Genomic DNA, 284,663 nt, shown 5'->3' with positions numbered 1-284,663 from the left:
GACTCAGGTTTAACGGGGCTCTGCCTCCCACCAGCTGTGTGACTTTGGACTTGTTCCTTAGCCTCTCTGTGTGTCTGTTTTTCATCAATAAAATGAAGTGATAACTGCACCCACTTGGTGGGGTTTTCTCAGGGTTAAATGAGCTAATGCCCATAAAGCACTGAGAATCAGGCCTGGCACAGGATAAACGTTCTGTGTGTACTGAGATGTTGTTACTAACATCAGGCCACCCTACCCTAAACGCTCTCTCCCTGGTCGGGAAGCAAGAATCAATCACCAAGCAGCCTGCGAAGGTCCACAAGGCAGGGCCCTCCCCTCCCCCAAATGCCCAGCATGGGAGCCGACGTCGGATTCCCTGACCAGGGCAGTGCACCTTCCCATGCATGATCATCATTCACTGAACTGCTTGCTTCTATCTGGTGCATCTTTCTGTTGTTATACTTGAATTTTTTTTAAGTAAAATAATAATAATCAAATAAAACCAAGCAAGGGGAGGGTTCATGCCCAGGAGAGGGGTACTAAGCAGTCAGTGGTATTGGTGGTTATTCATTTGGTGTCTGCCACTACAAGCCCTTACGCTCCACGCACTCAAGAACAATGTCTGTCTCCTTTCCTGCAGCACCCACACTCCTAGAAAATGTCTGCACACAGTAGGTGATCAATTATCACTGAAGAGAGGGAGGGGGCTGAGGGCGGCTCTTCCTGGGTGGAGATCTGGGTCCCTGGGCCCTCAGTCTCGGGATGGAGACCCTCATCCCAGACCAGGAGCCCGAGCTGGGGGCTTCCCCCTCCCTCCCAGACCACAGGCACCTCCAGACTGACGACATTTGAAAGTTAACTTCTCACAAAAGACACTCTCCAGGATTAATATTTATTTCTTATGAAATTTAAATTTTTCAGTGTAATTAAATTTTTATTCGTCTTGAGTTATAGACAAAAATATTTATAACTTTCTCTTTCGCGCCACTGAAGATGAGGCCTGGATGGAACCAATTACCCAGGCCTCCTCCTGGTGACTGCCTGGGGTCAGGGGCAGGGGGAGGGCAGAGGGGCTGGTGGGGCAGAGCTGGTGTCTGTCATCCCAGGCAACAGTGTCAGCTCTGCCTCCTGCATCTGAGCAAGGGGGTGACAGGTAGGAGGGCTCAGGCCCACCCCACTCCAAACTCTCTGGCAAATGACTCAGAGGGAGCTGGAGATCAGGACCAGAGAGAGAGCCAGAAGGAGGCTGGGGGAGGACAAGAAAATGAGACCAGAGAATCATCGAAAGAGAGGAGGGAGAGAGAGCAGAGAGAAAGAACCCACATCTTCCCACCCTAGCATGGAACATGGTGCAACAGCCTGTAAAGGTGGCCCATATGGCTAAAGAGATTGTGGCTCTTGGCTCTGGGGCCTTTAATCATCTTGTGCCCAGAATCATCATGAGCGTCCTCTTAAGTGACAGCCTGAACGGTGCATCTGCAGCAGAGAGCGGGGAGGCGCGGCAGAGTAGCCGCAATTTCTGAAGCCAGGCAGCCTAGCACTCAAATCCTGGTTCTCAATGACCTTGGACATGTTATGTAACCTCTCTGAATGTCAGTTTCCTCCTCTGTAAAATAGGGACCTGAAGATCACACCAACAATGTGTAAAGGGCCGGGCACACAGCTGGGGCTCCATTAATGGTAGAGGACCCTGGGCTGTCTATCCACCGACGGGGAGCTCACTACCTCATAAAGATAGTCAGCTTGGTTGGAAAATTCATCTTCTTACTAAACCTGAACCCTACACCCTTGAAAATGGGGCTATCTGGACCCCCTCTGATTTCACATGTGTTGCTCTGGAAGGCAATACCCTCAGGTACTGGGAGATCAGAACCCACCCTCAAAACTCTCCCATGCCCACCACACAGGCTATCAACACAGCTTCGAATCTGCCCATGATCTTGCTGCCTCGCTAGGAGATGAGTGGGGTCCCACTTAGCCCTCGACGCAATAATATTACGAGAGGCACGCCATAAACAGCCTTCCCCAAAGAACGATATGGTTGAGACACCACCAACAGGGCTACATTAACGGTGACAGTCAATAGGGCACTTGCCACGCCCTCCTTGACCCCTCCTCCCATGTGCCAGAGCCCCCCCAGACTAGACAAGGCCAGGACTCACCTCCCAACGCCCCGGGGCAGGAAGCAGGCTGGCTCTCTCTCCTCACCTTGCTGGGGCTGCGGTTTGTGCTCACTAATTAGACCCATCCCTGTCCTGAATCATTCCCAGGCCGGGCCGCGGGGTTATTAAGCCGGAGATGGATAAGCGCTAAGCCGGCCCACTCTGGAGATTCACAAGTCTCAGGCTGGGGAGGATTTATGAGGTTTGTTAAATCTCTAATTGAGTTTAGAGTGCAGGGCCATGGTCTCAGTGACCAAGCAGCATGGACGAGAATTAAAATAAGTACACCCATCCCTCACGCTCTGGGAAGACGGTGGCCTCCCCGTCGCGCCTCCCACCGCTCCCACCAGCCTGGCTACACAGGCCAAGGGCGGCCAACAGACAGTGTGGTCAGTGGGCAGCCCCAACCAAGCCAGTCAGCACACCCTGCCCAGCTCCAGGCCCACAGAGCAGCCTGGCACAGAGCCACAGACCCAGTGTCCATTTGTGTTGGTTGGTGGTCTGGATTTGTTGTCCGTTCATTTTTTTGAATAGTTAGTACACTCACATGGTTCAAAATTCAAAGAGTGTAGAGGATGCCCAGAGTAAATCTCTCTCCCACCCTATCCCCCAGCCACCAAGTCCTCCTCCCTGGAAAAAAACAGTGATGTTATCAGTTTCTGGCAAATCTTTCAAGATCCATACACACAAGAAAAATATATAATACCTACATGTCTATTCTTTCGTACGTATGTGCGTGTATTCTTTTCCCCCTTGATATGCACTCTTATGTACCTTGCTTTTTCTGCTTAATACCAGATCTTAGGACTCGAGAGTAGAATGCTGACTGGTCCATCCAACTCATCCAGCATCCCCGGGCCTGGGTTTACATCTCAGCTTTGCCCCACACTATGCTGAAGCTGGTTCCTACCCGCTCACGAGAGCCAATTGTGAGCATCCCTTCCCAACTTCAAGTTCAGTGATGTCACATTGGTAGCTCGAAACTCTGTGGGAGTATTTACACCACAGAAATTGACAAACATTGCGGCTTTTTTTGTTTGGCGAAACACTGTTGCCGCTTATGAGCTATCGACCTCTCTGAGCCTCAGTGTGTTCATGTCTAAAATGGGTTTAAAATAGTATCAAAGAGTGGCTATGAGGAATCAATGGGATAACAGGTGTGTTCAGCACCACGCCTGGCACGTGGGAAGTGAGGTGCTGCTGTTGATGATCACGTTACCCCACTCTGGGCGGCCCTATTGAGGAGGTAGAGGAGGGCAGGGAATGCTGGATGAGTATCAGGTGGGGGTGATGTGGATGGCAAGTTTGTCCCGACGGATCCTTGAGAACAGAAATCAACCCAGTCTCGGGGACCCAACTCACTCGGTATCATCACCATATCTGCAGTGGGCCTGTCCCCATGCCAGGCGTGGGGGATGCAGAAATGAAGAACGCCCAGGCCTGCCTGCAAGGGCTCCAGTCTAGTGGGAGGGGACAGAATCTGGACAGACAATGCCATCATGCTATCGGTATAGACAGAACTAGGCGACCCCGGGGGGTGGGGGATGGCTTCCCAGAGGAGGTACCTTTTACGCTGGGAGTTGAAAGATGGCCAGGAACCCCAGACAGAAAAGACTGGGCCTGGAGGATAACATTCCAGAGCCAGTCCTAGAAAGCAGAGTTCATTTCTTCTTAGCTCAGAGAGAGGAAGTCACTTGTCCAAGGTCACACAGCATGGAAGTGACTCAGCCAGGATTCTAATTCAGATCTTCTGGGCCCAAATCGTGACTCAATCGCCTGCTGTGCTGCGTTGTCTGTTCTGCACCCCGTCACCACGCCGTCCTGCAGGGCGGCACTCACGGCACTGGGAGGGGTCTCAGGAGCACTTAGCGCTCACGCACGGTGAGGGGGGTGCCCTCTGCATCCTCCTGACGAGACTGTCCTCTGACAGGGAGCCCGCATCCTCACACAGGGCGGTCGTCATGGCCAGAAACCCCATCCACACACTCAGCCTGAGTTGGGAAAAGCACAGGCATCTCTGCACTCCCTGGGCTCCCCTCCCTAGAACACAGGGCCTCCCATGCTCGGGGTCCACTGCTCCCCTGCTGCCTCTGCCTACACCTTGGCTTTGCTTCCTGTCTGAGGAGCATGCCGCTCATGGGGGAGCGGAGGAGGGAGTGAGAAGCCCAGAGAGGGAGGGGCAGGCAGCCCCAGAGCGTCCCAGAGCCTGGGGACCCTAGGGAGGGGCCCGTGTGACTCCACGCTGTTCTCTGGAGACCTGCATGAGTGACAGGCAACTCTCCGTCCTCCCCGTTCACTCATTCCATAATACCCATGGGGTGCCTCCTACTGTGTGCCATGTGCGCGACCGGGCCCATCGCGGAACAAGTCAGCAAGGTCCCTGCTCTAGAGGTGCTTTCGTTCTGACAGGGGAGATGCAGCATAAACCACAAACTAATTTCGGATGGTGATAAGTGCTCTAGAAGGAATAAAACTGGCTGGTGAGATAGAGAGGGAACAGGTTGTTCAGGGAAGGCATCTCTGAGAGGTGACATCTGGCTTATTGCCCAATGACAGAAAGGAACCAGCCACATGAAGACCTGAGGGAAAGATGTTCCAGGCAGAGGGAACAGCAAGTGCAAAGGCTCGGAGGCTCTGTTTGAGTTGGAAGAGGTAACCCTCCAGAAAGAGCACGGCCCGAGGGAGCACTGGGCATGCCCAAAACAGAGAGTGCAGTAGAACCATGCACACCAGGTGCTGATATGTGACTTCAAACTGTCCTTCCTACTCTCTGGGCCTCAGTTTCCCCATCCGTCTATGGGTAGATAGCAAAAACCTTCCAACTTATAGAGAAAATGAAATGAGCTTGCGTATGTGTGAGTCTCTCCGCTCAGAAGGCGTCTCCCCACTCCTCCTGGGATGGCCTGCTAGGGCCCAGGAGTCTGAGGGACCATCTGCAGTCCGGGGTGTGGGCCTTCCCTGACCTGAGGAGGGGCAGTGAAGGGCTCAGCCCTGAGGGAGGCCAAGGGGCTGGGACAGGTTTGCCAGGTTTCTGGCTCCTTGGAGGGACCTCAAGGATAATAGGGTCACCCGGCTCAGTGATGCCAAATGCTTTACTTGTCCAAAGCCACAAGGTGATTTTGGGGTCCAGGACATGTGAGAAGCCACTGAGCACCCCCATGGAGTTGCCATCCTGGTGGGCCCACTTCTTCCCTTCCCCAGGAAGACACAGGTGAACCATTTCCGGGGTCTGTCTCTGGGTAGGGAGCCACGGGAGAGTAAGCAGCAAGAGCTGAGACCCCACGCCCCGAGCCCCAGAGTCAGTGCTCCTAGAAACACCTTCCCATTTCCCACATGCATTTGCACCACCTGCATACACGGGTCCTAAATGATAGTCAATCACAGTGACTTCTATCAACCAAAGACGAGCGAGGGTACAGAGCCCCTGGTCCAGAATCTAAGCATCGAGCGCCCCCTGGTGGTGATCATGACAATCCAAAGCCTGGAGCCACCAAGCAATGGAGATCATCTGGATGGAGAACATCTGGCCCAGCCCCCCCCAGTATGGCAGGGAACTGAACAGCAAAGCCCATGGCTCGTCTGGCACAGTGCACAGTGGGGTGGGAGGGGCTTGACTTTCAGCCAGTGCCCACTAGAAAAGCACATGCCCTGAGATGTCACAGAACTTGTCCACAGTCACACAGCAAGTAGATTGTACCTAGTGGCCAAGAAGAGCACTCATTCTTTCATTCATTCATTCGTTCATTCATTCCATCTGCTTCGTTGAGCATCTATGATGTGCCAGGCACTGTTCTAAGCATAGATAACCCAAGAATGAGCAAGACAAAGTCCCTGCCCTCGTGAGCCTGCATTCTACTGAGGGGAAGAGATGATAAGCACATGAACAAATAAATATGCAGGCTGTCAGGTGCGGATAGGTTCTATGATGAAAAATAAAGCAGAGTAGGGGGAGAAGCAGCAGGGGGCCATCTTAGGTCAGATAGTCATGGAAGGGCTCTATGAGGAGGTGACATTTGAGCTGAGACCCAATGAAGAGGTTGACAGGGAAATATCTAGGGGGAGAGCACTCCAGGCAATGGAAAGAGGAAGTATGCCCTGAAGCAGAGGGGTCCCTGGCATGTTCCAGTAATAGCAAGAATGCCTGGGTGGATGGAACAGAGTGAGCAAGGAAGAGAAGGGAAAAGATGAGGTGAGAGAGGTGGGGGAGGCCATATCACTTAGGGTCCTGTGCACCATGATGAGGACCTTGGCCTTTGTTCTAAGTTGTGTTACGAAGTCATTGGAGGGTTTTGAACAATCCTGATGCATCGAACATCTTTAAGGGCTCACTGGTTGCTGAAGAAAAAATAGACTGTAGGAGGATGAGGAATGAAAGCAGTTAGTTTGGAATTAGGAGGCTAATGTAAGATTCCAGATGAGTAATGATGGTGGCTTTAGCAGTAGCTGGGGGAATGAAAAGGTCTCAGATTTGAGATACACTTTTGAGGTCAAGCCAAAAGGGGTTGCCGAGGTACTGACACAGGATTTGAGGGAAAGAGAGGAAAAGAGGATGAGGCCAGAGTTTTTTGCCTGAACATCTGGGTGAATATTTCCTGGGATGGGGAAAACAGGAAGGAGAGATTTGGCAAGAAGAGAATCAAGAGTTCCATTTTGGACACGGTGGGTTTGAGGTGCTGGCCATGACATTCCATATTAGATATAGGAGCCTGAAGTTCAGGGGCGAATGTGGGAGTCATTAGTATATAGATGGTGTTTAAAGCCATGGAGAGACTTTTGCTTCCATCCAAGATGAAGTAACAGAGACCAAGTTTATCCTCCTACCTGAAACACAAAAATAAACCGTACAGAATACATTAAACAATGGTTTTCAAGACATTGGACATCATACAACAAAGGACAGTATCCCTGAGAGACAGGAAACAAGTCATCTTCGCTTACTGCATTGAGAAAGTTTCCAAGATGCAGCAGAAAAAGTAGGAATGGAGGTGGAGCCGCAAAGCTCTGAGTTGAGGAGGTGAAGCTGAGAGTTCAGGGAAACCAAAACAACTAGAATTTGCAGGATAGAATACTTGAGACGAGAGCCCTATATAGAGAGAGAGGACCCTGGAGATCTGCAGAGCATCCCCCTCAAGTATCCGTCAGACTACTGATCAGCATATGTGTAAGGAAAATAAGCAAGGCCAGGCCAATAACAATCCAAAGGTATTAGAGGGAATAGTGCCCAGACATCACTCTAACGTCTGTTCTCACCAAGACCAGAAAACCTCATAATTCATGCAGCATTGAGTAAAATATGCAGAAGAGTCTTGCCTCAATAGTGAGAAATAATTATCCCTAGACTAAATGCCACTCTGGTCCCACCTACCAAATCTTAAAAGCAAAACTCAAAAGGATCAAACTCTTCCTGCAAATAAATTGCATTCCAGAACAGAATTCAGAATATTTATAGAAATACAAAAATAACCAGGAATATAAAAACACCTAATGTGTGTGTTATTGGAGTACCCAAAGAGATGCAAAAATACCTAAAAGGTAAAAATCACAAGGTCAGGCATCTAATCAAAGATTACCAGGCATACAAAGAAGCAGGAAAATACGATCCATAATGAAGAGAAAAATCGATCAATCAAAACTGACCCAGAACTCACACAGATGTTAGAATTATCAGACAAGGACATTAAAATCATTATTATAGGGGCCATCCCACTGGCATAGTGGTTAAGCTCATGTGCTCTGCTTCGGCAGCCCAGGGTTCATGGGTTTGGATACTGGACACAGACCTACACACCACCCATGAAGCCATGCTGTGGCAGCTTACCATATACAAAGTAGAGGAAGATTGGCACAGGTGTTAGCTCAGGGACCATCTTCCTCACACACACAGAAAAAAGACATTGTTATAATCATATTCCATATATTCACATAGTTAGGTGGAGGCATTTAAGATATAAAAAAGACCTAAATCAAACTCATACAGATGAAAACCACAATCTAAAATGAAAAATGCACTGGATGGGATTAATGGCAGATTAGACATTGCTGAAGAAAAGATTAGTGAACTTGAAGACATAGGAATAGAAACTACCCAAAATGAAACACAAAGAGAAAATCAGAATTTCTTAAAAGGGGGCATCAATTATCTGTGGGACAACTTAAAGAGCTCAATATATGTGTAATTGGAGTGCCCAAAGGAAGTTGGGGTGGGGGATTAATCTGTAATTCCAAACCCAGTAAAAATATCTTTCAAAACAAAGACAAAATAAAGACTATTTCACACATACAAGTTTAAAGAATTCATCAACAACAGACTTTCACCATAAGAAATGTTAAAGGAAGTCCTTCAGTCAGAAGAAAAATGATACAAGATAGAAATATGGATTCAAGAAATGAAAAACACCAGAAATGGTAACTACACAGGTAAATATAAGAATTTTATTGTTTAAACCACTTTTTAAAAAATTGACTATGTAAACAAAAAGAATAACAATGTATATTGTGGAGTTTATAACATATATATAAGTAAAATATATGACAATAGACTGAGAGATGGGAAATGGGAGCATACTATTGCAAGAGTCTTATGCTCTACATGTAGTGGTACAATATCATTTGAAAGTAGACAGTTATAAGTTAAAGATATATACAATAAACCCTGAAATAATGACTAAAATAACAAAACTAAAAGTTACAGCTAATAAACTAATAGAGATAAACTGGAATCATAAAAAAATACTCAAGCCAAAAGAAGACAGAAATATGAAATATTCTGAAATATATGAAAAAGAAAACAAAGAACAGATAGATGGCACAAATATAAAACAAATAACAAGATGATAGACTTAAGCTTAACCATATTAATAATCACATTACATGTAAACGATCCAAACACATCAATTAAAAGGCAGAGATTGTCAGATTGGATAAAAAAGCAAGAACCAACTATACGCTATCTCAAAAAAGACACATTAAATATAAAGACAAAAATAGATTAAAAGTAAAAGGGTACACAAAAGTATGCCATGCTAACACTAAACAAAAGAAAGCTGCAATAGCTATATTAATAGAAGACAAAGTAGATATCAGGTCAAAAAATATTGCCATGGATAAAGAAGTTTATTTCATAACTATGAAGGGGTTAATTAATACAGAGGTCATAACAACCCAAAATGTTTATGCAAAATACATGACCCAAAAACAGATAGAACTGCAAGGAGAAATAGACAAATCCACAATTATAGTTGGAGATTTCAATACTCTTCTCTCAATATTTGATAGAACAAGTGGACAGAAAATCACTAAGGATATAGAAGACTTGAACAACACTGAAAAACAACTTGACCTAATGGACATTTATAGAACGCTCCACTCAACATCAGAATATACATTATTTTCAAATATACATGGAATATTTTAAAAGATATGGCCACAAAACAAGTCTGAATAAATTTAAAAGGATTTAAGTCTTGCAAAGAATGTTCTCTGACCACAATGGAATTAAATTAGACATCAATAACAGAAAGATATGAGGAAAATCACCAAATGCCTTGAAATTAAATAAGACAATTTTAATAACCCATGAGTCATGAGTCAAAGAAGAAATCAAAAGGAAAATTATAAAGTATTTTGAACTGAATGAAAATAAAAACACAACACAAAATAAAACAAAATTAGTGGAATGCCACTATAAAAGTACATAAGGGAAAATTTATAGCACTAAATGCCAATATTAGAAAAGAAGAAAGGTCTCAAATCATTGATTTCAGCTTCCACCTTAAGAAACTGCATGGGAGAGGACGGGAACGGGTGAAGGAGATCAAAATGTACAAATTTTCATCTATAAAATAAGTCCTGGGTATGTAATGTACAGCATGGACACTATAGTTAATAATATTGTATTGCATATTTGAAAGTCGCTAAGAGAGTGAATCTTAAAAGTTCTCATCACGAGAAAAAAATTGTAACTGTGTGTGGTTAACTAGACTTATTGTGGTGTCATTTTGCAAAATATAGAAATATCTATTCATTATGTTGTACACCTGAAAATAATATAATGTTATATGTCAATTTTTTTAATTTAAAAAAAATTTTAAAAAGAAAAAAAACTAGAAGGAAAGCAAACTAAACCCAAAGTAAGAACAAGAAAGGAAATAATAAAAATTAGAGCAGAAATCAAGGAAATAAAAAACAGAAAAATAATAAAGAAAATTAATAAAGTCAAAAAGTGGTTCTTTGAAGAAAGCAATAAAATTGATCAATCTCTAGCTAGGCCAATAAGGAAAAAAGAGAGAAGACACAAATTATCAATATCAAGAATGAAAGAAATGGCATCACTGCAGATTCCACAAATATTGAAAGGAGTAAGGGAATACTATGAGCAGCTTTCTGCAAATAAATTTGACAACTTAGATGAAATGGACAAATTCTTTGAAACACAAACTACCCAAGCTCACTCAAAAAGAAACAGATAACCTGAATAGCCCTATATCTATTAAACAAACTGAATTTGTAGTATAAACCTTTCCAACAAAAAAACTGTAGGGCCAGATGATTTCAGTGGAGAAAACTATCAAACATTTAAGGAAGCCATGATACCAATTCAACAAAAACTCTTACAGAAAATTAAAGAGGAAAGAATACTTTCCAACGCATTCTATGAGGCCATCATTACCCTAATAACAAAGCCAAGCAAAGCCATTACAAGAAAAGAAAACCACAAACCAATATCCCTCATGAATATAGATGTAAAATTATAAACAAAATTTTAGCAAATTGAATCTGACCATATATAAAATGGATAATATATCATGACCAAGTGAGGTTTATCCCAGGAACACAAAGTTGGTTTAACATTCAAAAATAAACCAATGTAATTCATCACATTAACAGAAAGTATTAATGTCCTGTTGCTGCTATAACAAATTACCACAATCTTCGTGGCTTAAAACAACATAAACTTACTATCTCAGAGTTCTGGAGGTCAGAAGTCCAAAGGGGCTTCCCTAGGCTAAAATCAAGGTGACAGCAGGATTGCACTTATTCTGGAGGCTCCAGGGGAGAAAACTCTTCTTCATCTTTTCTGGCTTCTGGAGGCTGCCTGTTTTCCTTGGATCATGGCCCCTTCCTTCACCCTCAAAGTAGCAGCAGCATAACACCTCCAATCTCTCTCTCTCTCTCTCTCTCTCTCTCTCTCTCTCTCTCTCTCGTCTGTTGCTGCCATCACGTCTCCTTCTCTGACTCTTTCATCTTTTAGGGACTCTTGTGATTACATTGGGCCCACCTGGGTAATCTAATATAATCTTAAATTGATCATGTCTGCAAAGTCCTTTTTGTCATGTAAGGTAATACATTCACAGGTTTCAAGGATTAGGAAATGGACGCCTTTAGGGGGGCATTATTTTGCCTACCACACAGAAAAAGAATTTGACATAATCTAATATTCATTTATAATTTTTTTGAAAATGGAGCAAATTAGGAATAGAAGGGAACTTCCTCAACCAGATAAAAGGCATCTACAAAAAACCTACAGCTACAATTATAATTAATGGTTAAAGGCTGATAATTTCTTCCTAAGATTGGGAACAAGGTAGGTGTGTCCACTCTCACCACTACAAATCAGCAATGTACTAGAGATTCTAGCCAATGCAATAAAAGAATAAAAAGAAATAAAAGCATTCAGATGGGAAAGGAAGAGGTAAAATTGTCTTTATTCACAGATGACGTGATTATCTATATAGAAAATCCAATGGAATCTTACAAAAAAGGCTATTAGAACTATTAAGTGAGTTTAGCAAGGTTCCAGGATAAAAGAAAAATATACAAAAATTGATTATATTTTTACATACTAGCAATTAACTATTGGAAACTGAAATTCAAAAATCAATACCACTTACAATAGTATTTAAAAATTAGTAAATACTTAGGGATAAATCTGACAAAAGACGTGTAAAACCTGAACCATGAAAATACAAAATATGGCTGAGAGAAATCATACAGAGCCTAAATATATAGATATACGTTGTCATGGGTTGGAAGACTCAGTATTGTTCAGATGGCAATTCTCTTCAAATTGATCTATAGATTCAACACAATCACAATCACAGCAGTTTTTGTGTAACTTGAAAAACTGATCCTAAAATTTATATTGAAAATACAAAGAATCTAGAATAGTAAAAACAATTTTGAAAAAGAAGAACAAAGTTGAAGGACTAACACTACCTGATTTCAAAACTGATTGTAAAGCTACAGTAATTAAGATAGTACAGTATTGGAGTAAAGACAGATATATAGACCAATAGAACAGAATAGAGTCCAAATTTATATATACCAATATTCCTCATGAACATAGATGTAAATATATATATATGACTTTCAACAAATGTTTAAAGTCAATTTAGTAGAGAAAGTCTAGTCTTTTCAATAAAAAAGTCTAGTCTTTTGATTATCTATATGAAAAATAAAATGAACTTTAATCTATGCCTCACATCATATACAAAAATTGACTCAAAATGTATCATAGACCTAAATGTAAAACTATAGAACTTTTAGAGAATAAGCTAGGAAAAAATCTTTGTGACCTTGAGTTAGGCAAAGATTTCTTAGTTAAAACACCAAAACACAATCTATAAAAGAAAAAATTGCCAAATTGAAGTTCACATTCAAAAGTTCTGCTATTTGAGAGACGCGTTTAAGAGAATTAAAAGACAACCACAGACTGGGAGAAAAAGTTTGCTAAGCATGTATCTGTTAGAGAACTCGTATCTAGAATATATAAAGAACTCTCAAAACTCAATAATAAAAATCAAACAATCCAATGAGGAAATGGGCAAAATATTTGAACAGACACTTCACCAAAGAAGATATAGAGATGACAAATAAGTGCATAAAAGATGCTGAATATCATTATTCATTCAACAGCTACAAACTAAAATCACCATGAGATAATACTACATACCTATTAGAATGGCTAAAATTTGAAAGAATGGTTATATCATGTGTTGTTAAGACTGTGGAGCAACTGAAATTCTCATACGCTGCTGGTTGGAAGGTAAAATGGTACAAACACTTTTGAAAACAGTTTGGCAGTAGCATATAAAAAGTTAAACATATACCAACCATATAGTTCAGCCGTTTCTCTCCTAGGTATTTACTCAAGAGAAAAGACAGCATATGTCCATAAAAAGGCCTGCACACAAATACTCATAGCAGATTTATTTGTAATAGCCAAAACCTGGAAATAGCCCAAATGTCCATCAATGGGTGAATGGATCAACAAACTGTGGTATATCCATACAATAGAATACTGCCCAGAAATAAAAGGAATGAACTATGGATACAGGACACAGCATGGATGAATCTCAAAATAATCATGAAAGAAGCCAGACAAAAAAAAAGAGTACATACTGAATGATCCCATTTACGTAAAATTCTAGGAAACCTCAACTTATCTCTAATGATGGGAAGCAGACGAGCGGTTGCCTGGGGATGGGGCAGGCAGGGAGCTATGGGAAGGAAGAATTACAAAAGAGCAGGAGGAAGCTTTGGGGGTGATGGATATGTTCACTCTCTTGATTGTGGCAATGGCTTCAAGGATGTAAATATAGCCAAAACTTATGTAATTGTGTAGTTTAGTGTATATCAATTACACCTTAATTAAAAAAAAACATTATTGCAAGAAAAATAAAGTCAGGGGAGAGGAGGAACTCCTAGGGATTGAGGGCAGCGGCTGTCCAGGTTTTTTTTAAGATGGAATTAATCACTCCATGTTTGCTTAACGAGTATCTATCGGATGAACTGTCACTTGGTCCAGCCCCTGCACCCAGAAAATCTGGTACCCAAACCCCCAAAAAAGAAGAGTCTGATGTCAGTCTTCCCAACAGGCAGAGGTTGGGAAGAGCGGGACCCAGCACAGGAGACTGAGAAGGGCGGCTAGTGAGGTGGCAGGCGACCCCGGGTGTGCGGAGCCTGGAAGCTCAGTGCAGTGTCTCAAGCAGAAGAGGAGACGACAATTAACTCTCAAACGCCACTGAGGACTGAGAACTGACTGCTGAACCGGCAATGCAAGGGGCACTGGTAACCTCGACAAGAGCTCCTTCAGTGGACTGGTGGGGGCAAGGTCTGGGGTGGGTTCAAGAGAGAGCGGGAGGAAGGAGGTTGGTGGTGGCAAGGACAGACGAGGCTCTTCAGATATTCCACCGTGAAGGGGAAAAGATGCACACGGCAGTGTCTGTCAAGGGATTTTTTTTTTTTTTTACAACAGAATTAATCACTATTTGTCTGTTTAATGAAGGAAATGAGCCAGTAGTACTGCAGCTCTGAGGGTGAGCCCCCTGGCCCCAGGAAAACCCTGGTGGAGGTCAGACAGACAGGTCTCAGAAAATAGTGCAAAGCCCTCATTTCTGGGGCCAGAGTGACGGCCTAGGGCTTGGGCCACACTCAGTGAGAAATTATTGGGAGCCCCAATAGGAATGTTACATGTTTCCCTCCCCCAGAAGAGCCCCAGTCCCCCAGCCACTGCTTAGGGGCCACTGTCCCCCACCCCACTCCAGCCTCAGCTCACCCTCCGCCCTCTGGTGAAACAGTAGATCCTCCTTTAGGAACTTGCCCTCCAGGGGCAGTGGGATCCCAGCGGAGGCGGCTGGTGCAGAGAAAAGAACTCTGGCTTCAGAGTCAACAGGCCTGGGCTCCAGCATCAGCTCCATTCTCACTACGGGACCCGGGGCAAGTCCCATCCGCCACCCCCAGCCTCCATTTCCTCTTCTGTAAAATGGGGAGAATAATCCCTTCCTCCCAGCATGGTGGGGAGGATGGTAGGAGATACATGTGCTCTCCAGGCACAGAGGGTGGTCCAAGGGATGGGCTTTAGTCCTTTTCCTTCCAGCCTGCTCCCTGTAGTTCCGGGAACGGGGGGCTCTCCTTCTCCCCATAGCTTACTCCCGTTTGGGGGCCCCATTTGGCCCCAAGGGTCTCCAGTTCCTCCCCTGCTTCTGCCCTGATGCAACAGTGTCCCGTGGCTGGGGCCCGCAAATCCATGCGGCTGCAGAGATAGCAATAGCTGCCGAGGGTGTGCCGGACAGAGGAAGTCTCCCGGCTCCCCAGGGTCTCTTGGGCATCTGTGAGGGCAGATGGGATATGGTGAGCCCCATCCCAGGGGATGTTTAGCAAAGTAGTTAAGACTGCAGCTCAGGACCCTAGTTTGAATCTAGACTTCCCACTTGCTAGCTGTGAGACCCTGGGTAAGTCACTTCACCTCCCCAAGCCTCAGTTTCCTGTTCTATAACACAGCATCTACTTTGGAGTGGGCATGAGGATTAAATGAGGTAATGCATAAATACGCTTCACCCAGTACCTGCCCATGGTGAGAACGGTACCCATGGGCCCAGCTCACCAGGAGGCTGGTGTCCCCCACTCACCTGCAGTCTGAGGTTCCTGTGAGCCCGCATTCAGAGAGCAGGGAGAGGGAGGGTCCAATGATGCTCCCTCCCCTAACACAGTCACACCCCCATCCCTCAGCTCAGCCAGGGGCTTCACAGTAATAGAAGTCCCCTACTCCTGTTAACTACCTCTCTAGCGTCTGGAGTAGCTCTGAGGTCCCCAGCCCAGCTGCTGCTCCTCTCCCTGCTGTTCCCGGCTTGTGAGCAAGGTGGGACCCAGCAGAGGAGCAGATTCCTTCTGTCTCCCTCAGGCAGTGTAGCCTAAGGACTGAGCAGAGACTCTGGAGACCCAGTGCCTGGCTTTGCCTTCTCCCAGCTCTGTGACTTTAGGCAGCTCACTTGACCTCTCTGCGCCTCAGTTTCATAATCTTTAAAATGAGGCTAAGAATGGTATTCCTTCGTAGGGTTATGGTGTAGATTAAATTAGTTAATAAATGTAAAGTGCTTACAATGGTGCCTGGCCCCAAAAAGTGCCATATAAGTATTTGCTGTTATTGTTATCATTGCAAACAGCAGGTTTCAGGGCATGCTTATTGAATGAACGGATGGATGGATGGACTAATTAATGAACCGACCAACCTCTGAGATTCCTTAGTTCACTGATAACTGATGACAATGGCTATGGGTTTTGAGAGCCCGGCAAGTGCCAGGTGCCTCGTAACACAGGATCTAGCTGAGTCCTCACAACAACCCAGTGAAGCGGGTATCTTTACTCCCATTTCACAGATAAAGAAGTCATGACTCTTAGAGGTTAACGTGTCCAGGATCACACAGTCATTGTTTCCTCCTCTTTAATTTTTAATTATGCATGATCACAGAAGAAAAATTTTAAATAGAGAGAAGCAGAATAAGAACAGTAAAGATAAAACCACCTGAGACTCCACACTCAGAAATCTCCATTGCTAAGCGCTTGCAGACTATCATGTAGACATTCTTCATGCAAATATATATATATATTTTTTAACAAAGCTGGGCTCACATTATGCACACACTGCTCTGCAGTGGAGTGTGGCTCTCTTTCTATGTCAATAAATCCGTGCCACTGGCAGCAGCTAGTATTCTATTGTAGAGGCGAATCACAATTTATTTAACCAATTTGCTGTTGTGGGATATTTAGGCTGATCCAATTTCTCACCATTTTATGTGATGAATATCCTCCTTCTCCATACAACTTTCTGAACTTGTCCAATTATTTCCTTAGGATAAATTCCTAGAAGTGAAATTTCTGAGTCAAAACAATACACTTTTTTAGGGCTGTTCATATATACGTACTGCCAAGTTGTCTCCCGGAAAGGCTGTACCAATTTACACTCCCACCGGTGGTGAATGAGACATGGGCCACTAATATTGAAGATATACAAAATAGATCAGAAATGGTACATTAGTCAGGAGAGGCTAGGCCAAGCTGCAGTAACAAATTAACCCAAATCTCAGTGGCATAACATAACGAAGATTTATCTCTGGCCCACATTGCAGGCTCAAGCTGCATCAGCAGCAGGCGAGTCTCTGCCCGGCACAGAGCAATTCAGGGACCCAGGCTGATAGAAAGTCTCCGCCACCTTGCAGCTGCACCATCTGGGACACCGGCCCTCCAAGGTTGCCCAGAATAGGAAGAGTGAGCGCCCAGGTTCTTAAATGCCTCGGCTCCAAGTGACCCGCATCACTTCTGCTCATACCTCGTTAGCTAGAACTGTCGTGCGGCCCTGCCTAGCTGCATGGAGGCTGCAAAGTGTGGTCTTCCACACACACAGGAGAGGCAAACCTGATCTGCATAAACACTAGGAATGTCTGCAACAGAAAGGAACAGGTAAAAGTCACAGACGCTTTCCTTTGGCAAGAGAAATCTGAATGGGATCCTCCTGTGACTTGCGCGGGTCCCACTTTCACCCACCGTGGTGTGGCTTTTCTTAAGAAAGAATCGTTTTGCCTCTGTGCAGTGAAGACAAAGAGGAGGGCCAGGCAGTGGGCTGGGGACAGCTCCCCTCTTACCTGCAAGGCAGCCACCTCCAGCTCGTCCTGGGCTCCTCACCCAGAGCTGCGTGGACCCCGGGAAGGCTGGGCCAGGTCCCCTCTTCCTGCAAAGGCGTGGGAGGCACAGGAGCCGGGTCCGTGAGACATTCGGCCCTTTGAAGCCCACTCAGCGGACCCCTGACTTGTCAGCAATAGAGAGCAGCATGGGATTAGCCCACCCCCATAGGTCAGATGGAGATAGGAAAGCAGGGAACAAATGTGGTAAAAATGAGGTTCTGGAGTGAGACCGCCTGGGTTTATGAACCAATGAAGCCATTTACCGTTTCCGTGACCTTGAGAAAATTACCTTGCGTCTCTGTGCCTCTGTTTCTCTCTCTAGGTTGGGATAATTAAGAATAGCTACCTCCGGGGGCTGTTGGGCGGGTTAAATAAGTCAATATTCCTCCCTCCATTTGACAACCACATGGCAGACACCCCTACAGATGCTGGGGATACAGAGGTGACCCAAACAAAGCCCCTTCCCCCAAGGAGTTTATCTTCTCTTGAGACAGGCAATGAATAATCCAACAACAAATAGCACACAGATTCGCAGGGGGTAATAAGTGCTGTGAAAAAAAATTAAGCAGGGGAAGGGGAGAGAGAGGGATGGGAAGTGTTATCTTATCCAGAGCAGATACCTCTGTAAAGTGACACTGGAACAGAGACCTAAATGAAGTAAAGAGAGAGCCACGTGGATATCAGGCAGAAATGTTCAGCCAGCAGGAGAGGTAAGTGCAAAGGCCCTGAGGCAGGAGCATGCCAGCAAAGAGGCCAGCACGGCTGGAGCAAGTAAGCAAGAAGCATGCCAGGAGATTCACCCAGAGGGGTGTCTGTGGCCATGATAAGGACTTCAGATTTCACAGCAGGTGAGACGGGAAGCCACCCAAGGGTTTTGTGTGGTGTCTAAACCACCGTACATCCAAACGACACAAAATGCCTGGTACACAAGTGCTCAGTAGATGTTCACCATGATGCCAATGATCACGGTGATGACCGCGATGGTGGTGTTGATGATGATGATGGTGACTAAGGGAGGGTGGGGTTACGGGCAGGTGCTGAGTCCGTATATACTGCGGAGATGGAGACAGAAATCTGGGAAAATACAAACTGATAAGTGTTTCCATGAAATCAATCAATCACTCTCCTTCCCATCCTACCCCCACCCCCATACCACCCTCCCTCCTAATCTCGCTCCCCTAAAGGCAGCCTCGGGATGGAAGGAAGATAAAGAGTTATCTTCCAGGCATTAAAAGCTGTTTGCAACAGGGAATCAAAGAGTGTTGAGGGCAGAGGCAGTCTCAGTCAACCCAGACACTAGGCAAGATGGAAGTTGCTGGAACTCCAAATGCCAGATTCCCTTTGCCTTATGTAGAGCATTAGAGGTGGGGGAGACAGAAGAGGAGGAAGAAGAAGAGTGAGAGGCCTTAGAGACAGAAAGGGAGGGTAGAGGTGAGCATGGACTGGGGGAGGGAGCCCAAGGGCCCAGGAGGCTGGCATTCTCCAGTTACTTAGAGAGCACCCCAGCCAGATGGGGGCCAAGGTCATGTGACCTTGCCCAAGGTCATCCAAGTGATCTGAGCAGTCTCCTCCCCACCCCCACCCCAGGTGTAGGTATGTATTAGGCAAAGGATGGGGAGGGGCATTTCCCAATGTCTGCTCCTCCCCCACACCTAGATGGAGATTGGACCCGGGAGTGTTCCCTTGGGGGCTGGAGGGGCTGTTCCCTAATTAGGGTTCCTGCCCTTCCCCTCCTCTTGGCTCTCTTTGATCTGCACACACACACACACACCAGAAGCCCACACAAACACCCTTGCACCTGAGAGACAAGAAAGTCTGCTAGCGAAGAGTGAAGGCTCTGAAGCCAGACTGCTGGGTTCAAATCCCAACCCTGCCGCTCACTGCTACGTGATCTTGGACGGGTGACTTTTCCTCTCCGAGCCTCAGTTTCCTCATCATGGGTTGTTGTGAGGATGAAACAAGTTAACCTGGATAGCGGTACCTAGAACAGTATCCAGCACATAACCCTAAGTGTGAGCTGCTATTATTGTACATATTCACACAGGCTCTTGCAGAGGAGTAAAAATCTAACCCCTCACCCGCCCACGTGCAGTCTCTCAGGTATGCAGACATGCGCAAATACACATGGACACAGGTGTCATCAAAACCCAGTGCATCTGCACACCCCCAATGCAAGAAGGCAAGGGGGAGGCATTCCTCCTGGGCATGGCAGCAATCGTCCCCTTTCAGCCTGGGGAGACCCAGTGCACAGGGCAAGCTATCCTATGGGCCCTTCCCCCAGCACCATTGCCGGAATCCCCCACCCTCACCCCAGGGTTTGACCACCCAGCTTCCCTTCCAGGGCAGAATGGCTCCAAAACAGCCCCCACATACAAGTGAAGCAGCAAAGGTGGGGTCCCTCTCAGCTAACCCCTGGGATGTCTATTCCAGCACTGAGGACACTGGATCAAACTCTCTTCCAACCCACCTCCATCCTTCCCACAGTGTCAGATTTGTCTTCTCAGATCCCAATGTAACCTTGTCACCTGTCTACTCAGAAGCCTCCACGGGCTACCCAAAGAGTGGGGATACAAGCCAAAATCTTTAACCTCGTATTCAAGGCTCTTCGGATCTGATCCCAACCTGCGTGGCCAGCGCTGGTGCCTTCACGGCCAGTGTAGCCTCAATACCTGCCACAGTTCCCCACCCCCGGTTCTCTCTGCCTGGAGCCACCTGTCATGTCCCCTCCCACCCTGACCTGATCAATCCCTTAAGATCAGGCTCAAAATCTGCTCCCTCGCAGAGCCTTCTGTAAACCATGCAGTCAGAAGTCTCCTTCAGATTCCTAACCTCCGCAGCCCGCAGGCGCGGCCTTTGTGCTCCGCCTGCCCCGGGCACATCATTGACTCCTCCGCGGGCGACTGCCTGTCATGGGCCTGTGAGTCTGCGAGGGCAGGGACCTGGTTCTCTTCGCCCCAGGAAGCCCAGCTGGAAGCAGGGACAAGGTGCAGAATCGTCCTTAGTAAATGTTTGCATAAGAAAGAAAAGAAGAGAAGAGGGAGAGAAACAGCTCTGGACATAGCCAGACCTGGGCCTTGGCCTTCTGGAATAACAGCTGACATTGAGAACTTACCTGCCAGGCACTGTTCATACTGCCAGTCCTATGAAGTAGGTGCTGTCATTCTCCCTGTTACACAGAGAAGGAGACTGCGGCACAGAGAGGTTGACTTGTCTGAAATCACACAGCCAGGGAGAGACAGAGACAGAATTCAAACTCGGGAAATTTGATGAGAGCCTGTGCTTTCGTCATTGCTCTCAACTGCCTCTTGAAAGGCAGATTTCTTTTAAAAAGTTAAAGAACTGAGATCTCTCCACCCCTCGGGCAGCAGGTCCGTTCACTGGGAAGCCACTCTGGGCTGGGCTGGGCTGGTCTCCCAGAGGGACATACCACTGGGGACTGGTGAGTAAGGGGCCTGGACTTGGAGGTGGAGATGATAAAGGGGCTGTGGCATCCCACCAGGTCCGGGAAGGCAGCTGTGCTCTAGGCTGGTGTGTTCATCCTCCCCAACAGAGTAAAAGCCACTCCGCCTCTGTCGGGCTCCCAGCTGCCATACCGGCTGATCTACAAGTGCGCAGACGGGGCAGAACAAACGCAGCTAGGAGCAAGGAGAGATGGAGCACAGATAGGAAATGAGCTGCTGTCCCCAGGCCAGATGAATGCAGTCCCGAGGTGCATGCAGGCTCGAGTGTGCTGTCAGCAATGGGAGGACACCAGCCTGCAACGGGCAGCGGCGTCCACGTGTGGGGCAGCAAATGCAATTCCAGCTCTCCCAGAGGGACGTGGATTCTAGAAACCGTAGGTCAGGGGCTCACGGTCCTCAGCTCCATCGGCATCACCACGCCCCCTGCACATTTGCCACCTCACGTAGACCTAGACATTGCACAGACCCAGAGCGTGCTGGGGGCTTTAGGAGCGGGCTTTAGAGGCGAGACCACGGGTGTAATGGGGACCTAGAGGCAGTGCTGACGACCTTGGAGGCCGTCAACCAGGACAAACCAAACCCAAACACGGATATAGCCAAGGCTGTGGACCATGGCCAGTGGGGAAACTCTACAGAACGAGAGCTCAGCTTTAGAAGCTTTTGAGATAGTGAGCTGGTCCAGCGAAATAGCCACCTCTGCCATCTGGCTGGGAGCAGGGTAGGGTCCCTCCCAACATCTAGGTACCAGAATTCAGCTCAGAATCCCCCACTGAGGCCAGCCAGCCGTCACCCCGTCCTCCCAGCGCAGGGCCAGAGGTGTGACTTCCGAGTCGATAGGAGAAGAGCAGAGGATAAAACAAGCAGTTTTGCCATGCTCCCACAGAGCCCTGTGGGAGCTAGAAGAGAGAGGAGTTAATCCCGCAGAGCCCTAGCAGACTCCAGGGGAGATTATCAAAGAGCTGGACTGTGAGAACTCAGAGAAGGTGTGATCACATCTCACCTGGCGACCTCCATTTGCTGTCTTGGAGTGACCCAGCCATCAGGGAAGGCTGACATCTCTGGGGGTGTGGATTGCAGAGAGCCTTTTACACAAAACCCTGTGCTCTCCTACAGGACCTGCACACACGAAGCAGAGGCGGCAGAGAAAGGGGAACTTTGATGACCATCTGTCTAGTGAAGTGGCCTGTGTGTGGGTCCGGCTGTGTGGGTCAGCACGTGTGGCCATGGCTTGGGTATAGCCAGAGAAGATTCTGTCTCCAGCAGAGAGAAAAAAGACGCCAAAAGCAACAACGCAGGTTGGCAGTGGTCAGAGAATCGCTATTGGGTGTGATCGCCATGTCTCTGGTGGAATCGCCAGCATAGACCTCACAGAAGTCCCAGCGGGCCACGTTATCCAGTGTAGTGGGTTGAATTGTGGCCCCCAAAAGACATGTCCACCAAGATCCCCAGAAGGTGGCCTTATTTGAAGTAAGGGTCTTTGCAGGTGTAATTAAGGTAAGGATCTCAAAATGAGATCATCCTGGATTAGGTGGGCCCTAAATCCAATGACGAGCATCCTCAGAAGAGACAGAAAATGAGAAAACAGAGAGACACGGAGAGAAGAAGGCCATGTAGAGACGGAGGCAGAGGTGGGAGCTAGGCAGGCCCAAGCCAAGGAACCTTAGGGGTTGCCGGCCCCCACCAGGGGCGGATAAGAGGCACAGAATGGACTCTCCCTCAGAGTCTCCAACCCTGGAGGGGACCAACCCTGCTGACACCTTGATTTTGGAGCTCTGGCCTCCAGGACTGTGGGAGAATAAGTTTCTGTTGTTGTAAGCCACCACGTTTGTGGTCATTTGTAACGACAGACCTGAGAAACGAATACATTTGGTGACCATTACAGTTATCCAGGGCAGTATAACCAACTACCCCAAACTTAGTGGTTTAAAACAATAACAACGGGGCCGGCCCCATGGCTTAGCGGTTAAGTGCCTGCGCTCCACTGCTGGCGGCCCGGGTTCGGATCCTGGGTTTGCACCGACGCACCGCTTCTCCGACCATGCTGAGACCGCGTCCCACGTACAGCAACTAGAAGAATGTGCAACTATGACATACAACTATCTACTGGGGCTTTGGGGGGAAAAAATAAATAAATAAATAAATAATTTATAAAACAATAACCGCGTATTATTTCTGTGATTCTGTGGGCCAGACAGGAGTGAGCTGGATGGTTTTTCTGCTCTGTGTGGGTTCAGCTGACAAGTGGATCAGGCTGGAAAGTCAAAGACCTCACTCACCTGTCTGGAGCCTCGATGCTGCTCCGCGTGGCCCCTCCCTCTCCACGTGGCTAGCTTGGGCTCCCTCATGGTCTGGTGGTCTCGGGTGGTGAGACTTCTTACCTGAGTTGGTAAGGTAAGCCAGCTTCCAAGGGGGAGTGTGATAAGCAAGAAAAGTGGAAGTTGCAGACCTCTTGAAGATTTGGCCTTGGAAGTTACACAGTGTCACTTCTGCCGTTCGTAAAAGCTGTTGGGGGCCAGCTTAAATCCAAGAGGAGAGAAAATATACCCCAACCCTCAGTGGGAAGGGTGACAAAGAATGTGTGGTGTGGCCATCTTTAACCCACCATAGAGACCAAAACATTTGATGGGGCCACACTCTAAGCCTGGGGTGGTTGTTCAAAACCTCAGTCAGGGCTCACACAGGAAACAGACTGCTCATTCAAAGAGCTCCAAGAGATGGTTTAATGACCAGACTATTTGCAGAGGTGCGTGCAGGGTTAGAGAGACCAACAGGCTGCCACCCAACAGAAGCCTCCAGTTGGACAGACCCAACTGGCAGCCACAGAAGGTGGGCAGGTGATGCCCTCCATAGAAGTTCTGTCTCCCAGGGCACAGAGGAGGGTGGAGGGTTGGAGGCAGGGTGGGGGATGGGCAAACACCAACAGGATGGAGAGAACCCGTGTCTGCAGAGCACTTCTATGTTCTCCCTACTGTGTGCCCAGCACTTTCTGTGTGCTGTCGCCTCTTCCTGAGCTGTCCTGGGCTGGAGACTGAGGCAGGGCAGGGGCAGGGCAGGCCTGGGCTGGGCCAGGCTGGGGCTGAGGGGTGAAGGGATGTTGGGCTTCTGCCCAGGCTGAAGGGGCTGGCAAGGACTGAGGACAGGGACGCTCCTGACTCTGATGCCCAGAGGAAGTTGGGACCCCTGCAGCTGTGTGCCCCCACCCCCATCCCTCTGATGAGCCACCTGGTCCTAGGACTCCCACCCACCAGGACAGGACACTCCCGTCCTCCATCCCTGGCTCCCTCCCTCCCCTGCCCAGGCCCCACCCTCACTGCCTTAAAGAAGTTCCCCAGCTGACACCTCCTAATTCCCCCCCCCCCATGATTAACTTCCAGCGGATTAGAACCAGGACAGCTATTTAATTAACATGCATGTCTGAGATTACTCAGGACTCATTAAGACTCCATGATTGACTTGTTAACGTGCGGGAATTCAATTACTTGCCTGGCACTGAATTCCTGGCCAGGGCGTAGGGATGGAGTGGGCAGTGGCAGGAAAGACAAATGCCCAGCCCGAGAGCCCCAGTCTGAGGGAGGAGACAGGCCTGTCCCAGAAGAGTCCTAATCTGAGCAGAAAGCCAACCCTTGGTCCCCAGGGCGCCAGACTGAGGGGGAAGACATAGCCTCTATCTTTGAACACCTCCAAGTGTGCGAGGAGAGATATATTTCTTACCCCTAAGGATCTTCCTAAGGGAGAAGACTCAACTCATGTCCCAGGGGGGGCCCTCGTCCGGGGAGGCACAGCTTCTCTCTTTGAGTACCCCAATTCTGAGAGGGACAAGACAGCAGTCGGAGGGGGACAGCCTCCCTCCTGTTCTGGGGGCCTCAGTGGAGGGGAAAGACACACACCCATCACTGGAGGCTCAGTCTGAAGGGGGAGACATAGCCAAGGCTGTGGGGAGTCTGTCTGAGGCAGGTTACATGGCCCCTTCCCAGGAGAACCCCTGATCCACGAGGGAAGACAGGCCACAAGACCAGGGTCTCCACAGGAGAGACCCAGAAACCCAGAGAGACTGAGAAGTCACAGGGTGGGGGAAGGGTGTGCCTGGAATCACCCTCCCTCAGGAGGGACCAGGGAACCGGCATTTCCTTGCAGGCTGATGGGGAAGGGACAGGCAGAGTGGGGGAGAGGACAGAGAGCCAGTCCCTGCTTCCTTCTCCAGGCCTGGCTGCCCCATCCACACACTGGGAACCTTAATGGTGGGACCAAGATTGTTGATCTCTATAGTCCCTGCTCAGCCTAGGATCTGAACTGCAGCACTGGAGAAGGAGTAACTGAGGAGAGAGAGGAGGGCCCAGACAGAAGTCGGACAGATGAGGTTGGGTTGGCGACAATAACGATGATGGTGAATTTACTGAGTGCCTCCTTGACACCGAGCATTTTTCACGCATCGTCTCAGTAATTCTCCCTACTTTACAGATGTGGAGACTGAGGTCCAGAGAGGTTAAGTAACTTGTCCAAGGTTACACCGCAGTAACAAGTGGAACCCGGCTGAAATTCAAGTGGTCTGAATCATTACCCTTTACTACACTGTGCCCAAGGCCCTTCAGTCCTGCTGGCCCTGTGGGATGGCCAGCTCACACTTGCTGCTGGTTCACTACAAGTTCCTGTGAATTAAAACTCTTTCCACAAAACTGCATTAAGGAAATTCACAAGGGTAGAGTGTGGGTCACCCAATGAATGAAGCCCCCTCTAGAGCCCGTTGAAGAAGAGACCCCATGAAGAAGCCTGGACCACTGTGCCAAGCAGGCCCAATAAGATGGTGGCAATGCAGGGGCAGAAACTTGTTGCCAATCCCTGGCAAAACTCCCCAGCACATTATTCAGCTGACGGGATAACACCGGCAGCAGAGTGGGGACGCCGAGATGGTGGAATCTGAAGGCCGACAGATCTGGGCTCCAGGCATGGCTCTGCCTCCCATAAGCTGTGTGGCCTCAGGCAGGTTATTTCACCTCTCTGAGACTGCTTCCTTACCTTTAAGTTGGAGGTGGTAATAGTACCTTCCTTATAAGGTTCTTTGGGGGAGTAAATGACATAACGTATGTAAAGAGTTCATAACCATGCCTGGCAGGTAGAGAGTCACCTGGCGGTCATGGTCACTTGTCAACATTTCAGGAAGAAAAGAGACGTCACCAGGAGCCAACAATGGTTCACTTTAAAAAGTTATGACCTCACACAGATCAATGGAATAGAATCGAAAGCCCAGAAATAAACCCACACATCTATGGACAGCTAATCTTCAACAAAGGAGCCAAGAACATACAATGGAGAAGAGAAAGTCTCTTCAACAAATGGTGTTGGGAAAACTGGACAGCCACATGCGAAAAAATGAAAGTAGACCCTTACCTTACACCATACACAAAAATTAACTCCAAATGGATTAAAGACTTGAATGTAAGACCTGAAACTATGAAACTTCTAGAAGAAAACATAGGCAGTACGCTCTTTGACATCGGTCTTAGCAACATATTTTCAAGCACCATGTCTGACTGGGCAAGAGAAACAATAGAAAAAATAAACAAATGGGACTACATCAAACTAAAAAGCTTCTGCACAGCAAAGGAAACCATCAACAAAACGAAAAGACAACCTGACAATTGGAAGAAGATATTTGCAAACCATACATCTGATAAGGGCTTAATCTCCAAAATACATAAAGAGCTGATGCATCTCAACAACAAAAAAACTAACAACCCAATTAAAAAATGGGCAAAAGACCTGAACAGACATTTCGCCAAAGAAGATATACAGATGGCCAACAGACACATGAAAAGATGTTCAACATCATTAACTATCATGGAAATGCAAATCAAAACTACGCTAAGATATCACCTCACGCCCGTCAGAATGGCTATAATTAACAAGACAGGAAACAACAAGTGTTGGAGAGGATGTGGAGAGAAGGGAACTCTCATACACTGCTGGTGGGAGTGCAAACTGGTGCAGCCACTATGGAAAACAGTATGGAGATTCCTCAAAAAATCAAGGATAGAACTACCATATGATCCAGCTATTCCACTGCTGGGTATTTATCCAAAGAACTTGAAAACACCAATGCATAAAGATACATGCACCCCTGTGTTCATTACAGCGTTATTCACAATAGCCAAGACTTGGAAGCAACCCAAGTGCCCATCAAGGGACAAATGGATAAAGAAGATATGGTATATATACACAATGGAATACTACTTAGCCATAAGAAACGATGAAATCCAGCCATTTGTGACAACATGGATGCACATTGAGGGTATTATGCAAAGTGAAATAAGTCAGAGGGAGAAGGTCAAATACCGTATGATCTCACTCATTAAGTAGTAGATAATAACAACAACAAACAAACACATAGAGACAGAGATTGGATTGGTGGTTATCAGAGGGGAAGGGGGGAGGGAGGAGGGCGAAAGGGATGATTAGGCACATGTGTGTGGTGATGGGTTGTAATTAGTATTTGGGTGGTGAACATGATGTATCTACGCAGAAATAGAAGTAGAATGATGTACACTTGAAATTTATACAATGTTATAAACCAATGTTACTGCAATAAACAAAAAATTTTTTAAAAATAAATAAAATAAAAAAATAAATAAAAAGTTATGTCCTGCTAACTAACCTCCGCATCAAAAAGCATTTCTGAGATGATGAGTCGAAGAGCACTGAAGATATTTCAGAAACACATTTGATGCTCTCTTGAGAGAGCCACATTGATTCTGTAAAATGTGGGCCATGTAAAATACTGTCATATGTCGATTGAGGCCGTGCTGAGTGTTGATTAAATGGTTCGGAGGCCATGTCATTGGAGAGGGTCGTTGCAAATACATCTGAAGATGACAAGATGTCATAAAGCTGGAAGGGCCAACAGGAAAATGTCAAATGACTCCTAAAGTCCAAAACAGTGCGTTCAGGCCAAAAAGATGAATGCTCTTGAAAACTGAAGGTTCCACCAGTAAAACAGTATGCTGTTTAGCAAACAAAGCGGTAAATAGAAATAAGGGACAGAGAGAAAAAAGTGTATGCGTCTGTTGTGTGTATCCTTATATATCTTAAAATGCCCTTTAAAATCGTTTAAAATAGCCTTACAATATCTTAAAAGATCTTAAAATAGCCTGATATATCTTAAAATATCTCTGGAAATATACATAAGAAATTAATAACTTTTTTCAGTCCCTGGGGAGGAGAGCAAAGGCCAGAGGACGAGGGTGTGGGAGGGTAATTTTTCCCTGAATAACACCCTTTTCTAATTTTTAATTTTGAGCCCTGTGAATATATTGCCTATTCAAAAATTAAATTAAAGAATGTTAACACTGGTTATCTCTGGTTGCTGGGGTGATGGGTGGTTTTACTTTCCTCTTCATATTTTCCTGTATTGTCTAAGCTTTTTTAATGACCATGTATTACATTTTTAAATCAAGAAAAATAATAGAACTATTAATATTTTCTTTAAAAGTCTGCCTCCCTGGTAGAGGCTGAGGACCTAGCTGGGCCACAACTCATGTGACAAAAGAAATATTGGAGGCGTGCAGCTCAAGGGAAACCGTTTAGAAATGGGAGCAGGCTTGCTGTGCGGCCGCAGAAGGAGGAAGCGGAGGCAGAATGACACACTGCCGCTCAGGGCAGCAGCCAGAAAGAACTTTCTGGCAAGTTTGTTCTGGGAGGAAATGAGCTCCCCGTCACTGGAGGCATGCAAAAAACCCTGAAGTGTTTGTCAGGGGCTTACAGAGAGAATTTCCACTCAGCAAAGGAGTTGGAGTCTAGGAGCTATGGGGTTCAAGGTCAGATCTCAGGGGTACAGTTGTCTAAAGCCATCGGTGCTAAGCAGGAAGCCCACCTCAGAGGTCTGGGCCTCGTCCACAGTCCCTGGCTGCCTGGGCCTAGCATTCATTACAGGCGCAGCATCATCCGTAATGCAGCAAATGGAAAACTCTTACTATTATGTAATAATAAATGATCATATAAACAGCTCATGTCTTTTGAGCACTCACTGTGTGCCAGGCATTACCCTAAGCACTTCCGTGGATTAACTGATTTCATTTCAGAACAACTCTATCAGGTAGGTACGGTATTATCCCCACTTTGCAGAGGAGGAAACTGAAGCAGGGCCAGGCCAAGGTGTTGTCTGCAGAGAACGCTACGCTAGAGAGTTTCTCTCTCCCAATGTTACGGGCTGAATTGTGTCCCTCCAAAATTTATATCTTTTATAACCCCCAGTGCCTCAGAATGTGAACATATTTGAAGACAGTGTCTTTAAAGAGGTAATTAAGGTAAAATGAAGTCATATAGGTGGGCCCTAATCTAATATGACTGGTGTCCTTATAAGAAGAGGAGATTAGGATACAGGCACATACAGAGGGAAGACCGTGTGAGGACACAGGGAGAAGACGGCCACCTCCAAGCCAAGGAGAGAGGCCTAAGAGGAAACCAGCCCTGCCGACCCCTTGATCTTGGACTTCCAGCCTCCAGAACTGTGAGATAATACATTTCTGTTGTTGAAGCCCCCCAGGCTGTGGTACCTTGTTATGGCAGCCCTAGCAAACGAATATACTGTTTAGTTATAAACAGTCATCCAGGGAATAGCATGTTGTTTAGTCTCTGTTGCTTCTAGGGGCGCGTGTGCCTGTGCTAGCAAGCAGGTGTGAGTGAGTATGTGGATGGAACAGGGCCAGCGCCACAATGGGTGTGTATGTGTGTGCATACACCTTTGTGGGGTATGTAGGTGAGCATGCACTGACTTGGGGGCATGTGCATGACTGCATGCGTGAAACCACAGGTGTGGCCCCATGGGTGGAGATGCGTGTACACCCAGTGGGTGGAATTGTCTGTACGCAGGTGTGTGCTCATTCACCCAGCCTGGAACAGACTCAGTGCACACACACTCCCGTATGTACATCCACAATGACCTCCCTCCTGAGTGCCCAGGGCGTCTTGGTTGGTAAAACATTTCTGCACTGCACCTCATGCCAACCCCGCGCGGTAACCAGGACCAGGTCTGTTAGCCTGGTGCATAGTAAGCACTCATTGAACATCACTATAATCATCATTATCATTTTTATCACAATTTTACAAGTGAGGAAACAGGTAAAATGGCCAGCTCAATGTCATATACGTAGTAAGTATTTGGTAGAAATGGAAACCCGACTCACAGAATCCAATTCCCAATCAAGTGTTTTTCTCCTACATTCTGCTCTTTCATCACACACAGACACGCACATGGGTGCCATCACACACACACTTATACACAGGTGTCCATCACATACACACACATACAGTGTCCATCACATACCCACAAGTGTTTGTCACATACACACACATACAGGGGTGTCCATCACAACACGCATACATGTATCTATCATATACACACACACACACACAGGTGTCCATCACATACACACACAGTTGTCTGTCACAACACACACATACACAGGATTCACCACATACACACACACTCCTGGGTGTCCATCACACACACAGGTGTCCATCACACACACATACATGCAGATCCCTGAATGTAATGATATAATAATAGCTAATATTTTGCTCAACAATAGACTTGGCATCTTATATGCATAATCTCACTTCATACTCACAAAAACTTTGTAAAGTAAGTGCCATTCTTATCTGACAGATGAGGAAACTGAGGCACAGAGTGGCTAAGTGAGTTATCCGAAGTCACCCCACTGTGAGGCAGAAGAGCCAAACCCCGCGCTTTCGACCCCTCCGCTCCGCGCCTCCCCGCGCGCACCATCGTTCCATCTTTCATCCGCTCTGTGGAGGTATATAATTATTCGTCATACAATGGTCTAATATTAAAATGAAATTAGTAACAACCCAGGCGTGGGTAGACAGTATCAAACTGTGGCTCTCCCCCCAGTTCTCTTCCCTCTTCCGGGAAAGCCAGGGTAGTTTTAAATGATCACACATCTGCATAATGGTTTCCCTTTGTTCTTTTTCTTCCCAACTAAATCTGCCAAAATACACACCTCTGTTAAACCCAGAGGCCTCTGGACTGGGATCTAACAGTCACCTGTAAATGAGGGTACAGATGGAAAAGTGGAAATGTTAGTTTCCCTCTGTCTGGGATGCACAGTATAGAATTCGGGAATTTTCAAGTTTGGCTGAAGGGGTCAATTGGTGGCCTATGGGGAAGATTAAAGATTGGGCTAAGAGCCTCCAGGACGAAGAGCAAAAGTCACAGCCGCAAATTGTCTCTCCTGCCCAGGCTGGGATGCCAGATTGAGATGGAGATGAAATTAGTAGAAGGAGGTGTGGAAGTTATAGTCCCTTCAGGGCTTATAAAGGCTGCGCGAAAACCTTTCTCTCTGAGTCAGGCTGGACCCAGGACTTTGCTGACCCTCATCCTGTGGAATATGCTACCTGTCCAAAAAACCTCCAGAACATTCTGCCAGCCAAGCAATCTCAGTCTTAATTTTTGTCATGCCAGGCACAATGCTGGAAGCCACATCTATGGGAGGGTGGATCCTGGTATCAAAACATGCTCATGAAATGAATATTTATTGAGCAGCTATTATGTGCCAGGAGCTGAGGATGTTGCTGTGAAGAAGCCACGGTCCAGGGACAGGCTATGGCCTGCTTAGGAGCAGAGATGGGCTCTGGCCCAGGCCACAGCCACTCCCAGCTAGTGGCGAGGAGGACAAGTGGCAAGAGCTTCCACCTGTGTGGAGTCTCAACACAGCCTGGAATCCTTGGGCACAGAGAGAGAGACGCAGGAACATTCCTAGAATGGGCAGTGAATCCCAGATGATGTCCCTGACGGACGACTGAGAGGACTTGGCTTGAGGGGAAAGGAAGAGTCTCCCTGTCTTCTTCTGTGGCCCTTCTCCTCTCTCTCCTTCCTCCCTCTCTCCCTTCCTCTCCTCTCTCTCTCCTCTCTCTCTCCTCTCTCTCTGTCTCACCGCCACTGCAGTCTGTGTGAGTGTTTGGGGGTGAATTTTAACAAGACCCCCCCCCTTGGGCTAATGGATTAGAACCAGGTGCTGCCGAGGAGGGCACATGGCTTAGAGAGCAGAAGACATCTTTGTGATATAAAAAAGGCAGCCCGTCCAGCCTGAGCCGTGAGCGGCACCCTGGCTTTGTGGGGGGCTGTTTCTCCCTCCGCTCCACCCCAAGGGATGAGGAGGAAGGGGGGACCTCACTGAGGTCACAGCTGGTAGATTAGCAGATGTGGGATTTGAACCCAGGTCTTCAAAGCCAAGCCTCACACGAACTTTGCTCTTCAGCTTCCAAATGCACAAGCGTGCCCATCGCACATGAGATACGCACGTACAACGTGCAAGCCGGAGGCCATCTAGGACACTCAACACTCTCTTGGGGGGGGAGTCTCCCAATCCCAGGGGAAACGTCTCCACCCTCAAGGGAGTCACCAGAGAGGGAGGCAGAGCTGTGCCCTGGAGCTCCAGCCTGAGGGGGGGATGTGGCCCACCTCAGAGAGCCCAGTGTGAGGAGGGAGACATGGGGGCCCGGACATGTCCTGGGGTTCTCCATTCTGAAGAGAGTGATGAGACAAACACGCAGCGAAGAAGCCCTGACAGGTCAACTCCGCCCTACACCCCTCCAACAGGCTGTGGCAGCGGGGTCCCTGCTTCTCGCGGGCTCTGGGCCAGGCTGAGCGCCGTCAGCCCGGGCCCGCGGAGGGGGAGCCAGGCGGAGGCGGGAGCCGGGAGCGGGCTGTCACTCAGCCGCGCAGCTCCCCAGGGAACATTTTATAACTTCACCTATTCCGCGTCCCTGCTTGACGGAGCATCCAAAGCAATTCCAGGACTATATTTCATTGTCACATTTATTTGCAAGGGGTGTCAGTCAGGCCCCGGAAGTCGGCTGCCCTGCTGCTCCTCGCTCTTTGTTGCACACACAGGCACACACTCGCCAGAACCCGCATCAGGTACACCTGGAGACACACAGAGGACAGCCAGAAACACAATCGTTCACGTGTCATGGACACGCAGACTGGGGGTCCATGAATCGGCACCACCACGTTGCACAACACCAGGGGCACCCTTCATATCATTGTTACTCTCATGTATGATCATGTATGTGCACACAGCAAGGCACATAGATATAGCGTCCTGTGTTCCTGCAGGGGCACACACATGGACACACACACACACAGAAGCACATCCTCAGTCAAACACAGACACCCAGAGCGCCAGAGTCCTCAGGACGAGGGTACTACAGCCAGGCCCTTTCCAGGTAGGCTGGCAGGAGACCCACCACACTCAGCCTTCTGAGCCCCCAGGATCAGAAGACATGGAGGCGAGAAGAGCAGGGAGCTCTCCGAAGCCCCCCTCTCCTTACTCCATGAGTTTCTGGAGCTGAGAAGGCCCTGCTACACACCCCCACCCCACTCTCCACAAACACACACACATACACACACACACTCAGCAGGAACCTCTTCAGCTGCAGAGTTGAAGCCCAACCATTAGCACTAATTACCACACTTGTTGGGAAAGGGATTTAATTAACTCTCTGCTGGGGCTCAGAGGGGAGCCAGGGCCCAGGGCAGGCTTGCTGAGGCTGGGCCTCTCTCTCCTCCCTCATGTGGCTGTCCAGGTGATGGGGAAGGGTCTCCAGTGAGGGAGTGGAGGGGGTCACATGTCTGGACACCCAGATATATACTGACACCTATCATACACATTCAGATGTATGCACACGTAAGTACAGACATGCTCGGAAGCATCCCCACATACATATGACCCCACACTTAAAAACAGATAGATAGATAGATAGATAGATAGTTAGATAGATAGATAGATAGATAGATAGATAGATAGATAGATAGATAGATAGATAGATATAGATAATAGATAGATAATAAATGGATGGATGGAAGGATAGAGAATGGATGAATAGATAGACAATAGATGGATGGATGGATGGGTGGATGGATGAATAGACAGATGAATAGATAGATAATAAATAGACGAATGGATGGATGGATAAATAGATAATAGATGGATGGTGGAGGGATGGGTGGGTGGGGGGAGGAGAGAGAGAGAGATGTGAGTGGGTAGGTGGGTGGTAAACCAATGGATGAATGAACAAATACAGTTACATACAATCAAGTACACAAAGAACCATGTACACAAAGTACATAGCCAGGTACTATACACAGTCCTACACAGGGACAAACATTATAATCACTCATATACTCACTTATGTTCATGTTCTCTCTCCCTCTCCCTCTCTTCTTCCCCTTCTCTTTCCAGTGAAACGAGGCTTCATAGCTTTGTGGTTGAGAAGTGAACTCTGGAGGTCAACCACTTGGATTTGAACCGTCCTGCCATTTTCTAGCTATGTGAACTTGGACAGGTTCCTTAAGCTCTCTGTGCCTCCGCTTCCTCATCTATAAGCACACAGGGTTGGTGGGAGGAACAAAGAAGATGAAAAGTCCTTAGAAAATATGAAGAGTGCTTGGAAGAGCACCTGGTCCATGGTAAGGGCTCAATACACCCTAGCTATGATCGCTCAGGTGGGTACTTCTCCTATGGGAAACAGTCTGGAGGTCCCAGAACTATCCAGAACAGGCCCATGTCCCTAGGGAAGGAAGTTGAGGGCCTGGGGCTTCACCTGTCCTCCCCTCCTCAGCCCCCAGCCACACACACCCTGGAGACCAGGTCCTGGACGGAGCCCCAAGGGCGGGAGGGAGATCCCCGGGGATCTCATAGACAGAGAAACCACGTGTGCAATGATGGGCTGAGCCCGGCGCCGAGCGATCAGCCTGGAGAACCAGCCTCCAGGGCCCCCGAGCCCCTAACCCCAGACAATGATACACATTTTCAATTTTCTCAAAGATTATATTTTTTTCCTCCAGACATTCATCTTGTGCTTTTTCACCAGGATAAACTGAAAAATAATAGAACCCAGATGGGAAAGATAGTCATTCGTCCTGCACAGACTATGCTGCCTGCACCAGCCCCCCCACCCCTGGGGGGCTGCTGGGGAGCGAGTGGTCAGGCCCAAGCAGGATGGGAGATCAGGCAGGGGCAGCTCGCAGTCCCCGCTGGCCTCCTCACAGCCTGGTGGCATGGAAAGAGCTGGAGTGTGGAGCTGGGACACCAAGGTCTTATCTCACTGCGTGACCTTAACTAACTCACTCCCCTCGTGGAGACTCATTTTCCTCATCCGCAAAATGGGGATAATAACTCCTCGGTTGTCTATCCAAAGAGAGGATGGGAGATTTAGACGAGCTCGCATGGGAGAGCTTCATGAGATGCGACCCCCACCCACACAAGCAGCAACGTATCCTGGAGGGCCCTGGCTTCCCCCACCCACACTCCCAGGGCTCTGGGCCTCAGGGCTGGGCCTAACAGATGGGCTTCCTTATCTCTTCTGCAGTGTACCCTGTCAAGTCTCCCTGACTGCCACAACACCTTCCCAGACCCTCTAACCCCACTGGATGGATTTCCATAGCTCCAGCACCCTGCCTAGCTTAGAAAGACTGCCAAGATGGCCCCTCTTGTTCTGAAAGACCATCAAAGAAGGCAAAACCACAGATTTTCATTCATCATGCTAGTACCCACTCCTTGGGGAAGTCCTTCCAGTGTCTAACTCGAAACCACTTTGCTGCCATGTACTTGCTTACTCTTATTATGGTCCCAATAAGATAGAAGCCTGTTTTACCAAGGTCTATCATTTCCTGCCAAACAAAATCTTTCTTTTCCAATGTTCCTTTCATGGAGACCGAGGCTCACTAAGGAATAAAAAAGACATTGGAGTTTGGAGTCCAAGTACCAGCTCTGCCACTTACTAGCTGTGTGACCTTGGACGAGTTACCTAACTTCTCTGAGCCGCCATCTCCATAGGGCTCAGAACAGTGCCACGTCTGCCTCCAAGGCTGCTACGAGAAGATGTGGGAGCCCTGGGTATACTGAGATAATCCCTGCAGATCTGAGGGATGCCTGGCTCCCGCAGACCCATCCCCTCCTCCCCCACACCCCGGCTCCAGCCTCCCTGCCAAGGGTAAGACTTTATCTCCCGGGAGCAGGAGGGAGGTGATTTGAAGGAGAGGAGAGGAGCGCTCGCTCTCCGCCCAGAGTAATTGGTGGTAATCCCGCAGCCGGGCCTATCGCCTCACTCCCAGCTGTGGGGAAGCTGTGGCCTCATCATCCGTCATTAACCGGGCTCTTCTGGCGGCTCAATTGTAGAACACGATTTTAATAACCCTGGCAGGAGGGGATCATTTTTCTTTTGTCACTTAACTCCGATTCTGTTGGAGAGAGACAGAGACACGAAAGGGGAGAAAGACAAGCTGACAGAGCTGCAGAGACAGACAGAGTAAAGGGAGAATTAGGGACGGAGAGTCGGGGAAAGAGAGGCAGCCAGAAGCTGAGGAGGGGAAATACTGTCAGGAAGAGGGAGAGGCAGAGCGAAAGAGAAGCAAGGGCAGGAAGAAGCAGCGTGAGAGGGGGCTAGGGTAGACACCCCTTCTGCCCTCTGATTCCCTCTGTTGCTTTCTCGTCCTGACCCCCAACTCCTGCACCAACCAACAGCAGGGGTGGAGCTGTCAGGATTAGACGCCCCCTGATCAGGCAGGCTGCTCTCTTGGGCTGTTCCTTCTGGCTCTGCTTAGGGCCTTGCGTGGATGGTCAAAATGCCCCATGGTTGGGGTGCAGGAGGATCAAAGGAGGTCCCTGGTTTGGAGCCCTTTGCCTAAGAGCAGTAATTCTTCTGGACGTGGCTACTCCAGTCCAGCGCAGGGGTTAAGAACACAGGTCTGAGTCTGACAGATGCCAGGCTGCAGGCCCAGCTCTGCCACATGCTAGCTGAGTGGCCTCGCTGGCCTTCTCTGACCTGGATGTCCTCATCTGTACAATGGGTACCTACTTCACACAGTTGTGTGATGAGTGCATGAGCTGATGTGTGTGCTGCACTCAGCGCAGTGCATGGCACATAGAAATAGGTGGGAAATGAAATGCCCAGGCCACAAAGAACAGACAGCCTGGGCAGCAGAGAGGCCCTTAGGGGTAGCAAGGAGCTAGGACAAAGGGCATGCCATGAACTTGCATTCAGACTTCTCGAGGCCTGGCTCTGCCAGCCCTGGGAGACATCCCACCCCACCAGAAACCACCAGCAAAGGCAGAAAGAGAGCCACAAAGGGGAACTGGCAGGATCCATGGGACCCTCCAGGGCTGCAGCCCAGCCCCCAGCACCGGCAGAGCAGAATTGCAGAGCCAAGACCTGAGGTGGGCAAAGCTGGAGACGCAGCGCCACCTGCTGGCCATTTAGGGAAAGACACAAAGACCTGTGGAAGCGGGATGGCTGGGGCTTCTCAGCTTTGGGGGCCTGCCCAGGAAGGCACCAGATTGGGTCCCTGGGTCCTTCTCCCTGCCTCAGGGCCCACCCAGATCTCCTGGACAGGCCCAGGAGAAGGTGGTGACCAGGTCATAGCTCTTCAAGTTGGGAGTTACAGCAACGGCAGCTCCACTGTCTAACTGGCATGTTTCCCTCCAAGCCCCAGGGCTTGGGCCCAGCACTGGGAAAGAACATCTTCAATTCAAGTCTGCAAGACTGCTGTGGACTGGGGGTCTCAGAGAAGAGGGAATCCAGTTCCTGACCTGGGGGAGCCACACTCTGGTTGGGGTAACGGGGATGAAGGCAGACCTGCAGTGGGGTGGGAGTTGTGGGGCATGCGGGCTGGGGATGCACAGCAAAGGTCTGCAGGTGAGAAAGAGCCCAGGCTGTGGGCGAGCACGGGGTGCATTGGGGGTTCTGGAAGTAAGAGGAACCCATCATGACTGCCATTAACTCAATGAGACTCAGTTCCTCCGAGGGCCAGGCCCACGGACTGGGTGATTCCCAGCTCTGTCCAGTGACGGTAAGTATCGTCCCCTCTCTGGGCCTCTGTTTCCCCATCTGTGAAATGGGACGAGGAGGGGGAACCTAGGTCTGTGTCCTGGGCCCAGGGCTCACAGCCCAATGGTGCCACCTCTGATTCTGCTTTCTCATGTCCAGGAGGAAGCCGTGCTATTCTGAGACCTGCTGGTAATTCCTCTTTCCCAGAAATGGCGGGCGAGCCCAGCAGTGAGCTCAGAACTTGGGCAGGAAGAGGGGGCACTGGTGTCCATCGGCCCGGGGCTTGAGCAGGGGCAGGAAGAACTGACCAGCATATCCTCAGGCCGCGAAGCAAAGGCTCACAGCCTACAGACTAGCGGGCTCTGCTCTCTGTGACCGAGGAGCATGGGTCAGGGTGTCCCAAGACCCTGGAGAGCCTCCAGGACCAGCCTGGAAGACAGGCCAGTAGCCAGCTGAGATCTTTGTCCTCAGGCTCAGACTTGACTGGGAGGCCTCACTCTTATCAGACTTGGGCCCCAGAGCTCCAAGGACTCCCCCAGACCCTTCGCCTGGTGTGGGGCTCCTCTGGGTACCCCACCCACCCCCCCAACTCCAGGGGTCCAGCAGTCTGGAAGAGGGCGGGAGGCAGTCTCAATAGCCCCACTAAGCCCCCACAGAGCCTGCTCATTTCCTGCCTCTCCCGGAAGCCTTCTCTGAACGAGGGCATGGTTTGTAACGTGGGGACCTGCCCTCAGAACGCCCCCATAAGATGTGGCCGGCCACTGATATCACACTTGGGATCATCGTTATTTCCTCCTCCCATTGGAGAGAAAACATACCCCGTGTCATGTGGCCCGGGTCACATCCAATGAGTGTCCAAGTCCTCTTGATTCTCCCTCCTTGAAATATCTCCAGTCCCTGCTTTTCTCATACCCCCGTCGCCTGGGCCATCTACAACAGTCTCTGCGTGGTGTCCCCTGCCTCCCTCCACACCAGTACAATGAGAGGTCCCTTCCAACCAATGTGCCCCTCTCCAGCCACCAAGGACAGCTCCAGGAGCAACTCTGCCAGCTCTCCCAGGCCAACCTGGAGGACAGGAGCAGCAGAGTGATTGTCCCCTCACCAGGGAGCAGAGCACTCCAACAGGGCACCCTGACACAGTCCTGGGGTCGGTTCTCGGGTCCCAGGCCTTGGCGAGATGCCGCAACAGCCCGAGAGCAATGCCCTGCTCCCAAACCACTGTCAGGGGTCAGGCAGGGTCCCAGCCTCAGGATCCACCTCCCCACCAGCTCCGCCTCCAATTTCCCCCGGTGTCAGTCCCGGATCTGCTGGCCCTCAGAGCCCTCCTTGCCCTTCCCATACTCTGCACACCCAGGGGCTGACCCCTGCAGGCTGCATGTCCCAGGCCCCTGGGACAACAAGAGGCTTTGAGGGGAGACTGGAGGGCAGAGGAAGAGAAGCCAGGGCATTTCTCAGCTGTCCTCCTGCCTCGGGTGGCTGTATCTCCTTCCATGGCTCCAGCCCGTGCCTGGGAGGCCCACCATGGGGCGGACCCAGCCCCTGTGTTCCAGGAACCCTGCCTCCTCCCTTTGCCTCTCCTTCCTAAGAGTGGTAATGGCTGCCAGCTGTTCAGAGTCTCTGGGTTTGCCTCACTGTCCCCTGGTTGGCTTCTCAGCCCCTTCTGTTAGCCAAGTAGCCAATTCTCTGTGTCAAATTCCCTCTATTTAAATACTCTGGAGGGTTTCCACTTCCTGTTTGCCCTTCTCTCTGTAGGGCTGCCCCACGCAAAGCCCTGGCTCTGCTTCTTTTCTCCCACAACAGGGCTTGATGGAGCTTAAAGGACCATCAGAAACCCCCATGGCCCCCAGCCCTCCCAACATGCGTGCACACACACACACACACACACACACACACACACACACTGACTCACTCCCCAGTAGTGAGGAGGAGCCAACCCTTAGAGACACAAAGGGACCTGGCCCTCCACGGAGGAGAGGGGATGTCTTTTCATTTCTTCCTGCTGATCCTGGACAGGTGGAGGGGCTTCAGAAAAGAAGAAAGAAAGCTCCCACCCTGCGAGGCCATCTGCAGGCTACAGCTGCGAAGAGCGTTGACCTCCTCTCCCATCGGCCCCTAGAGGAGGAGGGACACGGGGTGGTTGGCCAGCCTGGACCCCAGAGTTCCTGTTCTCGGCTGAGTCCCCAAAGACAATCACTGCCTCCTGAGAAAGAGGACCTCGTAGGGTGGCCATCCTGCTCAGAGGACCTGGGAAGGGTGATCCTTGCTAACTCCTCGCTTGGTGCCCTGGTCTGGAGGTATTTCCTCATGCCCCCGGGTCCTCCACTGTGTGGAAAGACCCACGTTTCCTCATTTCCCACTCCCCGTAGGTGGGTAATTCTAAAGGGGAGCAGAATTAGGAGTCCTGCCTAAGAAGTTCCTGCCCACACATCCTCAGGTTCTATCTAGGGGTACCCCTGATGTCCCCCATCATGGTCCGCATCCACCTGGAGCCACACAGGGGCACTTTCTCATCCCCAGAGCAGTCGGGCACTTTTTCTGTGGACTGCCCCAACCTGCCTCCCGCTTGAACACAGGCAAAATCCCAGGTCTCCCCACTGTGAGACAAGGGGCAGCTTCCAGCGCTGGGCTGCTCTCTGCTTCCTGGGCAGCCCCATGCCTGAGGCCACGCTCACGCCCATTCTTGCAGTGACCAGTGTCACCCAGGGCTTGTCCTGTTCACTTTGCAGCAAAGGGCACTCGCGGCCAGCTAGCTCAATCCCTTAACTTACCCCTGAGGCTGGTGGCCCTGCTGAGCCACCCCACAGCCGAGTGAAAGCAAGCAGAGGGAGAAGCCCACAGTAGCTTTCCCGTGTGGGCCACAGACAGAATAGCATAGGAGCTGAGGGCACGAACTTTAAAGCTAGGTTTCCTGGGTTCGCATCCTGGCTCAGTCACTTACTGGGTAACCTCAAGTTGGTTACTTAACCTCTCTTGTTCATCTATAAAATAGGGATGCTTCTGGTAGCTGCCACATCGATTCTTATAAGGACTAAATAAGTTAATATATGTAAAAGCTTAGTTAGAATAGTGACGGGCACATAGCAAGCCACGTATAAACATCACATGAATCAAAAATGCTGCCAATTGATGAAGAAGTGAAACTCTCGCTGTTTGCAGACAACGTAATTTTATATGTAGAAAACCCTAAAGAATCCATCAGAAAACTATTAGAACTAATCAACAACTACAGCAAAGTTGCAGGGTACAAAATCAGCTTACCAAAATCAGTTGCATTTCTATACTCTAATAAAGAACTAACAGAAAGAGAACTCACAAATATAATCCCATTTACAATCACAACAAAAAGAATAAAATACCTAGGAATAAATTTAACTAAGGTGGTGAAAGACCTATACAATGAAAACTATACATTATTGAAAGAGGTCGATGATGACACAAAGAAATGGAAAGATATCCCATGCACAAGGATTGGAAGAATAAATATAGTTATAATGTCCATACTACCTAAAGTAAACTACAGATTCAATGCAATCACAATCAGAATCCCAATGACATTCTTCATGGAAATAGAACAAAGAATCCTAAAATTTATATGGGGCAACAAAAGACCCCAAATAGCTAAAGCAAGCCTGAGAAAAAAGAACAAAGCTGGAGGCATCACAATCCCTGACTTCAAAACATACTACGAAGCGATAGTAATCAAAACAGCATGGTACTGGTACAAAAACACACACACAAATCAATGGAACAGAATTGAAAGCCCAGAAATAAAACCACACATCAACGGACAGCTAATCTCTGACAAAGGAGCTGAGAACATACAATGGAGAAAGGAAAGTCTCTTCAATAAATGGTGTTGGGAAAACTGGACAGCCACATGCAAAAGAATGAAAGTAGACCACTATCTTACACCACACACAAAAATTAAGTCAAAATGGATTAAAGACTTGAAGGTTAGACGTGAAACCATAAAACTCCTAGAAGAAAATATAGGCAGTACACTCTTTGACATTAGTCTTAGAAGGATCTTTTCAAATACTGTTTCTACTCGGGCAAGGGAAACAAAGGAAAAAATGAACAAATGGGACTTCATCAGAGTAAAGAGCTTCTGCAAGGCAAAGGAAATCAAGAACAAAACAAAAAAACAACACACCAACTGGGAAAAAATATTTGCAAATCATATACACGACAAGGGGTTAATCTCCAAAATATATAAAGAACTCATACAACTCAACAACAAAAAAACAAACAACTGGATCAAAAAATGTGCAGAAGATATGAACAGACATTTTTCCAAAGAAGATATACAGATGGCCAACAAACACATGAAAAGATGTTCAACATCACTAATCATTAGGGAAATGCAAATCAAAACTACAATGAGATATCACCTTACACCTGTTAGAATGGCTATAACTACCAAGACAAAAAACAGCAAATGTTGGAGAGGATGTGCAGAAAAGGGAACTCTCATACACTGCTGGTGGGAATGCAAACTGGTGCAGCCACTATGGAAAACAGTATGGAGAGTTCTCAAAAAAATTAAAAATAGAAATACCATACGACCCAGCTATCCCACTACTGGGTATTTATCCAAAGAACTTGAAATCAGTAATTCAAAGAGACTTATGCACCCCTATGTTCATTGCAGCATTATTCACAATAGCCAAGACATGGAAGTTACACAAGTGCCCATCAACTGAGGAATAGATAAGGAAGACGTGGTATATATATGCAATGAAATACTACTCAGGCATAAAAAAAAAAGACAAGATGGTCCCATTTGCAACAACATGGATGGACCTTGAGGGTATTATGTTAAGACAGAGAAAGACAAACACTGCATGATTTCACTCCTATGTAGAAGATAAACACATGGACAAAGAGAACTGATTAGTGGTTACCAGAGGGGTAGGAGGTTGGTGAGTGGGCATAAGGGGTAAAGGGGCACATGTATATGGTGACTGACAAATAATAGTGTACAACTGAAATTTCACAATGTTATAAACTATTATGACCTCAATAAAATAAAAATAAATTTTTAAAAATGCTGCCAGTTGGTTCCACTGTCTTTTTGTTCAAGTCGAGACATCCTCCACATATGTATCCAGATTCCGTTAATGGCTTGACACATGTCCCCTCCCCCCAACTAAAACCCACATGGCCCAGCCTCACTTGCAGCTAGGTCAGGCGTGTCCCTATGCCCTGGCTCTGAAGCGTCGTGTGGCAGCTTCTGGGACCGTAACTTAAAAGAAAGCTGGAGCTTGCCCTTTGCACGTCGTCTTCATCCCATCCTCTAACCTGTTTCCTAAAACGTGAATCTGACATCTTGGACCATGAGGACGAGAGCTGCACCCTGGGGATGGGGAGCACTAAGCTGCAAGGAGCCTGCGTCCATGGACACTCCAGAGCCCCTCACCAGCCCTGGACTTCTGCATGCCAGAGAAAGAAACTTCTCTCTTGTTTAAGCCTCCAAACAAACAAATACACTCTCCTAGTTGCCGCGTAGATGGAAATGGGGGCCTTGGACTTGGGCATTCCAGCTGCAAAAGCATTTCTCACAGTCGAAAACCTTCAAAAATCTCCCAGTTCAAGTCAGGTCCAGCAGGGAACCCACATGATGACGGATGCCTCGCTCACACCCCTGAGGCCACTGAGGGTGCCTTCTGATCCCCACCCAGCAGGACAAGCCCAGGCACTGTAGATAACCAGTCAACCTCAGCCAAGAGGTTTTGACTCTCAGACAAGATATATAAGTACGTTGACTTCTGAGGCTTGGTGCCTGGAAGGATCTCCAGATAAGTTTCTCATGTGGGAGTCTTCCATCAGAAGTCAGGTTTTGCATTTGTCCTTGACATCCTCTGCCATCTTGGGCCAGAAAAACTGAGCCCGTCTAGCTAGAATTCTGTCTCTCTTCAGGTGGTCAGAGCCATCCTGCAGGGCTCATAAGGTCAAAGGGCAGAATTTGGGGCAATCAGGTCTTTCCCGATTGTTCCCGCTGCCCTTGGCAGCTTCTCTCTGGTGAGTTTGTCTACCCCAGTCCCCACAATAGCATAGAAGAGCCTTTGGGGAAGGTCCTGATCCTTCCAGCCAGGCCCCCTGTTCTTCCCTTTCATCCCCACTCTCAGCCAGGGGCTTGACCAGCCCACTTCTCCCTCCTCCTCTCAGAAGGAAGGTGGAGAGGAGGGCTCTGGTACCACACGGTGAGCAGCTGCTGTCTCTCACCGGCTGTGAAACTCTCGCTCTTTTAAGAGTCCCCTTTACCCTGGGGATCACTTCAGTGGTCTGTGAACAAGTCTGGCAGACAAAGCATTCTCATTCCTGAACACGTTTTGACATGTTTGAAAGCCCAGAACTTGGTGGACTTAGAACCGACCTCGGTCCCAGGCTGCCCATCTTGTGAGTGGGCCTTCACCCTTCCTTACCCACTCATCATTCTAGTCCTTCCTGAGTGGAACCCACACTCTCTGCGTTTGACACATCCCTGCTTCTTAAGCTCTTTGGCTTCCCTAGAGGACACTCCTCCTCCCAGGGCACTCATAACCCTAAGGGTATCAGCAGCAGTCGCTTGGCAGGGTGCTTATGGGGGAGGTTCCCTTGGATCCATCACTGGCCCCAGACTTAGTGCACCTGAGCCAGGTGAGAGGCTGGATGCCTCCGTTACCTGGACCCATCCAAACTACCATGAACATGCAGATCTTGCTGCAACCCTGTACCCCGCCCATTAGCATCCCTAGCAGAGACCCAGCCATGGATCTACCATCCTCCTCACCTCCTGCACACTAGAAGACTGGGGCAGGGAATGGGGATGGCACCGTTCACGCTGTGCTGATGGAGGGGAATCAACTGGGTAGGATCAGGGCTGGAAGAGGGTAGAGACAGTTCAAAACCTCAACTGGAACCCGGGGGAGCTTGTGCAGTTTCTGGCAGGATGTGCCAGAAATTAGTGACTCATGTGGCTTTATGGGAGGTGTGTCAGGCTACTGGCCCACCCAGGAATCTGTTTAATATGAAGCCAGGAGAAGCGAACTACAAACCCTCCCCTGTCAAGGCAGTCCTCTTAAATTTAAAAGGGTGATCTCATTTCTGCTGATAGAGAAGGTTTTGTTATGTTAATTCAGAGTCGGCCCAATGGGTAGACCCCAGCACCAAGATGTACACTCAGAAATCATTCTCCTACTTTCCCTCCTAATACTGAGACACTTTGAGACTATTTTCTTTTTTCCCCTTCACTCTCAGTCTGTTGCTTGTCTTTTAACTTTGTTTATGGTGTCATTTGTCTTGCAGGAGATTTTTATTTTTATGAGGTCAAACCTGACAATGTTTTCCTTTACAACTTTCAAGTTGTGTGCTTTGCTTAGTCTTGCGTGCCTTCTCTGTCCCAAGGAGACATTTCTCAAGAATTGTCACTCCAGGTCCAAAGGAGGCACTTGAACCCTGTCTGGGGCAGACAGGTTACCAAGACACTGCAGGCGGGGCTACTCCAGGACATTCTGGAAGCTGATGGAAGGCCTCAGAGGCCCAGCAATGATGCTTTAGTGATTGCAGCAAAATAACTGTGCACGTCTTTTCAAAAAGCTTTTATTATGGAAAATTCCAAACAGAACTGTAGCAGAGGGCTCTGAGCTCTTATGCTATCCCTGTTGCCACATTTCTCTGGGCAGGTCCAGGGACCAAAGTCCCCCTTTTATTACATACCCTTCCCCACATCCACATACCCTTTCCACAGTGTAGTGGCTGACGCTGGCCTTTCTGCTCAGATCCACTCTGACACCTTTTTCTTCTCCTCTTGTATCCAGCCCTGGAGCACCCAATCTCTGCCCCAGCAAGGACCTCTCTGATTGTATTGTTCCCCACATGTCACCTGTTGGAAAAATTCTGCCTCCTAAGTATTAGGGGTGGCCCTAAAGGGACTCCTTACCCTGTGCTGGATTTTTCAAAGTCCCCATGACTGCCAGTGACAGCAGTGGCTGATGCTGGTTTCCTGAGCCCCATCCAGCCGTAGGACCATAAAGAGCTCCGCAGCAATGGAGAGCCACTGAAGGTTTGGGGCATGGTAGTGAACACCTGGCTGTCCAGTGCTGCTGAGACATTGGCATTACAGTAGGGCTGGGTGCTGCTGAAGCAGAAGCAGAAAGATGTGGGCACCCCGACCCTCTCTATCAGCCCACAGCGCCCCCTCCCCAACACCGGGTGTGACATTGTGATTTATAAGAAATATATATTTAGTCATTAGATACCAAAATGTATTTCTCATATACATTTGGTCTTCCTTCACGGTTCCTAGCTCACAGCTCCCAAAACCCTTGGAATTTCCTGAGTGATAAGAGCAATGGGAACACCTTTTGTTATAAAATTTGGCCTCTTGTCTCAGCTCCTGAAATGGCTTCAGAGCCATAAAGGTGAAATGAGTGTCTTCTTATTTATAACGAGCCCCTTTCCACCACAACTTGGTTTATGTTAATGAGGTGACTTTTGGGAAGCACCTAATGGTGGGGGCTGGTTGCCAGGAGAACCAACCATGTGATTAGAAGGTTGGAGCTTTCAGCCAGACTCCCTGACCTCCAGGGATGGAAGAAGGGCTAGAGATTGAGCTCGATCACCAACGGCCAATGATGTAATCAATCATGGCTGTGTAATGAAGCCTCTATAAAAACGTAAAAGGATGAGGTTCAGAGAGCTTCCAGGTTGATGAGTATGTGGAGATTTGGGGAGAGTGGGGCTCAAAGAGGGCAAGGAAGCTCCGCCCCCTTTCCCCATACCTTGCCCTATGCGTCTCTTCCATCTAGCTGTCCGAGTCATATGCTTTTATAATGAACTGATAATATAGTAAGTAAAATGTTTCTGTGAGCTGCTCTGGCAAATTAATTGAACCTGAGGATGGATCATTGGAATCTCCAATCTATAACTCGTGCGTCAGGAGAGCAGGTGACAACCTGGGCTTGTGATTGGCATCTGAAGTCGGGAGGTGGGCAGTCCTGTGGGACTGAGCCCTTAACTTGTGGGATCTGATGCTATCTCCGGGTACAGAGTGCCAGAATTGAGTTGCTTATTGATGTGGGAACCCTCCCGGACATCCTCCCCCATTGGAATTGGGTCCCGGAAACTTCCAGTAATCCTTCAAAATGAGCCAGCTCCTGGGGCCGGCCCGGTGGCGCAAGCGGTTAAGTGCAAGCGCTCCGCTGCGGCGGCCCGGGGTTCGCTGGTTCGGATCCCGGGCGCGCACCGACGCACTGCTTGGTAAGCCATGCTGTGGCGGCGTCCCATATAAAGTGGAGGAAGATGGGCACAGATGTTAGCCCAGGGCCGTCTTCCTCAGCAAAAAAAGAGGAGGACTGGCGGATGTTAGCTCAGGGCTGATCTCCTCACAAAAAAAAAAAAAAAAAAAAAAAAAAATGAGCCAGCTCCTGAGGTTCATCCTCCACCTCAGCGCTCAGCCGGGTTTGCAGAGGGCCTAGTCTGGACCACACACATGGGGGGAGAGGGGACCACTGCACTGGGTGCACACCCCAAACTCCCCTTGAAACAAGCCAGCAATCCTCATCACCCACAGCTTCACTGTTCCCTCCAAGCCAGGCATGGACCACTCTCCTTAGCTCTACTTCCCCATTGTCCTTTCCCACTCCAAAGTCATCTCCCCCGGAAGGCTTCCCCGAGAAAGCCAGCTCTGCTCGGTTGCCTTCTCTCCCCCAAATCCCCTGGACACTTAAGGACTCGCCTATGGCAACTGATGTTTGTTTCTCCTGTGACTGTCTGGGTCACCCAATGAGATCACCCACTGATTGCCCTCAAGGGTGACAACTGTCTTCTACCTTCTTACATATCTGCTTTCCCAAATCTATCCTGTCCACCCTCACCTCCATGAATCTCCGCCACACTGCTGAACAAGCCATTGGTGCAGCCACAGGAGCACCCAAGACCAGACACAGGACAAGATGGAAGGTGTGACTCTGGGTGGGTCTTCCACCACTAGGAGCCCCACCTCCTCCAAGAGAAAGGCCCAGCGGGAGGCCCAGGGGGACTGAAGGGCACGACCGGGAGGTACAGGTCATTCTGAGGGCACACCCTCCCCTCCGCCCCGCCTAGCAGGAGCTCCGGATCTCTCTCCTCCCTCTCCTCTTTCCTTCCTCCCCTACCCTAGAGGTCAGCACCCTGGCCTCTGATTCCTCTCCTCTTACTGCCCGGAAACAGCCCTTGCCCAGGTCACCCGCTCCTCACCAAAGGGTTTCTCTCAGACTTTATCCTCCTAGGCTTCTCTTCAGAATTCTATGCCCTTCTTTTACAGAGGTAATAACTGAGCCCAGAGAGGGCCACGACTCGTCCCAGGTCCCCTGGTTCACTAGCTGAAGAGCTGGGCTCCACCGGACACTTGCACACCCCCAGCCAAGTGCTTTATCCATCGGACGGGACGACATGACCCCCTCCTTTTCCTCCAAATCCTCTCCTCCCTGGCCTTCAGGAGGTCAGCACTCCCTCGGTTTCCTCCTTCCTCCCCCGCTGCTCAGACTCTGTCTTCTTCACGGACTTCTCCTTCTCCAGTTTTCTAAACAAGGGTCTAGCCCAAGGATCATGGATCCACCCTCCACTTTCTCTCTTGATGATTTCATTCACTTCCTCCCCTGCAGCCCTTCCCTCTGGGCAAAGGGCCCCCAAAGCCCATCTCCAGTCCTTTACCCCCCTGACTCTGGGTCCTTCCCAAGGTCGTCTCTTCCTGACCTTGGGGTTGTTAGTAGTACACAACCCCAGCTTCTGTCTGAGCTCCATCCTCCCCTGGGGCTCTCCTCTTACATGGAAGAGAGGGTACCCAAGAGGGGAGGGCAGGGGGGCAGCTGCCAGTGGACACGCAGGAAGCAAAAGGAGGCTGTGCTGGCTGGGGCAGGGGATCTGCCCTCCAAAAGGAGGGTGGCGCTGAGTCTGCCAGTCCCCGGGTCCAGCCCCGGGTCTCACGTCAGGGCTAAGAGGGGCCACAAGGGTTAGTTACTAACAGACCAACTTGCACCAGGATTTCCGTGATATACGGGGGCAGAAGCAGCCTAGCTTCAGTACCCACACAACAAAGTGTCACCCGGACTGGGGACAAGGGCCAGGCTCCCCTCCTCTCCAAGGAACTCAGCATAACTTTGATGCCTTGAAGTCTGCAGGAACCCGATGCCACTCTGGCTTTGGGGAGTGTGCAGAGGAAGCCCCGTGTGTGGCAGGCACAGGTGCCCCCGCGGATCGCCCTGGCAGCTGTGGCGTGGGGAGGCAGCCTCAGGCAAGCTCACAGACGGTGGACATCAAGGGGACAGGAATCAGGAGCAGGAGCCGAAGAACACAGTGGACACCACGAGGCCACCCCAGCTGGTCAGCTCCTTCCTGAACGCCAAGCAAAACCCCCCAGAGGCTCCCAGAAATAACTGGACGAGACCTTCAGGCTTCTGGAAATCCTGGTGAACAGATGGGGGTAGAAGCCAGCCAAGGACAGGTCGTGACTGTCACTGTGATCCCACTGGTACCTGTCCCGGGCTGGTGAGGCTTTGGGGAAACTCTAGACAAAGTGCCAACATCACGATGCCCTTGTCACCGAATCCTTCTCTCTGGCTCCTGTCTCGTCATCCAGCCACCCAGGCTCAAATGCTCAGTGCTGTCTTCAAAGCTCACAATGTGTTGAATATTTACCCCATGGCAGACCCCACGTTTAGTAGTTCACAGGAATTATGTCCATTAATCCTCATGGTGACCTTTTAAAGTAGAGACATTGAAGAGCCCAATTTACAGCTGGAGAAACTCAGAAAAGTTATGTAATACGCACAAGATCCCTGGGCGAGTGACAGGCAGAGTAGGATTTGCATAGAGCCAGTCTGGCTGCAGAGCCCCAGCTCCTCACCAGCATCCTACATGGCTCGATTGACGGCCAATTCTTCTCCTGCTCCCCCACATCCTCTTATTGTTGTTGTGTTGCTGCTGCTGCTGCTGCCACTGCTGCTGCTGTCATAGTTTTAAAGCTAATATGTGCTTCATCTTTTTCCCAAAAGGACATAAGATGGCTTTACAACAAAAAAGATTAATTCATTCAACAGTTTCATATTGCTCAGGAAAAAAATAACAATCTGAAGCATTGCCATAGTTGCTGTGATTGATCCTGAAATTTGGCTTTGAGCTTCCTGGGAGCCAAGGCAAAAAACGAAACACTAAGTTCTGACACTCTTATTGTCAGGAAGGAGGAAGCAGATCATTTCCTCCACAGGGACAAATATTTCCAGGAACTAATTCTGAAAGAGGCTTCTCACATGGGGCCTCATGTCAGGAACATGCTGTGACATAATAAAAAAGCAATTTTCTAAACGATTTGACAGCAAGAGCAGATGGAGGACTTTCAGTATAAGCAGAGGGGGCATCATGCAATTTTGGAAACAACAGACTCAGTGGCCCCAGCATGTGGATTGCCTATAGGCTAGAGCTCAGAAAAGCTAGAATTCTCCCCAGGTGTCTCAGCTCTTGCTGGGTTTTGTCTTTTGAGAACAGAAAGCTGTAGTTGGTTTTCTGATAGGTCCCAATGTACTGCGGGGTGGGGGTGGGGCAGAGCCCCAGGCTATGGAAACCAGAGATGCTTCAGGAAGGGTAGTTCTGTTCTGAAAGTTGAGATCATGCACACATTCATTTATCAGATATTTATCCTGTCCTTTTTGTGCCAGGTTTTGCACTAGGTGGAGTAGGAACAAATGAAATAAATACACAGGGTTCCTAAGCTCAAGGAATTCAATCATTAACAGGAAAAAGAACCTACTTTTTTTTTTTTGAGCACCTACTATGTGTCAAGCACTGAGCTGGGTGCTTTGCACATAGCATCTCATTTAATATTTCTAACAAACCTATACAATAAGTATTATTATTGATAGCCACAGTAGAGGACCAGACAGAAACTGAACCCCACAGTACTGAGCCCCACAATGGGACACGCCCAACAAGGATGCCAGAGAACCATCAGCCTGTCTGTGTCCAACAGACTTCATCTGGTTGAAGGAGTTTTCTTATCCAGAGTCCTGGTGGGGAACTCCACGTCGACAACGTCAAATGATGTCCTCATGTATAAAAATGCTCCTAATCAACAAATAATTTCAGGCAACAGAAATTTCAGGGTGGGAAAAAGGGCCTCTGTTCAATTCAACAAATATTTATGGAGTAACTTCTCCATGCCAGGACCTGTGCCAGGCAGTGTGAAAACTTAAACAGTGAGAAACCATTCCTGACCTCAAGGAGCCTCTCAGTCTAGTGGAGAAGCAAATGCATAAATGGTAACTTTCAATGTGATTTGATGACTGCTAAGAGTAAGATAAGCCCAGGGGGCTTTGGGAAGACAGAGGAGTCTTCTCTGGAGGACAGAGGAGTCCTGCAACCTGGAGGAAGATCAGGGAAGGCTTCCTGGAGGAGGCAGCACAAGAGATGCGTCTTATAGGATGAATAAGATTTATCCAGGTGGAAAAAAATGCGAGTGGGGGAGACAGTTGATAAAGAATTTCAGGCAGTAGGAACAGCTTGGGCAAAGGCAAGGAAATAGACAAATAACACGGAATGGGACTCAAAGGGAGAGGGTAGGAGCCACAAAGAAGTTAGGAATTGCTAGAGTATACAGTTTGAGGCTAGGAGCCATGAGACTAGAAAGACTAGCAGGGGCCAGGCCTTGAGGAGCTTGGCCTTTTTCCTGAGGGCAACGGGATTGCTGGCAGGTTTTAACCAGGGAAGTGACTTGATCACATTTGTTCTTTGGGAACTTCTCTCGAGCATCAGTATGAAAGAAGGTTTAACAGCCTGGAGACAAGAAGAACATACAAGTCACAAGAGAGAGTAGTGAGTTGCATGAAAAGGAGGACTCCTCTTCCAACGACATTGTGGATACTGGGCCCTCTTATTACAAATCAACCAGATCCTTGAAAGAAAGTGCCTTTTAAAGCATTGCTAGGCATGCGGGAATAATGGGTTGCTCCAAGGCCACCAGCACGATCAGCAAAGGGATGGAAAAAAGTGAGAGTTGACATCTGGATGGGAAGGGAGCTGTAAGAAAACAAAGGAGTGAGGGCAAATTCTGCTGTCAGGAGACCAAGGGCGGGCTAGAAGCAAGGTAGAGGCCATCACCCTAACATTAACTCAGGACCCTCAACAGAGGCTAAGATGATCCTGGGTCAGTGGTGTCCCTTGAACCCTAACGAAAGCAAATGAATCATCTCTGGAGGACAGCACCCCCAATTTAGGCACTCAGGATTCCCAAAGAACATGCCCATAAACCGAGTTTTTTAAAAAAAAATCAAACACACAAGGAGGTGACAGTGAGCAGAAACAACAAACAATAGATTTAGATCCCTAAGGACATCAGAAATTGTAATTGTTTTAATTACAATATATATAGGGCCGGCCCTCTGGCTTAGCAGTTAAGTGTGCACGCTCTGCTACTGGCAGCCTGGGTTTGGATCCCGGGCATGCACCGACGCACTGCTTCTCCAGCCATGCTGAGGCCGCATCCCACATACAGCAACTAGAAGGATGTGCAACTATGACATACAACTATCTACTGGGGCTTTGGGGAAAAAAAGGAGGAGGATTGGCAATAGATGTTAGCTCAGAGCCGGTCTTCCTCAGCAAAAAGAGGAGGATTAGCACAGATGTTAGCTCAGGGCTGATCTTCCTCACAAAAAAAATTAATAACAATAATTACAATATATGAAATAACTACGGTTGAAATTTAAAAAAAAAATAAAAGATGAAATCATAAGCATGATCAAGTAATAAGAGACAATAAAAAAAATGACTAGTCAGATCTGGAAAAGAACAAAACAGAACTTCTAGAAATGAAAACAATCACTGTTGAAACTGAAAACTCAACAGATGGGTTAAACAGTGTCTTGGACACAACTGAAGAGACAAAGAGTGAGCTAAAAGATAGAACAGAAGAAATTACACAGATGGCAGCACAGAGACAAGCAGATGGAAAATATGAAAGAAGTGAAAAGCTGTGGTGGACAGAATGAAAATCCCAGAGAGAGAAAGGGAAGAGGCAATATTGGAAGAGATAATGGCTGAGAATTTTCCGGAACTGATGAAAGGCATGACTCTACAGATACTGAGAGCTTAACGTATATCTAACAAGATAAATAAAAAGAAATCCACATCTAGTCACAGTGTGGTGAAACACGTAATACCAAAGACAAGATCTTAAAAGCAGCAACAAAGAAAAGACATACCACCTATAAAGAAAAGAAGATTAGATGACAACACACCTCTCAAAAGCAACCATGAAGCCAGAAGTCAGGGAATATCTTCAAAGCACTGGGAGAAAATAACTGTCAATCTAGAATTGTGAACTTAGCAAAACTATCTTACAAGACTGAGGGTGTGGGGCCAGCCCTGTGGCATAGCGGTTAAGTGCACACACTCTGCTGCTGGTGGCCTGGGTTCAGATCCCAGGCGCGCACTGATGCACTGCTTGTCAGGCCATGCTGTGGCAGCGTCCCACATAAAGTGGAAGAAGATGGGCATGGATGTTAGCTCAGCGCCAGTCTTCCTCAGCGAAAAGAGGAGGATTGGCATGGATGTTAGCTCAGGGCTGATCTTCCTCACAACAACAACAACAAAAAAAGACTGAGAATGAAATGGAGATGTTTTTGCAGATAAACAAAAAGAGTTTGCTGTTACAAGATAATAGAAAATATATATATATACTTTGGTCTCTGCTGTAAATTCATAAATGATAAGGGCACTAGGTGCACCTTTTGTCCTAATATTTGATCTTTGACCCTGGTTCCTGACACACAGTATGAAACCCCTTGTAATTTCCTGGGTGATAGCAGCGTCCTTTGCTCTAATGAGGTGACTCTGGGCGGACTCCTGGATGGCTCCTGGATGACGGCTGGCCACTGAAAAGACCAAGCCATGATTAGAAGCTTGGAATTTTCAGCCCCACCCCCCATTCCCTTGAGAAAGGAGAAGGGCTGAAAATGGAGTTAATGATCGATCATGCCTACATGTTGATGCCTCCATAAAATCCCCAATCATGGGGTTTGGAGAGCTTCCAGGTAAGTAAACACATTCACATACCCGGAGGGTGACACTCCAACTCCATGGGAACAGGAGTTCCCATGCTCAGCTCTCCAGACCTTGCCCTTTGTGTCTCTTCACGTAGTTGTTCATCTGTATCCTTTATCATATCCTTTAATAAACTGGTAAACCTAAGTAAGTGTTCCCCTGAGTTCGGTGAGCCACCCTAGCAAATTAATTGAACCTGAGTAGGAGGTCATGAGAACCTCCGATTTGTAACCAAGTCAGATTGAAGTTGTGGGTAACCTGGGGACCTACTCCTCATGATTGGCATCTAGAGTGGGAGCAGTCTTGTAGAACTGAGCCCTTAACCCGTGGGATCTGACACCATCTCCAGGTAGATAGTGTTAGAATTGAGTTAAATTCTAGATCTCCCAGAATTGGTTGGTGGGGGGAAATCTCCACACATTTGGTGACCAGAAGTGTCAGAAGTGAAGTGTTTCATGTGAATAGGAAAGAAAGACACAGGAAGGGGAAGGAACTGGGTTTTTACCTATATAAGAGGAAAAACTTGATGGTTTTTCTTACAGCCATCAATAAGTCTTTACTAAAGGAACCTCTGAAGGATGTGCTATAAAAAAAAAAGGAAATTGTCCCAGAAGGAAGGTCTGGTATGCACGAAAGACTGAGGAGCAAAGAAATTGATAAACATGTAGATAAATCTACACAAACATTGTATAAAATATAACATCATGTGGGAATAAAAAGAACTAAAATACTGCACAAAAATGATATGTAAATTTGTAGTAGATCAAAGTGAAAGGGTTCAAAGTGCATTGTATTATTTGGGAAGGGGTTTTAAGATACTAATAACCTTAGACTTCATTAGGTATGCAAGATGGAATTTCAAAAGCAACCACTAGAAATACAGAAGTAGAGTATATAAATTTCCAGTCAATGAAAGAGATAGCAAAAGATAGAATAAGAAAATAAACAAACTTAATAAATCCAAAGTGGGGAGAAGGAAGAAAGAAGGGGGAGAAAGCATAAGGGAAAAAATAGGATAAGTTAGAAAATAAAAGTAAGTCAAAAGATATCAATAATTGCAATAAATTTAAAAGGACTAAACGTGTCATTTAAAAGACAGTGTTAGATTGGATTTTTTTAATCCAGCTCTTTGCTGTTTATAGTGGCACATCTAAAACACAAGGAGATGGGGTGAAAGACTATAAAACACAAGTTGAAAGAAAACTGGGACACTAAAATCAGAAGGAAAAAAACAGACTTCAAGACAAAAAGCATTATTAGGGATAGGAAAAGTCAGTACACAAAGATTAAAAGTTCACTTTTCCTGGAAGAAACAGCAGTTTTAAATCTGCATATGCCTAATAAAATAGCCTCAAAAATTAGAAAGCAAAAATTGACGGACTGCAGGGGAAAAATAGAAAAACCCACTACCATGGCGGTAGGTTTGAATACTCATCTCTCCATTATTGGTAGGTGCAGCAGACAGAAAATTAGTCAAGAGGATTTGTACAATATAACAAGCTAAGTTTAATGGAAGTTTATGGGACTTTCCATCCAACAATTAGAAACTAAATTTCCCAAGCACACTTGTTTTTAAATTACAGTTATGTGTTGCTTAATGACAGGGATGCAGTCTGAGAAATGTGTCATTAGGCAATGTCATTGTTGTGCGAACATCATAGAGTGTATTACACAAACCTAGATGGTATAGCCTACTACACACCTAGGATATATGGTACTAGTCTTACAGGACCACCATTGTATATGCGGCCCACCATTGACTGAAACGTCATTATGCGTGCATGACTGTATTTTAGTAGGCCATGTACTAGGCTATAAAGCAAGTCTCAATTCCAAAGAATCATCATCACACAGATCGTGTTCCCTGAGTGCAGTGCATTTAAATTAGAACTTGGTAAGAATCAGATACATTTTAAATTCCCATACATTCAGAAATTTTAAAGTTTTCTTCTGAGCATTTTGTAAGTCAAATAAGAAATCATAATGGAAATTTAAAGATACTTAGAACAGAATGATAATGAAAATAGTGCCTATCAAAAGTATGAGATAGAGCCAAAGTAGTATTTCTAATGAAATGGAAAGCTTTGAAAGTTTCTGTTAGAACAGATGAAAAGCCAAAAAATTAATGAGTAAGCACCCAATTTAAGAAGTTATAAAAAGAACTGTAGGATAAACTCAAAGAAAACAAACAAAAAGGAACAATGATAAAGCTAAGAAATTAATTAAATCAAAGCCAAGAGGCAATAAAAAGTCAACAAAGTCAAAAATTGGTTTCTCGAAACGACTAATAAAAAGACAAATCTATGGTGAAATTTAATCAAAAAACAAAGGAGACAAGCCACCAAATTTTGTCTTAAAAAATTTTTTAAGGAAAATACATACAGAAGAGATTAGAAAGACAGAAAGTGAACACAATGAACAATTCTATGTCAAGGAACAGATCATTCCAAGTTATACAAACTCTTACAGAGAATAGACACAGACAGAGTACTTCCCAGCCCATTCCATGAGGACGGTATAACCTTGATTCCAAAATCTAACAAGGAGAGTATGAGAAAAGAAAAATATAGGACAATTTTACTCAAGGGTATTGATGCAAAAATCCTAAACAAGGTAAAAACAACCTGAATCCAGCAGTGTATAAAAATGATAATATATTATGGCCAAGTTGGGTTTATCCTAGAATTGCAAGGATGTTTTAATGTTATAAATCTAGAAATGTTATTTATCAAATTAACAAATTAACCGAGAAAAAATATTATCTTTTCTATAGATGCAGAAGAAGCATTTGATATGATTCAACACTTATTCATGATTTTTTTTTTAATTCTTAACAAACTAGAACTAGAAGAGAAATTTCTTTTTTTTTTTTTTTTTGAGGAAGATCAGCCCTGAGCTAACATCCATGCCAATCCTCCTCTTTTTGCTGAGGAAGACCGGCCCTGAGCTAACATCTATTGCCAATCCTCCTCTTTTTCCCTTTTTCTCCCCAAAGCCCCAGTAGATAGTTGTATGTCATAGTTGCACATCCTTCTACTTGCTGTATGTGGGACACCGCCTCAGCATGGCCGGACAAGTGGTGGGTGGGTGCATGCCCAGGATCCGAACTCGGGTGCCAGTAGCAGAGCACGTGCACTTAACTGCTATGCCATGGGACCAGCCCCGAGAAATTTCTTAAAAAATAAAAGTTATCTACCCAAAACCTTTAGAAAACTTTATTCTTTTTTGTGTGTGTGTGAGGAAGATCAGCCCTGTGCTAACATCTGCCAATCTTCCTCTTTTTTTTTTTTTTTGCTGAGGAAGACTGGCCCTGGGCTAACATCTGTGCCTATCTTCCTCCACTTTATATGGGACGCCGCCACAGCATGGCTTGCCAAGCGGTGGGTCGGTGCGCGCCCAAGATCCAAACCGGCAAACCCCGGGCCGCCGCAGTGGAGCGTGCGCACTTAACCACTTGCGCCACCAGGCTGGCCCCCAGAAAACTTTATTCTTAATGGGAAACATTAGCATTTCCTTTAAAATAATGAACAAAGGATTCTCTTAAAATAATGAACAAAATGAACAAAGACGCTCACTGCCACTGCTTCTCTTCAAAACCAAACTGGTAGTCCTAGCCAGTGCAGTAAGACAAGAAAATGAAATAAAACACAAAGATCAGAAGGGAAGAAATGTGTATCATTCATAGATTGTATGTTTATTTACATAGAAAACCCAAAAATCTACAAATAAGGTGTTACAATAAGAGTTGCTAGATTTTTAAAACAGAAGGAGAAAGATATCTTTTCCCGCAGGGGAAAAAAAAACAATTGCATTTAGAAGGTGTAATTTTAAAATATATAGCATTTACAATTGCAACATAAGGTAACCAGGAACAAATCTAACAAAAGATGAGTAAGACCTGGATGGAAAGAATCATAAAACTTAAAGACAGTGAATAAAATCTTTTTAAAAATCCTTCATGCATAAGGAAACTCAGTATTTAAATAAAGATGTCGATTTCTTCTAAATTGATCTATAAAATCAATGCAACTCCAATCAAAATTACAACAGAATTTTTGTGCATCTAGACAAGCTAATTCTAAAATATCTTAGAAGAGCAAAGCCCAAGAACAGACACTACTGGCAAAGAAAAATAAGGTGAGGGGACTTGCTCTACCCAATATCAAGACTTATAAAGGTAAAGTAATTGAGATAGCATGGTACTGACACAGGGATGGTCGAGTAGACCAAGGGAACAGAATGGAGAGGCTTAAAACAAAACACAAACATATGGAAATTTGATATATGGCATGGAAGTAATATTGCAGATCACTGGGAAAAGGAAAAGCTATTCAATAAGTGAATAATGGATATGAACACAGAAAAAAATGAAATTGGATCCCTTCCCCAAACCATAAACGACAGCCATCCCAGGTGGATTAAAGCCTTAAATATGAAAGGCAAAACTTTTAAACTCATAGAAGAAAATAAAGGAGAATATCTTTCTGACCTCAGACCAGGAAAGGCTTTCTTCAACAAGATAAAAAGTACCAACCATAGAAGAAAATATTCATAAACTCAATCACATTAAAATTAAGCATATTTATCCATTGAGACATCACATCTACAACGAAAAGACAAGCCACCAACTGGGAGAAGTTATTTTCAACATACACAACTGACAGCCCAGTGAAAACACGAGCCAAAGACACGAACAGGCATTTCTCAGAAGCGGAACATGAAAGACTAATCAACATGTGAAAAGAAGATCAACCTCATTAATCATCAATAAATGCGAAGTAAGACAACATAAGCTACCATTTTGCAGTGTGTTGGCAAAAATAAAGAAGTCTGACGCTACCAACACTTGGTTAGGATCTGGATCAACAGGAACTGTTACACTCAGCTGGCGGGAATGTAAATTAGTGCAAGAGTTTTGGAAAAGAAGATGTGTCATTTTTAAGTTTCAACATGTGCATATCCTACTTGCCCAGCAATTCTTCTTCTAAAGAAAGTCATGAATTCATGCATCAGGAAAGATGTACAAGAATGTCCCTAGTAGCAAAGAAAAAAAGGAAACTACCGCAATATCTATTCATAAGAAATAGATAAAACTAATCTGGGGCATAGCTACACAATGAACTATACAGAGATAAAAATGAATACGCTTCTAGCACAGCAACATGGCAGAAATATAATGCTGAACGAAAAAAATCAAGCATGCATTCAGTATGACAGCATTACTATGAAGTTCAAAAACAGCAAACCAAATGGTATATTGTTTACAGACACATACACAAGTGATCATTATATTTTTAAACAGAAAGGAAATAAAAAACACAAAACCCAAGATAGTTGTTACCTCTGGGGGCTGAGGAGACCGGGAGGTGAAATAGGAAGGAGTTTACTAGCGGATGAAAAGATATGGGTCATGTTCTAGATCTGTGCTTTCCAATTGGGTAACCATTAGCCACATGTGGCTATTCTGATTTGTATTTAATTAAAATTTAAAAATATTTAAAATTCAGTTTCTCAGTCACGCTAGCCAAATTTCAAGTGCTCAATAGCCACATGTGGCCAGTGGCTACTCTACTGGACAGCACAGATATATAGAACATTTCCAGCATCACAGAAAGTTCTATTGGACAGCTCTGTTCTAGACCAGAGGTTGGCAAACTTTTTTTTCTTTTTTTTTTTGTGAGGAAGATCGGCCCTGAACTAACATCTGCCAATCCTCCTCTTTTTGCTGAGGAAGACTGGCCGTGGGCTAACATCCATGCCCATCTTCCTCCACTTTATATGGGACGCCTGCCACAGCATGGCCTGACAAGTGGTGCGTTTGTGCGCGCCCAGGATCCGAACCGGTGAACCCTGGGCCGCCACAGCAGAGCGCACACGCACTTAACCGCCTGCGCGACCTGGCCGCCCCTGGCAAACTTTTTTATAAAGGGCCAGATGGTAAACTTTTTGGCTTTGTAAAACCTAAGATCTCTGTCACAACTACTCAGCTCTGCTGTTGTACCTCAAAAACAGCCACAGACAATATGTAAATGAATGGGATGTGATTGTGTTCCAATAAATCTTTATTTACCAAAATAGACAGTGGGCTGGATTTGGCCTACAAGCCATAGTTTGTTGACCACTGTTCTAGATCTAAAGTTGGGTGATTGGTTGACAGATGATCATTTTATTATTATGCCTCATAATTTTCAAGCCCTTTTATATATTAAATATTATATACTACAGCTTAAAATACATATCTAGGGACAATTGGTGAAAGCTGAATAAGATCTATAGATTAGACAATATTATCGTAGCAACGTTAATTTCCTGATTTTTATCATTATACTGTGGTAATACAAGAGGATATCCTTGTGATTAGGAAATATACAATGGAAGTACTTAGGGGTAATGGAGGATCACATGTGCAACTTACATTCAAATGATTCAGAAAAAAATTTTATATATATATGTATGCATATGCATATGCATATGTATACACACACACACACATATTGTATTAGTTTGCTAAGGCTGCCATAATAAAAAACCACAGATTAGGTGGCTTAAACAATGGAAATTTATTTTCTCATAGTTCTGGAGGCTAGAAGTCTAAGATCAAGGTGTTGGCAGGGATGATTTCTTCTGAGGCCTGTCTCCTTGGCTTGCAGACGGCCACCTTCTCCCTGTGTCCCCGCATGGTCCTTTCACTGTATGTGCACATCCCGGGAGTCTCTTCCTCTTAAGAACACCAGTCATATTGGGTTAGAACCCTATATTAATGGCCTCACATTAATTTAATCACCTCTTTAAAGATCTTATCTCCAAATACAGTCACATTCTGCTGGGGGTTGAGACTTTAACATATGAATTTTGGGAGGACACAATTCAGCCCATAACACATGGATAGATGAATGATTGATAGATAGATAGCGATAGATAGATAAATGATGGAAGGAAGGAAGGAAGGAAGGGAGAGAGGGAGGGAGGGAGGGAGGGAGGAAAGAAGGGAGGAAAGAAGGGAGGGAGGGAGAAAGAGACAGAAACAAAGAAAGAAAGAAAGAAAATTTGGTAAAATGTTAAGGATTTGTGTGAAGGGAAGACAGAATTTTTCTTGCAACTTTTCTACAAACCTGAAATGATCTCAAAATTAAGAGCTTAAAAACACATACACATATAATTATATACACTTATAATAAGGCTAAAAATTACAATTTTACAATGGTGTATATATATATATATATATATATTATTCTTCAACAAAAAGTTTACTTTAAAAAAACCCATTAAGTCCAAAGGAATAGGAGGGTGACATTGGTAAATGCAGCAGCCCAGCTGAGTGAGGAGAGGACTAACGAGAATCCGGTAACCAGAAGTTATGAGTAATCTGGAGAGAGACATTCCTACGGAGTGATGGGCTGGAAGCCCAGATTAGATTGGCCAGTAGGGAAGTGGAAAGTGCAAACGCTGACAACTCTTTCCAGTAAGTTAGCTGTGAATGGGAAGAGAGAGACAGGGGAGCACGAAAAAGGAAATTACGTTGAAGGAATGGACGGAACTGGAATTATGATAAAATGCTGCTGGCAGAGCCCCGGAGCAGGAAAAGTCCAGAAGCACCACGGTACAGACACAGTAGTTACACACACAGAATCTGGAGTCAAGTTGCCAGGGCTCAGAACCAGATCTTGGCTCTGCCACTTGCCAGCATCCTCAGTTTTCCCATCTTTGGGATGGGGTAATGGTGATATAGAGCAGCCATAAACATCAAATAAATTAATGAATGCCGAGTGCTTAAAGCACTGCATAGCACCCAGGAAGCACTTAGTAGAGGAAGTTATGATAGTTATTATTAGTACAAAAGCAGGTCGCTGAGAAATGGGGGAACTTTGAAGAGGGAGAAGCTGGCCTTGGACCATAGAAGGGACTCCTCATCCTTGGAAAAGGCCAAGATAGGCATGTTGCAGGGGCAGAAAATCGAGAGTAGTCTCTCTTACTGGCCAATTGAGATTTGCTAAGGGGAACTCTTGAGAAGGGGCCTCAAGGGTCTCAAAAGCACTGACGGGAGAGTTTGGGGGCAAAGGGCAAGAACAGAGTTTGAGGGATGGTTTGAGGGCCCAGGACAAATTGGAGTCAGGACCACACCCCTGTCTGATCTTCCATGAGGGTCTTCACAGGCTCCACACCAGGCCAGGGTGGGGTGGGGAGGGGGAGACAGCTGATGACAGCCGTGAAGATCCATGAGGCTCTTCTGGCCAGGGAGGTAGAGGGACAGGACTGCAAAAGTACTGAGGGGACAGGTAATTATGAGTGAGTGAGTGTTGGGCTCCGGAGGGGAAAGGAAAGGAAGGGAGGTGAGGAAGAGGCTGATGACGAGGAATAGAGGAACCGGGACCTGCAGGCCTCTCTGCGCTCAGAAAGCAGGAGCTGTGGGGGTGAGGTGGTGAGAGCTAGATGGAAGGAGGGCTGTGGTCAAAGAGGGAGGTGTTGGAGTGTAAGCTCTTATAGGTTGATCAGTTCCAGGTGATGGTAAGGTCCACGGTGTGACCACAGTATTGGTGGCTAAAGTGGACAAGTCCCTGGAGATGAACTGGTCAAGGAACTGAACAGCCAGGGTGTGGGTACATCATTCACGTGGCCGATAAGGCCCCCTCAGATAGTGGCAGGATGGTGGTGGAGAGGAAGACCACGAGGCAGGCACTCAAGTCAAGGGAGGGAGGCCGAGTGACCAGAGGCCAGTAGAAAAGAGTGATGGGGAGGTAGAGGGTGACACAGCTTCACGGGCAAAGGCTTCAAATGAGGACCCAGGAGCCACATCTAGATATAACACTGGGATCAAGAGGAAATCCAACCTCATTTCTGGCTCCTGTCTACCGGAGCTTGGGAGAAGGAGCTGCGTCCACTCATAAGGGCTGCCAGGAGGTGGTGTGGTGTCCTTAGGGATAGGAGGCAATCAGAGGGCTGTGAAGAGCTTGAGGGTATGGAAAGTCGGCTCGTCAAAGACCACACAACCTGGTGCTTTATTCACATGCTATCCTCAGGCTCAAGTGCAGGGCCTGGTTGGTAGTAAGCGCTCAAAAATATTTGCTGGATTGATGAGTGGGTGGGTAGATGGGTGAGTGCATGGGTGGCGAGTGGATGAAGAAATGGTAGGTGTGATGGATAGATGGGTGGAAGGATGGATGAGTGGGTGGATAGACTGAGTAGGTAGATAAGACGGGTGGAAGGATGGATGAGTGGGTGGATAGACTGAGTAGGTAGATAGATGGGTGGAGGGATGGGTGAGTGGGTGGATAGACTAAGTAGGTAGGTAGATGGGTGGAGGGATGGATGAGGGGGTGGATAGACTGAGTAGGTAGATAGATGGGTGGAGGGATGGGTGGGTGAGAGGATGAATGGAAAGAAGAGTGAGAAGGGGGGGCATCGGTGGGTGAATAAATAAATGAATGAACCGAATAGACTGGGCATTCCAGGACACATAGGAGACCAGCCTGGGAGGTCAGGGAGGTGATAGATTGTATGTCAGGCCATGCCCCAGCAGTCTAGATCACTCATAAGAACAACTATAACCACAAAGAGGTTGCAGAAGCCACCAGCCCTCTGCACCCTGGTGCCTGCCCAGCCCGAAGACTTCTCTGTGGGTGGAAGCCCCTGTCTGTGGCCCCTGGGTCTAAAGGGGCAGAGGACATGGGACCAAGGGAGCAGGCTGGGTACCTCTGGGGACCCCTCTTCCCTCTCAGGATCCAGGCCGGGCAGCCCGGAAAGCAGGGGAGAATGCAGACCTGGTTCTCATCACAGAAGTTATGGACCTGTCTTCACCTCTCTCTAGCCTTAAACAGGTCATTGACTTGTCCCCGCCAATCTTCCCGGCTGGATTTTTAGGAAAAACGTCCCCGTCTTCTCCATTCTACTGACCACACCAGTGCTACGGGGACATGAACCAGCTGCCTGGATCCAGCTCCCTCACCCAAGGAAGCCCAGGGTTAGGATGGAAGTTGGCCTGGCCTGGGGACTCTCTCCTTTATCTGGCCGCCCACCACCCTGTCTGCATGCCACAGGGTGCAGAGGGGATAGGTTTTCTCCAAGCCAAGATAAGCATCTGAGCATTCTCTCACCTCAGCCTCTGATTCCCACCCCAACCCCCAGCCCCAGGACCATACCCCTCCCCCGCCACACCATGGAGAGCGGAGATAAGGCCTCCTGGCCAGCAGACCACAAGCGGAGGATGGTGGGGGGGGTCTTCCCTTTTGCCCACTCAAAGCTAGAATTCTGCTTCCTTCCCTAGAAGTAGGCCCCAAGAGAGCATCTGGGCGCCATCCCAGCCTCTTTGCAGCGTGGGGCCTTGCCTTTTGCCCTCTAGCATTCAGCATCGATTACATCCTAATTGATTCATTTCTCATTTTGGGCCGCCAATCAAAGGCAGAAAATCCTGCCAATCTGAGCACCAGGGAAGCAGGAGAGTACAGGGGTGGCTGCCACTGGGTAGAAGAGGCTCCTCCAAACCTCTTGGCAGGTAACGTAATGGTCACTTGGGACCCCTTGGGCCTGAAGACTCACGCCCAACATCCAAATTGTTCAGCATCATTTCACGGACACTTCCTCCAGGCCAGGCCCCATGCTGGGTACTGGGGTCACAGATCCAGTTCCTGCCTTCATGGAGCACCTGGAAGCCCAGGTGAGCAACACCTAACCCAGCCTGGGAAATCTGGGGAGGCTTCAAAGAGGAGGTGACATTTCAGCTAGGTTTTAAAGGATGAAAGGGATTTATTTCTTCAGACACAGAAACAAGGAGAAGGGCATTCCAAGCAGAGGGAACAATGTGGGAAAGGCCTAGAGCCTTGAAAAAGCAGCACACGATCGGACAGTGACGGTCAATGTTATGGCTGGGGTGTCAGGCCCGTGAAGGGAAAGAGGAGGTTGGGAAAGAAAGTGTGGAGAGATGAGGCTCCAGTGTCGGGGAGGACGAGGGGCAGGTTTTGAAGGGCCTCAGAGGCCATGAGGAAGACTTGGAACGTTATTCCATGGGCAGCGAGGAACCAATGGATGGTTCTCAGTTGAGCAGTGACATGCTGGGACTTGTGTTTTGGAAGAAGCCCTCCAGCTAAGTATAGCAAGAGCTATATCTCAGAAACGAAGGCAGGGAGACCAGGAGGAGGCTGCCGCGGTCGCCCCGAAGAGCAGCGGTGGTGACCTGACTCCAGCAATGGCCATGAGGTGAGAGAGAATGGGCAGAACCCTCTGGAAGGGGCGACAGGCTGGATGTGGGGCATAAGGGGCGGGGAGGAGTCCAGGCTGAGTCCAGGTTTCTGGATGCCAGTCACCAGGACAGAAAAGCAGGTTTTCGGGAGAAAACGTGGAGGAACCCAGCTGGGGGCACGTTTAGTCTGGGGTATCTATGGAGTGTCAAGTGGGAGAAGGGGATCTGAGCAGCAGGATTGTGAGGTGCTGCCCAAGGTGGTGCCGAGTCAACGAGTCAACGTCATCTCCGGGCCTAGAATGCAGGCCCGCCCCCAGCCCCACCCCCACCATTCCCAGGCCTGTGCTACCTCCTCCTACCCCTTTTATGGCCTCCATACACACTCTTCCCATTCCGGCCTCCCTGCCTTTATTCTTGCCGTCCTCCTGCGCAGAATACTCTTCCCTCCCTGTGCAAATCCCACCTACCCTGCAAGTTCCAGACGGAGTCCCACCTCAACCCAGAGGCTAGAGCAAAGATCCAGGGTCCGAGGTAGGTGGGGTCCGAAACAGAGGTAGTCAGTGGGGTAGAAAGTGCAGAGACCTGATTTAGAGCCCAGCTCTGCCACAGACTGGCCGTGTGACATTGGGCAGGTCACTTTCCCTCTCTGGGCCTCCGTTTCCCATCCTTTCAGAGGTGAATAAGGAAAGGTCCTCGTCCTCAGGCACCTCACAGTCTAGAAAGAGCCGTAAGGTAAAACACGACCAGAGACGTTAGAGGCGTATCAAATGCCCTGAGTATGCAAATGAGGAAAAAGTTTATGGAGAAAGACTTAGCGGCGGCTTCTCTGAGCCTTGAAGAATGGGTAAAATTTCAAAAGTAGACATGGAGGCAAGAGAGGGCACTCCAGACAGAGAACAGCCTGAGTGAAGGTTGGGAGGCAGAAAGTTCGGGGTGTGTCCAAGGAAGAATGAGTGTCCAGATTCTGGTTTCTTTCTGAGTCAACAGCTCGGGTGCTTTTTGTAAGCAGGCGGCTCAAACCAGGCAGCCTCCAGTAAACACCTGTTTGCACAATCGAGGTCACACACAGGGGCGTGTTTGCACAATGACCTGTTTGCACAATCTCAGCCGACTGCTGTATTCCAGCCAAACCAGCCCCTGGTGGACAGCACAGCCTCCACTTCCGGACACTCGCCCTGGCTGGCCCCGGCCTGGGCCCCTCTGGAACAGGTAGCTCCTTGACCCACCCAGCAGCCTCCCACATCACAGGCAGTAACAGAAACTGAAATTATCTGACCCTCAGTCAGACTTCCGAGAATGAAGCTCCCTCCTCAGGGCTCCCTGACTGGGGTTTCCAGCCCAGGGAGGCCACCCTGTCTGATGGAGGAGGGGGTAAGGGGTAGGAAAGCCGGACGAGGAAGTATTCACAAAGCAGACACTGGGTGTGAGTGGAAGAGATGACTCCACATCTGTCTCCTGTTTTCAGCTCACCAGAGTAAACACTTATCGAGCATTTACTGTATGCCTGACTATTCCAAGAGCCTCATTATTTCATCGATTTCTCTCAAGAATCCTGTGAAGCAGATACTATTATTTCCATTTTAAAGATGATGAAACTGAGGCTCAGAGAGGTTAAACAACTTGCCCAGGGTCACACAGCTAGTAAGTGGCAAACCCAAGCAGTCTGACTGCTCAGCCCCTGTTCCTCACCTCTCTACACTCTAATGCCTCTCCCCAAAGGAAAGTAAGTCCTTCCTTAAGTCTAACTTTCATTTCAGCTGCTGCAGCTCCATTTCCTGGTGCAGGTCCTCCTTGGTAAAGAATGGAGCACAGATGAGATCAGTAAAATCTTGCTCTGAAATAATGAGCTATGCAGACGGGGAAAACAGAAAGGAATTTTATTGAACACCTACTGCATGCTGGTTACGAGCTAGGCTCTGTTAACTTCCGCAGCTCGTTTAATCCTCACAAAATCCCTGGAAGGGGTTATTACCCTTGTGGCAGATAAGGAAACGGAGGTTTGGGGAGGGAAAACAACTTCTCCAAGATTCTGTAGTCCAGTAGATACGCACTGAGAATCTTCTGTGGGCCCTGTGCTGAGGCTCGAGGCAGAGAAGCGAACATGGTTTCTGCCATCAAGGAGTTCAAAGTCTAAGGGAGGAGGCAGCCAGCCAGCAGCCCACTGCAGTACTACAGGAGGAGGGCGGGCACCCAACTCAGCCTGGAAAGACGCTCAGCGCAGGCTGGATGCCTGAGCTGGGACAGAGGCAGGACTCGGCCAGCCGGAGGTGACAGGGGATCAGCAAGAGCAGGCACATGGAGGTGTTCCAGAGCCTGGGGCAGGCAGGGAGAGACGAGCAAATTCAGCACGACTAGAGCACCAAGTGGTGCGTCTGGGGAAACGGAGGCAGAAAAGGCAGGAGAGGGAGGCGGGGCCAGATCATGGGGTATCTTGATTGTCTAGTTAAGGAGTTAGGAGGCAAGGAAGAGCCTCTGAAGAAAGGGGCCCAGCGTGGTCAGCCTCTTGGGTAGGAAAGTTCACTCTGCCCAGCACTGACAGAGGGAAAGAGTCAGAGCAGGGAGCCCAGCGGGGAGGCTGTGAGCGTCCAGGTGAGGGCTGGGGAGACCCGAGCACTGCAGGGAGAAAAGACAAGTTGTTGACAAGACTGAGAGCTCCATAAAGGAAGGAACTCAGGCTGCTTCTGCTCACCATTGTACCCCAAACCTGCTCGAGGAACGTGTTTTCTGAGTGATGAAGACCCATTCACCTTCATTATGAACTGACTGGCTGTGGGAGTGTGGAGAAGGGGGTGTGAGGAATGACTCCTGGGTGCCTGGGTTGGGTGACTGGAAGAGGGGAGACGGTGCTATAATTTACCAGGATGAGGCACTCAGGATTGAGGACAGGTTTGGTGAAGTGGGGGGAAGATTCATCCATCCAATCATTCATTCAACAAATATGTACTGAGGGTGGGAGGTGGGGGGCGGGGACAGCCAACGTCAGATGGTGAAAAGGTTAATGGGGGAAAAGAGAGATAGAGATGGGAGGGTTGCAATTTTTTAAAAGGGTGGTCAGAGAAGGTCTCAATGAGAAGGTGACATTTGAGCAAAGACTTGAAGAAGGGGAGGGAGTTATTTGAGGGGAAAGAATCCAGGCAGAAGAAACAGCAAGTGCAAAGGCCCTGAGGTAGGAGGGAGCCTAACAAGTTCAAGGAAAACAGAGTGACTGGAGCAGAGCAGCAAGGGAGAGAATATCAGAGGGGGGTCAGGGAGGCAACAGGGGCCCTGGGTTGAGGAGGGCCTGGTAGATCAATGAAAGGCTTTAACTTTGACTCTGAGTGAGATGAGAGCCACTGGGGGTCGGGGGCAGAGGATGACATGAACTGACCTCTGTTTGATCAGTTTCATGCTGGCTGCTGAAGGAAAAACAGATGGGGAGATGAGGATGAACTGATGTAGGAGACCGGGGAGGGGCTATTGCAATGATCTAATAAGAGATAAGGGTGGTTTAGAGCTGGCTGGTGTGGGTTTAAGTGATATTTATATTTTCTAACTTTTTATCATGGAAATACTTAAATATAGAGCCAAGTTGAAATTTACAACGAATACCCGTCTACCCAGGATTCTGGTTATATTTTGAAAGAACAATCATTGGGATTTGCTGAGCACATGGGGCCTATGGGACATCTTGGGGAGATTGCCATAGACAGCTGGGTATTTCAATCTGGAACCAGAACTGTGGCCCAGGTCTGCCCCATCACACCAGACTCAGAAGCCCACTTTTTCTAAAAAGGATCATATGTTACGGACACTCTGCTAGTCGGTTGGTAACTAGCCTTTATTGGGTCATAAATCTAATAAACTATGAACCACCTGAACCCTTTTCAGAAAAATGCACAAAAAATTCTAAACAATTGCAGGGGAATCATGGATCCAGACAATGAAAGACATAAAATGTAGTCTATTTCACTCAATTAAAAAACATTCAGTTTAGCAGAATCATTGTGAGTAAATGTTACTAATTTCTAGTGAGCATGTGAAGACCCTGAGCCTCCCAGGTCATCGCCCTGTCTTGTCCCCAGAATTCCCATTTCTCTAACTGCCTGGCCTATGGGCAGTGGTGGAGAACAGGTAGTGAGTGGGGGAGCCATGCGGAAGGTACTGTTACAAAATTCTCTGTAACGTGAGGCTGCCCCCCTGAGTATTGGGAGGATCAGGGCCCCAAGGCTAGTGCCAAAAAGAGGCTTAGGGCTGAGAGACCCTTCGAGCCAGGGTCTGTCTCTAAGTGATGCTCTCCGCGGGGGAGCATAGGAATGGCACTCAGCCGGGTTGGAGCCTGGGCCCTGGACAGCCTCGAAGCTTTGAGGTCAGGAAATCCGGAGGCAGAGGAGGAGGACATCGTTGCCACATCCCCTAGCCCCTCTGAGACCCCTGAGGCAGGAAGGCTGCCTGGGCCTCACCAGCTTCCCTCCCAGGCTCCTTCCTGGGAGGAAGGGGCTGCCTATGCGCGGGGACCGTGCAAGGGAGGGAAGGAGGCTGGGCAGGTGTTGCAATCCACAGGCCCTGAGCCTGTCAGAGGCCGAGCCATTAACGACAGGGCTGGGGAGAGAGGCCGGACTGCAGCTGTTTTCAGGAACTTGCCTTGAAGAGGACAGCAGATAACAGGGAGGCCAGGCGGGTGCCGGACCACAAGCCCCAACGTGAGTAGGGGAGCCGCAGGGAGGGCTGAGCCTCGGGCTTGATGCGGCCTTGGAGTCCCAGGTCCACTCCCCCCAGCTCTGCCAAGTGCTCATTCACAAGGGGCCTAGGCCTGGGACCAGGGTTCCTGCCTTCCCTTGGGACCAGGAGCCCTGGACACTGAGTCTCTTTTCCCAGGGATGCCCCCACTTTCTCGGGGGTTTGCATCAGGGAAGTCACAAACAGCCTATATCTGTCTGGAGGCACCGAGGGGGGCTCAGGGAGGGCATACTCATCATCCCTCTCTGCATCTCTAACCTGTGTGTTTCAACCTCTCCCTCTCTTGATCTCTGTTTACTCTCCGTCTCTCGCTGGCTTTCCCTGGCTCTGAGTTTCTCTCAATCTGTCTCAGAGTCTGTCTGTGCCTTTCTCTTTGTCTCTCACATTTCCCTCTGTCTCTTGAATCTCTTGGGTATCTCTGGCTTGCGGCCTCCGTCTCTCGGTGTCAGCATCCTTGTCTCTTGGGCTCTTTTCTCTGTCTGTCTCTCGACGTCTCTCCTGCTTCCCTCTTTAACTCCGTGTGTCTCTCTCCATTGTTTCAGTCTGTGTGCGTATCTCCCTTCCTTACTCTTTCTGCCTCTCTCTCTTTCTCGGAACCACATGTGGGAAGGGCTCTCCCTCTGTTCATTCCCAGCCCCCTCCTTCCTCTGACCCTCTTTCCATAGAAGGAATCTCCACGTGATCAAGGGTGGAAAGAAAAACGGGGAGAGGGGTGTGAACTGGGAGAAGTGAGAGGGAGGGGAAAAGGTTGAGAGCGAGGGGAGGGAAAAGAGAGGAAATCAGAAAGGGGGTGATGGCAGCGACTCCAGGGGACAGCGCGGTGTGCTGGGTCAGAGTCAGGAGAGCCGAGCAGAGACGGCTGCAGCGAACGGGAGACTGGGGGGCCAAGGAGCTAGAAGCAGGGGACCCAGAAATGGGGCTTTGAAACCGTACGGCATGACTCAGACAAAAGCTAGGTGGCCATTCTAGGAGGCTGTGACCACACAGCCTGCAAGGGGGGAGGGGGCACTAAACCACGCTGGATTCCAGGAGGTGGTGTCCTGCTCTATGGCATGGGAAAGTGACATGGTTATTGAGTGCTTCCTCCATGCAGGCTCCGTGCTAAGTGCTTTTATCACGGATCTCATTTCATCCTCACCACAACCCAAGAGGTGGGTGCTGTTGTTATTCCTTCCACAGATGGGGAAACTGAGGCTCAGAAAGGTGATATAATTTGTCCAAGGTCACACAGCTGGTAAGTGGCAGAGCCAGGGTTCAGATCAGGTGGTCTCAGAGTGGGGCTCCCAGCCTCTCCACAGAGGCCCCCAGAGAGTGAGACCCTGCCCCCACAGGCCCCAGATTCCACTCAACTAGGGAAGGGGGCACCCGGGGCTGCCGTGGGGGACCCGGGACTGATGCCAAACACGCCAACACCCAGCAACCCAGGGGGAGGGGGCCTGGGCCTCTTGGGTTTTGGGGTTTGGTTGCCCACTCTAGACAGGAACCAGTGGAGAGGGATGAAGTGGTACCTCACTGGATATAAGCTAGGCCTGAATTTGACCCTTGCTAGGGCAGCAGGGCTGGTGTATGATCAAAAACACATGGAGATAGAAACCAGTGTCCCAAAATCTGGGCCTAGGAGGCTAAATCTTCCCCAACAAGTGTGCGTGGGGGATAGTCAAACTGGTATGCTGTAGTAAGAAGGTTGCCAACCACTGATCGGTAGACTGGGGTGCTCTGAACAGTTGTGCAGGCTTCTCACTGCACAAAGCTGCCCTGCAGAGGGGCAAGTGGAGGCTGAAATCCAGCCTGTTCTCCAGTTGCCAGGTCCTAGCGTGGGGCTGTATCTATCCAGAAGAAGGGGTGCTTCTTTCTGATTTGCAAAAAGTGGATTTATGGGCTAGCAGTCACCTGGTGTCCTGATACTGTAATATATATGGATAGACCAGGGGTTTAGGGAAGGGCCCTGCAAGCAGGAACAGCCTTAGGTCTCTGGGTAGTCCTTATTCACACCTCTGTCTGGGAGGGGAAAAAAAGGAGAGAGAAGCATTCTCCCTCCTGAGCACAGGGGATCTGCTGGGACACCACCCACATGGATGTGTTCATGTACATACATGCAGGCTGGTCAGCAATTCCCACTGACCTGCCACCAAGAGTGCCACTCAGTGCTGGATGATCAGATGTCTGGCCCAAGACCCCAACGAGAACAGAGTGGAGGGTTAGGCTAGAAGTCTGCCCTGGCAGCAGAAACCTTTGCATACCTCTTGAGACTGGAACTGATCATCCCCCATCCAGGCAATGTTGCCCTGGCCACAGGACGCCTGCCCCAGAAGGCTTCCAGAGGTCTGTGCCCAGAACTGGGGCTGTATTGGATCCCCTGTGTGCCCCACCTGATATCTCTCAGCCCACCGTTCCCTCCAGCCATGGCCGCAGCAGCCAGCTTCCCACAGGTGTAACCAGACAGCCCCTTCCCTCAGCTGCTCCTGGGAGTTCTCCCTTCCTGCCAGGGAGCAGTTCTGACCCTTTGGCCTGGCTCACCCAGGAGAACCTGCCTCATGCTCATGCACGTGCAACCTGGATGTGCTAGGAAGTTAATACCCAAAGGGATATTCCTTGACCAATGGGGGACAGGAGTCGGTGGATAAATGTTCCCTTCCAGCCAAGGACAAACTGCCCCCTGGACAGTTCTGAGGCATGTTCTACACAGCTCCTTAGAAGGTTCCAGCAGGATCGAGCTCCAGCTGTCTATAAAGGTGACCAGCTCAATGACGCACCCTTGTGTTGGCTTTCCCTCCTTACCTGTTTCATTCTCCCCACTCCCTCACTCTGTTCCCTGGATCTTACCAAAATAAACTCCCTGCATGCAAGCTCTCATCTCAGGCTCTGCTTTCTGGGGAGAACCTGGCTAAGACAGAAAGGAAACAGGAAGAATGCTGTTCCCTGCTACTCCCTTCCTTGCTCTCTCCTGGAAGGCAAGTGTAATACTAACAGGGGCCATCACTTACAGAGTCACTTCCTAGGTGCCAGGCACCGTGTGAAGCCCTTGACTTGCATCATTTCATGTCTTCCTCCCAAAGCCCCATGCAGTATAGGCTGTTGTTACCTCCATTTTACAGACAAAGAAACTGAGGCTCAGAAAAATCAAGTAACTTGGCCAAAGCCGCACTGTGGCAGAGTGAAGATTAAGCTCAGCTCTTCTCCAAAGCCCATGACCTTAACCATCCCCCTCTGCTTCCAGGTGAGCCCCAAGTTGGCACGATGGCGGGGCTGGGAACCCGGAACCTGATCAGAGCTGCCCTGATCATCCTGCTGCTCCCCGGAAGTGAGTGTGGCTGGGGGTGGAGGTGCTGTGGAGAGAGGAGAGTTACAGAGAGAGATATGGGGGTGGAGGAGGGAATCATTTCCCTGCACTGCCACACTGCTCCTGGGGTTCCCAGAGAATCCAAAGGACTGGACGTGGGGTAGCCAGGCTCCCACCCCAGCCCTCTGTAGGAAACCACCACCTGTGAGGAATGGTGAGACTACTCAGGATGGTCAGCCTAGAAAAGACCAGGAGGACCCAGGTCTTATCTCCAATCTCTGCTGGGCTGTCAGAAGGAACCTCTGAGGGCCGGCCCCATGGCTTAGCGGTTAAGTGCGTGCGCTCCGCTGCTGGCGGCCGGGGTTCGGATCCCGGGTGCACGCCGACGCACTGCTTCTCCGGCCATGCTGAGGCCACGTCCCACATACAGCAACTAGAAGCATGTGCAACTATGACATACAACCATCTGCTGGGGCTTTGGGGAAAAAAAGGAGGAGGACTGGCAATAGATGTTAGCTCAGAGCCGGTCTTCCTCAGCAAAAAAGAGGAGGATTAGCACAGATGTTATCTCAGGGCTCATCTTCCTCACAAAAAAAAAAAAGGAAGGAACCTCTGAGTCCTATGCATCCTTCACGGGCAGCAAAGGGATCAGGGCAGAAGCCATAAGGAGGCAGGTTTCACCCTGAAATAAGGAAGCTCAGGCAGAGCTCTCCAACTATGGAAACTCTATCTTGAGAGGTAGAGAGCCTCCCGTCTCTGGGAGCATGCAAGCTGAGGCCAGGATTGACAGGGATGCTGCACAGCAGGGGTCGGCAAACTTTGATAGTTATACTCAGGCTTTGCAGGCCACTACAGTCTCTGTTGCGTGTTCTTGTTTTTTTGTTTTCTTTGTTTTTGACTCTTTAAAAATGTAAAAACCATTTTTTGCTGGCAGGCCATACCAAAGCAGGCAACCCTAGCCCTGCTGTAGAGGACGCAGCATCAGGTGGAGTTTTGAAGTAAAGAGTTTTGCAAGGTTCCTTCCAGTCTGAAGTTCTGAGTCTGTGAAGTGATAGGAGCCCCACGTTGAGAGTCATGAACTTGGTCTGCGACCCTGAGCCAATCGCTCTTCCTCTTGGAGCCTCAGCATCCCCATCAGCAAAATGGGCCTAAGAACAGCTGAGAGAGGAGAGAAGGCTTTGTGGGAAAAGCGTAGTGTTTGTTCACTTATTCAGTAAAAATTCACCAGGGCCGACTCTGTGCTAGGCACTGGAAATACAGGAATGAGCAAAACAGCCAAGGTCTCTGGCCTCACGGAACCCACGGTCCAGCTGGGGAGACAGACAAGCAAATAATCACATGACTCTATAATTATGAAAGATAGTGAGAGCTTTGGGAAAGTTCAGGAGGCTTGGCCTGGTCTGGTTGGTCAGTTAGCCAGGTGAAAGAGGGATGGGAGAGGGAAGAAGAACACCTCCAAAAAGAACAGCAGGTAAAAGATCCCAAGATTGGAGACAGCACGGCGCTTTCAAGGAAGAGCGAGAGGGCCAGAGTGACTGGGGCTGAGAGAGGATGATCTGAGCCAGAACTGGGAGGGTTAAGCAGGGGCCAGGCCACAAGGGCGGTGAGAAGGATCTGGGTCTATCCTAACCACGGCGGCAAAGACTTTCATGCCAGGCTCTGTTCTGAGTGCCTTGCACATGTTAGCACATTGAATCCTCCCAGCACCACTAAGGTAGGGACTATTTTTATCTCCATTTTATAGAGGAGAACACTGAGGCACAGAAGGTCTCAGTAACACACCAGGGTCACATAATTAATTAGCAATAAACCAGGCTCTGAACCAAGGCTAGTTCCAACGTCCACGCTCTTATGTGTCACACCACACTGCCTTTCAGAGCAATAACGTGCCACCAAAGTTCTGTGATCAAGATGGGGTAACACGACCAGATTTGAATTCCAAAAAGACTGCTGTGGCTGCGGGTTCTTATCATTCTAATCACTGCTTTCACCATCCGTGGGGAGGACGCTGGGGAGGGAAGCGCCCAGATAGTCTCTATCTGGTGCTATGCTGGAGCTGGCTTACAAGAGCTGATTGTGCTCATCTCTTCCCAAGTTCACATTCAGTGATGTCACACTGGTAGGTTGAAATCAGCCATGGTGGGAATATTTACACCAGGGAAAGTAGCTCAAACTACAAATCAGGATCTGGTTTTCTCTGTATAGCCATTGATACACATTTACCTGCACATCGCTATCTCTAGCTCACCCCTGCGAGCCTCTCACAGTCACCATACATACCTCCCAATTCTAGCCCCCATGTCCTGAGGGCTGGAGCAAAAAAGTGAGAGCCCCGAGTCTAGGAGTACAAAGGCCTAGCTTAAAGCCCAGCTCTGCCAGGCGCGGAGTCACTCATGGCCCATTCTCTCCCACCGCAGGCCTGGAAGAGTGTGGCCGCATCAAGGTCTCAGCCCCTGTCGTCCGCCTGGGGGATCCCATCACGGCCTCCTGCATCATCAACCAGAGCTGCAGCCACCTGGGCCCAGAGGCACAGATTCTGTGGAAACTGGGAGCAGAGCTTCAACCCGGAGGGAGGCAGCAGCGTCTGGCAGATGGGACCCAGGAGTCTACCATCACCTTGCCCCACCTCAATCACTCTTGGGCCCTTCTCTCCTGCTGCCTGCGCTGGGGCAACAGCCTGCAGATCCTGGACCAGGCAGAGCTGCAGGCAGGCTGTAAGTCCCTGCAGCCGTCCACCCACTCTGCCTCCAGTGCCCTCCTGCCAATACAAATAAGAGCTATTATTTGTGAGCACTTGCTCAATAAGCACTTTATGGGCATGAGATCAGGTCATCTTCCCTACCAGTGGGTAGTGCTATTTAGCCCCATTTTGCAGATGAGGAAACTGAGGCTCAGAGAGGGTAAGTGATTTGCTGAAGGCCACAAACTAATAAGGGTAGAGCCAAGATTTGTATCGGGCAGTGTGGCTCCAAAGCCAGCGCAGTAACCACCACTCTGGCTGGCTGCCAAGGAAGCCCAACTCCCTGGCCACAGAAGGGTGTGTCCATGGAGGGCATTCCCTGCCAGTGGGCTTGCTCCCAGTTCCTCCTCCAGCCCAGTCTCAGCCTTCTGCTCAAACTGAGAGGGACGGAATTTGTGCCAAGCCAATGCAGAAGAAAAAACAAAGACCAAGGTTCTTGTTTAAGAATCAATAATAGTACGGGTAACACTTACGTATCCGTTACCATGTGCCAGGCACTGCTCTCAGCGCTTTATATACAGTAAGGCATTCAGCTCTCACAATAACCCCAGGGAGGTAGGTATATTACCATCACCTCCATTTTACAGATGAGGAAACTGAGGCACAGAGCAGTCAAGTGACTTGAAGATCACACAGTTAATCACTGGCAGAACCAGGAGGAAAACCCAGACACTACACTGTCACTGTCAAACGGGGGGGAGTTGAGGGGGTTGGAGGCCCTGGATGCTTGTCCCTGTACATGCCTGTAATGTGACTTCCCCCAGGGCTGCCCCTCCAGGTCACCCTGCATGGAAACAGGGGACTAGATAAGGTAGCCCCAGAGGGAATGACCCAGAGCAAGGAAACAAAGCCAATTGGTCCCAGTGGGCACTTTCTGAGTGGGCCTACCCAAAGCCTTCACTCTCCCCACCCTATGTGCAGACCTTCCCGCCACACCCCACAATCTGTCCTGCCTCATGAACCTCACAACCAACAGCCTCATCTGCCAGTGGGAGCCAGGACCCGACACCCACCTGTCCACCAACTTCACCTTAAAGAGTTTCAAGTGAGTAGGGGTCTCTACTCCAGCCCCAATCCTTTGGGTCCTGGGGCAGGGCGTGGGTAGGCCCGCGGGGACGGGGGAGCCAGAGGCAAACATGGGTGGGAGAAGGGAGCCTCGCTTTCTTCCTCTGCTAGACACCCAAGCCTGGCCTCTTGGCAGGAGCCGGGGCAGCTGCCAGACCAAAGAGGACTCCATCTCCAACTGCGTGCCTGAGAACGGGCAGAGCCGCTGCTCCATCCCACGCAAACACCTGAAGCTGTACCAGCACATGAGCATCTGGGTGCAGGCAGAGAACGCGCTGGGGACCAGAGCGTCCCCACAGCTGTGCCTTGTTCCCATGGATGTCGGTGGGTGACGCTGGGGGCAGGGGAGGGGAGAGGCCCCAACGGGCAGACCCAGAGAGGTACAGAGAGGGAAACATAGACCCAGCGACAGACAGGGAGACACTGGAAGACCTAGAGATAGAAGAAGAGAAGAGAGACAGAGACAAAGGGGGGTGCACTTGGAGACACAGACACACAGACGTGGAATAAACACAGAGGCAAGGAGACACATTCATTAATTCTTTCCACAAATTTCTTGAAGTGCACACTATGTACCAGGCACTGTTCTAGGTGCTGAGGATACAGCAGTGAACAAAATATCAAAAATCTTGCCCTTAGAACGGTACATTCTAGTGGGCAAAATAAATAAAATAGAACATCAGATGATGATGAGTGTGATGGGGAAATTAAAGCAAGGAAGGGGATAGGGAGAGCTGGGGGTGTGGGGCAGTTGCTATTTCAGTAAGGTGGTCAGGGAAGGCCTCCCCGAGAAGGTGACATCTGAGAAGACCCTTGAAGGAAACGAGGGAGCGAGCTGCTGGCTATCTGGAGGGAAAGTGCTGTGGAGAGAGAGAACAATCAGTGCAAAGGCCCTGGGGCAAGAGTATGAAAGAAAGACCTAGAGAGAAACAGACACATCTACAGAGACAGACCTGCAGAAACATGATGGCATAGAGATGAGGAGACAGAGAGAGACAGGGAAAGAAAGACACAGAGACCCCGTGGATGGAGACCTAGGGAGGAAAATGGAACCACAGAGAGGGAGACGAGCAGGAGCTAAGGCAGAACACTTGAGGATGGGGCAGGGGAAGGTTCTGACAGTCCTTCTCCTTGCAGTGAAACTGGAGCCCCCCAAACTGTGGGCCCTGGACCCCAGGCCTGAGGTGGCCCCACCCCCGCCTGGCTGCCTGCGGCTGCGCTGGGAGCCATGGAAGCCAGGCCTGCACATAGAACAGAAGTGTGAGCTGCGCCACCAGCCACGGCTTGGAGCAGCCAGCTGGGCCCTGGTGAGGCGGAGGGCAACCTCAAGAGCCTGAGGTGGGGGGTGCCAAGGGGAGGATAAGTTGACCTGGCCCTGAAGGGCACAGGGATCCAAGCTCAGAGCCACGGCTCCCCCACCTCCCCAGGTAGGCCCCCTGCCCTTCAAGACCCTCCAGCATGAGCTCTGTGGGCTCGTCCCATCCACAGCCTACGCCCTGCAGATGCGCTGCACCCGCTGGCCCCTGCCCGGCTTCTGGAGCGACTGGAGCCCCAGCCTGGAGCTGACCACCACACAACAGGGTAAATAGGTGGTGAGGGGCTGGGAGCAGCCAGCAGGACCCAGACCAGCCTCCAGGGCCCTCCCTGACCGGCACCCTCTCCTCTCGCTCCAAACACAGTCCCCATCGTCAGACTGGACGCATGGTGGCGGCAGAGGCAGCTGGACCCCAGGACGGTGGACGTGCAGCTGTTCTGGAAGGTGACCCCCTCTGAAGGCCATCCCTCCACTCCTGAGACCTCCTCCAACCCAGACAGACCCTTGGGAACTGGGGCTCAGGACTCCAACAGGTCTGGGAGGCTTGGATGCATTTGTACGTGACGTGCATGCACTTTGCATGTGCGTAGGAAGCTGGGCAGTGCCCTTCTGGAGAGACTACAACGCAGGACTCACCTATGGCAAACGGTGGTTCAGTGAATAATTAAGAGCCTGCTGCACACACTGACTTGCTTCTTCCTTCCCTCCTCCTAGGACCTGGCACAGGGGAACAGGGGAAGAAAGGAGGGCGGTAGGAAGGCTGGCTCCCAGCCTGGTGGGCTCAGTTTCTGGGATCTATCCACCCCATCTGGAAGCCCTCCTCCACTCAAGATGACCTCTGCATCCTCCTTATCTTTTTCCTCCTATGCCCACCACAGCCAATGCCCCTGGAGGAGGACAGCGGGCAGATCCAAGGGTATGTGGTCTCCTGGAGCCCCTCAGGCCAGGCTGGGGCAGTTCCACCCCTCTGCAACACCACGGAGCTAAACTGCACCTTCCACTTGCCTTCAGAAGCCCGGGAGGTGGTCCTTACGGCCTATAACACAGCCGGGACCTCTCGTCCCACGCCAGTGGTCTTCTTGGAGAGCAGAGGTAAAGACGGCTGGCAGCTAGTAGTCGTGGTTAAGCTTACAAATTTGGAGCCTAGACTCCCTGGGTTCAAATCTAGTCCTGTCACTTGCTAACAGTGTGACCTGGGTAAATTACTTAACCTCCCTGGCCTCTGTTTACTCATCTAGCAAACGGGGATGATACAGTGCATAGCCCAAAGGGTTGTTGTGAAGATTACAGGAGTTAAGACATGTGCCTGGCACAGAGTAATTGCTCAATATGTGTGAGCTATCATTATCATTAGCCAGAACCAGGTTAATCTGGTGGTGGTGCCTACACACACACACACACACACACACACACTGGTGGTGGTGCCTACACACACACACACACACACACACACACGGAGTCCATCCTGCCAAGGAAGACGGGAGGGAAAGCCCTAAGTTTTCCAGGTGGAATACGGCCCCTGACTTAACTGCTTATTCTCAGGGGATCAGCGACCATGCCCTCCGCCAGGTTCCCCTGCACGTAGGTCCTCACAAGGTGAGACTAACAATAACAATAGCTAACATTCCCACTTACTAGCCCTGTGACCTTAGACAAGTTACTTAACCTCTCTGAGTCTCAGTTTTCTCATTGATAAAATGGGGACAGTAGTAGTGTCCTCCTCATGAGACAATTAGGGGACTCAATGAATCACTATATCCCAAGGACTACACCTGGCACATACCAGTGTTAGCTTTTATCATTATCAAGCATCACTCCACACCAGGCACCATGCCAGGCTTGTTTCATGAGTCATCTCATTTAATCTGCACCGAGACCCTCTGACGTAGGAACTTTTATCATCATTCCCACCTTACAGATGAGGAAACTGAGGCCCAGATGTTGATTTACGCAAGGTCACCCAGCTTGTAAGTAGCAAAGCCAGGATTTGAACCCAGGCTTCTGGCTCTGGGGCCTACATGCCTTTCACCTTCATTCCATCATCTCCTACTCTGTCTCCAGGCCCGCCCCTGGGCAGACTCCATACCATGGCCCGAGACCCTCATAGCCTCTGGGTGGGCTGGGAGCCCCCCAGCCCTCAGCCTCGGGGCTATGTGATCGAGTGGGGCCTGGGTTCCCCCAGCCCCAGCGGCAGCCATAAGACCTGGAGGATGGAGCATAATGGAAGCATCGCAGGGACCCTGCTGGAGGGTGAGACAGGCCTTGGGGGCTGGGCAGGGCTGGGGAGAAGGGGAGGCAATGCTTGTCTGACAGTGGGGAAGGGGCAACCTGAACCACCCTAGAGAAGCAGATTCCCTAGTCTTTCTTGGTCTTTCACTGTTCTGATCTCATATCCTCAGAATCGGGAAGTTCTTCCTACGGTCTAACTGTATCCTTTCTTTCTACAGCCCTGACCCTGCCACCTTTCTAGCTCTCTCTTTCACTTTTTTCCCTTTATCCCCACCAAATGATCTGAGGAAGAGATTGCAGAGGCTAGCCCTGCAGTATGAGGCCCAGGTTATCCCTGACTAGGGGTCTGAGGTTAGCTCCTGATCAGCAGCAGAGGTTAGCCCCTAACCAGAGAGCCTTCGCCATTTCTCTCTACAGAGAACATCAGGCCCTTTCAGCTCTACGAGATCACTGTGACCGCCCTGTACCAGGACACCAAGGGACCCTCCCAGCTCATCTATGCCTACTCCCAAGAGACGGGTTCGTCAGCCACCAGGCCCAATCCTCTCATCTCTCAAGGCCTGCCTGGGCCCCGACAATCAGGAATATGCGGGAACATTTCCTTCCTCCCCTATCTCTGGCCCAGAAGAGGGTCCCTCCCAAGCCTTAAATTACCCCTGCCTTACACTGGACCCCTGCAGGCAGACAGAAGTCAAGTGGTGGGGTGATAGAAATTGGGCAGTGAGTTTGCAGAATTTGGGGAGCAAGTCTAGCAAAAATCAATCAATTGCCCTGACAGAAGTCAGGTGCCAGTGTGATAGAAATTAGACAGAGGGCTTGGCATAAATTGAGAGAGGGAGTGGCAGAAATTAAATAGTGAGTCAGACAAAATCAGGCCTGGCAGAAATCAGGTATCGGGGCTTTGGAGTCAAAGAGAAACAGGTTCAAATCCTGGCTCAGCCACTTATCAGTAGTTGATGGAATTCATTCGAAGTTCCTGGGAAAATAAGGCTTGGACACGAGTCCCCTTGGACTCTCTTATATCACCCACCCTGCAGTGTGTCCCAGTTCTCGGGTCTGGGAAGCCACAAGAAGTCCCGCTGGGCTCTCCACCCTGCCCTGCTCCCTGTCAGCCCCTGCACCTCTCTCTCCCGGCAGCCCCCTCCCATGCCCCAGAGCTGCATCTAAAGCACATCGGCAAGACATGGGCCAAGCTGGAGTGGGTACCCGAGGCCCCTGAGCTGGGGAAGAGCCCTCTTACCCACTACACCATCTTCTGGACCAATGCTCAGGACCAGTCCTTCTGTGAGTCTAACCTCAGCACCCACAGCCCCAGAAGGCCCAGGACGGGGTGCTCAGCAGCCTTGGAGGGAGCCTCAGCATCCGGACCCAGGCTGACCATTCTCTCTTGCTCTCAGCCACTGTCTTGAATGCCTCCTCCCATGGCTTTGTCCTCCATGGCCTGGAGCCCGGCAGCTTGTACCACGTCCACCTCATGGCAGCCAGCCAGGCAGGGGCCACCAACAGTACGAGCCTCACCCTGATGACCTTGGCCCTAGGTAAGGGGGCTGGCCAGACAAGGCTGTTGGGAGGGTGCCTCACTCAAAGGATCTCCATTTTGAGAGTAGACAGGCCTTGCCTGGGTCCCCTGGTCTGAGGGAGGAGGCCCAGCCCTGCTCATGGAGCCCGGCCTGAGGGAGGAGGCCCAGCCCTGACCTTGGATCCCAGTCTGAGGGAGGAGGCCAGCCTTCCTTGCCTGTACTCTAACCTCTTCTGGCTTTCCCCTCACCCCAGAGGAGTCTGAGCTGCACATCCTCCTGGGTCTGTTCGGCCTCCTGATCTTGTTCATCTGCCTCTGTGGGGCTGCCCGGCTCTGCTGCAGACCGAGGTGAGTCCTCTTGAGAGACCTGACATCCAGCTACCCCTGCCTACAGGGCACTGCAGGCCCAAGCGGGCCAGTCTGAGTCCCTCCCAGCCTTCCCAGGCCTCAGGGCCCACGTCTGGGAGTCAGGCCCTCCCCCTTCTCCTCTCTGCACTAAGGGGCCATCCCTTCAGTTGCTGGGAGTGGGTGGGAGAAAGGATGGAAAGATGGGAGGGCATGCCTGACCCAGCCTTCACCTGTTCCCTTCTGCAGCAGGAAGAATCCCCTCTGGCCAAGTGTTCCAGACCCCGCCCACAGCAGCCTGGGCACCTGGGTGCCTACCATTATGGCGGAGGTGAGAACCCTGGAGGGAGAGGGAAATGGGGCTGGGTGTGTTGGCTCAAAGTGAAGGGATACCCCTCTGCAGACGGGTTCTCAGGCCTTCCCATCACCTCCTAGCAAGATCCCCTCCCTTGGGAGTAAAGCAAATCTGAGTTTGAATCCCAGCTCTACCCATTTCAAAGCCTCAGTTATCTCCCTGTGAAATGGGGCCAATCCCACACAGAATCATTAGGGAGATTCGCTGAGCAAAGTCTGAACATTACAGAGCACGTGTCAGGAACATGGAAGGTGCTTTGCAAGTGTAACCCTTTGAGTTCTAGCAGAGAGCAGCAGGAATGTCCCCACAACTGCCCCAGCTCAGGAAGGGACAGGGGCTGGCACAGACATCTGAAATGAATCATGCCCTCACCCCACGTCTTTGTGTCCAGGAGACCTTCCAGCTGCCCAGCCTTTGGGACACCGGCATGCCACCCATCACCAAGATCACAGTGCTGGAGGAGGAAGAGAAGAAGCCAGGGCCCTGGGAGTCCAGTGATAGCTCAGGGACCTGTGGCCTCCCCACCCTGGTCCAGGCCTATGTGCTCCAGGGGGACCCAAGAGCACCTTCCACCCAGCCCCAGCCCCAGCCTGGCACCAGTGACCAGGTCCTTTATGGGCAAGTGCTGGGCAGCCCCACAGGCCCAGGGCCAGGGCACTACCTCCGCTGCGACTCCACTCAGCCCCTCTTGGGGGGCCTCACCCCCAGCCCCAAGTCCTATGAGAACCTCTGGTTCCAGACCAGCCCCCTAGGGACCTCAGAGCCCCTAGTCCCAAACCAAGAGGACGACTGTGTCTTTGACTTCCCCCTCCTGCAGGGGCTCCGGGTCAATGGGGTGGAGGGGCTGGGGGGCTTTTAGAGTTTCCTGGGACTCCCTACCTGGGCCTGCCTCTTGAAAGGGTTGGGCCATCCAGAGAAGAGAAGGTCAGTAAACCCATCACTAAAAACCACCTGGCCCCAGGAATGGCAGAAAGGCTCCCAGTCTCCCCCTACCCCTGGCCCCCAACATCCCACCCCCACGACCCTAATCTCCATGGGCTGGGCCTCCCACTTTAAAGGCCAGAGAATGCTTCGTCCAGCCCTGCCCACTAGCCTTTTGTGCTCATTTCCTGTAATATCAGTCTCTTAAACTGGTTTGTGGTTCGGTTTGATTTGGTTTTGAGAAATTCTTGAGCTTGCCTGAGTCTCTGTTCTTCCTTTCAGGGCCCTAGCAATCAGGGGGGTTCTTCTCCAGAATTGTTCATTTGTTTATTCTCTCCTTCATTCATTCATTCAACCAGCCCTTACATAGCATCTAGGCCCTGGGCTGGCAGCAGGGATTCAAAAATGACTCAGCTCAGTCCATCCTCAAAGGGCTCCCATTCTAGTGGTGGAGACTTGAAAACTGACCGCTGGGGCAGAGGCCAGGGTTACCTAGAGGGAGCCACAGAGTACTGTGGGACATGGGGAATAGACCTCGGAAAAGAGGGAAATATAATTAAAAACAAAATCTTGTGCCAACCTAGAAAACTTCTCCACAAGGGGAGAGAAGGAAGAAAACAGTTTTATTATTGAAGGAGCATTAAACCAGGATGTAATGCACTTCACAGGCAAGAACATACAGACAGAAAGAAATCCTCCCCTTTTATACAGCCAAGTGGACACATTTTCTCAAGGTAAACAATAACTAGTCCCCAAGCAAGAGGACTTGACAGCACCGTTTGTCATACCGGGTTCATCCTAAATTCACCTTGTAAATGGGGTAGCCACCTGTGTTTGCTAATTGCCTTTATCCAAAGGAGAAATGAATTTCTTATATCTTTATGAGAGGAGGTAGGTTTGCAACTTGGAGCTAGGTACCGGCTGGTTAGGCTCCTACCCTCCCGCAGAAACTGGGAGATAGGAGCGCTATCTTCCTTAATGATTACATTTCAAAGAGATGTCTCCCAGGTTCTTGAGAAAAACAATCCTGGGTTGTAAAACTGGCAAGAAGCTTATTTGGCTTTTAAAAAGATTTACACACATCTCAAAAGGGCAGAGAAAGAATTCACAATTACAAGCATTCTAAGGTAAATGCTCTAAGAAATGTGTGTGGGGTGAGAGTCTTTTCCCTTTTTTGCACCAGGGAGAATTAAAATTTATTTATTAATTTATTTTTTGCTGAGGAAGATTCAGCCTGAGCTAAAATCTGTTGCCAGTCTTCCTCTTTTTGTATGTGAGCCACAGCCACAGCATGACCACTGACAGACAAGTGGTGTAGGTCTGCTCCGGGAACTGAATCTCAGCCGCTGAAGCAGAGTGCACCGAACTTAACCACTAGGCCAAAATTTATTTTTCCTACTTTTAATTTGTATTTGTCCTTACATCCTTCATTTCACAAATATTATCACAGCTAATATTTATTGAATGCTTACTATTTACCAGGTGCTTTGCACACAACTGCCTCAGTTAATCCTCTAACAACTTAGAAGATAGATACTGTTATTACCATCCCCATTTGATGGATGAATACACTGTGGCCCAGAAAGGTTGAGTGACTTGCCCACAGAATCACACAGCGAGTAAATGGCTGAGCGTGGATTCCAGCCCAGGGCTGTCAAATTCCAAAATCAGCGACCTTAATCACCAGGCTACAGGGCTGCCAGAGAGGAGGCTGAAACCTAGTAGTTCTTATAGGGCCCCATCCCGGACTCCGGGGGAATCCGGGGTGGAAATACTAGGCTGGGGAAAAAGGCTACAGCAGCCCCCATGGAAGCCCCCAAAGCAACCGGGGCCTGAGGCCAGGAAGGCAGAGTAGGATTGCATACCCAAGGAAAAATGCCATCTTAGGATTTACACAGCATCGCGCACCACCAACGGGGCCACGCAACCACCAAGCCGGCAATCTAGACCACACCGCTAACCAGATCTCTCTACTCGGCCCATTCCGCCTCATCACTGAGTCCCGCTCTCGGTCCTCATCTGCTCCGCTCTCGCGCCTGCGCTCGATTGGTCGAGCCTGAGCCAGCATGGCGGCGCCCATGTAACCAGTCCGTGCCGCGGAGGGGACGGCGGCCGCAGCGCGGGCCCCGCGGGGGTCAGAAGTCACCATGCTGAGGGCGGCGTGGAGGGCGCTGAGTTCGATTCGGACCCAGGCAGTCACCCAGGCCCCGGTCCTTGGGCTGCCGGGCGCAGGGTGCGCCAGGCTTCCCTCCGACCCTTGGAGCCTTCTCTCACCTCCTCGAGGTGAGGAGTGAGAAACCGGGCAGCGGAGTACGGAAGTGGGGTTCGGCGGCGATAGAAGATACGGGGGTCGAGGGTAGGAGAGAAGTGCAGCTGCAGGATAGGGAGAAAGGGTGGTGGGTGGGGAAGAAGTAAGACGAGGTGAGAGAGACATGGGGTGGCGGGGTGGGGAAGAAATGGGGCGGCGGTTAGGCGCAGAGGTGCACAGACCGTGGAGGAAGGGTAATGCAAGAGCCGTAGGAGAGAATCGAGGCTGGACTGTTTAAGGAGATGGGCCTCAGCCCACTCTCTTCTATGCAGGTCTCATCTTCCAGGCCGCCCGCGGATATGCCATCCGGAAACCAGGTGAGAGCTCTTGGAGCGGAAAGAGACTGCCTGGAAGGCTCGGGGTGGCCAAGTGGACAGAGGTGGCTAGTTAGAGCCACTAGAAGGGGTGGGCAAAGGGGTGGGCCAGAGGTCCGAGCAGAAGACCCCACGTCCACTTTGTCACAGAGCTGTAGGCCTGAAGCCTGCATGGAGGGCGAGGGGAGGGGAGGTGGAGGGCGGGAGCCTCCGGACTGGGTATGAGTGAAATGAGCTAGGCAGAGGGAATGCGTGGCTGGCCTACCCAGGCTTCCCTAGAATGAGCACTTTGTGTCTGCCTTTCTGAGTTGGAGTGCATTCCATTCCAAGGCAGTCTGCAGAGTGGTTAAGATCTCTCCTACTAGGTAAATGACATTGCGCAAGTTACTTCCTCTCTCTGAGTCTCATTCTAAAAGGAGTGTAAGGGTGTATATTTGTTGTTAAGATTCAATGATAACGCATGAAAAGCATCCTTAGCACTGTGCTCAGTAAACAGTAGTATATATTAGTATGTATTGCTATTAACATTATTTCCATAGCAGCAGAGCAGGGTCTCACTGGAGAGGACAAATGATGTCTCCCATGCCTCTCCCTCACCTCCAAGGGAGATCAGGAATGCACACACCAAGGCTGAGGGTTTCCTGTGGTCTCTCTTTGGTGCTTATATTTCCAGCATCCTAAAGCTAGGGGTCTCTCCTCAATCCCCTTCTTTCATTCACGCAGTCAGCCAGCGTTTGTTGAGTGTCTGTTCTATGCTGGGCCATGGACCAGACTGTGGGAGATTCAAAGGGAGTCAAACTCAGCCCTTCCACAGGAGGACCCATCCGAATGGGGGATCTGATAACTGTAGAGCCAGACAGGTGTGTGAGAGATGAAAGCACAAGTACGAGGTCTTAGGAAAGGCCGTCACGAAATATCAAGGCAGGTGCCCACGGGGTTTGCGGAGGAGAAACTGAGCCCAGAGATGTCCAGTGCCTTGCCTGAGACCCTGGGTGTCTCTAACAGAGTTGGTGAGAAGAGCCAACTGTGAGAGGATGGACAGTGAGAGTTGACTCTGGGTGTTTTCCATCCCTACACTTGACAGTCCAGCCCAGCCAAGAAGATGACCCGCCCCCTTCCACACTGCTCAAAGACTACCAGAACGTCCCTGGAATTGAGAAGTAAGCAGGAAGAAATCTCTTTGATCAGGCAAGGGGTCCTGGGAAGATTGGGGAGGACAGTGGCTTCGAGGCCTGGCCTGCTGCGTCTGAAGCTTGTTTATAGGATGGGGAGAACTACAGAAGCCCAGGCATGGTGAGAGTGAGTGGGCAGCAGAGCAGATGGAGCTCAACTTCTTGCTTTTTTTGTACTCTAGGTAAGACCTTATACCATGAGCTACCAATGAGGGAATATGCCTCACGGGTCTTTGTGGAAATCTCTCATCTCTTGACTCTACAAAAGCCCGGTGAGGGAAGAAATAGTGCCTCCATTTTATAAATTACCAAGCTGCCCAGTGTCATACAGCTTCTAAGGGGCAGAGCTGGGGTTTGAATCGACGGCTGAAAGACACCAAAACCAGGATCCGTCTGCTCAGCCCCTGTCCTGCACGATGGGAGCTGGGCAGTCCCTCCAGTCCCTCCCACTGTGCAGTAAGATGTGAGAAAGAAACAATGATTATAGAATTGAAGTGTCTCAAGACAGATTGAACCATATTCTAGCTAAAATGAAAATCTTTCCTTTGCCCTCCCTATGACAAGTCTAGAACACTCAAGCTGACAGCCCCGATTTTCTGTAGTTATCTCATCGTTCCATGTTCTTAGCCCACGCTGAGATCAGATCCATGCTGACTTTTAATCCCTGAGAAATGGCTCCCCACTTCCAGAGAGAGTCATTTGTTGTAAAAGAAATTTTCAGTCATCCTTGCTTTTCAAACTAAAATGAAAACAGCATTGCTTCTCCTTTCCCCCTCCCCCCACACCTGTCTCTCATTGCTATGGTTTTTCCACAGGGTTGATGATGTCGTGAAAAGACTCTTATCTTTGGAAATGGCCAACCGGGTGAGTGGCCTGAGCCAAACCTCATCCTCTCTCAGTCCTCCCCTCCGGAACTCCCTCCTACCCTGGTAACACCTCCCATCCCATGCTTCTCAAGTCATAGCACTTATCCCACCGTCCTTCTATGTCCACTTGTCAATACCCTAGACTGAGCATCTCAAGGGCTAGGATAGTCTTGTTCCCTCATTATACCCCTAGCACCTGACAAACAGTAGATGCTCAATAAAGATCTAATGCCTGAATGAATGAGCAAGGTTTGGGGACACTCATCCAACAAGCCATTTCTCCTGTCAGTGGCATTGGCCTTGGGCTCACCTAGATGTGGTGAGCCATGTGGTTGGCCAGAGGCCATGCCCTGGTGAGCAGAGTGGAGTCAGGCCCTGAGCTATGGCCTAGTTGCCATGACTGCAGCCATGGCCTTGGAGGTATGAGGGCTAGTTCTTAAGGGGTGGCAGACTCACAGATTCTCTGTCTCTATCTTCAACAGAAGGAGAAGCTAAAAATCAAGCAAGAGCAGTTGATGAACAAGATCGTGGCAAACCCAGAGGACACCCGCTCCTTGGAGGCTCGAAGTTGGTCTGGGTGCCCTTGGGGAGTTGGGGTGCAGGGGAGTCTGCTACCTGGTGCTTGATCCAGGGCTCTTGTCTGCAAGTGCACTAGGAATTAGATGTGGCTTGATAGAGGGAGAGACAGGAAGGACCAAGGGCAGTGAAAACTGCACTCTATCCTGAGTTCTGTGATGCTGGAGTCAGCGCCCAGGTCCTGCCTCGTACCTCTGTGTGACCTCAGGCAAGGTTCCTCAGAAACCAAAGCTTGTGTCTCTGTCTCTTTCCACTCTGCAGCTAAGGTAGTGTGAAAGGCCATGTAGTCAGGGCCAAGGTTCCCACTGCACTCTCTGCAGTGCTCCCAGAACTCAGTGTGTGTATGGGAAGTGCCTTCTGTGGTGACAGCCTCTCCTTGAGGTCACCCTCTGCTTTTGCCCTTGCCCCCACCTTTGCAATACAGACAGGAATCAAACAAGAGGTTACCTGAAGGAAGGATACTCTGGGGCTTTAGGAGATGAGTGGGGGCTGGTAATTCTGAAAACTCATTAGTGAAAACAGAGAAATAAGGGTGGCAGCTGAAAGAGGAGAGGCAAGGAGTAGACTCTTGACAGTTTTAGAATCTTATGTTACTGCATTGGCTAGGACCTCCACTGCAGTGTTGAATCATTAACCATGAAGCATGCATCCTAGACTAATTCCTGTATTTAATAGGAATGCTCTTAAGTTTTACCATTAAGAGTGCTATTTGCGGGCCGGCCCCGTGGCTTAGCGGTTAAGTGTGCGTGCTCCGCTACTGGCGGCCCGGGTTCGGATCCCAGGCGCACACCGACGCACCGCTTCTCCGGCCATGCTGAGGCCGCGTCCCACACACAGCAACTAGAAGAATGTGCAACTATGACATAGAGCTATCTACTGGGGCTTTGGAGGGAAAAAAGGAGGAGGATTGGCAATAGATGTTGGCTCAGAGCTGGTCTTCCTCAGCAAAAACAGGAGGATTAGCACGGGTGTTAGCTCAGGGCTGATCTTCCTCACAAAAAAAAAAAAAAGAATGCTATTTGCTATGGTCTGGGGATGGTACCTTTATAAGATTAAGGATCTTCCCTTCCTTAGGCTTTGCTTTTTAAAAGAAAAATAATCCAAAGTCTTTTGAGATCTTGAAATTCAGAGTGCTTTGGGAATTATAGAGAGCTATACAAGAGCATTGGTGATTGTTATTCCTTGAGGTCTTAAAACATAACCCAGGCCTGGGCCCTTCCTTCCTCTGTGCCTGACTCTCATCCTCTGTGGTTTGTGGTTTCAGTTGTTGCCTTGACTGTCAAGATACGCAATTATGAAGAACACATGCAGAAACATCGAAAGGTAAAGCTTGGGCATTGCTCACAGCTAAACAGTAGCAGCCGGGGGACAGGCATCTGGGAGGTGAAGGGCTCTGGGTCCAGAGAAGCAGCTTGAGAAGCCAGGTGGCTGCAGCCCCAGAGTGCCCACACTTCAGCTGCAGTGGGAAAAACATCTCCCTCCTGCCTCCCGTGGAGAAATGGGAGCCTTCCAGGGCTGTGCTGAGTGTCTCCAAGGTCAAGAACACAAACTTTAGAGCATGGTCACAGTGTCGGCAGATACTGGGTGCTCGGTAAATGTTCGTTGAATGCATGAATGGGCTCAGATTTCCCTGGGTTCAAATCCCAGCCCTGCCACTTCCACTTTACTAGCTCTGTGACTTTGAGGAAGATGCTTCACATGTCTGAGCCTCAGTTCTAGCCATAAAAGGGGGTCATCATAGTACCTGCTGACAGGATTGTAAGGACTATAGGAAATAATAATGGCAGCCAATATGATGCATATAAAGTATTTAGGCCTCATGCTAAATACTTTACATGCATCAGCTCATTTAACCCTTATAACCATCTTTCTATCCCATTTTACAGAAGAAGAATCTAGGCATGGAGTAATTAAGTTATTCCTTAAGGCACATCACTAGGAAATGATGTGTTAGGACTTGAAAGTAGGTGATCTCACTCCAGGGCCCATATTCTTAACCATTATGCCATATCTCAGCAGTGCTGGGCACAGAGCTGCTATAACTAGGCAGTTGCTGGTATTTTTTAAAAATCCATAGCTGCGAATACAGACTGGTCCAGCTCCATGCCTGGAACCCCAGTGTTCCCTGGAGCTGGTTGAGCCTGCTCCTTGGAGGTCAGAGTTTTGTTCATTTGGAGTGTGGAACACCAGCCCCACTGCAGGGGTCCCTCACAGAGCAGCACCCGGCTGCAGGTAGGGGTCTCCAGGAGGAGCACAAGGCCTTCCCTCCTCCCTGCCCCAGCTGACAGTTTGCTGAGTGTGGAGAGGCCAAGCAGGTGGTATAGGGGAAAAAGCATGCAATTTGGAGTGAGACCAGTAGACCCAGATTCAAGACCTGACCTCTCACAAGGTCCCTACCCAGCACAGTTCCAGGACCTTACATGAATCAGATAAACATCTTTGAGCCTTTATTTCCTGTCTGTAAAATGGGAATAACAATGACAATACCTACTGCTAATATTTGCACTAATATTTGCGTAAGATTGTTGGGAGGTTTCCATGAGATAATAAAATGACCATCCTTTGCTACTATGAAGTAGCATACCAGTTATTCCTATAATACTAAAAGTAGTACCAACTCTTACAGGACAAAGCCCACAAGCGCTATCTGCTGATGAGCATCGACCAGAGGAAAAAGATGCTGAAAAACCTCCGTAAGACCAACTATGGTGTCTTTGAGAAGGTGTGCAAGGAGCTGGAGATTGAGTACACCATTCCGCCTCTGTACAACCGAAAAGCCCACCGCCGCTGGGTGACCAAGAAGGCTCTGTGCATTCGGGTGCGAGTCAGAATTGCTGCTTTGGTGGGCCCTACTCTGGAACTGTGGTAGAGAGAGCAGAAGGGAGGGGTCGTCTGCTTCTGGTCGAGGTGGCTCACAGGCCACCAACCCCATGGAGAAGGGCTGGGGTGCCCATCTGGGGGAGTCACTTCCCACCCCACCTGCTCCGAGTCTGAGGTTTTGCCTAGGATCACAAAGTCATTCCTGCTCCCTTTCATCCCCAGGTTTTCCAAGAGGCTCAAAAGCTGAAGAAGCAAAGAAGGGCCTTAAAAGCTGCAGCAGCAGCCCGGAAACAAAGCCAGAGGAACCCAGAGAGCCCTTCCAAAGGCGGACCAGAGACAATCAAAGAAAACCAATAAATTCTGTTAAAGTCATGTCTTTCTGCCTTGAAGAATAATAGGAGAGAAGGTGGGGCTCTTTGTGGCTGAGGAGGAGGAGGAATTCGTTCTTTCATTCAGCTCGGGGATCCCAGGGTTGTCTGAGGCAGAGTCCCTGCCTTCACACACCAGAGGACACATGCTCATCACACACACTCACATACACAACTCCCTGTCGTCCGGGCGGCATTTCAGTGGAGGCGAGACTGCGCACACAGCAGCACAGAGGCGGTGTGGCTGGCTGGCTGTTGGGTGAGAAGGCCAGCTGTAGGAACTGCCTTCTAGACTGGGCCCTAAAAGATGAGTGGAAGTTCACTGAGCAGAAATGGGAGGGAAGGGTTCCTGGGCAGAAGGAATTACAACTGCAAAGGCAGAGAAGTGTACAGATGCATGCTGTATTCAGAGAGCGGTGAGGACTGGAAATAAAGCTTACAAGTAAGCCAAAGCTGCGCTGTGAGAGGCTCTATGTCCTAGGCTGAGGAGATGGTACACTTCCTCCAGGGAGTGGGGAGACAGTTAAGGTTTTAAAACCAAAAGAGTTCTGATAGCAACAAGTCTGTTTGAGACAGGCAGCAGCAGTATGGAGGGTAGATGGGAGGGGGAGAGATCAGAGCAATGTATTTTTTGGGGACAGGGGTATCAGTGTTCAGACTGAGAATCTGATAAAAACTACAAGTGCTATCCCCAGGAAACTGCACATGTATAAAACTGCTTATAAATTCTGGGGAGTTATGGATACCCACTTCCCCACAAAGCCCATCTATTTACACCAAGTTAAATGCCAAGGCCTTAAAGCCTTGACTGTGTCCTCACATGCAGAGGGAGAAAGAGATCTCTCCTCTTCTTATAAGGGCACTAATCCCATCATGAGGGCCCCAGCCTCATGGCCTCATCTAACCCTCATCACCTCCTAGAGGCCCCATCTCCAAATATCATCACCTTGGAAGTTTGCACTTCAACATATGAATTTGGGGAGGACACAAACCTTCAGTCCATAACACTGGGGAAAAAACTGGACTTCATTTTGAGTGAGAAGGGGAGCCACTGAGGAAAGCCAAAAAGGAAGAAAGATGTGTTAAAGTGATGTTCAAAGAGCAGTTGGAAATTTAGATCCAGGACTCTAGACAGGTCTGAGCTAAAGAGGTTTGGGAGTTAGGTTTAGATGGGGATTGAAGCCACGGCTGTGAGTGAAATTGCCCGGGGAGGGACTGTAAAAGAAGAAAAAAGGGCCATGTCGGGATGAGAAGGATGATCTCTGAGGGCATAGCCTGAGTCTGGAGGAGCAGCTGAGGTTGAGGGGAAGGTGAAGTGAGGGTACAACAGAGAGCCCGGGTCCTGCAGAATCAGAAGTGAGATGAGAGGCTCAGAACTGAAGATGAACTGTTCAGATATCACCTCCAGGAACAGTAGGGAAGGCCTTTTACGGGACGGGACTCTGAGTGGACACAGTACTTAGAGATCTTGTGCTGGAGGGCCAGCTGCCAGCATTTAGGGGGGCTAGAGGAGAGGAAGGAGAGAAAAGGAACACACATTAATGGAGCAGGCCCTGCGGGAAAGGCATCATTTTAAGGGCTGCCTTTTTAGGCACATTATCTCATCTAATCTTGAAAGCCACCTTTACCACCCTCCCCCACCAATATTGGCATAATTATCCTCAGTTTACCATAAGAGAATTGAGGCTCAGAGATGTTAGGTAACTTGTCCAAATTCACACAGCTGGTTAGAGGCAGGCCTAGGATTCAACCCACATCTGTCTGGACTCCAAAGCCCAGGTTCTATTCATTATACCACACTGTCTTGGGGCAGAAAATGGTGCGAGAAGCTGTGGGAGGAATCTACACTATGGCAAACTCAAATGCCTTGAGCAACCAGGCAGGAACACAAATGCATGAAGGCCAGGTGTAAGATAGTGATGCTAAGCTGCCGGTTACATTCCTGTCCTAGTTATAGTCTCTTTTAAAATGGTGCAGAGACCAGGCAAAATCAAATCAAAGCCCTGGGCTGCCCACTTTCAACTGCTGGGTAGTGTCTGATGCTGAGATGTCAGTTAAGGACCAAAAAGTCTTGATGGTGAAGAGTTCCAGTGGGCTGGAGAGAGCTGAATCCCAGTTGCAGTGAGGTGAGGAGTGAGGATGTTAAGGAAACTCAGGTTGTGAGTATAGACTACTCTTTCAAAAACTTGGCTGTGAAAGGAAGGAAAACGGACTAGAGAAGGTGTGGGAAGGACTTGAGTTTGGTGTATATCCAGGCAAGACTTTCCAGTGGTGGATGTGGTTATGAGGAAGAGAGGGTGATGCTCCTTAGAGGGGGTGACTTACTGGTGAGAGGAGTTCGGCCGGATTGGGGGAGGGGAGTGCAGGTGATGTCTCCTGAAAGGTAGTCGGAGACAGAGTGGAGAGCCTAGAATGCCATGCCGGACATCTAGACTGTGATCTGTCAAACGGAGCCACTGAAGGGGTGTGTCGTATTGCAAGTGGTTCTGAAATTTAGCCTACCAGCTGTTGCAGGTGGACGAGAGAAAAGAACAGTAATATGGGGGACCACAGAACGCAGACAGAAAAAGAAATAAGAAATATAAGAAAGATTTTGGAGGAAAAAGCAGAATTTGGTGACTGATGATTAATAGGACCCAGGGAGACAGTTGGAAGCCAAGGCTCAGGTTTCAAGTCTGAGCGGCTGGAAGGAAAGATTAGTAGGTTTTAGAAGTATTGAAATTTACAGAAATGGTTGCTCATCAACGTAAAAATGTACAGCCGATGGAAGGAAGGCGATCTGGAAGCTCAAGATGGAGGTGAAGTAGGGGCCACTGCCCTCAAAGCAGAGAAGTGGACGGGAGGCCTGCCTAACAGCGTGAAGTAATGCACTTAGGAGAGCCGCCAGCATGCATCTGCCGGGAGCGGGACGGACATGAAGGGTCCTGGTTTGCTTCATGGAGTATGAGACCAGGTGGGGTTTCACTCCAAGTAACTTTTAGGGAGGAAATGCAAATAATTCAGGGACTTCGAATAGTCAGTTCCCATTTTATTGAGTGCTTTCGCGGCACTTTGCATGGTCTCATTGTTTCCTCTCTGCAACCCTATGAGGTGGGTGTCACCTTCATTTTACGTGTGAGGAAGCCCGAGCTCAAAACACGTGCCCAGAGTCACACAGCTAGGAAACAGGCGAGCCGTGATTCCAACCAGGTCCGTCCGCCCGGAGCGCCTTAAAGTTTTGCTGGGATTTGCCTTGTTCACGGGAACGCGGCCGGGCGGGTGCGGGTGGCCGTGTGAACGGTGCTGGGCCGCGCGAGGCCGCCCCTTCCTCCGCGCCTCAGCCCGAGCTCCAGCCGGCCGCCAGACCCTGCCCCCTGACCCTACCCGGCCCTCGCCCTTGCCTCCGGGCTTAGGAAACTCAAAACCACCGCTCCCGGCTCCGGCTTGAACCAACCCCCCAGCCCAATGAGCGTCCGCCCCCTGGCGCCTCCCAACAAACGGCCTGCTGATTGGCTCCCTTTGCCTCCGCCGCGTTGCCCTAGCAACCAGGCTATAGGGACGCGGCGGCCGGGCCTCCGAGCCTCTGGCTGCAAGCCCGGGGCTCCTGGCCGGCCTTGCTCGCTTCCGGCACCATGTCGGTGCGGACGCTACCGCTGCTCTTCTTGAACTTGGGCGGGGAGATGCTTTACATCCTGGATCAGCGGCTGCGAGCCCAGAACGTCCCGGGAGACAAGGCCCGCAAAGGTGAGAGGCGCCCGGCCCCCACAGCCAGCCCCCTGCCCCGCAGCCCGGCCCCCACAGCCACTCCTCCACAGTCAGGCCCCTTTACAGACTGACCGACACCCCTGCACCTGCCCTCAGATAGCCAGGGAGCTTTCTTACAACGCCACGGCCCCATCCAGTCAAAGTCCCTTAGGATTCAAATTCCCCAAAAGATCTTTTCACGGCAGAGGGATTTAATACCCCCATTGGATATTATTAGGGTGCCTGATCCCCAATGTCCTCATCCCCTCAAATCGGAGAAATGATTTCCCAATCTCTCTTGACAACCAGTCCCTCCCAAATGTAGGAGTCCCAGCTGCCCACAACCTGGCGACATACTCTTTACTAGTCCAAGCGTTCTCTTCCCCCCAGGGAACACGTTCTGATTCTCCGTTCCTCTGAATAATATCCTTCTTCATAAACGGGAAGCCAGTCTTGCTCATTTCTATTTCTAGACAGGTAGGGTTCAAAAATGCCGTGGATAAATAAGAAAACATAAGAAAGTTATAAGTCCTTCCCTTCACAATTGTTGGAAGAGAATGTAGTTGTGGAAATAATTGAGTTTCTAAAATGCAAAATCTGTCTCCCATATACACCACATCTAATCCCCAGAAAAATCACCACCTAGAACTCTCTGGCACCCTTTTCCTCTCTTCTCAACCAACAACTGCTTTCACCAAGTTACACGGGGTTAAGTATAAAGGAAATAATATATTTCAAAGTAGAGGAAGAAAAGTTGGTGTAAAGGTAAGTGACATGGCCACTGATTAAAACATTTATATTCTCTCCAACAGTCTCTGTATGCTCAACTGATGTCAAACATACATATTCAGATGTTAAGCTTACATATTCACATATTCACTATTGTGCCTGTGCGATTGCTTCCCAGTCCGTGCATAATGAGATAAAAAGAACTCCCCATAGCATACCCGCTCCATTCATTCTGTACGCTGCTGCCAGTGAGCTTTCTAAAATGCAAATCTGTCCACACTCCCTGCTGCTTAGAGCCCTTTGTCAGCTTTTCACTGCTGTCTGGATGGAGGCCAAGTCCTTGGCAGGACGTTTCAGGGCCCTTCCTGATCCGATCTCTGTCTACCTCTGCAGTCCCATCTTCCACCACTGCCTGCCTCCTACTTTGTATCTTAATAATACCAAACTGCTTGTGGGTCTCCACTTAAAGCATGTTCATTCACGTTTCCACGCTGGTAATCTCCATGCTACCACAAACCTCCCATTTACATGCCAGTCATTTTCCTTCCATCCTGCATTATTCAACTTAAGAATCATCTTCAGGAAGTCTCCCTACCTGGGGAAAGGGCCTGCGTATACTCCCATGGCACCCATGCGTGCCTCTCTCTACTTTATCACTGACTATATTATATGGATATGGTCTGTGTATGTGTCTGTCTCCCTCATCTTTGTACTCCAGCACCTAGCATAATGCCTAGACCAGGATAAACTGGTGCTAAGTAAATGTTTGTTGAACTGATGATCTAAACAGGCTGTTTTTGGGCCGGCCCCGTGGCTTAGTGGTTAAGTGTGCGCGCTCCGCTACTGGCGGCCCTGGATCGGGCTGGGCGCGCACCGACGCACTGCTTCTCCGGCCATGCTGAGGCTGCGTCCCACATACAGTAACTAGAAGGATGTGCAACTATGACATACAACTATCTACTGGGGCTTTGGGGGAAAAATAAATAAATAAAATTATTAAACGGGCTGTTTTATATGATGTTGCCATTTCTTCCTCAAGAGGGTTCTGTTTTCCTTGGTGCCTAGGTTATGTGATTTCATTTGGGCTAATGAGCTGACAGCTGGGTCTTGGACTGGTAGCATCTTGGAAGGCAGTGTAAATTAGCAATTAAGAGCGTGCTCTCTGGAGTCATACAGATATGGGTCCCAATTCCAGCTTTGCCATTTAACTAGTTGTATGACCTTGGAATATAACCTCTATAAGCCTGTTTCTTTTTCCGTAAAGTGGAAATAATAATACACACCTTCTAGCGAAGTTGTAAGAATTGAATGAGATAATGTATTTAACATGTTTGGCACAATGAGCAGCAGGTGCCATCTTTCAAGAGGTGTCTGGGCAAGACTTGTGAATACTAGGGGAGTAGCTTCCTTTGTCTTCGGGAGCTGTAGTCCTGGGTTTGCTAGATTCAGCCTTAGGGAATTTGAGCCATCCTGAGGAAATCACATCCACACACTCACTCCATCCACAGTTTGGGTGGGTGTCAGACGTCATATGAGATGCTGAGTGGAGCCTGATCTAGCCCTTCTTCGCATTCACTGGAGGGAGGGCTTTTGACCAGTCTGGTCCAGTAACTGGTTCTAAAACCTGGGGACATATCTTCCTAATGACAGCAACAACAAACATTTATTAAGCACTTACTCTGCACCAAGGACTTCTCTAAACACCTAATCCCCACAACTATCCTATCGTGTAGGTAATACTACTCTCCCCATTTTATAGATGGAGAAACTAAGGCTAATGTACCCAGGGGTACATAGCTGGTAAGAGGAAGAGTAAAGGATTTGAACCCAGGTCATTGGTCTCCAGAGGTCATACTCTTAATCAATATGCCCTTACCTGCTGCACTGGACTTCCATACCTGGGGAGACTGTGTCAGAATCTTTGGGAGGGCTGGAAGGTCAGGAGGAGGGGGAGAGGTTTGAAAAAAATATCCAATATACACATTGATTTTATAAAAGGAAGGACAGAAAGTATTTGGCTGATGGGCATTTGTAGAAGGTAGAGTGAGAAGGCAGGGTAGAGGGCGTGGGATTCAAAAAGTTGAGAAACATTTATCTATTCCACCATTTAGAGCTGGTGTGACTGCAGGAGCGAGAGTCACTGTGACGAGTGCCTGTGCAGAGGCCTGTAAAACACGAGACGTGCTAAACTAGTCCTCATGGAAGCTTTGAATGGAAATCGTATTTCTTCTAGATGTTTTCATTATCTTACACAACTAATTGGTCTCCTGGAGGCCTTCCTGCTCCTGCAGGGCCAAGGCACATATTGCAGCTTTTCCCCACGAGGCAGCCTGTAGTTTAGCATTTAACAGAAAGGAAGTGTTCTCTCTGTGGGGCAACTTTTAAGTGTTGCATAGTAAATGTCCCACGTTTTAAGCAACAGCGAGAATAATAAAAGCTGCCTTTGCCTCACTCCCGTCCTCTTAAAAATACTCATAAATAAGACCCTGTTACATTTTGTTGATGTTCCTCGTTTTACAGAAGGGGAAACTGAGGCATAGAGCCTTTAAGTGATTTTTCTAAGACAGGCAGATCACAGTGGAATACTGAGCAACCAAATGGTGGTGAGGTTCTCTTTGTATTTTTCTAGTTCCAATTTAACAGGCAGCTCTGGATAGCCTTGGGTCTGCCTCCTGCTCAAAATATAACTAAAGTGGAATTGTCCCAAACAAGTCATCTGGAGAAATAATAGAAGAACAGGGCATCGTTTACCCTCCCCTGGATCCTCAGGAGAAAAGGGGCCTGGAGCACACAGCACTGCAGAGACCTCTGCTGGAGCTGAGCGTCACTGGCTGCGGGCGGGGCTGGTACCCGTGGGCATGCATTGGCCAGCTCCATTCTGTCAACAGTGGGTAGTCGCTGTCCCGTGAAGTAGGTGAGCCCCTTGCAGCACCACTGTTCCCAAATGTACCCTCAAGAAGGTGGCAACTCCATCCCTCTGAATTCCCATGAGCCTATCAGGCAAGACTGCCTGTAAAATAAATACCATGAAAAGATAGAAGGTGTGGACATTATGCCAAAGAAGCCAGTATCTGCTTTAAGAAGGCCAGACTCTTGGTGCTGCTTCCCCAATGTTTTCTGTCCAAAAGCTTGTGACTCTTGTGGGAGAAAAATAGTGAATTTCCCCCGAGGAGTGTGACCTTACAACAGGAACCCTTTGCAGCCAGTAGAGCAGGGCACGGAGTGTGCTTTCAGGCGTCTCTTAGGAGCTGTTGGTATTGTCTATTGAAGGCACATACGTGCTTTGATTATAACTTCAGAAATCACCTCTGAAACAATCTAGTGCAGAGGTTTCCAAAAGAGACCATTCATTACAAAATGTTTTTAAAATGTGGGTGTATGTAAAACACTTTATCTGGGGGTGATTTTTCTAGGTTGAAATCTCCACCAAAGAATTAAGGAAAGAAAAAAAGTCGTCTTTCATCCTTTATGGGTGTTGTCCAAAGAGTTCTGCAGTAGAAAAAGCAGAACTAGAAGAGAAGCCAGCTAAGTGCTTGATCTCAGCCCCACAGCAAGCCTATGAGGAGGGTGCAATTATGACGCCCATTTTACAGATGAAGACACTGAGGTTAAACAAGTTGCTTGAAGTAATATAGCTAGGAAGTGGTAGAGCCACGTCTCAACCATAAAGGGTCTTGCTTCCCACAGATTTCTCTAGGCAAGTACATTTTTCCTTGTTTGGTGTCCTCTTGGCATCTCCCTGACTGCCTCTGTCCTCAGGAGCTTTCTTCACAGTGATCCCATCGTTACCTCCCTCTTTTTACATGGAAGTCGTGCATCTATATATAAAACTAAATCAGAAACAGACATTTTTTCTCTTTTAATTCACATTACAAGTTTTCTAATTTGAGAAGTTCCATCTGTACTCTAGAAAGAGAAATCTTGGGGCCGGCCCAGTGGCGCAAGTGGTTAAGTGCGCGCGCTCCACTACGGCAGCCTGGGGTTCACCGGTTCAGATCCCAGGCGCGCACCGACGCACCGCTTGTCGGGCCATGCTGTGGCGGCATCCCATATAAAGTGGAGGAAGATGGGCATGGATGTTAACCTAGGGCCAGTCTTCTTCAGCAAAAAGAAGAGGATTGGCAGATGTTAGCTCAGGGCTGATCTTCCTCACAAAAAAATAAATAAATGGAACGGAAATTCTAAAAAAAAAGAAAAGAAAGGGAAATCTTACATTAATAAAACATCAGGTTTTACAAAAAGAAAATCCTTTCTCTACTTGTTCTTGGAATTATCCTTCCTCATGGGAGTTAGTGTTTTTAAAAGCCTTCTTTTGAATGAGGTGTATTCTCACGGCATGAGAGAGGATGACTTCTTGAGCCTGTCAAGATAAACCCCAGGGTGGCTGGTCCTCCTGAGTTTCCTCTCTCCGTAGGCCGCTCTCTGTAAGATATTGCCTCTCTAGGGGTTTTTTAGAACTTGTTGTTTATCCATCATCCTTTAAAAGTTTCGAATAGAAGGCAGAGTATTCACATTGGACATTAACTGCAAACATAAAAAATAAAGTTTCGTAGACCAGCTAATTGGCATTCTAAAAGCCTCCTTGAAAATAATGTTCTTCCTTCATGAACTAGTGTTTTCTTTTTCTATGCTTCATGTAGATGAATGGACAGAAATGGACAGAGGACGAGGTACGCTATCTCTGGGCTGCATGTGTTCAGGCTGCATCCACAGGTTTACGCAGTCCTTGATCGATGGGGCTTCAAGTGGGACCACTCGACATATTTCAAAGTAAAAAAATAGGCACGAGTTTCTCTTTAGGCAAGACATTGGTTACACATTTGAATCTTTTACTTAAATAAATACAGCGTGAGAGATGAAAACCAGGCAAACTTTGGCAAAAGGACCAAATTGCACCTGAATGATTTGTCTCTTTTCATCAGTTCCAAGTTTTGCAGGGAAAACTAGAGCAAAGCTACACTTCTGGGTAGGTTGTCCTATTTGGTAGTCCTTAAAACAATTCTGTGATAGTGTCATGTAGCCAAAGAATTGTGTTTCAACATGAGTGACCCTCCCTAGCCATTCTCCTTAGCACACTGAGATATCTGTTGAGCAACCGAGAAGAATGGAAGCATGTGACTGCATGGCTGCCAGGACTGTGGGCAAAAGGCATGATTTCATGCATGCAGTGTGACCCTGTCATGCCAGATCTTCAGTTTCCCCTTCACCTACAACTAGCAGCAAACCTGAAAAAGTTGCCAATTCCTCAGAATAAAACCTTAGCCTTTCTCACCTTTAAATGCCACGAGTACCTTCCATCATTTGACATTTGGGTGCAGTTTATGCATGTCATCAGCCATCGTCCTCAATATTTTAAACGCTCTCATCACACCAAGTATGCTGAGGCGATAACATATGTAATATTTAAGAGCCCAGGCATTAGAATCAAACAACACCGTTCTAATTTCATCTCCACCACCACCTGTGTGACCTTGGACTTGAACGTCTCTAAGACTCAGTTTTCCTCCTTGATAGAATAAGGATAGTAGTTCAGAGCTGTCTTGGGGTTTAAAGGAGATAGTGCATGGAAAGTTCTAAGCTCAGAGCCTAGAACATAGTAAGGATTCAAAACATGGTAACCATCCAAAAGCAGTAGCTTCTCTCTTTTATCCTTGGTTCCAAATTGCATGTTCCCATAAACAATTAAATTTACAGCAAAGGTAGTTGGTAAAAACTCAGTTGATTTCATCAAGAGAATTATTTCATCAGGCCAGGCTCAAAGAAAAGCCCAATTGAAGTGCATGATACACTTTTATTATATTTCACAACCATCTTTTACCACTTCTCTTGAGCAATTTTTGGCCCACGTCTTGACTCATGGCAGAGTTTCAGGTGAGTAGTGTAGATTTCGAAGGCTTTTTGTATACATAATTGAATCACTGGAATGTATTTTAACTTAAGCATTCAAAAATGAGCAGAAACTGACTTCATAATCTGAACCCAGGACTAGAAGCCTGGTATGTTTAGAATTCAGTTAGTAACCCTTCTGATGCACCTGTGAAAAATCGCTTCCCTTCCTGGCCTTGGTCTCTTCCTGACAAAATCTGGCTCCTAGTACATTCCTGCCTCGTGAAATTATGGAAAGCTCATGTGAGTGCCAAAAACTAACACCAAGACAGACTAACAGGTCTGGTTAAAACCATTTCTCGGGTTTGGAAATAGGCTGCTTCTCTAGGGCAAGGACATTTCCTCTCTCTTTGCACCCTGGCCTTTCTCTCAGTGTCTGGTACATAGTAGGCCTGCCTCAACCAAGTGCTAGGGAAGCACACTGTGAGATGTAAGCATGTTAATTTGTGCCCCCATATTCTTTCGAAAGAATTAAGTGAGAGGTGGGAGCCCTGGGTGCCGGGGCCCAGCCGTAAAACTGCCGTTTCCTCTTTGGGGGCATTTGTGTTCACGGGTCTGCCTACAGCGACACGGGCTGCTGTACTCTCTTCCCAACAGGTGAACTTTGTCGACATTCTTGTGCAGGGATCCATGGTGATATATAGCTTATTCACTTCCCAGGGGAAAGGCTTCGTTTTGTTTTTTACTTTGCCAGAGTGGCTAACAATCAGCTTGGGATTTTCTTTCTTTTAGAACTGATTTATTTGGCTGTAAGTTATTTTCCTAGAACTTGCTGAGGGCTGAAAGACTCTAGAGAAATGCCTCAGCACCTAGGTGAATAGTAGCTATTTGTAAGCGTTAACAGACTCAGAGCTGATGTGCTTGTTTAACTTGAATTCTTCCTCTCTGGCGCTCCTCCCTGGCCTATATAAATCTATGGAAAATTCTTCAAATTCTCTCTTTTGAGGCCTTATGTGTGACTTTTCAGTTGTACCTATTTCCTTGCAAATTCTGCATTTTATACAGGCTGCGGTAAGAAAAACGTTAGAAAACCCAGTTTATTGCAAGTCCTTGCTTATTTAGGTCGAAGGCAAAAGGCCGTGCATGAGGCAAACCCAGAAGAGTTCATACGTCTCCAAGGGGCCCAGGTTGGGGAAATGTTAGTGCACATTAAGGGCAAGGTGCACTGGGGTGAAATTGTAAAATGTGAGGGATACCCTGTGTTGGTAATGGATTTGGTTCTTCCTCACTAATACGAGGGAGTCTAGAGTAAAATTCAAAGGCCAAGTGTGAGTTCAACACTTCTGTAAGGAGTCACAGTCAGTTCTTTTGTGTCAACGTGGAGGAAAAAAGTGTTTCCCCTCCTCCCACCATAGCACTTCCATTTAAGATTTAAGTACAACCAGCCCTCAGCTCCTCCTTCCCCCAAAAGATGCTCTTTGAGGGGCTGGCCCTGTGCCCTAGTGGTTAAGTTCGGTGTATCCCGCTTCAGCAGCCCGAGTTTGTGGGTTCAGTTCCCGGGCACAGACCTACCCCACTCATCAGCCATGCTGTGGTGGTGACCCACATATAAAGTAGAGGAAGATTGGCACAGATGTTAGTTCAGGGCTAATCTTCCTCAAGCAAAAAAAAGAGGAAGATTGGCAACAGATGTTAGCTCAGGGCTAATCTTCCTCAGCAAAAAAAGTAAAAATAAATAAAAAATAAAATATGCTCTTTGAGATGCTTTAAAATGCTGGCCTGAGCCTTCAGGGTCCTTCTATCAATTACTATTTAAAGGTAGAGGGGGCCAGCCCAGTGGTGCAGCGGTTAAGTGCACACGCTCCGCTTTGGCAGCCCAGGGTCCAAAGGTTCGGATCCTGGGCTCGCACCGACGCACCACTTGTCAAGCCATGCTGTGGCTGTGTCCCATATAAAAGTAGAAGAAGATAGGCACGGATGTTAGCCCAGGGCCAATCTTCCTCAGCAAAAAGAGGAGGATTGGCATCAGATGTTAGCTCAGGGCTAATCTTCCTCACAGAAAAGAAAAAAAAAAACATTAAAGGTAGAGAGAGTGCCTGAAATCATGACCACAATGCTCCACCCTGCCTTCACTCTCTGAGATACATGGCCACAACCAATCACCTGGTGTGTCCTTTGTGTGGCAAAAGAAAGAGGCATTTATTTTTTTTAGTAATAATCACTCATGTTTCATAATTGATTTTGTATAATTACTTTAAGTAAACAGTTTTCTTTCAAATTTTAATTGCTATGAATGTATAGTGTCAGCATCCATATACTCTCACCTTTAGGCTAGAATATATCTGGCTTAATTAAGATTTCTCAGGGGCCAGCCCCGTGGCTTAGCGGTTAGGTGCTCGCGCTCCGCTGCTGGCGGCCTGGGTTCAGATCCCGGGTTCGGATCCCGGGCTCGGATCCCAGGCGCACACCAACGCACTTCTTCTCCGGCCATGCTGAGGCTGTGTCCCACATACAGCAACTAGAAGGATGTGCAGCTATGACATACAACTATCTACTGGGGTTTGGGGGGAAAAAATTTAAAAAAAAAGATTCTTTAAAAGAAAAAAAAAAATTTCTCTATTGTTCCTATTCCTTGTACCAGACGTTTTCCTAGCCCTCAACTAATGTTATTTGAGTAGCACAAAATATCTAATCTTAAATAATTATTTATTATTAAATAATCTATCTGAATGAGTGAATGAAGAAGTGGAATTATAAACACTTTTGTTGGCACGTGCCTTAGGACCTTTTATTCTCTCCAGACTGAAATTTTCCATTTGAGCAACAATATCAGACATGTCACTACAGTGACACTACTACAGTGTAATATCAATATTATAGATCAAATGTAGAAATTAAGGCATACTAAAATGGTGCTAATCTGAAGTACACGTCTTGTAGAAACATTAGAAATGTTTTAATCTCTGAGTGTCTATTTTCATTAAATATTTTGCAAAAAAAAAAAGAAAAAGTCAATTACCATTATTGGTCCCATTTTTATAAAATTTAATTTTAAGCAAAAATGTTATAGATGTGCTAAACAAACAGAAAAGAGTGATACTCTTTCTCGTCTTAAGGAAGATTCTAATCTAAAATACTCACAGGAATCTTTTTTAAAGAAAGAAGAACATTTCCCCTATCATCAAGTGAGAGATATTGTATGTAAAAGTGATCTGTAACCCCTGAAGCACAACACATTTGTACCTTGTCACATTTACGTTTGCTCTGAGATGGTCTCAGAAAGCGCTCTGGACCCTGCTTTCTACTGGGGCACCTGTGTGGTTTCTCCCCAGGGAGCAGATCTCATCCAGCCCATCAGCATCCCCACTCTGCATAGGCTCAGCTCCTCCATTCCATTCGTACACAGAGAGCATTTCCTGAAGAAAGCTTCTGCCAGTACCGAGCCAGCCCTGATGGCCTAGTGGTTAAAGTTCGGTGGGCTCCACCTCTGTGGCCCGAGTTTGCTTCTCTGTTGTGGAACCACACCACCAGTCTGTCAGTTGCCATCCTATGGCGGTGGCTCACATAGAAGAACTAGAATGACTTACAACTAGGATATACAACCATGCACTGGGGCTTTGGGGAGGGAAAGAAGAAAAAGAGGAAGATTGGCAACAGACATTAGCTCAGGGCAAATCTTTCCCTGCAAAAAAAAAAAGAAAAGAAAAGAAAAGATTGTGGCATAATTAAAAAAAAAAAACTTCCTCCAGTACCATGTTCAACTGTATTCTCCCTTGTTTCTACAGTTCTGAATGACATCATCTCAACTATGTTCAATCGAAAGTTTATGGAGGAATTGTTCAAACCCCAAGAGCTCTACTCCAAGAAGGCACTGAGGACTGTCTACGACCGCCTGGCTCATGCCTCCATCATAAGACTGAACCAGGCCAGCATGGATAAGGTGAGCAGATGGGTGCCTATGTGGATGACCATAGACTGGAGTCAAATGAGACGATGTGTGCAATGGTGCCTTGCAAAACAAAGGCACTTGTAAATATTAGTTGTTGGTGGGTTTCAGCATTGGGAAGGGCCTCAGAAGTCATCCACACCAACCGCTCTGTTATTGGTGTCATACCACCTGCCCGAAGGGGAGAGCTGGTTTTTATGCCCATGTTTATGAACACCTTAACCCAATACAAGAACTCAGCCCTGAAAACTTGAATTCCGCTTCGTTCTTAACAAATGTCAGCTCTGCAATGAGGAAACCAGGCTTTTTTTTAAAGCAAATTCAAAACTGCTAGGTCTTTACTTACAACATGAACATATCCATTTCTTTGGGAAACAAATTATTAGGGCATTCTGATTTTTAAAATAAAAATTTCAAATAAATAAGTGGCAGAGAATAGACAAATCTCCTATTCAGAAGAATTCCAAATAATTTATGTAGATATTCTGCCCTCCAGAAAGGAGAGCATAACTCCCCCACTCCATGTGCGTGCGCTGCCCTTAGTAACCTCCTTCCAAAGAAGACAGAATGGAAAGGGGGCAAAAACAGTTAACTTTACAGTGGAGAAAGTGACAACCATGACCTCAACCAGGTGATGAAGGTCAACATCAACAGAGATAAGTTGTGTTGGTGGTACGTGCCCTAGTATGATGTGATAAGGATAGCACTTTACCCCTGTAATCTTCTTCCCAAAACCCACCACACCAGTCTAATCATCAGAAAATCATCAGACAAATACCATTTGGAGGTCATGTTACAAAATTCCTGACCAGTACTCAACGACCACCAAAAACAAGGAAAATCAGAGAAGCTGTCACAGCCAAGAGGATCCTAAGGAGACATGACAACTAAATGTAATGTGAGATCCTGGAACAGAAATAGGGCATTGGGGAAAACTAATGAAGTCTGAATAAAATACAGACTTCAGTTAATTTTAAAATAATAATAACAATTCCTTTTCAAGTTTTTCCATTATGTGAATTTTTAAAAATCGTGAGGCCTGACAGTGGGTGCTGGGTGTGCAAAATCAATGCTCACTTATTGCTGGAAACCTCAGGGAAACAGACTGCCTTTAACCATGCCCTCTTACCTCCTGCCACTTACCTCTGGAAAGTCGCTTTATCTCCCTGAGCCTCCACTTTCTGATCTATGAAATGGGGATAATAATAGCTACTTCATCAGTGCTGGGAGGATTAAGTGAGAAACGTGTATATAATGACGCACCGAGGCCTGGCACAGAGTAGATGTTTGATAAATGTTGATTATCTTCTATGCTTGCTCTTCTCCCTCTACCTTTAAGAAGGTTAAGGTTTCCATAGACAAAGGACACAGAATTTGAAATCAAAAAACCTGGATTCAAGTCTTAGCTCTACCGAATACTAGCTGTAAAACTCAATTTACTGAATAACTCTGAACTTTCATTTCTTCATCTCATACCCATTTGTCTCCTTTATTCCTAGCATGGTGTCCTATACACGACAAGTACTTAATGTTTGATGTTGGTGGCAGAGAGTCTCAAATCTATATCTCTAGTATTACACGCCCCTGCACGTACGCACACACACACAGGCTGTTCCTGTTTTATGCCACTTTCTAAGTAAATGTTTAGTTGCATATTTGAGAAATGGGATCATGTAGAAAGTTCTAGCAAATGCTTTAGGATCTGACTGTCCTGAGTTCACATCTCACCCTGCCACTTACTACCAGCTGTGTGACATTAGGCAAGTTTCTTCGTTTTTAAACTTGGGATAATACCTACTTCACAGAGTTCTTGTGGAGATTAAATGGGATCAAATGAGGTAACGTATATAAATGTGCTTGGTACGTGATGGTAGTACATGGTACAACAGATGGTAGTAGTTATATTTTCAATCCTGCCTCAGACGCGTCCATACCTTCTCTCCCAAACGGGCTCCTGTCCCGCATCCTCCAGACTTCCCTGCCTCCATCCTTCTCCCAGGCACTAAGGTGAAAATGCTGTAGTCATTTGGACAGGCCGCGTCTTCATCCCCCAGATCTAGTCAGATAATCAGCAGGTACTGACAGCCTTTCCTTCTAAGTATCACATGCTCTTCTTTTTCCTGCCTTTTCCATTCTCGCTGTCTTGATTCCAGGCCTTAAGTCTGGATTATGCCAACAAAATTTTTTTCATTCATACAATCAATAGATATTATTGCAAACCTATTAGGAGCCAGGCACTAGCTAATCTCCCTGGCTTCAGTCTCTCCCCTCTCTCACGTCTCATCATTGCCAGACTGACTAACCGTGCTTCATCACCACTTTTATCATGTCAGCTCAGAAAACTTCAGTAGCCCCTAATTCCTACCCTATCTAGTCTAAATTATTTTGCCTATATTTCTAAACCTTTAATGTTCTAACCTTGCTGTACTTATCCGACTTTATTTCCCACCATCCCCAACACGAGCTGTCCTCTCTAGTCAGGCTGTTCTCCTCATTCTCCAGGAAAATAGCATACTCATTGCTGCCTCTAGGCCCTCACACATGCTGTTCCCCTCAACTAGAATGCCTTTCCTCTCCCTCAGCTAGTTTGAACCCTATGACTGCCTTCTTCTTCCACAAAGCCTATCCTGACTACTTCGGTCCTCACCAATTTCTCACCTCTTATCACTCATGGACGGTCATACCATACATGGGGCTTATTGATATCTTATTAAGTATTGTTTGTCATTTAAAATTGTTCTTATACAGTTGTAGAACTTTATACTTGCCACTTTCACACATATCATCTCATTTTCTCCTCTCAGCAGCTCCTCAATGATAGGAAGTTCAGGAGTATTTTTTATAGATGAGAAAACTCAGGCTCAGAGAGATGGAGAGACTTGGCCAGGGCCGTCCAATAAATCAGCAGTGATGGAGGGCTTGAATGTGAGTTTTTGCTCTCCAAGTCCAGCACCCAGTTCAGGGTCCCCAGCTGCCAATATTGTTTCAAATGAGTTCCATCAGCAGTACAGAGAAGCTGACCAAACTCCTGGTTCGCCTAGGAATGTCCGGGTTTACTCCCGTGTCCTGGCTTAGTTATTAATGTCACCCCCTTTTATTCTGAAAAGTGTCTTGGTGTGATTGATAATTGATATGGTCACCTCAGCTATATGATATGCCCAGAACTGGTTTTCATTCAGTAAATGCTTGACTGAATCATTGTTCAGAGGTTCTGACATCTGCTTTTATGATCCTATTTATTTTGTTCGTGTATGGGTTGGCAGCTCTATGACCTGATGACTGTGGCTTTCAAATATCAAGTATTGATGTGTCCCCGTCCCAAGGATGTGTTGCTGGTCACTTTCAATCATTTAGATGCCATCAAGGGATTCATCCGCGACTCCCCAACCATCCTGCGTCAAGTGGATGAGACTTTCCGGCAGCTGACTGAAGTAAGAGTATCCTCAGTTTATCACCTCTCGGTCCCAATACTTGTCCTCATTCCTCAGTTAGGAACAGGCAGATTCTATGGCAGAGAGAACAGGATGAGGCCTGCCACACTCCCAGAAAATTCTAAAGATCTACAAGTATCCATTTTGGTACTACAATTGGCGTTATCATCTTATGCCCTCTTACTGTTGCCTTCAAGACTGGGAAAGCAATGACACAGAGCATAGCCATTTTCTCCTAACTTTTCTGAAAGAGAGTTGGTGGTGGATGTTATGCTAAATCCTGAGGAACAGCGTCTCCAGGTCTGTGGGGACCAGGGGAGGTGAGGTGTACCCTGCTCAGGTGTGGCATATGGGGTTGTCACTCTGGTGAGGGAGCGGTGCTGGCTCTCCTGCTGTCCCTCCCGCCCCAGCAGCTGAGTCCTCTCCCGGCTTATCTGCTCGCATCCCTGAGCGCCCGCCTACCCCCGCCTGTCTGCACTCTCGTCTCACGTCCTTCTGCTTTGCCTCTGGCAGGTATATGGGGGTCTCTCCGCGGGGGAGTTCCAGCTGATCCGGCAGACGCTCCTCATCTTCTTCCAGGACCTGCACATCCGGGTGAGTGAATGGGCAGCCCTGCCGCTGCTGCCCTCGGGAAAGAGGGTGCTGAGTGGTCAGGCAGACGAGGGCTGAAATTCGGCACAGTTAGTGATGTCCTCACTGTTTGGCTCCGTGATGATAAACTTTCTGATAACAAGTCTCAGCAGTTTTGAAATGGACCAAGGAAGACAATGGTGCCGCCATTCCTTCCCAGGTACCTTCTGTGTTTCTTTAAAATATGGTTTCTGCCCTTGCTTCTCCAGAAGAAATGGGATCTCAAGGCAACCTGCCTGATCTCAATTCCAGAACCTCTTCTTGACCTTTAGCATCCTGGACCTCTCCAGGATCTGATGATGTCAGGGGGGCTGCCCTCCTGCTCCATGAGACCCTCACCTTTCCTGGACTTCCATGGCGCCATACCATCCTGGCCTTCCCTTGCCTCTATGCCTTTCACTCCTTCCTCTCCCTCCTCCTGTCCCCAAACCTTCCTCCTTCTGCCTCCACCCATCCCTTTCTGTTTAGGAATTCTCTTTCCTCCCCCCTTTCCAGCTCCTTCACCTAGGACTCCTGAGTCTAAGCTCTACTCTACCCTAGCCCCAGCCCTGCCATCCAGACCCACATCTCTACCTGCTTGCTGAAACTCTGCACCAGGATGCCCACCTGTGCCTACAAGTTAATGTCTGTAACTAAACTAACCTCCAAAATTCAAGTCCTGCCCCAACTTCCCGATTTGTTTTGAGGGCACCACGATTCCTTCACTTGCCTGGCTCAAAACCAGAGCGTCACCTTTGATTTCCCTTCTCTGACCTTCATCTGAATGCTTCTAAGGCCCGTAGAGTCTGCCTTTTCAATATCCACACCCTCCTTTCCATTCCTGTTGCTGCCCGGCTAGCTCAGGCCCTCGTGTTCTTATTGGCTGTTGCCTTCCAACTGACCCTGCCTCCTCCTGTTGTGCCTGCTCCAGGTAGTTCCACACCCTAACTTTTAAAACACATTTCTGAGCTTCTGAATCTGAGGCCTGTCTCTCTTGGACAGAACTTTGTTCCTTCCCATCATGTAACACACTGGTATGGGAGAGCTGGAATGATAGGGCAAAATGAGAAGCCAATGGGATTCTTGTGTTCGAACCCCAGCTCCAGCACAGCTCCATGAACTGGGCAAATGGCTTCTCCTGAGCCTTAGTTTCTTCATCTGAAAAATGGAAATGATGATCCTAATTTGAGTGTGTTGGGAGGATTCACTGAAGCAACATATGTATTTGCTTGTATATGTGTAGTGTAGAGTGCTTCTGGAAGGATAGACAAGAACGTGGTCACAGTGGTCACCTGCTGGAGTGGAGAGCTGCATGAAGGACAGGGATAGGAGAGAGACTTATGTTCCATCGTATACCCTTGAACCTTCTGAATTTTGTACATGTGCATGTGTAACAGAGTCACAAAATAAAATTCAGGAAAAAGAAGAAATAGAATAGGTTTAGTGCCTGGTTGTTATTTCCCTTCCTTGGACCAGGGAAGACAAATAGATTTGAACTCTGAGGCCAATTTTATTTTTAACTGTCATGAATAATTTTATTTGCTACGAATAGAGCAATAATAACATCAATATAAATTAAGATCTCTAATAGTCATTGATTAAAATAAAAAATATGAAAGTACAAATAAGATTAAGTTTTGCATTGCTTTAAAGTATTAAAAACTGCATCATATTGTTATCAAGACTGTGTATATTTGGACATTATTTTATGGATTGTAGTAATATAAGCAGTCATATTGATTTCTCAATTCTGATAAGATAAAATTCATTATAATGAAAAGACTTTCCTAATAATAAGTCTATAACAAAATCATCAAAATATATTAAACCACAAAATATATTAAGCTTTAGTTGCTAGATGGGCAGGCAATGAAACACCAGAATATTCATCAAGAGAAATAGGAATCACATATCCTGACAATGTTCAACCACTGGTCTGTAACATCTGCCTGGTTTTCCAAGTCAGATCTTTAATAGTAGTTCTGCTCAGCTGCAGTTTGTGATTGCCTATACAGATTTTCTCTGTTTTCAAAACAGTCATGATAGTTTTTAGATTTGTTAGCAAAACCAACTAAATCAAGAAAACACAGCTCTGATCTAACACTCGCTTGCTCATTGTTTAACCAAAATGAATACAAAACTCCTCATCATGATATCCAAGGCTTTCTGAGAAATCATGAAACAACTTGAAGTGGCCTTAATGTGGTCAAGGCCCTGACCTGTGCACTGGGCCAGACTGCACGAAGACCAATTCCATTTAGGATCCTGAGCAGTTATTGACAGCCATCTCAATTCCCACCCCCTTTCAGCCCTCCAGAACTCCTCCAGAGTTGCCTCCTAAAGACTAGGCTCCTCAGGTCACCCACCCCCTCCCACACTCTCATTTCCATTCATGCGTCCCTCCTTCATGGACTTTCCTCGTGTTCTGTCCATTGTTTCATTTGTTGGAAAACATCATTCCATCCTTGCCTCTTCATAGATGTTCCTTACAGCTCCGCTCCATTATCCACTCCACTTGGAAATATGTCATCCCTAGAAAACTGGTCAGTCTAACAAATATTTATTGAGTGCCCACTCTAAGCCAGGCACTGCTTTCAGTGTTGAGATACGTAAGTGAACCAGACAGAGGCCCTGCCTTGAGGAGGCTCTATGCTAGTAGGAGGAGACAGAGAGGACAAGTAAGTCATGTTCTGGTTCTGATAACTTTTAGGAAGGTGGCAATATTAGGTCAAGTCTAGAGGGCCACTGGGATGGGATGTTCCACTAGACCAGCACTGTCCGATGGAACTTCCTGTCATGATGGGAATGTTCTGTATCTGTGCTGTCCAGTATGGTAGCCACCAGCCACATGTGGCTATTGAGCACTTGAAATGTGGCTAGTGTGACTGAGAAACAGAACTTTTAATTTAATTTTAATTTTAATAGCCACATTTGACTAATCGCTACTGCCCTGGATGGCACATCTTTAAGTAATAGAATTAGAGTCAAGGACAGCCTTTCCGAGGACAGACATTTTAGCTGAGAATGTAACTAACAAAGATCTCAGGGAACAGATTCTAAACGGAAGGGACAGCAAGCTCAAAGGCCCTTAGTGGGAAAAAGCATGATGTGTTCCTTGGACGAAGAGAAAGCCAGTGTGAATGGCGCATCCTAGACAGAAGCGATACTCAGAATAAAGTTAACAACCCGTGCAGCGTGGGCACTGACGAATGGGAACAGATGCCAGTCATAAATAAACTGCTACTCACCAGGCCCCTCAGCTTTCGGCCCTAGTAAGCAGTTTCTTCTAAGACTAAAGGAAAGATTTTAAGCATTTTAAGGTGAGAGGTAACACGATCTGATTTGTGTTCTGGAAGGTGAACTGTATGGGACAAGGGTGGAGGTAGGACAGCAGGTGGGAAACTCTTGTAGAAATTAGGTAAAAAGTGAAAGTGCTTGGATTAGGTGCTACAGGGGAGATAGGGAGAAGTGTTCGCGTCTGGGATCCGCCACATTGAGGATCTCGGGGCAAGATCAACAAGACTTACTAAGAGAGTGGATGTGGAGAAGGAGGGAAAGAAGAATGAAGAGCAGCTACTACTAAAGTTTTGTCCTGAGCAACTGGGGTGCCATTTACTGAGAGGGGGAAAGACTGAAAGGAAGTATATTTGGGTAGGAAAATTCATTCTATTTAAGTTTGATTTGCCTGTTAGACATCCAAGTAGCAATGTCAAATGTGCAGTTGATTATCCAAGCCTAGAGCTCCAAGGAGAGATCCAGGCTGGAGACATAAATGTGGGAATCCTCAGCATACGGCACGGAGATGGCATTTGAAGTCTTCTGGCCACTTGGGGGAGGCTGGTCATTCTTTCTCACCCGCAGGCAGCATGTGAGAAGCAGGGTCGGCATTCTGCCAGCTTCCCCCTCACTTTCAGATCATTATTCTCCTGCCCTCACAAACTTAGCCCTCCTTTTGTAAGGCCAACCATCACCCATAACACTGTCTAAAGCCCTATGCTCGTCACTCCCCGCTGAAACTGTCAAGTCGCCCACCCATATTCACTGAGCATTTAAATCCCTGGCTCACTGCTCCCGGCCACCAGAGTCCTGCCATCGTCCTGGGGAACGTAAATGCTCCTGGAGATGTCTCATGCAGCACTCCAGCCCCACGGCTCAGTGACCTTCATTTCCTCTTTCCGTAAAACGTGGTTCTTGCCCTCAGGAACTTATTAGAGAGGGGGAAAAAATGCACTAAGTGCCTTACAGATGTTTGGTTCTGAAATAGAAGAATGTGGAGAGGACACAAAGCGGGGGTGGTCGGTTCTACCTAAGAGAATCAGAAAAGCCTTCGTAGAGGATCTGGTATCTTTTAATAGAAATATGTTTTCACCAGGCCCATGGGAACACAAGGGGAGGGGTTAGGATGACACCTGGGCAGAGGACACCATCTCAGTAAAGGCTTGAGGCGTGTGACTGCCTGATGTATTTGGTGGTGCAGGGGGGCAGAAGGCTGTAAACAATAGAGTGTGGCTGGAACAGAGGGTTCAAGGAGGAACATGGCCTCAGAGAGAAACAAGGACCAACTGGACATCATCTAGCAGGCAGCAGAGAGCCACTGAAGCAGGAGAGGGACATGGTAAGATATGAGTTTAGAAGAGTCTCTTTAGCAGAAGAAGAGAGGATGGATCAAAAACGAGTGAGAGGGGAGGCAGGGAGGCCAGTCAGGAGGCTCCTGCAGTGGCCAGGCAAGAGAGGATGAAGGTCTGCACTAGGGAGCAGGGCAGAGAGTGGGGGCCAGATACAGGAGTGGTCATTGGGTTGGCAGGGCTGGGCCACTGAAGAGACACCCATGGGAAGGTGGTGGGCGGGGCAACTCAGATTGCTGAGTTGGTGACCTGGGGGTGTCATTCACGGAGATTGGGAACATCAGAGGAGGATCAGGTTTGGGGAGAGCTCGAGATCTGGGAGCCATCAGCACAGAGGTGAACACTGGCGTGTGGGAGTAGATGAGATCACCTGGGAAAAAAAGGAGTGAAGTGAGAGGAAAAGGGCGAGGGAAAGCCACACCTACAGCTGAGGGCCAGCAGAGAGGCTGGGCAAGCAGACGGACCCAACAATCCTGTCGAGCCACAGGCAGATTCTCGGGTCAAACACAAACACGCACTTGACTTAAATTTGTACATTTCAGATCTACTATGACGTAGTCAACCTTATCAGAATTAGGCTAACAGAGGGTCCAGCACATATATATATATTCCCACTTCTCTCTCCAAATTTTCTTTCTCCATGCCTGTAGTATTTACATCCCTCAGTCACAGAATCTCAAGGTTAAAAATACCTTCAAGTTCATCTAGCCAAACCCTCTGACCAAACCAGTTTACACAACCCCCCAAAACATGCCTTGTGCCTGCCCATCTTTGCTTCTGAAGTGCCTTCACACCCACCTTCTTCCTCCAGGTCCAGCTCCAAACCCACAGTCACCCCTACCCACCTCCCATGCCGAAGTCATTCTCCTCAGTGGGCTAATATGCATATGCTATTCAGCATATCCGGCTTTATAGTGTCATTTTTCCCCCATTTTATGCTTGTTTCCTGTGTCCAATTAGACTGCAGTACTAAGAGTATTTGCTACCATTTATTGAGCACATACTATGTGTCAGGCTCTGGAATAGTGCTTTTTGTCCATTATCTGACTTAATTGTCATACTTACTCGTTGAATAGATACTGTTATTACCCCCAGTTTACCAAAGAGAACATTGATGCCCAGAAAGGCTGTGTAACATACTAAAATCCGAGAGCCGAGGCGTGGCCCAGCTGAGAGGTACCCTAGACTGTAACAGCAGCATGCCAAGCTGCCAGCTTACAAATTCTGATCACTTTGCATTTTCACTGCCTTGCACACAACACATGCTTAGTTTTGATGGTATTCCTAATATAATCTTGTACAATTTTAGAGTTTGAAAGGACCGTCAAGTTTGTCTCATTTTACAGATGAGGAAGCTAAGAGCCAATAAAACTGATTAACTGCTACAATCTTCTTGGGACTTAATCTGATCAAGACCTCCATAGCGAGTGCACAAGCCAGGGAGTAGAAATAAGCATAATGTGGTGTTTTCAGTCACATAAAAGACCTTCAAACTCTAATGCCAACTGGATCCACCTGCTCCAGCCCCTTCTCACCAGCCCAGCACATGGCTAAGAGCTCAGGCTCCAGAATCAGAAACACACGGGTTTGAATCTTCAGCTCTACTTGCTATGAGCTAGCTGGCCTTGAGGAAGTGTCTTAAGCTCTGAGCTGCTGATTTCTCATCTGTAAAATGGAAGTAATGAGGTTCTTAAGCTCAAGGGTTGCAGGTGTATGGAAAGTGAGCAGGGCACCAAGGAGTGGGTGTGGAATTTAGAGTCAGCTTTGGTTTTGATTCCCAGCCCTCTCTCTTCTTGTTCTCTTTGAGCAAGTCACTTCACTCTAAACCTCAGCTTCCTAATCTTTAAAATGAGGGTAATACAACTTTCCTGGAAGATTTGCTGTGCGGTTCAAAAGAAGTTCTGTTTGTAAAAACACCGTAACTCTGCAGGTGTTAGTTAACGGTGAGTTTTTCTCTCTTCTTATTGTTATAAACTCAATAGGTAACATTTCCAAACCATCGTACACTTTCCATCCTCAGAATGCTTATGTCTATGAAAATGCACCGAGATGAATGACAATAAGTGTATTGTTTTCCAGGTGTCCATATTTCTAAAGGACAGAGTTCAGAATTCTAATGGTCGCTTTGTGTTGCCCGTGTCTGGGCCTGTTCCCTGGGGAACTGAAGTTCCAGGACTCATCAGGTGAATTCTCAACAGTAACTGTCAGACCAGTGTTTGGGTGCCGGGAAACCAGTATGTGGCCACGGCAGAGAATGCAGCATCCCGGGCCCCTCCCTTTCTTGAGTAAATCACAGCAGGGAGGTGGTCAGGTTCTAATCCCAGCTCTGACACTTAGCAGACACCTGAGCAAACCACCCAGTTCTCCAGGATTCATTTCCTCATCTATTAAATGGTTGCTGTGAGGATGAATAAGACAATAATGCTCTAAATGCTTACACAGCACCTGGCACATAACATGTTCTCAATAAATATTATTATTTATTGTATGATTATTATTACCTCCACTAGCATCTTTATCTTGAAGGAGTGCATGAACTCCTTTTTGTCCCATAGTACAAAGAATCAAGAAGCCTCCAGGACTACCCAAGCTTGGAGAACATTCCATCATGTCATACTTTGTATTGTAGAATGTTCAACAACAAAGGCGAAGAAGTGAAGACAGTAGAATTCAAGCACGGTGGGAACTATGTCCCGGCACCAAAAGAAGGTTCTTTTGAGCTTTATGGAGACCGAGTCCTGAAACTGGGAACTAATATGTAAGCAAATTCTCCCTCCCTGAGTGAATTCGAGTCCAAGGGAGGTCACTTCATTTAAAACCCCAGCTCGACTTCTGCCATGAAAATCTCTGCTGACAAGGGAGTCATTTCCACTTAGATACAATGAGTGCAGAGCCCTGACATTTTCAAAGGGCACCTAAGATGTCCAAACATAAGGTAACTCAACAGGTTTAAAAGATAAATAATTGTAAATAGGCATGGATGACAACTAGCTAAAACCTTGGTTGCAGTGGAGATCCAGAAAGGCTTGGCCTTCATGTATTATTCACATTTTTTCAGTGATACTCATTCCTTTGTAAGAGGAGGCATTTCCACACAGCTTCCCAGGTATTTTTGGGGGGAAGAAGTGAAATTTGGTGGTTGACAGCCACTTAGTTGTATTCTGTACTCCCAGCACCTTTCTGGATGCTTTTTAATGTCTCAAAAATAAAAGCTATGCAGGGCCGGCCTGGTGGCATAGTGGTTGAGTTCGCACGTTCCGCTTCAGCATCCTGGGGTTCGCAGGTTCGGATCCCAGGCGCAGACTGACACACCGCTTGTCAAGCCATGCTGTGGTGGCATCCCATATAAAGTAGAGGAGGGTAGGCACAGATGTTAGCCCAGGGACAATCTTTCTCAGCAAAAAGAGGAGGATTGGCAATGGATGTTAGCTCAGGGCTGATCTTCCTCAATCAATCAATCAATAAACAAACAAACAAACAAAAGTTGTGCGCTATATTTATGAGTAAGAAGGAATTCAGTGTAAATGGCTGGACAGTTTTTTCACGGTTTTCTGTTGACACCAGGTACAGCGTGAACCGGCCTGTGGAAACCCATATGTCTGGAGCATCAGAGAACTTAGCTTCGCGGACACAGGTGAGCTTCTGCCTCCCTTATTTATCTTCAGGCTTATTTCTACATACAAAAATCTGGATGGGGAGTAGGGTGGGAACTCTTTAGATTTCAAAGCTAGCCACATTTCCCTCATTGTTTGCAGCCTTCTTGATTCAGCCTTACAAGTACATAGGTTTTGTTTTTTTTTTTTATTCCCCCCAAAGCCCCAGTAGATAGTTGCATGTCATAGCTGCACATCTTTCTAGTTGTTGTATGTGGGACGCAGCCTCAGCATGGCCGGTGAAGTGGTGCGTCGGTGCGCGCCCGGGATCCGAACCCAGGCCGCCAGCAGCGGAGCGCGCACACTTAACCACCAAGCCACGGGGCCGGCCCTGTACATAGGTTTCTTTAAATTTGTTTTTTTTTTATTTATTTATTTTTCCCCCAAAGCCCCAGTAGATAGTTGTATGTCATAGTTGCACATCCTTTTAGTTGCTGTATGCAGGACGCGGCCTCAGCATGGCCGGAGAAGCGGTGCGTCGGTGCGAGCCCGGGATCCCAACCCCGGCCGCCAGCATCGGAGCGCACGCACTTAACCGCTAAGCCACGGGGCTGGCCCTGTACATGGGTTTTTAATTGTAGTTTCTCATGGAGACTTCCAGTGATCTGACTAATTAGGTAATTTTAGGCTTGGCTCAACCACCATGATTAAGCAGGAACCACACACCAAGATATGTGAAATAGCACTGTACCAGTGCCATTAGGTCCGGCTTTGCTGAGTCCAGCACCTGTGTGTATTTCGATCATTAAAACATCCCTTTTCAGTGCTTCCCTATATAACAATGTGGTAGCTAAGTTCGAAATGGGCTTTTAGGTTTTCTGAATTCTGTCTTGACCAATTTTCACTGAACTAGCTACCGGCCAGCTATAGGTTATAGGACAAATCATGGAATAGTCAGTTATTCAGCAAACGTTAGTTGAACTACTTCTATGGGCTGGGTACCCAGAGCCACAAAGCTGGCTTAGTTGTGGTCTCATCCTGAAGGGCCTGAAGTCCTCTGGGAAAGACGGCTGTAGGAACAAGTAACTCTAACACAGTGGAAGAGCCTGCTGGGTATTCTGAACAAAGTGCTGTGCCAGAGCACACTTCTGACCAGTGGGGTGGGGGACAGGAATCAAGAAAGCTTTTGAGAGGAGGTGACATTCAAGTGGGACTCTAGAGTGGGTAGGCTACTACATAGCTGAGGAGGAGAAATGGGCCCTCAGACCAACGTGACAGTGTGAGCAAAGGCACCGAGGGGCAAAAGAGCATAGTGTTGGGGGAAGCCGGGAGGCAGCGTCTCTCCCACATGCTGGATGAGAACGTAATTGAGACAAGTGGCCTGAGATTCAACTGGACAGGGACACTGGGGCCTGATTCAGAAGGGGCTGAAACAATCTGGACTTTGTCCTGTAGGCAGGAGGCAGAGGGGTTTGTCTCGAGCAGGGGAGAAGTGAGTTGAGAACAATATTTTAGATAACTCTGGTGGCAGAGTGACGAAGAGGCGGAGAGGGGAAGGCTGGATTAGAGAGAGCGGGTTTAGGAGCGGGGTGGAGGCTGAAGTGGGGCGAGACTGAGAGAGAGGAGGGAACAGATTCAGGGGTGTGTTCATGATGGTCACCACCTGAGGGCAGTGTGGCAGCTGCTACGGAGCGCGTGCCCTTGACCCGGCGCCTCTACTGAGGCGACTGGTAAATGCTGAGGGCACTAGATTGAGGAGGAAGCAGTGTTCTTCTCCTTAAAGGAGGAAGGTGGTCAGAGGAGCCGGGATCCCTGGGGCCTCCCACTCATCTTGCAAGTGTGAAAATCTCTGGTTTGCTGCCTTGCTAGAGTCCTGCTTCTGACGCAGATTCTGATTCTCCTTTTGTTTAAACCTGTTTTCTGTGCTTCATTTGGACCCAGTTCTTCCCAGAAATAATTTAAACAGTTATGGTTTTGCCTCGTTTTATAATACCACCCTGGGTCTCTGGATCTCAGCAGGAAACGTGATCACCTTCATGTGGCTAAAAATCATGAAATTGTTTCTGCAGGAAAGCATTGCTCCAAACCCTCTTGCTAAAGAAGAGCTGAATTTCTTGGCCAGGCTGCTGGGAGGGATGGAGATTAAGAAACCCAGTGACCCTGAGCCAGGATTCCGGTTGAATCTCTTCACCACTGATGAAGAGGAGGAGTATGTTTTAAATCTGTTTCTTTAAAGACATATATAAAAATCCTAAGGATGATAAGAACCAAAAAAATGACCATTATAAACGGGTGACACTTATAAACACAGGTGTAAAGATCATAAATGAGATATCAGCAAATTCAATAACCTAGTTAAAGAAGAATCCACGAGTATTAAATAGCCTGAACCTTCTGGATTTGTTCAAAAAATAGTTCTAATGTTTTATTTAGCAAAGCACAGCTGAACAAGAGGTATTAGTGGTTAAGATAATCAAATTAAGAAAAGTCTGTTAAGAAACCAGAGGGACAGTCTCCCCCAAAACCAATAGCAGTAGTAATTCACTGAGATTTATACAGTGCTTTACAGTTTACAGAGCACTTTTGCATTCATTGTCTCATGACCTCCTCACAACCAAATATTTGGGGTGGGGCTTGCCTTCTATTTCCCTACCCATTAAATTAGCTTCTTCTGTGCATTTCTGTGTGGCAGGTACTATAGTAAGTGCTGGGGACACAGAAATGGAGCGTTAACACCTAGACCCTGTCCTCAGGAGCTCCCGGCATAACAAGAGAATGAACATTTCATCAATTATTTCAGCGCCATGTCATAAATGTTCTAATGGAGGACGCAGTGACTTTGCACTGGCCGACTGAAGGACTTGGCCTCTGAGCTGAGTCTTGGGGTTTGCCAAGCAGAGGAAGGGGAAAAATATTCTTGGCAGAATTTAGTATGTGCAAAGGCACAAAGACAGAAAAGGACTTGACTTTCTGGAGTACAGAGAGCATTGGTTGGGGATAGTGCAAAGGTGAAGGGAAATGGCAGAAGATGAGGCAGAAAAAATAGGTTGCCAGATTATCAAGTGCCAGTTTGCCACGTAGCAGGGAGAAAACCCTAACCTTTGACCCATTTCTCTACCATCTCATGCAGACAAGCAGCACTAACCAGGCCAGAAGAGTTATCCTATGAAGTTATCAACATACAAGCAACTCAGGTGTGTCCAGGGGATTACACAAGTCAGATCTTATTCCCCTCCGCATCTGTAATATCCTTGAACTTCAAAGGCCCCCCTTCTCTCTAATCAGCATGTAACTATAGTCCCTATTCTGACAAACAGGTGAGGAACTGAAATGCATCCCAGTGGGGGGACGAAAATTAAATACCAACTGCACAAAGAGGCAGTGGTGCCAACACATCCTCTTCATTCCCTTTCACCTCTCATTTCTCCAACAGGACCAGCAAAGGAACGAAGAGCTGGCTCGGATCATGGGGGAGTTTGAGATCTCGGACCCACCAAGGCGGAGCGCCAGCAAAGGAGATGATTTACTTGCCATGATGGATGAGTTATCGCTGTGCTGACCAGGCGCACCCCTCCCCTATGGGAGAGGCTGCCTGATGAGGACCCTGGGGGATGCCCCAGGGAGCAAAATGATGCTGCTAGTTTTCTACTGGGTGAAGCCGTCACCCCTTGTTCCTGTCTATGTTGTAACGAACTGTGCAAGTCTCCCTCTGGGAGCACACTCTCTGGAAGGCGCACACGTGCACATATTTTCAGCAGAATATATTCTGGCTTTTAAATTGGACTTTTCCCATTTTCTTTCTGGTTTTATGACAACCATCCAAGGCATCCTGGGCCGTAGGTTCAAGCCCCAGAGCAGGGAAGGGGGCACTCCTGTTGCCACTTTCTTTTTTATTTTATTTATTTATTTATTTTTTTTTTTTTGCTTGAGGAAGATTGTCCTTGAGCTAACGTCCATGCCAATCTTCCTCTATTTTGTATGCGGGATGCTGCCACAGCATGACTTGATGAGCGCTGTGTAGATCCGGGACCCATCCTGCGAACCCCAGGCTGCCAAAGCAGAGTGCACGAACTTAACCACTACGCCACCAGGTTGGCCCCCTGCTGCCACTTTCAATTACAGCTTTCCTGTGGGGACCTACAGCTCACAGATGCCTGCAAAGCGTCGTGAAACCTCAGAGCTTTCTGGGATGTATTCTGCCTTGTAAATGAGTTTGAACTGAGTGGAAAAGGCAATTGCCTCAAACAGTTAGGGCCCAGTTCAGACAGCCCTCCTCTCCCTGGTACACTGGGAACTATAACCTCAGAGGCAGAGTAAGCAAGGCTGTGTCAGGGGACACTCAGCTGGGCCCCATGCAGGGCATGTGGGTATCTGAGTTCTCTGCACATCTCTCTATCCATATGTGGTGTGGGCTTATCCCATATGGAGAGGTGTACCAAGGAAATATTTTGCTTTCAGCATATGTAGTCCTTACCCCCAGAGTCTTCCTCTGCCACTTCGTGTTCTTGCCTTCTAAGGTCACCCAGCATGATATGTCGTGACATCTGTCTCCTCTGCCTCACCATCAGTGGCCAAGCAGAGCCTTAAGTTGGAGACGTGGGCGGCATGTGTGGTGTGCCACTTGCCCTTCCACAGGATGCCAAGTCTAATTGGGAGCCATGTAAAATGTCTCAGGCCAGGGCTGCCCTGATTGCTTCAGGAAGGAATGTCAGCCCTTCCCTGCGTGCTCATCCTGGGACTAACTGGTGGGCTTGGGACCAACCAACATCCAGAGGTCAAAGTCCTTTCAGTCCTATGGAAGGACTATCCAGAATGGCAGACGGTAGGAGAGAAGGGGTAGGAGGAGGGTAGCTGAGCTGGTCATTGCCTGAGATTGGACCAACCACAGGGACCACTCGGGCCCCTCGCACCCTGGCAAAAGTGGAGGCAAACAGAGTTCTGGAATGTGAGGGCCAGGGAAGCTGTCCTTTAGCTTGCCCAAGATGTGGGGTTTGGATACAGAAGGGTAAACCACCAAATAAAGTTGCTTCCTACCCGTGAAGTTATGCTTCCTTACCTACAAAGACCCCCCAAAAGGTCCGTTGGGGAGGAGAAGCATATCGTGGTATAAACCACTTGTTACAGGCTTACAAAGTGCCTTCTGTTTTAAGCAATCTGGCCACCGATTGGGGTGGCCTGACTGGGTGACAGATGAAGGGGAAGGTTCTGTCCTGTTGTGTCAGGCTCCCACCGCACTGCCACAAACTCGAGCTTCACTATGTGCTCTGAGCGCATCCTGGGGCCTTGGAGGTGGGCCACGAGCTGCCAAGAAGCGGCCGCCTCCCTCCACCTATCCCAGAGCCATGCCGATGATTTCAAACGTATCTGTCCTCTTGGTAAATAAACAAGATACAGATCTCTGGTAAGGCAGCTTTGGGATGAGGCAATCTTTGAGTTTCGTGCTCTAGACTTACACAAATATTGAGAAAAACAAGTTTATTTGCACGGTAGTTCAGGGCATCCAAGGAAACCACAGGAGTCAGGAGCAGGCAAAGATAAAAGAAGACAGGGATTACTCTGGCAAGAATGTGGACCGAGTACTAACAACGCATCAGTGTTCATTTCAACCAGGCCACGGGGACGAGGGTGTTTCACAGCCGTGCCCAGTGCTCTTCAGGGAAAGGCACAGCACGGTCAGAGCTAGAACACTGGGCTCTGGTCCCATCCCCACCCCAAATTGACCCTGGCATCCTGGGCAGTTATCCTCAAGCCTCGGCCCCCTCAACTGTCAGAGAGAGAAAGAACAGTTCAGTGGCCTGAAGCCAGCTTGCCCAGATAAGTTGTTGAGTTTACTGATTCCTAGGCCCTGCCCCAGTGGGACCTAAGAATTGGAATTTTTACCCATGCTGCCCCCGACTCCATGCTTTGGGGGTATACATCTGCTCTCTCTCAGCTCTTCTGCGACTACCCTCTTCTCGACTAAGTTCAAACTGTTCCTCTCTTGTTCTTATCAGAGTGTGAGAATGCCCCAAGAGTATGCAAGGCAGGGCTCTAGAAAAGCCTTCTGAACGAAAGCACTTCAGTGGCTCCCAAAGGAGAGAAAAATGGGGGGGGGTTGGGGGGCGGTATTTAGCCCTCCGTTCTAAGAGGAAAGTCATCTCATGTAGTCACATAACTAACAGTTTTTAAAGGTAAACTCGCGGGCCGGCCCCGTGGCTTAGCGGTTAAGTGCGCGCGCTCTGCTGCTGGCGGCCCAGGTTCGGATCCTGGGTGCGCACCGATGCACTGCTTCTCTAGCCATGCTGAGGCTGATGCACTGCTTCTCTAGCCATGCTGAGGCCGTGTCCCACATACAGCAACTAGAAGGATGTGCAGCTATGACATACAACTATCTACTGGGGCTTTGGGGGGAAAAAAATAAATAAATAAAATTATAAAGGTAAACTCCCTTTTTTCCTTAGATCCAGATCCTATAGATCAGAAACAAGCTTCAGCATGGTAACCAGACCCCAGAGATCCCCAAGTCTAACCAGGATCAGATTCCCTCATCCCCTGGCATCTAGTTTACAGCCAGTATAGAGACCAACTCAGCCATGGGAAACCATAAAAAGAGAAATGCAAATTTTAGAAAAAACATATATTTGCCATAATACCTAATAAGAAAGACCCAAGTTGAAATCTGAAAATTAATACAACCTTTACTTACCCCTTACTCTCTTCAAATTATGCTCTGGATAACTCCTTTTCAGCTGCTAAATTCCTGGACAGTTGACAGTAGAGGGAGTTAAAGGGAGTATTTTTAGGCTAGGGAACCCCCTTCACGGTTGAATCTTCCCTGCAGAGCCTCAGGACTCGGTGTGAAGGAAATTCTCAGATCATAACTCACCCCCCTTTCGAAGGAGAATGTCAAGATGCATTCCAAGGGTCAATGGAAATTATCTTGAATTATTTCATTACCTTAACACTTTCCCCCTATATACACTGCATTTTTTTCATTTCTGACCAGTGGTGCCTCTGCTGACAAAAATAACACTAGCTTCTCTGTTAGTTCCCAAAACTATATGAAACCCCAGTTGCATTAGCCCGGTGAGGCCACACCACTAGCACAGCCCCAGAAGAGCTGGGAGCAGACCCAGGACTCCCAAATCCTAGATGTGCACATTTGCCCCAGATCCCTCTGCCCTCCTTTCTCCTTATAAAACTTCCCAACTTCCTTTTGAAATGTTGGGGCCAAAGTTTTTTCAGGTTTTCAAGGAGAAGTCATGGTGTCAGCCAAGGACGTTTGACTTGGGTTTTCTGGATATCCTAAAGGCCTCTCAGCTTTGGTTACTGTTGAGAAGCTAGTACTTGGTTTGTACGCTCTCCCTCATCTCTCCTCTCTACCTCAGCCTGTCTGTTATCTATACCCTTCCTTCCCTCAACTGCACCCAGCTCTCTTTCTGCACCTCAGATGTTTATCCAAATGGCTGCTGAGGATCTCCTCCTCCTCTCCAAACCACTCCCACCCACACCTTCGCCCTGCTTCTCCAGAGGCTCCTTCTCTCCATCTTAATTCGTCCAGCTGCTCATATGTCCCTCTCCATGCCCTCACCAGCCCTCCAGGTTTCCTTACTGCTTCACCTTCCTCACGTCTATACCCCCCATAGCTCCTGTCGCTCCACAGACCCCTTCTCCCACCTCCAGGCCCCCACTATGCTAGATCCAATAGCCTTTTCTCCTCCCCATTCTCCTTGGCTATTTGAAAGCTCTTGGCCCTGCTAAACACCCTTTCCTTCCGAAAACTCCCTCACCCTTTGGCCTGGGTGGCTCAAATCATACTACTTTCTGACCACACTTCCCCTCTCTCCCTGTGGCTTCTGATTGAGGATTGCCCTGTGTGATACAGGTGTCGATGTAGCCATTTTTAAGTCTGTCAGAACAGCCAGGTCAATTGCCACTTGATCCTGCTTCGTCCCTGGCTTGTTTTTCCCCATTGCTCACTCTCATCTCATCCCTCACTCTCACTCCATTTCTCGCCCTCACCCAATCCCTTACTCTCACAGTGCTGACCAAATGTTTTGTGTGCCCTACAGTGCTTAGTTTGCGTTCTTCTGCAAATTGTTTTGCATCACTTTTTTTTTTTTAGAGAGGCCATTACTTTCAACCATCACTACTGGCTCGCAAATCCCTGTGACCCCCTCACCTGGGCTGCAGGCTCACTTTCCCTGAGACATTCCACATCACCTCACATTTAGTGTCTAACACTGACATCATTTTTATTTACTTAGTACATTTACCTTCAAAAGGCATGAAGAAACTTTCAAAATTAAATATAATACAAAATAGGACAGTTTTCCATAGAAAAGAACTAGAAGTGATGGGTAAAAGTTACTTGCATCTGGCTTACGTCCAGTGTAGAGACAAACTCAGCCACAGGAAACCATGGAAAGAGAAATGCAAATTTTAAAAAAATATATATTTACCGTAACACCTGTCGTTAGTTGTTAGTGCCATCCTGTCAGTGTCGTTAGTGACATCAACATTCCTAACAATGGGGTAGAACACCTGGCAAAGAAGTGAGTTGCTGGTCCCTGGAGTCTCTGTCGAGGGGGTTTGGTCACTGAGTGGTAAGTTGGAGCAGGTGACCTGGGAATCGCCCTAAGGATTCTGTGACCCTCTGACGGCTGTAAAACAGAACCACAACAGAGCTCATCTAAAGCGAACAGAGAAATTCAAGTCTCCTGAAATGAAGTCAATTCAAGTGGGCCCTGTACTAGTTTGGGTTTTTGGTTGCAAAAAAATTGAAACCAATTCTGGCTACTTAAGTGGAGAAGGAATCTACTGAAAGGGCTTCAGCCAGTTCTCTCTCATGAAGAACCATGAGGAAATGGCCGGGAACGAGGAAGGGTAGGCAGCCTAGGGAAGGACTCCAGCACCAGCAGCACCCCAGGAATGAGGTGCTAGATGACGCAGACACCAGGGTGGAGCCTAAACAGTCCCTGCTAGCTTGTGTCACTCGCTTCAGACTTAGAGCTTAGGTCACAAGCCCATGCTATAGCTGACAAAGATCAGAGACAATATCTGGCCTTTAAGTCATCTGTAGTGGGAAGCAGAACCCCACCTCCCACCAAAATTCATAGAATGTCAGATTTCCCCAAATGTGGAGAAAGGAGTTCAGTGGCTGAATAACCAAAAAATGAGATATCCCCCACAGGCATGAGCTCCATCCCCACTCCCAACCCTCTTATTCCTATCAATGGGCTACCATCTCTCTAGATGTGTTGTTAGTACAATCAAGTTGATTCCGACTCCTAGCAACCCTGTGTACAACAGAGCGGAACCCTGCCCAGTCTTTTTGCACCATCCTCTCATCTTCTGGCGCTATATCAGACAATACTCTGCTGCTATTCATAGGGCTTTCACAGCCAATTTTTTCAGAAGTGGGTGGCCAGGTCCTTCTTCCTAGTCTATCTTACTCTGGAAGCTCTGCTGAAACCTGTCCACCATGGGTGATCCTGGGGGCATTTGAAATATCAGTGGCATAGCTTTCAGCATCACAACAACAAGCAGCCGCCAGAGGATGAAAACTGACAGACGGGTGGTATGGTTCCCTGACCGGAAACGAATCTGGGCCACAGCAGTGAGAGCGCCAAATTTTAACCACTAGACCACCAGGGCTGGCTATATCTCTCTGGGTACCCAGTGTTAAAATTTAAATGATTAATTCCTCCTTCTCCTACCCACGCTCCAGATTTAATCAGCCTCCAAGGATTCTGATTAGCTCTTTTCAGAGTTTTTAAAATTCATCCCTTCTTTCCAGTCCCACTGCCACCATCTTCATTCAGATTCCTATCACTTTCTCACCACATGCATAAAACCAGTGTTCCTCATGCAACTGTGGTTTGCAGTGTGAAGCATTTGAGCCTCCTAAGGCCTTCTTCCTGGCTCAACACCCAGGAGACTAGTAGAGGAGGTAAGATTTATGTAAATCACTATGGTGATTCTGCATGCAGCAAGCAAACATATAATGAGCTATATGGTATAGGGGTCAGAGGAGGGACATCACTCCCAATAGGGGGAATCAGTGAAGACTTCAGAAAGGTACAGCAATTGAGCTAGGCTTTGAGGAAGAGATTGGACTTAACATCCACAGATAAACAAGAGAGGATCTAGGCAGGTAGAACAGAATAGCAAAGGGAGAGACAAGAGGGCAGAGCTTGTTGCCGTGTGGCTGAGTCTGACTAGAGAGGAGGGCAGTGGGTCTCAAGTTTTAGTGTGCATTGTTAGATGTGCAGATTCCCGGGCTCCACTTTTGATTCTGTAGGTCTGAGGTTGGGTTAAACAAGTATTCCAGATAACAGTAAGGCAGCTGGTTCCCATACCACACTTGAAGAAACACTGGTTGGAGAGTTTGGGTAGAAAACCTGAAGGAGATCCAACTGGAAGGCAGGTTGGAATTAAATCAATGTTAGCAGTGGAACCTTTATTCTGCTAGTGAGTTGAAAGTTTCCTTAGCAAGTAAATAATAAGATCACAACTGTACTTTGAATCTGTTGGCAAAGGATCATGAGACACAAAGGCCAGTAAGATGGTTTTTATAATGAACCAAATGAGAGAAAGAGGGTCTCAGCTAGGTGGTAGCAGTCAGAATAAAAAGCACGTGAAGGGTGGGAGACACACTTCAAAGAATTTGCAGGGCTCAGTGACTGTGACCGGTGTGGGGGAATCAAGAAATGATAGAGGTTGTCAAGTTTATTCATGGTGCCCAACTTGGGTAGTTGAAAAATGGTGGCAGCAACCACAGAAATAGAAAAACCCAGAGCAGCAAGTGATTTAGGAAGGACTTGATGAATTTGTCTCATAGACATGCTGAGTTTCAGGTACCAGTAAAACATGTGGGAATAAGCAACAGACAGTTGGAAAATGGATTTCTGTAGAGCAGTCTGGGCTGGAGACCTAGACAAGGGACTCCGCACATGTAGTAGATGGTATGGAGATAGATGCGACCAAGTAGAGAGCTGGGCTAGGAATAGAGCCCCAGAGAAAGCACACATGTTTGGGGAGCAGGAGAAGGAAGTGGGGTTTAAAAAAAGAGAGAGAGGACCTACAACTAAGATATACAACTATGTACTGGGGGGCTTTGGGGAGGGAAAAAAAAAGAGGAAGATTGGCAACAGGTGTTAGCTCAGGGCCAATCTTACTCAAAAAAAAAAAAGAGAGAGAGATGGAGAAGAAGCAATCAGAGAAACGAGGGAAATCAAATGATACAATGCCCCAGAAAAAAATGAGGCTGGATGAGGAGGCTGATCAATATGGTCAAGCACTGTGAAGGACATAACGGACTTTACGGCCCGTCACAAAGAGGTCATCCAGCTGGACCTGTTTTTCCAACCTGTGAAGCTCATTTGCACCAGGTCCTTTGTGCAAACTGTTCCCTCTAATTGCAATATTTCTCTCCTAGTTTTCACACGGTTGGCTTCATGTCATTCATCTCAGCTCAAATGTCACCTTCTCAGGACGTCCCTAAGAATCCACCCAGCCACTATCGTATCACCCTATTGTAATTCTCTGAAGAACTTTTATCATAATTTTCTTGTTTGTTTTCTTACAGACGACTCCCCCAATCCCACCCAGTAAATCAGAGGGTCATCAGATCAGGCAGCTTGTCTCCTTAGTCACGCTCTACGTCCAGAGCCTGAGAAGGAGCCGGACACATTAGGGAAGGCTCAATGACTATCTGCTGAATGAACGGATGACTCGAAGGAGAGAATCCAATGACGCAGGCCGGGGATTGCAACAGCGGGAGTCACGGCGCCCGCGAGGCGTTCTGGGAATTGTAGTTCGGCGCTCGCCCCGCGGTGGCGCGGCCTCTGCGCGCTGACGCGCTCTCTATGCTCCGGAAGGACAGAACGGCCCCGCCGTTGCCATGGCTTCTCAGTCCCGCGGCTGGAGGGAGGCGGCCGAGCTAGGCGCCCGCTAGCTTCCGAGGCGACGGGGACCGGGAAAGCGGAAGGGACCCAGCGCGGTGGGTTTGGGGAGCTCGGGGTCGGGGCGCTGGGGAGCCCAGTACCTCGGAACTCCAGAAGGCGGCGGGGAGCAGAGGAAACGTTTTCTTCTCTATTTGCTGAGAATAGTGCATCTCTCCAAGCCCATTCCCACTGCTCTGTGAGTAAAGGGTCGTCCCCATCCCCGTTTTACCGATTGGCTAACAGGCTTGCGGAAGCTAAGTGGCTGGCTCGAGGTGTCCCTCCTAGGAAGTGGCAGAGCCCGTCCTAGAGCCCAGGCCTGCCTCTTTGCAGCCCCAAACCCTTGCTTGGGCACGTACTGCTGGTGAAGCCTGGGTGGGGTCGTTAGACTCTTCCGGCCCAGCTCCCAGCCTCGCTCATCAGTGGTGTGGGCTGGCTTGCCACACCTAACGTCACCCTGCACTCCCCTGTCAGAATTCTGAATGAGGTCTTAAGAAAATTCCACCACCTTCCCCTCAGGGTCTGAAAATAGGGGATAGATAAGACAAAATTACATTAATACAATATCAGGGCATGTTGAAAACAGAAGGAAGTACCTTCAGTGTAGTAAGATTCTGTAAGCCTTGTTTAGCTTATGGTTTAATAGATGTGGAAACAGCTTCAGAGACATTAAGTAGCTGTCTTAAGTGTAAAGTTTGTGGGTGGAGTGGGGATTCCAGCCCAGGTTTCTCTACCTTCAAAACCCACATGCTTCATATGCTACCATTTTTTTTCAATTAATTACCTAAATTTCTGCTTATAGGATAGCAGCATGATGTAGACCAGTCGTTCGCAGAGTGTAGGCCCCAGACCAGCAAGTTCGGCATCAACTAAGGACATGTTAGATGTGCACAGTCTTGGGCCCCACCTCAGACCGACTAAGTTAAAAACTGGGAGTGGGGCCCAGCAATCTGTGTTTTGACAAGTCCACCAGGTGATTCTGATGCACACTAACATTTGAGAACTGGTGATTCATCTAGGGGTCATGTTGAAATGCAGATTCTTCAGGAGGTCTGGGGAGAGACCAGCAAGTCTGCATTTCTGACAAGTGCCTGGGTGATGCTGAAACTTCGGGTCCACAGACCATACTTTGAGTAGCAAGGGTGTAAATTACTCTAGATCAGTGGTTCCCAAACTTGGATGCACGTTAGAATTACCTGGGGAGCTTTTAAAAAATAGGATACCTGGGCCCCGCCCCTGGCTAAATGAATCAGAATCTCCAGGGTGTGGTGGCCAGGTAAAAACTCACCAGGTGATTCTGGTATACAGTGAGGGTTAGAACCACCGATGTGGGGTTTGGAGTCGGGCAGCCATGGATGTGAATCCCAGCACCTCCACTTATCAACTGTGTGACCTTGGGCAAGTTACTTAACTTCTCCTGGCCATATTTTCCTCATTTATAAAATGAGTATAAGTAATCCTTGCAAGGTGGTGTGAAGATTCTGAGGTGTGCACGTGAGTACCTGGCTCTTAAGGGTGTTCTGTTGACACATAAATTGGGGAGATAGGCAGACCGGGGGAAGCCTGTGCTGGGAATTTAGTGCTAGAACCCGGTGGAGGTGAGTTGACAGCTGCACCCCCTAGACTGCTACAGCGCGCGTCTGTGTGCTCCTCCCACAGCGAGCTGCCGGCCGTGGGGAAGAATGGCGGTGAGCCACTCGGTGAAGGAGCGGACCATCTCGGAGAACAGCCTGATCATCCTGCTGCAGGGTCTCCAGGGCCAGGTAACCACGGTGGACCTGCGGGATGAGAGCGTGGCCCGGGGACGCATAGACAATGTCGATGCTTTCATGAACATCCGCCTGGCTAACGTCACCTACACTGACCGCTGGGGGCATCAGGTCGAACTGGATGACCTCTTCGTGACAGGCCGGAACGTCCGTTACGTCCACATCCCAGATGACGTGAACATCACCGCCACCATCGAGCAGCAGCTGCAGGTCATCCATCGGGTGCGCAACTTCGGCGGCAAGGGCCAGGGCCGGCGGGAATTTCCCTCCAAGAAGTACAAATGAGCCTGTCCCCTCAGCAAGCCCCAAGCCCCTCTCAGGTTCCTCCAGAGTTGTACTGAGCCAGCTGCCTGCTCTCCCTCCCTGCCCAGAACCTGGGGAGGGAGCGGGGCCAGCCCAGAAGCTGGTGTCTCTGACGGACACCACCTGTCACACTGCCTTTCATAGGGTCCCACTTCCCAGACTCACCTCGGGACCCAGAATTCTATTTGTCTGTGGCCTTGGGGTAGGTGACAAACCTCCCTTTTGATCATTTGCATCTCTGATTTACTGATTTAGGGAATCTGTCAAATAGTCTTCGGCCCTGTCTCACTGACTGTTATTAAATGTGCTCAGCCTGAGCCACCCCTAAGTGTCCACCGGTTTCTCTTGCATTTGTGTTTGTTTTCTCATAAATCTAAATTTGGATACAAACAAGTCCATGCCTCTTGCTTCCCCTGATGTGTGCTGGGCTCCTTGGTGGTTCCGTGCAGTAAGGCGCTGGCTCTCAGACTTGGCTGCACATTGAAATCACCTGTCCCACCATCAGCTATATTTGCATGTAATTGGTATGGGGTGTGGCCTGGGCATTGGGATTTTTTTAAGTTCCCTGATGGTACTAATACCAGCAAAGTTTGAGGACTCTAGTAGGAGAGTCCTTCAGTCTGGTTAGGTGGAAAGTGGCTTTTCTGTTCCAATTCCGTGTTCAAGGGGCTCTTAGTCTCACTGCTATTTCCTGAGATGGAGAGGCTGGAGTAATCCTGGGCCCTCCCCTAGAGTGGGAGCTCATCCAACAGCAGGAAATCAGGCTCCGATTCTGAGAGTTGTTGGGTCCTCAGGGAAGAAGGGGTTCTCAGGTTAGAACCCAGGTCTTCCTTGTTGCTGCCTTGCAGCCGCACCACCCCTGCCACCAGCAAACTACCATCTCAGTGAAAGGAGCTGAGATGGTGGAACCAGATGTGGAACCAGAGAGTTTGTCTTTATCAAATAAACATGCACAGAGCAGCTGCCGGGTGCCAGGCCTTCTGCTGAGCTCACGTTGTTGAATGCAACTTGGTCCCTTCTGGAAAGGAGCTTATAATCTAGTGGAGGAGGTGGTCAAGAACCACAAGATGAGATCCAGCCTGAGAGCTGCTGCGCCAGAGGATCAAATAAGGCAGGGCCCTTGACCTTCAGGCACTTTCATTTCTTTTCTTTTGTGTGTGTGTGTGTGTGTGTGTGTGTGTGAGGGAGATGAGCCCTGAGCTAACATCCGATGCCAATCCTCCTCTTTTTGCTGAGGAAGACTGGCCCTGGGCTAACATCTGTGCCCATCTTCCTCCACTTTATATGGGATGCCGCCACAGCAGGGCTTGCCAAGCGGTGCATCGGTGCGCGCCCGGGATCCGAACCGGCGAACCCTGGGCTGCCGCAGCGGAGCGCGCGCGCTTAACCGCTGCGCCACTGGGCTGGCCCCTGGACGCTTTCATTTCTTGAGGGAGATCTGAGAGGAGTGTTCGTGTGGGCGCGAGCAGCCCAAGGTCCGTGCATTCACGTTCTAGCCCAGTCTTGGTCAAAATGTCCTTGGACCACCCCATCAGAACCAACTGGGATATGTCTAGAAAAGGCACTTTCCTGGGCCCCCCTTTCCCCAGACGTGAACCAGAATCTGTAACCCTGGAATCTGCATTATTAACACCCACCCACCCACCATGATTCTTCTGCACACTGTGTTTATTTCATTGCCCAGAGGTCCTGGAAGCTGCTTCGACTCTGCCCTTTGCCTTCAGGAGAGAACAGTGGGTCCCAGCAAGGAGAAAACCACTTCTCTGAGTTTCCAGGCCCCTCTCTCAGCTAGAGTTAAGGGAACTGACACCACAAGGTGACCGCTGGTAAGAGAAACCAGAAGGCAGGCACAGAAGGGATGTCCTCACTGTGGAAATGCCCACATACTCATAGCAAGTGGGGAGAGAGCCACCCTGTCTGGAATGATGAACTGGCAGGGAGTCCCCGCCACAGCCTTTCTTACTGAGGTTCCCCACGGGTCTGCAAATGTTTCCAAACTTGAAGAGGGCATATGCTGGGAGGTTGGCCTAGGGATGGAGGAAAGGTCTAGCTCTGAGGCTTTTAAATGGTGTGCCAGGGGTGTCTACATCCTCAGCAGAGCAAGGGAGAGCCCTCAGGCCAGGGAGGGAAGCAGTAGGGTGAGTATGGATTGCTGAGAAGAGAGGCTCAGGGCATATTCCATGAGCATCGGGCACCAGACCCAGTGGGCCCTCTGTCATTCCTAGGCAAGGCACTGGGAGGATAGATGGGAAGGAGGGGAACCAGGCCCTGCTGAGACACACCCCTGCTGAATCCCTGGAGTAGAGCACAGTGAAGTCTTCAAGCCCCAAGGTGATGGGTCTTTTGGCATCTGATCCCAAATTGCTGGGAAAGGCTGTCAGGGGCCCAGGTAGGGTTGAGGAAGCTCAGTGCCCACTAGCCTATGGCAAGCCAGAAATTCCCTAACTGCCACCCATCATTCATTCCACAAGTAATTCTACTCACAATGCCAGCTTCTGAGGGAACATCAAGATGGACAAGGGTCAGGCCTGCCTGGTGGCGTAGAGGTTAAGTGCTCGCGCTCCGCTGCTGGCGGCCTGGGTTCAGATCCCGGACGCGTACTGACGCACCGCTTGTCAGGCCATGCTGTGGCGGCGTCCCATATAAAGTGGAGGAAGATGAGCACGGATGTTAGCCCAGGGCCAGTCTTCCTCAGCAAAAAAAATGATGAGGATTGGCATGGATGTTAGCTCAGGGCTGATCTTCCTCACAAAAAAAAAAAAAAAAGGGCCGGCCTGGTGGCGTAGTGGTTAAGTGTGCCCTCTCTGCTGCAGCAGCCTGGGGTTCAGAATCCCGGGCACTCACCAACTCACCGATTGTCAAGCCATGCTGTGGCCACATTCCATATAAAGTGGAAGAAGATGGGCACAGATGTTAGCCCAGGGCCAATCTTCCTCAACAAAAAGAGGAGGATTGGCGACAGATGTTAGCTCAGGGCTAATCTTCCTCACAAAAAAAAAAGAAAAAAGAAAAAGATGGACAAGGGTCCTTCCCTCAAGGAGCTGACGTTGTAGAGGGGGAAACTGACCATAAACAAAAATAGTAAAAATACTTAACAGATGTCACAAAGGAAAAACAAGACACTTTGAGAGAGAATACAGAAGTGGTTTTATTTTGGAAATAAAATAAAATTTCACTGAAGAAGTGAAATTTAAAGTGAGAAGGGGCCTGCCATTTAAAGAGCCAAAAGAAGGCAGAGGAAACTGCCAATGCAAAGGTCCTGAGGTGGGAACGCTTAGGGGTTGGGGGCAATAATGAAGCACTATTGATGGAGGGGAGAGAGGCAGGTGAGGCAGGAGAAATGGGAGGGGGTGGGACAAATGATACCAGGCCTTGTGGGTAAGGAGTGTAGCTGGTTCCAATTTCTGGTGTGGCAGTAATATAACGCGAATTTTCTCTAACTCAACTGAATTCCTACTTTGCCTCACTCAGCCTGAGTGGCAGAAACTTAATTGCAGTCAACTCAAAGTTCCTCCAACTTTCCTTGGAGTTGGTTAATTCTAGGGCACTTCCTTTCGAGATGCCAAAGCCTGGGAAGGGCAGTCCGATCTGGGGGTCATCCAGTCACATGAGCATCTACTGAGCCGTCCTCATTTTGTTCTGGTCTTTTGTCGTCAGCCCACTCAGGCTGCTGCTGAGTGGCTCCTCCCTGACCACCGCTCTCAGGGGTCAGATTTTCATTCTACTTTTCCCTGGCCAGTCAGGTCCAGGAGATTCTGAGGATCTTGGGTTAGTTAGGCCCTGTTTGCCCAAATGCAGCACACAGCTGTTTCTTCAGAGGGTTTGGTTACTCCCTGGTGCTCCACCAGGAAAAGGAGCACAACTCCCTGAGACCCCGCTGATGCCCTCCAGCTAAGAGGCTGAGGAGAAGCTTCTCTGCTCCCAGGGACCACCCTCCAAGTCTCAGTCTCCCAGATGCCCCTTGTTGCACAGTTTTCTCAGTTTATATCTGCACAGAAATTCTTTCCATTCCTCCCTGAAGGCTAGGCTTTTGGAATTCAGAAGCTAAAAATGAACTCTGCATTCTGTTGTATCATTTGTTTCCTGACATAACGAATGCAAAGTAACCTATCTGCATAAGAGAAGGGCTGAGGGACACCCAGGAACAGATGAAAAACATATTTCAAAATGTCATGGCCCCATCGGAGCTTGGGTTTTGTGCTACTCCTCACTGTGGCCTTTGTTAACGCGCGCACATATGCCAATGTGGGGGTCCCAGTTGATGACTGAATCCCCAGGAATTCTGAGTGCTCGGGTGCATGGCATGTCCCCAACCCCCCCCATTCCGGGAAAGAAGAGTTCAGGGGTCTCTCTCATTCCGGGGAGGGGACTACTAGGGCTCTGAGGAGAGCTGAGTGGGCATACAGCCCAAAGTTCAGATCTCCCTGGGGGCCATACAAGTGATGGGGCATCTCCAGCTCTCAGCTTGAAGGAGAACGTCCAGTTCAGTGTGTTCCAGTCTGGCCTCCTGGCTAAAGGGTCCTCCAGGGCAGCAGGGGTCCCTTGGAAGACAAAATCTTACCAGATGTGAGGCTCCTGTGGAGGGAAAATAGTAAAATAAGCTTTGAAGTTGAGAAGGTTGGGAACCACTGATGCAGTCCAACTCCCATCGTTTTACGGTTGAGGAAACTGAGGCCCAGGTTCCTCAGGGGAAAGAGGAAGGGGCTCTGCCCAGGTCCCATGACAAAGTTAGTGGCAGAATGCCAAAATGGTCATCATAAAAATAGCTACTGCTTGTTGAATCTCACTGTGCACCAGGCCCGTGCCAGGGGCTCTCCATGTCCAGGAGAGCAGAGCTGCAGCCTTTTTGGTCCCATTGGATCTCCAGCTCAGAGCTGTGCACATAGTGAGCACTCCATACATCTTTGTGGAATGAAAGAATCCTCTCATTTCATCACTACAACAACCCTGGAGGTATATATTAATGGCCCCACTTTACAGATAAGCAAACAGGCCCAGAGAGGTTAAGTGACTAGCTCAGGGTCAAACAGCCAGTGAACGGCAGAGTAGGGATTTGAACTCAGGTCTGTATGACTCAGACTCCATGATCTTAACTATTACACTACACTATTCTCCTTCCCGGCACTCCTGACATCACACAGATGACAAAGATAAGCAGTGCTCTGCTCACCTCAGTGGTGGTACCCAGCCACCGGGTGTGGGCCTAGTGCTGCAAACTTGCCATACCCAGGCCTTGGGGCTTGGCCACAAAGCAAAGCCAGAAGCCAGCCAGTAAGTAGGGTTTTCTGGGTTTCAGAAGCCTGAGGAAGCTCCTCTGGGTTGAAGGTCTCCTCCTCTCCTTCTGTGATGGGCAGATCTGCCTATACCTCGTCAAGCAACCATCTCACACTGTTGTGACAGGCGTCACCGCGTTATGGCAGCACCGTCTGCCTGTATGCCCAGAGTTGGAGAGCCAGCAGCAGAGTATGTTGCCGTGTGTGTGCGTCTGTGTATGTGTGCGAGTGTGTGTCACAGTAGTCTCCTCATTTTGGTGTCCTGATGACAGTTTTTCATTTCCTCTGGCTGGCACCTTTAGCTTCTATTCATTCCCTTTTCTCCTCCCCTCCTTCTGGTCCTCCTCCTCTTCTTTGTTAAAATCCTATATTTTGAATCAGCTGAGAGTCTACTGGGGCGGGGATGGTGGTGTCAGCTCCAAGTGACTCATCTAGCTGATAATTAGAGCTCTGGAAAACCCAAAACTCATTCCTGTCAGACTCAGGGCTTCCGGAATCCCTAGGTTTTTCCCTTTGTCAGAGAGAGGAGCTCGGGGGGCTGGGCTGGCTTCTTTGTGCCTGACTTTCAGTCATCCCCTTCACTGAAGCTCTGTCACTGAGATGAACATGAGCACTCTTCCTCCCAGATCCTGTGAGAAGCTGTTTCCAGACTCACTGAACCCTCACGGGAATCCCACCACGTGTTACCCCTATTTTGACAGACGGGTAAAGTTAGGGAAGTGGCACATAGTCACCCAGCTTGTAAGGGACACAGCAAGGATTCAAATCCAGCCTTTTGGGAATCTACCAGATTCGGTTCAAATCACAGCCCTACCATTATTAGTTGTGTCTTTGGACAAGTCACTTCCCCTCTCAGGGCTCTAGGCTTTTCATCTGTAAACAGACTCCTAACGCTGATGTCTCTAAAGTGCTTAACGCAGTGTGTGACACAACAGTGGGCGCTGTGTTGGTTACTATTATTATCCAGCCCTATCAGCTCAGTGGGTACCAGGCATTCAGAGAGACAAAGAGATGGACATAGGAGGAGGCAGCCAGACTCACCCACACTAACTCTCATGTCCTGGCACTGCCTGTGTGGAGATGACAAACGCGCATACACGTAAGTGCCTGGCCACAAGCCCTAGGAAAACCCAGCAGTGCACACAGGCTTGGACACGTGTGCCCACACGTGGATACAGTGACCCAGGGGACAGCTGGAAAGATACCCGGGAGTTAGTCCTATGCAGCAAGCACGCTGGCTCACACCTCTGAGACAAAGGAGTGGGGCCATGGTCGCTGGTGCAGCTGCCACCGAGTCCTTCTAGCTGCTTCTGCATGCCAGAGGAGGGAAGCCAGGCTCTCAGAGGGCCCCAGTGAGTCACCGGCCTGATGCAATCCCTTTAAAGGGCTCATCTGCTGGTGCAAGAAGCTGATTCATGGAGGGCGTGGTTGCTGGAGGAGGAGGAGAAAGGCACCGAAACTGCAGCAGGAGAGACTGAGGTCAGATGGCTGGAATCGTTCATAGGAACACTTCACTGTAACCCTCCCAAGTCAAGACTCCAGGGATCTTCAGGTTGAAGCGGGGTTTCTACAAAAGCGAAGGGCCCAGAGGGAAATGAATTGTGAGGGCTGCGACAGGAATTCTGTCATTTATTGAGCCTAATCGCAGCGCTCTCCGCACAGAGCTCCAGAAACCGAGAAATGGGGATCAAAGAAGAGCCATTTTTCTGATCAATACACTACAACTGGCCCATCTTCCAACCGCTGGAGACTTCTCCAAACCCGGCAGGGCGAGCTTAGGGCACGAGAGGTTCTGCGCAGTCGGGGCGGGGATGGTGCGTCCGGCCCAGCCTCGCCAGAGACATAGATCAGCGGTAAGTACCGCCCCTTTAGCGTCTCAGCCTCCAATCGTTTCACAGGTTTCGGCCCAGACCCCGCCCTGAACCAATCACCCATCGGATTCTGGCCACTTGCCTGAAGGCTTCCGCCCATCGTCAAGATGGCTCCCCAGTCCCCACGCCTTGGGGCCGCGGGCGCGGGCGAGGGGCGGGGCCCGGGGAGAGGGGCGGGGCTGCGGCGCGGCCCGAGAGGAGGGGGCGGTGCGTCACTTCCGTTGTCAGGTGGCGGCGCCGCAGCCATGGAGGGAGGCGGCGGCGGCGGCGGTGGCGGCTCGGGCAGCTGTGCTGGGAGGCGGCGGTGAGCGACTCCCACGCCCCCGGCACGGCCCCGGCCCCCCGGGACGGAGCGCCGAGCAGCCCCGGCTCCGGGCTACGGACTATGGGCGAGCAGCGCTGAGCCCCGGGGGAAGGTGAGGGCGGGGGTCCCGGAGCGGGGAGCCCGGCGGGGGGTGCGGGCTGGCGGGGCGGGCCTCAGCGGCCGCGGCGGTGGGACCGGGGTGACAGCCCGAGGCCGTCCGGGTGCGGCAGAAATGGCAACAGCGGATGCCCTGTCCTCTGCTGGGGTCTGCCCTTCCTGGGCAGCGGGGGCGGGGGCCGCTGCGGGCCGGGTCCCGGGCGGCCACTGGGAGCCTCGGTCCCCCCGCAGTTCTGGGAGGGGGCCACTGCCAGCCTTGCCCGGAGTCCCTCGGCCAGTGAGTGAAGGCACCGGCGTTAGAACCAGCCAGGTCTTTCTCCGGAGACAGTCTCCGCCGCTCCATGCTTCCCTCCGGATCCCGAGAGTGACTTGAAAGTTAGAACGAGACCCCAGGGAGGGCCAGCCGGGGCGTCCTCCGGGAGCCCTCACCCGTTGGCACGGGCATCATGGCTGCTGGGGAATTTTCGCATCCCGGGCGGCGTTCAGGTGCGGGTCAGAGATGCCTGCTTGCCATGCTCCGTTCGGCCGGCCTTTTCCAAGGGGAGAGCCTGCTGCTGTGGTCACTGTTTCACATGCTCTGCCCCGTCAGGCCCGCCCATTCCCACGCCACTTGGCCCCACCTTCCAGGGAGTGGGAAGGGGCATTGAGATTCCCGACACCCTATTTTTTTCTGTTCACCCCCACTCCCTAGGATGCCTGTTTCTTGGCGGAAGGAAGAGATGACAGCCGCCTTCGGTGGCAGGATAGACTTTGCTCTGTTTTAAGTCATAGGAGGAAACTGGTTGGCTTTGCTTGGTTTTGAGAGCTGTGGGGAAGAGGGTAGTCACTCTGGGCTGGGCACCGTTTCCCTCTTGGCTTAGCTTTGCATGAGATAAGGAAGAGCAGCATACGTAATTGTAAAGCCAAAAGAATCTTTGTTTGTAAACAGTGCTTGTGAGCTGCTTCAGCCCTCCTTAATGGCCCTGCTCTGCCAGTTTGTGGGTTAGATCTAGACAGTCTGGAGATAGTCTTCATTCATTCATTCCCCACATGACAGCAGTGTCCTTGCCTGGAGAGGCAAGGACCCCATATTATAGTGGTTAAGAGTGGGCTTTGGAGCCAGACTTCCTGAATTCAAATTCTGGCTCCGCAGCTTTCTAGCCGTGTAACCTCCGGCACGTTGTTTAACCTCTCTGTACTTCAGTGTTCTCATCTATAAAACAGGGGTGATAACATAGAGCTGTTATGAAGATTCGAAAAGTTAACACATGTAAAACAGCTAGAACCACATTTGCCACATAAGAAGAGTTCAATAAATGTTAGCTATTATTCTTATTTCAAGAAGCTCATGGTCTGGTTAAGGGAGACTGACCTGTAAACAAATAGTGGAAATGTGGTCCAAAAAAGCTGGTAGCAGCAGGAATAGAGGGCTATGGGAGCCTAGCAGAGGAAGCTGCTAGCTCAGCCTGGGTGGGAGAAGGGTCCTGGGAAGGCTTGGCAGGAGCGATGATGAGCTGCATCAAGAAGGTTGGGAAGGCTTAGCCAGGTGAGAATGAGGGGACAAGGTGTTTTACTTAGAGAGAGACAAGTAAACTCATAGTTCATTGCAGAATCCTCACATTGTTCAATATGATGGTATGAAAGTTGCCATGATGAGAGGTGAGGCAGTATAGGTTGACAAGGGAATGCCACATTCAGAATTTGGGACTTTATGCCAAAGGCAGTGGGGAGCCAGTGAAAAGGATTTAAGCAGAGAAGTGACATGATTGGATCTATGTTTTAGAATTCTCTTCCTGGGGTCCCGGCAGAGGAGAGGAGAGACTAAAGGACTGGAGACCTCTTCAGAGACTGTTGCAGGCTCCTGAGAGAGGAGAGTTGGTGCCGGGGTGGTGGATCTCTGCTCGGAACGCACCGTGTGCAACTGGTGGCAGGTGACGAGCTCCCTGCATTGCCCTGGGCTTCTCTGCCTAGCACAGAAGTGCCTGGTGCATGTGCCCGTCTCTTCCTGGGATTGAGGGTGCTTGAGCAGCTGGGGAGGGGAGGCTGCCCTCTGAGAAGGCCAGTTGTTGCGGGCGGGGAGTCTGCACTTGCTCCCTTGGGCCTTTAGTTTGACCTTTTGGGAAGGTGGCAGGTTGTAGTGGTTAAAAACCTATATGGCTCTGCAGTCAGACAGATCTGGGTTCTAATCCCAGCCCTGCCAGTCACTAGAAGTTACTTATTCTCTCCATGCCCAGTCTTCTCATCTGTAAAATGGGGACAGTAAGAGCCCCTCTCTAGTAAGTTAGTTGTGAAGATTAAGTAAGATATTCTAGGTTGAGCATTTAGCACACACTGAGTAAGAAATGCTTGGTAAGTGTTAGCTGTTATTACAGGCTGCAGGAAAGAACTTCCAAGAATTAGCTGAAGCCATTAGTGGCAACTAGAACTGTCCCATTGAGCTGTCAGAAGTGTCTTGAGGGATCACAAGATCACAGAATTTTATTGTATTCTTTCTGAAAAGGAAATCTGTGGAGAGTTTACCCAGTCTGTATGGGAGCCATGCAGATGATTCAGCTTGGCTCTTTAAAAGAACCATTTTTTAAAATAGAAGTAGGACTGCTGAGCAAAAAATCGTATTTTAAAGTATCCATGGGAGAAAAAGTATTTAGAGTTTCTTCTGTGTGTGTCCCTATTAGTGACCCTAGTCTGGTACCTGATGTAGTATCATCAAGAAGCATCACACACAGTGATGTGTGTGGTGGCTCAAAATCCAGAACCCCAGTTCCAGACACATGAGCTCCCATGTGTGGCTGGGTATGTGCTGGGTACTGGGGGCAGAAGGAGAATGGAGAGGCAGGCCCTGCCCTGGAGGAGCTTGTGGTCTAGCAGGGACTGGGCAGGCTCCTAACCAATTAAAACTTGCATAGAATTTGGCAAGTCTGTCACAGTAGTCTGTACAGCATGTAGTGGGAACTGGGAGGAAGCAGTGATTCCCCTGGGGAGGAAGAAGAGATTGGATAGAACTTGGGAGAGCCCATGGTGCTTAAACTGGATCTTGAAGGCTGAATAGAGCTTTCTTTTTTCTTTTTCTTTTTTTTCTTTCTTTTTCTTTTTTTTTTTTGGTGAGGAAGACTGGCCCTGAGCTAACGTCTGTTGCCAATCCCTCTCTTTTTTCTTGAGGAAGATTGTCGCTGAGCTAACATCTGTGCCAGTCCTCCTCTACTTTATATGTGGGATGCTGCCACAGCATGGCTTGATGAGCCGTGTGTAGGTCAGCACCCAGGATCCAAACCTGCGAACCCCAGGCCGCCAAAGTGGAGCACGCAAACTTAACCACTGGGCTGGGCCCTGAATAGAGCTTTCTGAAGGCTCATGAAGCACTCCAGGCAGGGGAGCAGCATGGCACAGGCATGAATGTGTACTTGAGGAACTACTGGAGGTTCTAGCACAAGGTGTGAAGGGATCTGGCTATAGGACATGCTAGAGAGGTAGGCACCAGTGCCAAAATGCTTGAACTTCTTATTCTGTTGTTGATGGGATGCTTTGTTTTAAGTGAAGGAAATACCATTAGACCAGCATCTTCCCAAGAGCCCTCCCGCTGTGGGTGGAGGATGGACTTGGGAGAGAGTGTGGAGTCACCGTAGAAGGCTGTTGCAATAATCAAAGCAAGGGTGAGTGGGGGCCTGGATCAGGGCAGAGGCAGTGGGGAGGGAGAGGAAGGGCAGAGATCAGAGCTGTTTGGGGGGAAATCAACTGGACCCTGGGAGTGTTTGGAAGTGATGGTTGAGGGAGGAACAACGGTGGCAGGTGACCCTGAGGGTCCTGGTTTGGATGACAGAGTGAATGATAGTGCAGAAGAGACTGGAGACAATGGCCAGTGAAATCCGCCAGCTCCATTCAGTCAGCCCTGAGCGCATGCTCCCGGGAGAGGATCAGTTGCAAAATCTGGGCCCCCTGTCCAGCTTTGAGCCGGGCTTCCCCCTGGTTTTGCCTGAGTCAGCACCTGGGAGAAGGGCCACTTCCCTTCCTTCACCTTTCCTATGCCCAGATTTGCCCAGGGAGATGAACTTCTTCAATGTTTCAGAAACTCAAGTGGCTGAGTCTGCAAAACTCCTATAATTTTTTCAGCCTTCAAATGGCCCTGAAGAGCAGCCCTTCAGTCTGGCGCTATCCGCACTGATTCAGCAAGTGACCACCTGATGGAGTCGTGGACAGCACCTCACCCTCAGGGGAGAGGTGGCTTTCCCAGTGCTCCCTGGAGATCTCATCTAGAAACACTTTGAGATGGGATTTACTCTGGAGGCTGGATCAGCCGACTCAGTCCCTCTTCTTAGGAAGGAGAGGTGTCTGGAAGGAGAGGTGTCTAACGGAGGCCGCTTGGGACTCCCTCAGAGCCATCAGAGAGGAGAGAGGGAGCTGCCCTGGTGCCCTTATCCCCCTGAGATGCAGGGAGTGCGGAGCCAGACCTGCACCTGAGGGGGCTGTGGAGAGGGATGTGCTGGTGGCCGGGGCTTCAAACAGGCCCTTTGGCATTAGGGAGATTCTCACAGGGTGTGTCCTTGCATTTGTGGTGTAAAGAAGGTGGAAGAGAAAGTGGCCTGAGACAAGAACATTTCTTCCTCCTCCACCTGCTCAGGTGAGACCGTGGCCTTGAAGGTGGCCCCAGGGCCACAGCAGCCCTGCATATCCTCTTGGGATCTGTATTCAAGATCCAGAGGGGAAAGGATGATGTTACTTGCTTTGATTTACTTACCATCTTAGAGCTGGTTCCACTTTGGCACATGCGCGTCTGGGTCACTTTTGGCTACATTGTGTCATCGCCAGGTGTGTAATTGATCCAACAAGCTCCCTAGCCATAAACGTAGGTTAGTTTCTGTCTTCTGCTCTCCAAACAAAGCTGAAGTGACTCTGCATACATATGATTTTGCCTACCTTAGGTATTTGTAGGATAAATTGCTAGAGGACCATTGCTGCTTCAAAAAGTACTTTTATTTATTTATTTTTAAAGAATTTCTAGGCCCCCTTTTAATAGACTGGAGCAGCTTAATTTTCCCCCAGCAAGCAAAGGTACTCTTCTGGGTCGAGGTTCCTCTTCCTGAGGGGGCACTGAGAACCCCTCTCCCTGGAGAGGCCACAAGTGGTCATCCTCTTCTGGCTGATGGCAGCCTGTCTTGGAGGTGAGTTTAGACCCCCCAGTATAGCAGTGCACAGGCCTGTGATTTCAAAGGTACTCTAGTTGTTAGCAAGCACAGAGGTTGCAAAACTGAGAAGGGATCTTGTCATTCAGAATGAAGCTGTCCCGTCTGAATGTGTTTACAGACCGCCACCTGCTTAGCAAAAGAGATAGAGGATCTTTAGCCTTTAGGGAGTCTGTGATGCCAGGGACCAGAAGGAAGAGAAAGTGGCCTGGACGTTGTAGTGGGAATTGGCAAGAGCCGGCCTGGCGTGCATGTCACCGTCTTTGGGTTGAGGAAAGCTGGGTTAAGGTGTGATAAGGGAGCAGCAGGTGCTTCTAGGAAGAGGCTCGAGTCATCCCCTTGGGACACTTTGGGGCTGGTGTAGCCCAAAATTCTGGGGGACTTTTGGAACCTCACTGCTGGCACCCGCCAACTCTGGAGAGCAAGTCCTGCTCCTTTTTGCAGTAGATACGGAGCTCCTGGTGTTACCATGTTTGGGGTGAGTTCCATGGGGTGTGTTCTCTTTAGACTCTTCTCCCAAGGTGGTCCCTCCTGAAGGAATTGGAAGGAAACCAGCCAAAAAAGAAGGATCCCCACCACCTTCCAGATTCTTTGCTAAGTCCTCTGCAATACATATTGAATCCTTCTCGCAGTCTAAGGAAGGAGAGTTGTCTCTGTTTCACAGAGAAGCCCTAGGCTCACAGGGGTTAAGTGACCTGTCCACTGTTACACAGCCAGCAAGGGCAGAGCTGGATTTCCAGCCCACGCTTGTGTGACTTGAGAGCCCATGCCATCCCGTTCCTCCATCCTGGCCAGGCTCTGGCCCCAGGGAGCCCAGCCCACATGGAATCTTGGACTCATAGAGCCGTAGAGCAGGAAGGGACCTTGACAAAGCTGAAGCAGTCCTTTCTTTGCCAGAAGAATGGAAACTGCCGCTGCCTGAGACAAGTCCCCCCACTCCTGCCCTGTGAGTAGTGGGTAAGGAGACTTTCAGCCGTGTCACCCAGCAGTTAAGGGCCCAGGCTCAGATCAGACCTGGCTTCAGAACCCAGTTCTGCCACTTGCTAGCTGAGTGGCCTTGAACAAGTTCCTTCCTATCTCCAACCCCAGTGTCCTCCTCTATAAACTGGACACGACCTTCCTTGCTCCTGAGATAGCAATGAGGATTAGACATGAGGTGTTATTGTCTATACGCCTAGTGCCTGGCTGGCAGTCAGGACCCAGGGGCCGGCTCTGGTGAGGCCCAGGTGAGCTCTTTGCTGGCGGGTCTGTGATTGTCCCAAAAGCAGCACCACAATCCATCTTCAGGTCTCCAGTTTGAATGGTTTGGTGGTCCTCCCAGCCCTTATGGATGCCAGGTAGCGAGTAGGAAGTTCCTTATAGGCATGTTTGCAAGTTAACCTGGGAGAACTTAAGTGTACTGGGAGTGATGGTTGTGTCCCTCCCCGCTGTGCAGCCTTGCGTCAGCACACAGGCTCGTACATTCGGGGCACGTACGCTCACTCACGTGTTCCTGTGCTGTACGCCCTCAAGTGTGCCTTCTCTGAGGCCCAGCCTTCCCCAGTTCCATTACCTCTCCTAACAATTGTAATGGGTTCAGAAAATTTTTAGGTTTTTAAAAATTATTATAGTAGTCTATGGTAAAATAGTTAAATATGGAAGAATAGAAAACAAAACTCTCCCTCCCCTCTTTGGGCCCCTAGTTCTACTATCTGGAGGTATCTACTGTTAAGTTTCTTCTAGAAATTTCCTATGCATATTCAATGATGTGTACAATCTTTTTTTTTACCCAAATGGATCATATTATACAAATAGTACTACAGTTTGCGTTTTTCTAATGTAATGTATCCTAGACATCTTCATCAGCAGGTGTGGACCTCGTCTTAAAGACTGCATAGCACTCCATTGTCTGGATGGAACCAGTCCTCTCTTGGTGAACATTTGAATTGTTTCCTGTCTGGGGCATGTGTGTGTGTTTGTGTGTGTGTGTGTCTGTGTGTGCACGTGTTGATTTTAGTGTGGTTTTGTCTTTTGTGATTTTTTGCTGCTACATGTGGTTCTACAGGGACCCTCGATCACATTTATCTCTGTGGATTTGTGAGAGTGTATCTGGAGGATAACTTCCTAGACCTGAAAGTGCTGGGCCCGAGGAATGTGCATTTTCTTTTACTTTGTTGGCTGTGGTTTCACGCATGTCATCTGCGCACCTGTCAGGCCTATGCCGGGGGTTCTGAGGTGGACAAGGCCCCAGGCCGTGCCCCCAGGAGCTCACCCTCTCTGGAGACACAGGGAAGCAGCTGAGCGATGAGTGTGCTCTCGCCGATGCGTGACAGTGTGCTGGCTGGTGGTGGCTCATGGCCCTTGGGGTTGGCCATGCCTGGCTTATCAGCGACTCAGAGCAGGGGAGGCCCTCGCGTGGGCCCACGAGTCTGAACAGCCTGCTGGGGGCCACTCTGATGGCAGAGCCTGCTGTCTGCCTCTATAATCTTGCCCCTCCAAGCAGCCACAGCCAGTAGCATTCAATAAAACTGCAGAAAGTGAACTGTACTGTTTATCGTCAAAGTTGTGAAATGTAATTGAATTTAATTTTTGATAGAGGCAGTTAAGGAAAGGCAGTTTGCTGGCCCCGGTCCAAATTGCCTTTCTCACAGGATGATTGTAGTGATTTTTGCTGTTAAAAACAGTCTAAAGAGAGAATTGCATGCACCTGGGCCTGGCCCGGGCTTTCCCATCTGTTGCTCTGGAAATCTGGGATGGAAGGAAGGAAACTTAACATTTGTCTAGTGCCTCCCACATGCTGACTCCCGGCAGTCCTCAGGGAACCCTGTGCGGGGGCAGCGCTGTTCCTCTCCTCTGGATGAGGAGACTGCAGAGCAGAGAAACACGTGTCCAGGTCATACTGTGGACACGAAGATGGCTCTCCGACTCAGCCAGCCCTGCTTTAGTCACTTGCTGCTTTCTCCTTGCCTGATCTGGGCCATGGTGGGTGGCAGGAACCTGAATTCCACATGGGACCCTGTGGCAGGCCTCGTTCCTGGGCTGAGTCACTGCACAAAGCAGTAACTGATGGTTTGAGCTGAGGGGTCCCCGACTCATGTGCTCATGCCAGGGTCCCCCTAGTTGCAAGGAGGCTGGCATGACAGGGGATGGCTGTCAGTACTTTGTCTGCCATCACTGCCTATGGCAGAAGGCCCCCCGCAGACCCAAGGGGCCACCAAGAAGGTCTCCCAAGCCAGGGTGCTTGGGTGCTTCCCCAGGCTGCTTCTCTTGGTGGGAGATATACCAGGGCAGCACCGCCGGAGAAAGCGATGTTAAGTCTATCCCTTCCTCCTCCGACACCCACACACAGTGACGGATTATTTGTTGTCACATCAGCTGCTTCCGGAGGCCCTTGGGAGGGGTGAGCTGGTGGCAGGGCTGGCGATGCTGCCCTGGATCCTGCTCTGGTGGCTCTCAGAGCAGCTGCTGAGGAAGCCCTTAGCCCCGTCTGCTGGGACTGGTTTCTTCATTTCTGTTTTCCATAGAGGGGCTACAGGTCCCCCTCTGTGTGCACAGTCCCAGAGCCTTTCCCCCCAGAATCACTCGGGGACACCTCCTCCTGGCCAGGAGCCTTTAGCCTCCTCCAGTCTCTCCCCCCAGCCTTCATGGAGGCCACAGAGGAGCCCAGTGGGGACTTCCGCAGGGCAGTGGGGTGAAGAGGGACATCACTGATTACATAATCTCCTTGTGTGTGAATCCTGCTTCCTGGAGGAGCCTGGAGCTGGACCCCTACGCTGCAGACACTGGGCTTCCTGTGAGCAGCGGGGTCTCCAGCCCCCGGTTGGCCCCCAGGACTGCTGTGCTCAGCGCGTTGTAGGAAAGGCAGCCACAGAGGACGGGTCTGGGGCGGATGTGCTGAGGGGGAGCAGGCTGGGCACAGGGCCCTCTTTCTGACCGCCCCTCCCACTTCCCACTGAGCTGAGTCACTTCCTCTCTGGCTGCTGCAGGTACTCTCCCACATGCCCAGAGCAGAGCAGGCTTTAGAGGTGGGGTTCACCCTGTGCAGAGGGCTCTGGTTGGAAGCAGCCAGTTCATTCGTTACCCCCAAGGCAGGAAAGCACGGCATTTGGAGAATGATGTGATGTTATGTATTCTTGACAAATTAGAGCTATACATATCCTGCATTTTAAAAATGAACAAAATCATCACTCTGTTTTGGAACAGTGAAGATGACAGCACATGCATGAATCTTTGTCATCAGGGAGTCCTGGCTAAAGCCGAGGGATTACTAATCCGTCTCCTCATCCTCCCAACATCTGTCCTGAGTGCAGAAGCAAATGGCTTCCAGTGGGTTCCTGGGGAGATTGCTTGTAGCCTTCAGGCTCCCAGGGAGAGGGTTCATGCTGGCCTCAGGGATGGCTGTCATTCAAACTCAAAGGAAAAGCCACCAAACAGAGCCCCTTCCAGCCAGCAGCTAGCAGGAGTCAAAGAAAATAGGCTGCAAGCAGCCTCCTCTGGGCCTGGTAAGCTGGGCCAGGGTCTCTAGGCTTTGGTTTGTCAGGAATAAAAAGGGGAAATGTTTACATCATAAAGTTATGAGAATTAAAGGAAATCTAGGAAACACTAAGAATGGTTCCTGGCAAGCAGTAGGTGCACATAAAAGGATTATTAGTAAGGTATGCACCTGGAGAGATTTGTCACCAGGGAGGGTACCTCAGCGTGGAGCCGGGAATGCTCACCATTCCTCCAGCAAAGACCTCGCAACACTGCCAACCACAAGATCATGTCTGATCCTTCAGTCATCCCTCTTTTACGGATGAGGAAACTGAGCCCCACAGAGAGTAGGTGACCCTCACAGAGGGTAGTTGACTAGTTCAGGGTGACAAAGCAAGTGAGTGACGGAAGCTGGAATTTGACCTCAGGCCCACCTGACCCCAAAATCCATCTTGCTCTCCCAACTGACATTTGGGTAACTGGTCCATGGTTTGAACTGTGCACTGCAAATTCCTCTTCTTTCCCTGGGTTGACTTGATAGATGGAAAATAGGTCTGTAGAGAAGTTGATGGTACTGGTAGAGGTACCTACACGTGAGTAGTGAGGTGCAGTGGGGGTGCTTGGGTCAGGGAGGGTGGGGGGCACTGTCTTGTTGGCTGGTGGGAGGATGTCTTAGTAACCCAGCCTCAGACTCAGCCCTTTTCTCCAGAGAGACCCTGCTCAGGGGCCCTGAAACACCTCCTTCTCCAGGCCCCTCTCTCCTGCAGCTCACCTGCAGCTTGCTAGCTTGGCAGCTCCCTGATTCCAGGAGAATGATTGCTTGTAAGGAAGTCCAGAGGCTGCTGTCCTCTCTCTGGTTGGCGTTCCTTCGAACCACAGCTGACCTCAGGTGGAGAAGGAGCAGCTGAGGAGGCAGTGTGGTCAAGGAGAAGGAGTATGGCATTCAGATAGGAGAACCTGTGTTCACATGGGTAAACTCTTTCAACAAGTAGCCGGCTGACTTTAGGCAGGTCTCTCAGTATTTCTGAGCTGCAATATCTTTTTCTAGAAAATGTGTTTTGGGGATGAGGGGCGATCAGTTACAGTCATGTATTTGAACGTGCTTTGGAAGCTATACAACTGTGCAAAAGTTAGTTGTTGTGATAGTTAATGTGAGGGTGTCGGCCTCCTATGTGGATTCTGAGTCCAAAATTCACCATCCAGAAAGGTGCCCAGGGAATTTTCAAGGGAACTGGCAGCCCTCTGGTATGGAGGGGGTCTGGCCTGTAAAGCACCAATCCACAGATCATCTTAGTTGGATCGTGTATTCAGATTTCACACTGCTTGCCTCAAGTCTCATCATGTCATTCCAGGTGTAGTCAGCCACATGCATAGCTGTGCCGGAACTTCTCTCTTCTAGGGGAAGCAAGAGTGGTAGGGGTTTTTCTGACCAGCAGAAGGACCTTCACACTACAAACGTAGAGGGTCCAGGAGGACCTGTCACTGGTGTGAGGGGGCAGGTCAAGCTGTCACTCACATGCTCCCACATCTTGCTGTAGGAAAGCAGACCTGTTGCTGGATTCAGCAGAAAGGGAGGTAGTCTGTCCCTTCGCCAGTGAGGGGTTGGGCCCAAGCTGTAGGCATGCCATGAGTGGGTCTCATTCCTCAGTGGGGGGTGCTCTCCAGCAGCAAAAACTGTCGAAGCACAACCCCTGGTGATCATCTAGCCTAGAACTTGCTGGCCCCAGGCATCTAGGCATTTCTGACATGCAACTTTTCCTGGACAAACTATTCCCAGCATTGCTGTAGCCCCATTACCTACAGCTGTGACCGCCGTCTCTCTGATCCTGGATTCTGTCTCCTGCTGGTGGACCATCTGTACTTTCTCCTGGGTCCCACTGCAGCCTCTGCCTCTAGTTGGGGGATCTCTCTCTCTGTCCCAATATGGGCTTTAGTGCCTTCTGGGTGCACTGCTACACTCTGTTTTCTCATTCAGCAGTTTGCCAGGCACTGGGCAGAGTGCAGGGAAGTAGAGGTGAATTGGGGTTGTTCCTTCAGGGGATCCACCAGCCTGGGGTAGGGGGAGTCACAGCAAGAGGAGACAGAGGGATGCTCAGGTGCTGTGGGAGTTGGAGGAGGAAAGGTGACACCAGTGAGGACTGAGGGAGGAGGAACCAACCAGGAAGAGGAGGACAGGGCAAGGGTGTTCATGGCATACTCAGGGAGTTGTGAGTCATTTGGTGTGGCTGGATTTAGGGGGCATGTAAGGGCAGGGAGGCCAGAGAGGTAGCCTGGGTCTGGCCAGGCTCACTGAGGAGTTTGGGTTTCTTCCTGAAGACCATGGGAACATTGGAAGACCCCCACAGCAGAGACAGACAGAGATACTGCAGGCCCAGGTCCCCTAGCAGAGGAGAAAGGGCAGCCTGCTGAAATCTGTCTGTCCAGCTCCAATTACACAGGTGGCTGCGGGGGGTCTTCTGATGGAGTCATTCCTTCATCCTTCCTGATCAGCCTCATGGAGAGCAGTGCCCCACCATCTTGTACCAGTCGCAGAGAAACACTTTGAAGATGTGCTGCAGAAAGACGCCACCAGGTGGCAGACCTGGAGACTGTACAAAGGCCTCATTTCTTTCCCATTCCTTTAGCACAGTGTTTGGGAGGGAGGAAGGGGGGCTTTCAAGACTGAACTCCTGTTCATGCCAGGATGGCTCTGCCCAACAAGTATGAGATTCCACTGTGGGCTGTGTACCCACAAGAAATCCCTTTGAACCTGTGAATCTGGACAACAGATTCCTCCAGGGTCTTGGGAGCTATTCCAGCAGGTTGTACTTTCTCCTCTGTCTCTGAGGACCTGAGGGTAAATTGCAGACATTGTGACCTTTTACCCCAAACACTTCAGCATCTGTCACCTAAGAACAAGGACATTCTACTATATAACCACAATGCAGTTTTTTTTTTTAAATGATTATTATTATTATTTTTTATTTCCCCCAAAGCCCCAGTACACAGTTGTATGTCATAGTTGCACAGCCTTCTAGTTGCTGTATGTGGGACGCGGCCTCAGCATGGCCAGAGAAGCAGTGCGTCGGTGCACGCCCGGGATCCGAACCCGGGCCACCAACAGCGGAGCGTGCGCACTTAACCGCTAAGCCACAGGGCCGGCCCCACAATACAGTTTTCAAATTCAGGAAATTCAACATCGATATAATACTGTTATTTAATATACAGTCCATATTCAGATTTTGCCAGTTGCCCAAGCACATCCTTTATGACTTTTCTTCCCAGGATCACCCATCACATTTACTTGTCATATGTCTTTAGTCTCCTTTGATCTAGACTAGTTCTTCAGCCTTTCTTTTACTATCTGACATTGATGTTTTTGAAGCATACAGGCCTATTTTGTTGAATGTCCCTCAATTTGGGTTTGTCTCATGATCAGATTCAGGTTATGCCTTTTTGGCAAAAAAAATAAATAAGAACATAAGTGATGTTGTATCCTTCTAAGTGCATCTTATCAGCAGTACCATGATGTCAGTTCTGTTATTAGTGATGTTAACTTGGACCATTTGGTTAAAGTTGCAGCCTGCTTTTTTTTAAATTGAGGTACATTTACACACAGTGAATTTCACAGATCTGTTTAGTATACGATTCAGTCGTTTTGACAGATACACACTCCCAGAGTTATGTCCTTTGATCATAAAGGTTTTACAGCCCAGTGTATGTGCTCTGTCCCCTTCCCCAGTCCTGCTCCAGGAGATCTTGGACTAGAGGCTCTAGGTCTTAGTTCCAGACTCCTCCTCGCCCCCCAACTGGATCATGATGAAGGACCCATTGGGGTGGCCTCGTTGTCCTAGACCATCCCTTCCTGTGCCTTGAGTTGATAATTGCCAGCTGGTGCTCAGCCTCTGCTCCCCCGTAGACCAGTGAACAAAACAAGAGGATGGGATGCTATGTGCCTCTGCCTACCACTACCAAATGTGCGCCTGGCACTGCCCAGCACCCTCTACCTCCACAGCTGCTCAGCTAACCCCCAGGCCTCCCCCTTTCCCCACACTGAGTTGAGCATGTCACTCAGGCTGGCCATCAGACAGCAGGTTCAGGGTCTCTTAAGCCTTCAGTCTTGTTATCCTCCTTCTTCTGCCACCCGCCCCCATTCAGTGCCTAGCTAGCCCTTTTCCTTGAGCAGGAGAAATTCAAGACTACTGTTTTTAAGCTAGTAATAGTACAGTTTATCAAATGCTTACAATATGCCAATACATACTCTGCTAAACCTTTTATGTGGATCATCTCACTTAATCCTCAGAGCAACCTTGTAAGGTAGTCATTGTGCTCTGTGCTTTGCAGATAGAGAATAAGTAACTTGTCCAATGTCTCATCACTGGTAGTGATGGTGGTGGGCTTTCAACTCAGGTCTGGCTTCCCCCAAAACTCTTGCTCTGACTCAGAGGTTCCCAACCAATGTGGGTCATGTGGGCAAGATGGGGATCCCTTCAGCTTGAGGGTGATGACCAGACATAGGACAGCTGAGTCCCCCAGTCCTTCCACTCCCAGGTGCCATACAAATGTGTCCCTTTGTGTTGTGACATGAAAAAGACACGTTGCTCTTACCACATTGTTCTGCTGCCTTAGTGCCCTGGGGGCAGAGACTCTCCTCTGCCTCCCTCCTGGAGTCTGGTGCAGATCTAGACACACAGACCCTTAACACGTGCGTGGCAAATAGGATTGAGGCCAGGAATGAGTGGGAGCTCTGCGCTCACCTCCAGGTGCCTGGTGGGCTGGACAGAGGTGCAGGGTCCATGCCTTCAGTAGACACTGCCAGAGGTACAGTCCAGAAGTCAGAGGCCTGCACGGCTCAGGAACTTTTTGTTTGTTTTGTTTCGTTTTGACAGAGCCAGGAACCCTGGGATGGGGATAGGGACTGCTGACAGGGACAGCTTGGATCTTGACGCCATCGGCTCAGCCTGATCCTGCAGTGTAGACACAGTCCTTTGGCTCCTAGCAGGCATGAGGAGCTGCTGACATATTGTGGCTACCAGCTGCTGTTGTCGTCACACGCATGCACACACAGCGAGTAGCGCCCAGGGCTGAGGCCTGCTGTTTGCTCTCGCGGGGACTGCCCTTGCGCTCTGCCTTCACTGCTCTGGTTTGCAGGGTCACTCATCTCTCCAGGAACCCAGGGGTTACAGCAAGAAGCATAGGAAGAGGTCAAGTGCAGAACTTTCTGCACATGTGGGGAGGCCCCGTCACTGCCCCTCACATTTGTAGGGGACGAGGGGCTGGCTCTGACTCTGTGCATGTGTGAGTGTCCTGAGACCATGTGTCTGCGCACCTGTGTGGAGCCCTGTGGGGATGCTTCTGGGTGTGAGTGATGGGCCCCTCCTTGCCTTGGCTAGCTGCTTTGTAGTTGGGTGGAGATGAGGAAAGACTGAGCTGGGGAGGTCTCAGTACCGTCTCTCTTTGCAGCCCGCCTCCTTTTTGGGTTGCTGGTATGTCCACCATGTTGAACCATGCCCTGCCGTAGGGTGCTCTCCCTGGCTGTACCCCACCCACCTGTCCTGTACCCTGTCACACTGCACCCCTGGACTCAGCATCATAGGCCTTAGAACCTCCTGTGTTGCCAGGGACCCAGCCTTCGTTGCCTTCCAGGAGAGCTGGGCTCACATTGCCCAGCAGCTTCAGATGAGATGACCTTAACCCCAAATTGACAGGGTTGGCCAGGCATCCCCTCCTCGGGGCATGCCATGGTGGCTGTCGCAGAGCTGGGACCCTTTTATGCTGAGGCCCACATCTCACTCCAGGCTGGGCCAAGCAGACGGAACCCCCTGCTTTCAGAACTGAGGAGCACAGGGGCCGCCCCAGTGGTGCAAGCAGTTAAGTGCGCGCATTCCGCTGCGGCAGCCCGGGGTTCACTGGTTCAGATCCCGGGCGCACACTGACACACCGCTTGGCAAGCCATGCTGTGGTGGCGTCCCGTATAAAGTGGAGGAAGATGGGCACGGATATTAGCACAGGGCTGATCTTCCTCACAAAAGAAAAAAAAAGAACTGAGGAGCACAGCCACAGCCTGCAGGCAGCGGGGGTGCCAGGCTGGGTTCTTTTCCCATGGCCCCCTCCCGGCCTCCACCCTCACCCCCGTTGTTGCCTCACTGAGCTTCCTGTGGAGTCCAGGTTCTAAGGGAACTGGTGCTGACTTGGGAGGATAGCATACGGAAGAGTTGACAGATTTAAAACTCCAGAGACTTCTAAGCTATGACTGCTGAGTTCCTGGGGAGCTGAGCAGTGGCCCAGGAAACACCAGGCAAATGGCTGCCCCTTAGCCAGGCTGGGCCAGGGCCCTTCACCCTAGGTTGGGAACTAGTGTCTCTGGAGGGGCCTGGCCCCAAGTCCTTCTGGAACCAGGGTAGCCAGAGCTTCCACATCACAGATCTCACTGTGAAGCCAGGTCCTTCAAAGCGGTCTTTCCCATGGGAGCATTTGTGGACCATTCTCAGGTGTGTCTCTGGAGGGGGCATGTCAGGATGATTTGAGGATGGGGCACATCCTCCCTGTGCATCAGCAGGTGGGCGGGGGACAGGAAAGCCTGTCCTGGGGGGTTGTCTTTGCTCATCTCACCAGTGAGCCTGCAGCAGCTTTTCACTTTTCCAGGCCTGCCTCTTCACGCTGCTTCCTTTGCTTGCCAGCTCTGGGTGGCATGAAGGGATGTTCAGGAAGGGAAGCAGCCTTGCTCCCACTTCCCCTGCCAGCATCTTTTCCCTCTCTCTGCCTGTCTGCTCCCATCCTTCTGTCTGCCTACGTTTTGGAGCAGTTCCCATGCCATTTGCTTGAGCTGAATCCTGAGTTGGGGGGGGCGGTCAGGCTGAGCCCACTCATTGTCTGTGCTGCAGCTGCTCCCGGCAAACTGTTGTCTAGACCATGCCTGTGCGTAGGCGCCCAGGCAGTGTCTACACAGACGTGAGGATGCTTCCGTGGTGCTCTCCAGGGAACAGGGAAGAAAGAAGAGAGTTAGTGCTCCAGGGAGGATGAAGAACAGGGCCGGAATGGTAGTGAAAGCAACTTCTCTACCAGGGCAGGGCCAGCTCAGGAGCCGCCTGAGGCGCACAAGCACAGGGCTGCTGACGCAGTCAGAACCGTCACCAACTGGAGGGAAGACGTCTGGCCATTCTTAGAATATCTGCTGGGCCGGGCACTGGGGGTGCAATTTGTTTTTTCTTGTGGAATTTTTAGTCTAGTGGTGGGGGGCAGACGTTAAGCATATAAACACACAAATAAATACATCATCACAAAAATGGAAAGTAGTGTGAAGGAAAATTACAGGATACCAAGTGAGACTAATTGGGACCCACTGGTGGTGGGGATATCAAGGAAAACTTCTCTGAGGAAGTGGTGTTTAAATCGAGAAGGATGCACAGAAGTTTGCCAGGCAAAGAGTGGGAACACTGTTCAGACACATTACTGCCCAGGTTTTTAAGATTTTTCTAGAAGCAGTTTCATTCTTCCCTGCTTTTGTGTGAATGACTTTTAATCTGCTTCCAGCATGAGCCTTTTTGGCAGAAGTCATGGCCAAGCCTCACCATGGCTTCTGCTCCATCTGGGGACTGTCGGGACCTACTGAGTTACATGGTCCTAGTTACTCTCAGAATGGAATCATGGGTCTGCTCTTCAGTGGCACAGCTCTGAAAAAAATTGGAGCTCGATGGGAGGTGAGCCTGGCAGGTTGGACTAGATGTGCAGCAGGTCATCTCTTCTACTTTTCAGTTCACTGCATGGAGTCAGTCTTCTGGGGGTTAGAATAAGGGCCAGAGTGACAGCATGTGAAGATTTAGCCTAACTAGTGAATATGGACCTGTTCTCAGAGTAGGGGAGGTCTTCCAGGAATAACAGCAAAAGCAAACTAAAGAAAAAGATAACTATTTGACTACATAAAAATCTAATGTTTTTTTGGGCCGGCCCCGTGGCTTAGCGGCTAAGTGCGTGCGCTCCGATGCTGGCAGCCCGGGTTCGGATCCCGGGCTCGCACCGATGCATCACTTCTCCGGCCATGCTGAGGCTGCGTCCCACATACAGCATCTAGAAGGATGTGCAACTATGACATACAACTATCTACTGGGGCTTTGGGGGAAAAATAAATAAATAAAAATTAAAAATATATATATAATGTTTTTTTAAATTAAAAAGTTAAAAGATTAAGAAAAAACTACATCCTATGTCAGTTATAGCCTGAATATGTAAAGAGTTCCTAAAAATCAATGACTGATACATAGCAGTAAAAAAAAAAAAATGGAAAAACTAATATGAACTGGAAATTCATAAAAGAAATAATACATCCAACAAGTATGCATATGAAACAAGTTCAACTTCATGAATAATTAAAGAATTATGAATTTAAACAATGACATACTTTTTATTACCCATCAAATTGGCAGTTTTTAAAAAATAAGGAAATACTCAGTTCTGGTGCAGTTTCTGGGACTAAGTCACCCACACTGCTGATGGGATATCAGTTGACACAGCGTCCCTGAGAACAGCCCAGCAGTGTATGTTCAACACCTTTAAATATGTGCACCCCATTTGACCCTGCAGTTCTGCTTCCTGGAATTCATCCTGAGGGAGAGAGACAAGTATGCCAAGATGTAGGTGCATTAACTGCTAATAAAAAAATATAAAAAATGGAAAGAACCTGGATTCCATAAATAGGGATGTGGTCCAATAAATCATGATAACTGTACATTCTTACCAAGGAGACTACTTGTAGCTATTTCAAGCGATGCTACAGAAGAATATTGTCATGCAGCGATGGTAATTATGGTATTTTGTTTTTTATGGCTTTACTGAGATATATTTCACCTACCATAAAATTCACCTTCATAATGTATTTTAGGTGGGAGAAAAGGAAGCTTACAAAATGGTATCACAGTGTGCTCAAAATTTTTGTCATAATGCAAACTATATATAAGTGCACACACATACAGACATCCACACAGGAAAGTCTGCTGAATGTTAACAGCAGATGCATCAGGGTGGTGAGATTATGGATACATTATTTTCTTATTTTTGCATATGTATATTTTCTAATGTTTTTGCAGGAAATGCCAATTGCTTTTGTATGAAGAAAAAATTATGCAGAAGTCTAGGGTGCAGTGTTCCTAAGCCCTCTGTGGGAGGGTACAGGCTACACTCCTGACGTGGCCTTCAGGCCATCTAGGTCTGGGTCACCTCTTGCCCCTCCCTGCCTCATGCCACACACTCCAACCCCACCAACTGCTTGGAGTCTGTTGCTTATGCGCCATTTCTTACCTGTGTACGTTTGCTTACCCAGGCCCCTCTGCCTGGAACGACCTCGCCCCTTGCCCGGCCCACTCCAGTATCACCTCCTCAGGGAAGTTTTCCCTAAGCCCCCTCACCCACACTGGGCCGGGGGCCTCTCCTCGGGACTGGGCAGCCGGCCGCCCCTGAGCATCCCTGTGACCCTCTGTCTTCCCTGTGTGGAGCTCGTCTGTGTACTTCTGACTCCTCGCCCCACCTCCAGGACACTGCGCTCCCCAGATGTTAACTGTAGAGAGCTAGAAGGAGCAACTCGTTTTTGTTTTTGTTTTTGTTTTTGTTTGGTGAGGAAGATTAGCCCTGAGCTAACATCCGTTTCAATCCTCCTCTTTTTGCTGAGGAAGATTGGCCCTAGGCTAACATACATGCCCATCTTCCTCTGCTTTATACGTGGGACGCCTGCCACAGCATAGCGTGATAAGTGGTGCATAGGTCCGCTTAACCCGGGCCGCCAGAGCAGACTGCGCAAGCTTAACCACTATGCCACTGGGCCGACCCCTCTCTTTTGTTTTTTTTAATCTATGTCTAGAGGTTAATGTCTTCTAGAGTCTGGCTCCTGTGTCCACCTTTCATTTTAACCCTGGAGTAGATAGGGATTACCAGGCAAATCAAAGTGCTCAGCAGTCTCCATTGGTGTCTTTTAACTGGCTCTTAAATGTACAATATATATATTTTTAAAGTAATTAAAGAAAAATGTGAAAATAGGAGAGAGGGAAGAGAAAGTAACCCCCTCATTGACAGCTTTGGGGAGATCTTCCACCTGGAGGACCTATGAGTCAAGGAGCGTTTGAGAGGAGATCCCAGGACAGTCATCCTCACACTTCGTGGGCATAAGAATCCCCGGGCCTCATGGTCGCCATGCCATTTCCCAGGGCCTGCTCCCCACCACGCCCCAGAGATCAGATTAGTAGGGGCACCGTGGGACCCAGGAATCAGCACCTTGGGCCACTTGGCTGTCAGTGTTTGGGAGGAAGGCCTCACTTTGGAAGCAGTCGCTTCAGTGCTGGCTCTCCTCTCTGTCTCTGTGGGGGGCTGGCTTCCCCCTTCCATAGCCAGTACATGCTACCTCAAAGTACATCCACCTTTAGTCCCTCATTAATCCCAAGTAAAGGAGCCATGGTTCTTTGTCACTGGGAACCTTGGATGCTCCTCCGGGAGGGGGAGGAGGCGGCGGCGGCAGCAGCAGCTGTGTGACGCATCCTCGAGTCACAGACTTGCAGGCTGGGTTAACGTAAGAAAACTCGCTGACTTGCTCAGTGAGAGAGAGCTTTCTGTCTTGTCTAGAGCTGAGAATGAAGCGGAGAGCATCAGACAGAGGAGCTGGGGAAACGTCGGCCAGGGTGAAGGCTCTAGGAAGTGGGATTTCCGGAAATAATGCAAAGAGAGCTGGACCGTTCATCCTGGGTAAGCCTCTGACCACAGGGTGAGTGGGGGTGCCAGGGGCAGGGGCGGGTGCCTTAGCGTGCACAGTCTGACCTGTGGACAGGCACAGTGCCACACCCACCACAGTGTGGGGTCCTGACCAACCTCGGCCTGGACCCAGCTTTCCCACTTTAAATGTAGTCTGTTTGTGCCAGTGGAAGATCTGGAGACTTAGGTCACTGTACCAAGAGCTGTCATTTTGTTGTAGCTGCACCAGCCTTAAATCAGTCTCAGCTCAGAGCTAGGCTGTCTCTTGCCCCAGAGAATCCTGTGTGCCCCCAGGATGTTGCCCATGGGACGTACACAAGCTGCGTTAGAGGGTCCATCATCCAAGGCACTTCTGTGACCATTCTGGGAGGGCATGGTTAATTTCACAAAGCATTTAGTATAGCCCCCCAAACTTCCTGTAAAATCGGCACAGAAATCCTGTCGAGTTGGGTGTTCCTAGTGGTCCAGGGGAGCAGCAGGCCCTTCTGAGTGTTGTAGAGGCCTGGCAAGTCCAGATTGCTGTGCTCAGGGTTTTTGCAGGTGGACTTGGCTCTGAGGACCCCAACTCTCCTAGCAGCCAGAGTCGGGGTGTGAGTTTTGCCTTGGGACAACATCTTGGACTTATGGGCACAGGATAGTTCCACCTCCAGTCATTCAGCAACTAGTTGGTGGTGCCTACTATGCGCCATGCCTGTGCTGTTTGTAGGGATGTAGCAGTGAATAAGACAGGTTCCTGCCCTCACGGAACTTAACATTCTCCAGTCACATGCCCCATGATGACATCTCTGTCAATGATGGACAGCATATACAATGGTGGTCCCATAAGATTAGTACCATAGAGCCTAGGTGTGTGGTAGGCTATACTATCTAGGTTTGTGTAAGTACACCCTGTGATGTTTGCACAACGACGAAATCACCTAACAACGCATTTCTTAAAACGTATCCCCGTCATTAAGTGATGCATGACTATAGTTGGAAAAAGAAACAGAGTAAACAATACACAAGATCATCACCGGGGGCGGTAAGTGCCTCCATGAAAGTAAACAAGATGATGTGAGAGTCAGAAGGGCCTAGAGATAGTGTAGACAAGGGAGGTTCCATGTGAGGAAGTGACATTTGAGCTGACAGCGGAGGATGAGAAGGAGCCAGCCATGTGAAAAGCAGGGGAAAAGCATTCCAGACAGAAGGAACAGCAAGTGCAAAGGCCCAGAGGCAAGAAAGGGCTTAACATCTTAGGAATTAAGAGCCCAGTGTAGCTGGAATATGGTGAGGGGTGTGGGGAAACATAATCAGAAAGGTGGACAGGAACCAAATCATGCAATACCTTGGAGGCCAAAAAAGGAGTTTCGATTATATATTAAGAGCAGTGGAGCACTGTTAAGGGTTTTTAGCAATGCAGTGACACTGTGACATTATCTGATTTATGCTCTGAAACCTATGGCAGGCTGTCACAGGACAACGAGCAGTGTACATCTCCAGAAGTACAGGAGCTCCCAAAAGCTGGTATTGGACAGGGGCCAGGTGGCTGGATCAGACCACCAGGGGCACCTGTTAAAGCTATCATTTCCTGGACCCTCACCCTAGGGTTGCTGATTCAGAGGGTCCAGGTTGCAGCTGGGATCTCTTTTTTAACACATGCTCCTCAGAAATTCCAACATGCACCCACCGTTGAACACCCCTCTTTTTTAGAAATGTACCTGTAAAAGCCAGGTGTACCTTAGGCTGATGCACACATACCCCTTCGTTTGGAGGGGGAAGACTGTGAGAGCTCTCCACCAGGAGACTTTGAGGGGTGAGTTCAGTGGTTGTGAACTGTGGTGCCCCCCTGAAGAGAAGATCTAGCCAAAAGACCACTTGGTGACATGGTGCCACAATAGATAGGGCTTCTGAAAAGTAAGCCAGTGGCTCTCTGTGCCATAGGTCCCCGTCTGGGCAACTCACCGGTGCCAAGCATTGTGCAGTGTTTGGCGAGGAAAGATGGCACAGATGACTTCTATCAGCTGAAGGTAAGTGAGGCACCAGGAGTGGGGGAGGCTGGGGACCCAGGGGCCGTCCTGCCAGCCCGGCTCCTTCCTCTCCACCTTCATACCTACACCCTTGTGAACAAGAGTAGCGCCGTTTCTTCCCAGGAAGCAATCAAGTTCACAATCTCGCTCTGAACAGCTCCTGATTTAAAGAGCTTTATCTGTGCATAAATTACATTGCCATCACATTAAGAAAAACTGTTTCACTTTGTATGTGCATGTGTGAGTGTGTGTGCGAGGGTTGCGTGGTAGAACGTGAACCCTTGCTTTGCCTGTTCTAGTCGTTCTGCTTTGTAAAGTAAAGTTTTTTGGGTTTTTGTTTTTTTTGTGTGTGTGTGCCTTCCTAAAGATCCTTACCCTTGAGGAGAGGGGGGACCAAGGAATAGAAAGCCAGGAGGAGAGGCAAGGCAAGATGCTGTTACACACCGAGTACTCTCTGCTTTCCCTCCTTCACACGCAGGACGGCGTGGTTCACCACCACGGGCTCTTCCAGGTGAGTGGCAGAGGGAGCTGCCTGTCCCCTCTTCCCCCGGATGCCCCACTCCCCCCAGTAGGCTCCCAGGCCTGGCACTTGCTGGGGCCACATCTCTCCTTTGAGCAGCTCACCACCCGCTGGTCTCCCTGCATGCTGAGTGCGGCAGGACTTGCTAGGCGGGTGGGCTGGGTGTCAGGCTGGGGTGACATTGGCTGCTGCAGCACTCCTGCTGTGATGGTCACAGCCTAGCGGGAATGCACACAGTTTGCATCTTCCAGGCTGTCTTTGAAGAGCTGCTTTTCCGAGAAAAGAGAAAAGCAGGAAGTCATTTAAAGACACACAAGCTGTTTCTAGTTGTGTTGTCAGGAACTGGCCAGGGCCTGGTGGAAGGGAGGGCAGTGAGGAAGACTGGGCATTTGGGGCCACTGTAGATCTCTGCGGTTGTTTTTGGTATCAACATTCCTTTTGCCTGCCCAGGCATTTCAGTTTGTTCATAAGTGTCCCTGAGCCCCCGAGCTCAAATGTTCCGGGTCCCTTAGGAAAGGTACCAATTAGCAACTTGTCCCCTAAAGAGCCCTCCTCGGGGCAGGACCGCAGTGTGTCTCCAGAAACGAAGAGCCAGGTTCAGCAGGCCCAGGGGGCTTGTGCTTAGGCCTCCCCCAGCAGAGCTTCTGCAGAGCCTCAGCCAGATGCACTGGCCAGGGCCCATGCTGGCCAGGATGGACCTGGCACTTGAGAGGCAGCCTGGTGCAGGGAGGGCACACAGGTTTTGGAGCTGGCAGTCCTGGATTCAGGTTGTGTGACCTTGGGCGAATCACTTCAGGTCCCAAGCCTCAGACTCCTCATCGTAAAATGGGGATAATGATAATGGCGCCTACCTCATAAGGGGGCTGGGAGGATGAATGAGAGAGCATGAAGCACCCAGCAGCCCCTGCTACACCGTCATCATGGTTGTTATTTCAGGCAACAAGAACTCCTTGTCAGCTTGATTTCCTGAAATGACATAAAGGGAAAATGCCTCCCACCCCCACACATACACCCCACCGAGGTCTTTATTCTTAGATGTGCAAGTAGAGGCAACTCTGAAAATGAACAAGTTTCCCTTAAACATGAGATCAAACTGAGGGCAATTGTGATTTATTAGTATTTTCTCTCTCATGGCTTCCAGAGCGTGGCCATGGTTTCTGTGGTTTTGGATAAGAGAACCCGGGTGATGAGAAGTATCTCTAGAGTCATCTGTGTGCCAGACGCTGTGCTGGGCCTCTGGCGAAGAGAGAATAAGAAGTGTGATCCTGCTATTAAGGACAAATATGAATATTCAGTCCCCAGGAGTTCCCAGAGGCGACCGTCAGTATGCTGGGGGTGACACCGAGGGCCTCCTCGAGCTAGGAGGATAAAAGTCCCTGTGTTGTACCTGTTTTTTTTTTTATCTTACTGGAAATCCTTTTTCAGCAAGGAAAATGGGTCCAGAGCTTGCAGCTGCAGTGGTGGTAGCAGTACCCACTTACTGAGCCCTGACTGAGTCCAAACAAGCACTTAGCATGGGTCGTCCTGTTCTCAACAACCTGCGAGGTCGGGGTTGCCAACTCCCTTTGCAGATGAGGACCCAGAGGCTGGGAGAGGTTGGGAGAACTGCCCCAGGTCCCACAGCTAGGACAAGGTGGAGCTGGGGCCCGGACCCAGCCATTGGGGACCAGAGCTATACTCTTACGTGGCTGCCCACGAGTCCTGCTTCCACGCCAAAGCAGTTGTCTCGGACACACAGAACACTTAACTTCCATCATCTTGGGCATTGGAAGGAAGTTGACATTAGTCCTTGCTGGAATCCCTGGGAGTTCCATGGAGGGGAGACGCCCCAGAGCCCTGGGTTTGCTGCCTGTACACTGGGCTCAGAGGGCCCTTTGGCTTTCAGTGCCCAGCCCTGATCTGAACCCTTTGTGTTAGCATCAAAGCTTGGAGCCTAAACCTCAGCCCCTGGCTGGCCCTGGCGTTGGCGCACTAGAAGCCGGGCATTGCTTAGCGGCCCCAAGTTCCATGCTGCCTAGGCCTCAGGCCTCCACCGGCCACACACATGCAGGCTTGTTCCGGGCTCTCTCATTGGTTTGTGTATCCAGCTCCAGGGGAGAGGCCTTGGCCCTGCTGGGCCCACAGCCAAGCCTAGTGTGCCCCCTTGCTTCCCAGGATCGCACCTGTGAAATTGTTGAGGACACAGAATCCAGCCGAATGGTTAAGAAGATGAAGAAGCGCATCTGCCTCGTCCTCGACTGCCTCTGTGCACACGACTTCAGCGACAAGACGGCCGACCTCATCAACCTCCAGCACTATGTCATCAAGGAGAAGCGGCTCAGCGAGCGGGAGACCGTGGTGATCTTCTACGACGTGGTGCGCGTGGTGGAAGCCCTGCACCAGGTGCGTGCTGCCCCTCTCAGCTCCCTCATTCTCTGGCATGAGAGCGTCCTAGGCCCCATGTGCCACAGGGGCCACCCTTCTTGCTGCTGCTCAGCGGAAGCTCTGTCTCACCCTCACCCAGGTGTGCTTTGCCGCTGGGAGTGTCCAGAAGGAAAGTAGCCGGCTGACAATACACCGATGAGACACAGTGCTGCAGGCCTCAGCCCACGTTCCTGTGAGGTGCTGCCCAGGCAACCCAGTAGAGCCAGCACAGTATTTCCCTGTCAGTCGAGAGGCTAAACTGTGGTCTCCCAGCTCGGTGACAACTGTGAGATATCCGCCAGGGCAGCCACAGCCCATCTCTGAGCTGTTCCTAGGATTAGGAGTGTCACATACCCCGAGGTACAGGTTAGGAGAGCCTGGGCCTCTTCCAGGCAACAGTTTCTGCAGGCCGAGCCTGTATTACTTGGTCACCAGAACCCTGAGAGCTCATCTCTGACCTCAGATCCACGCAGGTGCTTGGGTTTTTTTTGCTTTGATGTTTGATGAAGGTGGAGAGAGGAGTAGTTTTCCCACTGGGGGCTGCCCCAAGGGGAGAGAGAGCGGGGCGAACTGCCCTGGGTAGGCAGAGTCTGCCTGGCTCGCGTATCATCCCACTGGTATGCATGGTTATGAGGCCTTGGAATGGTCCTGACCTGTCTGTGGCTTACAAATCAAGGCCCGAGCCTAAAGAGACACGTCACAGAGCTTTTTCCTGCCTTCCCAACACCTGGAGAGCCCACATCTTACAGGCTGGGCCCAACCCCGGCTCTCACCTTCACGGTACAAACCATGTGCCTGTTGTTTTCCAGAAAAACATTGTGCACAGAGACCTGAAGCTTGGGAACATGGTGCTCAATAAGAGGTAAGATTCGCTTTTCTTCTTTCGTGATGTAACCTTGGGGTTGGCACAGGCTACGTGCTGTGACTACCCAGCGCCCTGCCGCGTCCCTGTGGGGATTCTGACTCAAACAGCCCACTTCCCCCAGGAATCCCCCGGGCTGGAGGACAGGATGGCTGCTTCTGTCTTTTGCCGCCTGGGAACACAGTGCTTGCTAAGAAGGGGAGCCTTAAAGACCACAGAAAAGGAGCTCTGGGAAGGATCTCAGACGTCTTCCTTGGTCCATTCATTTGTCAGGCCTAGTGGGTGATCAGGAAATGACTAGAAGAAATGGACAAATGGGGGAAGGAATGACAGATGAGCCAAATGAGGCATCGTCGGAGGTCGGGTTCCCAGGAGACAGACTCTGAGATGGATGTGCAGGAGATTTACTAGGAGAGGAGGGGGAAGGATTGGGCAGAGAGAGGAGGGGGAAGGATTAGGCAGAGAGAGGCTGAACTGTGGTGCAGTCACAACAGGACCTCAGCTGGAAAGCTCGAGAGCCAGGTGGCCCTTCAAATGTCCCAAATCCAAGCAAAGGGGCACATGGCCTTGTACCCACACTGTGACCAGCCACTGAATGCGGGTTCTGCACAGGGTGGGGCATAGCCTTGGGCAAGGCAGCTTCCTTTGGCTAAGGGGACTTCCCAGAGAAGGATACAGCCACGAGTGGTCAGAAGCCTACACTCCCAGCAGTGGGGAGAGAGTGCTTCCATCTTGGAGGGGATCTGGGTGGCTTACTCCAGCATCCTCAGTGAACTGAGCTGGCAGAGGAAGATCATGCAAGGCCCCTGCCTCAGGCTGTTGCCCCACTCAGGCCAAGGGTCTGGGCCCCTTCCAAGTGATCTAGGGCAGTGGTAGAGGGACACCAACTGTGCAGGGGCCCGCGACCGAGAGGAAGAGAGCCTGCACTGTGTGCCACCACCATCCTAGAGACACAGGGCTGGGAAGGGCACACCTCCCTCACCGGCTCTCCCATCACCTCTCCCCCTCACCTCCCTCTCACCCCCAGGTGGTGACGTGGTTTGGAGGACTTGCAGATGGCAGGCAGCGCCAGTCTCACAGCAGAAGCTGTGTGGGGGATGATTTGTTCTCTAATGTGGTTGCCCACTCAGGAGGGTTCCTGGGCCCACTGTCCCCATGAAGTGGCCAAAGCCACAGCAGTCACAGGAAAAGAAGCTGCAGGGAGATGAGCCTGTGGGGGGATCATGGGGGCACCAGACCCCACAATGCCAGCCTGAGATGCCATCAGGAGGATGCTGCTGCACTTCAGTGGCTCAGCCTGGCTCCACTCTTCCGCCAACACCACTAGCGCTGCAGACAGACAGTCTCTGGGAACTCACCGTCTGATGGGGCGCCGTCCTGAAAGCAGATAGCACTGTTTTGAGGACCAGTGTGCAGAGGGCTGGGGCCCAACAGAGGGGGCCAGAGGCTCTGGCTGTCTCAGTCAGTTCACGAAGGATGAGTAAGGATTTGCCAGCCTGAGAAAGTGAAGTGATGAAAACCTGACCCCGTCCTGCTCCCCAGGGAGGAGGGAAGGAAACGGAAATTCCAGGGCTGCTGGAACCCTTGACTGGCTGGGTGAGAGAGTTAGGGAAGCCAAGTAGGAGCAGAACTGGGGGCTCAGACCTGGCTCCCAGCCCAGCACTGCCTCTTAGTTACCCTTGAGACCGGGAGAGTTTGTTTGTTTGATTATTTATTCATTGATGAATTCATTCACGTATTGAGAAGCTGCCGTGGTACCAGGCGCTTCTCTGAGCTCCCGTTTCCTCATCTGTGAAAGCAGAGGAGACTAGACCTCCCTGCAGAGATCAGCCTGAGATGTGAAACTGCCTGCAGGGTTTGGCCTGTCGTAAGTGCCCCCTTATACCAGACCAGCCAGGGACTGGAGGGTGCGCACGCTCACTTCCCTCTGGAGATGAGGCCCACCGTGTGCTGAGTGGCTAATGAGGATGCCAGGGTGAGGCCAGCAGTGGCGCGGCCCCAGCTCTGAACTGCGTGAGGAGGGCAGGTGTTGGAGAACACTGGCCATCCAGCCCTGAGAGCCCGTTGTCTTAGTGTAGGGAGCCTCGGGCCCCGGCCTCCTGTGGGACATGGGCCAGTCACCATCCTGCTCTGGGCTGGAGGCTCACTGCTCGCAAAGAGAGGGCATATATTTTGAGCAGCTAAGTCAAATCTAGCTGTGGAGCCCACGTCCTCTAGCCTTCCAAATGAGCACCCCAGGGGGTTGTGATGGGACCGCGCAGTCAGGCTCGGGCGCTGCTAACCACACCAGCTCTCCAGCCCTCTTTGTCTCCATGGTTGGTCTGCTTCTGACTTTTGCTTCTCTACGCCCCCTAGGTTCTGGGAACGTAGTCAGGATTGTCTGTGTCTGTGTGTGCGTACATGTGTGTGCACGTGTGTGTTTTCCTCAGATTGCAGGGCACCAATACCTCATTCAGACCCCGCGTCTTGGCTGCACTTCCTTTAATCTGATAATCCCCCTTTTTGTGTCTTGGGACAAACAGAAGTTCTGGCCGCCTCTCACTTGAGTCCTAGGTGCTCTGGAAAGGGGCAGGATGGTGTGGTGCAGAGAAACCTGCACTGGACACCCAGGGCCCACTCCACATGTGGCCATGGGCACACCCTCCCTTCCCTGGGCCTCACTCTCATCCTTGCCAAGTCGAGGGTCAACCTGGAAGAGCTCCAGCCCCTTCTTGCCCATCAGGCCAGGCCCTGCCTCCAGCTGCAGAGCCAGCAGACAAGTTGGAGGCCTTCATCTGCACTCCCTGAGGAGGGGACAGGGAGAAGTGTTTGCGAAGCAGCTACAGCGACAAGTTCACCCAGCTTTGGTAGGAGGCAAGGGTTGAAGTCTGAAATCCCCTTTTGGGGTTATGTGAGGTTTGCTGTGGGTTCTTTCTCCTTCCTCTTTTTTTTTGGGTAGGCAAGTTGCACACCAAGTTCCTAGAAAAGGAGAAAAACACTGGTAGCCCAAAGGGCCATAGCTAAAGAGTGACTCACTCAGAGCAGATCTTGCTGACGCAGAGCTCCCTCCCTCCATCCCTCGCTGCCCTCGCCCCCTCCTGCCAGGATGAACCTGGGGGGTCCGGGACTCCCAGGGGTCTGTGCGCCACCCAGCCGAGTTGGGTGGTGGTGGCAGGGCAGGGGAGCATTGCCAAGCTTCAAGAGGTCTCGGAGCTGACCGTGTGGTTTCCTGTGGGAGAGACTCCAGGATCCTCAGCGGGCAGAGCAGCACAGGCCAAGTCGGCCCTGCTGCCCAGCCCTGCCTGCAGTGTCTCAGCTGTGTTTTCCTCAAGCCCCACCTGCCTTGCCCCACGCACAGAGGGCTGACGAGTCTGCCAGCAGAGCTGAGTGGAGAGCTCAGGCCACACTTGTATGTGCACCTCAGGGCCTGTGGACACAATGTGGCACCCTCTCCCGCTGCCGCAGAGATGGTGTCCTTCCTGGGGTCTCCCGCCGGTAGCCTCTGCCAAGTGTGCTCACTGAGGATGAGGTGATGGTTTGAGCCAGCTGTTAGTAATCGATTACTTTTTGCCCGGCCCTGGGCGTGGTGCTTTCCTGGGATTATCTTCTTATCTTGTTAAATCCTAACACCGTTCTGGGAGTTAGGTGCTAATATTTTCCCTGTTTCACAGATGAGGAAATTGAGGTTTAGCAAAAGATTAAATAACATGTCCAAGATTACACAGCCAGGCAGTGGCAGAGTTGGGACCAGAACCCGGGAATCTGGCTCCCATGTCCACCAGACTCTCCCCTGAGCCGTCCTCCTCCCAGTGTCTCATGCCTCCAGCTGCAGTGGCCGTCTCTGAGCCGGGGGAGAAAATGCAGTGCTTCTGCCTGGTGGGGACCTTGCAGATGAGAGGCTTAAGCAGTCCCAGGTGCAGGGCAGTGATATAGCAGTTCCAGTGGAGAGGTCCACTTCTTGTCATGGTCCTTGGCCGAGACCCTTTGCCTGTGCTCTCAGGCTCTAGCTGCCCCGGGGGCCACCAGTCAGATTTCTGCGGCATCCGACAGGCGGGCGTGTGCAGAGCGCGCGTCCACGTTTCCGGTTGGAATGCAGAGGGCAGACTGGCCTTGGTTTTGCACCAAGCCCCTTGCCAGCAGAATTCCCCGAGATAGCTCAAGGGCTCTTGGGGCCTTCTGGACGCGGCTCCTGGGGAATTCCACCCTCAGCCCCACACACCCCGTGCCTCTGAGCCAACCTCCTCTCAACCCTTGAGAGGCAGCCTGAGACCCCTCGTGGGGCTTCCCTTCCTGCCATTGCCATCCTCCCCGCTTCTCTGCCAGCCAGTGGACACGGGGGCGGGCAGGTGGCCCCTGCGTCTGTCGGTAGAGAGGTGCCCTTCCTCACTGGCCCTCCCCTGCGGGGTGAGGAAGCCTTCCTGGGGTCTTGGAGGGTCCCCTCTTCCCCCCCCGCATCCCCAGTTGTGGTATAAGGTATCCTCTCTGGGCCACTTCCTTTGTTCACATCATGAATCTTCTTGAAAGGATCAGGGCCCACGCTGCTCTCACCCGTGACTCTCTCAGATGGAGGAATACAGTTTTCTAGGTCAGGGCAGAGCCTGAAGTACAAGACAAGAGCTGAGTCAGCCTTGATGGAAAGGAAGGGAAAGTCAGGGGCTGAGCACTGTCCGGGGACACAGTGGGCACCTGGCCGGTGTCAGTGCAGAGTGCAGGCTCTGGGGTCAGACAGACCTGGGTTTGGATCCTGCTCCACCACTCACTAGCTGTGTGACCCTAGGCAAGTCCCTTGACTTCTCTGTGCTTTCATTGCATCATCTGCCAAGTAGGGCAGTGATAAGGTCTCCTTGTAGGCTGTTGTGAGGGGTGCATAAAAACAATCCCCATCCGGCCCTTGGGCCTGCACTTACCAGTGCTCAGCAAGCGTTGGCTCTGAGCACTGCCAGTGACGCTGACTGGTAACGGCAAGGGTGATGACCAAAGGGATCAGCAGAGTGGACAGAAGTGGCCACCAAGCGTGGGCCTCAAAGCTCTGCCGGGCTTCCTTTTTCTCGCGTGTAAATGAGGGACTTGAACTGAGTTTCTAGTTACTGTCAGTCTAGAGATCATGTGAGGTGGTTTGGGAAATCACCAGCTGTTCAAGCCCTAATCTCTACCCCTGAGACTCAGCCAGGGTGCAGATTTGGGGGAGCACCCCTGAAACACTCCCCTGGTTGGAGTGATGCAGCTCCCTGCTGGACAGCTCAGCAGGGGGCAGCCAAGGGTGACTGGTCGCCCCCCAGTGGCACGTCCCACACAGCCATGGAGAAGGCAGTCAGGGCCAGGGCAGCAGGAAAGGATGCTCCCTGGATCGGGGGGGATGGGGGCAGCGGGGGTGCCCGTGGGTACAGACGCCAAGGTGTGTTCACTCTGCCTCCTGCTCTAGGACGCATCGGATAACCATCACCAACTTCTGCCTCGGGAAGCATCTCGTGAGTGAGGGGGACCTGCTGAAGGACCAGAGGGGGAGCCCTGCCTACATCAGTCCTGACGTGCTCAGTGGTATGTGCATGTGCCAGGCAATGGGCTCCAGGGGCTTCACACAGCCAGGCTCTGCAGCAGCTCATTCATTCAACAAACCGTATCTGTGGGCGGGCCCTGGGCTAGGTGCTGGGGCTTCAGTGGTGGCCCAAACCAGTACTGTCTCTCTGGGTACAAAGTTGGGGTCTTACAGAGGATGAAGACGGTAATCGTCACACTGAGGCGTGTTTAATTACTCTCTGAGATTAGTGCTTGGAAGGAAAGAAATGCGATTTCTGTGAGTGCAAAAAACAGGCACTTGAAGGACTTCCCCGAGGAAGTGACATTTGAGCTGAGATCATTGTTAGGATAAATAGGAATCCACTGGGTTTGTGTGACTCGGCAGAGGGGGCATAGCATGTTTGAGGAACCAACAGAATGCCCTTGGGCTGCTGCAGAGAGTGAGCCTGGTTCACGACCAGAGAGGGGCCGGGGCCAGACCCACAAGGCCTGATGGAGACCCTGTTACTAAACACCATTCTTGATTTCAAATGCGAAAGGAAGCCATGGGGCAGGTCTTCACTGGGGGTGCCGTGATGAGATTTGCATTTCAGAGAGATCACTCCCTCTGTTCGATCTTTCATTCATTCTGCTGGTGTTTACCGAGGGCCTACCTTAGAGGCTCTTTCTAGGCTCTTTGGATACAGCAGTGAACAGGCAGACAAACCTCCCTGCCTCCATGGATGGTGAGCTTTCTAGTGGGACTGAGACAGATAACTGCACAAAATAAATCAGTCAGTTATGTAGTTATTACCTACTGACCATATTTCTAGGTACCAGGTGCTGTGCTGAGCACTTGACATGCGTTATCTGTTTCAAACCACACAGCCACCCTGTGAGGTAAATATCCCAAGTCCTATTTTTTTACAGATGAGAAAACCGAGGTTCAGAGCGATCAGATCTCTTGTCCAAAGTCATAGCTAATAGTAAACCAGAAAACCGAGGCTCCATGCCGGGCCGCCTCCTGCCCAAACCCACGCTCCTGTTTCACTGTGGCAGGCTTTCTTTCCCTTTCCCACTGTCCTTTGCCAAATTGGGGTCCCTCCGTCCTGATCCCTTAGGGGACCAAGGGCTTACATCAGCTCCCACCCCTCCGAAAGGAGGTCTCAAGGTTGTCTCCAGGGTCCGCTATCCCCAGCACACACATGTGTGCGCCCCTCCTCCCGGTGGCAGAAACTGCCTCTTGCCAGGTTGTCCCATGTCTTCCTGAGGCGCAGGCTGCTAAAACTTGCCACAAGCATTTGCAGTCGCCTTGGAGGCCTTCTCCCAGCTGAGGCTTCTGCTGGAACGCCAGGCCTCTCCCAGGGCTACCCACATGCAGAGGGTAATGGTGTCCCTTTCCAGGCCTGGGGGTTTTGGTTAGAGTCATTGCAGCCTCTGCTGGAGGCATCTGGGTGCCAAGGGGTGCACCCCAATTTCCTGGGCACCTCCCCTGCAACACAGCTTGGGTACCCTCCATGAGAGTCCTCAAAGTATCCCTGGAGGTGACAGAGCCAGGAGGATGAACCAGGCCCCTCCCTCAGCCCAGGTCTGTGAGGTGGGGTCTGTGACTGTGCAGGCCTGGAGTGGGAGGTGGGAGGGCTGGCTCTGGGCAGGACTCCTCCTGAGCAATGCCAAGCTAGGGCAGTCTCCGTGTGCGGTCACTCCCTGCTCTGCCCGCACCCTCCCTCTCTGGATCTTCCATACTCATGCCAGTCTTGGAGGAAGAAACAAAGGAACCTGCTGTTGCAGAGAGAGACCGGGACTGGGAGTCCAGAGACTGGGGCCTTGCTAACTGACCACTCTGTGACTTGGCCTTCAAACCCTCTCTCGGAGCCTCAGTCTCCTCATAGGTTAAAAGCTGAAAACAGTCGGGGCCGGCCCGGTAGTGCAAGCGGTTAAGTGCGCGCACTCCGCTGCAGTGGCCCGGGGTTCGCCCCAGTTCGGATCCCTGGCGCGCACCGATGCACCGCTTGTCAAGCCTTGCTGTGGCGGCGTCCCACATAAAGTGGAGGAAGATGGGTATGGATGTTAGCCCAGGGCCAGTCTTCCTCAGCAAAAAAAACAGGAGGATTGGCAGATGTTAGCACAGGGCCGATCTTCCTCACAAAAACAAAAAGCTGAAAACAGTCCTGCCTCCCCCGTTGTTACGCGGATGAAGTGGGATGATTATAAGTCCTACGGGTGGGTTACCCCCCATCCCAGGTCTGCCACCTCATTGATTCTGTGTGCCAAACACAGCCCTGGGCGTCGGGCACGGAGTTGTGAAAAGGCAGACATGGCCTGGACCTCATAGAGTTTACAGTCTGGTAGATAACTGTACGGCACTGGAAAAGTTACCTCTCTGAGCTTCGATGTTCTCATCTATAAAATTGGGATGATAATAGCCCCTACTTCATTAGGTCCCTGTGGGACTTAATAAGGCCTTTACCTAGTGTCTGGCTCAATAAACAATAAACATAAGCATTATCATTACTAAAAGCAAAGCTTGACATTCAATATTCCCTCAAAAGCCAAAGCTCAGGGAAAGATCACCTGACAGTTAGAGCTCCTGGGAGTTCATCTCCCCTCCAGCTCTGGCCAGAACTTCCGAGTCTTTCCGAGTCAACTGGCTCCGGCTGAGAGCTCACCGGTCCTGGCAGCAGCGCCCCTCCCTGCTCGGCCCGCCATGTCTCAGGCACCTCGGCAGGGTGCCTCAGGCACCGCCTTCCAGCTGCTGCAGGGGCGGCCGTACCTTTGTGGAGCCATACAGAGCTAAGAGTAGTGGCCCAGTAGACTCTCTCGGTGGCCCCACTTGGTGGAGCAGGGTCTGCGAGAAAGGGGCTGCCCTCGAGTTGGCCATGGGGTCAGCTGCACAAGGTCACCCAAGCTGGCTGCTCTTTGACATTGGGAGTGGAAAGGGCCAGGGGCGATGCAGCCTCAGGGAAAGCTTGGCAGAGGCTCGTCTCCACAAATCTGCCTGCAGGACCAGCCAGGGCCAAAGCTCGCTCCCCCCAGCAGTCCTTGGCTTCTAGTCATCGTATTTTACAGATGAAGTAACAGGCTCGTTGAAGGTGGTCCGTGGTACCTTCTGAAGGTGCAAGCCAAGGCCTGTAATGGCACTTCCATGCACATGTGCACACTCCCACCCCATTACATTGCTTGACCTCAGTGGACCTGATGAGACCTTCAGAACCAGTGTCCCCACCCCAAAGTCATGTTCAGCCACCCGGGAAGGAGGCTTTCAGTCCCAAAAGGATTTGAGTTGTCTGGGCGCTGCCTAGTGCCCAGGGAGATGACACCAAGGTGCCCGGCAGCGTCTCTTCCACACCCGTGGGGAGCTGAGCCTTGCTCTGGGATGCCAGCTGCCATGGAGCCTGCCACTATGCCAGAGGGAGCGCTGTCCCAGGGACTGGGCAGCCAGGGGGCTTTCGAAAGGCTTGAGTTGATCTCATATTTTACATTTCGGGGAGCAAGTCAGGCAGAAGCTGGCACCTGGGAGGAGCTCTCCTGCTGATGGGTAGATGAACAGATTGTCCTGAAAATGGGAAGAGGGGGCTTTTACAGTCAGCTGTGTGACCTTGGACAAAAACATCCCTTGGAAAAATAGAGAAAATACAGTTGTCTCTCGGTATTCCTGGGGAATTGGTTCCAGGAACCCCCCCTTGGATACCAAAATCCGAGGATGCTCAAGTCCCTTATATAAAATGGCGCAGGACAATGGTTACGGTCGGTTGGCCCTCCCATATCTGCAGGTTTTGCATCTGCAGACTCAAACCACTGCAGATTGAAATTTGAACTGCGGATCAGTTGGTTGAATCCACGGATGTGAAACCCGTGGAGACCGAGGGCCAACTGTATCTAATTCATGGAGTTGTGGTGGAGATTTAATAAAATAAAAGTGTTTATTCCAATGCTGTCACATGGGTGCTCAGTTAAATGTTCGCTCCTTTCTGTTTTAAAGATGAGGAAACTAGCACAGAGAGTGACTTAACTGGATACTCATTCATTTAGCAAATATATGAGTCCATGCTGGGCATAGGGGCTCTGCAGTGAGCAAAGCAGAGGGGCACCTGCATCTGAGAACTTACCTTCCAGAGGGGAAGATGGGAGTAAACAGACAAAGAAGGGGATGCTCACAGATGGTGCTGAGTGCCAGGAGGGAACAGTAATTGTCGGGGGAGAAGCTGACTTGTCCAGGGCCGGTGAGATCTTTATTCCACACGCACTGTGGGCCGCCTGCTCTGTGAGCCACTGCTGGGCGCTGGGGCTGTAGACCCAGGCCTAGCCTTTAGGAGCTTGAAGTCTGGCAGAGCAGGGCTGGTGCTGCCAGGAGGAGGCACGCCGCAGGTGGGTGGGCTGCAAAAGGCCAAGTGTGATCCCACCTCCTTGGAGGTCACGCTGATGTGGGGCATCGTCCTATTGAGCATGAGCAGGGATCAGCCTGAGGAGCAGGGGAGGGACGAATGTGGGCAAGAGCTCAGAGGACTGAGCTCTGGGAAGAAGAGGGGAGGGTGACCGGAAGTGAGGGTGGCAAGGTGGAGGGGTCCTGTGGGTAGGATTTCGGGCACATAGCTGGTAAGCTGAGGGAATCCCAGGTCCGTTCTCATTCCTGGCCCTGGGCTGAGCGTGCACATGTCCCTGTGCCCCACAGGCCGGCCGTACCGGGGCAAGCCGAGCGACATGTGGGCCCTGGGCGTGGTGCTCTTCACCATGCTCTACGGCCAGTTCCCCTTCTACGACAGCATCCCGCAGGAGCTCTTCCGCAAGATCAAGGCCGCCGAGTACACCATCCCTGAGTGAGTCCTGCCTCCCTGGCGGTGGAGGGGAGGGAGGCCCAGCCCTGCGGGCTCGAGGGGCGGAAACAGCACAGGGAGGCTGGGAGTCCTGGGTCCGAGACCCAGCCCCAGCCTACCCCGTCTGAGCCCTCTCCCTCTCCCTCTTGCTGCACCAGAGATGGGCGAGTTTCTGAGAACACCGTGTGTCTCATCCGGAAACTGCTGGTCCTTGACCCCCAGCAGCGCCTCGCTGCCACCGACGTGCTGGAGGCCCTCAGTGCCATCATTGCATCATGGTAAGCAGGCAGGCGCTGGGCCGGGCACAAGGCTGGGTTCTGCTAGTCCTTGGGCACTGCCCATCCTACCCAGAAAAGCAGCCTGAGGCTGGGCCTGTTTCTCTGTCAGGCAGTCGGATTGCCAGATTTTCCCCGGGGTAAGGCTGGGAGGATGCAGGCACAACTCAGGGTTGAGCATCTCCTGCATGCCAGTCGATGCCAACTGTGGGATGGGCATTACCTCACTGAGTGCTCCCCACAGCCAAGGTAGAAATTGTCCCCCTTTGTTGGAGGAGGAAACAGGCTCAGCGGAGCAGAGTCGGTGGTGTCAGGAAGCGGCTGAGGTGGGTCCCAACCCAGCTCTGTTGACTGCAGCCAAGTCTTGGGGCAGTGGGACCTGGCCTTTCTGGGCTCCTGCCAGCCGGGCCTGGGGAGCAGAGGCCTGGGGCTGCCTGGAGCCCGCCTGACTCGTCTGCCTCCCCTGTAGGCAGTCCCTGTCATCTCTGAGCGGGCCTTTGCAAGTGGTTCCTGACATCGACGACCAAATGAGCAACGCGGACAGCTCCCAGGAGGTGAGTTGAGGAGGGCAGACAGGACGTACCCCAGTTCTGAGGGGCCAGCCTCCAGGGAGGGCGAGCAGGGCAGGGGCAGAGGTGACAGTTCCCCAGCAGGCCGCAGGGTCTTCTCGGCCGCGTCCCCAGCCCTCTGCTTCCCCTGGGCGGTGGGAAAGGGAAACAAATCTTTGGCCTGGGGCTTGCCTTGTGTCTGGCTCTGCTAGCGGTTCCATGGCCTGAGAGAGGGTTGTCGGGCAGCTGAGGTGGAGGCCCCTCAGTGGGAAGGCCCCACAGCGGCCCAGCCTGGCCCTCAGCTTCCTCTTCCTGCCCAAGCCCTGGCTCTACCACATGCTGGCCCTTTAAACAGTCACATTTCTATGCCCCTGACTCACAGGGTTCTCTCTCTCCCTTCCTGCTTTGAGTTTTTCGGATGATTCATTTTCTCCCAGTTTTCTCTCCTCCCCTGTTGCCTGCACTGGAGAAAGTGCTGGGCCCGGGATGGGGACAGAGATCTGGGCAGCAGCTGGCGGGTGATCTTAGGGTGCCCCCTGGAGGGCAGGGCTTGGCTGAGTCTTGGAGGGGTGCTGTAAGGACCTTCCCTCTCTGGCCCACCCTGGGGTTCCACAACAAGCATTGGGCGGGCGGGAACAGGAGGAGCCAGCCTGGGACTGGAGCAGAGAGAAGAGACAGTTTCAGGCCCTTCCTTCTGGCTCCCACCCCTCCCAGGGCTGTTCAGCGGCTAAAAATAATCATCACTAACATGCACGGAGGGCCCACCCCAGTGCATCTCCTTCAAGCCTCACTATAGGCCTATGGGGCCTGTGTTCTTAGCCTCTTTGCACAAAAGAGGAAACTGAGGTTCAGAGAGGTGAAACAATTTTCCCAAAGTCACACAACTTGGAAGTAGTGGAGCTGAGCTTTGAACCCAAGGCTGATTCCAAAGCCCTGCTTTCCCCTCTGATCAGTGCAGGGACCTACCGCTTCAGTTGGTGACTGTGCCGGGCCGCTCCGGGGAGCTCAGCGTGGGGTGACATACAGAAACAGGGTTGCCCACCCCGGCCCCAGGCCCCTCTCTTAACACTTGACCTGCATTGGCCCCCCAGGGCTCTCCAAAACCTCTGTGAGGGGAGATTTCTGCCCCCTTCATAGGCGAGGAAGCTAAGGCTTCTGAGGTAATGTGACCTCTGCCAAGGTCAGTGAGTTAGGAAGGGGGGTCCAGCTGGACGACACCCAGGGTGGCCAGCAAGGCAAGGTCCAGGTTGGCCGGAGGGCCTCAGGGACCCACATTCTCTGCCAGCAGCTAGACTGGGCCCGGAGAGGGAGGGAGGGAGGCAGGCATCTGGAGCTGGGCGGCTGACACGCACTCCTCTCCATCTCTGCTCTCCCTCTCCCCTCTGGGCCTGGCAGGCCAAGGTGACAGAGGAGTGCTCCCAGTACGAGTTCGAGAACTACATGCGGCAGCAGCTGCTCCTGGCCGAGGAGAAGAGCTCCCTGCACGAGGCCCGGAGCTGGGTGCCCAAGCGGCAGTTTGGCAGCGTGCCGCCCGTGCGGCGGCTGGGCCATGACGCACAGCCCATGAACCCCTTGGACGCAGCCATCCTGGCGCAGCGCTACCTGCGGAAATAGCAGCCTAGGCAGGTGGGGGCACAAGCAGCCCCGCCACCTCTTCCCGGCCCCCAGGCTGAGCCGGGCCCCGTGGTTCTGAACTCTCTCCCAGGCTGCAGCGGGAACAGGGCAGGGACAGCCCAGGTCACACATGGGGTCAGCAGAGGTACCACGAAGCTACCTTTTGGAATGATTGCTTGATCGTTTGGTGTTTTTAATCTGAGAAGCCTAGATAACTAATCTGCTTTTAATCATGACGTTTTAATCTACCTCTGTCTCTTTAACCATGCTGTCTCTGGACTGAGTGAGAGGGAGGAGGAGGGAGCCCGCCCCCCGCCCAGAGCCTGACCCGGCCACCGGCCCGGGGCAGCTGCTCCCCACAGTCCAAATAAGCTGAAAGTGCAGCTCGCTGCTGGCTCCCAAAATGAATGCCCACCCCCACAGCTCTCCCAGGCCCCCTCCCACTCGGTTTCCTTCCCCTTCTGACCCCAGGCCCCTCCGTCTAAGCTTTGGAAAACCTTCACCTCATCTTAAGCAGAATTCAAATATATTTATTTTTGTACTGAAACCAACTTCTCTCCCGTCTCTGGGTCGCTCGGCCCGTGGCCGCTCCCGGCCCCCAGCCTGGCTGGACAGCAGGGAGTCCACAGCCCGCAGATGGGCCCTCCCCCCGCCCCAGGCCCAGAAGCCCCTTCTTGCCGGCCCCTCTCCACCTCCCAGCCCACCAGTCCCTCCTTGTTTCTGGTGATGGGGAGGCCTTTCTAGACTTGGTTCTTTTTCTCCCATCTCAGTAGCTTCTCTGAGGTGCTGTACACTCGCATTAACCCCGGCTTCCTTCTCCGCCCCTCACCGTGGTACCGAGGTAACGTTGACATAGATGTGAAAGGGGTGCCTGTGGTCGGGCTGGGGAGGGCTGCGCTGGGCCGGCCGTGGACAGGTGGGCCCTGCTTGCACGCCCTCTCGCTCCCCACGCCCCACTCTGTATTCAGAGAACGGTGGGGGCATCTGCCTCCTGCCCTCGCCTCATAATAGATGAGGTGTCTCTCCCAGCAGACCCCGGCCAGGGTCTTTCCTGGGGGCCACGGGGCTCGTGGGGAGAATTGTAGGGACCAGGGGCCCTGCCTGGCTTGAGAACAGCCCTGCTGCCCCTTTTGAGCCGAGATTTTGAAGTGGATGCCTGTCTTGCCAGAAACGCTGTTCTCACCAGAACGCTCCCCCCTCTGGACTTGGCCCTGCTCAGTGCCAAGCAAAGACCTTCCTGCAGCCTTCCCCAGACCGCCCCGGGAAGCCGAGTGTTCCCTCAGGCAGCCCTGGGCCCGCAGGCCTTTCCTGCCTGTCCTTGCTCCCCAGTGGGGAGGTGACGGAAGCCTCCGTGACTTTGTTTCCCAGAGTGAGCTGCCCCCTTCCCAAAAGCTGACTCACTGTGAGTGACTTGGGCAAGTTCCCAAACCTCCTTGTGCCTCAGTTTCCCCATCTGGAAAAAATGGGGCCACCTCTTGCCAGCAGTAGCAGGGCCGCCCACGCCCCTTCCTCCCCATGCCCCCACCCCAACACTTGGGCGTCTCATGCCTCTGCCTCAGTGGGCCTTGGGAGCCCGCCTGAGCCTAGCACTTACTCCCCCGAGCCCTGAGCTCGGCCTCTGTCAGCTGTCCAGCCGCGGAGAGCCAGGGTCTCGCACTGTGGGGGCGGGGGATGCCCTCTTTTCTATATTTATTTGAAGAAGAAGTCTCCTAAGGGAGTAGAAATGCAGTCTGGCCTAGGGCTCCCAGCCCCTGTGACTGTCCTCCTGTGAGGGTCTCAGCCGAGCCCCTTGTCCAGCAGCCTGCCCGACCCTCCAGGCCTGCTTGCCACGTGTGGTCTTTCTCCTTTTCAAAGCAATATCCTCCGGGTCTGCAAAGCCCTGTCAGACAGGCTGGTCCCTTCCAAGGTCAACCCATGTGTCTGATTACAGTTCTGGTAAAGCAAATGAGAGGAGGCTGGGTCTGTCCTCACTGGGTGTCACACGCTGAGAGAAGTCCTATTGTAAAGAAACAAAACAAAACGGAAAAAGTCACAAAAAAGTTTGTATAAAGACATATTTTTGTACTACATGGGGACTCTTCCTGCATGTCAGCAATAAAACTTCCTGATCTGGAGCCACTGTGGTCTGTATCGTCTGCCCTCCTCACCCTGCTCGCCTGCGTCTGCATCTCCCCCACCCAGCCCCGTCTCCCTCAGTCCCAGCCAGGCAGTGCAGGAGTCCTGCGGCTCTGGGCTCTACCACCAGGGGCACTCGATAGGCCCCCTCAGCCCCGAGCCAGCAGGCTGTCTTGAACTGGGGGGGACCAGAACCACCCAATGACACATGACCCATTCTCCCAGACCCATTGGTCCAGGGCACCAGAACCACCCAGCATTCTCCCAGACCCATTGGTCCAGCCTCCTGCTAAGTGCCCAAGGGGAGCTCCCTGCTCAGCTTGGCTCAGCCCCAGACCTGTGCAGGCAGGAGGCGGCCCAGAGCAGCTGCCGCTGGCCGAGTATTGATCCTCTCTCCTGGCCAATGCCCCATCTGGAGTGGGGGGAACCTAGCCAGACAGAGACTGCCCAGGTGCCCACATGCCCACCCAGGGCAGCTGGGGTAAGAAGAGCCAAGCCTTTTCCTGCACTGCCCTCCCCTTCCCTACCCTCCCCTCCCCACCAGAGGAAGCCAAGGGGGTTCCTTCCTTCCTTTCCTCTTTCCTTCCTTCCTTTGCCTAAATTTAGACTTTGCAGATTGAGGATCAGAGCAATGAAGCTAGAGGTCAGTTGGCCTCTCCCACCGCAAGGCACAGGGCACAGCGGGCCCACTTTTGTGGTCAGGAACCCACATGCAGGCCCAGGTCACAAAAGGAACAGAGATCCAGGCAGGGGGAGCCCCTTCCTAGTCAGGTGTCCACACAGCAGAAGGGGGTGGCACCCCTCTGAGACGTGAGGAGACCCTGGTTCCCTGCAACTACTTCAGAGCAGGCTCCCTCCAGCCCACAGCTCCACACCTACCCCAGCAGCCAGGGGGCCAGCCATCTTCCCGGCCACTCCCCCAAGTCTAGACAAAGTTTGCCCCTTTCATCTCGCTCATGCTTTGTCTGTCGAGCTGTCCTAGATGTGCCACCAGAAGGGACCCAGGCCCCCACTGCCACCCTCTGGCTCTACCAGCTGCCACCCCTGGGCCTCATCTCCATTTTCAGCTTCCCTCCTGTGCCCCCCGGATCAGCCTCAGTTCTATGCACAGGTATCTTCCAGGCCCTGCACGCTCAGGCTTACATTCAGCGATACCCAAGGCAGTAGGTTGCACGCAGACAGGGACTTTGCTCATTTGTGTGCCCTCAGCACCCAGAACTGGCCTGGCAGGCAGCTCACACGCCAGAACTGTTGGTTTTTTAACCTAAACTTCTTTTTTATTTATTTATTTATTTTCCCCCAAAAGCCCCAGTAGATAGTTGTATGTCATAGTTGCACATCCTTCTAGTTGCTGTATGTGGGACGCCGCCTCAGCATGGCGGGAGAAGCGGTGCGTCAGTGCGCGCCTGGAATCCGAACCCAGGCCGCCAGCAACGGAGCGCGTGCACCTAACCGCTAAGCCACGGGGCTGGCCCTAACCTAAACTTCTTAGATCACTCTTCACCAGCTCTTATTGTGAGCCCTGGAAGCAAGGGAAGGGGAAAATACCAGAAAGGTGGATGTGATCAACAGCCTTCTGGGCTCCTGAGAAGTCACCAAGAACTGAGCAGTTTTAGCCAGCGCTTCAGAGAGAAGCCGGGCTGGAGCTGCAGAGCCATCTGAGGTGGGAAAAGATGCGAGGAAATGGAGTTAGCCAAGTTAGCCTTGACTTCTTGTCTCTCTCTCTGTCTCTCATGACCCATGTCCAATCCTGCTAACCCTGCCCGCCGGCCAGGCAGAAGCTGAGCACTTCCCACAGCTCCCTGCACAGCTCCCTGCCACCCGCTTCTCTCCCTTCCCTGTCTCCCTGCTCCCACTCCTCCCCTGCGACAGCCCAGTGGCCACACTGCAGCCAGAGTGAGCCTTTTACAAGTCCAGTTTGTCACTCTCCTGCTCACACCCCTCTGATGGCTTCCACCCCGGGGCAGGACAACCCCCAGAGGCCTGTCTCTGGCTTAGAAGCTCTACGTCACACGGCTCTAGACTGGCCTCCTCTCTAACCTCTCGGCCCTCACCCCTCACTCACTGTCCCAGCCACACAGGCCTCCTTGCAGATCCTGAAAGCCCCAAGCAGGCTTCCACCTCAAGGCCTTTGCATTGGCTATTCTTTCTGGAAGGCTCTTCCCCCAGATTATTCGCATGGCTCCACCTCTCACTCCCCTTTGCTCACAATGTCACCTCCTCAGAGATGCCTTCCCTGACCACGTCCACCTGGTCTTCACTAACCCCTTATTCGGCTTTATTTTTCTCCATTGCGCTTGTCACAGCCTGACGCTATAGCACATATTTGATTATTCTGTTTCCCCTACTGGAATGCTGAGCTCCTTGAGGGCAGGAATCTTTTCTGTGTGTCCATGCGGGGGTCGGTGGGTGGGAACTGGGGGAGCTGGTCGTCACAATGACTGGGGGATCCTGCTGGCATTTAGAGGGTGGGAGCAGGGACTCCAGACAACCCCACAAGGAAGGCAGAGCCTACATCCTGCATGACATGAGGAAAAACGTGTTTATAATTACCAGAGCCAAGACTCTAACTCCATTTTATACATAAACACAAAGGATTTGTGTATACATAATATACACTCAATTTTCTGGGAACACAACTACTGTGTAAAATGGAGGAATTTTACAGTTTGTTCAGAATTTTACCAAGAGTTCACTGTTTCATGGGCCGGCCCCGTGGCTTAGCGGTTGAATGCGTGTGCTCCGCTACTGGCAGCGCGGGTTCAGATCCCGGGCGCGCACTGACGCACCGCTTCTCCGGCCATGCTGAGGCCGCGCCCCACATACAGCAACTAGAAGGATGTGCAACTATGACATACAACTATCTACTGGGGCTTTGGGGAAAAAAAGGAGGAGGATTGGCAATAGATGTTAGCTTAGAGCTGGTCTTCCTCAGCAAAAAGAGGAGGATTAGCATGGATGTTAGCTCAGGGCTGATCTTCCTCACAAAAAAAAAAAAAAAAGTTCACTGTTTCAGACACTGACACCACCACATATGCCAGCACCAGTCTGCACTCATAGCTGTCACCTTCCTGGCAATTGATCACATCACAATCACAAATATGTGTCATTATTATTTATTTCTTTTACATTGTAGGACAGATATATACATTTTTTTTTTTTTAATTAGAAATGGAGGTGGTGGGGCTGGCCCCGTGGCATAGCGGTTAAGTGCGCACATTCCATTGCTGGCGGCCTGGGTTTTGATCCTGGGTGCACACGGATGCACCGCTTGTCAGGCCATGCTGTGGCGGCGTCCCACATAAAATGGAGGAAGATGGGCACGGATGTTAGCCCAGGGCCAGTCTTCCTCAGCAAAAAGAGAAGGATTGGCATGGATGTTAGCTCAGGGCTGATCTTCCTCACAGGAAAAAAAAAAAAAGAAATGGAGGTGGATATATTAGCCATAAATTTCATTTCAGGAGCAGAAAAGGAGCAATACAAAGTATCATGAAAAGGCAGCTTTGGTCTGACTGGGTAGAGAACCATGACGGGGAGCAGCGCAATACAAAGTATCATGAAAAGGCAGCTTTGGTCTGACGGGGTAGAGAACCATGACGGGGAGCAGCGCCGTGGAAGACTGGTTGGGAGCCACAGCTTCTGAAGTTCAAATCCAGGCCCCACCACTTACATCCATGTGACCACACAAACGTTACTTAACCTCTCTGAGCCCCACTTTCCTCCTCTGTAAAATGGGAGTGACGCTACAAATTACACAGTGTTACTGGGTAGATGTGAAGGGTTGAAGCGTGCACAGCATTTAGCAGGTTGCCAGGTACCAGGAGGGTACTCAATATCCACATCTATTATTATCATTTTGCAAACTTTCACAGTACTCTCTTCCCAGCAGCTGTCCTGGGTGCTGAGAGGGCATTCAGAGGATGGGGCAGGTCTCAGGAGGCCTTGAGTGAGTCCCCTTCTTCCCTCCATCCAAGGCCTGGGCAGCCCCTGACCCCACAGGGGGATGAGGCCCCAGCGTCAGGAACAGAGCAGCCAGGACCAGACCCCCGCTTGGCCACTGGGGAAGGGAGCAGAGTCAGGCTTTGCACTGGGCCCTGAACATGCCAGGCCTCTGAGGCCCTCCCAGAGGCTCTGGATCTCTCAGCTCCCGGATGTCCCATCAAGACTGGTCTTTCCTGTGTTTCGCTCTTTGTGCCTCCCAACGTGACAAATCTCTAGTCTCACAGGCAGAGAGGAGGGCAGAGAGGCGGCCAACAAGCGGGCAGGTGGGCAGGCAGCAGGTCAGTCACAGGCCAACAGACAGGGAGGAAACCGGCAGGTGCACAGGTAGGCTGTAAGCCAGGCAGGCAGGTGACAGATACGCAGAGAGATCCTAGCCAGCACTACAGAAAGCAGGTGGCTGGGCAGACCTACAGACAGGCCGGTGGGTGGGGAGAAGCAGGCAGAAAAGCAGATGGGCAGGTGGCCAGGGACTGTGGGGATGGCCAAAGGCTTAGGCACCTCCCTCAGGGCCTCCAGGAGCAGCCCGCAGCTTCAGCCCCTCCAGGGCAGGGCAGCCACTCCTCGCACCTGGCCTGGCTTGGCCACACACATCCCTGGAGAAGGCAGCACTCTGGGGACTTCGTGTCTCTCTCCAAAGGGACTGGCAACCTTCTCAACTGCCGCTCTGCTCCAGCGTGGCCCCCTGCTTCATTCGCCAGGGCTGAGTCACACCCCACCCACTCCACGCACATGTGTCACAACCCAGACACAACCCAGACGCAGACACACCTTTGTCTGTAGGTAGCGCTACCCAGAGATCCGCATAGCACAGAGATGCACGGGAACAGCTTAACACAAACATATCCAAAACCTTATAGCCCCCATACAAACGGAGAGGCATGCCCGGGGACCCTCATGGAGACACAGGTGTGTGCCATACAGCCTGGGGCACAGCATCCTCCACGCACAGGGTCGGTCACACAAACACAGCCGCAGCACACACTAATACTCACAGGGATGGCAAGCATCGACATGTCAGTGCAACCTGTGGAAACCCCCCTACATCACAGCCAGGGTCAGATTCTGGTCTCACCTGCACCGCTCAGCCCGATTGAACACGGCTTATCCTGCCCTCGTCCTGGCCGGGTCTTCCTCCCACCTCACTAGTCTCTCTCCTAGCTGACTCCTTCCTGAGACCCCTCAATGTTGGTGCATCCAGAACACAGGCTTCAGATGGCTTCTCTTCTCTCCCTGCCTCCAGGTGATCTCACCCGCTCCCGGGGGGTTTCAATCCATCTTGTGTGTTGAGGACCCTCAGTCACATTTCCAGCCCAGACTCCTCAGGGCTCCGCCTGCCTGTCTGGCACTTCCAGCCAGATAGCTAATGGAGATCTCAAATCCAACTATCTAACAGGAAACTCGCTCCCCACTAAGCTTTCCTCAGGTGCTCAGGCCCTTGTCCTACATTCCTCTTTCCCTCACCTCCACGTCCAGTGCAGGAAGTCCTGCTGATCCCCTCTTCAGAACACCGCCTGAATCTGGTCCTGTCTCACCTCCCCCATCCCAGGCCAAGCCCTAGGCCATCGCTGCCTGCTCACTGCTCCCTGCTTCCTTTCTTGCTGTGACCTATCCTAGAATGAGCCCCACAGGGATCTTTCCAAAGCCCGTCACCGAACCATGACACTCCCCTGATTAACCCTCCAGGGGTGCCCCGCTACACTTACAATAACATCCAAGCTCTTCCACAGAGTCTGCAAGTCCCTTCGCAATCAATCACTGTCCCCCATGCCTCTCCCCCCCCAGGGGAAAGAGGTGCCCCAAGCCTGCTCCTACCCCAGGAGCCCTTGTTCCTGCCAGACACCATCCCCCAGACCCCCAGCCTGGCTCCCTGCTGTCAGGATTCAGGTCTCACCCCAGATGTCCCTTCTGAGAGCCGCCCCCAGGTGTTCTCCATCACCCTCTGAGCACTCAGCAGCCTCCGAGATTATCTTCTTTGTGTATTGTCTCTCCGACTCTGGGTCAGCTCCACAATCTGTGTCTGTTGGGTTGACTGCTGAACCCCCATTACTAGGCAGTGCTGGGCAGACGCTCTCAGTTAGCATTAGCTGACACTGTATGGATTTATACACAGATATACCCACACCACAAAAACGCTCAAGCAGATACAACACAAACATAGACACAAATATACAGACACGGGCAGAAATACCTCCACATATGCTCACAACACAGGTTAAACAACCAAGAGTCCCTTTCCCGTCCCCATCAGAGTCAGTCCTAGTCTTTTCCCCAGCTAGCTCTGCCCTCTGCCTGAACCCAGTCTCTGGACTGGGAGTGGGGGTCTCCAGCCTGGACAGAGTGGGGGGTCACTGGCCCACAGGCCTCGGGCTGCGCCTTCAGCTATGTCTGCAATTTCCTCCCCCCCTTCCTTCCCTCCTCCTCTCTAAGGCTCCCGCCAAGAAGGCCTCCCCCTCACCCTAGCCCAGGAAGGGGGGCCCCAAAGCGGGGGTGGGAGTCGGGGTGGCCTGTGAGTCTGGGCAGCCTGTGAGTCTGGGCAGGAAGAAGACCCGGGCTGCACACACTGATCACACAACACGTTGCATGCACAAGCCTGAGCCCAGGTGGAAACGCATGCGTGTGCATGGGCAGGTTTAGCCAGGAACAGAAAGCATCTCTGCCGCAGCACAGCACGGGGGCCAGCAGAGGCCCCAGGCAGCGTTCTGCAAGGCTGGCCTGGCCCTGGCTCAAAGCTGGAGTCCAACATTCATTAACCTTGCTTGACCAGAGCTCCGCCAGCTGGACACACTCACCGGGAGGAGGGGATGAGCGCCCCCTCCCTCCGGGTGGGTTGAGGGTCTGGAGGAGGGTTGACATGGAGTGGGGGAAGGGGAGCAGTCTTCCCTGAGTGAGGGGGCCTTCTGGAGGGAAGAGCAAGGTATAGATAGGGAAAGAGCCCAGCCAGGCTCTAGGGTCAGAGAGCAGTGGGTTCAACTTCTGACCGTTTGGTAGTTATTCAATTTCTCCGTGACTCTATTTATCTGCCAAGTGAGGATATAATGACATCCACATCATAGGGTTGTTAGAAAGAGTAAATGAAAGAATATTGTAAAGGGTTTAGCCCCTTGCCTGGCACCGAGGCAGAACTTCATCGTCATTATTATTGTTGTTAGTAGTAGCCTGGGGGCGGGTCCCTGCACCCGGCCTCCCCAGCGATTTCCTGTGGGGGAGCAGACGCCCCGCAGGCCGCGCTCCCCCCTCTCCCAGCCGCTCGCTCCTCTCCCCTTCCCCTCCCGGCCCTTTTCCTCCCCGCCTCCCCGCCCCGCCCCGCCCCTCCTCTTTCCTCGGAGGAAACTTTCCGCCGGCTGGTCCATCGGCCCGTGTCCGGCCCGCGCTGCCGCGGCCTGGGAGCCGAGCCGGGCGGGCGGGGCGGCCGGGACCGGACGGGGCGGGAGCAGCCGGCCCCCGGGTGTATGCGGCCGCCAGGACGGACGCCGGACGCGCCGGGGCGGGCAGCTGGGAAGCCAGGCGCTGACGGTGAGTGAGCCCGGGCCTCCCGGCCGGTGGGTCCCCGCGGGGCGGGCGGGATGAGAGAGGGAAGCGGCCTCCCCTCCCCGGAGCCCGCCCAGGGAGTAGGGGGTCACCCGCGTCTCTCTCCCCCATCCTGCTCCCCGGATGGCGAAACTGGGCCTTATCTGGGGACCCCACAAGGAGGCGGAGCCTTCTGCGGCCCACTCCCCTGACCCCAGGTTGGAGGGGCATCCGCGCCCTGGAGAAGGATCCCCCAGACAGGGCCCAGGTCTACAGCGAAGTTAGAGAGCCGCTCTCTCCAGGGTGGAACCTGGGGCTACTCTTCCAGGGAGAGGAGCTGCCCCGAGGAGGAAGCGGGGTCAGGGTCAGCTCTAGGCTGGGGAGGAGGATCTGACCTTGCTGACCTCGCAGGCTGATAGGGGCGCTCTCCCCCCAGAGCAGCATGGATGCCCCCCGAAGGGACATGGAGTTGCTCAGCAACAGCCTGGCGGCCTACGCACACATCCGCGGTGAGTGCGGCCCCGAGGCCATGCACCCCTCCCTGCCGCTCTCAACCCCTACCCCCCCCCGCCATTATAACCCCCCTTAGCCAGTCACCTACTCCCAATTCCTCCATCCTCACTGCCTCCCATTGCCCGATAGCGGCTACCTAATGTCCTTCAAATAGGGGGTACTGTCCTTGCCCCCCAAACTAAGAACCTGGAGTCTTTTCCAGATGGAATGACTCCTACCCTCCAGGGCCCCTCCATGACTTCTGTCCTCTGACCCCCAGCTAACCCCGAGAGCTTCGGCCTCTACTTCGTGCTGGGCGTCTGCTTTGGCCTGCTGCTAACGCTGTGCCTACTAGTCATCAGCATCTCCTGCGCGCCCCGCCCGCGACCCCGGGGCCCCGCTCTGCGCCGGGACCCCCGCAGCAGCACGCTGGAGCCCGAGGACGACGACGACGACGACGACGAGGAGGACACAGTGACGCGGCTGGGCCCCGACGATACGCTGCCGGGCCCCGAGCTGTCCGCGGAGCCGGACGGGCCCCTGAGCGTCAACGTCTTCACGTCGGCTGAGGAGCTGGAGCGAGCGCAGCGCCTGGAGGAGCGGGAACGGATCCTGCGGGAGATCTGGCGTACCGGACAGCCGGACCTGCTGGGCACCGGCACACTGGGGCCCAGCCCCACGTCCACGGGCACCCTGGGCCGCATGCACTATTACTGACCGGCCCCCGCTCCCGCTTCAAGGCGCTCTGGGCACTGGACGTGCACACGAGCTCAGAGCTGCCCCAGGACCTTCGGACTGCCCCTGCGCACGGTGCTACGGAGGCCCCGCCCCCACGGCTCCCCCGGCGCTATCGGGCATGGATCCCCACCCTCTGGGAGGCATCTTTTCCCAGTCCTGCCAGACGGCCCTGGGGGGAGAGCAGGACGCAGGGTCCCCACCCCTTCTCTGGGGGACGATTAAGAGGTGAAGTGACCAATGAAAGCTGCATTCTCAGTGACTCAGTCTCCCTCTGTTACCCCTGCCCCTAATGGCCCCAGGGCTGAGACCCCACTCGATGCTTTACCAGGCTGACCATCTCCATCCACCGTCCGACACCTCAGCACACGTTTGCGTTCCCTTCACAGATGGCAAAAAAACATGCCTGCACCCGCTTCACCACCTCACTACAGCCTCACACACAGAACAAGCATCACTCGCATTCCTTACTCACAAAGCATTCCTTACCGGCAAACGCCCGGGCACACGTCGCCCGTCCCTACAAATGCCCTGGGTTCACGCATCACTGCAATCACATGCACATACACCCCCGGCCCCGGGACCCTGACCTTGACCCTAAGGCGTTATTAGCCCCAGTGTAACCATATGTGCCTGAACTGGGGTGTAGAGTGTCTGAGCCGAGGTGCGTTCCTGTGACTCCCGAGCGGACTGTGGAGCCAACTGGGAGGGTCCGGGCTCGAGAGCAGGCCCGCCCGGCCCCTCCCCTGACGCACAGCTGGATTCCGGAATCCGGGCCGGCGGGCAGAGACCGACCCCGCCGGGGCCCCTCCTGTCCGCCATCTCCAGCGCGGGGCTGACGTCCGAAGGGGGCCTCTCAGCCCCCCCGGCCCCCAGCCATCCGGTGGATAAAAATAGCCGCGCGCAGGCCTTGGGAACGGTAATGGGAGCCACATGTTGGCCAGATGTGCCCGGGAGAGACCGCCAGGAATGCGGCCGGCCGGCCGCGCCCCCGCCGCGCAGGCCCCGCCCCCGCACGGACCAGGCAGGCGCCGCGCGCGTCCACAGCCGAGTTTACTTTCTTGCATTTCCCAAAGTGGTGTGCAAGGCCGTGGGTGGCCGGAGCCAGACTTCCCTCCCAGTCCCGCCGTAGTCCCTCCCGGGCCCACCCTCAGAGCGTCTGCGTCTGCGCGTGGATGGCGCCCCGGGTCCCGGACTCACGGGTCCTCCGCTTCATCTGAACCTGGTCGGGAGAGGGCGTCAGGGGAAGGCCAGCCGCCAACCCCCTCCCCGCCCGGGATCCGCGCCCCACCCACCTCCAGCAACTGGCGCTTCTCCCTCTCGCTCTTCAGCTCCTCCCAGATGTCGGTCAGCTTCCTTCTGCGGACGCGAGACCGAGGGGAGGGGGTGGGCCGGGCAGGCTCAGAAGCCCGGTCCCTCTCCTCCCACACCCCTCCCTGCCCCTCCCCACTTACTCCAGCTGCACCCCCATCGTCTCCAGCGACCTTCTTAAAGATGCCACCTCGTCCTGTAGCCTCATTACGTCGTCCCTGTCACTTTTGTTGTCCGTAGGATTTTGCGGGACCAGGGAATGGAAGGTGGGAGTCCCTTGGGGATCTGGAGTTGTCTTGATAGGATGTGGATTCTTTTCAGCACTGGCTGCCTCTTTGGGGGGCGCCTCCTCTTTCAGGATAGTCTCTTCCTTCGCAGGTGCCTCCTCGAGGTGGGTGGTAGCCTCTTCCTGGGGGTGGGCCTTCTCAAGGGCAGGCATGGACCCTGGCATGGACTCACACTGGAGTGGGGAGCTATCCTTCTTATCCAGGGCGTGTTTCTTCATACAGAGGGGGGGCTCCTCTGGCATATAGACCTCCTCTTGGGATTGAGCCTCTCTGGCCACAAGAAACTTGACCTTTGGCACGGCTTCCTCCGGAGAGAAGTGATGGAACTGAGTGTTGTGTCGGGTGGACGCCTCTTCAGAGAGCACCTGCTCTGGGGTCAAGAACTTTTCTAGGGTGGGGGCCTCGTCCCCAGGAGGGGCCATCTTTGGGCTGGGGGCTTCATCTTCAGGTAGGACTTCTGGGGCAAGGGCCTCATCCACAGAAAAGACCCTTTCTGGGCTGGGGGCCTTGTCCTCCAGAGTTGGAGTCTCCTCTAGGATAGGGACCTTGTCTGGAGTCAGGGTTTCCTCTGGAGTGGGTTTCTTATCTGGAGATGGGGTCTTCTCTGGGCTGGGGGCCTTATCCAGAGACGGGATCTCCTCTGGGGTGGGGGTCTTGTCCTCCAGAGTTGGGGTCTCCTCTAGGGTAGGGACCTTATCTGGAGTCAGGGTTTCCTCTGGAGTGGAGGCCTTATCCAGAGACAGGATCTCCTCTGGGGTGGGGGTCTTGTCCTCCAGAGTTGGGGTCTCTAGGATAGGGACCTTGTCTGGAGTCAGGGTTTCCTCTGGAGTGGGGGTCTTATCTGGAGACCGAGTCTTCTCTGGGCTGGGGGCCTCATGTGGAGATGGGGTCTTTGGCGTGGGGGTCTTGTCCAGAGTGGGGGTTTTATTCACATGAGGGGCCTTTGCTAGGCTGCTCTGCTCTTCCTCCTGTGGTGATGGGAGTGAGGTCTTATCTGAGGGCTGAGAAGCTTGACCACTTGAGTCTGGTTCCCCTTGGCCTGGGTACCTTCACCCTCGCACACCATACCCCTGGAACCAGACTCTGCCCAGTATCCCTGCTCTCCCATGTCTCGGGCCTCTCACCTGACTGGTTGTGGAGTGTTGCCGGGAAGTCTGGGTTTTGGATCGCTTTCTGCCAGGGTGGCCTGGACCCCCACTGAGGAAGCTGCCACTGGAGCCTATGAGAGCAGAACCTCAGGGGCCCAGGCCTACTCAGACCCTGAGTCTCTCCCCATCCCTGTCCCCCGTCTTCGCCTTACCATTGTCTCGAGAGGGGCGCTTCTGACTGTCCCTGCTGGGTGTCCAAGATGGCCTGGAACATATCCCCATCAGACCCAGAGGGTGGGGGCAGGGAGCAGCATTGCCTTTGTACCCTCCTCCTCCTCCCACCCCCACCCTGCTCCTTACTTGGCTTTGCTGGGCCCAGTGGGGGCTGTCACCAGCTTCTTGACTATAGGGAGGGCTGTTTTGGGCACCATCTTTTTTGGTTCCTTAATAGGAGCTGAGAGGGGAGAGGGGAGTGTGGCATTCGTTCACTCACTTATCCATCTATCTAAGAGTCACTGGCCCTGTGCTGTGCACAGAGGACTAGGGCCAGGAGATGAATCATATTTGCCTCTGCCTCCTGGGAGCTCTGGGGAAGCTGACCACACCTCATGCCACATGGGCATAGTGAACTGTGGGAGCACCCCCCAGGGACACCTAGCAGACAGTTGTCAGGGAAAGCTTTGTAGGGAAAATGGCTCCCTCCATCTCCTGCCAGTTTTTTGTTTCTTGTTTTTTTGTGTGTCTGTGAGGAAGATCAGCCCTGGGCTAACATCCTTGCTAATCTTTTTGCTGAGGAACACTGGCTCTGAGCTAACATTTATTGACAGTCCGCCTCCTTTTTTTCCCCAAAACCCCAGTAGATAGGCGTACGTCATAGTTGCGCGTCCTTCTAGTTGCTGTATGTGGGGCGCGGCCTCAGCATGGCCGGAGAAGCGGTGCGTCGGTGCGCGGCCGGGATCCGAACCCGGGCTGCCAGCAGCGGAGCGCGCGCACTTAACGGCTAAGCCACGGGGCCGGCCCCTCCTGCCAGTTTTTATCCATACTTTTCTAAGACCTGTCCCCTGCTTAGTGGCCATGGCTGCTTCCCTGGTTCAGCTCCCATCTCTTTCCTGGACCACGGCAGTAACCTTCCCCCTTCCAATCCTCCCTCCCTTGAACTTTGTCTTCTCTATCTCATTTACTCCCTAAGAGATCTCATCCAGTCTTATAAGTTTAATTAATATCAATAAGCCAACGACTCCCAAATTTTCATTTCTAGCCCCTGCCTCTTCCCTGAACTCCAGACTCATATCCAACTGTCCTCTCAATATTTCCACTTGAAAGAGAGCTAATTGGCATCACACACATCACATATCCAAAAGTTATCTCTCTCTTTTTTGTTTTCTTTTGTGAGGAAGATCAGCCCTGAGCTAACATCCATGCCAATCCTCCTCTTTTTGCTGAGGAAGACTGGCCCTGCCAATATCTATTGGCAATAGATATTGCCAATCCTCCTCCTTTTTTCCCTTTTTCTCCTCAAAGCCCCAGTAGATAGCTGTATGTCATAGTTGCACATCCTTCTAGTTGCTGTACGTGGGGCGCCGCCTCAGCATGGCTGGACAAGCAGTGCATGGGTTCGCGCCCGGGATCCGAACCCGGGCCGCCAGTAGCAGAGCACGTGCACTTAACCGCTAAGCCACGGGGCCGGCCCCCCAAAACTCATCTCTTGTTTCCCAGCTCCTTGACCCCTGAATCTGCCCGTTTCCCAGTGTCCCCATCTCACCCATTCACCCACTTGCTCAGACAACAAAATGAGGAGTCATCCTTGACCCTCTTTATTCCCTTATGCTTCACATCCAAACCATCAGTAAATCCAGTCCACTCTACCTTCAAAACATGTCCTGAATCCAACCACTTGTCACCCCTTCTGCCACTAAGCACTCTAGATCAAGTCAACACCATCTTCACCTGGATAACTGCAACAGCCTCTAACCTGGGCTTTGGCTGCACTCGCCCTGCCTATGGTGTGTTCTTCCCATGGCAGCAGAGAGAGGGAAGCAGACATAGACAAAAGAAGTAGACTGTGTAGTGTGTTCGAGAGTTATCAACTCTTATTGAGCAAGAATAAGCAGGGGAGTGGATAATTTTAAATGGGGTGGTCAGAGGCGGCCACACTGAGAAGGTGACATCATAGTCACACACAGTGGCATTCATCTCCATGGACACATGAGTAGCCACTCTGGCATATGCACACATGCTGGCATTTAGTCACACACACATTATCACGCACAGAGACAGACACAAGTCTCCTGACAGCGTGTCACAGTGGGCAGGAGCATGGATCCTACAGCCAGATACCAGGCTTTGAATTCCTGCTCCATTACTTGCCAGTGGCGTGAGAACTTGAGCAGGTAACTTAACCCCTCTGTGCCCCAGTGTTCTCACCAATAAAGCATGGATAACAATAGTACACATCTTGTAGGCTTGTTGTGAGGTCTGAGTGATTTATCCACGTGAGGTGCTTAGAAGAGGGTTTGGCATATAGTCAAAACCCCAGCAGATGTCAACTTTCACCTCTGCTTCTCGTAGTATGGCTGATGAGGTGCTCTGTAGGGCCCTCCTACTAGAAAACAATTATATCCTGCTTGGGATACAAATTTGAGGCACTGTTGGACTTACAAGAGGTAGGGGAGATCTACAAAAAAGGGAAGAACTGGGACCAGAAAGGTGGTGAGAGTGTGACCAGGGAACCAGGCAAAGAAAGAGTTACTAAGGATCTGGTTAACAACTAACCTAATCTGTCAAGTGTTTTTAAGACAAAAAGAAACTATGTGTTCTGTTTTATAGATGTTGCTGTCTTGCAGAAAAATCACACATTTACAGAAAGATCCCCACAAATTATTCCAGCATCAGACACCCTAAAGTTACCTTAACTCATTAGCATCTTAAATTCTCCTCCTCTGGAAGGGTCCAAACAGACATTTTTAGATCATGCAATGCATGTAATAACATATATACGTGCTGCACAACATGTATACGTGCTACGCATGCACCTTAAAAGAACACAGTCCTTAAAAGAACACAGCTGTTACAAATAAACCCCAATCTTTTGTATGAAGTCTCTACCAGCACTGAGCTCGGGGAGACACTGCTTTGGGAGTTGTCCCCAGTGTTCATTGCTTGTGCAAGCAATAAACCTTCCTTCACCTACTTCTGCCTTGGTTGTGCTTTTTGGCTCTGCACTCACCAAGAGATGAACCCAGTGAGTTCAGTTACAAGAGAACAGCACTGCTATGTGGCTACTGAGCCTGGGGCCTGGGACAAGGAGCAAGTGTCCCAGGCTCTGCTCCCTCGGCTCACCAAAGGCCCAAAGCTCGGTAGCCATACAGCAGTGTGACCCTTGCACACTTTCTTCCAGAGGGCTGAAGTGGTCTCTGGGTGGTTGGTGCCCTCTAGCTACTGGCAAAAGTAGAGGCAAGTCCTCTCTGGAAGAAGTCTTCCTCTACTGAGGTGTGCAAGACTCCCACAGATCGAGATCAGGTCATGAGCTCACACACAAAGATCAGAAAACACACGAAGGCAGGCCACTGAGAACGGGAGTCAGCAGACACAACACAGAGCAGACACTGGAATTGTCAGGTAGGGAACACAACACAGCTATGTATAAGATATTTGAAGAAATAAAGGATGAGCATGCAACAAAGGGACCATCAGGAATAAACGGGCAGATTTGGGGAAAAAAAAACTGAACTATGAGAGATGAAAAAAACCATTCTTGAAATAAAATGTAATGTACAGGTTAAACAGCAGATTAAACATAGCCAAAAAGCTAGAGAGAGAATTAGTAAACTAGAAGTATAGTGAGACAAGGAGTGAAAAATTTGAAAGCAATGTTAAAAGAAACGGATAATAGAACTGGGGCTTGACTATGGCTGAGTGAGGTGGTGGACGCATCCTCCTCTCACAAGGCAACCATTTCAGTGCTCTGGAAATTGACCAAAGGCAAAAGATCATCAAAGAAACATTTATGCTTGGCGGTATTCTTGCCTAGGGCTGCACCCTTCCCCGCCCCCTAGCTTAGTCCATGTGAACATTCTGCAGGGTGGGGCAGGTTGTGAGGATCGGTAGCTCCCCTGCCATGGTCAAACGGAGCTCACTCAATTTTGGGGTGTAACCTTGGTTTCCTAGATATGACACCAAAAGCACAAGCAACCAAAGAAAAACCAGATAAATGGGACTTCATCAAAATTTGAAACCTCTGTGCATCAAAGGACACGACTGGTGCCGGCCTGGTGGCATAGTGCTTAAGTTCGCACGCTCTGCTTCAGCGGCCCAGGGTTTGCAGGTTCGAATCCTGGAGCGCAGACCTATGCATGGCTCATCAAGCCGTGCTGTAGCGGCGTCCCACATACAAAATAGAGGAAGATGGGCACAGATGTTAGCTCAGGGCCAATCGTCCTCACCAAAAAAAAAAGTACACCACCAAGAAAGTGAAAAGACAACCCACAGAATGGGAGAAAATATTTACAAATCATTTATCTGATAAGAGACTTTTATCTAGAATATATAAAGAACCTACAACTCAATGGTAAAAAGACAACCCAATTAAAAAATGGGCAAAGCACTCAAATAGACATTTCTCCAAAAGAAGACATACAGATAGCCAGTAAACATATGAAAAGATGCTCAATATCATTAGCCATCAGAGAAATGCAAAGCAAAACCACTATGAGAGGGGCCGGCCCCGTGGCTTAGCGGTTAAGTGCGTGCGCTCCAATACTGGCGGCCCGGGTTCGGATCCCGGGCGTGCACCGACGCACTGCTTCTCCGGCCATGCTGAGGCCGCTTCCCACATACAGCAACTAGAAGGATGTGCAGCTATGACATACAACTATCTAGTGGGGCTTTGGGGGAAAAAAAAGGAGGAGGATTGGCAATAGATGTTAGCTCAGGGCCGGTCTTCCTCAGCAAAAAGAGGGGGATTAGCACAGATGTTAGCTCAGGGCTGATCTTCCTCACAAAAAAAAAAAAAAACCACAATGAGATACCACTTCATACCCACTAGGATGATTATAATCAAAAAGACAGACAATAACAAGTGTTGGTGAGGACAAGGAAATTGGAACCTGCATATATTGCTGGTGGAAATATAAAATGGTGCAACCACTTTGGAAAACCCAAAGTTAAACAAAGAGTTATCATATCACCCACCAATTCCTTTCCAGGGTATATACCCAAGAGAGATGGAAATATGTCCACAGAAAAACTTGTACATCAATGTTCATAGCCAAAAAGTAGAAACAACCCAAATGTCCATCAACTAATGAATGGATAAAATGTGGTGTGTTCATACAATGGAATATTATTCAACACCAAAAAAAATGAAGTATAACACATACTACAAAATGGATGAAGCTTGAAAACAAAAAGTATAATAGAAAATATTTTTTTAAGTATTTAAATATATTAACAACTCTCTGGTGAGATTGAACAAGAAAAAAGAGAAAAATAAACATGATTAGAAATGAAAAAAAGACTATAACTGCAGATACAGATTATAAGAGAATATTATGGGGCCGGCCCTATGGCTTAGTGGTTAAGTGCGTGCGCTCCACTGCTGGCGGCCCGGGTTCAGATCCTGGGCGCGCACCAACGCGCCACTTCTCCGGCCATGCTGAGGCTGCGTCCCACATGCAGCAACTAGAAGGATGTGCAACTATGACATACAACTATCTACTAGGGCTTTGGGGGAAAAAATAAATAAATAAATAAAATTATAAAAAATAAATAAATAAAAATAAAAATTTCAAAATAAAATAAGAGAATATTATGAATAATTTTACACAAATAATTAGAAAACATCAATTAAATGGATAATAAAAAATATATAACTCATTAAAACTGAATCAAGAATTTCAGCCAGATTTTTGGCCAGCCCTTCTTACGGAGGGACCAGGAGACAGAATGCTGTCTGTGCAAGTCTCCTAAGGTGCAAGATTTCTTCCCTTCTGAGCTCCAAGGTGAAGAGCAGTTGTAAAGGGGTCTTTGCAGATGTAATCAAGTTAAGATGCAGGTTGTACTGGATAAGAGTGGTCCCTAAACCAATGACTAGCGTCTTTATTAGAAGAAGGAAATTTGCACACAGACACACAGGGCAGAAGACCATGTGAAGACAAAGGCAGAGAATGGAGTGATGATGGATCTACAAGCCAACGATTGCCAGCAACTACCAGAAGCTAAGAAGAGGTAAGGCAAGATTCTCCCCTAGAACCTTCAAACAAAACATAGCCATGCCATCAACTTGACTTTGGATTTCTAGCCTCCAGAATTGTGAGAGATTAAATTTCTGTCGTTTTAAGCCAAAAAAAAAAGACAGAATTTTAGCCAGACTTGCCCAGAACTATTAAAGAAATTAAAGTAGTTTAAAATCTTCCCATAATGGAAAAAAACAGGGCCAGATGAATTAACAGGCAAGTTTTACCAACTTTCAAGGAAAGATGATTCCCATCTTATATAAGATCTACCAGATAATTAAAAAACAAAATGTATCCTCCTCCACTCATTCCTGGGGCCAGTATAATATTGATAATCAGATGAAGACAGTAAAAATAAATGAAAAAATCTTAAGAAAAAAACTGGGGGCTGGCCTGGTAGCACAGTGGTTAAGTTCACGCACTCCACTTTGGCAGCCTGGGGTTCACAGGTTTAGATCCTGGGCGTGGACCTACTCACCACTTATCAAGCCATGCTGTGGCAGGCGTCCCACATATAAAGTAGAGGAAGATGGGCACGGATGTTAGCCCAAGGCCAATCTTCCTCAGCAAAAAAAAAGAAGATTGGCAACAGATGTTAGCTCAGGGCTAATCTTTCTCACCAAAAAAAAAAGAAAAGAAAAGAAAGAAAGAAAAGAAAAACTGGGAAAGTATTCCCACGCTATATGAAAAGATAATAAACAATGACCAATTTGAATTTATCCCAGGAATGCAAGGGTGGCTTAATATGAGAAAATTCTACAAATGTTATTCATCACATTGACAGATTAAAGGAGAAAATCCAGGGGTCGGCCCAGTGGTGTAGTGGTTAAGTGCATGGGCTCTGCTTCAGCGGCCCGGAGGTGGCAGTTTTGGATCCCAGGCGCACATCGACGCACCGCTTGGCAAGCCATGCTGTGCCGGCATCCCATATAAAGTAGAGGAAGATGGGCATGGATGTTAGCCCAGGGCCAATCTTCCTCAGCAAAAAGAGGAGGATTGGCAACGGATATTAGCTCAGGGCTGATCTTCCTCACAAAAAATAAATAAATAAATAAATAAAATAAAGGAGAAAATCCATATAATCATTTCAAAAGATTCATAGAAACAATTTAGAAAACTTGACACCCACTCGATAAAAATTCTAAGTAACTAGAAATAGAAAGGACCTTCCTTGCCTGACAAAAGCCTGACAAAAAGATATGTACAAAAGATCGAAGCAACAACATTTTTTTTTGTGTGTGAGGAGATCAGCCCTGTGCTAACATCTGCCAATCCTCCTCATTTTTTTTTTTTTTTTTTTTTTGCTGAGGAAGACTGGCCCTGGGCTAACATCCGTGCCCATCTTCCTCCACTTTATATGGGACGCCGCCACAGCATGGCCTGACAAGTGGTGTGTTGGTGCGTGCCCGGGATCCGAACCGGCGAACCCCGGGCCACCACAGTGGAGCGCACACACTTAACCGCTTGCGCCACCGGGCTGGCCCCAACAACAACATTGTTAAAGGGGAAAACTTAGAAGCATTCCACTTAAAGTCAGGAACATGGTTATGATGTTCAGCATCACTACTTCTATTCAAAATTGTATTGAGATCCTAGCCACTGTAATAAAACAAGAAAATGTAAAAGGCATAAGGAGAGGAAAAGATAGAGCAAAATTTTCATTACTAACAGATGATATGACTGCCTTCATAGAAGACTTAGTAAGAATCTACAGATAAATTACTGGAAATAACCAGAGTTTAGCACCATGGCTGGCTATAAAATCAATATACAAAAATCAATGTATTTCTATATTCCTGCAATAAACAGAAGGATATCTATTTTTTTAAAGGCACAATAAAAAGTCTGAGGTATCTAGGAGGAATAAATCTTATAAAAGTTGTGTAAAACTCACATGTAGAAAATAATAATGATGCTGGAAAAACTGAGTGTCCACATGGAAAAAGGTATAATTGGATCACTGATTAAAATCAACTAAAATACATGGATAAAAGCAATTAAAAATGAAATGCAACAGGGCCGACCCTGTGGCTTAGCGGTTAAGTGCGCGTGCTCCGCTGCTGGCGGCCCGGGTTCAGATCCCGGGCGCGCACCGACGCACCGCTTCTCTGGCCATGCTGAGGCGGCGTCCCACATACAGCAACTAGAAGGATGTGCAGCTATGACATACAACTATCTACTGGGGCTTTGGGGGAAAAAATAAATAAATAAAATTAAAAAAAAAAAATGAAATGCAACACTCAAAGTTTTAAAGAAAATATAAATGACTGTTTTCTGAACTTGAGGCAGGAAGGATTTCTTAAACAAGAAAAAAACCTGCTAACCATTAAAGATAAGATTGATGTGTCTGCATTAAAATTAAGAACTCCTGTTCATCAAAGAACATCATAAAAAAAAAGAAGACAAGCCACAAACTGAGAGAAAATATCTGTAACATATATAACCCATAAAGGACTGGTATTTGGAATACATAATGAACTCCAACAAATTATTCCTAACTAACCAGGAAAAGGCAAATTAAGTCCACAATGAGATGCTACTTTGTACCTACTAGATTCACAAAAATAATGAAATCTGATAACACCAAGTGTTGAAGATTTGGATCAACAGGATCTCCTGTTGGTGGATTTTTAAAATGTACAATCACTTTGGAAACCAATTTGACTTTATCTCATAAAAGTTGAACATTCACACATCCTGCAATCTTGCAGTGCTACTCCTAGGATTATATCCTAGAGAAATGATTATATCTGCACACTGTAAGACAGGCACACGAATGTTCATGGCAGCACTATTTGTAATAGCAAAAATCAGGAACAAGGAAAATGCCCAACATCAGAAGGAGACTAGATACATAGACTGTGGTAATTCCATTTACAAGGAATATTATACAGCAGAGAAAAATAAATGAACTACATCTACACACAATATGGATGAATCTTAGAAACATAATGTTGATTGGAAACAGCAGGTCTCAGAAGAGTATAAACATATGATACTATTTTTATAAAGTTCCAAAACAAGCAAAAATAAATTAAGCAGTTCATTGGTTAGGCACATACATATGTAAGTAGACTTCAAAACTCAAGGGAATTATAAACACAAAATTGAGGATAGTGGTTACCTTTGGGGTGGGGGAAGTGGCAGAATGGGAAAGAGAAGGAACACACAAACTATTGGCAATGTTCTAGTTCTTGTAATACCACAGGTGTTCATTATTAAGTTTTAAAACACAAATGTTACGTATATCTTTGGCATGTGTGAAATATTACATTAAATGGTAAATGAAAAGACACACATCCCCACTGATACACTGACACACACTCAGAGCTCTTCACTGACAGACTTATTAGACATGTGAACACACAGTCTCACAGACCCAGACACATCGATCCAGACATTTCCTAACAAAATGAAACACATCTAAACATGCTGATAGCCATATTCTCAAGACACACAGAGAAACACGAACATATTAAAACACACAAATTAACATGTTCCCAAACATGGGCTCACATACATTCCTACCAGTCCTTTAACCCATGGGGAGGTGCTCCTAAGGGGGTGGACTGGACCATTGGGGAGCTGTGGGTGTTTATGGGCAACTGGACTGGTAGGTCTCCCAGAGAACACCCCAATCCCAGGCTTCCCCAGCACCCACCTGATTCCTGAGATACCACTTTCCGTGGGGCCAGCTTCTTGATCTATGCAGAAAAGAAGCAGCAGAAACTGAAGAGGAGCTGCCACATTTCTAGGTCCACCCTCATTTAGGGGTGACCCTCCAGCTGTATCCAGTGAGTGCCATGACCCCCAACTTTGTCCAGAGTAGCCTGCCCCCGCCACCTCTGGCTCCATACTCACTGGGGGTGGTGGGAGCACAAAGTTGTCTGGGAAAACTCCTCTTCTGCCTTGAGACTCTCCTTCCCACCAGCCCTTATCCTCCGTGGTCTGGGAGAGAAAGACGCCATGGGGAGGTGAGCCAGGTCCCCAAGCTCCTTCCCACCCTTCTCAGCAGGCCCTTCCCTGCACCCTCCCCTGCCCTGTGCCTTTCACACCTTTCTCAGTACTTTCACCTCGTCCCCGCTCCGCAGCGCCAGCTCATCTGGGGCCTCCGGCTGGTAGTCAAACAGGACCCTGTAGGTCTCAGGGCGGGAGACTGAGGGGAGGTCAGTCCACTGAAGCCAAACCCCCCTCCCCAAAGAGTCAGCAGCTCCCTCCTCCATCAGCCTAGCTGGGTCCCTCTCCCCCAAGTCAAAATGGCTTGGGGGAGGGGGCTCCGAGGGACATTTTGGCTGGGTGCTTACCTGTCCGCAGGTAGTCTGGAGGGCTGTCATAGGTCAGGCTGCTCAGCTAGTAGGGGCAGGGGGAGGGAGGAACAAGCTGAGCCTCCAACTCCCCTAAGAGGAATTCACCACCTCTGTGCCCACTCCACCCAGTTTACCTTGGGAGGCCGCTGAGGACCAGGGCTGATTGAAGGCATGTCTGGGTTACCAAGGCCTGGTGGGGGATAGTGAGTTTAGGGGGGTGCTAATTCACAGTTTAGATCATGGGAGAGGTCAAAGGGGTCACAGGGTCAGTTCTGTGTGGATTGCAGGCTCAGGCCACTGCAAAGGTCATTGGAGACTGCAGAGTCTGGTCACAGGGGTTGACAAGGTCACAGGGTCCAGGTCTCACTTGGGGGCCCACTGTCCAGCAACTCCACAAAGTTGGATGGGAAGGCTCCCAGCTGCCCGTTCTTCTTCCCCAGCCACCAGCCGTCCTCAATCTGGGGAAGGAGGAAGGACGCAGGGGCATCTGGTTCTGCCCCAAGAGTCTCTCTAGAAATCTTATACCCTTGGTTCTGCCCCGATTCTCCTCCCTCACTTTCCCATCTCTGCGCCCCTCACCATTCCCATCGCCCACACGCTCATTTCTCCCATATCCTGGCAGCTGGAGACCTGCTCCATCACCTCTCCCCAAACCCTCCCATCACCTCATCCCCTCACCTCCTTTACGACTTCCACAATCTCCCCAACTTGCAGCTTCAGCTCGTCCGCCTGCTCCGGGCTGTAGCTGAAGTTCACTTTGCACCATATTTGGGGGCCCCGAGATCTGGCGGGGCGACCTGGGTCAGATGAGAGTGAGGCCGCCTGAGCCCGGCGCCCCAGTCCGCAGAGCGGGAGGAGGGGCGGGCCGCGGGCGCCCCACTCAGTACCTCCAGGCCCCGCCCCAGGGCGGAGCATTGTACTCGAGAGCCAATCACAGCCCGCAGGGTTGCCCCGCCCAGAGCCGCGCCCGTCAAGGCGAGCGAGGAGGGGCGCCGGGGCGGCGCTGGCTCCGCGCGTCCGCCCACCTACCCGGCCCTCACCTCGGCGGCGCGCACAGCGCGGTCTCAGCGTCTCCCCGGCGCCGCGCAGAGTCTCCGGGATCTCCTGGGGACAAGGGCACCGGGAAGGGGGCTCTCAGCTCCCTGGGGCGCACGCTGAGACATCCCAGCCCCACCTCCGGCCCGGCCTCACCTGCACCAGGCGCTCGGGGAAGAGGCCACAACGGCCCCCCGGCTCTCCGCGCAGCCAGCCGCGTGCGGGCCCCTCGCACACCTGCCGGACCACGTCCCCGGGCGCCAGACTCAGCTCGTCCTCCTTCTGCGCGCGGTATCTGGCCAGGACCAGCACCTCTGCGGGCGGAGCAAGGGGCGGGGGCGCGGTTCAGAAGGGCCCAGTCGGGGCAGACTGGCCAAGGCGCGAGTCCCGGGCTCCACGTAGAGGAGAGCGGGAGAGCGCGGTGCTGGTGTAGGCTTTTGGTGCCATTTCCACACGGTGGCACTGAGGAGCCACCCCAAACCCTCTGCACATACCCATGGCCTCCGGGGCGCCTTTCAGAGCCGGGCAGGGAGGGTAGTGCGGTCCCGCTGGCAGCCGAGTACTGACCCCGTGTAGGGTGGGACGAGCTGCGAGAATGCGAAGCAAAGGAGGCGGAGCCACAAGCCGATAGGTCGGGCTCCAGGTGCCGAGTGGGCGTGGGAGAGGGGGCGGCCCGGCTCAGCAGGTTCCGCCCCCAACCTAGGGGTGAGGACTCCAGGGTCTCTGGTCAGTGCTGGGGTCACAACTCTCCCACGTGCTCTTGCCTGCCTGGTCACCCAAATTCCAGTCTAGCCGCCTCCCCTCACCCTATCTTGGCCCCGAGGCTCCCACCCACCATTCGCACTGCCTTCCTTGGCCTACCCTCTCTGCTGGCAAGCTTTTAGTTGCAGGCGAAGAGGTGGGGAGAGGCACATACCAGGGTGGGGCCCCCCGAGGGCAGCAACCGCTCTAAAAGGGGCCCTGCGTGGAGGGCTTGGTTGCTCTGGTGCACACAAAGCTGTTGTTGGTATACTGTTTTCCCTAGCCCGCGTCAACTAAAGAGAAAGAAGAGCGCCAAGACCCTTGCTTCGGCCCACAGGCCTAGTTGGATTTCAGAAAACACTTCGGATTCTCCTTGGGAGAAGGCAGGAAGGAACTTTAGGAGCTTTCATGGCTCCTGCTTGCTACAGCCAAGCCCACAGCTGGCAAAGGCTGAAGGTTAGAGCCCACCTAGTGCCAATCCCATACGGGCAGGGCTAACTTGCAGGTAATCTTCCTGCTGGGTGGTGAACACAAAAGCTGAGCCTGTTATCCACACCCCTTGAACCCGGCCCCACCACCTTGGAAGCGGAAGTCCTTGCTCATGACACTCAGTGAAAAAATCTGGTTCTCCTGGGATGTCCAAGGTACAAGATGAAGCAAAACCACGGGGATGGGAATGAGGAGTCACCAGCCAGCAGAGGAGTGGCTGAGGCTCCTCCCAGAACAACTGAGTGTGGGCTGGTGAGGATGGGGCTGAGCAGCAAGTCTGGGCCCAGCCCCACACACATTTTGTCTTTCAGGTTCCCTGAAGCTGCTGTGATATCCACCCCACCACCCCCAATACACACACACCCAGGGTGACAATGACCAGAACCCATTTACATCTGCCACTTCATTTATTATTTTTTTTATTTGCAGGAGGAGTTGAAACAAATTTTAAGGGTGTTTTCATTTTTTTTTCCCCTAAACATGAATCATTCAAGTAAAACCAACTTAACTATAGAAATGTAGCAAAGTAAGGGGAAAGTAGCACAACAACCCAAGAGGCAAGGTTGGGGGGGAAGAGGTGGGTGCAGTCCGCATATAACATATGCATAAATGCCATATGATTCACCTGCTCAGGACCGCCTCCCCAGAAGGCAAGCACAAGGACCCATTTTAACAGAATGTTTTCCCCCCAAACATCTGAGAATGTTTCAACTTAAAGCTTAAGGTTAAAAAAAAAAAAAAAAAGGAAAAGAAAAAACAAAAAAAAGACCCCACAAACCACCCAGCCATAACCACCTTCCTTAATCGATCATAGGAGTTTCTTTTCATTTTATAAAAAGATTAATAAAAAATATTGAAAAAATTATTTTTTCATCTTATATTTGTAAAGATAATAGAATTCAGAAGTTTCTTAGAAAACAGACCAGAAACTGCTGTCCAGCTTCCACCCCTGTTGCCGAGAGGATCAGCAGGACTGGGAGGTTTGGGATAGTGGAGCTGCTGGTGGAGAATGGGAAGCCCAGCCCAGAAGAAATCAGAAAATATTAGGGTGGGGGACACACATGGGGTGTGGCCAGGAGCAAACCATGGGATACACGGCTGCGCAGAAAAGGGGAACACAAGGTGGTCAGAAAGGCCCTGAACTCCTCCTCGACATACAAAAGCGATTTTACAAAGATCCAAGCAGTTTGGTCCCAAACTGAGGTGAACACGTCAACGTTTATTCACATGCTTTGTTTTCTCTTTTAAGAATCAAAGTTGCCCAAATTAAATCTTTCTGCTAATGTTACTACATATGCCTAAAAAAAAAAAGAAAAAGGGCTTTTAAAATCAGGATAAGGGAGAAGAGAGAGAAAATCATCAAATAAGTCCTCTTAGCTCCAAATGAAATGAAATGAAGAACAAAACTGTTGGTTTCTAATAGGGAACAAACCAAAATCCAAGAATCGCTCTTCCCTCCCTACCCCAGCCCCCACCCCACACACCAACAACAAATGAGAAACACAGCTAAAACCCAACGTGTTGTGTTCTGCTCAAGAGCTGGGCCTGACCCCAGGTTCTGCGGCCGGCCGCCTCTGTCCAGTGGGACGCAGCGCCAGGGATGCTTTCCGCTGTAGTAGGATTCTGCACATCCAGTGGGGGTGGGGGGTGGGATTTTCAGAATCTTCTAGAGGCTCCTCTGTTCAGCTTCTCACCAGCCATCTTCCCGGCGCCTCTCTCCCCTGGGCAGGGGCTCCCGTCAGAGTGGCCCCTACTCAGTTGTGGGCTGTAAATTGTCCTTCTCTTCTCGGTTCTCTGTCCCACTCTCATCGTCTTCAATCTCCCCTTCCTCCCCACTGAACTTGTCATGGGCCCATTTGGGGCTGGTGCTGGATTTCCGGAACATGAAACGGCCCCGACCCCGGGGAAAGGCTCCTCGGCCCCGGCCCCGGCTCACCCACTTCTCACTGCCTTCGCCTTCACGGTCATCATGCTGAGAGGAAAGAAAACCGCCATCAATGCCAGCCAGAGCGAAGCAGAGTAGCCAGAACCCTCTTTTCTGCACCCACTCAAATGTGACTTTCTCAAACCAACCTATGTCCCAACCCACTTTTCGCTCCTTTTCTGTCCTCCTCCCTGTCCTCTTACTCCAAAAATGCTACTGATTCAGATCCACGAGAATATTCAGTTGGGTGCCTTAGGAATTCTAACGCAGTAGCTTGGACATTATAATAATGACCACGATGATAAAGTCCTCACTGAGCACTGAAAAACCTTCACATGCACACTCTCATTTAATCCTCACATCCACCCTATCATTATCACCCTCCACTATGCAAATGAGGAAACAGGCTTAGGAACTTGAAGTAACTCGTATTATTTAGCATACTCATCTCTCCAAGGATAGGTTTGAGAAAGCCAATCCACCAAAACACGAAAAACTCTGTCTGATCTGGGATGTCAGGCAGCTAACAGAGAAAGCAACACTCAGAATACACAGCTGGGGCTCCAGCTCTCCTGGACTCTCCCCACCCCCAGCCAACAACAGGCAGCGAGACCAAGGGCAAATGACCTACCCGCTCATGGTCTCAGACTAATTAGTGGCAAAGGGAGGACCAGAACCTAGCCTCCTGTCTTGTATCTCCCCTCTTTAGTTTTTTATTTTTTTTAAGAATTAGATTTTATTTAATTTATTTTTTTGGTGAGAAAGATCAGCCCTGAGCTAACATCTGTGCTAATTACTCCTCTTTTTGCTGAGGAAGACCAGCCCTGAGCTAACATCTATTGCCAATCCTCCTTTTTTTCCCCCAAAGCCCCAGTAGATAGTTGTATGTCATAATTGCACATCTTTCTAGTTGCTGTATGTGGGACGCGGCCTCAGCATGGCCGGAGAAGCAGTGCGTCAGTGCGCGCCTGGGATCCGAACCCGGGCCACCAGTAGCGGAGCGCGCGCACTTAACCACTAAGCCACGGGGCCCAGCCCTCCCCTCTTTAGTTTTATGCAAGGAGGCAGTGTGGCAGAGTAGAAAAAACACAACCTTTGTATGTCTCACACAATCCCTGCTCTGATGATCTCATGAGAGAGAAGGAGGGATCCAATGAAAGACTAAATGAGACAGCATTTTGAAAACTAGAAGTTGCTGTTACCTCATCAGCCCCACAGCCTCAAAGAGTCTAAACCATCCACCCACACAATCAGGACCTTAGGCCCCTAGGGGTCAGCTCAGCTAAAGGGCCACTGCTGCTTACCAGGGTTGCTTGTTCACCAGCCTAAACGTATCAGGTCAGCAGTGCTCCTTCAGGTGGCAGATAAGGGCAGGGAAAAGGGCTTTATATGACCTTTAATCCTTTCCCCTATAGCAGTCCCATTCCAGCACCTATTCTGGGCTCGGCCAACATTTCCCTAGATATAGGTTCAAGGGTCCTCTAGGAGTCTCAAATCAGCTCCCAGTAGCCTAGAAAAGTGAAGGTGGCTATGTACAGTCGTCTACACAACCACCTGCTTCCTAGCTGTGCAACTGACAACAGAGACCCATGCCAGCCCTTCTCATGGGTGATGGAGACTCAGCTGCAAGTCTACCTTGGTTACAACACTCAGAGTCACATCTGCTTGGATCTGAGTCTGCTGTTGGTATAGACAGGCCAAGAGAGCTCACCCATTGGCCAAGTAATTCAACCTAGAAGAGCCCTAACCTGAGACAGGGAGAGAGGCCCAGAAGGTGCCTAGTATCTAGGAACGACCAACAGCTAAGATGAGAGAAGCCCCAGTGGCATTTCACTTTGGAGACAGATCCTCTTCCTCAAAAAGAGACCCTGAGCTGTCTTTCCCGTCGATCTTGCACTGGGGAGTGACAGAGAGAACTGTGGCCACAGGGGAAGGTTGTGGCTCTATCCCTGCGTATAAGGCTGGAAGGAGGCTGAAGTTGGGTGAGCAATAAAACAAGTTTACAGACCAAAAGGGCAAGAACAACCCTTCCTGCTTATCCTGCAATTCATAAACATCTTAGATGATAAACCCTTCCAAGGCCAGGGCTGCCTCTCTAGAGAACACTCGTCCCAGTACTGGACTGTCCCACAAGCACACATCCTCCCAGTGCAATATGCCTGCACACGTATTTAATCATGGTTTTGGACAGACCAATTAAGGCCTCAGTATCAGCCAATGAGTGTGCCAAAGGCCCTATGGCCCTTCCTGGTTATCCCCACACACATACCAGGTAATACTTCTTGCTCTTGGGCGTGTACTCAGGGTCCCACTCCTCCTCCCGGTTTCTCTTTTGAAAATCGTTGCTGCTGCTGCTGCTGTTGTTACCAGAATAGTTGCCTCTACCCCAGCCTCTCCCTCTGGCTCGAAACTGCTGTGGCAACAAACAGGGAAAAGGAACAAAGGACCATGTCAGGAATGGAGGAAAACAACTCCCCACGTTCTGTTCAAACACTTTTCTGGCATGGAATAGACAGTTGTCCTCAGTCAACATGCTGGTCAACTGGTTTCTAGCCATTCCCTCTGCTCATCTCAACCTAAGTCTACAACCTAGACAGAAGACAACATGGCACAAGGGCTCCCTACACACAGCACAGTCAAGATAAAGTGGGAAGCTCTGAGATCAGAAGCCCTAAGATGCTTTCTAGCAAAGTGATTATATTTAAACATGGAAAACCTGGGGAACAGGGAGCCACCAATTCTGGGGCCTATAGACCCCAGAATTGTATCAAGCGCAACAAAACTGGTATTCTGATACACAGAATTAGAACTGGTGAGAGCAGAGGCTTAGAGAAAGGGGGAGGAGACAGGGTCTTACAAAGGTCCCTCGAGCTCTGCCTCCTCTTTCACTTGGACCCACAAAGTCTTTGGTCCCCAGTCTTGATTTGTCAAAGCCCGTGGTGCTCTCCTCTCTCTCTTCTGTTTCCTCAGTGTATTCTTCTGCTTTGTAGGAACGAGATGACTGGGAGGAAGAGGATGACGACCTGGACCGGTCTCGTGCTCTCCGGTGCTTCCTATGAAAACAGAAGAGCCCGAGAAATCAGTAAGTCTCTAGGGTACAGCCCTTGGCTGGGGCTTCACAGATAAATAGCATGGGCAATCAGGAGTGCATCTGTGATGAAGACACTGAAGACAAGTAATCTAAGAAAACCCAACTCGCCCCCAATTTACCCACCCAGGGTACCTGAGGAGCTTCCTCCCAATTCTGTCAGTCATGTTCAGTGACACACCTATGTCTGAGCCTGTGATGAACATGGGACATACACGGGAAGAGGAATAAACAGAGTCCAAGGCCTTTGGTAGCTCAGTCTAACACACATGCGTGAATCAGAAAGGCAGAAGGAAAAAAACATTGTATCGAGAGCCAAGATGTATCTGGTACTAGGAAAGAGGCTTTAAATATTACCATCTGTTTGTGCTTTATGTTACTTTTATTTCTCAATACCTGTCTTGTGGGGTTGCTCTAAAGATCAAAAAAACAACATGCTTACATTTGACACTGACATAGCAGGCATGCTGTAAATGGCAACTGTGATTATTCAGTATTATTTCCCCATTTTATAGATACGAGATTCAGGTGACAGAGCCGAGCAGAACCTGGATTCAAACATAGCTCTGACTAATTAAACCACTACTCCACATACCACCTCCCACTGAGCTCAAACAGGTTGTGTTATTAAGCATAAGATTTGGCGAAACTCTTCCCAGAGTTATTTCCCTCCCCCTTCCCTTCATCTGGGGGAAATTACAGACTAGGGCAAATTAGACTAATACGATGAGTCACTGTCTCCGTACTGGAGGTCGGTGCCAGCCCTGCATGTGGTAGTGGAGGAGGTTACCGGCTGCCTCTAAGGTGGCAGAAAGGCCAGGGTCCCAGGAGTAGAGGAGGACTTACAGGGAGAAGACAGCCAAGTGTCAATACCCTATCATTTGTGTCCTCCCTTCCCTCAGTCCTCCTCCATTATGAAAACCACCTTGCCCCTCTTCCTACCCCCCTTACATATGAGAAGCTCAAGAACTTAAATATTTGAACCCTACTGGCTTTTTCTAGCATTTGCTGATAAAAAAAGGAAATCTAAGTTAACGTCACAGGATTCTTATAACTTAGATGTATAACTCTGACTCCTAGAAATTAGTGCTATTTCAAGACGTTTTCAAAAATAAGACTCCAAAAGGCCTCAGATTGAGTTCCAGCAGTGCCTTTTATTAGGTGTGTGACCTTGGGTAAGTCATTCTTTGGTCATATGAGAAAGAGTTCTTGTAAACTAAAGTGTGACATATGTTGAGAACAATGATATAACGATCACCTTTCTTGCCTCAATCATAGAATACTAGGGTGGCAAGAGACTTGTTCAAGGTTACACAGCAAGTCAGAGGTACACTATGTGTTCTAGAGAAAGGAATCAGGATCAGTAATCCAAACCCAACCTTGAAATGCTTAGGGGTTCTACTTGCTTTCCACCACAGGCAGTGCTGAGGACTACTGTCCCCCACTTCCACTGCCTATTGAGGATTATCAGGTCCTATATCTATGGGCAGCCCTGAAAGCTGCTTTGGCTCCTTATGCATAAGTAACACAGTGGAAGGGGAGACCAAGTGGAACAGAAGATCTGAGTTCTGATGTCAGCTGATACTTGTGTGAGCTCAGACAAATCATTCTGAGCTTAGCTTCTTTGTCCTTCAATTGGCAAAATGGGTATCACACCAACTGTCCAACTTATCTCGAATTGTTATAAAAAAATGCATACGAAAATGCTTGCGAGCTGAAGTTCAGAAACAGCAGAAGTGCTGCCGCATTTTATGGAAAGGTGTGGGGCTTGAACTTTGCTACATTTAATGAGACATGACTAAAGAGTCACGGAACTTTCAAAAACGTAAACAGAAATGACAGGACCTTGGCATGAATGCTTCTCTATGAAGTTCAACAATGCTACCTTTGTTTAAAGAGTATTTGGAACACCTCTCTTGGAAGTGTGTCTGGGAAACTAGTTTAAAAGGCATTTAAGATCAGCAATCTTGTCCTAGCTAGTTCTACCCTGTTTCTGTGACCAAACAGCGTTATTGCCTGACAACAACTACGAGCCATTTCCAACAGAACCTCTCCGCGAAGACTTGTGATGAACACAGAGTATCTAAAACAGCTGCAAATGAACTTCCAAATGATGCTCCACACTGTCCCTACAGCCAAATTAACTGCTGATCTCCCAGGAGGCCTTCTTGGACAAGGATCACACCTACTTCAATGCAAAAGTTCTGTTTTCAAACTAGGGACTTACTTCACAGTTACATGGTATAAAAGAAGAGACTGCACAAGTTGTTGTCGTTCCTAACCTCAAAGGTCTGGTGTGTAGTCAAACGCGAGCAGGCAAGAGACTCCACTCAGGAGTCTGAAGGGGGTGAGAGACAGGGGCTTACGTACTTCTGCTTCTTTGATCCTTTATGAGTTTTCTCTGTTTTCTCAGCTGATCTTTCCCTCGAGTGGCTTGAGTCTCGGGAATCCACTGATTCTCTTGATTTACCTCGTTTAAGATCTCTCTCCTTATGTTTTTTACGACGTTCAATATCAAGGCGGAGATCAACAGGATCATCTTTGTATTTTCCCTCAGCCTGCCAAGAGAGACATCAAAACTAAGGTTTTTGTGATTCAGGGCTGCCAATTCAACCACCCCACAAACTGTGGTTTCTACTCCAATGGAGTGGTGTAGAGGAAGCACTGGGAATGGGAAGCACCTCACCCAAGCTTGGGAGGGTCAGAGGATGCTCCACAGAGGTCACTTCATAAGGATCCCTTACAGAGGCCAAACCAGTTCTCTAAAATAATGATGATGATAGCCTTCTGAAAATGCTATATATTGATCTTGCTTTGTTTGTTTCCTCTATGGCCCAGTAATGACTCTGGCTAGCTTACAAGTTGAGAAAGCCAAAATCAGCTCTGGAAAGTGGCTGGTTAGGCTAGCTCAGGCTCAGTCACCACCAACAGCGGAAATGCTCATGTTATCCTTCCCCTGCCTACACTGGAGCAGCCAAACTCAGGGCTTATCCTCTACTTGGAATTAGCTTTGAGTACTGAGTCCAAAGACAATCAGAGACTTAAGCAGACTTCCAAAATGCTTAGTTACATTGAGAAATTTCTCTAGAGAGAGCATATCAAAAACCATAAAGTGGCAATACCAGGTCGAACTTTATTAAAAAAAAAAAAAAAGAAGAAGAAAAAGAAAAAAATCTTGGGGCCGGCCCGGTGGCGCAAGCGGTTAAGTGCGCGCGCTCCGCTTGTCAAGCCATGCTGTGGCGGTGTCCCATATAAACTGGAGGACGATGGGCATGGACGTTAGCCCAGGGCCAGTCTTCCTCAGCAAAAAAAAAAAAGAGGAGAATTGGCAGATGTTAGCTCAGGGCCGATCCTCCTCACAAAAAAAGAAAAAAATCTTTTTTGCTAACTTCCTAGGAAGTGTAACTATCAGGGTATGTATGCTGCAGATACAGTATGAGCCCAGCAGCTCAACGGCCTTCCACCCCAAACCATCATGGCAAGGGCTTTCAACGTTCTTGGGAAACTCAATGAGGGCAGAGACATATGGTGGTTAAGGACATTATACACCAAGACTTGTCTCATGAAAGTAAAATGTCCCTAAAAGAGGAAGGAATGAGCAGTTCATGCTGTATTAACATTTTACTTACACAAACTAAGCTTTTTGTTGAAATAAAGTTTAATTTTTTAATTAACAGGAATGGTAGGTAGTAAATAGGTTTATCACGTTGTTTTTCAGAGAGGGAATGGAGCCTCTGCACCCTCCAAAGACAGAGAGAAATGCAGCTGCTGCTCCCTTAGGCAATGCAGACAGCACCTCTAATGAGTTGGCTTTGTGAGGCATATAGGATGAGATCTCTTCTGATGTTTCAACCTTGCGTTTCACATGTTTCAAAACCCTGGGTTTCACATGGTTAATGCCAAGCTGGTGGGTACTTGGAGAAAAAGAAAAGGGGGATGGGAGAGAAGAAAGACTGCAAGAGTGCCTCTCATCACATTCAACTAACAGGACAAATTTGTTTGGAAAACTTGAAGATTAATATTTTTAGAAAAGGTTTCAGCAGCATTGGAAGAGCCATCTCTAATTTTAAATTTCAACTGTATATGTGAATGAAGGTCAATAAAAACTAAGATTCTTTAAAAACCCAAATCTAGTATTTCATAGTAAAAGACTGCATACAAGTGTTAACCTCTTAATAACAGTGTTTACGTGCACATCATTGCAAATGTAGCTGGGCTATCAAAGTAATGTTTAGCTTTAAAGTAACAGTAACCAACAGATGATAGATATGGTACAATGTTAGAAAAAAAACTGGACCAGCTGTTTAAAACAGTCTACGAAGTTAAGATATGAATATTTCACTCTCCCCTGACATGCATGTCTGTTTGAAATCATGGTTGGAAATAGTGCATGTATATAGTTGATTTGATAATACTTACAAGCAGAAAAATATCACAAAAAGTTTCTTCTCTCATCATGGGCACTTGTTCCAAAACTCCTCTCTTTTTTCTCAAGCTCACCTCAATAGACTTTGGGGTCATTTACCATATTCTAACCACTTCACAAAGGTTGTTGATACATTTAATAAAAATTAACCCTTTGTAGTTCATTTTTAGAATTATGCCCATCCTTAAAAGAAAAACACAAACTTAAGTAGAGAGTAATTTAAACAAACACATTTCTGTCAAGTTCATGCCCAACGCACTCATTTTGTTGGAATTACTGATCAAAGCAACAGTTCACCTTGTAGCCAGGTTCCCGGGGACTTTTCATTTCGTCATGAGCCAAACCATGTTTTCTGAATGTACTGGGGGAAATGTCTATCCTCCTAAAATTGAAAACACAAAAATTGTTTAATATTGCATAGTGTGAATATAGTACGGGTAATATTTTAGTTTGTAAGTTGGGTAATGGAATCATAGGCATTCCTTTTTATTATGTTTCATAACTTACATCCACGTTACTTATATCCTTTGCTTACATATTTGTACTTTCCCACAGACATGCACGTAGGCAAACACACACAAAATCCCAACTTCTCAAACTTAAACTGAAGAAACTTCTTATTCCCTCCCTGTACTGTTACAGCCAGAAAGACAGACTCACCTACAGCTATGCCTATAATCTCAAATTCACATCAGGGCTATCTATGCCCTGCTAACCCCAAAGAGCAGTTCTCATCTTGGGAATTAGAATATAATGGCCCATTATTCACCTAGGAGATTAGGTCTAGGTGAGAAATAACTGCCTGGCATGTACACACATCCTCAAAGACCCTAAATCCAAGGCCGTTGTACAAACATGGTTCTCCTACCTACTGCAACAGGTTCAAGAGTTGACTAACAAGGAATTAAAAAGATAAGGTCAACTCTGTTTCTAGACAAAGTCCCTATTTGCTGAATAGACTCTCACAACCAAATGTGATATTCTTTAAACCTTCTGGGCTTTTAAACCCTTTGACGTAATCCTCAAGCTCCCCTAACCCCAGCCCCTACCCCGTGCAAATTCGCTCAAAAGAAGTGATATATGAAATACACGGGTTGCTTAAAGAAACTTAACATTTGTTCTACCTATAGAAAGCTCACTGTGATCTCAGGTTACCATCTGCCAGCTCCAAGGAACACAAGAGTTCATCTACATAAAAGGGCTGTGTATTCCTCAGGCCCAAACTGAGAAACTTGTAGGCACTGAAGCACATCCTTTCCACTCACAACTACAAATGCCCACTGCTATCCTAGAATCTGAAGGATGTCACCCTGAATTCTGCTGCTAATACACCTAACATGACAAAAACAAGATGAGTTTAATATCTGATGAACAGTCTTTTATGATGATCTCCAGCGTAAGGCTGAGATCCTCACCTGTGTATTTCTGGGCTTTTCTTGTTTTTAGCTGCCTCCTGCTCAGTTCCTCTTTTTAGGTATTTAGTAAAGCGTTCATGCAATGTCATTCCTGAGGACCCAAAGTGATGCTCTGTGGGAATTCAAAGGAAAACACGTTATGCTATCAAAGGCAGACACAACATCCAACTCTTTTGCATGAACCTGCAGCCACACAGATGTGACTAAAGTAGTCAAAACCATATAACAAACATACTAAAAAGAGGAAGGAAAAAAGGCTGGTTCAGACACAATCCAATGTCGGGCACTGGATTTCCACTGTAGCTCCCTTATATCCTAGGACATGGATACAGAGAGAGACACCTGAAGCCTACTATCCTTTGAATCAAAGCACCAATTCCTGCTTGAGTTTCAATTTCAGATGGAACCTGTAACTGGCTCAACCAGCTTCTACATCACCTTCTCTTGGCTATTCCCCAACCGCCCACCTCCATTTGCCCAGGAAATGGTAAAATAATGTGGGGAAAAAATCCATACCACAAGGTCTACAAGATACCTCTAGAGGCTTCCACCTGCTAGACAGGAAAAGACAGCGGTGCTAGAAAAGCCACGTTTCATACCTCCTTTCTCAAGCATTTTAAATCTTCATGTGAAAAATTTTACTATTCTCATGATCACAGGTTACTATTAGCATTTCAAAATATTCAGCTCTGTAATTAAAAAATGGAAACTCCTCCCTGGAAGGAATTTCCTTCAAGCCAGGCCCTAGCTTCAAAGGCCCTTTTGATGAGATAAAGGGCCCCACTCATCCTTCTGCTTGTAATAGAGGAAGCTAAGTGTGTGGAAAGGGAGCCTGAGCAGGCTGCGTCTGGACTCACCTTTAACATGGTGAACAATGGTCACTATATGCTGGGCAAACAGTTCTGAGGGGCTCCGCTGAGACTGAGCTGACTGTATGTGCTGGAAAATGGAACGAAACTCCTGTTCCTTTTTGTTGCTATGGACTAGATCCCGACAAAGCTTGCGCTCCTGAGCCAATAAGCCACTGGGTCTGAAAAAGAAACACAGGGAGGCTCAACGTAACAAGATATACAAAAGTCAGAACACTTAAACCCTAAAGATATAATCTATTTTTTTCAAAGAGTTTTAAATTTGTCCACAAAGTTCATTCTTCTCTTCCTACCAAAGTTAAAATAACCTCAAATGCACCATAACTATGGAAAAAGGCATCTAAAATCTCTCTCTTTCCTTTTTTACTGGGAATCTTTAACAGGAACAAATGGGCAGGATGAAGTGTTAAACCTCAGTGACTCTGTTTTTGGGGTCACTCCTGGTTTTAACACACACAACAAACGGGAAGGTATTTTTAAAAGATCGACTAGCTTGGCCAGCCAGGGCCATCCAGTGAAGTGACACAATGAAGCAAGAGGGATACGGCTGGAATGCTGCTAAGACGGACTTCCAATTGGCTGCATAGTTTTTACACCTGGGAAATAGTCAGCCTGGGCCTCATCACTCTTTCCTAAAGTTCTTCCCCCAACCCCAACTCTAAAACTGCTACATCATTAGATATAATAATAGACCTTGGTGACCTAGCTAACAATGGAGAAATGGATCCTGGATGGTTCCACAGGCAAGATTTCAATCTTAAGCACACTTAGGAAGAAACAGGATAATGGGGCGTGGGTGTATGTATGTAATGAGCTGTGTGTGCGTGTGTGTTGGATAGAGGGCAAGAGAGCAGGAGAGGGAACCCAGCATAATGGGTGTGTGTGTGTGTGTGTGTGTGTTGGGTAGAGGGCAAGAGGGAACCCAGCAGCAAGAAAGCCAGTCACTACAGACTGAAAAGATGCTTCACCACTTGTGTGATACTGATCCCAACATATAATCGTTCAGTGACACACACTCGCCTCTGAGAACAGGTGGACAGGAGGGCAACAGCACTGAACCTTGAACAGGAAGGGAAATACAGGAGGGGCCTGTCGTGGTTCCAGAATGTCCTCGGGGAAAGGGGTTAGGAGATACCACTTAGGCCACTAAAGCCCTGAGGATCAAGAAGGACTACATCTCACCTTGCAAGGTCCTCATCAAAAGAGTCCATCCGGACATTGACCTGGGCCTCTCGAGTAATGGAAAAGGAAGACTTCCCTGTGGAGAAGTCTCCTTTGGCTCCTGGCTTCTCTCGGCTCTCAGAGGTCTTTCTCGGGGGAGGTGATGAGCTTTTCTCCTGGACTGCTTTGTAAGCTGTCACTCTGAAATTCTTTTCAGGCACAAACCCCCTGTGCCCACTTTCGCTTCTCTTGGGCCCTCCCCGATCCTCCTTTTTGGATCTCTCTGAGAAAGACTCCTCCTCCAGCTCCTCTGTTTTCCTTTGCTTTTCCTTCCCTGGAGGTGCATACACCAGGCCTTCCCATTTGCCTGACTTCTCCTCCTCCTGGTTTTTGTTTGCACCTGCTATGACTTTCGACATAAATTTGGGTTCATCATCAAACTCAGATTCCTTCCTCCCCTTAACTTTGTCCTTATCTTGATCATCCATCTCCTCCTTGTGGAAGTCAGCCATCTTCTTCTCAAAGTCATCTCGGAGCTTATACCTTTTGGGAGACTGGCTACCCCGAAAAGGCTTCTCAGTGTCAGTTTTGGGAGCAAACGGATCAGATTTCATTTTCGAATCACCCAAGCCCGCGTCAGAGAAGCTCCCTTTCTCTTTCATTTTCTCCTTATCGGTATTTGTTTGTTTCTGTTCCTTATCTTTTCCATTCTCTGTCTTCTGCTCGTCTAGATACCTAGTTATAAAAACACAAGGGAGACACACAAGAGGTTTCTTAAGAAATCTGATCTAAAACAGTACCATACAGCCTTGGGTTTTTGATTCTCTGAACAAACATGTCTTGTGGATTCCAGTGTTACCAAAGGACTTTCTACTTGGTTACTTTCTAGTAATTTCTGAAAAACTGCCCTTCACAGATTTATGAACTTGGCATTTAAGAGAAAAATACACGGTCCATGGAGTTGTGTCTTACAAAAGCAACCAAAAAGAAAACAGCACAGGTAATTATTAGGATACTAAAAAACAAAAACCTACTTACCCGTAAGTGGTCTAGGAAAAAAAAAATTAAGGTCTTATCCAACCTTCACTCAGTCACTTAAAATCTTTCAGCAAAGTTAACACAGAATGTTCAACCTTGGACTGTTTTGCTTTTATACAACTCACATTTGGAAATACAAGTCTCAAAAGAGACTTCAAATTTGCTTCAAGTCACCTAGAAGATCTAAATATGAAATATACTGTGAACACAAATAAAAACAAAATACATGTTAATTGGGGGGAGGGGACAAAATCATCCTACTCTTTCTCATGGTAAAGCAGAACTCATGCCCAAGTTGTCTAATGAGATTCAGAGTCCTGGCAAGGAACAAAACTTATATTTAAAGTAGCCTTACTGAAGGCTGGAAAGTACAGATTCTGAACACCTCATTTGTACCATTGATGGAGAAAGTCTAATCGAGTTATGGTTGTATTAATATGGCAAAGAAGAATCAAAGGTCAGCAGGGCATCAAAGAACATGCTCATAAGAGAAAAGAAAGAACAAGGGAAACCACCTGCCCAGCTAAGTCCCTCCTGACAACCTGGTCCCAATGCAACTTCCCTGTTAGGTCTCTGCCATCCCAATCCATCCAACCACAAAAACCAAGATTCAGGTTCCAACTCACCATGTCCCCCAGGGTAGAAAGACGGAAGCACTGTCACATCCTCTCCTAACACGCAGCCTGATTGGCTTCTACTGGGACATACACCCACCTTGTGATTTTAAAATAAGGCCTTCCTGGACTAAGCCTTGGACTTTCCCATTCTGCCCAGTCTCCTCAATGGAGGCTGTGAGGGTGCAGCTCTTCACCATGATGTGCTGATGCAGATCGATCACAGTAGCTGGTGGGTCCTAGAGGGTCTAACAGCTCCAATGGCCTTTCACTTTGACAAAGACCATATTTTTTTGATAGCCGACCCACAAATCTCTACTGTTCTCTGGCTTACATTGGTAGAATCCAAGGCAAATTTTAAATGTGAAAACATCATTGCAGAGTAGTCTAAAGAAACTTTATGCTGCAATACAAACTCAGGAAGGTAGGAAAGCTAGAGTTAAGCAAAAGGTTTCCTTGGGTGATGCTTTTCAAGTCTGCTAATGAAAAGTTTAGGAAATGGGGGTTACCTCATTACCACTAATCAGAGCTCTAACTTAGATCACATTACAATTAAACCGCCAGCTGGTGAGATAAAAACACAACCAGGCAGGGGAAACAAGACACTTGCCTCTTTGTATAGGCTGCTCCTCCTGAAGCAGCAGCCTCTTCCTTCTGAGATGAGCCATACGTGGAGCCAGTGGCCGGTGGACTCTTACCCACAGGGCTCTTTTTGGATGGACTCAAGGACCCAGAACCATGGTCAAACTGACCTTGGTGTGTCCCAGCCTGGTACCCAGCACCACTTTGCAGAGTTGAGCCCATCTGGGATGTGCTGGAAAGTGGAGGGCTAGGTTTTGGCACCGGGCTAGGACGGGGTGACCGCCGCCTCACCACCACAGACTGGAGGGGGCTTTTGAGAGCAGGGCTTCGCTCCCGAGGACTCAGCTCAGAAACTGCCGAGGCCCGTGATGCAGAACCAGCACTGTATGTAGTGGCATCTGGCCATGGCTTCGAGCTCTCAGATGCTTTTGTATCTTGAGAGGGGCCTCCAGAGAACATCTGCTCCTTGGCCTCGTCTCCCTGGTTATCCCCAGCAGCCTGAGATGGCCGGCTATCCTTGGAAGAGGACTTTTTCTCCTTCGCAGACTTGCGCTTAGAAGATTCAACTCGGCTGTGGTTGGAGGAAGAACGAGAGGATGAGGACCGCCTTGACCTGTCAGAGGAAGACTTATCGGAGTTTCTAGAATGGCTCCTGGACCTTGGTGAAGGGGACCTTCTCTTTGGGGACCGGGATCTGGAACGGCCCCGACGCGGACTGTATGCTTGCCGGTAATTCTGCCAATTTGAACGGTAGTTTCCATAGCCTCCTCGGTTATACTGGCCCCAGGGATAAAAGCCTCTGTTGCGCCCACGGAAATAATAGGGCCTTCTATAGCCTCTGTTGTGACCTCGGAAATCCCGATTCTGATATACTCTTGGGTGATTTCTCTCTCTGTTATGAGCTGGAGAATATGATCTGGAACGAGACCTAGAACTGAAAAGGGGGACGAAGGGGGGAGAAACGTTTGAATTTTTGACATAAGCATTTTTATTCAAGAAAAACCTGCCAACAAAGAGGAAACATTTTTAAATCCCTGCTCTTATGTATCATTTATTTTCAGTTTTGTTTTTAAAGGCACAAGCTTATATATTTAATACTTCTGCTTAAGGCCCATATTAAGTCCAAACATATAAATAAGAATCACTTTAACAAATGTGACACCGAGATTGCTTCATTAACACTGTAACACAATTTCAATGAAGACGATGTATTTCTAGTAACTGAAAGAATATCAAAATGTTCTTAAGGCAGTAAACTAAACAAAGACCATTTTAATACAGTATAGTAACTGCTTATAGTTTCAGAGACGCAGGGGATTTTACAGGTCCAAGAACTGCAAGCTGTGGTATACAGACAGGGAACTACTCAAGTCCTCTGGCCTCTATGCTGTTATCATCTCTACTCCCCATTCTACTCAGCCCTCTCTGTTTTGGGCAGGGCTAATTTCTTAGATGCCACTAAGATCTGGGGTTGTAAAAACACAGTTACAACAGACATAAACCAAAGAACACTTCAACAGGAACTTGGAGAATGCATCTGTTTAAAGCTTAAAAGAGGGCCGGCCCGGTGGCGCAAGTGGTTAAGTGCGCGCGCTCCGCTGTGGCGGCCCGGGGTTCGCTGGTTCGGATCCCAGGTGCGCACCGACACACCACTTGGCAAGCCATGCTGTGGCAGCATCCCATATAAAGTGGAGGAAGATGGGCATGGATGTTAGCCCAGGGCCAGTCTTCCTTGGCAAAAAGAGGAGGACTGGCAGATGTTAGCTGAGGGCTGATCTTCCTCACAAAAAAAAATAAAAATAAAGCTTAAAAGAACTTTAACTGAAATTTGATCAGCAAAGGACATAAATATTGGTTTTTTACTGGGGACCTGGAAATGGTCTCACCATTTAGAACGTCAAGTGTCTGTGGCTAAACTACAAATCTCACCTAAGTGCCACAAGAGGGCACCATCTGACCACAGGACACCCAAACCCACAGGTTAGCGAAGGGGTACTACAAAAACAACCCCCCCAGTTGCACATCTTTCAAGTCAACCTAAAGCCTAGTGTTGTGTTCTTCTTCATTTAACAATATAGAACTCTAATTTAGTAAGGGTATATTTTCAGAACCCCAGGGATTCCAGTTACCTAACTTTGTAAAAATTACATGTTCATGAATGCCAGGCTTGTCAAGACAGGGCGTTTTGTTTCCATCAAAAAGCCAAAAACTATATTTGTTGGTGTAAAACTCCACTAGGGTTCTTGGACACCACTTGTCTTGTCCACTACAATACAGATCATTAACATTAACCTCTACTCCTAAGTAGTTAGCTAGAAACATGTAAAAATTACTAAAAAACTCTTTCCAAAAATATTTTCTTTACATATAGAATAAAAACCCTTCAGCTAATCAGCAGGCCTTCTCATGTCAGGCTTGACTGGGAAAGGATGCGGTTTGGTTGCTTGTTTGTTTTATAAATAACTCTATTTAGCAAATGTGACAGGTTTTAACAACCTAACAAAATGGTATTTTTAAAAAGAAACTTACATTTAATTTAATCTAAAGAAGATAAAGTGGGACTGGTTTTCCACCACTAACTACCCATAGTGCTCAAGGTCTTTACCCCAAGAACAACAGCAACCGACCAAGATACATCACACTGCTGGCTGTTAATGGTTGCTATTTAAGTACAATTTTAAAAAACCAAAAACTTACCTTCTACACTTTTCATTTGAAAATAGTAACAATATAAGAAAAGAAGAAGGGAGAGGCAGATGCAGGCTATGAAACTGAATACCCGATTAAATGGCTATACTTGAGGGAGGTGATGCAGCACGAGCACTAAGGAGAGTTTAACTCATGTTCCCATCCTCAGAGGCTACTGTTGCTTCTGTCACCAATTACTAGTGAGGGCCCTGTGGCATACTGCATCCAAAACCCGCAGTCACTGCACAGATGCAGGAACATGAGTCTCTGCAGATTGCAAATGAAGTTATTTATGAGAAGTCACTTAAAAGGATACAGTCTGTGAAATACAAGGAAACAATCAATTTTCTCCAATTCTGTAGAACTCAGCAGTTAACTTAATTTAAAGGCATGGTTTCTCAAACTCTCTGGATAGTATACTTTCCTTGTAGGAGAAGGAAAACAAAAGAAAAAAAAAACCGTAAAACAGATAAGCCAGAAATAAAAATTAAACATCCAGTGGCAAATTTATCTGTTTCTAAAAAAACAGAGAAGTCAGACTAGAATTAAGTATAAAAACATGTTCCAGTGGAGAAATTCCTCCAAAATAACAATCTTCTAGGTATAAGATAGCACATAAAGTGGCTCTAGACCTACCCCAGCACATATTGCCTGCCTGAGATGTTTTTCCCTCATTTGCTAAGCCAACGACCATGCCAAATGATTTTCAGAATGAGAAGAAGAGATCTGTCCCAACAGATCTGCCCAGAATCCCAGCTGTCATAAAAACTTTAGAGATGGTGACCATTTTTCAGTGTGGTTTGTATCAGTTCAATTGTCTCTCAGTTTTGGTTGTATAGCCTCTAGCAGGTTACCTTTCAGAACCAAATGAGCTAAAACTGAGGTTTAAAAGGCCCAAATCAAAAGACTCCGGGTACAAGGCAGGAGGTACTAAGACTGCTTAGTCCCATGGTCTTGACAGCAACTTCCTGAGGTAATATAAATATATTCAGTGGGTTTTCCCTCTTCTTTTTTTGCGGGGTGAGAAAGTGGGATAAAATTTTACTATGTAGACTCTGACACAATTGGGCAACAGACAGACTCTAGCCTAGGGCTTGAACAAAGTTTGGTATGAAGATGCACGCCCGGGGCCGGCCCGGTGGCACAGCAGTTGAGTTCTTGCGCTCCACTTCAGTGGCCTGGGGTTCGCAGGTTCGGATCCTGGGCGCAGACTGGTGCACCGCTTGTCAGGCCATGCTGTGGCAGCGTCCCATGTAGGGCAGAGGAAGAGGGGCATGGATGTTGGCCCAGGGCTGGTCTTCCTCAGGAAAAAGAGGAGGACTGGCATTGGATGTTGGCTCAGGGCTAATGTTCCTCACAAAAAAAAAAAAAAGAAAAAGAAAATGCATGCCCAAGAAACATGGGAGAGAGAAAAAAGCTAGGACAGGTTAGCCTCAATGTATGTTATCTTTAAAAAAAAAAAAAAAAAAAATCTAGTGTTACTTTTGTTGGAGGAAAAAAATCAAAGTTTATAACTTCCTATTCTACCTTATACTGGAGTCATCAATATTTATGCACAGCTACTTTTTATTCAACCTCTAGTCTGAAATTAATTTTCAGGCAGGCTTCTCACAGAATTCATTGAAGAATTAACTTCTGGGGCCGGCCCAGTGGCATAGTGGTTAAGTTCACGTGCTCTGCTTCAGCGGCCCAGGGTTCGCACGTTTGGATCCCAGGTGTGGACCTACTCACCGCTCATCAAGCCATGCTGTGGTGGCGTCCCACATCCAAATAGAGGAAGATGGGCACGATTATTATTAGCTCAGGACTAATCTTCCTCAGCAAAAAGAGGAAGATTGGCAACAGAGGTTAGCTCAGGGACCAAGCTCCCTCACCAAAAAAAAAACAAAAAACAAAAAAAAACAATTAACTTGTTCTTGTTGGGAAGAGGAAAAAAAAAATTCCACCAACCACCAACTCTTTTAGAAGTACTATAGGACGATGGAAACCATCAAGAATAAAGCTTAATGACAACTTTTCCTGAGGTTTATTTTAAATTTCATCACCAATTCACTTAGGAAAAGGATCATCTGAAATAAACAGCAGGGGTCCCAAGTGGGCAAAACTGAGAAATTATCTCCTTGCCCAGTGCAATTCTGACAAAAAGAATGAAATTGGGCAAAAATTCCCTTTTGGTATTTAAACACAGCAATATTTCCCTAAATAGAGAAACTTGTATCTACTGAAAGGTTCTTATCTACTCACAAAAGAAAATTAAAACAGTTTTAAAGAATGAAAAAACAAACTCACAACACATCAAAAGAGGAAAAAACATTGGAGGTTTGGCATCCTATTCCAAGACATAATTGAAATAGGGAAATCCACCTAAAGGTATGAAAACTGACTGAATTAAAGAACATTGGCAATAAATTTAAAAGAATTTAGTAAGACAAACTCATGTCTACAATAGTGATTTTTAGATAGTTTTAGGATGCGTTTTACTAAATAGATGCAGCTTGTTAGTAATTGGCACACCAGGTGTATACAAATGACTCCTGGCAAGTTTTTTAAGGTTTAATTATTTTACTGGGTTAAAGCCTCCTTTCCTTGCAATGTTGATCATACTATTAACCCTCTTAGCTATCCTTTCTTTGCTGATGATGAAAATAAACTTTGGTCCAAGCCTCTAAAAATACTTCAGTGAAAAATAATCAGGTGTAGAGATTTGAAGCAAGCAGATCAAATAAAAATAAAATGCTCTTTCTTCCAAAGTGGATGAGAAACAGAATGTGCTGGCAGAGGAGAAAAGGAATTAGGCACACAGCACGGCAATCAAAGCTGATTTAGATTTGGAGCGTTTGAAGAGACGTGGAATATCTTATAGCCCAACCCTCCACCTCAAGCCAACCACCCACTCCACGTGACACAGAAAAAGTCTAACAGAAGATCTTCAAAGACCCACAGGGACCACTGCAATAACTATCTCAACATACAATCACACCCCCTTACCTCAGCCTGCGCTTCCTCGAACGAGAGACAGATCGACTTCGGGACCGAGACTTTGAAAATGAACGAGAACGAGATCTTGACGCAGATCTTGATCGAGAAGAGCGAGATCCAGACTTGGATTTGTTTGTTTTTGACATCTCTGAGAAGAGAGGGTCACTTTTCAATTACACCTAATGTAAGAAAATAGATTCAAACAACTGAGTGAGTTCCTTTGCAAACTTGAACTTCTCTGGACACCTAGAAACAATTTATTTAAAAAAAAAAACAGACAAAATGACTGATAAAAAAAAAAAATGACTCTTTGCTCTTTCATCAAAGAGGATTTCTAAGCAGTACAATCCCTAGGAGATCAAGCCACAGCAGCAAATGGAAAACCTGATATGAAACTCCAACTGCAGAACACTATAAAACATTGACAAAAATGAGGAGAGCTATCAATGATTTGGTGCACACAATCTCTTCCCAATAAGCAGACAAGATTTGTGAACTAAGTTAGCTGTTAATAAAAGTACTGAGATGACCTGAGACAGGTTTCCCAGTTCTAACAGAAGAAACCCTATGCAATGATATCTTGGTTATACAGAGTATACAGCACATCTGACTATTTCTCTACTCCCTCAACCTTGAAGCCATGAGGCATACCCTTAATATTTACTTCCAAGGAAAAGGTTTAAAAAGCATAAGAGAGTATTCTCAAATATTCTAATACCATGACAGCACGTACTACATCCTGTAAAATACAGGGTATTAATCCATAAACATAGGACTAAAGTAATATATAAAATGAAGAACTGCCTCTTTCTTCTAGCTCTTCTTTAGCATCAAGAATCAACCTTCTTTTAGGACCATTTTCCCACAAAAAAACAAAATCATCTTCCCCTTTCCCTCCTCCTCCACAGGAATGAACAGAGAGCCTCAGAGTTGTCCCGACAAGTGATTGCTGGGTTTGGTCAGCAAAGGGCACTATCAACCCTTTTCACTTACTCTCCTTTATACCCTACTAGAACTTTGGGCATCTTCCAAGGAGCAAACACTTGAAGTGCTATAGCATGTGTCTATCAAAGACCAGGAAGAGTAAGGAATCAAAGATCACAAAACTAGTTAATAACCAAACCAGACCAAAACTCCAGGGCTTATTCTATCACCTTCCCCTACCTCTCAGATTTTCCTGTTGTTCAGATCTCGGCTCAAAAGCTATCTCCTCAGAGGTTTGCCCGGCCACCCATCAAAAGTAGTCACCCAGTCATTCTCCCGGGTCTAGTCCAGTACCTTGTTTTTTTTCTTCAGAGCCCTAAATTCAGTACTTGAAACTATCTTGTTTACTTTTTTTGTTATTCCATCTTTATCCAACTAGAATGTAAGCTCTCTACCAGCAGAAATCTCATCTTTCTTTGGCGGGGGGGGGGGGGTGTGTGTGTGTGTGTGGGTGTGCGTGTGTGTGTGTGTGGGTGTGCGTGTGTGTGTGGCTTAGAAGACGAATATTTTATTATCTTACAGTTGGAGGTCAGAAGTTCAAAATGGGTCTTACAGGGGCTAAAACCAAAGTGCTGGCAGGGCTTGCATTTGTTCTGGAGGCTCTAAGGAAGAATCTGTTTCCTTGCCTTTTCAGCTTCTAGAGCTGCATTCCTGGGCTTGTGGCCGTTCCTCCATCTTCAAAGCCAGTAGCAAAGCATCTTCAAATCTCTGTCTCTGCTGCTGTCTTCATACATTCCCTTCTCTCTTATAAGGACCCTTGTGACTACATCGTGCCCACCCTGACAATCCAGGATGATCTCTCCATTTTAAGACCTTTTTTTTGTGTGTGAGGAAAATCAGCCCTGACCTAACATCCATGCCAATCCTCTTTTTGCTGAGGAAGAGCGGCCCTGAGCTAACATCTATTGCCAGTCCTCCTTCTTTTTTTCCCCAAAGCCCCAGTAGATAGTTGTATGTCATAGCTGCACATCCTTCTAGTTGCTGTACGTGGGACGCGGCCTCAGCATGGCCGGAGAAGCGGTGCGTCGGTGCGCGCCCGGGATCCGAACCCGGGCCGCCAGCAGCGGAGCGCGCGCACTTAACCGCTAAGCCACGGGGTCGGCCCCTGAAACTAATTTTAAAAACATCATTATAGGTCGGCCCCTGAAACTAATTTTAAAAACATCATTATAGGTCGGCCCCTGAAACTAATTTTAAAAACATCATTATAGGGCCGGCCCCGGAAACTAATTTTAAAAACATCATTATAGGTCGGCCCCTGAAACTAATTTTAAAAACATCATTATAGGGCCGGCCCCGTGGCTTAGCCGTTAAGTGCGCGCGCTCCGCTGCTGGCGGCCCGGGTTCGGATCCCGGGCGCGCACCGACGCACCGCTTCTCCGGCCATGCTGAGGCCGCGTCCCACGTACAGCAACTAGAAGGATGTGCAGCTATGATATACAACTATCTACTGGGGCTTTGGGGAAAAAAAGAAGGAGGACTGGCAATAGATGTTAGCTCAGGGCCGCTCTTCCTCAGCAAAAAGAGGATTGGCATGGATGTTAGCTCAGGGCTGATTTTCCTCACACACACAAAAAAGCCCAACATCATTATACCTTGAGAATTAAGTGGAATAACTCTGGATGATATAAAACCACAGCAGGAAATAAATCAAAGAATTACTTAACTCATTCAAGAGGACGCTAGACAGCAGATAAACAATGGTAAATTAAAGTAGACTTAGTGCTGCCTTCAGGGGGCTTATAATCTAGAGGTGCAGGTAGACAATATGTAATGACAAATTCTGGTAAGCGCTAGGACGAAGACAAAAAGCACATAATGTTGGCAAATTTATGCACTGTGGCAGTGACTTATTTAGATAAGATGGCCAAGAGGTGGCATTTAAGCTGTCACCTGAAGACAAAGAAAGAGCAAGTCACATGAAAAGAAAGGGGAAAGGAGTGTCCAAAAGACATGAAGTTTTTTCTCTTGATATACATAAATATATTAAAATATATATACATTTTAGTATTAGGTAAGCACAATCATAACTAAAGCCATTTGATCAAATTACCAAAATTCATTTAAAACAACTCTCAATTCTATTTTGAAGACTTTTAGACTTCATTGTGATTACACATACTTTTTCCTATTTATAACATTTCTTCCATGTCCATATTCTAAAAATATATTGGGAAATGAAAAAGACAAATACCAACTTGGAAATCAATTTAGTACCTTTTACATGTTACAAGTACCTAGCATTTGGTTTTTGTTCAAACTAAAATTTTCCCAAAACAAAGTTCTGCTTCTTTAACACTGCCCACTCTTCCTGGAGATGCTGTTTCATTGAGAATATTATGAAAAAGTCCAGTCTCTACAGAAGAACTATGGCATAACATGACAGCTCATGGCTATGAAATGTGCCTCAGGTAAAAACACATCCACTCAGGGGTCAGCCCGGCGGCGGGGCGGTTAAGTTCGCGTGCTCCGCTTTGGCGGCCCCAGGGTTCGCAGGTCTAGATCCCAGGCGTGGGTGGACTTGTGCACCTCTTATAGAGCCATGCTGTGGTGGCATCCCATATAAACTAGAGGAAGATGGGCACGGATGTTAGCTCAGGGCCAGTACTCCTCAGCAAAAACAGGAGGATTGGCAACGGATACTAGCTCAGAGCTAATCGTCCTCACAAAAAAAAAAAAAAAAAAAGTCCCCTCAAACATAACTATTTTGGATAAAAAAAATTCTTCTCACAATTAAGGTAAGATAGCCATGTTCCTACACCAGCATTATAAAAGAATCCACCAACTGAACAAGTACTGCTCAATACTTACCATCTATTATGTGCTTGGCATGTTAGGATGCAGAAATATAGGACCTAGTTCCTAAACTCCTAGTCAAGGGCCTGGTATGATCCAAATATCCTCAGCTTTCCCACATTCTTCAGATGACGTAGTTTCATATCTACAATACTACCTGTTTGCCCCTGAATCAGTTTGTCTTCCTTCACTGGGATACTCAGAACTTAATGTAATTCTCCAAATGTGGCCTAATACAGAACTATTTAGACACTATTACTGCATCCTAAAATTTACCTTTCTGGCAGCCACACCACGTGCTGAGTCAGTGTGAGCTCAGTCACTAAGCCCTGAGGTCCTTTCTCATAAATCCTTCTGCAGCTGCAAGATGTCCTCCTCCTCCATCTTGTATTTATACAACTGTTGTTCTATTTCTTTTTCCCCCCCTTTTACTTAAAACCCAAGAACAGAATTTCAAACAGCCTTTTGAAATCATTTCAGATACACTTGGAGCAAGGGGGTTCATTTTCAAGCTGTTCTGCAGAGCCACTTGAGAGGACAGTTTCCAAGCCCATCACCCTTTTCAAAGCCCAAGCCTTTCTACCCAAACCACTTGTCTAATTACAACCAGATCAATGGTCCTTGGAAGAAGACAGCTCTTGGAAGAGACGCATTTTACTTAAAACTAAACAAAAGTCTTAAGAGATATAATGACATGGCTTTTATATCATTAAAAACACAGATCTTTTCAACTCCAAGAAAAAGGGATAATATTGGCACAGAAGGCCAAAGTAAGCTTCTCCAAATTAACAACTCGCAAAGATAAGGAAGAATTAAATTACTCCTTCTCCCTTCTCATTCCAAACTGTAGTTTCTTCTTAGTGCCCCTAGTGACTATGCTAGCATGGTGCTTGGCACATGGTAGGAGTCTGCTGAATTGACCAGAATAAACATTTTGGGAGTATTTTCTAGTTTGCCACATGTTCAAGCTACATATGAACTACACAACTGTCCTTCAGTCCATAAATACTAGGTTCATATTCAAAAAGATCTTCTCAGAGAAGACTCAGCTGTTTATTTTTATAGAAAAAGGATTTACTAGTCAAGCAAATAAAAATGTAAGGCAAACATACTATAACCTGAAAACAAAACAATAACATAAAATAGACCCAAAGCATTCCTAATATGTAAAATCAATTCAAAACTAAATCCTTTAAAGCTCTCTGAAGCCATGGAAGGATATGGAAATTGAGTTGGGCCAGGGAACGAATGCCTATGGTGAACAGTTTGATCTCTGGATATCTACCCCTAAACCGTTCTGAATGGCTTCACTGCTGTAAATTAATGTCTGTACCGAGCTCTGCTGAGCAAACTACTCTTTTTCTTTTCTCATTCCCATTAATACCAAACTTACTATCTCACAGGATATTCAATTTCTTCAAGAGATCTCATGTACCTTAAAGAGCATATTCAGAGCATTTTTTATGGTGTTAACTCTCATATCAATGTCCACATTACAAACATGTTAAGACCAAAGTACTAGGTATCCTCTTGATAAACACCAGCCTCTTTTTCTAGTAGTACCAGCTGCTTCCCTGCACCAGTGAAGCATACAGAGGTGCCTTCATCTTATTTTCTTAGGTTATCAGAATGTATTAACCTCATGAAACTTTGATTACTAATTCTTACTCCAAGGATTCATGACAGAAAAGCCAAGTGTTAATTCAAGAAAGCAGGAGGAATAACATTTATTTTAATGTTTAATTTGGATTATAGGACCCAAATAAGATCTAAGCCTAGAGAATTTCAGGACAGGACAGATGAATAAATATCACCCTCTAAAAGGAAACTACAGTAGTCCTCCATTATCTGCAGTTTCGCTTTCCGTGGTTTCAGTTACCCGCGGTCAACCATGGTCTGAATATATTTAATGGAAAATAAACAATTCAGAAGTTTTAAACTGCACGGTATTCTGAGTAGTGTGAAGAAAGCTTGCACCATCCCGGTCCGTCCAGAGTATCCACGCTGTATATACTATCTGCGGTTAGTCACTTAGTAGCCTAGCCACTTAATAGTTGTCTCGGTTATTAGATCCACTAAGAGTATGGCACGGCTTGTGTTCAAATAACCCTTATTTACTTAATAATGGCCCCAAACTCCAAGAGTAGTGATGCTGGCAATTCAGATATACCAAAGAGACGCTGTTGTTAATCTCTTACTGTGCCTAATTTATACATTAAACTTTATCATAGGTACGTACGTATACGAAAAAACATAGTATATATAGAGTTCGGTACTATCCGTGGTTTCAGGCATCCACTGGGGTTCATGGAACATATCCCCTACAGATAAAGGGGTACTACTGTAATGGTCAAAACAATGAATAAGAACAATCACCCCCGGAAATCTTCCAAAAAATAACCCTCCAAAAAGAAATGCCAAAATCTCAGCATAAGACTTAGAATCCTGGGGCCGGCCCAGTGGTGTAGTGGTTAAGGTCACGTGCTCCACTTCGGTGGCCCAGGGTTCACGGGTTTGGGTCCCGGGTGTGGACCTACACACAGCTCATCAAGCCATGCTGTGGTGGCACGCCATATACAAAGGAGACGAAGGCGGCACAGTCTTTGCTTCCTCAAGCAAAAAGAGGAAGATTGGTAACAGATGTTAGCTCTGAGCCAATCTTCCTCATCAAATATAAATAAATAAACAAAGGATTAATTTTAAAAAATCATTTTTAAAAACTTAGAATCCTTTAGGTAAGTCCCTAATTTAAGATGTAAATACCATAAGATACACTGAAATATGGAAATGTGTGACATCTATGACATGAGTTTATAAACACACAAGTCTTAGTAATGAATAAATATTCAAAGGGCAAAACTGAAGCATAAGAATTTGTATCTTCAGGTTCACAGAAAGAGGTGGCTATGATTTAATGACCCGTAACAATTACCTAAGGAAAAATACCCACCTAGAAGTAGGGGGACCATTGAGCTCAAACCTACAAGTTAACAAATAGTCCAACAAAAGATTTTTGCCCTGATTCTGGCTGAGATAGGCTGGAGGTGGGGGTGTGACATTTGTATCTAGCAATGTAAAGTTTACAGGATATTTATGTTGACAATGGGGAAAAGGATTTTAAATTCAGACTATCCTGAAAGGCCAGGATACATCACTTCCTCAAGTAGGACAATTCAGCTACCATGATTTGATGGATTTACTCCTTAAAAACATCTAGCTCCTCTTGCTCTATATCTAGAATATTTCATCAAACATCCTTCTAAGAATTCAGTCTCTGGATGGACCTGCCTACCAGAAAAGACTGTCCTAGGCAAATACCGGCTTTCCTGCTGGATACGTATCCATCGGAAATTGATTCTTTGGCACTTTATCAATAACAACTGCTGGGCTGCCCCGTGGTTTAGCAGTTAGGTGCGTGCGCTCTGCTACTGGCGGCCCGGGTTCGGATCCCAGGTGCGCACCAACGCATCACTTCTCCGGCCATGCTGAGGCCGCGTCCCACATACAGCAACTAGAAGGATGTGCAACTATGACATACAACTATCTACTGGGGCTTGGGGGCGGGGGGGGGAGATAAAGTCTCTACAGTCTTTAAAAAAAAAAAAAAAAAAAAGCTAACATTTACTAAGATGTGCCAGATAAGGAGCTAGAATCTTCAATATTATTTTATATACACAAACTGTATTAAGTACTAAGTTCTGTACCTGTTTTACAGAAGAGGAAACCAGGACTTAAGGAGTTAGGTAAGTTGTCCCCAAAGTTCCACAGCTAGTTAAGCCCAGAATTCACAATGATCTTTCCAACATTATGCTGGTGATTCATCATTACTTTATGGGCTACCCCCCGCCATGTTATACTCCATCCACCAGTCTCTTGTAAATTTGCTCAGTTAAAAAAAAAAAAAAAATCTCTGAAGCATAATTAGCTCTGAATTTGGTTCTTAAACCAGCAAAGCTGAGATGCTTAACTAAAGCAGCCAACAGCTCTCTTCTCCCACGCCTATCTCTAACTCACAATATGCAAAAAATGGAAACAGGCTCTGCCTGAAACCTGTCTCAGAACTTTCAGTGCAAAAAAAAGTCCCTTGCCAAAGACAGCAGGAATGTTTCTGCTGTCGATATTCTAGAGAGCCTAAACTAGGAAAACTACAGCCAGTTGCAGAGAACAAAGAGCTTCATGTAACGAGACTAATAACAAGAAACATGAACATAATGACAAGGATTAAAAAACAGCCCTTGCCTGGAAAGACAGTCGCCAGAGGGGCAGCTCTACACCAGCCCCCTTCTGGGAGGATTCTCTGCTACAGAGCTTCCTCCTACCTTTCAGGACGATGATAGGTGTAGGTTTTTCATAGATGTCTATGACCAGATTGAGGAGGTTTCCTCCTACTCCTAGTATGCTGAATATTTTTATTACGAAACTGTGATAGATTTTTTTCCAAATGTCTTTACTGTGTCTACTGAGATGATTATGTGGTTTTGGTCCTTTCTTCTACTGATATGGTGTATTCCATTAATTGATTTTCAACTGTTATCACGTAACACGTGCTTTTAAAATAAGTCCTAAAATTAGTCTCCCCTGTTTATAGATCTCTAACATAACTTTAAAAGAATGGGCAAAGCTCCTGAGGACTGACCCCACGTGCCTGTACTCCCTCCCTTGCCCAGGCCCCAGGACTAACTCTCCTCTGCCAAGAGGACAGTACACTTTTCCAGATCAGATGGCACTACATTTGACAACTATTAGGTAATACATGAGCACTAACTAAATTAAGTTTAACAATTCAGGACACCAAACCCAGGAGGCTACAAAATGAACTGGTCAAAGATCATGTCTGATTTGTTCTCCATTTTATCTTCAGTACTCTGCACAGCACTTAGCCACAGAGTGGACACTCGGTATTTGCTAAATGAACAGGCTCTTTCAAACTTCCTCTTCATTCTCCGTTCTCTTCATCACACAAGCAGAAATAATAAAAGATCAGTTCATCAAACATTAATAATACTGTCCAGGAATAAATTAAGTATGTACCACAGCTCTAATCATAAACACTCCAGCTAAACTAGAAGCTGAGGTCATTCTCATCTCTTCTACATCTTACTCAAAGGCACAGAAGGTCAAACTGATCTCAGTGTTAGCGAGACACTCACACTTCATTTACTAGTGCCAGGTTAGAGTGAAATTCCACTGCCACAAAGTCCAGTCAACATAGCCATGCTTTCAACAGTCATTAAAGGCAAGAAATAGAAAATTCCTAGTGCACAAGACATATAATGACTAAGATAAAGAAGAGAGAGATGCAAAAATACCAAGAAAGAAATCCACCATTCACAAAGGGTTGTAGGCAAAGCAGTGGACCTGATTTGTGCTCTGTATGCCTCTGGATAGTCAGGGGTGGGAAAGCAGAGCTCAGGTGAAATATTAAACATGTTTACTGTTCTATGCTTTTCTCTGGAGATCATCCTCTCCTGAGTCAAAGAGGCAAAGAAAGAGGGAAACAGAATCAAGGGCAACTGTAGGTATCTCAGGGTAACACTTTGCCAAGGCTTCACCCTCCCCCCATTTCCCTGAAAGAATCAAATCAGAGACCCCTTTCTGACATTTACTCTACTAAATGGCTCCCTTAAAATATAAAATAAATAAGTAAATATAACACTAATTTAAATTCTGAGGTCTTAAAATTTATAAGGAGAATACCCACAAGGGTATTAAGCACCTTCCTGAAAGGGGGTAGGGGTTCCTTTAGGGAGAATGGCAATTTTATTGCTTAAACAATTTAAAGATATAATAAAAAGCTTGTCCTTGCCTATGTTATAAAATCAAAATTATTCTGCAGTTTACTATTAAAATTCTTAAACTTTAAACACTGAATTCTACGGAATTTGGCAAAACTTGCTTTAAAATGTGTAATATGTAGGTACAGATGTACATATAAGACATACCTATATAAGCACATGCAGCAAACCATTAACAATGGTTACTTCTGCAGAATAGGAAGGAAGATATGAAGGGGAAAGGGGCAGGACGACGGAGAGACATGAAATGGGGCAGACAGGATGGGAGCACTTGCTTCTTATATATAATTTTTTTAGCTAGTCATTTTACAGGTGACTTCCCCCCATTATCTTTTTAAAAAGTTGCTGACATTGATTTTTTTATCTTTAATGTGGAATCAACATCTACCTACATTCTTCTGAGATATTTAAAAAATCTAAAATGGTAATTTTTCCATGACTCTAAATAAATAAAACTGCATTTTAATTACTCAAAGTCTATTTTGGGAAACCTTATTATAATGGAGTTGTTTTGCTCTTTTATGACTTTAAAAGAGGGTTAAGAAAAGGCCAGATTTATAGCCAACTGGATTCAATTTTTTTTTAAATGTTTTTAATTATGGAAGTGTTGAGTCAAACAATGCAAATTAGAAAAGAACAAACAGTGTAAGGAATTCAAGTGTACCCATCATCCAGCTTCAAAAATTATCAACTCTCTGCAGGCGGGCTCTATTTATGGTCAAAATCCTAACAAGTTTGGGTGGATATAACAAGTTTGGGTGGATATAGTCAGTCTCTGCAGCTATTTTCCCATATCTTTTCCCTAAAAAAACCCAGAGATTACTTATATTAAAAAACCCATGGTGGGGCCGGCCCAGTGGCGCAAGCGGTTCAGTGCGCGCGCTCCGCTTCTGGCAGCTCAGGGTTTGCCAGTTCGGATCCCGGGCGCGCACCAACGCACCACTTGGCAAGCCATGCTGTGGCGGCGTCCCATACAAAGTGGAGGAAGATGGGCACAGATGTTAGCCCAGGGCCAGTCTTCCTCAGCAAAAAAAAGAGGAGGATTGGCAGATGTTAGCACAGGGCTGATCTCCTCACCAAAAAAAAAAAAAAAAAAAAAAAAAACCATGGGGCCTGCCCCGTGGCATAGCAGTTAAGTGCCCGCACTCCGCAGCTCGCGGCCCAGGTTTGGATCCCCCGGCGCGCACCGATGCACCGCTTGTCAGGCCATGCTGTGGCGGCGTCCCATATGAAGTGGAGGAAGATGGGCACAGATGTTAGCCCAGGGCCAGTCTTCCTCAGCAAAAAGAGGAGGATTGGCATGGATTTTAGCTCAGGGCTGCTATTCCTCACAAAAAAAAAAAAAAAAAAAAAAGACCCACACATATAAATATCAAATCATTATGTTGTACACCTGACACTAATATGTTATTGTCAATTATACCTCCATTAAAAAAAAAAAAAAAAAACCCTGACATGCAATAAAGGGACCCAAATGTCTCACCTCTACATGCTTCTCTATTTGTGCTCTGCAAATAAGATTAAAAGGAGAATCATTTATCAGCAAATAACAATCACTCTGATTTAAGTTCAAATACATTACAAGTAAATTCCAAAGTGCAACCTTAAACTATCTCCTAATTACAGGACATGAGTAGTTCAAAATACCATTCCCACTATGGGCTGTTTTTAGAAATGTAAATACTTCACAACAGCTGAGGAAATTACCACGAGAGGGGAGAAAATACACACTAATAAACTACACTTTTTGATTAGCAACCCAAAAAAGCTAAGGCTTCTAATTCTAACTCTATGGAGTCCAAAATCCACTGTAAAAATTGTGAGCTCACTTCAACTGTTTGGTATTTGGGGAAATATCTGACATGGTAATTTTCTACCAACATACTTTTTGTGCTAGCCTTACTATTGACTTCCCTGAAAATACCTCTTTTATTAATGAAAGCACATATTTTAGTTCACTTATTCTAACAATGGGATGCTTTACAAAAATTCTCAACTCTCCTTCCTAAAAGTTGCTATTGGGCTGGAAAGAGAATTCAGAGGAGGAACCAGCTCGGCAAACTTCACAGAAACAATTCAGCACAGGGACCCCTCTGTGTTCAGAAACTAGAGGGTTAAGGACAGCCAGTAAAGCCCACACCTTCAGAGAAACAGTATCTGGCCCTTGGTTCTTATATCAGGGTAACTGCAGAAACAAAAGGCCCAACTCTGTGATTGTTTTCACTACATAAAAAAACTAACTCGTGTTAGTTATTCATGGTCACATGGATAATTGTTCTAAGTGAGCATTAAGAAGTTTCCCTGAGAAACTTCTTAGTAAGAAGAGTAAGCTCTCAGTAACTGAGAGTAAGCTCTGAAGCAGTTTAAAAGCACAGCAATTAAGGAATGGCAAGCCTCGCATACAAGTACACATGGGTTATTCACAAAAATAAAAGAGGGGCCAGCCCGGTGGCGTAGCGGTTAAGTTCGCATGCTCCACTTTGGCGGCCCAGGGTTTGCTGGTTTGGATCCCAGGCATGGACCCTATGCACCACTCATCAAGCCATGCTGTGGCAGTGTCCCACATACAAAACAGAGGAAAACTGGCACAGATGTTTGCTCAGGGACAATCTTCCTCAAGTAAAAAGAGGAAGATTGGCAATAAACGTTAGCTCAGGGCCAATCCTCCTCACCAAAAAAATATTTAAAAATAAATAAAAGAGCTCTGCCGTGTGAGACAAGAAGGGAAGCTAAGAAGAGGGCTCACACTAGGAACCAAATTTGCCAGCACCTCAATTTTGGACTTGCCAGTCTCCAGAACTGTGAAAAGTAAATGTCTATTTTCTGTGATAAATAAATAAATAAATAAATAACAGAGCTTTTTTCCCCTAAGTCAAGAATACTGCCAATGTGGGAAGTACTCGGCCAGCTCTTATCCACAAAAGTTCAATTCCAAGTCTCCAAAAGTCAATCTCTGTTCTCCCTTTTCTAGCCCGAGTATTACTCTGGATGGCAAATAGTAGCACCTAAGTTATCTGTCTCAGAAAATTCATACCAAACTAATAGCAAAAAAAAGAGAAAAACAATGATGACTTTTTACTGCTACTTCAAACTTGAGGAAAAAGAGTAATTCTTTTCTAACAGTATTGCTACTTACTTTTGATGCTTTGGGTGGCTTCTGACCTGTGCTGACAGAGCTTGTCTCCAAAAGCAACTAGATGCCCTGTATTCTGTGGGTGGTGTGGGGACTCTGGGTTCCTGTCTATCCAGCAGGGAGCCCATCCTACTTCAGAAAGAAAGTCTTCCTGACCTCCCTCCTTTCAAGCCCAGGCATCAGTCATCAACTAATAAACAAGAGATGTTACTTTAGTCTCCTGTTTGGCTATTGCAAACTGACCTTCTTCCTTCTCTCTTTCCTGCCCTGTCCTGCCCAAAAATATCAAGACCCCTGGGCAAGGGCAGAACTCATCTTTTTCAATGCCACTCGTGAGCAATGAAAAACTGGGAGGGGACGGGGGCGGGTGGGATCACTGGCACCAAGCAAGTGTTCAAACACCTTAAATGAAAGAAATGAACCAAAACCAAACTAATGCTCCTAATAAACCCAGAAACCCCTATTTGGGGCAAGTGTTTTTACCTCTCTGTGCCTGTTTTTTCATCAATAAAATGAGGGTTTGGAATAGCTCTATCACTGATGAAAAACTTAAAAGTTGCACAAACTGAGCAGGACATTCCTCATCCCTACTTCAGCCATGTCCTAAAAATGGAATTAAACAGTAAGGGTTACACTTTTTGCTTTCAAAAAAGAACCATCCCTCCACCTCCATCCCATCAACTCTGAAATTTACTCTAGAAGAAATCATTTAAGATTCCTATCATATTCTACTCCTTCATAAAAACTAGCCAATCTGCCTGAAAATAGTATGAGCTGACCAGGGACTTGGCCACTTACCTTCTGACTGTACTTAAACTCATCACTTGCACTGGGGGCAATCCAGCTACACCAAATTCAGGCAGACCACCTCACTTGGGAAAGATGAGCTCCCAGAACGAGTCGGGGCTCTGTTATAGTATAATCCTGTGAGGGTGACAGACACTGCTGCTAGCTTCTTTCCACCAGAGAGCCAGCAGGAGGTCACATTTCACTCTTGCTCTTCAGTGAGTGAATTAGTTTCTGTTCCCAATGACATGGCAAACTCCACCCCCTTCCATCTTTCACTTTTTAAAGGAACAGGACCACATTACTTCTCAATAACTTGGAGAGGTAGGAAAAATTCAATGAGATATGTATTTTCCATATAGTACAGAATATAGCATGCAAAGGATCACTAATTATTTCAAGCCTGATTTCCACACAGGAATCAGAGTTTCATAAAGCTTTTGTCTTTACGTTTTTAACACCAGAGAAAATATTAAATAATTTAAGATCACAATGACAAATCTTTGCTGGGAAACAACTAAACTGCTGTATCTCCCCCAATCAGAAATTAAAACATAAAGAAGTCTTCAGACAGCTGGGATATTGAATATTCACATAAAGCAACATAATTTAATCAATCAGTGCTTGAAAATTCTGAAAAATACACACAAATAATGAACCTAGGGCTCAAGTTGCCAGCTTGAAAAAAATCTAGTAAAATAAAAGGCATGCAGGGCTGGCCCGGTGGCTTAGCGGTTAAGAGCGCGCGCTCCGCTGCTGGCGGCCCGGGTTCGGATCCTAGGTGCGCACCGACGTACTGCTTCTCCAGCCATGCTGAGGCCGCGTCCCACATACAGTAACTAGAAGGATGTGCAACTATGACATACAACTATCTACTGGAGCTTTGGGGGAAAATAAATAAATAAATAAAATTATAAAAAATAAAAATAAAAATAAATAAAAGGCATGCAAAAAGTTTTATGCACCTATTTCTTTTATTGTAAGTATGCCTCCTAGAGGTATTCTGAAGGAATAACAAGTATGTAGGTGGTAAACTCAACTTTATTTGCTGGCACCCTGTGTTATAAGTATACAGTTTATCTAATAACTTCATAGCAAAAGGAAGTGACCTGGAATAAGAGAGGAGTTCTGGGGGACTTTAAGAAAGTAATAACCTCTGTAAATTTCAGTTTATTCTTTTGTTAAATGTGGATAATACTGGACATACAACTTAACTTCTAAAGTTTCGGGATAGGTAGTAGGTTGGGGTTTACAAACACAAACAGGACGTTGCACTAAGAGGTGCTTACTGGAAAGGTAAATATACAATCATTTCATAATTTTTCAAAAAGTTTTGCTTTCTCATTAAAGCGAGTTTCATAATCTCGTTACTTTGGTTAAGATGGGTGTGAGTATATTCTCCAAAAACACCACGGTCCAATAAGTACTAAGAGCATTCTTCTGATCATGCTATCAGAATTTATTGAACACTTACTCCGTGCCATGCATTATGCTAGATGCAGCGAAGAAGAAAGACAAGTTCTTTGTCCTGTTGTAGAAAATTATTTTTTAATCTCTTCAGGCTCATAATGTGACTTTGGAAGTTTTCTTTTGCTTGCACCAGAGTAAAGTCAGAAAGGAGGTCACTAGTTGGGAGATCTTTTCCAAGCCACATTCCCTCTTTGAACTGAAGTTTTCTTATGTGTTAAAAATAGGGATAACATTTTAATTAAAATGTATCAATATTGGTTCATTAATTGTGACAGATGTACCACACTAATATAAGATGTTAATAATACAGGAACTTGGGCATGGGGAATATAGGAACTGTTGAGATAAATTGTGTCCCCCTACCCCCAAAATTTATATGTTGAAGTCTTAACCCCAAATACCTCAGAATGTGACCTCATTTGGAGATAGGACCTTAACAGAGATATATGACTGGTGTCCTTACAACAAGGGGAAATCTGGACATAGAGACAGATATGCAGAGGGAGGATGTGAACAGACCCCGGGAGAAGATGGCCATCGACAAGCCAAAGAGAGAGGCCTGAACAGATCCTTACCTCACAGGTTTCAGAAGGAACCAATCCTGCCAACACCTTGATTTCTGAACCTTTAGCCTCCAGATCAAATTACTGTAGGACAATAAATTGCTGTTGTTAAAGCCACCTAGTTTGTGGTACTTTGTTACAGTAGCCGTAGCAAGCTTATCCAGGAATTTTGTATTATCATTGCAATTTCATCGTAGACTATTCTCAAACAAAAAGTTTAAAAAAAAAAAAAAAAAAACAGGGGTTCAGGTCTAGCAGTTATGAAGACAAAAGGAGATAGATATGGGGCCAGCCCCATGGCACAGTGGTTAAGTTTGGCATGCTCTGCTTCGGCTGCCCAGGTTCACAGATTCGGATCCCAGGCGCGGACCTACACCACTCACCAGCCATGCTGTGGCAGTGACCCCCATACAAAATAGAGGAAGACTGGCACAAATGTTAGCTCAGGGTGAATCTTCCTCAAGCAAAAAAAAGAGGATTGGCGGGCCGGCCCCGTGGCTTAGCAGTTAAGTGCACGCGCTCCGCTGCTGGCGGCCCGAGTTTGGAGCCTGGGTGCGCACCGACGCACTGCTTCTCTGGCCACGCTGAGGCCGCGTTCCACATACGGCAACTAGAAGGATGTGCAACCATGACATGCAACTATCTACTGGGGCTTTGGGGGAAAAAAAAAAGGAGGAGGATTGGCAATAAATGTTAGCTCAGAGCCGGTCTTCCTCAGCGAAAAAAGAGGAGGATTAGCATGGATGTTAGCTCAGGGCTGATCTTCCTCACAAAAAAAAAAAAATTAAAAAAAAAAAAAAAAAAGAGGATTGGCAACAGGCATTAGCTCAGGGTGAATCTTCCTTAGCATAAAAAAAAGTACATAGATAACTAGAAAATCCCTGTTTGATGGAAAGAGAACAATGTGAACACAGAATACAGGATTATCCAACACACAGTAAGCAAACAAGCTAGGACTAGAATCCAGGTTTTATTCAGTGTTTTCCATAATATAATGTTACTCCAAGTTGGGCATAAAGGTAGGTGTTAAGTGAAGGAACATGCTGAAGCATATTCAGTCTAAAATGCCCTGTCCCGAGATTGGATTGGTGGTTACCAGAGGGGAAGGGGGGAGGGAGGAGGGTGAAAGGGATAATTCGGTACATGTGTGTGGTGATGGGTTGTAATTAGTATTTTGGTGGTGAACATGATGTAATCTATGCAGAAATAGAAGTACAATGATGTACACCTGAAATTTTTACAATGTTATAAACCAATGTTACTGCAATAAACAAAAAATTAAAAAAAAAAAGAAAAGAAACCTTAATTTGTAAGTAAAAACTACGTAAACAATTATAAACTTTCTTTTACATAAAAAAATAAAAATAAAAAATAAAAAACAATAAAATGCCCTGTCCCAAATGGACAGAACCCTCGAGTCACTTTATAATACTGGACCAGGTACCATAGTAAGTAATGGCTTCGGCACCAAAAAAGAACTGAGTTCAAATCTTGGCTTCTCCACTCATTAACTGGATAAGATACTCACTCAATCTTCCAAAAGTGACCTACACCCCACAAGACCGCCATGGGAATTAAATAAGTGTATGTAAACTGCCTGGCATTCAGCAGGTGTGAGTTCACACCAGAAGCTATGTTTAGCTACAACCCCAGAGTGGTAGGAGGGAGATATTTAGGAACTTCTCTGAGAGCAAACAGATTTCACCACTGATTGTATTTTCTTGCTATTAGTAATAAGTAATCAGATATCTTCCTACACAGAACAACAAAGTGTTTTATACCTTTACTGGCTATATGTAGATGTGCTGCACTGAAGAGGCATAGAGAAGCAAGAAAAGGTCATATTCTAAGGTCATGACCTTTGGAGAACAAATCCCTTTGCTTCTGGATGTTCCAGGGAAAATTAACAGCAAGCTGAAGGGCCGTTCATTTGGAACTTGTTCCTCACAATATCCCCAGTGTGGGCAACTTACGGTATCTTCTCCTGAGAACTTATTCAATGGGTGTCTATTAAGCTCAGGATCACCTATGCAATTAATCTTCTATCATCAAAGAAACAGAATGAATAGCAGTGGGCCAGCCCCGTGGCTTAGTGGTTAAGTGCACATGCTCTGCTACTGGCGGCCCGGGTTCGGATCCCGGGCGCGCACGGACACACTGCTTCTCCAGCCATGCTGAGGCCGCGTCCCATATACAGCAACTAGAAGGATGTGCAACCATGACATAGAACTATCTACTGGGGCTTTGGGGGAAAAAAAAGGAGGAGGATTGGCATTAGATATTAGCTCAGAGCAGGTCTTCCTCAGCAAAAAGAGGAGGATTAGCACGGATGTTAGCTCAGGGCTGATCTTCCTCACAAAAAAAAAAAAAAAAAAAAAAAGAATGAATAGCATAGCATAGTCAGCAGCTTAAACACAATCTTTGATTCACCCTAGAGGCTGTTCTCCTATATCCCTAGTGGACAGTAACAGCAATTTTAGTTCCTGTTTTAAATGGGTATGTTACCATTGGGGAATAGTTTCTTCTCATTTTTCAGAGGAACCCTCAGCTTTTCTAACTTAACAAAGACACTACAGCCTATGTTAACTAATGATCTATGGCTTCCTTCCAGCTCTCATTATGGTAAACTTTTTTAAAAACTAAATTAAACAATCAATCATGACAGAACTATTACTTTTCAAAATGAAATTATTACTAACACTTTGGGCTGAACCAGTGGTACATATCACAATCATATACAGAGCTTAAAAAAAAAGTCTGTCGATCAAGATTCTTATTCAGGAAATCTGGAGAGGGATTCACAACCAGTGGTTTATGCACATTATTTGCAGATTCCAAGGACTAGGATTGTTGTCTCTCTTCATCAAGTTATCATTACATCACTGATACACAGACATCTACTGTTTACACGGAGTTCTACATAGTTACACATAGTTAGTTCTAAATGTATAGCTTGTATACAACTCTACTAGGAGAAATAAGTTGTCTGACATCTTTTACAGACATTGGTCTTCTTAGGATCAAATCATCGTCCCCAAACAAGTCTATCACACAGAGGTTTAAAGGAGAAAAATACGTGTCTTTTTAGTTTGTTGTATGTTAATCTATCACTGCTTGGAATTATGCTTGGAATATGGGAGGGCATCGTTCAATAACTAAATCATATTAATTTATCTGTTCCTTCACAAGTACAAGCTCTTAGAGCTGCACTGTCCAACATACATGGGGCTCCCAAGCACTTGAAATGCAGCTGGTCTGAACTGAGATGGCCTGTAGGTATCAAATAAATATAGGATTTCAAAGACTTAATACAAAACCAGAATGTAAAATATCTCAATTATTTTTTACATTAATTACATGCTGAAATGAGAATGTGTTGGATATATTAAATTACATAAAATATCATCAAAATTAATTTCATCTGCTGCTGCTTTTTTTCTGTGTGTGAGAAAGATTAGCCCTGAGCTAACCTCTGTCACCAATCCTCCTCTTTTTTTGCTGAGAAAGATCGGCCCTGGGCTAACATCCGTGCCCATCTTCCTCCACCTTATATGGGACGCTGCCACAGCACGGCTTGACAAGTGGCGCATTGATGCGCGCCCTGGATTGTGAACCCCGGGGTGCAGCAGTGGAGCGCACTCACTTAACCGCTGTGCCACCGGGCTTGGCCACTCTTTTTTTTTTTTTAACATCACCTCTAGAAAATTTGAAATTACATGTGGCCCACGCTAGACTTCTCTTTAGGACAATGCTGTCCTAAAGGGTAACAGCGATTACGTCTTTTCAAATGCTCATGTTTTGAACCTGATCCAGTATTTAGTCACTTTTAAAGTCATCATTTATTTTTGGAGTTTCTAGTCTCTATCCACTAAGACTTTCCTGTTGAGATAACTCCCTTCTGTCTTTCCATTTACATCTACACTTCAACAGACTAGTTGGGGGGAAAAAAGAGAGATGTCTTAAATACACACACAACTCTACATAAGGAAAGTGGTTTCAAGATCTGCTATCATTTTGAATCTTATCAGTCACCTGAGTCTACGAAAGAAACTTGACCTGCTGCTTCCATTTAAAATGAATTAAGGCACTATTCAAAGCTATCTAAATTTGAGATAACCCTACTACCCCAACCCCAGGTACATCCAAACACTCAACCAGAACTTAGTTCAGACACATGTGATCAGTGCAGCTCCCCTCTCTGGGATTTCCTTCAGGAATAGCATGTAAACTACCTATAGAAATAGGTCTAATTATTTCCTAGAACATCTTATATTTGTTTTTTTAAAAAAGGAACAAAACTGAATTCATCAGATTTATATATGAAAGCTCTGGCTTGCCAGCTTCAAAATTCTAAATGATCTGGCCCCTGCCTACTTCTCCAATGTCATCTCAAACCACTCTCCCCCCACTCAATCACTCTACTTGAGCCACTGTGGCCTTCTTTCTCTTCCTTGAACAAGCCAGGCATTCACAATCTCAGCACCTTCACACTTGCCAGTGTCTCCACATAAACATTCTTCTGCAGTCTCAAGCATGGCTGGCTCCTTGCTCATCCTTCAGATCTCAGCTACTTGAAAAAGTCTTCCTTTAGCATATTATCTAATGAAACCTACTGCTTCCCCACCCCCAAGTTATCTTGTAATCCTATTTCTTTCCTAGCACTTAGGAAAATCTGAAATTATTTTATCTGCCTCTCCAAACTAGAAAGTAAGCTCCCCAAGAACAGGACTTCTCTCTGTCTTGCTCCTGGCTGATATCACGAGCACAGAGAATAGGCACAGCAACAAGCACTCCAGCGTCTACCGACTGAATGAATCAAAAACTCCAAAGCTGCCTTTATACATACTCGCTCCCCATCAAGAGAGGAAAAAAAAGCTGCCTTAAAAGACCAAGATAAGAATCTTAGAGGTTAAAATCTAGTACACTCATTTTAAAAATTACACAACTGGCTTCCTATGTACATGTTCTTCTAGTCTTTATTTTCTAATTTCTCATATTTAAGTCTCTTGAAGAACTGCCATATTTCTGTATGGATAAAAATAAGTATGGAAATAATTATATTTTGCTTGCCGAGGCTGGAGAGGGAAGAAAGGCTTGCATCACTAAGGATTTAAAGATGAAATAGGCTACAATAATAAAAACATTGAGTATTAGCACAAGATTAGACAGGTAAGTGGTACAAAATACAAAGTTTAGAAACACACTCTGTAATACACCCTTACAAAGGGGGATTTTCAAATAACTAGAAAAAAAGATAAATCAATAGTTGGGACAACTGATTAACGACTTGGTACAAAAAGTTAGATTTCTTCTTCTTGCCATAAACAAAAATAAAATTCCAGATATAGTAAAGAAATGCAGGGCCGGCCCCATGGTATAGCGGTTAAGTTCGCGAGCTCCGCTGCTGGCGGCCTGGGTTCGAATCCAGGACGCGCACTGATGCACCACTTGTCAGGCCACGCTGTGGCGGCATCCCATATAAAGTGGAGGAAGATGGGGACAGATGTTAGCCCAGGGCCAGTCTTCCTCAGCACAAAAAAGAGGAGGATTGGCATGGATGTTAGCTCAGGGCTGATCTTCCTCACAGAAGAAAAAAAAAAGAAATGTAAAAAGTAATAAGCCATTAAAAAAGAAAATATTAGTGTCGATTTCATAGGCCTGTATAAGCCTATTAAAAAAGATTATCATTAACTTTCTCAGAGATAAAAGATATCACATCCATCATAAATGTTGACAAAAATAAAACTAAATTAAATCTTAAAAAAATAAAAATAGAAGGACTGCGGCCAGCCCAGTGGCATAGCGGTTAAGTGCGCACGCTCCGCTGCGTCAGCCCGGGGTTCATGGGTTCGGATCCTGGGCACGCACGGATGCACCGCTTGTCAAGCCATGCTGTGGCAGCATCCCATATAAAGTAGGGGAAGATGGGTGCGGATGTTAGCCCAGGGCCAATCTTCCTCAGCAAAAAGAGGAAGATTGCTGACGGATGTTAGCTCAGGGCTCATCTTCCTCACAACAACAAAAAAAAATAGGACAGGAATGCAAGAATAAGAATAATAAGAAAATTAACCATAGCATGCAACATAATTTGGCTGCAAATAAGCTATACATAACCATATTACTGTCAACAGTGAATACTGCTCTAACCAAATGACATTATAACCAGCGTAACAATAAATGTGGATGTCGGAGGTGGTCAGGGGATTCTACCAAAAACTGCTACTATCCAAAGTGGGAAGTTACTAAATAATATCAAAAATTGAAATATGAATAAGGAACAAATAAGCTTATCACTTAGAGGTAGTACCAAAAGAAACAGTCAAGAGTTAGAAATGATTGCCTCTAGGGACTGGGAAGGAAGCAGGGAGGGGCTGCTGTTTTCCATAAAAAGCCCTGTGGAGCTGATGGTCTGACATGTCTATATATATGGTTTTTGTACATGTATTAATAAAAAGTAAAATAAAAACATACAAATGAATATATAAAATGCTTTTTAAAGTTAAGAAGGGAAAATGTGCTATGGGGGCGAATCAAATGTATACATGAATTTATTCATATCCATCACACACTTATCTAAGACAAGGAAAAATGAGAGAAAAGCCTAAATGTCTACCAAAAAGGAACTAGTGAGATCAATTATACGGCACATCCATGATGAAATGCCATGAGTCATTTAAAAATGAAACAAACTTGTTCTTGTTAACAAGAACCAGGTGACAAGAACGTACAACCCCAATTTTGATTAAACACACACATATCCAAGTAACACATGGATGAAAAGAGATTATTCATAAAACATTAACAATGATTATATATATGTTAAGTTCATGGATGATCTTTCTCAGTATTTCCAAATGAATAAACATGTGTTATTAAAGAACTCAAAAGTTAGTTAAAAAAGTAACTGCTGACTCTACAACTTGGAACAAAATGAGAGGGGAGAGCAAAGCTACTTTATCATCTTGTTTCAGTTTGTTTAACTGAAAGACAAACACTGCTTAATAAGAATCCAGAACTTCCATTAAGGAATCTTCTGGATAAACAACTCTTAACATAAGACTGGTTTTATAAGTCAATGAAGTTATTATTAGTTCCTTTTACCACCATGCAGCTACCTTATTTGAACAAAGATTCAACTTGCACCAGATCCCCAAAAGAGACTACCTCAAAAGAACACTGGCAGTGCTGCTGGCTTCTCCAATTTACAAAGTCAGGATACAATTCTGCAATGAGAAGAAATAAACAGTGATAAAATAACTATCCAAACCTTGCAGATTGCATCTCGAAATACAGATGCTTGAAACGTATAAGCAAAAACTCTACTTTAACCCTCAACTTCACTGTAAGTGGACACAGGCTTCTCTCTCAAAGTACACTAGCCTGAGGGTCTCCGACTGCCTCTCACCCACGTTTTCATCTGCCCAACCTCCTACAGCAAGGCTGTAGTATGGAAAGCTAAAACCTTCCTCTTGTAACCTGATACTTCCACCAGTAACACTTCAGGGGCTACGGTTTGCATTATGCAACACTAATTCACGAACTCATAATTCAACTTGGAGGATTACTTCAGAAGAATCAGACACTTGAAACCAAAAAAACTTAACGGAGGTATGTTGAACTAAATTTAACAAAAACATTTCAAGTTAAAATAACTCTCCATCCTCATCCCTCAAAGCACACGCAAAAAAAACCCTTCTGATCCAATTGTTTAAAATTCCCATATCTAAACATTACTAAAACGACGATACATCAACACTATGAAGTGTTACCCAACAAAACAGGAAAACAAAGCTCCAAGATCAGCAAGCTCACGTATGTAGTTAATGTCCTCACTTCCAGCTCATGAAAGCTTTATTATTCATCTATATTACTATAAAGTAGAAAGGCACCCAAGATTCAAATAATCTGAAGATGCAGTCTTGACATTAATCTTTTCTTTTTTCGCTTACTCAGCATTCACTCAAAGATACCCACCACCCTCAGCTTTCTCTGAAACCTGTGGTTTGCACATAGCTGACCCCTTGCCTCATTTGCCAGGAAAGAAAGGAATCTACTTCCTTAAGCTATCGTTTCTTGGTACATCCTCAGCCTAGAATGTCTCCTCCCCTCTCACCCAACTCCTACTCATTCCTATGAGGGTCTCCTTCCCAAGCAAGCTGTCCTTGGCTCGCGCAAGCTGGGTTAGGTACTGCTTCTCTGTTACCCTAGACGTGTCTCTCCTTACACTCATCTCATCGTATCTGTTAATTTGTCAATTTCCCCTCCGCGAACTCTATATACGTAACACTGATGTGTTTGCTGAATTAACTGAACACCCAAGCAATAACCTCTTGACCTACACCAAACGAAATCAGGTAACCGACATTACAAAGAGGCAACAAAAACCTACTCTTAAAACTAACAAAGTAAGACTTTCATCCAAATGAAATTAGTATTCAGTCAGATCCTTTAACAAATTAATGACAATGTTGATATATATTTACTTAGTTGATAAACAGTAAAAATAAAGCACTTTCAAACACTCGTTCTTTCAAAATACTGTCACATTTATTTTTGCAGTTTATTCTTAGAATTCATCCTAGGTTACATCAGCCAAAACTTCTTTCCCTATTTCTAACTGCAGAGGCACAGGGGCTCACATCAGTCAGCCTGGGGAAATGCAGATGACTGCCTCACGACTGAGGCAGTCCACAACCCACTCAATTAAATAAACAAACTACAGTATTCCAATACATCCGTCCTTAACATTCTAATCAGACAGCAAGCACACGCAAATCTTCCATTTTACTACCCCATCATGTTTCTTTCCTATTAATTAACCTCTTCTCGGATACTGGCAAGAATTTTATCATCCCAACAAGTCTTCAATTTTCCACTGTCACAATGGGTGGAGAAGCAAATCTGAGGTTCTGGCCCTTAGTTATTCTGTGACAGTCAGGAGACTCCTGAAGCCCTGAATCATCTCCGCCACCACAGTTTTTATGTCCTGCCTGTGTCATCTGGACAGTCATAGGCATACTTTTCAGCCTCTATCTCCTGAACCTCCCTTGGTCAGATACCAGTATATTACCAAGGACACCTCGGCTAATATACACCAGTATATTAGCAAGGAAAATATATCTTTCCCCCTTCTACACAATTTCCCTTTTAATTGTCCACTTATTCAACAGAAAATTTATGAAGTACCTACTACATTGCCAGGCACTATTCTAGGCAATGGAAATTCAACAATTAAAAACTCTTCATTCTTGGAGCTTACTTTCTAGGGGGGAGATGGGGCACATGAGGGAATAAAAGTTACGATTTTATATAAAGTGGTCAGGGAAGGCCTATCTCATGAGACAGCTGAGCAGAGACTTGAAAAGAAAGAGTATAGGGCCAGCCCCGTGGCTTAGCAGTTAAATGCTCACGCTCTGCTACTGGCGGCCCGGGGTTTGGATCCCGGGCACGCACCGATGCACCGCTTCTCCAGCCATGCTGAGGTGGCGTCCCACATACAGCAACTAGAAGGACGTGCAACTGTGACATACGACTATCTACTGGGGCCTTGGGGAGAAAAAGAGAAAAAAAGGAGGAGGATTGGCAATAGATGTTAGCTCAGGGCTGATCTTCCCTACAAAAAAAAAAAAAAGAAAAGAAAGAATACCCGGTGCCTTATCTGAAGGCAGAGGGGACCAAACAAAGGAAACAGCAAGTGTAAAGACCCTGGGGAGGAAAAAGACTTGCTATATCTGAAGAAGAGAGAAAAAGAGTGGCTGCAATGCACAAAGTTGCCAGGGAGCAGCTGGAAGATCAGGTCAGAGGCTTGGCTGAATGGATAGGCCCTGCAAGCCATCATAGGGACTTGGGTTTTCCTCTGGGTGATGTGGGCAGCCACTGAGTGTTGTGAGCAGAGTAACATGACCAGAATTATGTTTTAAAAGGACTGAATTATGTTTTAAAAGGCTCATTTTGGCTGCTGAGTGTAGAACAGATTTTAAAGGGGCAAGGGCAGAAGAAATTGGCAGATATTGTCTATAGTAATCCAGGTAAAGGACAACAGTGGCTTAGACCAGAATGTAGCTCAGAATACTCCCATGGTCCATACACTACTAGACCTTAAGGAAGAACACAGTTCCTAAATTCAAACAAAGGGTGAACACTAATGTTCGAGGACCATAGCATTTGTACCTCCTATGGTTCAAGAAGACTCGAAATTTTTTTCTCTCTCCCCAGGCACCCTTGGTAATGTTTTATGGAGATACAGAACATAAGGAAACACAAGGATGATACTGCCTGCTCCTAAGAACCTGACGTCAAGGCTAGTCCTTTAAGCCTCCAGGCAACTTGCTTATGTACTACTTGAGGACTAATGTGTTCTAGCTTCAAAAGCATGATGTTATCAATAAAAGTGAACAAAAGAGGACAGTGTCTTCCATTCAAGTTAACCCAAAGTATCCAATAAATACCAAAATTTAACCTTAGCCACTCTCATTGAAAAAAAAAATACTAGGAATTGATGAAATTATGGCAGTTGACCAAACAAACCTTTAGTGTTTTACCACAGAAAACTGTGCAATATCTCCTCTAAGCAGCTTCCATGGTATCAGTAGGAACCAAGATTGAACCCAAGACTGGTGAAATTACAGTGAATGGCTTTGGAGGGAAAGACAGATACATCCATATGGGTAGTGTACACAAGGCCTTCTATATTAGGGGGTCAGCAAATGATGCACAAAGGCCAAATCTAGCCCAACGTGTTTTTACACCACCCATGAGCTAAGAATGGTTTCCACATTTTTAAATGGTTGAAAAAAATCAAGAGTATTTCATGACACCTGAAAATTCTATGAAATTCCAATTTCAGCATCCATAAAAGGTTTTATTGGAACACAGCCACATCTATGCACTTACAGATAGCTGCTTTCACACTACGACAGCAGAGTTGAGTAGCTGCAAAACAGACTGCATGCAGTGGTCTCACCACTTCGCACAGCTACAAATTGCGGTGATGCAGTTATAACTCTACAGTATTTCAAGTACTATGCACTCTGTCATATCACATTATTATTTTTAAATTATCAGTGCATATCCCTATGTCAAAATAAGAAAAGTGGACTTTGAATGTTACCCATTTAAGGCACAGTGTGGAATGTGGATTATTTTGTTATCGAATTAGACGGCAAAGCACTGTGTTTATTATGAAATGACACCACAGCTGTGGCCAAGAATATAATGTACGTCGACATTACCAAAGTAAGCATTCATAATATTCCCAACTCACAGGAAACCAACTGTTAGAAAAAGGAGAAAATTTAAAACGGAGTATCCCATCACAACAGAAAATCTTCACAAAAATAAAAATGAGGCTACAACCAAAGTAAGTTTCTGAGTGGTTCATTTGTCAGCATGACAAGGAAAGCCGTTTACTTGTAGCAAATTAAATCATGTTTGACTGCAGCAGCCAAAGAAATGTGTCCAGAGAATATGAACTTGTTTAAGACCAGTATTAGTCTTTTGGCTCAACAAGTTGAGGTCAGTGGGAGCAACATCAGTAGTCAATTAAGAAATAAGGGAGGGCCGGCCCCGTGGCTTAGCGGTTAAGTCCGCACGCTCCGCTGCTGGCGGCCCAGGTTCGATCCCGGGCGTGCACCGACGCACCGCTTGTCCAGTCATGCTGAGGCCGCGTCCCACATACAGCAACTAGAAGGATGTGCAGCTATGACCATACAACTATCTACTGGGGCTTTGGGGGAAAAAAATAAATAAATAAAATTATAAAAAAAAAAAAAGAAAGAAAGAAGGGAGACAGAGGGGAAAGGTGCTGACCTAAGTAATATGGAAAGGAGTGGGATACAGAAGAGTAAAAGCAAAAGGAACTGCACATAACCACTGTATTCTGGTTGTTAAAGTTGCTTCCCAGGGGATATGGGTTAACAATTCTGAAACCACTATACATGTATACTGGAATTAAATAATAAGAAAATGGATGGCAGATGGTGACAGACAAGTTTCTCTCTGTTGAGAACAGGTTATAATTAAGAAAGAAGGAAAGGCTGGAATGATCCAGACGGTACTGGATTAGAGTTGGAGGTATCAGTATGAATTCATGTTTAGCTTAATATAGATATAAATGGATATATACAGAAATATCAAAAATACTTATCGATATTTCTATATGTATAATAGAATGTGTTAGTATATACATATTTCCTATATGTATACACATATATTTTCTATAGGTATAAGAAATATGTTAGCACATACACATATATTTCCTTGCTCTATCAGCTTAGAAAACCTAGAAGCAATAACAGTCCAGTAGCAGTGAGCACACCTACCACCCAGATCTTGATTTCTAATACCATTGTCCAATAAAAGAAATCAGGGCTCCTTGGAGAAATGGCTGATTCTAGGGGTGGGACAGAGAATACATAGGATGAGCTTGGAGTATCTTGTATCTTGAAGTGCCAGAAAGTAAGGAAGTGCTCAAAAAAAACCAAAAAAACAAAAACAAAAAAACCCCACAATGAACGGGGTCCATCAAAAGGACACTCCTGTCCAACTGAAAGAGTTGTTAATAGACAAAATCGGAAAAATTTGAACAAAATAAAGTAATATTGGATTATAACTCAAAGTATAAAATATCCATAAGTCCACACTGATATGAATAAATGACTGAATAAATAAATAAATGGATGAGAAGAGACCAATCTCCCACACAGAATTCCAAATAATTTACGTATATACGCCAACTTCAAGGAGGTAGAACACAACTCTCCACTCCTTAAGTGGAGTGTACCTACCGATTTCCTTCCAAAGAGTACAGTATGGAGGCAGGGGAGGGAGTAATTTACATTGGAGAAACCTAGCCAGGTGGTTAAGGTTAACATCAACAATAAGTCACCGTGACCGCACGTACTCCTTGATATGATGTAACGAAAATGGCACTTTATCTCTGTGGTCTTTCTCCCCCAAATGCATAACACCAATCTAATCATGAGAAAAATATCAGACAAATACCAATTGAGGAACATTCTACAAAATATCTAACCAGTACTCCTCAAAACTGTCAAGGTCATCAAAAATAAGAAAAGTCTGAGAAACTGTCACAGCCAAGAGGAGTCTAAGGAGACACGACAACCAAATGTATATACTAGATGGGATCTTGGAACAGAAAAAGGACATAAGGAACTCTGGAAAACTAAGGAAATCTGAATAAAGTATAGACTTTAGCCAACAAGAACGTATCAACACTGGTTCATTAGTTGTAACCAATGTACCAGACTAATTTAAGATGTTAACAACAGGGGAAACAGGTATGGGGTATACATGGGAACTCTGTACTATTTTCTCAGATTTTCTGTAAATCTGAAACTGTTTAAAAGCAAAACATGTGTTTAAAAAAAAAAAAAGGGTAGGGCCAGCCCCGTGGCTTGGCGGTTAAGTGCGCGCGTTCCGCTGCTGGCGGCCCGGGGTTCGGATCCCGGGCGCGCACCGACGCACCGCTTGTCCAGCCATGCTGAGGCGGCGTCCCACATACAGCAACTAGAAGGATGTGCAACTACGACATGTAACTATCTACTAGGGCTTTGGGGAGAAAAAGGAGGAGGATTGGCAATAGATGTTAGCTCAGGGCCGGTCTTCCTCAGCAAAAAGAGGAGGATTAGCAGGGATGTTAGCTCAAGGCTGATCCTCCTCACAAAAAAAAAAAAAGGGTAAATGATTTTGAGTGGTGATCATTGCCTCTTGATGATTCCACAGTTATTGCTGATACTGCTCGGTTGTTTACAGGAGAAGTCAATGCTGAGTTTGAAGTGACTGAAGAGTTAGCTTCAAGGAATAGTCTGTGTGGAACAACTACAAGCAAGAATCTTTTCAAAGAAGTTGAGAGAACACCAATTCAATACAATCGGAACTTGAATCTGCTAACGTGTCACAAATGATGGTGGTAAAAACATGTGGAGAAGAAAGCGCTTAGTTGGACAAATTTACAGAGCTTGCAAAAATGTAAGGTATTTAAAGCATATGGTTGGTTATTCACTGTACTACATCAGCAGGTATTCTGCAAAAACTTTTTAATCTATTGCATATTGGGCCAATATTGTCAGGAGTGACCTTCATTTGCTTTCAATTCACTTTTGTAGACTTAACTACAATCAGTTCTGTGAATTTTTGGCAGAAATATAACGTGAATCCTGACTTGCCCTACCAATCAGCAGTTCAAAGACTTAGCAATGGTAAAATTTTGTGATTTTTTTTTTTTTAGCTCAGGGCTGAATCTGAAATTTTTCTGAACAAGAAGAACCACTCAAACACTATTATCAAATACTGAATGGCTTTGGAAATTAGCTTTTCTGCAGACTTGGTAACGTTTCTTAATGAATTCAATCGAAAACAAGGCAAAACAGCACCTCTAAGGCAAACACACTGCGGCAAAATAATCTGAACAACAACAAATACTGTTTGAATCACAAGTAAAGTCAAGTTACTTTATTCACTTCCTGTACTGTCACAAGTTAAAACAATGAGATCTCCATTCCCACACAAATTTGAAGCAGACATATTTTCTCAACTCAAACTACAGTTCCAGCGTATTTCTAAGCTAAATGCAAGTACAAAGGCAATCTCCATATTTCACAATCCATCTAACTGTGCGACTGAGGTGCTTCCATCCACTTCCTCAATTGGAAATGATTAATCTGCATGCTAAAAGGCAAATATCAAGTACCTATCAGAATTCCATAAATGCCTTCCAAGTGACGAAAATGTTCAATTAAAATCATATGCTCAAAAAAATCATGTGCATGGATTAATACTAGTATTCGGCAGTACCCATCTGCGTGAAAAGACATTTTCAAAGATGACATATGTAAAGTCTCACTACAGATTTCAGCATTAACAGATAAACACTTGCCATCGATTTTAACACGTAAAGCTAACTCTGAACCCCAATTACGTGGAATGCTATCTCCCAAAAGAATTCCATTCTTCTGGGCCGGCCCCGTGGCTTAGCGGTTAAGGGCGTGCGCTCCGCTACTGGCGGCCGGGGTTCGGATCCCGGGCGTGCACCGACGCACCGCTTCTCCGGCCATGCTGAGGCCGCGTCCCACATACAGCAACTAGAAGGACGTGCAACTACGACATACAACTATCTACTGGGGCTTTGGGGAAGAAAAAAAGGAGGAGGATTGGCAATAGATGTTAGCTCAGAGCCGGTCTTCCTCAGCAAAAAGAGGAGGATTAGCACAGATATTAGCTCAGGGCTGATCTCCCTCACAAGGAAAAAAAAAAAAAAAAGAATTCCATTCTTCTCACTAACATAATTTTGTCTTAAAAAATTGTATTCAATTATTATATTTTGAATTCTGCCAATAAAAAATTTATTTTCTCTCTTGTTATTTAAGTACCTACATAAAATCCTCAATTTTGCCTCTTGGCCCCCAAAGTCTTAAGTATTACCTGGACCTTTACAGAAAGCTTGCCAACTGGCTCTACATTATTTGACTAACAAAGGCATTAAGTGCAAATGGCCAAACAAGAATAAACCCTTAATGAGCAGTAATTCTCAAAATTGTGGGGGTCTCAAATGGCAGAAACTGTCATTTTCTAAGATTTATCCCCAGCAACTTTCAGTAAGGCAAATAAATTTAGTAATCAACCATCCAAAAGCAATTTCCAAAGCACTGGCCCAATAAATAATAAGAGAGAGCACACACTCTAACGCTGGACTACCTAGGTTGATTCTCAACTCCAACAACTAGTAGTTGTTGAGACCTGTGATATGCTACCTAATTAAATCTCAATCTCTGTTCTCTCCTCTGTAAAACTGGTTCCTGCTACACAGGGTTCTTATGAAAACTGAGTAAGTTAATGTATGTGTAAAGCACTTGAAACAGTGCTTACCACATAATAAGTACTCAATAAAGACTATTATTAATCAGGCCAACGTCTGATTTAAAGAGTTAAAAGACAAGACTTCATCCAGCGGGTATGACTAGTCACACGGTCATTAAACAATTACCTTCTCTCTCTTGAGAATTCAGAATTTGGCTTCATGGCAGACTCAGAATATAAGAGTCTTATTACATCTTCAAAACTTCTTAAAGAAGCAGTACACTCTGGCAACAAATCCAAGCCTATACTTGATTCCAGGATAAATGAGTCTGCCCTCAAATGACGCCATTATTCTGTGCCCTAGGTTCTCAATTTACGAGAGAGAGAGGGAGCAACATGCCATCTGTGCACCTGACAGTTTCTACCTAGACTGGTGGTTTTTAAAGTCATGCTCTTGGGCTGAATCTTCCGGCCCATCCAGCTGACAAGACTGTCAGGCAATCATAACAGCTACTTCCCCAGAATCTATCATCTTTTTATCACATTACAAAACTTTCATAAGCTACCACCATTTCCTTACAACATAAGCCTCTATTTCCTTGAAAACTACTAGTCATGCATTATTACTAGACCAAATGGCTCCTCAAGGGCAAGCACCAAATCACATTCCTTTTTGTATCCCCAACGTCTAGAAACATGTTTGCTGAATGACAAACAAATGAATGTTAGCTATATAATTTTTTTACTACAGTAAAATATATACAACACAAAATTTACCATTTTAACCATTTTAAAGTGTACAGTTCAGTTCAATGGCATTAAATACATTCACAGTTATGCAACCATCATCACCATGCATCTGCAAAGTTTTTTTTATCTTTCCAACTGAAACTGTGTACCCATTAAACAGAAACTTCCCCTCTCCCTGCAACCACCATTCTATTTTGTCTCTATAAATTTGACTCTTCTAGGTACCTCACGTAAGTGGAATCATACAATGTTCTTTTTTTTTTTTCCCAAAGCCCCAATAGATAGTTGTATGTCACAGTTGCACATCCTTCTAGTTGCTGTATGTGGGACGCAGCCTCAGCATGGCCGGAGAAGCGGTGCGTCGGTGCGCACCCGGGATCGGAACCCGGGCCACCAGTAGCGGAGCACACGCACTTAACTGCTAAGCCACGGGGCCGGCCCCATACAATGTTCTTTTACGTGTAGCTTATGTCACCTACCATAATGTCTTCAAGGTTCATCCGTGTTGTCGCATATGTACACAGTTTTAAAAAAGGGAAAAACATGTACAGAATCATAGAACTTGGATATTAACATAAACTTTTATTTGCTTGAATAAACTAAAATGTTTGATTCTTCTTTTTACCTAGTTTTTTTCTTTTTAGTAATACACAGTGCACAATAAAAATTTCAAACTGTACAAGAGAATATAATGAAAAAAGATCACCTTCCTAACTTCTACCCACCCCTCCCCAATTTCCAGCTCCCCTCCCTGGTTTAATTTTTATTTTGGAACACAGCCGCCAACCATATATTGCCTTGCCTTGAGGATGTCCTATTAGTAAGATATTCAGTTGGTCTATCAGGACTGGCTATCCCTCTCTTCTAAAAATACTAACATATAAAGATGCGAAACAATGTACAAAAAAATTTTTTTAAACATTTTACAAATATTTCACTGAGTTAACATTCATTGAGTGCACCCTATGAATAACGTCTTTGCTAGGCAGTAAATTGAGGCAAGAAAGACTACAGGTTCTGGAATCACATAAAAAGTAGTTTAAAACCTTTTGACTTTTTTAAGCCTCAGTTTCCTGATCTACAAAATAGCAGTAACACTACCTCACAAGCTGCTGCAATGATTAAATGAGAAAAATATCTAAATTATGGTACACTTCCCAGTAATATAAGGAAGCACTCAAATAACAGTAATAAATAATTGTTAATTTCCTTCAGTGGGCACTGTGCAAAGCAAAGATGAATCAGAAAATCCATGCCTTTCCATGTGCTTATAGTAAAAACGAGGAGTTTATCTCTGCTTAGTATTACCATGATTCCACTGAGAACCTGGTTAATACAATTTCCAGCCTACATTTACACCTTTTATGGATCTACTTCTAAATCTCACTAAAATAGTTATTTGTAAAAAAATTGTGACTTGGAGTGCTAGGAGAATGAAAAGCTCATTATCATCAGACCCTGTAAAGGGTGTGTAGCCTCCAGGCAGTCTATAGCCAGCTTTAATCAAAGAGCAGAGTCTCTTGTGATTAAGAGATCGTGATCCACTCTAATCTAGATGCAAAAACACTACCCAGGAGAATATCAGTTTGGGAGAAATAAGACCAGAATTAGAGTTATAGAGCATTTAGAAGTGGAAGCACTCCTAGAGATCATATCTAGTACTACCCTAGCTTTACAGAAGGGAAACTGAGCCCAGGAAAAGGAAGAGATCTGCCCAAGAAGCGAGCTAATACTGGAGCCTCAAGGCCCCTGGCTCTCAGCGTCCCAGTTCTTTCATATCATCACATCTTTTATCTGTTAGAGAACTTTAAGCCACAAACTTCATCCAGTTGGCTCTGATCTCTCACTTTTCTTCCCAGTTACTTACTATCTAAGGGAATTTTTTTTTTAATGTGCCTTATGAAATCAGGCTTAGAAAACATCCCTAAATAATCTATTATTTGGCTAAAATGTACTCTACTGGAAGCTACAGGAGATGCTAAATAAGAATAAATCTAATTCATTAAAGGCCTATTTGAAAGGAAATTTCAGTTAACAAAAAACTATTAATTTTAGAGTTGCAAAACTGGATGGTACATTCAGTCTATTCTCACAACTGTTTAGTTTTACTAAAAAAATTCCACCTGAAATAGTAACTTGATTAACAACCCATTTAATCCAGAGCATCACACCGGGATAACCAACTTCTAGATGAGTCATATTTGCTTTCTTTTGTAAACATGCAACAGGAAAGAGACTGAATCTGATGCCATAATAATTTGTCACAATATGATCACGTCATGCTGGAGAACCTACCAAAACACATTCATCCTTGGAGATTTTTTTCTTCTTTTTTAAATTACAAATCAGAAGTAGCTACCAGATTTGACCAGTAGATCAATAACTACTTCTCAGAGTGCTGCCAACACTTGCGAGCAAACTTACTACTAGAAATAATCTTATCAGCAGTTTGAAAATCTATCCAAAATGTCCATATTCTCTGGTTCTAACTCTAGAAAATAAATGTGCAGCTCCTTTGAACTGATGTTAACCCAACAGCAATTTATAAACACCATTAGGGAAATGCAAGCCTTCTCTTCCCACAAAATACCAACTCTCAAGGCCACCTAGCCACTCCTAAGCACATTTCCTCATAAAATCCATCTTATTTCCAAAGCTTTTATATAAGCAATGTAACAATTCACCAGAGTCAGCCTTATATTCATAAGTTTAATCAGGAAAATAGATTGCTATAAAAACTGGTACAACCACAAATGTTATTTACTAAGAGAACTGTCATCTGTCAAACTGATTCTTGTAAACAGAGTTTTCCCTCTAAAAGATTTAATCAGATGTTTGACTCATGCCATCTGATTTAGCAATCCTGCTTTCTATTTCCTGGAAATCTGGTTTTAGATTACATTAACATTTTTCCAATTTCTCATGCATAAAGTTAAGAAGATTTGAGCCCTGGCAAAAAGGTATAAAGGTCACTACACCTAGTCCAAAACCAAGTCAAGACTAGAGATTCAGAATATTAAGGAATACTAAAACCAATCACATGGAAAAAGTAAAATTAGACCCCTACCTCACATCACAGACAAAAATAAACTCCAAGTGGACTAAAAAAAACACAAGAAAATAAACATTAAATGTGAAAATCTTTAAAATTTTTAGAGAAGAATATCTGTACGAATGCAAGGTAGAGAATTTCAAACAAGATAAGTATAAAACATGAAAGTAAGGATTGATAAATATGTCTATATGCTTTAGAAAATCAAAACAAACCCACAGAGTGTATTTGCAATACACATAACCACAGGATTAAAATCCAGACTCTAGACTATATAAAGAACTTCTACAAACCAATAAAAAGGCAAAAAATTCAATTGTTTAGTAAAAAAAGATTAATTTATTAAATAAATATTTATTGAACACCTACCATATGCCAGGCACTGTTCTAGGCACTAGAGACACAACACTGACAAAAAGAGAAAGTCTCTGACCTCACGGTGGAGTGAGACATACAAACAAGTAACTATATATTGTGTACCAAATGATTATAAATGCTAAAAATAAAGGGGTGTCAGGGGACGAGAATAGGCAATTCAAAACAGAGGAAACCTGTTTTCATATGGCTGATACACATATGAAAATATATTCATCATCACTAGTAACCCAGAGAAATACAATTTAAAACTACAATGAAATATTTCATACTCATAAGAATGGCCAAAAGTTTTAAACTCTAACAATATCAAGTGTTGTTAAGATGCGTAGCAACAGGGGGCGGCCCGGTGGCGCAGCGGTTAAGCTCGCGCGTTACACTTCAGCAGCCTGGAGTTCGCCGGTTCGAATCCTGGCGTGGACCTACTCACTACTCATCACGCTATGCTGAGGTGGCGTCCCATATAAAAGAGCTACAACTCTACAACTATGATACACAACTATGTTCTGGGGCTTTGGGGGAGAAAAAAGAGGAAGATTGGCAACAGATGTTAGCATATGGCCAATCTTTCTCAAAAAAAAAAAGATGTGTAGCAACAGAAATGCTTATATTGAGAGTATAAACTGGTCTAATTCCTCTGGAGAATAATGTGATAATATCTAATAAAGTTAAAGATGTGACCATCCTATGACCAAGCAATTCCGCTTTTAGGTATAAATACTACAGAATCTCTCCCAAGTCAGTAGAAAATGCATACAAGAATATTCTTGGCAGCACTGAGTACGAATAGGAAAATGGATAAATAAAAAGTGGCACATTCATGCAACGAATACTATATAGCAGCGAAAATGAAGAACACATACATCATGAACGAATCCCACAAACGTAAGGCTGAGCGTAACTAGTCGCAAAAATAAATTGGTATCAAACAATTTATATGAAGCTTAAACACACAAAAGGGGCCGGCCCAGTGGCGCAGCAGTTAATTGCGCGCACTCCGCTTCGGTGGCCCGGGAGTCACAGGTTCGGATCCCAGACATGCACCAACATACCACTTGTTGAGCCATGCTGTGGCGGTGTCCCATATAAAGTAGAGAAAGACGGGCACAGATGTTAGCCCAGGGCCAATCTTCCTCAGCAAAAAAGAGGAGTGGCATCGGATGTTAGTTCAGGCCCAGTCCTCCTCAAAAAAAAAAAAAAGCACACAAAAGCCATACTATATTTTGTTTACCAAAGCATACATTCTTAAGAGAAGTCTAGAAAAACATGTATCATACACCAAAATCAGAAGAGTGGCTGGGGGCGAAGGGTGGAACAATCCTACAGGATTCAGCTATGGTGTAGACCTTTATTTCTTAAATTTATTAAATTGATCTCTTAAATACATGGGTACTAGTTGTATTATTCTTTGCACTTTTTTGCATGTCTTCATATTTTAAATATTTTACTTTTTTATTAAAGTCTAGTTCACATACAATACCATATTAGTTTCAGGTGTACAACATAGTGATTCAATATACACAGTGATTTATATACATCACAAAGTGATCAGGATAAGTCTAGTAACCATGTGTCACCATACAAAATTATTACAATGTTATTGGACTATATTCCCTATGCTGTACATCACACCCCCATGACCTATTTATTTCATAATTCAAAGTTTGTACCTCTTAATCCCCTCATCTATTTCACCCACCTCCCCTCCCCCCTCCCCTCAGGGACCACCAGTTTGTTCACTATATGTATGAATTTGTTCTGTCTGTTCATTTCTTTTGTTCTTTAGGTTCCACATATAAGTGAAATCATATGGTATTTGTCTTTCTCTGTCTGACATTTCACTTAGTATAATGCCCTCTAGGTTCATCCACGTTGTTGCAAATGGCAAGATTTCATTCTTTTTTTTACGGCTGAGTAATATTCCTTTGTATCTGTCTACCACATCTTCTTTTATTTAATTTTTTTTCCCCTGAGGAAGAGTCACCCTGAACTAACATCTGTTGCCAATCTTCCTCTTTTTGCCTGAGGAAGATTTGCCCTGAGCTAATATCTGTGCCAATCCTCCTCTATTGTGCACGTGGGTTGCCACAGCATGGGCACCACAGAGTGGTGTAGTTCCACGCCTGGGAACCAAACCTGGGCCACCGAAGTGGAGCACGCCAAACTTAACCACTAGGCCCCAGGGCTGGCCCCGCAAATCTTCTTTATCCATTCACCCATCAATGGACACTTACGTTGCTTCCATATCTTGGCTATTGTAAATAACACTGCGATAAACACAGGGGCGCATATATCTTTTCTAATTAGTGTTTTTGCTTTCTTCAAATAAATATCCAGAAGTAGAATTACTGGATCATATGGTAGTTCTATTGTTAATTTTTTGAGGAACCTCCATACTGTTTTCCACAGTGGCTGCACCAATTTACATTCCCACCAACAGTGCACAAGGGTTCCCTTTTCTCCACCTCCTCGCCAACACTTGTTATTTGTTGCCTTTTTGATAACAGCCATTCTGATAGGTGTGAGGTGATATCTCATTGTGGTTTTGATTTGCATTTCCCTGATGATTAATGATGTTGAGCATCTTTTCACGCGGCTGTTGGCCAGCTGTATGTCTTCCTTGAAAAAAAATGTCTATTCAGGTTTTCTGCCCATTTTTCAAATTTTTTGTTTCTTTGATATTGAATTGTATAAGTTCTTTACATATTTTGGATATTAACCACTTATCGAATATATGACTTGCAAATATCTTCTCCCATTCAGTAGGCTGCTTTTTCATTTTGTTGATGCTTTCCTTCACTGCAGAAAAACTTTTTAGTTTGACGTAGTCCCATTCATTTATTTTTGCTTTTGTTGCCCTTGCCTGAGGACACATATCCAAAAATATATTGCTAAGACCGATGTCAAAGAGTTTACTGCCTATGTTTTCTTCTAGGAGTTTTATGGTTTCAGGTCTTAACGTTTAAGTCTTTAATCCAGTTTGAGTTAATTTTTGTAAATGATATAAGAAAGCGGTCCGGTTTCATTCTTTTGCACACAGCTGTCCAGTTTTCCCAACACCATTTATTGAAGAGACTGTCTTTTTCCCCCACTGTATATTCTTGCCTCCTTTTGTCATAGATTAATTGGCCATATACGTATGGGTTTATTTCTGGGCTCTCTATTCTGTTCCATTGATCTGTGTCTGTTTTTGTGCCAGTACCGTGCTGTTTTATTAGTACAGCTTTGTAGCATAGCTTGAAATCAAGGAGTGTGATACTGCCAGTTTTGCTCTTCTTTCTCTAGATTGCTCCGGCTGCATGTCTTCATATTGCATTTATTTTTTAAGCATGAAAAAAAAATGTTTCTACAATGCTAAACACTGTGGTTGTGCTACCTTTAGACTTCCTTTCCCAGTCCCTCTCTAGAGGAAAAAAAGATTAATATAACTCTCTATCACAGTGACAGAAGAGTACAAGCATTTCTATGCTGTTCACAAGCTTCTTGGCCACACACATTAATTTAGATTTTTGCTAACAACTTCTAAAGATTGAAATAGGACTCATAAAGCAATGCTCTTAAGGTCAAATCAAAGAAACAACTTCACATTGAAGGACAGGCATATGAAGGTGTATGTTGAATACAGGCAGAGTGCTTGCGAGAAAGAGCTTTGCAAACATATGACCAACCTGCATGAAAATCCTGACTCCACCACTGTGCAGACTTGACCAAGGTGTTTAATTTTACTAAGTTTCCTCATCTTTAAAAAGTAGACACACTGATCTTATAAATTTATCTTAAAGATTAAATGAATTAATGTATGTAAAGCACATAGCACATTTTATTCCAAAAGGGCAGTTTAAAAAATAAAAACAAGAAAGTTGGAAGGGAGAGGATAACAATGGATAGACTCAACAATGAGAATTTTATTTTTCCAAATTGTTTCAGTAGTCAATCAAGGTTTATTTTACACTTCATTAAGACTTTTCCCACCAGCAACATGCTTACATAATCACCAAACAACAAACCAAATCCCTCAAGATATTTCCATATCCAAAATCACCTTCAAAAAACTAAGCTGATACACAAACATCTGTACAATGGAAAGTAGAGATCAGGCTAAATCCCTAGGATTTTGCCTAACTCCACATTAGGTCCAATTCAGGTTCTGATTACTTAGGGAGAAAAAAAAAATTACACTAAATGCTACGGAACTTGTAACAAAAATGTAGCAAAGAAAAAGTTTTGGAATATTTTCAACAGGAAACTAGATTATTCAAGAGTTACTATATGAAAAGCTGAGTTTTGCACTCATAATGCTTTATAATGGGAGACAAGCATCATAAAAGCGTATCCAGGGCCGGCCCAGTGGCGCAAGCGGTTAAGTGCGCGTGCTCTGCTGCGGCGGCCCGGGGTTAGCAGGTTCGGATCCCAGGTGCACAATGACGCCCTGCTTGTTAAGCCATGCTGTGGCGGCGTCTCATATAAAGTAGAGGCAGATGGGCACAGATGTTAGCCCAGGGCCAATCTTCCTCAGCAAACAAGAGGAGGATTGGCACCTGATGTTACGTCAGGGCTGGTCTTCCTCACAAAAAAAAAAAGTGCATCCACAGGGCCGGCTCCATGGCCGGTTAAGTTTGGCGCGCTCTATTTCGGCAGCCCAGATTCAGCTCTCCGTCACGGACCTACACCACTTGGCGGCGGCCATGCTGTGGCAGTGAACCACATACAAAGTAGAGGAAGACTGGCACAGATGTTAACTCAGGGCGAATCTTCCTCAAGCAAAAAGAGGAAGACTGGCAAAAGATGTTAATTCAGGATCAATCTTGCTCAGCAAAAAAAAAAAGTGTATCCAGGCCCTACAATTTAGATTTGAACAATGGTGTCCTACACACTAAAAGGAGTAAAGGCAGGAGGATAAACAATCCAGAAGACAAAGCCTATATCCCTATAGGTTTGCAGTGATATTTAATACTCAACAAGGAAACCAAATATCCTCTGCTCCTCAGAAAGCACCTCCTATTTCCTGTTGGCAGCTCTAAGATTAATTATCAGAATAAGATCGAGAAGGGCAAGGTCAAAATTCCAGCTGGAATAACATATATTGTACACAAAGTTGCAGTTTATGTATGCTTTTGACTCCCACATGAAATCTTAGTTTCCTAATAACCACAGCAATAAGTTAGTTGACAACTTCAAAACTAAGTTATCTTTCACTTACATTCACAGCACTTGCATACAAATACATCAACACATTAATGGTCAAAGTATCAGGTGTTATCAGGAAGCTTGCACTTCGGGTTAACCAGGTTAAAAATTTTTTCATTGTTTCTTTCTCTAAAAGAGATGTTTCAAAAACAAAAAGAAATGATCATAACTGATATGACAAAGCATTTGCAACTGTTAAATGACACTCATGTGCATCATTCATTCAGTAAATTTCAGATGCACTGCTTCTGAACCAGAGTCCAACAATGACTTCTTAAGAGATTATTCCCTGCAATGGCTAAATTCAAACAGAGCTTAGGGCCAGCCCTGTGGCTTAGTGGTTAAGTGCGCGCACTCCACTACTGCCGGCCCGGGTTCGGATCCCGGGCGCGCACCGACGCACCACTTCTCCGGCCATGCTGAGGCCACGTCCCACATACAGCAGCTAGAAGGATGTGCAGCTATGACATACAACTATCTACTGCGGCTTTGGGGGGAAAAAATAAATAAATAAATAATCTTAAAAAAAAAAACTTCAAATAGAGCTTTACAATTTATTTACAAATAAAACAATTACATTTGAGAATTTCTAGTGTTTACTAGAAATTAGCACTGTTTACTCAACTGTCAAAAGAGCACTAGACTAGAGATCCTTGATTCCACTTGTGCATAAACTTGCGTGAGACACGATTTTCAACACTTTTACACATCCAAACCATTTAATAGCCATTTAGTAATAAAAGAAATGACAGTATGTGACCATGCTTAAGTTTCATAAGATACTGAACTGTATAACTTTTCATGTATTCTTTATATATATATAGTACTAAATATATATATTGTAATTCTCAAGAGAAGGAAGGAGTATTTTCATTTTAAAGATGGAAAGATACAGAACGCTAGGCAAATATTATCAATTCTGAAATACATCTTCTGTCATTCTATTTGCAGCAAGGTGAATCAAAAAGCCTGTGTCAGCTGGTGGATTCAAGTCCATTATTCCTGAACAGGAGTTAAATAACTTAACTTTGGATCTAATAATCATGACAATACAAAATGGAGATGTTTTATTATCTGAGGACTCTGTCCTAATTTATTGGTCAGTCTACTCCCTGTACCCTTACCCTGAGCAGTACAGTATAGTGGCTAAGCGTGGAGGTTTAGAGTCAGACCTAGGTTCAAATCCTATCTCCCTAAATTAATCTCTCATGCCTAGGCTTCATCATTTGTAAAACAAAAAGCTTTTCACTTACCTTGTAAAGTATAGGATTAAATGAGATAATGTATGTAAAGTGCTTAAATAAGCATTTACTTCGAAAAAAATCTCAATCTATAAAAGTGCTTCTTTATGTTTAGGTTAACCTTACATCCAGGTTTGCATAAGACAGTTTACAACCCTTGTCCTGGCGTATTAATAGCGTCCCCTCACTCAATAGTGTCTTAGTTCAAAAAGATAAATTTTATATATGGTCACAATATTAATTTGGCAAAAACAAACCTAACTCAAGATAAGCATCATCATTAAATCAGGGGAAAAGTGAACTATTCCAGCTAAGGACTGGCACCCCAAACCTCTCTATCCAAGCACTTATAAATTAAAGAAATGACAATCACATTTCACAGTGTGTAAATTTTACCACCCCTTGCCTCCTCCTCAAAAAAGGGAATCATAAGCAAATATGAAACTGAAGCTAATGATATGCATGTTGAAGTGTTTAGATATGAAATGTACTGATATCTGCAACTTAGTTTAAAATGCTTCAAAAAAATAAGATAGGAAATGGGCAATGGACTTGAGTAGACATTTCTCCAAACAAGATATACAAATGGTCCCTAAGCACATGAAAAGATGCTCAACATCCCTAATATTAGGGAAATGCAAACCAAAACTACAATGAGATACCACCTCACACCCATTAGAATGGTTACTAAAATTAAACATAGAATTAGCAATTCCACTCCTAGGTATAATACCCAAAAGAATTGAAAGCAGGGTTTTCAAGAGATATTTGTATGCCCATATTCATAGCAGCATTATTCAGAGTAGCTAAAACGTGGAAGTAACCCAAGTGTCCAACGATGGATGAATGGATAAGCAAAATGTGGTATATACGTACAATGAAATATTACTCAGCCTTAAAAAGGAAGGAAATCCCGACAGCCTACAAGACAGACGAACCTTGAATACATTATGCTAAGTGAAATAAGCCTAGTCACAAAAAGACAAACACTGTATGATTCCACTTATATGAGGTACTTAGGGTAGTCAAAATCTTAGAGACAGAAAGTAGATTGGTGGTTGTCAGAGGCTCGGGGGAGGGGAGAATGGAGAGTTACTATCTAATGGGTAGAGTTTCAGTTTTTCAAGATGAAGAGTTCTGGAGATGGATGGTGCCAATGGTTGCATAACAAAATGAATACTTAATACCACTGAACTGTACACTTAAAAATCATTAACATGTAAATTTTATGTTATGTGTATTTTGCCACAATAAAAAACACTGAAAAAAAAAAGAAGACAGAGGATGAATGTAATGTTATAAAGCACATACAGCAAAATGCTAACAAATGTAGAAACTAGGCGATGGGCACATGGGTGCTCACTGCACAATCCTTTCAACTTCTCTGTATGCTTGAAATCTTTCATAAAAAAATGTTGGAGAAAAAAAGAAATTGTCATCCCTGCTAAAATGCACTTGATGCAGAGCACTTAACCTACCCAGTATAAGGAAACATGAGCCTTACGGGGATGATGGAACTTAAAGGCCAACTTACTAGACTAAATCTTCTAAAAGTGTTTCTGATTAAATCTTCTAAAAGTTTGTTTTAGCTACATTCAATGAGATCATTACAACAACTGTAATAATACTAACTCAGTGGGAAGAGATGTGCCTCCCATAGCCCCCAAATAACAAACTATGCTTTAGCTCACCCAACATAAATATCCAATATCCTGAAGACAATATTTGAAGCCCTGATTTAAGCAATAAATTAGTCCACTTATAAAAAATAACTAACCTGAACAGAAATTAAATCCTAAAAGTATATCAAACAGTAAAGATTCTGTACACCACATTATTTTCATTCTAATAAATGCCTAGCACTTTAGTAGGCATTTAATAAGTATTTAACGCCTAATTTCCCAAAAAAAGAAAAATCAAACAACATCAAACACAGTCCTTGCATCAATATAAATTCCAGTTCCTGCTCAGTTGTTTTTACTGTGAAGAACAGGGCCGCCCCCGTGGCTTAGCGGTTAAGTGCGCAGGCTCCCCTGCTGGCGGCCCGGGCCCAGAACCCAGGCGTGCACCCACGCACCTCGTCTCCGGCCATGCTGAGGCCGTGTCCCACGTACAGCCACTAGAAGGATGTGCAGCTATGACATACAACCATCTACTCGGGCTTTGGCGGAAAATAAATAAATAAATAAAGTGAAGAACAGAAACTCTAATAGGTTAAAAAAAAAATTCCAATCCAGAGCTAGGGAGTTAAGCAAAATTATCCCCACGTATCTTCACAGAGATAACAGCATTCTCTTTGCACTCTGAACAAACCCATTGTGGGCTAAGAGGTAAAGAGAGTTTAAATAGTACGAAAATGGAGATACATAAATGACAGCCAAAAGTAAAGTCCAGAAATCTTCTGTGTCATCTCAGGGGAGAAAACTGCAACTACTATGAGGCCCCACCTATGATAGGTAGAAGTGATGCTGACAAAAAGATGAAAAGGCAATCTAGGCCAGCGCTGTCCAACGGAACACTCTGAGATGACAGAAATGTTCTATACCTAGGCTGCTTCAACATGGCAACCACCAGTCACATGTTGTTACTGACCACCTGAAACACGGCTAATATGAAAATTATGTTAATTAAAATTACATTTAATTTTAATTAACTTAAATTTAACTAGCCACCTGCAGGCAGTGGCTACTAAATTGGACCATGCAGATCTAGACCACAGACCACATACTTGAGACAACTTTACGCCCCCAAAAGAATCTAAAGCTCAGTATATATACTTAATAAACACTGACTAAGAAGAAAATGGAGAGTCACAGAGATTTTTGAGCCAAACAAAAGCCATCAGTTCTGGGCATCTTTTTACTCACTGTATTAGGTCAACAAATATAGTTCTCCAATCTACAATATCTCTTTTTACCTAGCATTCCAGTGTATAAATGTACTATAAGCAGTCTCCTAGTGGTGTACATTTAGGTTGCTTTCAATTTTTCACTTAACACAAATAACAGTGTGATGATTATCCTTATCTTTAAAAACCTGTCCAATTATTTCCTTAAGGTATGTTCATAAAAGCACAGATACATTCCATTGCTCTCCAGAAAGGCTGCAGCAATTTACATTGCTACCAACAGTACTGAGAATGTCCTTTTCCCCACAACTTCACCAACAATAATCGTCATTGTTTTTTATCACTATGGAGATCTGAGGGAGAAAATGGTTAATCTGTATCTCTCTGGTTTTCATATGGGATTTATTTTGTCAAGATAATCTAATTTTCAAAATGGTCAGCCAATCGTTCCAGAACTGTTTATTGAATAATTAAGCCATCCTTCCCTCACAATCTTGAAATACCACCTTTATCATATACTCAACACTTTCCATCTATCAGCTGAGGGCTTCTGGGTGTTTTTCATTGTCCTTTCAGATTTAATGTCACAGGAATAGTTCCCTTTTCCAAATAAGGAACAGGCAACCCATCTTCCACAGAATACTAAGATTAATTTCTTGAATCCCTACTATGTGCCCTGGTACTGGACGAATCATCTAACCATCACAATAATCCTATTGGAGGTAGACTGAACAGATACTATGCAGGGTTAAGCAACCTGCCCCAAAGTCCCAATTTAAAAAAAAAAAAAGCTTCTGATAAGGAAGCAAAGACTTCCATTTCCCACCACATTCATCTGAGAAAACGAACGCCTCTAGGTATCACAGATCATATACCTCCACGAGCATGCCCTGTTAACTGAACACTGCAGCTGAAAAGATTTTGCTGAAAATGGGACAGAAAATACTCCTTATCAAACTACTTTCATCATATACGTATCCTCTAACACTAAGCAGCCTCCAGAGCAGAAAAGGAAGGTGATAAGCCAACAATCAATTAAATATATTCTCTTCTTCATTCTATTGTCATTCAATATGGCACTACATTCAAGGCCACTTTAATCACCCCTAGCTGGTTGAATGGTGAAACTGAAGGTAAAATGTCCAGCAAAAAACATATGCAAGTGACTAACAAGCCTGAAACAGAAATAGAGGAAGAGAAAGAGCAGGCTAAGCTCTTATGCTGTGAACAAAGACAAAGCATCCACCATTAACCCAAGAATCAACCTATGGGGCCAGCCCCGTGGCTTAGCGGTTAAGTGCGCGCGCGCCGCTGCTGGCAGCCTAGGTTCAGATCCCAGGCGCGCACCCACGCACTGCTTCTCCAGCCATGCTGAGGCCGCGTCCCACATACAGCAACTAGAAGGATGTGCAGCTATGACATACAACTATCTACTGGGGCTTTGGGGGATAAATAAATAAATAAATAAATAAATAAATAAATAAATAAAAAGAATCAACCTATCATCTTCTAAGTTTTCCAGGAAAACAAGAGGACTATCACAAACAATATGCTTTTGCAACTTAAATCCTCCTGAAGGTTTTACGTGTTAAGCTTTCATAATAAACCAGAGAGGTTTATCGCCACTTCCTCCATGGTTCCTTACTGTATACCTTGACTATTCAGAAATACCTTCACCCAGACCCAAAGGAAAAACATCACGAATACGACGCACCAAAACAGCAGAAATCTCTATATACCCAAATTGTTCAGACTGGCCTAAAGAAATGGCATTATGGGAAACTTTTACTTTCTACATTACATATTTCTGCAATGTCTGAATTTCTTCATCAAGCACCTATCTATGAGCAGGGGCAGAACAAAATTGAAGACAACTACCTGCCCCTACCAAGGATTTTATAGGCTGTGCCTTGCTTAACTAAACCCTGGGGTAGTGGTGAGAGGGCCTTAGGGAACTCAACTTTTTTTATCTTTTCAAAAATGAAATGTTAAGCAGCACCCCAAAGTATAAAATAGCAATGCAGAACTGCTCTGACCGAAACGGAGGGTGGGCTGCTCAGAGCCCTGTCAGCTCAGCCTCTTTCCCTCCATAGCTCTTGAGGCACCTCCTCACTCCCAACAGAATATTTTAAATCTCCTGTCCAATTTATACTTGGCAAAACTTACTAAAAATTCAAGGAAAACAATCAATCACAAGCTACTTATAGAGTTACCTCAGTTTCACAGAATAGTCTTTATTTTCTTTCTTTTTGTGTGAGGAAGATCAGCCCTGAGCTAAAATCCATTGCCAATCCTCCTCTTTTTTTTTTTTTTTTTTTGCTGAAGACCACTGGTCCTTGGCTAACATACGAGCCCATCTTCCTCTACTTTATACGAGACGCTGCCACAGCATGGCTTGATAAGCGGTGCCGTAGGTCCGCGCCTGGGATCCGAACCTGTGAACCCCGGGCCAGGCCACCAAAGCAGTGTGTGCTCACTCAACCAATACACCACCGGGCCGGCCCCTCTCAGAATAGCCTTTAGAGGATGGATTTTAAATACAAATTTTTATAAATCAACTTTATAATTCACATATAATAGATGTACACATTTTAAGAATACAGTTCAGTGACTCTGACAAAATACAATGTGTAAATACCACCCCAACCAAAATACAGAATATTCCCATCACTCCAAAAAGTATCCTCTTGCCCCTTTGCAATCACCTCACCCACCACCACACAAATTATTTTCAACTGGTAGCTTAATAGAATCTAAGCAAACTAGGACTTGATAGTAGGAGCACTTCCAAAAACTGCCACCCAGCCAGCCATCTATTTATTCCCATATTAATTCATTCTTTCTTTCAATATTTACTGAGTCTCTTCTACATGACAGACAATGTCCTAGGTGTGGGGATTAAGCAGTGAATCAAACAAATCCCTGCTTTACTCTCTGAAGAGGTGAAGACATAGATTAAAAATAAATAACATAATGTCCCCATAGTAACAACGCAGGGTTGGGGGCAGGGGAGAGTGTGGGTTGATGAGGGGAGTACTATTATAGACAGGCTGGTCAAGGAAGGTCTCTGTCAGAACATTTCCCAGTGTGACACATGCATACAAAGGGATATCAAAACTGCCCAAGCCAAGAAGGTGATACACCAACCCCTCAACAACTAAGCAGTAAGAACTTGTAAGGACTTCAGAGAACATAAAGCAAGGCTTTGCAAAGGATCACTTCAATATATATGAAACAAGAATTTCTCAGGTTAAAAAATTTACCTTACTCCTTTTCTATTGAGCAACCCCACTCTGCCACCTAACCAACTTCCTCAATCTTCTTCATTTCTAAAGTTTTTTCTGACAACCCATAGTCCCGTAGCCAAAGGCAAGACTCCAGGACACACACCCTTCAGATACACCAGGACCATCTTCTGGGAAGCCCTGACGGAAGGGAGAGCGCTGGAGTGAAGAAATCTCCTAGGTAACTTTACAAAGCGGTCTCACTTCTATGGCTTCCTCTATCAATCCTTTATTTATCCTGCCCTTTTTATTAAAATAGAGAAGAAGAAAATTGAGTTATTAACTCCTCAAAAAACACACAGAATTACTGAAAGCAAAGCAATGGACTTCACAGAGGCATATTATTAAGAAACAAACAAACAAACAAATAAAAACACACTTTGGCTCTTATGCCTCAGGACAGGAGCCAAAAGTCTTCTAATGAGACATTCAGGAACTTCTCTTTGCTTGGCCTTCTGTCTTCTGAAACAAGCCAAGCTATGCAGTTACAACATTCCAGATGCTAAAAAGCAAACCAGGCAGAACAAAAATGAGGACACTGCACGAATGCCAGCTAAAAGGCACAGGCAGGGGTCAGACCGGCGCCTTTATACTTTCTAAAAGCTCCTGGGTTTCTTCAGTTTGGAAACAAAATAATTCAATGTTTTGAGTTTTCTTCCCTCTCACTGCTTCATGTTCCTCTTCTAAAGTTAACTAAAATTTCCTTTTTTTAGAAGAAACAAAAGAAAGAAATAGGTACCAAGACAGAAAAAAATTTTTAAATGGTGATGTAACATTATGACAGCAAGATGACTTTAAGTGGGGGCATTAGAGACCTGTATCATATACCTAGAACAGGAGAGCAAATTAAAATGCCTACAGACAGATAAGTAATATAAACATGTAAAATAATAAACATCAACTAACACTCTGCTCCATGTCAGGGATACATGTGAGGCTGTGGTGAAGTCTGTCCCAAACTGGAGAAGACGTGCCCCAATCACAAAACGTGGCTGCTGCCAAGCAGAAACACAGGTCCACGGCTGCCAGAGCTGATTTTTCAAAAGCAGCCTGAATCCAAATTTTTACATGAAATCTCCTTGTTTTTTAAAGTTGACAACTAATTCAAATTTTACAACTCTGTGTGAGCCAAACAAAACACATATGCAGACTGGATTTCGTCCATGAGCCTTCAGTTTTCAACCTTCGCCATAAAAAGAAAAATACATGGTTCTTTCAATGGTAGAGCTCTAATTTGGGGGTAGAAGGCACCCCTTCTGCTTCCAATAGCACACTATCATCTCAAAATACACCACAAGATATATGAACATACATCTGAAACCCATAATGGTTGAAGGAAAACAAGAAGAAAAGTATCTTACTCTTTACACACTAAGGAGCTCCGTTTCTACCACTGAAATAGGAAGGGTAAACAAAACCCAATGGAAGAAAACATTAGGAAATGGATTTTTGTGAAACTGAGCTCACTAATGTTCAGCTTTCTCAGTATGTGCATCAGCCCTTAACTTCTAGACAAAAGAAACTAACAGATGATTTCTATGGTACAGCATTTAACCTTGATTTAAAAAAAAAAAAGAGTTCCCTTGAAATATTAAGAATGTCAATGTTTTAGAAAGGGAACCCAGGACTCTTACTCTCCTGGTAAGTCGTAGGCAATCACTTTTTTACCAGCTATAAACCTACATCACAAACTCTAGAGCAGGGGTTCTTAAACTCTGAGACTCTAGTGAATATGATGGAATGTAACGACCCTTCCTTTGAGAAAATGTACTCCCTCACAAAAATTTTACCAAGTTCATGGGGCCCCTGTAGTCCACGGACCACAGATTAAGAACGTCCTGCTCTAGGGGCCCGCCCAGTGGAGCCGCGGTTAAGAGCGAGAGCTCCGCTCTACTCCATCAATCTACTTCAGACAACTACCATCTCCAGCCTGGGCTAGTACAATAGCCTCTTAATTGATACCCCCCACAATCCATTTTCCACACCTCTGCAAAAGTGACTTTAAAATATAAACCAGGGGGCCGGCCTGCTGGCGCAGGCAGTTAAGCGCGCGCGCTTCGCTGCAGCAGCCCGGGGTTCACTGGTTCGGATCCCGGGCGCGCACCGACGCACCACCTGGCAAGCCATGCTGTGGCGGCGTCCCATATAAAGTGGAGAAAGATGGGCACAGATGTTAGCACAGGGCCAGTCTTCCTCAGCAAAAAAAGAGGAGGATTGGCAGATGTTAGCACAGGGCTGATCTCCTCACAAACAAATATATATATATAAATCAGCCAGCCACCCCTCTCACTTATCAGAAGGCTTCAATAGCTTCCCTAAACAACCTTACCTCTCCATCTCATCTTTAATCATTCTCCTCACTAAGTGTCAGCCACACGTAGCCTCTTTTCAGTTCTGAAAGCACACTAAATTCCTCCCATCTTCAAGTTTTGGCACTTGCTGTTCCCTCCACCTGGAATGCTGTCTCATTACCAGCCCTACAAAATGGTCTCCTCACTCTCAACAAAAAGAACTTCTCTGACCACCCTTAGGTCTCTCCCTTTTTATCGTCTATAGGAGTCCCTTGCTTGATACCTCCACATCACTTTTCTCAATTTGTAATTTACTTACTTACCTGTTGTGTCTTCTTCCACTATACTGTAAGTTCCCAAAAGGCAAGACCCCTTCTGTCTCAAACCCGCCTGTACTCCCAGAACCCAGGACAGGGGCCTGTAGCTGGTAGGTTCTTAGGCACTATTTGTGGAATCAATCACTCAATCAGTTAAATACAGAATTAATCTTAGATGTTTAGCGAATGAGTGTGTGAAGCAATTCACCAAAATCTAGTACGTGAGAGACTAGCATTAACCACACTTCTTTCAATTCAGGATGTCGCTATGCCCAAGAGAAACAGGCCAGCAGCTTAAGATTCTTAGTGGTTAAGACTATCCAAAATAAAAAATAAATAAATCGTACGTCTTATGCTCTCTCCTAGCCTTATCCCTCCCCATCTTGGTGCTAATCTCGGACAGACACCAAGCTTCCTCCCTCCAATTTCTCAATACAAAAGAGGACACTCCTTTCACAATCCATAACTTCACTGGCTAAACCAGATTCAAAAAGTACCTGTACTTGGTATTAAAGGAATATGCCAAAGAACTACTACTATTACTGCTGCTGCTGCTGCCACAATTACTATTAACACCACTAAAACTGGATTCTACCTCCTCTGCAGGCTAAAAACACCAGTCTCCAAAACCGGAGATCTTTCACTTGTGTTAAAAAAACAGAGATGGATCTGTATTGGACATAAAAGTTTTTAGTTAAACAGTTTCTTACAGAAACTCCAATTCACCTTTTCTATAAAATACAATCAAGTCTACCGGCTGCAAAAGAAAAATTGTTTCTGATATTGTTAAAATGCGTACACTAGCTCACAAAACACATTCCCCAGCAAAGAACAAACTAAGCCCGATTTGCTTCACTAGTTACTCATGGCAGCAGTCGTTTTTGGCTCCTTAACAGGCTTCTACATAATGATACACCCATCGGACTATCTAGATAACAGGACAGACTACAACATACAATATTTTCAAAAACAAAAAAGGGAGAGCCATCTGAAGGGGAAGGAAAATGATGGTGTGATACGTGCCTTTCCACTCTGGACTCACAATCTAGAAATCCTATAAAAGATGATAATAATAATAATAGTGTTCAATACATGGCAGGTAATGAGCCAAGCAGTTTTCAATTTAATCTTCACAATAACCCCCACTGTTACTCGCCGCTATTTTGCAGATAAGGAAACTGAGGCACCTGGAAGTGAAGCCCCTTGACCTAAAATCAAAAGCTAGCACAGGCAAGATGTGAACCTAGGCAAGCTGCCTCCAGGATCTTTCTGTTATGCCGCCATCAGAAGTTTCATTGGCTCTCTCCCGCCATGCTCTACCTTACTCTCAGAGGCTTTTCCTTCAATCCAATTAACAACCTCCCCGTAAACACTGTACTAACACTGATGGCTTCCAACTTCTGAGCACCAGCGCTACTCGCCAGCTTCTGCTGCCATGTTCCACCCTTAAGATTTAGAAAGGCAAAGAGAATAGCCGATAAGAGTTGCTTAGGTACTGAGAGAGGCAAAGAAAATTGCCTCATATAAGCAGAAACACGCCGATCAGCATTGGAATGCAAGTTGGCCTCACCTCGAGCCCAAGAGACTGCAATAAAAGCGGGCGCACATATATTCCCGTCGCAAATAAATGTGGACTATGCCTCCGCTGGCCACAAGGCAGGAAAGAACCGAAACGGTGCTAACATTTACTGAGGGCCAGCCACATGCGCTCTGGGAGGAGACAGAACCAGGCCAATTGAGACGCGGGTGGGGGGAGTGGAGGGCACGCAAGACTTCCGGGAAAAGGAGAAATCCAAATAATGGGGTCCATACAACTAAAGGAGTAGATGGAGGAGGTGCAGGCCTCGCCCTGGCAGCTTGCAAGGAGGAGAAAGAAGGGTAGAGGGTGCTCGGGAGAAAAGGCGGCCCTGGGCGTCGGCAGCTAGGCCCGAGCGAGGGGAAGCCCTGAAGGGCGGGGAGGGGGAGGAGCCGGAGGGAGTGAGGCCCGCTCAGACGAGGCCAGGGGGTAGGCGCGGGGGAGCGTCTCCGCGCTGGGCCTGCCCGGGCCCCCTGTCCCAGCCGCAGCCGAGAAAAGGTAAAACATGAAACGCCTGGAGCCGGTTGAGCTGCCCTAACTCCCACCAGAGGCCCTCACTCACCTGGGCCCACCACAGTGATCGCAACCGCAGCCTCGCAACGGCACAACCGGCCCGAACCTCGCCTCCGCCCGACAGCGCGCCCCGCGTCCCCGCTCTCCGACGGCCGCAGCGGCGGCGTTGCCCCGCTGCCTCCTGGGAAATGTAGTCCTAGGCCTATCTCTCCTTGCCAATTTAGCGATCTACTAAACTACGTTTCCCACAAGGCAACGCGAGTGGTTCGCCCGCCGCTTTGCGTCACGCGCCAGGTTGTCAGCAGTCACGTGGATTGCTCCGTTCCATTCCCCTCCCCCCGCCTGGGTGGCCTGGGGCAGAAGGAGCGAGGTGGACGGAAGACGCGGGAGCGTTGCTGACGCCACTGCCCCCACCATTTTGGAGCCAGCCGTAGAGGGAGGGACTGAGCCACACCTGCTCGGGGCCTGCCCTCGTCGTTTAAGTCTGTAAGCAGGAATCCGGTCGCCCAGCTTTCAGTCTGTGCCCTGCCACCTCTCGCTTTGTGACCTTGAGCAAATCGTCTCCTTTCTCTGAGCCTCAGTTTTCCTCCCCTATGAAATGAGATTCATAATTTCTACCCCACAGAATTGTTGGGGGCTCAGACAAAGTAAGGACCATGAAAGTGTCTGGTACCCTGAAAGCGTGACGCAAAATGGAGTTGTTTTTATTGTGATAGTGTGACGTCCCTCCAAGACCCAGGAGCCGATCAGCAAAGCTCTCTCCAGCCTCCTCTCCTGCCATCGCCCCCCCTCCCATGATAATGGGAACACAGAAGTGTGGTCCTCTGAAGCTTGTTTAAATGGGCGTCACTCATCTATTGAACCAGAAGTTTCCCAGGCAGTGTAGCCCTAGAATCTGTTTTAAGTAGACCTCTCCAGTGATTCTTATGCACATGTTTGAGAACCACTGCATTGATCAGGGTTTTTGCACAGGCTGCTTTCTGCTTGAATTCCTGTGCTAGTGAACTTGAACCTTTGAGCTCAAATGTTGCGTCTTCTGTGAAGCTTTCTAAGTTTACTAGCTGCTCCCAATCTCTGTACTCCCACAGTACTTTTTTTTTTTTTTTTGGTGAGGAAGATCAGCCCTGAGCTAACATCCGTGCTAATCCTCCTCTTTTTGCTGAGGAAGACCAGCTCTGAGCTAACATCTATTGCCAATCCTCCTCCTTTTTTTTTTCCCCAAAGCCCCAGTAGATAGTTGTATGTCATAGTTGCACATTCTTCTAGTTGCTGTATGTGGGACGCTGCCTCAGCATGGCCAGAGAAGTGGTGCGTCGGTGTGCGCCCGGGATCTGAACCCTGGCCGCTAGTAGCAGAACGCGTGCACTTAACCATTAAGCCATGGGGCCGGTCCTCCCACAGTACTTTTGCACTTTATTCTATAATTATCAGGGTCTGTGTTTGTCTTCCGCACCAGGCTGTGAGCTCTTTGAGAACAGAGGTCAGGTTTGATGGATTTCTGCATCCCCAGGGCAAAGTAAACATGAGTCAATATGGAAGGAATCTACTGTTCTTCCGACGAGAAAAGCTTACCAGGCTCAACTCAAGTCTCAGACCCTGCCACATCAGCCCTCACCTTTACTGGCTTCAGCAACATTCCTTCCACACTGCTTACTCTTTCTTCCTTCTTTGAGCACTTCCTATGGGCCGCATACTGTGTAGTGCTTCTGGAAATGTTCTGATGCAATTTAATTTTCAATTCACAGATTGTCTGAGTATCTCTACTATATGCCATGCCCACTGCAAAATACTTGGAACAGAGTGGTAAACTAGATGGATACAGAAATAATACATAGTCATTCTTCTTGGTTTCTGAAATAGCTCTATGCTGCATCTCTTACCTGTCTCCCACCTCTGCCCCTTTCCTGGCCCAGAAACTTACCATACAGATGCAGCCTCCTCTCTCTCCTCTCCTCATTCAGCCTCTCTCCTTGAGTAAGCTGGCAGACTCAGGTAGTCTTTTCCATCTCTTCCTTTACCTCTCTTCTTGCTGCCTTGTCTACGTCTTAGCCTCAACTCAGGTAGTTACAAATGTTTGGAAGTCACTATACCCTGATTTCCCACTAGTGTCTCAAACTAAACCTGCCAAAAACTGAACTCTTCTTCTCTCCAAAACAGCTTTATGTAGTTAATTGCGTAGTTAATTGTTTACATGTCTGAATTGTCCACTAGACTTTGAGCTCCTCTCAAGGAAGATGAGCTTATCATTTATCACTTATCCCCTTATCACTCCATTCTTTTATTGAGCACTTACTATGGACCAGGGCCTGTGCTACAAGTTCAGGAGGAAAATGGTAAACAAAACAAATGTGGTCCCTGCCTTCACAGAGCTTACTTCCAACTGGAGAGACAACATTAAGAAGACTATCATATGCATAATTAATTACTACAGCAAAGTATATGGTATATACTATGACAACATAGAACAGGCGTCAGCAGACTACGGCCTAAGGGCTAATTCCAGCCCACCTCCTGTTTTTGTATGGCCAGAAGCTAGGAATTGTTTTTACATTATAAATGGTTGGGAAAAAAATCAAAAGAAAACTAATATCTCCTGACATGTGAAAAGTATATGAAATTCAAAATTCAGCATCCATAAATTCATTTATGTATCATCTATGGCTGCTATGATGCAGAGTTGAGTAGTTGTGACACTATGACCTATAAAGCCTAAAATATTTACTATCTGCCGTTTACAGAAAAAGTTCACTGACTCTTGCCATAGAATCTGGAGCTCCTGACCTAAGGCTAGAATGTCAGAGGAGGCTTCCCTGAGAAAGTGACTCATAAACTTGTAGTTTACCAGGCAGAAAACTGGGGAAGAACATTGCAGGAAGAAGGAAAAACACAAGGGAAAGCCCTGTGGCCTAAAGGAATGTGGCACATCCTAAATGTTGTTAAGCCTGCCCTTGACTCTGGAGTGTCCTGTAATAGGAACTAAAGCACAGTGAGCCTGGTGAGGTTGTAAGGAGCCAGATCCTGCTGGGTCTGATAGTCCAGGTTGAGAGTATTGGATTTTACTCTGATAGCAATGAGAAGCCATTGAAAGGTTTATAAGCAGGAGAGGGATTCAGATTTCCTTTTTGTGTTTTTTTGGGGTTTTTTTTTGGTGAGGAAGATTGGCCCTGAGCTAACATCTGTTACCAATCCTCTTCTTTTTGCTTGAGGAAGATTGTCACTGAGCTAACATCTGTGCCAATCCACCTCTACTTTATATATGGGACCCCGCCACAGCATGGCTTGATAAGCGATGCATAGGTCTGCAACCAGGATCTGAACCCACAAACCCCAGGCTAACGAAGCAGAGCACATGAACCCAACCATATGCCACTGGACTGGCCTTCAGATTTCCTTTTTTAATTTTATTTATTTTTATTTATTTTTCCACCAAAGCCCCAGTAGATAGTTGTATGTCATAGCTGTACATCCTTCTAGTTGCTGTATGTGGGACGCGGCGTCAGCATGGCGGGAGAAGCAGTGCATCGGTGCGCGCCCGGGATCCGAACCCGGGCCGCCAGCAGCGGAGCGCGCGCACCCAACCGCCAAGCCACGGGGCCGGCCCAGATTTCCTTTTTTAAAGGATTATTCTGGCACAGTGTGAGAATGGATTAGAGTAAACCAGAATGAAAATGGAGAAACCAATTACAAAGTTATGTTACAGTAGTTCAAATGAGAAGACACAGTGGCTTGATCTAGTGTGTTCTCAGTGGGGATGAAGAAAAGTAGGCAGATTCAAAAGATACTCAAAAGATATTTAGGAGATCAAATCTACTGGTCTTGGTGATTGACTGGATGAGGGTGGGAGGGAGGAATCAAGGTTGACCTCCCAGGTTTCAGGCTTGAGCAACTCTGTGGATGGAAGTGCTATTACTGCCTCCCTACCCCACTCTGCTTGTACAAGTCTACCTACACTCATTACAATGTATTGAAATTGTCCATTACATGCCTGTGTCTCCTGCAGAGTCATCTCCTGGATGGTGACAACTAGCTTGTTTATCTTGCTAGGGCCTGGCAGTGGGCTGGCCACAGAGTTGGCAGCAGTAAACGTGTATGGACTTTTCTTAGTTCTTCTCTCTCTGTTTCTGATAGGGACTTCTCTATCCTTCTGATCACCCAAGTTAAAAATCTCAGAGGAAGGGCCCCCCCCCCATGGCCTAGTGGTTAAGTTTGGCATGCTTGGCTTTAGCAGCCCAGTTTCAGTTCCCAGATGCAGACCTACACCACTCATCAGTGGCCATGCTGTGGTGGTGACCCACATACAAAATAGAGGAAGACTGGCACAGATGTTAGCTCAGGGTGAATCTACCACAGCAAAAAAAAAAAAAAAAAAAAATCTCAGAGGAATCCTGGCTTCCTCTTTCTACCTCATCCATCATATTCCATCAGTCACAAAATCCGATGTATTCTAACCCCAAAAAATCTGTTGAATCCACACTGTTTCAGGTCTTCACATGTCTTAACAGGTGTAAAGTGATTAGAATAGTGCCTGGGACAGAGTAAGGGTTATATACGTGTTATCTATTATTAAGGTCTCTTCCCCAGTCTCCCTGCCTCCTGCCTGTCTCCATCCAGGCCATCCACCTGAAGGTAGTTAGAGTTCTGTCTCTCAAGTACAACTCTGATCATGTCATTCCTTGGCTCCAGTGCTCTCAGGATCAAACCCTAAATCCTCAACGTGATCTACAAGGCCCTGCGGGGTCTAACTTTTTTTTTTTTTTTGGTGAGGAAGATTGTCCCTGAGCTAACATCTGTTGCCAACCTTTCCCTTTTTGCTTGAGGAAGATTGTCGCTGAGCTAACATCTGTGCCAATCTTCCTCTGTTTTTTATGTGGGACACCACTACAGCATGGCTTGATGAGTGGTGTGTAGATTTATGCCTGGGATCCAGGCCTGCAAACCCTGGGCTGCCGAAGCAGGGCATGCAAACTTTACCACTACGCCAGCGGGCTAGCCCCATAATGAATTCCGCTTCTTGTGTGTGTGTGTGCGCGCGCACACACGAGGAAGATTAGCCCTTAGCTAACATCTGTTGCCAATCCTCCTCTTTTTTGCTGAGGAAGATTGGCCCTGAGCTAACATCTGTGCCCATCTTCCTCTACTTTATATGTGGGATGCTGCCACAGGATGGCTTGATGAGTGGCGCATGGGTCCGCACCCAGGATTGGAGCCTGCAAACCCTGGGCCGCCAAAGCAGAGTGCATGAACTTAACCACTGTGTCACCAGGCCGGTCCCTTCTAACTTTTGACTCTCTCCAGCTTCACCTTCACTTTCAAAGGCTCTCCTTTGCCATGGGGATGAAGGGCAAGTTCAAGGCCTTCAACCCTCTGGCCTCCATGTCCTCACCAGTCTCAGCTTCTTCATACACGATGCTCCACTCATGTGTGCTCATCTTTTTTTTTTTTTTTTGTGAGGAAGATCAGCCCTGAGCTAATATCCATGCTAATCCTCCTCTTTTTGCTGAGGAACACTGGCTATGAGCTAACATCTATTGCCAATACTCCTCCTTTTTTTTTTTCCCCAAAGCCCCAGTAGATAGTTGTATGTCATAGTTGCACATCCTTCTAGTTGCTGTATGTGGGATGCCGCCTCAGCATGGCCAGAGAAGCAGTGCGGCGGCGCGTGCCCAGGATCCGAACCCGGGCCGCCAGTAGCGGAGCGCGCGCACTTAACTGCTAAGCCACAGGGCCGGCCCATATGTGCTCATCTTGACCATGCTCTGGGCTTCTGCATCCTTCTGCCAGCTCATGCCCTCCCTCCCTAGGGGCCCTACCTATCAAAGGCTTATCTCATCAGTTCAGGATC

At 47.7% G+C, this 284,663-nt stretch overlaps 8 protein-coding genes across 23 annotated transcripts; 6 read left to right on the top strand and 2 right to left on the bottom strand.

Moving 5' to 3' along the window:
* The first annotated feature begins 69,680 nt into the window (after positions 1–69,680).
* Positions 69,681–83,846, top strand: CSF3R (colony stimulating factor 3 receptor). Of its 8 annotated transcripts, none has more exons than XM_058553709.1 (18): positions 69,681–69,810; positions 70,941–71,081; positions 72,486–72,579; positions 73,065–73,148; positions 75,545–75,841; positions 76,789–76,912; positions 77,069–77,256; positions 78,070–78,239; positions 78,360–78,513; positions 78,612–78,691; positions 79,126–79,339; positions 80,309–80,497; positions 80,894–80,995; positions 81,614–81,760; positions 81,874–82,014; positions 82,250–82,343; positions 82,593–82,671; positions 83,087–83,846. In XM_058553709.1, the coding sequence occupies exons 4-18, from the start codon at positions 73,085–73,087 to the stop codon at positions 83,552–83,554; spliced, it is 2,511 nt and encodes an 836-aa protein (XP_058409692.1). In that variant the 5' UTR covers positions 69,681–69,810; positions 70,941–71,081; positions 72,486–72,579; positions 73,065–73,084; the 3' UTR covers positions 83,555–83,846. The 8 variants fall into 8 exon arrangements, with proteins under 8 accessions (XP_058409692.1, XP_058409690.1, XP_058409687.1 ...); XM_058553707.1 differs by having other exon boundaries at positions 69,682–69,810; positions 71,027–71,081; positions 82,590–82,671; XM_058553704.1 differs by having other exon boundaries at positions 69,682–69,810; positions 70,941–70,998; positions 82,590–82,671.
* A 1,831-nt stretch (positions 83,847–85,677) lies between these two features.
* Positions 85,678–92,044, top strand: MRPS15 (mitochondrial ribosomal protein S15). The gene is made up of 8 exons (XM_058553710.1): positions 85,678–85,899; positions 86,197–86,241; positions 87,323–87,398; positions 88,226–88,274; positions 88,759–88,843; positions 90,117–90,175; positions 91,479–91,670; positions 91,895–92,044. Exons 1-8 carry the CDS (start codon positions 85,764–85,766, stop codon positions 92,027–92,029), a joined length of 777 nt encoding a protein of 258 aa, XP_058409693.1. The 5' UTR covers positions 85,678–85,763; the 3' UTR covers positions 92,030–92,044.
* Positions 92,045–95,429: 3,385 nt separating this feature from the next.
* Positions 95,430–122,305, top strand: OSCP1 (organic solute carrier partner 1). Its single transcript, XM_058553700.1, has 10 exons — positions 95,430–95,763; positions 106,104–106,258; positions 109,528–109,695; positions 110,209–110,289; positions 117,009–117,112; positions 117,559–117,687; positions 118,494–118,563; positions 120,592–120,731; positions 121,653–121,716; positions 121,956–122,305. Exons 1-10 carry the CDS (start codon positions 95,652–95,654, stop codon positions 122,079–122,081), a joined length of 1,149 nt encoding a protein of 382 aa, XP_058409683.1. The 5' UTR covers positions 95,430–95,651; the 3' UTR covers positions 122,082–122,305.
* Positions 122,306–130,383: 8,078 nt separating this feature from the next.
* LSM10 (LSM10, U7 small nuclear RNA associated) lies at positions 130,384–133,542 on the top strand. Of its 2 annotated transcripts, none has more exons than XM_058553699.1 (2): positions 130,384–130,505; positions 132,106–133,542. In XM_058553699.1, the coding sequence occupies exon 2, from the start codon at positions 132,129–132,131 to the stop codon at positions 132,498–132,500; it is 372 nt and encodes a 123-aa protein (XP_058409682.1). In that variant the 5' UTR covers positions 130,384–130,505; positions 132,106–132,128; the 3' UTR covers positions 132,501–133,542. The 2 variants fall into 2 exon arrangements, with proteins under 2 accessions (XP_058409682.1, XP_058409681.1); XM_058553698.1 differs by lacking the exon at positions 130,384–130,505 and adding an exon at positions 130,512–130,645 and having other exon boundaries at positions 132,106–133,532.
* Positions 133,543–139,247: 5,705 nt separating this feature from the next.
* STK40 (serine/threonine kinase 40) lies at positions 139,248–181,032 on the top strand. 2 transcript variants are annotated; one of them, XM_058553694.1, is made up of 11 exons: positions 139,248–139,644; positions 160,276–160,395; positions 162,322–162,407; positions 162,775–162,918; positions 165,082–165,309; positions 166,140–166,192; positions 171,594–171,709; positions 176,340–176,484; positions 176,640–176,759; positions 177,226–177,310; positions 178,700–181,032. In XM_058553694.1, exons 2-11 carry the CDS (start codon positions 160,284–160,286, stop codon positions 178,916–178,918), a joined length of 1,308 nt encoding a protein of 435 aa, XP_058409677.1. In that variant the 5' UTR covers positions 139,248–139,644; positions 160,276–160,283; the 3' UTR covers positions 178,919–181,032. The 2 variants fall into 2 exon arrangements, with proteins under 2 accessions (XP_058409677.1, XP_058409676.1); XM_058553693.1 differs by lacking the exon at positions 139,248–139,644 and adding an exon at positions 139,953–140,078.
* A 7,443-nt stretch (positions 181,033–188,475) lies between these two features.
* EVA1B (eva-1 homolog B) lies at positions 188,476–190,177 on the top strand. Of its 3 annotated transcripts, none has more exons than XM_058553696.1 (3): positions 188,476–188,548; positions 188,979–189,051; positions 189,315–190,177. In XM_058553696.1, exons 2-3 carry the CDS (start codon positions 188,985–188,987, stop codon positions 189,749–189,751), a joined length of 504 nt encoding a protein of 167 aa, XP_058409679.1. In that variant the 5' UTR covers positions 188,476–188,548; positions 188,979–188,984; the 3' UTR covers positions 189,752–190,177. The 3 variants fall into 3 exon arrangements, with proteins under 3 accessions (XP_058409679.1, XP_058409678.1, XP_058409680.1); XM_058553695.1 differs by having other exon boundaries at positions 188,478–188,548; positions 188,954–189,051; XM_058553697.1 differs by having other exon boundaries at positions 188,511–188,548; positions 188,984–189,051.
* Positions 190,178–190,763: 586 nt separating this feature from the next.
* Positions 190,764–205,578, bottom strand: SH3D21 (SH3 domain containing 21). 2 transcript variants are annotated; one of them, XM_058553692.1, is made up of 17 exons: positions 204,525–205,578; positions 204,187–204,344; positions 204,036–204,099; positions 203,674–203,792; positions 203,363–203,453; positions 203,130–203,185; positions 202,993–203,038; positions 202,744–202,844; positions 202,550–202,636; positions 202,350–202,392; positions 192,816–192,909; positions 192,668–192,720; positions 192,492–192,586; positions 192,168–192,335; positions 191,224–192,020; positions 191,065–191,128; positions 190,764–190,991 (listed from the first exon to the last, which is right to left on the bottom strand). In XM_058553692.1, exons 1-17 carry the CDS (start codon positions 204,526–204,528, stop codon positions 190,920–190,922), a joined length of 2,112 nt encoding a protein of 703 aa, XP_058409675.1. In that variant the 5' UTR covers positions 204,529–205,578; the 3' UTR covers positions 190,764–190,919. The 2 variants fall into 2 exon arrangements, with proteins under 2 accessions (XP_058409675.1, XP_058409674.1); XM_058553691.1 differs by lacking the exon at positions 192,168–192,335 and having other exon boundaries at positions 191,224–191,732.
* Positions 205,579–206,459: 881 nt separating this feature from the next.
* Positions 206,460–278,972, bottom strand: THRAP3 (thyroid hormone receptor associated protein 3). Of its 4 annotated transcripts, none has more exons than XM_058553686.1 (12): positions 278,871–278,972; positions 248,687–248,794; positions 226,054–226,223; positions 220,406–221,311; positions 218,165–218,878; positions 216,971–217,143; positions 216,114–216,225; positions 214,996–215,080; positions 212,643–212,830; positions 210,042–210,237; positions 209,454–209,597; positions 206,460–207,232 (listed from the first exon to the last, which is right to left on the bottom strand). In XM_058553686.1, the coding sequence occupies exons 3-12, from the start codon at positions 226,188–226,190 to the stop codon at positions 207,011–207,013; spliced, it is 2,877 nt and encodes a 958-aa protein (XP_058409669.1). In that variant the 5' UTR covers positions 226,191–226,223; positions 248,687–248,794; positions 278,871–278,972; the 3' UTR covers positions 206,460–207,010. The 4 variants fall into 4 exon arrangements, with proteins under 4 accessions (XP_058409669.1, XP_058409672.1, XP_058409671.1 ...); XM_058553689.1 differs by having other exon boundaries at positions 209,454–209,594; XM_058553688.1 differs by having other exon boundaries at positions 248,736–248,794.
* Between the last annotated feature and the right edge of the window lie 5,691 nt (positions 278,973–284,663).

This window comes from Diceros bicornis, chromosome 13 (genome assembly GCF_020826845.1).
Source record: "Diceros bicornis minor isolate mBicDic1 chromosome 13, mDicBic1.mat.cur, whole genome shotgun sequence".
Lineage (NCBI taxonomy): Eukaryota > Metazoa > Chordata > Mammalia > Perissodactyla > Rhinocerotidae > Diceros > Diceros bicornis.
Note: the sequence above shows the minus strand (reverse complement) of the source record. Positions and strands in the feature narration are given on the sequence as shown.

Bases quoted from the DNA above. Each gene is read 5' to 3' on its own strand.
- CSF3R (XM_058553708.1), top strand. From the start codon at position 73,085: ATGGCGGGGCTGGGAACCCGGAACCTGATCAGAGCTGCCCTGATCATC. The intron at 75,842-76,788 runs GTAAGTCCCTGC...CCCTATGTGCAG, and splicing joins GGCAGAGCTGCAGGCAGGCT to ACCTTCCCGCCACACCCCAC. The intron at 81,761-81,873 runs GTGAGTCTAACC...TCTTGCTCTCAG, and splicing joins TGCTCAGGACCAGTCCTTCT to CCACTGTCTTGAATGCCTCC.
- MRPS15 (XM_058553710.1), top strand. From the start codon at position 85,764: ATGCTGAGGGCGGCGTGGAGGGCGCTGAGTTCGATTCGGACCCAGGCA. The intron at 88,844-90,116 runs GTTGGTCTGGGT...TTGTGGTTTCAG, and splicing joins CCGCTCCTTGGAGGCTCGAA to TTGTTGCCTTGACTGTCAAG. The intron at 91,671-91,894 runs GTGCGAGTCAGA...TTTCATCCCCAG, and splicing joins AGAAGGCTCTGTGCATTCGG to GTTTTCCAAGAGGCTCAAAA.
- OSCP1 (XM_058553700.1), top strand. From the start codon at position 95,652: ATGTCGGTGCGGACGCTACCGCTGCTCTTCTTGAACTTGGGCGGGGAG. The intron at 95,764-106,103 runs GTGAGAGGCGCC...TTGTTTCTACAG, and splicing joins GGGAGACAAGGCCCGCAAAG to TTCTGAATGACATCATCTCA. The intron at 118,564-120,591 runs GTGAGCTTCTGC...TTGTTTCTGCAG, and splicing joins ACTTAGCTTCGCGGACACAG to GAAAGCATTGCTCCAAACCC.
- LSM10 (XM_058553699.1), top strand. From the start codon at position 132,129: ATGGCGGTGAGCCACTCGGTGAAGGAGCGGACCATCTCGGAGAACAGC.
- STK40 (XM_058553694.1), top strand. From the start codon at position 160,284: ATGAAGCGGAGAGCATCAGACAGAGGAGCTGGGGAAACGTCGGCCAGG. The intron at 162,408-162,774 runs GTAAGTGAGGCA...GCCTTCCTAAAG, and splicing joins ATGACTTCTATCAGCTGAAG to ATCCTTACCCTTGAGGAGAG. The intron at 166,193-171,593 runs GTAAGATTCGCT...CTCCTGCTCTAG, and splicing joins AACATGGTGCTCAATAAGAG to GACGCATCGGATAACCATCA.
- EVA1B (XM_058553696.1), top strand. From the start codon at position 188,985: ATGGATGCCCCCCGAAGGGACATGGAGTTGCTCAGCAACAGCCTGGCG. The intron at 189,052-189,314 runs GTGAGTGCGGCC...TCTGACCCCCAG, and splicing joins GGCCTACGCACACATCCGCG to CTAACCCCGAGAGCTTCGGC.
- SH3D21 (XM_058553692.1), bottom strand. The intron at 204,100-204,186 runs GTGAGGCCGGGC...CCTTGTCCCCAG, and splicing joins TCCCCGAGCGCCTGGTGCAG to GAGATCCCGGAGACTCTGCG. The intron at 192,721-192,815 runs GTAAGGAGCAGG...GATATGTTCCAG, and splicing joins ACTGGGCCCAGCAAAGCCAA to GCCATCTTGGACACCCAGCA.
- THRAP3 (XM_058553686.1), bottom strand. From the start codon at position 226,190: ATGTCAAAAACAAACAAATCCAAGTCTGGATCTCGCTCTTCTCGATCA. The intron at 212,831-214,995 runs GTGAACTGTTGC...CTCTCTTGGCAG, and splicing joins CCCGGGAACCTGGCTACAAG to GCTGAGGGAAAATACAAAGA. The intron at 207,233-209,453 runs GTATGTGTGTGG...CTTTCCTCTCAG, and splicing joins AGAGCAAGAAGTATTACCTG to CATGATGACCGTGAAGGCGA.